The sequence below is a fragment of the Dryobates pubescens genome, chromosome 2 (assembly GCF_014839835.1).
Source record: "Dryobates pubescens isolate bDryPub1 chromosome 2, bDryPub1.pri, whole genome shotgun sequence".
NCBI lineage: Eukaryota > Metazoa > Chordata > Aves > Piciformes > Picidae > Dryobates > Dryobates pubescens.
The window spans coordinates 43,107,055-43,381,154 of NC_071613.1; the positions used below are offsets into that span (position 1 = coordinate 43,107,055).

At 43.7% G+C, this 274,100-nt stretch overlaps 4 protein-coding genes and 1 non-coding gene across 6 annotated transcripts; 2 read left to right on the forward strand and 3 right to left on the reverse strand.

Annotated features, from left to right (window-relative positions):
* Nucleotides 1-7,658: 7,658 nt before the first annotated feature.
* CLASP1 (cytoplasmic linker associated protein 1) lies at nucleotides 7,659-189,609 on the reverse strand. The gene is made up of 41 exons (XM_054176222.1): nucleotides 189,504-189,609; nucleotides 176,495-176,969; nucleotides 138,855-138,933; nucleotides 138,470-138,573; nucleotides 137,884-137,975; nucleotides 137,723-137,798; nucleotides 134,782-134,879; nucleotides 133,524-133,591; nucleotides 99,627-99,779; nucleotides 98,611-98,684; nucleotides 97,764-97,856; nucleotides 96,339-96,484; nucleotides 94,899-95,034; nucleotides 94,208-94,278; nucleotides 93,193-93,252; nucleotides 92,443-92,520; nucleotides 91,109-91,276; nucleotides 89,718-89,767; nucleotides 88,385-88,555; nucleotides 86,710-86,733; nucleotides 79,524-79,631; nucleotides 78,012-78,038; nucleotides 75,980-76,147; nucleotides 70,689-70,796; nucleotides 66,820-66,882; nucleotides 62,758-62,861; nucleotides 60,238-60,261; nucleotides 59,083-59,327; nucleotides 55,744-55,807; nucleotides 53,965-54,128; nucleotides 52,979-53,057; nucleotides 51,879-52,022; nucleotides 38,847-38,990; nucleotides 37,313-37,419; nucleotides 28,376-28,526; nucleotides 26,441-26,687; nucleotides 25,559-25,752; nucleotides 23,485-23,613; nucleotides 14,076-14,282; nucleotides 11,260-11,376; nucleotides 7,659-9,263 (listed from the first exon to the last, which is right to left on the reverse strand). Exons 2-41 carry the CDS (start codon nucleotides 176,687-176,689, stop codon nucleotides 9,177-9,179), a joined length of 4,617 nt encoding a protein of 1,538 aa, XP_054032197.1. The 5' UTR covers nucleotides 176,690-176,969; nucleotides 189,504-189,609; the 3' UTR covers nucleotides 7,659-9,176.
* Nucleotides 140,104-140,220, forward strand: LOC128899375 (U4atac minor spliceosomal RNA). Its single transcript, XR_008463077.1, has one exon. It is a non-coding gene; the product is annotated as a U4atac minor spliceosomal RNA (small nuclear RNA).
* Nucleotides 189,610-199,477: 9,868 nt separating the features above from the next.
* On the reverse strand, nucleotides 199,478-206,359 carry NIFK (nucleolar protein interacting with the FHA domain of MKI67). Its single transcript, XM_009911190.2, has 6 exons — nucleotides 206,189-206,359; nucleotides 205,978-206,103; nucleotides 203,793-203,901; nucleotides 202,886-203,097; nucleotides 202,126-202,200; nucleotides 199,478-200,917 (listed from the first exon to the last, which is right to left on the reverse strand). Exons 1-6 carry the CDS (start codon nucleotides 206,336-206,338, stop codon nucleotides 200,741-200,743), a joined length of 849 nt encoding a protein of 282 aa, XP_009909492.2. The 5' UTR covers nucleotides 206,339-206,359; the 3' UTR covers nucleotides 199,478-200,740.
* A 150-nt stretch (nucleotides 206,360-206,509) lies between these two features.
* TSN (translin) lies at nucleotides 206,510-216,941 on the forward strand. Its single transcript, XM_054176240.1, has 6 exons — nucleotides 206,510-206,816; nucleotides 206,897-206,990; nucleotides 212,835-212,931; nucleotides 213,751-213,866; nucleotides 215,221-215,300; nucleotides 216,196-216,941. Exons 1-6 carry the CDS (start codon nucleotides 206,751-206,753, stop codon nucleotides 216,430-216,432), a joined length of 690 nt encoding a protein of 229 aa, XP_054032215.1. The 5' UTR covers nucleotides 206,510-206,750; the 3' UTR covers nucleotides 216,433-216,941.
* An 8,300-nt stretch (nucleotides 216,942-225,241) lies between these two features.
* LOC104309827 (uncharacterized) lies at nucleotides 225,242-271,418 on the reverse strand. 2 transcript variants are annotated; one of them, XM_054176255.1, is made up of 8 exons: nucleotides 271,302-271,418; nucleotides 240,244-240,362; nucleotides 236,867-238,604; nucleotides 230,076-230,250; nucleotides 229,239-229,443; nucleotides 228,210-228,832; nucleotides 227,489-227,634; nucleotides 225,242-226,650 (listed from the first exon to the last, which is right to left on the reverse strand). In XM_054176255.1, exons 3-8 carry the CDS (start codon nucleotides 238,444-238,446, stop codon nucleotides 225,855-225,857), a joined length of 3,525 nt encoding a protein of 1,174 aa, XP_054032230.1. In that variant the 5' UTR covers nucleotides 238,447-238,604; nucleotides 240,244-240,362; nucleotides 271,302-271,418; the 3' UTR covers nucleotides 225,242-225,854. The 2 variants fall into 2 exon arrangements, with proteins under 2 accessions (XP_054032230.1, XP_054032240.1); XM_054176265.1 differs by lacking the exon at nucleotides 240,244-240,362 and having other exon boundaries at nucleotides 271,302-271,411.
* Between the last annotated feature and the right edge of the window lie 2,682 nt (nucleotides 271,419-274,100).

Sequence of the window (274,100 nt, forward strand, 5' to 3'; positions counted from 1 at the left end):
CACCCCTAACTCCTTGCACGGGGACAGCTGCATAAACATGAGGCTGGATCCGGGAAGGTTTCGCTGCAATTCTCCATCATTGAAGAATCAAACCTTCACCCCCAAAGTGAAGGCTGCAGGCCTCAGCCATTTACTGCCTCTACCACAGACTTTCCAGCTGTTCTCTCTCTCACTTGTGTTAACAGCTATTTTTACATCATTTCTTTTCTTCTTAATTGATCTAAATCCTTTCCCTTAGCTTTCTTATTAAAGGTGGATTTAAAGAGGAGGAGTTCATTATCTCAGCCATGTTTGAGTCATTATGAATTTCATCCCTCTCCTCATTAATTACTCATTACCTCTCAGTTCTGAAAGGGCCGCTTTGTCCCTGATGTGTTTGTGGGCAGCTTCCCTGGCACCCTGTAATCCCCCCGGCCCTGCGTTAGCTTGGTCTGGTTTACGCTGCCTTTGCTTTCCTCTCTGCTGCCGCTCGCTCCGCTGCTCCCTGTCTCCTCCGCTCCCCAGCAAGCTCTTCCCCTTTCTCCCTTTCTTAAGTGCTTGTTTCCTGCTGAGCACTCCAGCCTCAGCCCCAGGTCCCTTGGTAGATTGAAGCCCCACAAGCATTGTCCCTGCCCCATAGGGACAAGCGCCCGTTCCCACTGGTCCCCATGACGAACAGCAAGGAGAGTCGGCAGATCCTGGTTACTGGCTTGCCACTCGAGTTTGGATACAAAGAGCCTTTTCTGTTTTGGAAAGCAATGGCTTTGCTTGGCCTGTTTAGGTATCTTGACAAAGTAGCATGGAGGAGAGAGTAATGCTGCTTAAGGGCCTTGGGTTTAACAGGCCAATCTTTCCCAAGCCTTTGGTTGTAGTCAGATGCCCAGGGAGAACTTGAAACATTTTAGCATCTCCTGAGCTACAGCTGCAGTAGTCCGGAGGAACACAGTGGCTGAATGGTGTAAACATCCTCCCATCCATGTATGAGCACTGGCCCTGGCAGCAGGGAACTGTGTGTGGTACAGACACTTATATACTGACCCTAAGACTGCAGCAACCTTCTCTAGCCCATTTTACACGCACTTACTAGCACCCCATATTATCCAAGAACAGATCTATGAACGGGCATCACAGACCTGAGCATAGAACCACCCAGTGTCTGCTGGCAAGAGATCCCCCTCCTTCTCAGCCTGATGCTCAGGTTGACTTCAATACCTCCTGCCCCAGCAGCTTCCATACAGCCTTGCAGGACTTTTTTCTCCATCACAGCGGGGGATGGAGGTTCATGGTCTCTCCTTTTCTCCCCGAGGTTGATATGACCTGCATTTCTCTGCTGAACCTCCTCCCAGCAGGCTCCTTATGGGGCTGGGACATGCTCACTAGGAAGGGCCCTTTCCATACTGCATGGATGTGTATGAAAGGGCAAAGCAGGAAAAATGTGTTGGGTTGGTAAAGGGAAGAGAGGGGTGTGTGATATTTGCTTGGGCAGGGTAAACGAGGGTTGCACAAGCAAGCAGTTGGGTTGCACAATCAGATGCAGTGGAATTAAGTTACCACTGATCAGCTGAGCTGCACTTTCTCAAGGGTTTTAAGCCAAAACATCTTATTGTTTAACTGGAGCAAATTAAGATAAGGCACCTGGTCCAGGAGTGCAAGCAACTCTGCTGACATTCACTGAGCTGCTCCTTGGTGCATCCCTTGCTGGGAGGGAAGGGGTCTCAAAATAATTTGAGAAGGATTGCAAAGTGTTGTGCAGCAACATTTCAGACCCTCCAGGACAGAGAAACAAATTGAGAACAGGCTGCAAGTGCTTAGAGAAAGCCTCCATGCTTGCCAGGAATCTGCTAACTATACCTTTAATTGCTGGCAGCAACTCCACCATAAGGAGAGCCTAGCAAAACTATCTCAGCCAGCAATTACAGCCATTCCTCATCCTCAGTCTGTGAAGCTTAGGATGTCATGTGGCTTAGGACAACGGGGGACTTCATTGCAAAGGAGCTACAAGGGACAGATACAGCGAGATGGTCCAATAAACACACACCCTTGTCAATGCACTGCAGTCTGAGCCCTAAAGCACATGTCAAAACCCAGCATAAAAGGAGCCAGGAGACTGAGCCAGATGATTATTTTCTTCTGCTCCTGTATTTCATTTAGAACAACCACTCTGGGATGTTCCTGTTGAGCTTTTCACTTGCTGCAGTTGCATCCCACAAAACTATTGCCTTCTGCCACGCTATTCCTGCAGCAAAGAAGGGCAGCCCTGTGCTAGCACCCCCAAAGATGCAAGTCTTGTTACCAAGGCCCATATCTGTGTATCTCCCAAGGAGCTCAGCAGATGGTCACACCTGGGCAATGAGTGCCTGAAGGCATGAGCCATTGCCAGGAGAAGACAATTTCCCTGAGGGGAGTTCTGTGCATCTGGTGATGGTTGGTGATGAGCCATCAGCTGTGGTTCCACCTTGGCACAAACGTTTGGTAAAACCTAGTCACAGGGTACTGAGAAGTGCTATCTGGAGAATATCCAGATCCCTCCAACCCTCGCTGCTTGGTGCTCTGGAGGGAAAGGAGACCTCCAGGCATGCAGACACCCCTCTGTGCAAGTCTTGCACAAACTGCCAGAATGACCTCTTTCTGCATCTGTGGGGTGCCCCTCTTCTCAGCCTCCACAAAGGGTTTTGCAAGGACTGACCAAATATTTTAAGCACGTGTCAGTGCAATCCATCTCCCCAGCTCAAACTGTCTAATACCACATTTGCAATGCCTCAGACTTCAGAGCTTTTCCAAATCCCTCAGGCCTGTAAGGCTGATGTAGGCCAGCATCTGGAGTTTTACAAGGCACAGATGAGATAATGCTCTATTCATTCTCTCTTCCCTTTCTTACAACCACAGGTACCTGGCACTTGCTGGAGAACAAACACATGGCAAGTACTCTGGGAAGAAGCCAGGGCCACTGGGCAGAAGCAAACCTTCCCTCATGCTCGTATACCATAGCACTCTTTGTGTATTCCTCTGGGAATATTCACACCAAAAATCTCCCATCAGAAATCTGAACCTCTCCTGCCTGCCTTGCACCCACCACAAGGTATTTGAGCATCTTTTACCTCGATGCTAAGGAATGGCATCAACGTAAAGGTCACGCCTCAGGGATTCCATTTCCCTAGTGTAGACCACAGCTTCACTACAGGGTTTTAAATTCTAAGGAGCTACGATTCTCCCAGGGTAACACACAAGTCCCTGAGCATTCAGGTTTCCCAGACACTTCAAGTGGTCTGGCTGAACAAGCCTGTGTCAGGGAAGTGATCGTGCCCCTGTACTCAGCCCTGGTGAGACCACACCTTGAGTACTGTGTTCAATTCCAGGCGCCACGGTATAGGAAAGACAGTGAGGTCCTGGAGCACGCCCGGAGAACGGCAATGAGGCTGGTGAGGGGTTTGGAGGGCAGGTCATATGAGGAGTGGCTGACAGAGCTCGGGGTGTTTAGACTGGACAGGAGAAGGCTAAGAGGAGATCTTACTGCTATCTACAGCTACTTGAAAGGAGGTTGTAGTGAGGCTGGTGTTGGTCTCTTCTCCCAGCAACAGGATGAGAGGAAAAGGGTTTGAGTTGTGCCAGGAGAGGTTTAGATTGGACACTAGGAAAAACTTCTTTACTGAGAGAGTGGTGAGGCATTGGAACAGGCTGCCCAGGGACGTGGTAGAGTTACCATACCTGAAGGCGTTCAAGATGCATGCAGATGTGGTACTTCAGGATATAGCTTAGTTGTCATGACAGTTGGGTTATGGCTGGACACGATGATCTTAAAGGTCTTTTCCAACCTTAATGATTCTACAATTCTGTACGTTCTTTCCCTTGATACCAGGCACAGAGACCTGTGCAGTTCCCAGCACCCCCTCACCTGCCCAAACACTGCATCACCCAAATTTCTACTGCCACGTATTTTAAAACCTCTGCAGTTCTCTTCACAAGTCTCATAACACAGACATCTTTTGAAGCCCTTGCTCGTAAGACCATCACCTTTCAAGCAGCACATGGCTTTCCCATCTGTAATGTCACAAGAAGCCCCTTAAATCCTAACTTCCCAGAAGCTTTTAAAATCTGACAGCAAAAGACCAGCCCTCCAAAATATCACCTACCTGCTGGGCCCACTGCCACTCACAGGCCTGTAAGAAACAAGCAGCTGACCATATGCCCTCTAAATAATACATGATAATGTATCAGCCAGGGAAACAATAAGAGCAAATCCTTTCATCATAGTATCAGTCAGGGTTGGAAGGGACCACAAGGATCATCTAGTTCCAACCCCCCTGCCATGGGCAGGGACACCCCACACTAGATCAGGCTGGCCAGAGCCTCATCCAGCCTGGTCTTAAACACCGCCAGGGACAGAGCCTCAACCACCTCCCTGGACAACCCATTCCAGGCCTTCATGGTGAAGAACTTCCTCCTCACCTCCAGCCTGAATCTCCCCACCTCCAGCTTCATTCCATTCCCCCTAGTCCTATCACTACTTGATATCCTGAGAAGTCCCTCCCCAGCCTTCTTGTAGGCCCCCTTCAGATACTGGAAGGCCACAATTAGGTCACCTCGGAGCCTTCTCTTCTCCAGACTGAACAGCCCCAGCTCCTTCAGTCTGTCCTCATAGGAGAGGTGCTCCAGCCCTCTGATCATCCTCGTGGCCCTTCTCTGGACACGTTCCAGCACCTCCATGTCCCTCTTGTAATAGGGGCTCCAGAACTGGACGCAGTACTCCAGGTGGGGTCTCGGCAGAGCTGAGTAGAGGGGGAGAATCACCTCCCTTGACCTGCTGGCCACACTTCAGTAAGCAAAGGCTGCTGGAACGAAGACCTGTGTTGGATAACAAATCTACTTCCATATTTCTCCCCCTTCCCCCTCCCCCTCCCCCTCCCCCCCCCCCAAAAAAAAAAGAGGCAACCAAACTTCCATTTATTCTAGGGCAAACTCAAAAGGTTTTAATTTTTTTTTGTTGTTGTTGGTTTTGTTTTTTAGCAAATTCTATCACGTAAATGTTAACAAAAAAAACCCAAACAAACAAACCCAAAAAAAAAACATCTGTACAATTGCCATGATACACTCAAAAGTGAAACAAATGAGATATAAATACAGATATGGATGTAACATGACAAAAGCTTGAAGAACAGAACCGAAGAAAAAGAAAAACCAAACCAAAGAGCATGCTCATGAGCACGGTGCCAACGAAGTCATTTCTCACGGCCGGCACATTGTCTTTGTCAGAGCGGTTTTTACTTCCCATTTAAAACAATGTTAGCAACGTCCTGCCGTATACTACAAAGGTCTATGTTCCTGTCCCTTAATACGCAGTATTATGCTCGATAAATAAAGGGGTGGGGGAGAAAAGGTTCCGATGACAAAGATGCGAGTTACACTACTGATACAGGTTATCGGTAAGCTAGTCATAAGCGATTAGAAAAAGACAGTCTTGTATTGTATTGTCATCCAGGCAAGCACACATAGTGTACCTTAAGAAAGCCACATGCCTCGATATTTCTGCACTACATGAGAACTACAGTACGTAGACCTGTGGGGCGGATGGATCTGGTATTTGCCCATGCCCACGGAGCACTGGTGCAGCCAATGGCAGAAAAAAAACCCAACATCCACATCTGAGATTCCGGCAACTTGGCAGCCAGGAGCCGCTGTCTGCTGAGAGTTTTCTCTCATTCAGACTTCTAAAGCATGGTGGGCAAAGAAATTACCTTGTTTTCTTTTCTTCTTCTTCTTCTTCTTCTTTTTCCCTTCTTTTTTTTTTAAATTTTTTAAGGTATGAAAAATTGAAGCCCTGCATAATGGGCAGCAAGGAAAAACAAAACAAAAGGAAAAAAAAACCCACAGAAAGGCAGCTGCAGTAGGTGGCTACTGCTGGGAGAACGTGAACACGAGCTTCACCGGTGCGGTGAGGCACTGCCAGTGTGCAGATCTTTCTCTGCAAGCGTGTTGTGGACACTGATTTGTAGCCAGAGAGACCTTTATGCTTACTGAAGAGAGAACAAAACGATTGTACAGCTTGTTGATGTCAGAACACTGGAGATCAGAGAGGTGACATTCAGAGCTAGCCCTTTGAGTACTTCAAAGGAAACACAAACACACACACACAGAGGAAAAAAAGTCATGTTCAACATACTAAACAACCTTACTATGTACATTATACGCAATGATTTATAAATACCTAAGCAGAAGGCTCTCTACTGTATACAGGTATAACATACTTCTAGAGTACTCAAAGGATGAACAGTCCTTGACTGACTCACATAACGAAATTAAGTAGCACATTAATGAGCATCTGTTGACAAACAGAACCGAATCTGATTCAGAAAGTAAGGCCTGGTTCTACCATGTACAGCCCCAAGTGTGCCAATAGTATCACAAAACACAGGCTCGTGGCTGGAGCCACAGCAGGCTGCAGGCGCCTCTGCAAGGACAAGCTGCTAACCCCTGCTGTGGTGCCAGCACACGCACCAGGGTCAGTTCAGAGGCGTTACAGTGCGTTCACTCTCAGTGCATACTAACAGGATTTTATAAAACATATAAAATCATTCAAGAAGGAATTCAATTCCTGGAGATTTGCTACAGTGTGCCATTCAATACAACAAAACCAAACAAACAGCAAATGGCGATGGACCGAGCTCCATCACAGCTGGGAGGGACTAATTGTCGTCTGGTCAGCTATGCTGACCTTCTGAACCCCAGAACTGGAACAGAAGACCCTGAACTGAGATGAGGAGAAAGAGAAGCACAAATATTAAGCAGTTAAGAGTACAAATTTTTTTTTAAAAGGCAAAAACCAAAAGAAAACAAAAAAGCCCCAAACCCAAACAAACAAAACCAAAAAACCCCAAACCAAAGCCAAAAAACCCCATCCCACTACTAAAAATTCAAACAAGATAGCTAACTGCTGCCAAGAAGTCAGCTGAGTATTTCCTCAAAAGGGAAAATGAATGTGTTAAACTAAAATTATTTGAATCATTCAAAAATTTAAAAACAAAAACAAAAAAAAAAACCAAGAAGAATATTCTAACAAGCAGATTGAAAGATGTTAAAAAGAAATGGTCCACAGAAAGGGAGACGCCAACCATGAGCAGCCAATCCTCCATCTAGAGAGGATGGCTCTTCTGAGCCTTCGGAAAGACCCTGGGGGAATCCCACCCGCTGGGATTGCATGGTTTCTCCTGCCATGGCATCACTCATTGGGAAAGATGAGGGAGCTAGCCCTGCAGCCAGCAAAAGACTGGACACATCCTGACAAACTCAGGAAGAAGTCACCTCCTCTGATCTCAATTCAGCAGGGAAAGGGACCAACAAGTTTTGTAGTCCAGTCCCTCCTGAGTTGTGGATGGTGAGGGGAGCTGGCACCAAATGTCACCACCTGGCCTACCTCCTCGGGGCTGGTGCTGAGACACACAGGGATGAACTGATGGATAGGCAGGACCATGGGGATTCACCCTCCCCATTTCACTTCCCTGCTGCACTGGAAACTCACGTTCTCACTGTGCTACCAAAGTGTCCCTTCAGGCTCCTCAAAGGGGAAGCGAAGGAGGCTGGTGAGAGACCAAGGTACTGAGAGCAGCCAGGGAGCTTACATCCATCACCACAGCTGACACCCTAAGCTGCAGGTCCACCACCCTCTTGCATCACTGAAACAGTTTTGATCCACTGCAGGACTGGGGTGGGTGTCCCTCTCAGCAAGAACCCAGACCAGGGCCAAACACAGCACTGCATCCTTCTGCTTCCCCTGGTTATAGAGGCAGGGGGAGCTCACTCTTTGCAAACAAATGGGTCTTCCTTTGGGAAAGGGTAGTGCTGTAGGGTATTTGCAGCTGCTTGGCTCTGACTGGCTCTATATTATTAGGCTGCAAGAGGATTTGCCCCACTGCACCCTCATCCAGAGCACCAACAGCCGTGCCCAGCAAGTGCCCACTGCACCCTTCTGAAATGTAGACCACACAGCAGGGCCGTTGCTGGAGCTGGCCAAGGAGAAGGTTTCTAAAGGCAGCTAACAGCACTGCAGGCTCTTCAGGCACAAGAGGGGAGCTGTGGCAGGCAACCAGCACTGTCCAGCTGGTTCAGCAGGTGCTTCCATGAGGTCTTCTCATTCAGTTTCAGATGCCCTTTCTGTCCTCTGGGATGAACATTTTGCCCAAAGCACAAAGAGCTGTGGGAACAAATTCATTCACAGCCCAACTCCAGTGGGGCTGGTCAGAGCAGCAGATCAGTCCTTTTGACACTACAGACTTCAATAAAAATGCAGCCAGCCTCACAGGCAGGACTGAGGTACAGCCCTGCCAGCTCCTACTGCCCACCCACAGACACACTCAGAGCCTAATGCAAAACCCACCCACCTAACTCCAGTGTCTCATTTGTAGACATCAGTCCCAGAACTGGGTCTCAGGTTCTCTTTGGGGAGTAACAAGTAACCTGGAAAGTCTTTTGAGCATATGAAAGAGCTGAATAGGTTGTCAGGAGAGAAATATTTACACAAAGAAAGGAGCGAGAGCCCAGCTGTTTTGCACAGCACAGCTGGCTGGAGAGAAATCAGCCCGTTGGAGAGGTCTGTGAGAAGAACTATGTACAAAACCTCAGATGTTTAAAAAGAACCTACTTTTTCATTACTTGTTATCTCTCACTATTAGAGGATCCAAGGCTGGTATCACAGCCACATCTGCAAATATCTCCCCACAGACAGCCCTGCGCATCAGGCAAGCTGCAACAGGGAGTACAAAACAGGACCACAAGACTTGTAAGAAGAGAACCTAGCCAGAACAGCTGCAGGGAGAGAGCAGGTAACTATCACACAGAAACCAAAACTGGGCATGAACTAAACAAACAAGACTTGTTTGACCTTTACATGTGTCCAGCTTCTAGGTCTCAGTTTTGGAAGGCTAACCTAAACATATTTCTGGGATTTCAGCAGGCTATATCAATATGTTTAAGCATGGCTTTCTGTTGTTCACTTTTAATGAAGACTACACCACAGATCTTGCTTCCTTTACATTCAATACCAGTAAGATTCTACATAAAAGTTTTTAAGGGACTAAAATACTGATTGCAATAAATATCTGCATGGCCTCCTTGAGCTGATGGAGCACGCCAGTGAAGAATAGCAGAAAGGTCTCTGAGAGGCACCGTTGATTGTTTCTAAATCTACACTTGTCCACATATCTCCATTAACTGTGCGTTGAAACATCTGAAGAGGAACTGCTGTTGCTGTTGGTGGTCTGGGCCCTCTTTATGTACAAGTTTAGTAGCTTCATCTGAAAGAAAGAAAGAAACAAACAAACATACATCAGGAGAAGATGCCAGGAAAAATGGGCAGACAAAAGGTGACTGCAAATCTTAAAGCTCACATTGGGTGATGAAGTCAGTTTTGAGTGAGCTGACACCGGGCTCAGTGAAGGAAAAGCAGAAGCAAAGCTGAATTTATTTTAGGACACATTCAGGAGGACATGACTAGTTCCACTGACATTACAGGCAGATTTAATGACATTTACAAAAACCTCCTGCATTTCACTTCAGCAGCTATCAGTTCACAGACCTCAATCCTGCAGCCTGCTTTAGGCAAGCAGGATTCCTACAGAGGTCGGTGGAGCTGCAAGGCACAATGGAGATCCAAGAGCCGCAGTCCCTCCTAGGAAACACCCTGAACTCTCCCATGCTTTATAAAATGTTAGTTTTCGATGGCATTTAAATAACTTCACTAACTTGGTACATCTCGTGAAACTGCAGCTGTTTTGACTATACACTTCCTTTCCATGGCTTTGTTTTGGTTTTTGCCTTACCACCTTAGCTCCAGATCCTGCAGTGACTCATGCACATGTTTAACTTTAAACATGCAGACAGTCTGTGTAAACCCAGGAGAACTACTCACATGTTTATAGTTAGTTATGTGGTGGAGTAAGTCCATGGCACCTAGGATAACTGAAATAAAATCTCTAGAATATAATTTATACTTTATATATAACAATTACGTATTTCCTAACTGCTCAAATACAATGAAGTAAACTCCAGCACCCAGAACTGTGTCTTTCCAAAGCAATTTGAAAGCACAAGTAATTTGTTTATGGATAAGGACATTTGTTTATCTGCATTCAGATAACGTGCTGCCCAGGGAGGTGGTGGAGTCACCGTCCCTGGAGGTGTTCAAGAGGGGATTGGACATGGCACTTGGTGCCATGGTCTAGTCATGAGGTCTGTGGTGACACGTTGGACTCGATGATCTTTGAGGTCTCTTCCAACCTTGGTGATACTGTGATTCAGAAATAAAATCCAGGTGTCCTCAGTCACAGGTTGTTTCAGTCTACACCACACTGTACCCGCAAAAGAAATTGTTGGTTCCAAAAAACAGAACAAAACCCTCTGAACGAAGTAGCTATTCACATGCAGAAATATAGTTGAGGGGGAAAAAAAACAAACAACAAAGCACACACACACAAAAAAACCCAACAAAAGTCATCCTAAAACTGCAGGGAAAACTTGGGTCTGACAACTTCAAGCAGGAGAAGAAATCTTGTGATGGCTTCCCGAGCAGCTCTGAAAAGCAAACAAACACCACCCTCCTCAACACAAAATTGCTGGCTCTTGTCTGAAGGACAGAGCTGCATTTGGACTGGGTTTAATTTGCAGCCTTGGGTCAGAATTTGATTTTTGTTGCTAACCTGACTCCAGGGTATAAAGTCCTCTGAAAGGTCACTTGAGCTTGCTGGTGCCACAGGAGGAAAACTGCCATGCTTTAAGAGTGAATCTTTACCTGTATTTCTACCTGCCCTAATCACAACCTGCTGCTGAGAGGACCCACTCTCCCACTGATCCCCCACGTGTTCCCATCACTCTCTGTGCTAGATAACCTGTGTGGTCGCAGAGTGGATTGAAAGCTAATTAGTTTGTATTACAGATCTGGTTTTCAGCCAGAGAAGCCAGCTGATGCAACCCACTGCACAGTCACCACTGTATGCAGTGCTGAAGGGGCAAGGCAAATGTGGATGTAGTGGAAAGGACCCACTTGGTGGCAGCTTGCAGTTACACAGGACCAAACGCGTCATGCAACCTGAAGCCCATCAAAACGTGCTTAATGGGATGTCAAATGCTTGCACCGCTGAGCAGGCGCTGTGCTGTTCTAGTGGTGTTTGGCAGGTGACTACAGGGACTTGACCCAGAGCTGCCACGAGTCCAGCGGTTGGTTCTTTTGCTGCTAGTGGAGCGAGCCATGCAGTTGGCTGTTAGGAAAACACCAGAGATGGATTTGTCTTGTACCTTGCTTCCCGTGAGCTGTGCGAGATGAGGTTTCAGTTCTTCTCCAATTACTGAATAAATCGCCACTAGGCAAAACACGCTCGCTTTGCGGACGCTGCTTTCCGTGTTATCGTAACCCTAGGAAACAAGGCCAATAAAAAAACCAGAACACACAAAGAAAACACGTCAGAAATCAAACAGCACTCACCAGCATCCTTCCAGAGCACTGCACTAAAGAGCTGATGAACATGCTGCAAATGTGGCTGACCTACAAGATCCCTGCAAAGGCCCTGCTCAGCATAACCGGTCTCAACCTGAATGCTACCAAAGCAAGAGAATACAATCACACAGAGTAAATCCTGTGTGTTCCTTGTGCTATGTTATTACTATCACATAAGTTATTAATATCTTGTTATTTACAGCATTAAGCAACACAGAGCTTCCCAACATGAGCTTAGTACTCAGTTAAACATATGCACTCCCGTGTCCAGTTCAGGTGACCATATGTTTTTCTGGATGGTCAGGACTTCTTGAAGGGGACTTCTTGCACCCAGCTTGCCTTCAGAAAAGTCTTACAATTGCCTCTGTAACCTGGAGCTTTTTGATTACTTATCAGGTAGGAAATGCCAGAAAAGAAAACACATTGAAAGACCCCTGTAAGGTGTGCTGGATCTCTGGTAGCTACAAAAGAGCTGAAACTAGCTGCCAGGTCACTCAGCAACTGATGACATCAGTCCTGCACCCAAGCAATGAATGATCCATCACTAAGCAGTCATCTCACAAGAAATGCAGAGATCAGTGAAGCCTGCAGGTTGCTGGCTCCTCTGGATGCAGGGTGACCTCTGCTGGGAAAGCCAGAAGGAGGGATGCAGCACAGCTGGGGCTGTTCTAGCTACAAAGACAGTCTGAAGTGACAGTTTGCAAACCCAAAGAGAGCTGAACTGGAAAAGCAAGAGACCTAGGCGAGCTCAGAGAAACTCCAAGCTATTGAAAACTGAGATGGAAAAAAAAGGCTGAGCCAGGGCCGCCTTCAACAGAGGAACACCCATGGAGACACAACACACACTGCTGGGACAAAGCTGGGATGCAGGCTCTGTGTGGATCCCAATCCAAAGAACAGCTCCTGAAGTCATCAAATACCTCTGCCTGACCTCAGGTTTCCCTATGGGCCTGGCACTTTGCATCCCAATGTGCATCTCAAATGGCTCCCTTCAGGGCAAGCAGATTCATGAGGTCTGAGAGGGCTGTGTCCTGGTGGGCACTGGGCTGGTAATGCAGTGGCACCATCACCCCACATCTCCATCTACTTACAAGAATCCCAGCATTTAGTAACAGACCAGATGACAACACAGGCTCAAAGCTCTGTTCAGTCTGAAAGTATCAAGATGCAGAACATGGCAGGGTGCCTAGTTGCCCCTCTATTGGCCCAGCTCCAAGGCAGCTAAGGCTCCACATTGGGTGGGATGAGACCACGCACCATGACCTTCCCCAGCTAAGCCCTGTTCTTGCAGAGATCCCCATCGGCTCATGGAGGTCACGGGAATCTTGCAATGGGCTGCTGACCCACACACTTAGACTCACACTGCTGCTGTCCAACACTTGTCACTTCTTCACCACTCTGCTTATACCCTCAGCACAGAAAACATGCACAACAGTGAGTCCATCTGCACATAGTCCCTTCAGCCAGGATCCCATAAGAATTCCCAAACATGAGGGGCAGATTCCTTTGATCAGGAAATATCACTGGCAACTCCAAGATGAAAAATGGCAAACCAGGCTCCAAAACAAGGTTGTTTTAAGACATGGAAGTAATTTAATAAAACAAATAACTGTATTTTAAAGGCATGCTGCTCCCAAACTTTTCCAGTGCATTGCAGCTCCACTGCTCAGATCATTGTCTGCAACAATTATTCTGAAAGGCTTTTTACAACAAAAGTTTGCATCAATACAGAATTCCCTGATTCCCAAAAGTTGAGATTTAAGACAAGAATTGCAAGAGCTGAACACTACAAAGCTGGGACAAATGCTATGATGCACAAGGGGAATTTCCAACTTCACTCTTGTCCTTCCAACTTTTTGTGCTCACAATAAGGAGGCCTCTTTATCCCAGTTTCTCTCTTGTGTCTTACCCACCCAAACATGTCTTCCCTTACACATCATCTGATTTGTTCCTGTTGCAGTCCTTCCCCAGTAAACACACACATTCTCTCTCCTTCCTCAATGCTACCTTCCTTTATTTCTTTCTTGCCTCCAGCCTCATCCCAGCAACTGGTATTGCCAGCTGCTTGTGCAGAGGAACAGAAGACAGCACTGCTACAGTCAGCGCTGAAAGCTAAATTCACAATGAAAGACTGAGCCTTAGCACTGGCAAAAACACAGCTCCCCACCCAGCCTAAGAGGGTTATGAAAGAGGCTGAATGAAGTCAGCAAGTAGTTTGGTCCTGATTTGGGGGAGTAATGAAGAAAGCACTAGCCTGCCTGTTGCGATTCAAATTCGAGCACAATGAAAGTGCAGGAGAGCTCAGCAGAATTAAAGGAGACTGGAAGATGCACTGCTTGGGATAGCATAAGATAGTATAAAATGTGGTTAATTCCTAATCTCTGATTTATTATGTGGCTGCTACCATCTTTACTCAGGCCAAGGCATCTAACTGTGGAACATACACGTATGAATCCGAGTTTGCTTCTCCTTAACATCAACAAAATGTAAAAAATAAAGGGATTAAAACTTGAATTTACCAAAATCTGGCCCCAGAGTCCCCATCACTCTCCCTTAAATCACAGACCTCACAAATTACTGAAATGCTCAGGAGCATTTGTGACATGGGATTCTGTACCTGTAACAACCCAGGGATGATATCAGGAAGGAGTTGATGCAGTGATTCCTTGGAAATCCTCTCGATGACCTTTGTCTGCATTTTGATGGCAGCTAAGTTAATTGGATAATCTGCAGTCTGAATGATGGGGCAGAGCACCTTGATGCATTGCTCAGGGTGGATGGAACTCGCCAGGGTGGAAGCAGCTTCTTCAGCAGCTCTGACGACCTGGAATGAAAGCAGAGCAAAACTTTATGATAATGAGGCCAAAATATCACAGCCAAAACCACCACTAGGAATGACTGCCAAGAAATGCTTGAGGATACTCATTAGGATGCTCCATCAAGAGGCAACTGACTGAGAATTCACATCCTTCATCTCCTGCAACAAGCAGTAAGAAGTCCATCCTGCCTAATGTAACTGTATTAAAGTCGTGGCTAGTCGAGTCATCTGTCAGCTGGGACAGATAAGCAACTTCAACCTAAGAGAAGTGAGAAAACATTTCTCTAGCCACTGTCAAAGAACCTGAACCTGCCACCTTACACTTAGTACAAAATTTATCCCACTAAATATTGTATATAATAGAACACCATGTTGGAAGGGACATCAAGGATCACTTGGTCCAACCTTTCTTAGCAAAAGCATAGCCTAGACAAGACAGACCAGCACCCTGACAAGCTATAACTTAAAAAGTGTCTGTGCTAACTGCCAGGCAACAAAATGAAGCTTCCTCTTGGTTGCACTTTTCCTGGCCACAAATCACACACACTTTGCTCCCTGTTTTCTTGCATCTGTACAGAAGATACAGAACACTTTTGCTCATCTTTTCTCATTCCCCTTTTCTCAGAGCTTACTTTTAAGGGAAGGTAAATTTTGAGTGGTAGGAGATGCCCCAGCAGGCAGACTTAAATCCAACCCCTCAGCTCTAAGAAGCAAGAAGCATTCACAAAACCTCATGCTTAGTGCCTCCCAGCTAGTCGCAGGCAGTCCCTCAGTCAGAGCCCAGGGGCACTAACACAGCCTTTGAAGGCACCCCATCTTTCCTGATAGATGCCCAGCACCAGCTCCCTAACTCATTCTAAGCTGCACTACCTGGGGTTGTCTAAAGTAGATATTTTGAAATAGGCTCTAGGAAATCTGCCCCAGGTGATCCACCAAAAAAACACAGGTTTCTGTCACTTAGATTGAAGCCATAGCTGCTAGATTGTCCTCATTCCCCTTTTCCACACACTGGCATGGTATCAAACTTGGAGATTTCCATTTGACTAGGGCAACCCATGGACAGATGAAGCTCTATCACAGCCTCAAAAGAAAGCAACCTTTCATTATTACGTGACTTCTGTGAATAATACATGAACCAGGAGTATCTGGAAGTTTATCTCAGTCCTTACAACAAGAATGTCTCCCTGCCCAGACTACAAAACATTTTCCAGAAAGGTTTAACTGATTTTTAAAATAGCATAAATTAATAGGGACCAAAAGAGATCATCTTTGTCTACAAAGTCTGCTTCACCCCTAGCCTTAGCATCATGGGCACAGTGCTGTTGTTAATCTTAACTCCTGCCTCCCTGAAACAGAAATTGTCACAAGATTGTCACTTGTACATCTAGAAAATGACACAACTCATCCACTTGGCTCTTGGCATCCTCTACAGCAAACTCATCAGCACATGTGCTTTCACATAGTTAACAGTACAAGTGTTGCATGCAGGCAAGGTACAGGCAGGATGGTGAAGCAGACTCAAGGCTGCTTTTGTATCAGTGTCCTGTTTACAGACAAGAAGCTGTTGAAGTGCTCCACATATGTCAGCAGACTCTCAACATTCAATTATAATATTAAAACATATTCCAAAAGGAATGGCAATAAACAACATGGTCAGTATTCCACAAAATTTCATCCTGAAAGATCTGTGAATGAATAACCAAGCAGAACAGAACGCTTGTTTGCCGCATTTCCAGCAAGTTTTCCTTCTCCCAGCTATTCCATTGCTAATTCCTCATCAATTTCACACATAAGAAGCATGAAAGTTAATATTTTTCCACATAAGCAAGTACTAGCTTAGAAGCAAGCACTATGTGATTTTGTTGGGAAAGGAAAGAAACACCTAAGTACCTAAGGGAAAGCTAATGCCATGCTTTGGTACTATGGTGTTGAAATGCTGGAGTCAGGAGCTCCTCAGGAGGTCTTCTTTAAATGAATTCACTTCTTGGCACTGCAGCTTTTGAGGCTTGCAATCCCAGTGCTGAAACATCAAGTTCTCCACAAACAATACAGTGAACTTACACAGAGCCCAGATACCTTGTAATCAACTTAACAACATGCACAAGCAAGTCACTAGCTACAAAACCCAACTGTTTGGACACAGGACACGTGGGATTTTGCTTTGCAAAGACTCCAGTAGTTGCTTTCTGACACCCTCAGAAAGTAATGCCTATACATGTATCAGAACTCAAGAAAAAAATTAAAAGTTATAAAATCCTAAACCCTCAAGCCACAATATTTTGGTCTGCATCTACAGACAGACCCTGATCTCAAATACACTACTATAAGCACCAAACAGTACAGAAGTAGGTAAAGAAAATTCAGAGTCATTCTATCTGGGTTTCAGCTCCACATTTTGTTTGCATACAGTTTACCAGGCACATTAAGATGCAGGTATGAGCAAAATGCATGAGAAAACTTTCCTTAAGAAGTATATTTACACAGAGCTTGGGTATTTCACATCACTTTCCCTAAAGGGCCTTCCTTCTGAATACAGAAGGACATACTACACACGTCCAGTAGGCTGCATGCTGATACTAACTTGTAAATGTGACAACACCAGGGAGACTTCCAAGTCTTCCGAGAGCACATCTGACAGACAACATCTGCTTCTAAGCCACACTTGAGCAAACCCCTTAAGCATATGTTTAACTCTAGTTTAACATGCTGAAGGCCCACTGACATCAGGATGTGTGAATCAGGGAGTCAGGCATGTGCTTACATGCTTGCTTGATCAGAGTCTCTGTAGGTAACTAACTCCTGACTCTCTTGGAAAGGACTGGCAGGAGATGGGGTGTAGGAAAGGACAGAGCAATATCAAGCTGAAAGTGAGCCCCAAAGTCAAGCTCATCCCTGCTGGCACAGAAAGCCAAATGCCACCCTTCTGCAATGCAAATACCAGTCCTACCCAAAAGGTCTTTCTTTGTGGCTTTGGCAGAACAGAACATACAGTCACCCAGACAGACTCAGCATCCCACAAGAGAAAACACATCTCTGAATACCTATACAGAGCACTCAAAGTCCTGCTCACTTGGTAATGCCAGAGAAGTCAGCCACATTCCCACAAGGGGGAAAGAGTGTTATCAAAAGATACAAACTGCCAGGTCATTTGGCAACTAGAACATGCAATTACAACAGAGTTTAGGAAAGATATTTTGCCGCGAGGCACGACACTTGTCTTGCAAATTATACATTACCATACAATACCAAAAAAAATCAAATAACTTTTTAAATCAGGGCTTTAACCTGACTGGCTCAGTGAAATAACTTTAAAGGAAGTAGGAGGAATGAGCAAACAGCATCAAGCAACAAGTCTACCTCCCATCTTTGCAGGTAATATCAACAGATACGCGCCAGAAGTGACAGGAGTGGCTAACAATAACAGCAGACACCGCAAGAAGTAGTGACAAAGGCCAAAATACACAGACAGGAAGGTGGAACCATTAGCATGGGAAGGTTGTACACTTCAGACTGCTGGAAGGAGGGCTGATATCATCAGGGAAGTAGCATTGTATGCTTGCTTCTTGCTAGTCACTGTCAGGTAGGGTATAAAATGGAGTAAACTTTTTGCCTGACCTAATATGGTTATTCTCAGTGGTCTCAGAAAGGTGAAAGAAACAGAGCAAAGTCATCAAATGATGACAGTATCTGAAAGAAGCAAGTTCAAAAGGGTGGCTGTGAAGCAAGACATGCAAGACTAGAGAAAGCCTGCAGTGTTTTATTAAAACACAGACACCAACCTTTGTGTTAGGTATGTCACAAACACAATTTAACCTCCCAGTAAAAGCTTAAAGCAAACCATGGCTTGAACTGGATAGTTCAATACCATTCAACACAGGGCAAGTAGCCCAGGAATGCAGATCCAAAAGATAGCCTTAAAGAAGCAGGTTTTTCTCCTTTCCAAATGCCTACCTACATGCTAGAGGCTAGACTGAGCCCAGCTTTTGCTGGCAAAACACAAGCTATGTTTGCTGGTGGGTTCCTTGAAAGACATCTGCAGTGAATTAAGACCTTTCCAGTGAGAAAAATGGTTATGCTTTTCACCCATTTTGCTTTAGGGAAGGGAATGGATTTGCATGCATGAAAGTCATATACAACATACAGGCTGTTGACCTCTATCAATGTCTTCCTTAGTGCTATAAAGAAGTAATCTTCGAAGTAACAGGTTAAGTAGTCCCAGGAATGTCCCACCTGTCAAAGATCCCTTAATTTTAATTAAAAGGCCCATTGGCATCATCAATATTCTACAAAATTTGCTGGACAAACTGGATGACAGCTCTCACTGGTTTGCCTGGTTCACAATGCACTGCAGCCCTGGGATCCTGCTCACTTAAGACACTCAGAACCAAGACTTCATCTTTTCTGCATAATTTCTTCAACTGAGCTATTATTACTCTCCATGCATTACAGATATTGCTTGCTATCTGATGATTGCAAAGAGCACCTTGTCTGCAGTAATCTGCTCTTGGTCAATACACAGCAGCTTTCTAAAGGGTTTTGATGTGTTCCTTTTTCTGCTTTGAAGGGACACAAGCTACTGGCAAATAAGGAAAGAAAAACACATTCTGACTCAATTAAGACATAATATGCCAGGTTCACAGGACGTGAGTGCAGCATGCTGGGATCTCAGCAGAGCAACACCTGTACACCTAGATGAGAGCTCTATGTAGGACCATAAGCTGTACTACTTAGCCACAACTGCTGGTTGCATCATCTCTGCAGAAATTTGTAGAGGGTGAGGTACTGTTGGTATAACCTCACTGAAAACTTAGAGGCTTTGTCCTCTATTGTGAAACACACAGGGTGCCAGAGAAGTTTATTAAGCAGAACAACAAGGTTTTGCTTTCAGGCTTACAAGGTGTATGGCTACATTTTTGAGCCAATTCTTGACATCTAGAGGTGATTACTTAAAGCCTGCATAATCTGAGCTGGAGGGAATGAAGGCTTACCAATACCTAGACAGACAAACTCCCATCCCTGAAGGCTGTACAGACTGATCCAGACAGGAATGAGCAATTAAGTATTTGGCTTCAAAGCAGGAAATAGACTCAGCAATGAGGAGTGCTAAGCAGATGAAGAAACAATGTGATTTTTATAAGGGATTCAGAAGAGATGAAGCAGATTAGACTGCTGCTTCTCTGCACTGAGTATTTGAAATGTGTTGGGAAGCAGAAAAAGCATCTAAACACATACAGTGAAACATCAACAACTAGCAAACGGAATTGCTTGGCAGCTTTCAGCACAAACTATCTATCAATTAACCTTAAAGGCTGCGGATCATTTAGTTCTTATCTTCTTTAGTAAGCTACATTTTGCAGAAACCTACATAGATCACACTGTCTTTCCAAGGACAGCTGCAAATTATATTATAAATGCCAAAGGCCAGTCTAAAAGCATCTCAGCAAGACAGTAACAATTACCTACAGTTAATGGATGGCTGCGATTTCTTTTTTATCCTCTTTCAGAGGCTTACAACAAAGAATGTTACACCCTAATTATGTTTATGGACCTTCTGGATAATAAAACACCAAAGTTAGATGCCTAAAGTATGGCACAACACCGTTTCTTTGCACATAGGAAATGTATATCAGCTACCTCTGTAAGCTTGGTTGCAGAGAAAAACAGTACCAGAGACAGAAGCAGGAAAGTAGCTATCCTATGATTTTCACTTTGTAACTTTTTCCCAAGCTAATGAATTATTTCTGTTTGAACACACTCACTAAGAACTTGTACTTATTTTGCTGGTATGAATCTGAAGCAATGTCATATCAATGGTATTGGGGCAGCAGGCAGTATCTCTCCTTAGTTACGGGTGAGTAACTCCACTGGAACAAATGAGTTAATATTAACTAATTGGCAACAGAAAGATAATTCTCTTCCAAATAACTCCAAACAAAGAGTGATAAAAATCAACAAGATTTAATACTGTCCACAACTTCAATTATGTTCTAGTGCTCCAAAAGTAAGTGAAAGGCATTTACATGTCAACCTCCATAAATATTTACAGTTATGTTTGAAGCAGGCTTGACTATGCACATCAGTCATTAAATCAACAGCACTGAATAGACTGTTGTACTACAAACAGTATAAAAATAGGCTGAAGTTAAAAAATGCAAATTAAACATGGATCCCAACCCAGAGTCTTCTAGTCTGTAGCCTTGGGTTACATTAATTTTGAGCCCTCACTGAGGCCTGTGTTTCACCAATCTCCTGCATTTGTGCTCACAAGGTGTGTATCGGCATCCAACTCCATATATCAAGTTTTCCTCTCCTCTGTCCCTGGGAGGAGAAGTGGTGCTCTTAGCTGTGCTGGCTCCACTGATCCTAGATGGATCCAACTGTCTAAAGACTTCTGCTTGGACTTGGAAAACCAGTCAATTATGCAAGCATCCCAAAACATCTAACTATGCTAATGTTGCTTTGATACTTCCAATTGTATAATCTGGAATAAAACTACAGAACATTTTTGTTTCAAACACTCTTTAAAATAGAGATCAGCACTTGATTGGAGGAGATGGTGATATCTGCTGATTGGTGAATGTGTTAGTTATAATTTGTTATTTGACCCTTCCTGGCCCTGCTGAACACCAGCAACACTGGAATTTGGGTAGAAGAAAGAAACTCCTTGATTTCCAAAGAACTGCTTCTTATAACAATGATTTCTTGGAGAAAGTACCCAAATTTAAGAGTTCTGTACTGTGCTACTGCAGCTTTCCTTAAAATATCCTTTACCAACTAGAAGACTTTTTTTTTTAATGCAGTCTAATGTTGGTACACCACTGACTTCAATACTGCTCTGATTTAGTGAAAAAGAAAACCATGGAATAGACTGCTCAGATCTCCCCTTTCCTTCCTTCAGCTATTCTTCACAAAGTGTCCTTCAATCACAAACTGGTGAATCTTCACTTAATCTCCTGCTCAGTGGGATGAAGTCAAAGGGCAGTTCCTCCACTTCTCCTGGAAGGAGCAGCACAGCAAAGTCAGCAGTGACAGTGAGCTGGAGGGATCACCTTGGGATGGGAATTTGTGACCTTCTGGCCCAGGGCTATGAATTTGACCAACTGAGATATGTCCAAATGGACAAAGAGTTAATTTTTCACAGACTGAACTGAATCAGCAAGTCCCAGCTACAGGTAAAACTACATAAAGCATATTGCCAGGTATATCTTTACCCTAGCTCATGTAGAAATACCCAAGTGCATTCTGGGATACCTTTAACTTCATGAATGCCAATATTCTTGAACTACTGACAGACAGATGATGCCTTTCATGGGCTGCATCACTATTCTCAGAGTTCTCATTTACACAGGAATCATGGGGGGGGAGGAAAAAAAAAGTCACATAAGTAGAATGAAAACTCCAGCACCCATGCCACCACTTAACACAGCTATGCACACAGCTAGCAACAGAGCAGAAAACAGGAATATACTTGTAGCATCCTGCTATGACTACTGTTACCCAAAGCTTTCATTGCAGCAGTTGCAAATATAATCTTTCTTAATTATGAAGATGCTATGCAAAACTCTTGTAAATCAAAGACATACAATGTACAGACACAGCAGCTACTTGCTGACAGAAATACAGCTCAATTATTCTTCAATAAAGCGCCTGAATTCACATCTCTTCATTACTGGCTTGAGCTTTGCTTACTCTGCAGCAGACTAATTCTTCTGTTTTTCCTCAGGAGGCACCTCATGTAAATTCTGAAGGACCTTTCCATACCACAAATGTGAAGAACAGTGTGAAGAGTACAGAGGCATAAAGTGTCAAGTTTTCAACTCTGTTCTTAACTTCTATAAAACCCACCCATCCCACAATGACAGTGAATTCTGACAGACATACAAACAATGCCAGAGACAATCAGGAAAGGTCCTGCTAAAAATGGCAGTTTTGGAGGACTCTCAGAAAAAAAAAAAAACAAAGGGCACTGAGTCAAGGTGAGCTGAGAAGTACATAACCAGGAAAACCTGCCAATAAAAGGCACTCCTTCAGAACATAATGTTTTGTCTGACTGCTTTATCAGGAAATTAATTTACAACTGTTTCTTATTACTCTGCACTGAAGATGACAGGAGTGCAAAGGCTCTAAAGCACACAGAGGAAGGTAGGTAGGGTATGGAAGTCCTCATTCACTATAGGATTTAAACATTTTCCACTTCTGCATTTGAGAGAAATCCAACCTGTCAGTTTCCTTCCCTGAGGGTGTTCTTTGTTTTGGTTTTTAAACAGTAGAGTTTCTGCTGCGCACAGCTAACTTAACCTTGTGCCAGTTAGACCACGTTCTGGAGTAGTCTGATCTATAGTGATCAATGCCATGGTCAAAGCTCGCCAGAGGTGCCCAAAATTGCTAGTTTAGGACAAGCCTATTTTAAAGAAGAATAAATGTCTAAGATTTCAAAGCAAGAACCTTGGTAACAAAGCCATCACAGAGAGAGAAATTAAGGTGGCAGCTTCCGAAGTTTAGTTCAAATGCACAAAGTAGATTAGAAGATTCGGCCTGGAAGTCATTCTAAAAAGACTGACTTTAAATGTAATTTGAATTTGTCTACTTCAAATGCTATCACCATGCCTCTCTACTTCTGTTTGACTTCAGAAGAATACTTTCAGTTCTATGTAAGAATTCTCTCACAAAAGGAAAACACAATCACCTCTCCCTCTGCTTCTTCCTGTGTCCTAGCTTTCTTTTCAGCAGCATGACCTCTTTGTCCATTTTCTCCTGTTACTCACCAGTTCCCAGTCCTCCAGAGTGGCTCAATTTCACCTTTCAGTTTTCACACACAATTCTGCTTGAATATGGGTTTTGTGTTCTGCAGTACATTTCCTATCCTTAGCAATACAAAGGAGGAAAGTACCCTCTGTAAAATTATCAAATACACACTTTTCTACTACAGGGCTTGACCTCTCCCAGAATGAGCAAAGACACTCTGGGAAGCTGATAAACAGTGGCCATTAATTCCAGATAGCTCCAAGTCCATTTCAACAGCTGTCAGTCTCAACTTTTGTCCTCCCTGCTTCAGTATGTAAAAATCCTATCTCTTTACTCCTGAGAGACTTAATCCCAATTTGTTCTGTTGTCAGGATGAGATTTGCCTATTAAGTCTCACAGGTCCTACATTTCTTCAACAGGTCCATATTGCTTTCTCAGTAGGAATGCTGAGAGGGTCACTCACCTCCTTGTGGGAATCCTTATGTGCTTCCAGTGTTTTCATGATAGTCAACTCGGCGTAGTTCTTAAACCTTGCTGGCTGGTTCCGCAAGATCTCTCGCAGCACTCGCAGCGCCAGGGCTCTTATTGAATGCTGTGGTGAGAGAATTACACATTGGAAAAGGTCACTTCTCAAAACTGTAGCTGGAAGTAAAATTCTCTTGGCTGCCTACACAACCAGAAATTTTGTATCACTGTATTAGCTCCTGTGGAGTGAGCAGTGTAATCAATAACCAACTAAAATTCAAGCGTGGTCTCCTAACTTGCCTTTGCACAAAATTTCACATCAAATGAATGTTGTCACAGGTACAAGAAAGCATCAAAATTCATCTCCTTAGTTGAATTCCGTACTCTTTTGGCAATGAAATACAAATTTGTACCCAAAGCAGCATGACTGCATTCCATGAATTCACAAAGAAGCTTAGATGATATTTGTTTTGCCCTTCCTCTTTTACTTAGCTTTGTGGCTATCAGACTGGGTTCCATCCATGAAACAAAGATGTTTCTCCTGTACCAAATGCAGTAAAATCTACTCTCTTCCTATAACTCCTATGGAAATTATTTTCAAGAACAGTTAAGTCATTGTAGTCAACACTGACCTGTGTGTTAATCCTTCATATCAAAAGACCATTAGCAGAAGGGATTTAAAACACCTCCTTCAATTTCATAACTGTTACATTCAGGTTTTGGCTTGTGGCCACTTCAAATATTCTATCATTTCAGTAGAAGAATACTTTACTCTGTATTCAGCCTTTAAAGCATATCCATCACTATCCATTTGCAAAACAGCATCACTTGCAACAGTACAATTCACATGTACCTAAAGCCACCATGTCCTCCAAGCCATGTGTGGCAATGCTATATTAAATATATGGGACTAGAGCAGCTCATGCTTACATCACAAACAATGACTGAGAAAATGTCAGCCACCTACACTACTTCAGAATTAAAATTTCTGAGAGCACACCACATACTTTATAAGGAGTGCAAGAAATACACTGGATTTTGGAGCAGATGAAACAAAGCCAACCCAAAACTGGCAGTGCAATGAAGCCTAAAAATTCTAACACTCAGATGGTGCATGGCTTTGATGTGAAGGTACAGCAAGGTGCTTGCTGAGCCTTTACAAAATATCAGTGTGCTGCAGTGTTAGTCCCAACAATATTAGCTGCACAAATAGCCCCAAGTGGAAGTAGTAAACATCTAGCCTGTAAATTACTACTTTGGTCAACTATGGTCTCTTCTCCCAGGCAAGCAGTACCAGAACAAGAGGACACAGTCTCAGGCTGCGCCAGGGGAGGTTCAGGCTGGATGTTAGAAAAAAGTTCTATACAGAAAGAGTGATTGCCCATTGGAATGGGCTGCCTGGGGAGGTGGTGGAGTCGCCATCACTGGAGGTTTTTAGAAGACTTGACAGGGTGCTTGGTGCTGTGGGTTAGTTGCTTGGGCGGTGTTGGATTGGTGATGGGTTGGACGCGATGATCTTGAAGGTCTCTTCCAACCTGGTTTATTCTATGTATTCTATGTATTCTATCACATTTAAAGCTGTGTCAGTAATGCAGCTTGTATTTTAATACTTAAAAGCGGTTTGTTCTTGACATTTTTGTGAGAGAGAGACCCATCCTATGGCTTAGTCTTTAAGTCACAGAGGATTCTATGGCACTCATATTCTCCTTTTTGTAGCAATAGGTGTGCTATAGTTAAGAGCTTGTAACTTCACCCTAGCTTAGAAGGGAACAGCTTCTGAAAGTTCTTGACAGTTTTTATACTAGATTAGGAGAAAACCTTTCTGATTCTAGTTCAACTTCCTAGTTATTTGTTACTAAGACTGGGACACTTCAGAGTAGCTGAAAATTTGTAACTGAACACACTGAAGATGAAAGTAGAGTTGTGAACCTTCAAAATTAAAAATGAGCAGTGCAGCACCACTGATAGGAGGCTGTACAAATACAGTCACTACAATTTAAACCAGCACAGAGGAACTATCACCCTAAAGGAGGCAATGTACAGGAGGATTAAGACAAAAATCTGCATCTCACATCTTTGTCTCCAAGTGTTTCCAGCAGCAAGAGCAGAATGGTTTTGAAATGTTCCTCCCAAACTCCAAGATTATCTTCCCTTGTGATCTTTAGCAGTTCCAGGAGAGCTCCTTTCCGTTCCTCCACCCTCTCATTATGGTTGGAAAGTTCTTTCAGAAGATCAGCCACCAAGTCTGAATGGTCAATGGGTACTTCTAGGACAAATGGCAGCAAATCATTTGAGGAAATGGGAGAAAAGAAGATGCTAAGCCTCTATAGAGCAAAGTGCACATAAGAGGCCCCCCCCGAAATGCATCAAATTCCAGGTGACCTCAGTCACAATTTCACCCAAGTTCATACACAGATCATGAATCTGCACAAGGCTTCTAACGAACCAGGAAGTGATGACTATTGAATTTCATCCAGTTCCAACAATTACTTCTACAAGACAAAAACTGCTACAGTTTTTCCCAGACACACACACCCAGTGATCACATGTATGACCTTTAGATCAAAGTACAGTGACTCATCAGTGTACTGCAAAAGAATAAAGCTAAGGTGCAACATCACTTAAATGAAATGAGCTACTGAGTGAGAGATGTTTCAGTAGTCAAAAGTGGAAGGTCCCCAAAATAGGGTCCCTACAGATGCATATAGATGCTTATTGGACTAGTTTGAGCAAAATTCTAGGCAAACAAAAATTCAAACTGCAGTGTAACTTTTTCTCGATAGCCACAGACCAGCTCCTACTATTTCATTCTACTTCACACCAAGCCTTGACTCAGATGCAGTCATACACAACATATGTACAGGCAGGCACATATGTGAGAGTGCTACCCAGACATAAATATACCAGAAAGGGAGTAAGCTGCCCACAGTTTCATGAGACACGCTGATACAAACCATCCCGAAGCTGATCCATGTCATCATCAAACACTGCTTCCTTCAGGGCAGTCTTATCGTAAGTGTTAATTGTGTCAGCATAAGGATAAGGGTTATAGTCTCGAGCGCGAGGCCCTGAAAAGGTGCGGGGAGGCTGGGTGTTAAGAAGCGAGGTTTTGTTATCTAGAGCCATCCTTCCACCTTCCACAATGTCACTGCTTCCACGGACATCACCGGCAGGCACAGCAAGGCCACCGTCTCGAGACACCTGGGGACCAAACAGAGAGAAAAGTCAGGAGACTAGTTGAATTCTGTGGAACCTGGAGCCTTTTTGGAATTGACCTGCAAAGAATCATTTACATGCACAAAAGCGGTGATAATGTACCTAAGAGTAAGCTAACATTGCTAAAACTGCACAAGCTGGTAAAGATCTTATCGTAAGATCTGGAAGAGAACTCATTTGCTAAGAAAGGGAAAGGAAGCAAAAGCAACATCCTCACAAAACTTCACAACTTGCTAATAGCAGAGATTGGATGATGCTTAGCGAGCTAATATGAAATGAACAATAGAAAGACCCTGAAAAATAAATCCCAGAAGGCCAACTTGATCTACTAACATAGGCTTGTTTGTCCAGGTAAGAAGAAAAATGGTGATAGGATCATAGGAGATCTTAAGTTGGAAAGGACACAAAAGGATCACCATTTAAGATTTCAGTACATTTTGAATTCCATGTATTTAATTAAAACAAATAGCATCTCACAGGGGAGAGAAATCTGTAACCATTCATGCAGCATAAGGTGCCATAGGAGTTGGTCACACAGAATGATTATGAAATAATAGCTACGAAATAATAAACTTTTGAGTTTTAAGAACTCATCTTAAGAACACACATTAAGAACTAACATTTTGCATTACAGATCTGATTACACACATTCAATGAAAAAATAGAATAGAATAGAACAAAACAGAACTAACCAGGTTGGAAAAGACCTTCAAGACCATTGAGTCCAACCTATCACCCAACACTAACTAATTAATTAAACCATGGTACCAAGTGCCCCATCCAGTCTCTTCCTAAACACCTCCAGGCATGGTGACTCCACCACCTCCCCCGGGCAGCCCATTCCAATGGCCAATCTCTCTTTCTGTGAAGAACTTCTTCCTAACATCCAGCCTAAACCTCCCCTGGCACAGCTTGAGACTGTGTCCTCTTGTTCTGATGCTGGTTGCCTGAGAGAACAGACCAACCCCCACCTGGCTACAACCTCTCTTCAGGTAGTTGTAGACAGCAGTAAGGTCTCCCCTGAGCCTCCTCTCCTCCAGGCTAAGCAACCCCAGCTCCCTCTGCCTCTCCTCATAGGGCTTGTGCTCCAAACCACTCCCCAGCTTTGTTGCCCTTCTCTGGACACGTTCCAGCACCTCAACATCTTTCCTAAACTGAGGGTCCCAGAACTGGACACAGTACTCAAGATGTGGCCTAACCAGTGCTGAGTACAGGGGCACAATGACTTCCCTGCTCCTGCTGGCCACACTATTCCTGATACAGGCCAGGATGCCACTGGCCTTCTTGGCTGCCTGGGCACACTGATGGCTCATGTTCAGCCTATTATCCACCAGTACCCCCAGGTCCCTCTCTGCCAGGCTGCTCTCCAGCCACTCTGACCCCAGCCTGTAGCGCTGCATGGGGTTGTTGCGATGAGCCTGAGGAACACTAGCACCATTTCCTTGAGACCCCAACAGAAGCTCAATGAGCACATTTCACAGGAGGCTAGAGCAAGGGACTACATTAGGGCACCCCATAATTTACATGTAAGAATTTAGCAACCAATAAGCCAAAGACGCTGGCACGAACGCAGCAGGAGGAACTGGATTTTGTACACCAGCAATCCAGGTTTGAACACAATGCTTTGAATTTTCACCTATTTGTGGACATTAATTAACCAAGTTAGTACTTACAATGTCACAGTCTTTCTTTCCATCACGTTTGATTGGCTCATTCAGGTCCTCTTGACTACGGAAACTAAATTTTTCAATCGCTTCTGTGACTCCACGAAGAGAGCTGTAGATTTCATCAGAATTTAGGTTCTCCGTGTCATAATCCAGCATACTAAAGACCAAACGTATATGAAATGTTACATATGACATTGGAATCCACTTCTGATTGTAAACAACAACAACGGCAGGTCAGAGACAGATGATTTGGCGTACCCTTTCCAACAATGACTGGCAACAACACATGGATGGAACCAAAGCAGTCTCCCTTCAAATGGGAATGAATCCAGAAGAAGATCCACTGAAATCAGTGGTGTTACACTGCTGTGAGGGTAAATCAGATCCACTGATTGTTCCATTCCACAGCAGTGAGTGTGCTAGCTTCCACAAACGAAAAAGGGGGGAAAAAATGAAGAACCACCACATTCCCAGCATGGTGATGGTGTTGTTTAAAAAGGAAAATAATGCAAACCAATCACTATGAGAATTCAGGAGTTGTGACAGCTGGTGGAAATGATATGAAATTTAAATGTCATTGATTTTTCAAATATATTCGATCAATTAATTCAAATGTGACAGATTTAAATGGAAATGAAAATGTACCTGAGATAAACCTTAGTCTAACTCATCCAATTGTCATTTAGGATAGTAAAACCAAAACCACTCGCACAATGCCTTGAAAAAAAGATGTGTTTTAGTGTTGAGCCTAAGCTTGGGAAATTCTCTCACTCGAATCTGATGCTTTCTTGCAGTCTGTCTGTGCCTCAGAAATTCCTCAGCAGCGTAAAACCACACAAGTCGTGTGATTCCTTGAGGAGCTATCCAAAATTAAGATCCATGAAAAAATGCCTGGCAAGCAAAGGCAGATGATATGACGAGAGGTGGCTAAGAAGAAAAGCTCCTACGAGCTTGAAGAAAATGAAAAGGCTTTATTGGCAGAGCTTTGCTCTATCTAGGAGAAGTCAAGTTTGCAAGACAATCAGATTTATCACATTTCCAAGAGAGATTTAATGAAGAGACACAGTAAGTGAGAACATTTTCTCTGGGTGAGTCTCAGATCCTAGTAGAGCCAGAAGCAAATAAACCAAAAGAATCTGAGACATTTACATCAAGTTGTTTGTCAATAAATCACAAGAAGTGGCTCCCTACAGGGGTGAATTACTATTTCTTAACAGTTTGGGAAGGCTGACAGAATGGGCTTGGAGGAGGACAGCTCAACAAAAAGTTGTGTGTTCCACAAAATAAAGATTCCCTGTGAGGTGGACGAGAAAAAAAAAGAACAAACAGAGAATCCTGAGTACACAGCTATTATTTTCAATAGAACTAAAAGTAGGATGTTAAATACCCAGAACCACTGCCTTTTTTTGTGGTGGTTCCCCCCCTCCCCACCCCTTCCTGGAAGAAACTCAGGAACCTCAAACAGAGACAGACTAGTGCTGCCTGATTCCTTTGGGATTACCACACTAAAAATAGCCATAATCCCTGGCTCCCAAGCAACATGCTCGCACTATACTCACACAATCATCAACAACGTGTGTTCTGACAAAGAAACCAAAGGACAGCTTCCCAACTTTAAACAGTGTCTGTCAGGCCAGGAAGAAAGAGAAACCAACCAACCAACCAGGAAAAACTGTTTATAAACCTACAGAATTCTAAGTATTGAGGGCTTTTCAGAGAGTTGAATGACTCTAGTGCACTGTGAGAGGTTTCCAGACAAAAGTGAGACAGTTTTAAGATTGTTCGGAAGTATCAGGCAGGGAGAGGAAAACCTTTGCTTCGTATGGCCTCAAAAATACTGATTTTGAGCTTGAGCACACTTAATTCATAGATCTTAAAGGGTTTAATCACACAATATCTAAGTGAGCAATGAAAGCACCATTTGAAAAGGCATACATGGAACTACTGATATACCCACACCAAGAGATGACATGACTTACCAAAGGTCACACAATGAAATCCATGGCAAAAAAAACCAAAAAGAGAAACAATCACAGATGTACTGAACACACTATCTTCTGCTGAAATCCTCACTTCTTTCCTGAGGGATGAATTTTGCCCTACTCTGCTACCAAAAAATGACTGAAGTACAGACTCTGCAATGCCGAAGGACTAAGGCAATTTCTCACCAAAGAGCCACCAATTTGATGCATTTTTTGAAGCACAAAACCACACTTTAGTAAATCTCTAAAGAATGCAGTGATTTCATCTCTCTAGAATAAGCCTGTGTAGGAGATCACATAATGGCCATGTTCTACATGAACGAAAACTCTACACATGAGCATGTGTATTGACAGTATGTGTACTGGAGATGATGGAGGGAATTTAAAATGGAACTACACCCACCTTTCAGGAAAGGTTAAAAAAGGACACAAAAGGGGCAGAGATAAATAATTATGATCCACATAGAAAACGAGAGGAAAGCCACAGGATGAATAAGAAGTGAGTAGAGATGAGCAGTGTTTAGGGATGTCACAATATTATTTTCCCTCTTCTGCTGCACTAAAACAATGCAGCTCTGTACAAATTTATCAGGATACAATTTGGAAGTTTTCCAGTCTAATATGAAATGCATTTTACTTCCATAAGCTATTATTTAGTTTCTAATCCAAACTATGTGTAAGTAATCCACAGTTTAGTATCCTCAAGCAGTACACAGTAACCCACTTCCTTGTACTTTCAGGCTCTGGGCTAGAATAAACATTGCATTATTCCAAACCCTAATGTCAGCTAATGAAAGGAGAGGGGTGAAAAAAATCTCAACTTTTAAAGACCAAAAATCAACATGGATCTCTCTCTTCCACAAATATCTTAGTGTCCTAGAAAAATCAGAACATCAAAGTTTCAATTCTGCAGGTACTCACAGAGGTACAGACTACGAGATACCATCTCCTTCCTCAGACGTCACAGATCGCCAGATTTTGAGCCCTCAAAGAACGGTTTGTTTGCTTTTCTTTCAATGGTTTTTCATTAGAAACTTCGTGCTTCAAGGAAAAACTAAATATAGTCCTTCCTCAGGTTACAGCAATATATTTTAAGCCAGGAGAAAATGCATCTACAGAAAGCCTGTTGTCAGAATATAAACTTTAAAAAAAAAAAAAAGAGATCCAAGGAATTCCACCCAGAGGTTTGACACATTACATTTATATTCAGAAAGGTTTGTGTGATGACAACCAGTATACAGCTTCAGTCCAGTATACTGACTGGAAAAAAATGTGAGGGCACAGGAGGAGGACCATATGTCAAAATTCACAATTGATAACCTCTGAAATTTGTGGTGAGGACAATTTTCATTTTGATATTACAAATTCCCAAGATGTTCCTCAATCACACCATGCAAGCAGCTGGTAAAAATCATAGATGCAAGCTTCATCCTCATTGTCCGATGAATAGTCAGTACCACAGATATGAAACTACTACTGAGCTCTAATTGCCTGCTTGAAAAGGCTCCTGTGCCACTCGCACAGTGTAGCCAAGTTGAAGGACCTTGCCTGTGCTATCCTAACGCAATCAGTGCCCAGCGGAAGTGCTCAGCAACTGTGTTCTGCGGTGGAAACCAACTGTGAAACATATACCCATTTGAGAATCTGGTAAGGAGGAAGACTCTGGAAAAATCCACTTTTTTTCCCCCCATTTGCATGCTGTATCTTCCCCAAGCAGTGAGCAAGTAGCTGCATGTCAGCTGCACTCTCTGAAAGCTATCATCATCTCTTTTCCTGCTCCATCCAAAGCCTCTGCAAATAATTTCCCATTAATTTTAACAAATCCCATTGTGTGAAAGGTAAACAATACTGTGACACCTCAGACAAGTTGGTTTAACAGGTAGCTTGTTACCTGGGAGAGTAAGAGCGTCTGAAAGTCTTGTGGGAAGGAGCAGTGGGGATGGAGTTAGGCTGAGAAAGGGGAGGGGGGTGCTTCGACAGCCCGTCTGCACTCCAACCCCAGAACCGACTGCCGTGACCAGAGGAGAAACGAAAGAGAAAAAGCAGAGAAAGGAGAGGGAGAAAAAAACAAAAACAAAGAAACTATAATCTAAATGGCTTAGTGCTGTCATGCTGCCTTGGAGAGGGAAAAAGAAATTAACAGAAACAGAATTAAACAAGAATACTCCATTGACCCTCACAAGACATTGTTTGGGCTTTTATTATTAATTTCCACTTCTATTCCTAACAAAATGATATGGTTCACACAAGAGGAAGTCCCTGGATTGTACTAACCAGTACATTTTACAAATGGATATAGCCTCCAAAATCAGCTCTTAAAATGCTCTAAATCAACAATCCCTGACCATGCACCTGTGTTCAAACTCTACACAGGTATTTGTGAAGCACAGAATTTCCCTGGAAGAAAATAAAGTTGGAGATGGGTTTTTTTCCTCCCTTTTTTCTTCCAAATCAGATCCCCAAAGGTAGTTTGTGACATTTCCTTCCTAGCGCCTTTATAAGAGCCTGCAATCAGGCCCTACACAATTGGCAAACCTTTGCAGGGCTTAAGATCTGATTCTATTTCACCAGATTTAAACTGATCCCAAACATCTAGCAAGTGAAAGTCAGTCTGGAGTGTAAATATATCATGGAAATTGAGGACTTGACCCCGGTTTCAGGAGGCAAACTCAGAAAGACTGGATGAAACCAGCTTCTAAAGTCAAGTCGGATCTCTCATTAAACTTCTGCAAGTCCCTTTTCTTAACTGTTTGATCTTGTGCCTATTGGTCAAGGCATCCATCCCTCTACCAGTTTGTCCAAGCTTTGTTTTTGTCCTGTTCCCTTACTGGTCTATGAATTTCAAATACCATTTTCTAAATAAGAATACAGATGCTTTAGCTAGTGCAGTATTCTGGATACTGCTTTGTTTCCATTAAGTTTAAGCACAGTCTTGGAAGGTTACATTTGTATATACACAAGTGAGAGATACTGCAAGACCAGAAGTGGCAAACAAATCAAGAATTGCTCTAGTGCAAACAGCAGCTAAGCCAGCTGAAAAATCCTCTGAAGAGTTGTGTCAGGAAATTCACTCATTAGCCAGTAATCCAAAAACATAGCTATTACATGTGACTGTTACTACAGAAATACACCAGAAACCCAGACTGCTGATCAGGTCACAAAGCTCAGGTCTCACCTACTTGCAAATGGGCCACCAAATAATGCAGGCTCGTCATCAGTACAGAAGGTGAGTGGTTTACTTTCAATCTTTTTCCATGTCTTGCACAATTCAATACAGAAACTGTCAAATTTCATGTTTCAGGGTATCTTCTAAGAAAAATTTCAGTGAAAAAAACCCAATCATGCAAACTTCAGTAACCAAATAAAACTGTTAGGTTTTTGTTTTGTTGTGTTTCCTCTAGAGGCCTGAAACTGCTTGGGGTTTTTTAGTAATTGAAACTATACACAGGTGTCTGGGCAACTGAAGGCAGAAACAGTAGGCTAAACCTATTAATTTGATACTCTTTCAAATTCTCCTACAGAATTCTAGGTGACAATTCACAACCTGAACATCTGAGTTTGTGGTATTTCATTTGCCATTCGGAATGGTATTCTTACACTGGAAGACTACTTCTCTTTTTTGTCATACTAGATTTTTGCTAAGTCTCAGAAGATTTTCTCTATCCAAGTCAAACTCAAGCCATTCAATCTGAGCACTGCCCAGGAAATATTTTTTCCTCTCAGTCAGAAGTTTGAGGTTTTTTTCCTATTATTTTCAGCCTTCCCAAGTGCATTCCCCTGCTTTTCCTCTTCAGAAAATGCCTCTTTCCTCCATAACTCCTCTCCCCCAAACTAAAACTGTCAAGACAAAGAAAAGCAAGTAAAAATGCAGAAATAATTCACAGATGCAGTGGATATGTTCTAGTGATTATGAAGCAGAAATGGATTGAGCAAATGAATGCAGAAGAAGGAAGGCCTCTCACCAAGGCCCTGAAATCACGCTACCCTTCTGAAAACATCAGGGGATACTTGAGCAGAAGTTACCATCTGCATAGGCAAATTAGCTGTTTGGATTAGCAATGTCCAGTTCAAGAAAAACACTGAAAATCTATCCACACACAAAAATAATAATAAAAAACCCCCAAGTCATCTGGAATTTGGTTGTCATGACAATCATATGGGAGAAGGAACATGACCTAAGGCAATAGCATACAAACATTCTACAGAAAGTCCATTTCAATGAAGCCTTGCTGATTGAGGATATTGTCCACAAACCATTAGCAATGTGGGAGAGCAGCTATGCTTAGCAACATTTCTGTATTCCTACAGGACCCAAATTGTCCTTTCTACACACATCCCAGCCCCAAAGACAGACACATCTCTAGGCATAACTCCTCAAAAATTCAAAGAAAAGTATTAACTTCATAGCAAAGCTGGCATTAAGAACTGAGAGAATCCTTCTTTTGCTGCCTGTAAAAGACATAGGTATGGACAAGGTAAGTAGAGCACACACATGGAGCATCCCAGGAAGCAATGGGCATACACAAACCTCAGTACAACCCTCTGGTAATGGGTCCCATAGCAATGTAAAGCCAAACCTAGTTTCAGAGGAGGGCTACACAGAAACTGTGGCAATCTTTATCCTTTTACACTGACATCAGAATGACTCAGGTGTGCTTATTTTGCAAGTTCCTAGAGAGGAAAGTGATATTATACCCCACTGATGAATAGGAAATGCCAAGAATTTGTAATGGAAATATGATACAGAAGCACCTATACCAACAACTGCAATATTGCAGTGCACCCTACTTCCCACAACCTGTTAGCACACCTTCCAAAGCCTTTTCTTCCAAAAGGAGGACAACCAGGTGTACTTTCAGAAACAGAATAAAATTCTCACTTGTTCTACACATCAGGGCCACTCTCAAACTGTGCTACACAAGACATTTTTAAGAAGGATGAGGTCCAGCAGAGCATCAGAAGCTATTGACCAGCAGTAATTGCCACCACCACCTCTCCCACAAATGGTAAAAGTCTGCAGCTGTCACTGCTCAGCGTCACTCACTAAAAACGGAGAACTTCTCTGCATATTTTAAAAGGTTTGTACAAGAGCTTCCACCTTCACCTATCATTGAAGAGTAACTATTATGCATTACTCTTGAATAACTAAGTCCAAAGAAGCAGGACACACTTCTTTAAAAAGTACCTAAATTTTTGGATCAACACCTCCAAGAATGCATTAGAAAACTCAAGGAGTGATTTCTAAAGGAAAGTACCTAGCCCACTGCATCAGTGGCAGTTTTGGTCTTGGCAATTTAATGGCAGAATGCTCTGGAATTACATACCCCTTCTAACTATTCCTTAGGAACACATCACAAGGTAAAAAAAACCCTCTGGTTCTTAAACTCAAAATGCTGGAAAACAACAGCAACAAACAAAGTAGCATGTGTACACTGAATGCTTCTATCAGTATTTTGATACATGCATCCTGACATCGAGACAGAGGAATGCAAAGACAAACTGAAATGCAGTGAGCAAAATGTCAAAACACAGTTGTGGTCCAATGGCAAAACCCAAAATGCATGCTAAAAGGTCATGGATTTATCAAATATGTGCCACATTCAAACATTGCCAGCAAAGCCACAGCGTAACCACAGGGAGACAAATCTCAGTTTGTTAATTTCCCAAGGCAGAAATCAGCAGGGCAACAATGCTCAAACTAGGCAAAAAGAAAGCAACATAGCTGGAATCACTCCCCTCCCCTGAAATTCTACAACTTAATTACTTAATGAAATCTCTGTTGAAAAAAATTGTAATAGGCAACTTAACCTTGGCTTGTAACCTCCTGGTCTAGTTTTGGATTATAAGAGATTTAGGGGTCACAAAGAGGTATTTAGATACCAAAATTTACTCAGGAAACTCCACGTGCTCTTCACGTGCTGCTGCAATTAGTGTAACTGCTCATTAAAGGTTAAAAGCCTGTGTTTCTCTTGACACCTGGGAACTCACATGTCTAAGCATCCCTGCAGACAGGGTTTAGCAAGTCATAACAGGGCTGGATCAACAGATTTCAGTGTAAGTTATTACACTGGACTACAAAACGCAGCCCTCGCTCAACACGTTTCCTTCTGTCCCTTCCATGACAAAGAGACGTGGCAGACAAATTTGGCAGCTCTTAAGCTTTCCTAGCATGAATTAAAGCTTGTACAGATAACAACCTATTACTTGCATCCAGCAGTCCTACCTCCTCTGCTTTAAGGTTTTATGGTGTGAAACATGTACATTTCCAATATCCACAAGTCCATGTTTGCTCAATATAATGTTTTGGAATGGCCCAATATATTCTAGGGTAGCATCTGTAGGTTCAGCTAAACATCTGCTTGCAATAGACCTGCTACCCAAAGTATTAAACCACTATTCTGCTGGTGAGCTTCCAGGACAGTGATTGGAGAGATATTCAGCACTGAAATAATAATCACTATATCTGCTTGTTCTACAGTCCTCACATACCATAAGAGTGGAACAGGAGATTCAACAGATCTCTCAGCAGAACAAGCACTGTACTACAATCAGATGAATTACTGGTCACAAGGGCACACCTGAAAACTAGACACAATTTGAAACCCTTGACCAGAAAGTCATCGTACACTGCATGATATTTGCATCCTTAGCAAGACCTCATTTCTAATGCTGCCATTTAATATTACCTTTAACCCACAAATATGGAAGACTTCGGAGAAGGCCTACTTATGAAAGAAAATTTAGATCACAAGAAAATACATTAAGATTACACAGATAGTATGAGGACAAGAACACTGAAATCAATTACCAACCATGTATTATCATGCTCTTCTTTGGAGCAATCTACTATAAACTTTTGGTCTTGTTTTTGCTTTCCAAGCGAGTCCTATTTTGCAAGTGCACACTCAATGTTGCAATCCTTCAGTATTTTGCAAGTGGTTTAATTAGCCTCCCAAATTACCTTGGAGACAGTCCACCATGGGAACAGTTGGTAGGTGAAGTTAAGGGGCTGGTTCTGCTGCTGGAGTGCCGGGAAGGAGTCCGACCAAGGGTATTGCTGGGGGAACCCTGGAACAGAAGAAGAAAGACAGGGATTAGCAACATGTTGTAAGGCACAGGCAGGAGTACATAACAAAGCCAGGTCCAAATATTGCCTTTGTTTGTGCTAAACAAGCTTAGTGTAGTTTTGGTTCTGGCTCTTCAGCTAAAACTCTGCAGGCATGATTCATGTAGTCATCAGTGTGTCCTGAGAATAAAGCAAGCACATGTGCATCTATTTATTTATTTATTTAACAATCCACAGAACCTGCAATTTAAACTATGCAACACACACTGCCTGGAAATATTTGCCAGAGAAATGGTTTATCAATCCACCCGGCGTCCAGGATTCTTAAACGTGATTTGCCAGGCTCTAAAGTATGCAGACCATTACCCTGGCAATTTAGCAATTCAATTAAGCAGCTATTTTCTGCATTGTCTAAAGCATTCTGATTGTGCTTATTATGGGCATAAGCAAGCAATCTAACTTACCATTTTTCCACTGGCCTGCACAATTGTTTATACCACAACAAAATGAGTAGAAATTGCTCCCAATTCTGACTCTCTTCACACAGGCTTAAGGTACAGTACCAGAACAAGAGGACACAGTCTCAGGCTGCGCCAGGGGAGGTTTAGGCTGGAGGTTAGGAGAAGTTTTACACAGAGAGAGTGATTGCCCATTGGAATGGGCTGCCCAAGGAGGTGGTGGAGTCACCATCACTGGAGGTGTTCAGGAGGAGACTTGATAGGGTGCTTGGTTGCATGGTTTAGTTGGTTGGGTGGTGTTGGATGATAGGTTGGACACGATGATCTTGAAGGTCTCTTCCAACCTGGTCTGGTCTGGTCTATTCTATTCTATTCTACTGCAGAATCTAGTCCATTTGCCTGGAAGCCTAATGCTACAGTTCTAGCTTAGACAAAGGTCTCCTTATCCCTACTGAAGTGCTAAAATAAGAGGACTCAAAGTCCAGCAAGTTTCACAAGATTTTCACAGAAGACGATGACAAAAAATACCCTAATTCTTGCTGCTCTGAGGTAAAAAGAAGTTTAGAAGCACATTTCAATCCTCTACTAACATATTCCTTGAGAGAAATGTAAAAGCTATATGTAAAACCAAAACATAAGGAAATAGGTGTAGACTGAGGAGACCTGGTTAGTCTCATCAAAGATCCTGACAGCTTCTTACAGACAATGTATCTGTTATTTAACCGATTTCAATAGTGTGGCAAACCTGGAAAATCTGTGGTATCGGGATCTCTGTTTTAGCCCAAATGTCCTTACTGGCAGGATTTTCAAAAGCACCACCGACTTGAAAGCACAAACCCCAACAATTTTCATGCACTTATTGCTTCAAGACAACAGTTACAGATAATTAATGCTACTGAACATCTGCAACAGCTTATCGGTGAGCTGCTGTCTTTGGGACTCTGCTATTTGTAAGGAGAAAGGCCTCTCACCACACTGGTGTTACTTGAGTTCTTGAGGTGGTTATGCAGAAGCTTGGTAGCACCATCCTGGAATGTTTTTGGCAAGGCACCAAGTAACATGGTAAACTCGGGAGTATTCAATTCAAAGAGAGAAATCAGGACTATTTGTGCTGCCTGAAAAGAAGCAGAAAAAGATCATCATCAATTTTTAGTCTTTGAAAAGAGTACATATTCCATTGGTAACAATCCTTACAGCAAACAACGTGTGTTTCATGCAAAAAGAAGATTCCAGCATTAGACTAATCCTTGATGTGCTCCTTGTGGTGCGTCATAAGGAACTGCCAACTGCTACAGTTAACTTTTTAGTTCTTAGAGCTCACAATATACTTTTCCATTTATATCATTACCCATTATCAGATGTGAAGCTATTCACAGCTAGTGACAAAAAAAAAATATCTTACTATTGTCCTGTCTAGCACATATTTCAATTGAACAAGTTACTGCAAAAAATGTGAGGAAACAAATAAACCCAGAAGATCAGATAGGACTGCAATCTGACAAGCTTATTTCATGAGACAGGTAATCCCTGCTTCGGTTTTCCCACCTCTCCTTGCAAGTCTCACCACGTCAGCAACAGTAGACTATCTCAAGTGAAAGATCTATTGGGATGGTGAGAACCAGTTTTCTCTTATTCATAGACAGGCTAAACCCCACCAGATTCCCAAAATTTAGTAAGTGAAACCAGCACACCATTCAATTGAGAATTTTACCAATTATTTCACTGGGCAAGGTTTTCCCTGTCTGCCTGGAAAAATAGCTGCCAGAACAGGATCTCCACTAACTCCATTAGCAAACATACAGCTCTGTGTATCCTGAACTTAGACAATGGAATCAAATGGAAATGGAAGAAGAATAAATCACAGAGTGCAGGTCTGCAAGAGTAATTAACATCACATGTTCTTAGCCAGACTTCCCATGCCATATACAACTTGTGTGGACTGCACTAATACTTTTCTTCTTCCTCTGCCTTTGCCTTCAGTATATATAAAAATATAAAAACTGCTTAAGAACAACAAAAGTGAAGTGATGATGAGGACCTCTAACAGTCTGCAGCATCATCACCTTCTCCAAAGAGGGTGCAGCCACTGTCACATCAACCTCCAGAATATATATCTGGATACAAAGAAGTGGCTTAGGCTCACAGAGTAAGCAGCAAAACTACACATGATCTTATTTTGGAACAGTAGATGAAACAGGCATAGGAAGAGCAGGCACTTTTGTCTGGGTTTTTTTTTTCCAGGAACTTTCCAAATCTTCCTAAAACCAAGACAGAATTTTAAAGAGAGTAACAATAGAATTCACTGCTGCAGAAATAACTGTACTCATTGTTCTCACCAATTCAAAGAAGGATTTTTTAGCAAGAAATGTATTCATAAAGTTGCAATAATTAAGTATATCTGCAGTTTCCTGTGAAGTGGAATCCTGTAGCAGGATCTGATTGGCCCAGAAAGCCAATCAGATCCTGGGCTGCATCAAGAGAAGTGTGGCCAGCAGGTCAAGGAAGGTGATTCTCCCCCTCTACTCAGCTCTGCTGAGACCCCACCTGGAGTACTGCATCCAGTTCTGGAGCCCCTATTACAAGAGGGATATGGACGTGCTGGAACGTGTCCAGAGAAGGGCCACGAGGATGATCAGAGGGCTGGAGCACCTCTCCTATGAGGACAGACTGAAGGAGCTGGGGCTGTTCAGTCTGGAGAAGAGAAGGTTCCGAAGTGACCTAATTGTGGCCTTCCAGTATCTGAAGGGGGCCTACAAGAAGGCTGGGGAGGGACTTCTCAGGATATCAGGTAGTGATAGGACTAGGGGGAATGGAATGAAGCTGGAGGTGGGGAGATTCAGGCTGGAGGTGAGGAGGAAGTTCTTCCTCATGAGAGTGGTGAAGCCCTGGAATGGGTTGTCCAGGAAGGTGGTTGAGGCTCTGTCCCTGGCGGTGTTTAAGACCAGGCTGGATGAGGCTCTGGCCAGCCTGATTTAATGTGGGGTGTCCCTACCTATGGCAGGGGGGTTGGAACTAGATGATCCTTGTGGTCCCTTCCAACCCTGACTATGATAAACTCGGGTACAGAAATACCTTTTCCTAGCAGAGGAGAATCAAAGTACCTCATTGCTTCAGTGTGCAAATTGCAATTCAAGCTATACCGTTCCTTCTGCTATCAGTTCCAATTTGCAGTAACACAGCTTTGTACATAACAAACATTTTTCATCCATAAAGGCTTTTTATGTAACATCCTTTTCATAGGGCCAAAGAAACTGAGGCACACAATGGGCTTCCAAGGACTGCAACAGGTCTTCAGACTCTTCATTCCAGATGGAACATGCTGCCTCCTGCCAAAACTCTCATTGACTTGAACAGAAACACAGTATGTCATTATTCACCTCACACTAAAGATCTAAGGATGAAAGAAGTGGGGAGAGAGTTTTCCCCATGGCTTTCTTAATTCCACACTCTACCCTCCTTTGACCTGAAGTTTTGGGCAAGTGCCATGAAGCCTGCCTGGCATCCAACAGGGTTGTGTATTTCCATACATGTTGATCCAAGAATTTATAAGTTTTCACCAGCACAGTATTTTCTGTAATAAAAATATTACTGCAAAGAAGAGATCTAAGAACAGCAATCAGCATGTTGAACAGAATGCAAAGTGCCAAGCCATGCCAAAGTACATTCCTGTTTGTGAATGGCATGCATATCCTGGATGGTTAGGAAGTGGACATGCAGATCTAGTGTGTCAGAATAAGCTGATCTCATATTCATTGAGATTAAAAAAAAAAGAAAGAAAAAAAAGGAAAAAAAGGAATAAAACAAACCAAAACCAGGAAAACTGATCAGCAACATTCCTACTTTGAGAGATTGCTCAGAGATGAAATATCAGGAGATTTCAACTGTTAAATCAGGAGCTGCCCGAGGTACAGTGAGGTGGAAAAGGATTTAAGATACCTTTGTCCCACATACCCCACTGATTGGCTAGAAACAAGGTCATCCTTGAGGACCTCCTAAGTAAACAGAGCAAAATAGGTGCAAGAGCACACACTCTACAGTGTTATGCTCTAAAGGTACCCTTCTTGTGACAGAGAGGTCTACGATGTGCCTCATAGATAGGAGCAAAATCTTCACCAAAGCTCCATCAGGGACTTTATGATCCTATAGCTTCTCTTTGAAGCACAGAGTTACCTAATTGATACAGTTTAACCCTAATGCACAAACGCTACTAGCACAGATGTTGTACTGCAAGAGTATCTGAGGGAAATCCCAGCTCCCAGAAATCCACTTTGTTCCACTTTTGTTTTTTTTTCTGCTTGAATGAACAGGACAGTTCACTCTCTCTCTTTGCACAAAATACAGCTTGTCTTTAGGAGTGTCTGCCAGTATTCTGTGTACTGGATGTTCTTCAGTAGCTTTGCTGATGCCTGCAAATAAGGATGTTGGGCTTTGAATGAGGTCCTGAACAGTTGCTCACAATGCTTCCAATCTTATGTGGTCTGAAAGAGAGCAGACCTACAGTCTGTGCTTTTTGAAATAAAGTCAACTACTACTACAGCCTAGGAGGGATGCTCCAATAAATGTCTCAAAAGCAACACTAGAACTATGTAGGTTAACTTTGGCTGTGTTCTTTTAAAATAGCCCTTGGTCACCCAACTGCACTTCTAGGTCTATTTTAGGCAGACACTTCAGCCATGATATGCTACTTAATATTTAACCCACAAACACCGTGGTCTCTGCTACCATAAAATCGAGAACACTGATAGCACTGACCTCAAAAAGCTCAATTGTCCATGCTAGCTTGAAATCAGTTACAACGTGCTCCAAGTTTCACTCTTGCAATACTTCCCAGTTCCAACACAGTTAATTTTATTTCAGTAATAAAGAGGATCATCAGCAGCATTTCCACACTGAATGTTTAGATCCAGACACGCTTGATAATCCTTGAAATTTCATTTATCAAGCTTACATTTATCTAGCCAAAGGACATCTTTTGTAGATAATATTTCTAAGATTTTTAAGCCTGTGGATTTTCAGCTTGTGACAAACCAGAGGACATTCTCAGAATCACCAGTCATTTCTCAAAATCTTGGCGCTAGTTTGATTAGATTACTCAAGGAATAAATAAATTTAAAGCAAGCAATTAAAAAAAATCAATCTTATTTCTCTACACAATGTACAAACATTCTTCTCCATGCAACACTCGTGCTTGATGATAAATAGTTGGAAGAACGAGTAATATCCTGACTTTTCCCTTGCCTTTGTCTCTCCTTGCTGTTAGTGTGGAACACTAATCTGTCTCCTTTCAGTGGCACATCAGATAGACCTTACAGATTATCTAATCTTAATGAAGCAATTCTCTGCTGGCTTGAGCTGGAGAAACTCCAGTGACTTCAGAGCCTGACTATGCTAGTGAGGGGATCTGGCTCCATGTCAGGCTCTTGAATCATGTGCAAAGGATTACTTATGTAACTTCATTATTTTCCTTAAAACAATGCGACAAGGGTCAAGCTCCACAAGCCAGTAGCAGCTCCCAAAGTTTCACACTTAGGTCAATGCAATTCATGCTGTCCCAACAGCCAGCTGCTAAAGGGACACAAATGATTTAGCAACTTCATGGGGGAGGGGGCTGGTTTGTTTGTTTTTTTTTCATCCAGGCAGCAGGTGTTGGTCAGCTTTGTCAAAATCTGTAACCTCTGTAACTTGAATTATAATAAAGCCTTCCTGAAATGGTTTGGACTCATTAAGGAATAAGATCACAGCTAACTGGAAAAATCCATCCATTTCAGAGAGGAAATGTGGCCAGTGATCTAAGCTTAATACAAGTGCCTTAGACTGCTGCTGTTGCTGGCCCAGTAGATCAAGCAGAGTAAGTGGCTAGTTGCTTGAGCTATATGAAAGCAGTTTTCAAATTATTCAGACTTTCATTGGCAGTGGGCTCACAACACTAGCAGCCCCATGAAAGGAGAGGGCCTCATAACCCTAATTGCATATGGACTACAAGAGAGTTAACAGAAAAACACAGCAAGGCCAAAAATTACTTCACAGACAGACAAGGCTTTTTCAGTCTCCCAGACAGGTCTTTTTACACAGCTCGACAGTTGAGTTGAGACTGCAAACATGATTAGTGTGATTAGTGCACAAAGCTTTTAGTCTACCTGTTTACATTTCTCTTCCAAGTTTCCTTCACCAGGCCCTGAAGAAGCTGTGGTTGTCCTAGCTGGCAAATCCTCACCCACCCAACTATGCATGGTCTGGGTTTGACAAACAGGAAAGTTTTTATTATTTAGAGAAAGCAGAGATTTCCACTAAACAGTACACATGCTATCTTTTTGAAGATGAGTTTTAAACAGTTGCCTGCTTAATTTCAAGTAAGAAAAAGCATTAATATTTGATTTCACCAAAAGAGCATTCCTTTCAGCAGAGGGCAGAACTGGCTCAGAAGTAAATTAAGCCACCACTCCTGGGTTTACAGATCCCTTCCTCCTTCTAGAAGACTTTGCTTTAGCAAGCTCCTAATGGCACCACTTAAAAACCTCTGCTGAGGTGCAGAGCCTATACAGTGCTGCAGCCAGATGGCACTTTCATCTGGGCCAGTCAGGAACAGGGGATTAGGTTCTTGCATTGGCCCGCACCAATCCTTGCAGACATCTCCAAGTTCAGGGGAAGAAGCAATTAAAAACTTTCAAACTCCTAACTCCAGTCTGGGCATCAGTCTGATAGAACAACCCTGCCCACAACTGTCTTGTATCATGTGATTGGTTTGGGGAAGACCCACACTAATGTCTACTCACTTTTGACAAACATAATTATACTCCGGATGCATCATGGATTTCACCATCCAGCTAAAGGCAAATGTGGGCTTAATAACTTCAGGCATACTGGAACAGAGAAACTCTCTCTCATGTCACTCTGAATTATACTAAACTGCAGATCAAATACAGATCCACTGAGATTGAGAGGCAGCAGTGACACATTAGGCAGCCTTTATTAGCACATACTGGCACAGGGCACCGCTTCAGCTCTCCGATGAGCATAGCTGATGTTAAATGAGTTAATTCACATCTACTGAGAGTGCTTGCAGGCTCTAAGCAAGCATTATTTGTGTACTTTCCTGCAGACAGTTAACTGTTAGCTGGTGCTAAACTAATGAAGTATCTACCAAATCTCCTGCTTGTTCCCTTTTCAGTCTAGAAGCAGATGATTATGGACACCCATATTATTAATACAGTGGTGTGAAGGACATCAGTTCAGACATAACCCAAGCATGTTAGCTTGAGTACAAGGGGGTTTTTATGTTTTCCCCAAAGGACATCTATTAGAAGACACTGTTTACATCCACATCCTGAAAAGGAAGAATTTGTTTAACAGATTTAAATACAGAATTCACAAATTAAATCCACATTGCTATTGTGTTTTACACAGTGCACAATAGATCAAGAAAGGCTTTTGCAAGTCATGGATGGTTGCATTACATGTGTCAAAGGCATCTCAAACAAGTGCCAGCAAAAACTATGCAGCAGTGAATCATCACATACTCAGATTACTGTTCTATAACAGATAAGGCTCCTCATGTGTTGTGACCTGGGCACAGCAAAGACCATGGCAAAACTGTTCATTATTTCTGGAGAGCCAGATGTTACCCCAGATGTCAAGCTGATAAAGGCTACTCTGAGTAACCTGGCTCCTTAAAAAAAAAGGCATTTGTTGCAATAAAGTTTCAGGACTTGAAGCAAGCATTGCATTTCATGAACAGCTGAGAAACATTTACTATAAACCTGACATGGTGTAAGTCTGAATTCTAAGGGACAGGTTCCCACACAAAGCAAGAAACAAGAAAAACTACTACAGTAAAATTATTTGTAATGGAAACATGCACTTTGATCTGCACAGAGTTTTGAAACGCTAGAATAAATATGGCAGATCTATCCATCACAGTGTAGAGAAAACAGCTATTTATTGGATGCATAACGTAAATATCACCTTTGATCTGGATAATCCTGAATTAGAAGCATCACCTACACCTATCTAGGGGTGTATATAAATGGCAGGTGTACACAAACATATTATGCACAGACACATAATACCAGCATGAGTATACACATTACGTGAAGCAATTCCTTCTTATCTCCTCTTATCGTGCACTAGCTCTTACTGTTTCAAGCAAACTGAAAAAATGTGCTTAAATTACAAACTGCTTTCAACTCAAAGGATACTGGAAGTCTGTAGAGATTCATTTTAAGGAAATCTAACCCAGCATCATGTTTCCAACAAGCACGTGATGATTTTCTAGCCTCTAACACTGGGGAAAGCCATTTTCTTTACACTGCGTACACTGAAAACATTTGGGCTTTCATAGCTCTCCAGCCTCAAATTCAAAACAAACAGAATAAGATGGCTACTATTTTGGAAACACAGCTAGGACACTGAGATCCTTTTTGCTCTCATATCATTAAAACAAGTAAACGATGAAGTCGACCAGGTGCCATTTTGGATGTATTACACTTTTTCCTAACGCTAACCGTGTTTAAATGCCTCAAAGGATTTCCTGTGAGCACGCAGGCTGAGTTTGACTTCTTTAGCAAAATCTTTTGGCTAAAAGGCTGACTTCAGCAGTATGGACATAGTCCTACTTAAGAATCTGTAAGACTGAAATGAAATCCTAAGGCCTGGTTCTCTAGAAACTTGGCTTTTCATCAAGTCCCCAAGGCACTCAAATTTGATGCAGGAACACTGCAAGAGTGCTGGAGAAACCTCTGCAACTGGGGAATATTAAAACAATTTGCCATTGAAGAGCATTTCTGCAAACATCCTTTTTGCCACTGCTACTGTAACAGGCCACGACCAACAGTGTTTATTGCTCAACACCAGTAAAGATAAACAATACCATTTCAGCTCACTAAGAGTCTTTGGGAGTGTTTTCACAGTGAAGCTTCTGTCCCAGAGTTGCTCAAATCAGCCTGATGATGGATGGAAAATTAAAGCTCTAGGAGAGATTTTAGAGGTTGTATGGCATCATGTCGCAAAGAAGCCCGATTTCATTTCCTTAGCCATTCTTACTTTCTTGTCTATCACTGATTCTCCTACACACCTCAGAATATTTTATCCAAATTTCTCTGAGCTTTATTGATACGGATTTCCTTATCAAAGCCACATCATCAGTATTTCTCAAGAATTGACATCTAGAGCCACTAATTAAAGAAGTAAATACATGTTCACTAGCTGTTTAAGCACATGAAGAATTGTTGGCCTACAGCTTTCTCTCTGAAATGTTGCTCATCTTCCAGTATAATTCAGGAACAGTTACTCAATTCATCCATTTTAGGAAAAACTTTAATGCCAAACTTGTTTTCTTTGGATACCCCCAGACATCTCTAGACTTCTAGGGCAAATCCAAGGAGGGCCTACCACTAGGTAGCAAGAGGGGAACTTCATCTTAATGTAAATCGCAACACAAGCACTCTCCTGGCCTTTACATAGAATCATAGAATTGATAAGGTTGGAAGAGACCTCAAAGATCATCAAGTCCAACCTGTCACCCAAGATCTCATGACTACTAAAACATGGCACCAAGTGCCACGTCCAATCCCCTCCTGAACACCTCCAGGAATGGTGACTCCACCACCTCCCTGGGCAGCCCATTCCAACAGCTAACAACTCTCTCTGTGAAGAACTTTCTCCTCACCTCGAGCCTAAACTTCCCCTAGCACAGTTTGAGACTGTGTCCTCTTGTTCTGGTTTTGATTGCCTGGGAGAAGAGACCAACTCCCTTCCTGGCTACAACCTCCCTTCAGGTAGTTGTAGACAGCAATAAGGTCTCCCCTGAGCCTCCTCTTCTCCAGGCTAAACTATCCCAGCTCCCTCAGCCTCTCCTCGTAGGGCTTGTGCTCGAGGCCTCTTGCTTCATTAAAATGGTTCTAGTTTCTTAGTGAATCCCATTCACTGCCTAAATTCAAGGACAGCTTGGCCAAACTCAGTAACAAGTGGGACAGCTGAAAGAAAAGGTATTTTCAGTTATGTAAGTGGAAGGATGAACATGACATACACGACAGGAGGCTGTGTTTAGGCTCTTCTAAAGAAGAGCCTAAACTAAGATTCTGTGTGCCCTCTCAAAATTACTCTATCCCATCAAATGCTGAGCATTCATGTTTAATAGAAGTTTCCGTTCACCCAAGCCTTGGTCAGGAGACTTCTTTTAGCTTTGGCCAGAGTCAAACCAGAAGCCTCATTCTAATTCCCATTCTCAAATTGGTGGCTCTTTTCCAGGATCAAACTATTTTCCCACACAGAGCCCAAGCTTGTCATCCAAATTCAATAAGCAGTTTACCTACGTAAGGATTGCACAATAGCTTTGTTGGCAATATTAGTGATAACATGCTGAAGTTACTGACTTAATGTACTCAGATCAGTCATCACAGGATTTGTATTGCCACTGGGTTGCTTTCCTATGTAGTAACTGACTGGTGTTTGCAAAATGATTTCATCAAATCTTAAGTACTTTCCAGAGGAAAAATCAGAGTCCTCTTACAGAGAAGAATAAATCAAGACAGAGGAAAATCAAATGCATCGCACAAAGTTAGATGCTACTGCAATCAAAAGTAGAGTTCCATTACATGGAATCCTGACCTATGTCCTGCCCATTGATATGTTCTGCTTGGGGGAAAATCAGGGAGCCATCTCTGTGCAGAAATTACCCACTGTTGCTCTCCTTGCACTGGAACCACATCCCATCCAGGTCCTGAGGCAGTGCTCACGACCTGTTCTTACCTAATGGCTTTTGTTCATTACAGAGAACAAATGTCTTTCACCTTTCTTCTAGTGCTTTACTTCCAGGAAGTAAATCTCAACTTCAATGCAGAATAAACACCAGTATTACAAATCTTTAAAACAAGACAAATATTTACCTGTGACACACTGCAGATCATTTTATTTAAACACAAAGCTTGACAATAATTTTGACTGTACATAGTTCATGGCTACTGTCAGTATCTTAAATAGTTTCTGGCCTGAGAGGGAATTCATGACATTTTGTCAATGTTGCTTTGTAATAACAACTGTATGTTCCTACAAGTACATCGTGTTTTTCTTGTGATAACACAGCTTATGTTTAGGTATTGGTATCTCCCTATGAGAACATAAACTGGTTTATGCACAACAGCATTTCCTGTGACTAAGTTTCTTTCTCAATTCACTATCTGTAAAACATGATTTGCAGCTTAAGCCAGGTGTCAGGGTAAGTGTGCATCAGTAGTCATCATAAGAATATGTGAAGTTTATCAGTAAAGCCATATCATTCAGCTGGAAAATGGTTTTGAACTAAATGCCACTTTTTGTTCTACTTTTCTCTAATACCTTAACACTAAAGGGCTGGGGACCCTCATGCCCATCACACATAGTGAATAGTAGTAATAGACATATGATCACTAAATAAAAGGATAATCTCATTATTGACTCAAAAGAATCCATTTCTTGAACAGCTCCCTTGATTACTACCATAGGATCAGATCTGCATGACTAACTGCCATGTGCACAAAGCAGCCACATGCTTTCCCAGTGACAGAGGTAATTTATATACTACACCACCAGCATGAACAAGTTTGCTTTACCAGCATCTGCTCAAAGGTAAAATCCAGACAGAACAGCATGGTCATCACACACACAGATGCTACTTGTGTAATTCAAGTGTGGGTAAAGACCACACTGGCTGTGTGGGACTACATTTCTTGGGGGAAAGAGTTCCTGCCTCGATGAGCACTAGCATCACAGTTCAAAGTCAGCTGCAGCAGTAGAGTCTCAAAAAATCAAAATTTGGTCTCAAATCCATAGTCTACTGACTTTATTTTACACTTTTGAGTGGACTCTTATAATACTTAGATCATTTGAAGACAGAACTGGTTCCTCTCCCTCTCCTCATAACCTCAGCTGCCATCTCCGCTTTTATGTTGTGACAATGTCTACAGTGCATGGTCTACTTTGCACTTAGAAAACCTCAGATTTTGAAGGTTACCACAACACTCCATGAGGCTAGAATCTTCTGATGCTCAAAGTAATCACCTTGATATATATATTAAAAAAAAAAAAAAAGGCAGTATTTTCCAAGTTATAGCCTCCAAAAGAGGAGGATAATTTTTCAATTGTGCTCTTCAGAACACAATTTCACCCTCAATAACCCAGTTCGTTACTGCATAATGAATTTATTAGTCTGTTAACTACAGTACTGACAGAGATAATGGTCAATGATTGCTTATAAATCCTTTGCTGCAGTGTTTCTTCTAAAGCCTGCAGTTTGTACTATGTTCTTAATAAAATCATAGTACAGCAACGGCACAATGAAATAAAGATTACCTGGGCATTCCTTTTCAGGAGGCTAACCTAGCTTAACTACATAATAATGTGTTTGAAAGCTGCAGGCATCAGAAGCAAATTGGAGTCACACGCAGGTTTAATAAAAAGAATGTAGATTCAGTATCTCCTGTCAGTGCCACAGCACTTGCCCAGGTACTGCCCAAAATTCCAGTATGATGGAAGTTTTGCCAGAACTCTGCAAGTCTTTGAAACACATAGAAGGATGGATGCCACACTGTGAATGCTCTGCTCCCCACATCCCACAGCAGACCAGCAAATTTTTCAGCTGCTGCAGATACGCTTCAATTTTGCATGCAGCAATGATGACCCCTAATGGTGGAATATTGCTGCTGTTAATCAATATGCAGAGATTTTGATTTTCAATGTATATTTCTACTTAATTACAACTCCCTCTTGCAGACCACCAGCAGAGTAAACTGCCTCAAGGTTTACTTGAACTGTAACAGAGAAGCAGCCTCTTGGCCTGTTGAATTCTTTCTGGCTTTGAATATGGAAGCCTCAAAACAGAAACATGTATTAAGTCCAGGATTTAAAGTCACACGTTCTTTCTGAGGTAGAGTATCTTCTAGAAGCAAATTTCAGTCACAATGGTGTGAATAATCCCTGTAAAAAGTCTTTAGCATGGAGGATGATACATTTTCCCCCTGGATCCAACCAGCTGTATGCCAGAAAGCAAACAGAATGCACCCAAAAAGGTTCTTTGAAGCCTTGCGTAAGCTACCAGTTAATAACTGTAGTTGCAGCACCTTTGACACCATCTTTTCATCAGAATCAAATAATTACTAATAACAAAAGTAATGTGCTTATTTTCAAAGTTATATAACAATATGTTACTTTAGTATTAAATCAACATATTAAGTCCATGCAGAGTATTAAAAACCCATACAATTTTTACATTCTGAGAAGCTTAATATGTGGGGCAACCTAGCTTTTAACTCCTACTAGAATCTATTTCTACACCTGGGCTGGGAAGAAAAGGTAATTTTAAATTGTGTTACAGATGCCAAGTACATAAAACTAAGTCTCCCTTTTTCTCTTGGGAGAGATGAGTATCACTGCGTCTCCCGTTTTGGCTTGCTTGACACTTGCATCTAGAGCAAGATAAAGCACAAGGTAACTCTATTACCCATACCTGACCTGAATGTGTCAGTTTTTTCCAGGCTGAAACAAACATACAGCTTTTAAAAGGGAAAAGTTGAGAACCCCTGGCAGTTTGCTGATTTGTTTACTTTCTTTTAACAGAATTCTAACACAGAAATTGTGCTAGACTTCATGGGAGGCTACAAAGTACAGAGCCTTCACCGAGATAAAGAAAAACCCACAGACATTTCCAGAATGCTCAAGAAAAAGCACATTTCCAAACTATGATCTCTTTATGCATGGCAATTGTAGTTGGAAGTCACGTAGCTAAGTATCTGCTAGAGGAAAAAAAATAAATAAATGAAGGCATGCTTCAGGAATGTGTCTTTACTGAACTGTCAATTTTTGGACAGGAAGGTATGTAAAAATCCATTTTTTTAACCCACAATCTAGTCTGAACTTTTCATTACCGTTATGATTCATTTTGTCAACCCCCTCACCCCCCACCTTTTGTTTTGTTTTGTTTGGTTTGTTTGAAAAGCAATAATTGCTGCAGATAGTTCCTCATTCTGGCTTACCTTTCTCACATCTGAGCTCTTTGGTTCTGTTGTCCAAGTTATAATTCTAGACACAGCAAGTCTTGTCTCGCTGGAGTTCACAAAGTCTGTTGGATCCATCTGTCTTGCCAAGGATTCAATATACTTCAGGATAGCAACTTTAACCTGAGAAGTGAAAAGGGATTTGTCAAGCTCATGACCTGTCAAAGATGGATTTATTCCCCTAGTAAACAGGTATCATTACATGTAGAAAAGCAGCATGTCACACAGGGAGTAAAAAAGAACCAACCAAAAACCAAACCATTAAAATCCTGTCTCTGTGCCATGTTTCAAAAGTTAAGAGCAACTGGATACGTTTTGTGTAGTAAGAGTCTAGAAGGGTACATCAGAACTAGCTTGAAATACATCTATCTGCTTGTGTGTTTGCATAAGCAACTCAGTACTCCACCATGCTCTTTCTACCAGGAGCCAACCCTATCTTTTGGTCCCAAACCAAATGCCTGCTGCTAGAGTTTCAAAAGATCCAAAAGTTAGGGGACGGAAGAAAGACCACTTTGGTCATTTGGCATCCTGGATCTTCCTGTCTCTGGAAGATAAATGTGTAAGACTTCCAGAGTTTACAATGTTCCTATAACAGGAACCTCCTGAAAAAAAGTCTGCACAACAATATCCCTTTAGAAGGATTAATTAAGAGAAAACTCTTATTTACCTTTTTTTCCCTCCAAGCCCTACATATCCATATCTGATCTGTGCCACAAGCACTTCTTGCACTTCTTACGGTGTGCCTAGGGTCCCAGTTCCAGATAGGGTCTGGTCCCTTCTGTCCTGCACAGACAAGTTCTCTTCCCACCAAGATTAGGACGTTTCCATGTCTAAACTTTAATTAAAGTTCCAGTGTCCTCAAAGCCCAACTCTTGCTGACTTGTGATAAGTTACAGGGCCCTATTTTAAAGATATTTAGGTTTATTAAAATTATTTCTGTACCATGCAGAAATAATGGTAAAAAGTACCATGCAGGTACTTTGGTACCTTATCATAAATTCTATGCTTTATGGCATGCCTGACATGACAAGATAAGACAACCATGTTGATGCTCTAGTGAAAAGGCTTTTAATACTGACCTTCAGGTTTGGTGTTTGGGTCTGATCTACAATAAACCTCATCAAAATGTTAAATTGCTGATCAAATGGAAAAGAATCCCTGTCCAAAGAAAGCAAAGGCAAAAATGTTATGCAATGCAAATTTTCAGGACTAGCTTAACTTTAATGCTTATTAAGGCTCATGCAACAAATATCAATATCTATCAGGCTTTTCTTCTCAACTTTACAATCAAGCAGAGAAACTCCAAGTCTAAGGATCAGCTGAGAAAAATTATAAATCAACACATTTATACACTGTTATTCTATCTGTTCTCTGCACACTTAGCTAGTTTTCACCATACCTGTCTAGTCCTCCATTTCAGGCTATGCTTTGTTTGCTTATCGCTACTAGCAGCATGTTTCATCTCATTCTCAAACTTCACACCTCTGATTTTGACCTTTCTCCACTTTTTCCTGCTTTATCCTATTTTACCCTTATTGTCACTACTTTTTTTTTTACCTATCCCATTTCCAGGATGAGTTAAACTTTACTCTAGCAGGGTCCTGTGGAGGACGTTTAGAAAAGGACAGAGATTACAAAATTCACATGCACATTGCAGTAGCCTTCAAAATTTTACCCTGACATTAGCCTTATTTGCTGTTTGAACAACGTAAAAAATGCTCTCAACTTTGTGGCAAAGCACTATTCATAGTCTGAATGCTGATTTTTTTTTTCCATCAATCAAAAAAACCCAAAACTGATATGTAAGCACATGCACACCAAAAAAACCCCAACAAACTAAAGAAGTTTATCAATTACACATTTTAAATGTTATGCTTTAAAGCTATCTAGTGAGAAAAGGGACAGGAGCCATTATTATTATTGAGCCATAACTTTGATCTCCTTTTATTTCAGTATTCATCAAGACTGAACCCACATGACACTGCTGAGTTTCTAAAATCTTCATCAGGTGCTTTCCTGTAATCCTGCAAAAACCTCCAGAACATTTGCTATCTGTATACTCCACCTGGTGACATCCAGAGCTTTCTGAACTTTTGCCTGCACAGACCCCAGCAAGTCTGCTCCCATTTTCTTTAGCAACTGGGTCAGGAGAACAAAAAGCCAATCCTGCAAGTCATCTTTATGAATGATGATGAAATCAACCAGGGTTTCCAGAAACATGCTGAAGACCTGTTAACAAATGTCACAAAAAGGAATATGGGTGCTTTAAATAATCAAAAGGGAGAGGTTTACAGGTTGAGTTTCAGGGTGATTTTGTTATAGACAGTATCAGAAATGAATGATTTTAGTAACTACATTGGCTCTAAAAATATATCAAATCAGACAAGACATGTCTAAAATGTGTCATATTAAAACACCACATGGAACAAATGAAGGAAGGAAGAAAGGAAGGAAGGGGGTAGAATACACTTACTCTCTGTTGTGAATTCCACGGCAAAGCAGACCATGCAACAAAATAAACCACTCGTTAGTACACATAGTGATGAAGGCTGGTTGTTCAGATGTAGTTTGTCAACAGATAAAAGATGCATTCATTGAAAGTCCATATTTTCTTAACATACAATCTCTTCTCAGTGGAGTGAGTTACAACATTATATACACTGGATCAGATCCAGTCTCCTCAGTCATGAAAGTAGCATGTTCATATGTAACAGTTCACATGCATTTAACACCACAACTAATGAGTTGGTGTCAGAATTCTCTAAAGGATTTGTTGTACATTGGACTCAAGTATGTCCTCTGTGGTAGCAATGACAGACCAATGCTACCACAGAGGACATGCTCGAGTTCTCATCTTACTCAGAAATGGGAAATAATTTGCTAACAAATAGCTACACTTTCACCCTTTCCACAACACACACTGAATCTCTGAGAACCAAACATTAAGATCTTATAGGTAGGAACTGCTACACTTGGTGAGGCCTGTGGGATAGCTGGTCCAGACTATAATTCTGGCCAAAAACGCACACTTCCAGCAAGACCTGTGACAGGTGACAACGTCTGTCCAGGGGATTTCCACTTGACAACCATTTATTAAAACTGGTTTACCAAGGGGCTGAAGTACAAGCATTCACACAACTTACACTTTTTCAAACTGTATTTAACCTAATAACAGATGTTTTGACCCAGCCATCACTGGTTGCCCTCAACAAACAGATCTCCTCAGAAAAGGGCCTGAAATTCCCTTTTCTTCCCTCCCTGCTCCCACTCACAAGTCAACTGAAGACCACTGAATGTGCCTATGGGCTCAAGTTCTTAAGTCCCTAGCCTGCTTCTTTTTAAGATATGTCTGTAAATTCATGCCATGGCCTTTAACTTCAAAGGTCAGTGTCATAAAGAAGGCAAAGTAGCTGTACTGAAGACTTCAACTATGAGATCCAGAAGGGTATTGTTGGCGAGAACCCATACTGCACCCAGGTGTACACTATACACAAACCCCAGTGACTATGACTACAGTTCATTGTCCTTCATGGACCTCACACTCTACTGTGTATCACCAGGACACTCTCTAGAGAACTACAGCTAAAACTGAACTTCTTGCCCAAGGAGCTGATACCTGAAAGGCTTCAGGCTGCTCCTTGGAAAGCACAGAGCAACCAGTTCCTAGCAACATGAGACTGAAACATATCCCTTCATTGTAAAACAGATAAACATCAAGGAGATTATAAATACCAGTATCCCCAGCAGATGGCAGGGGTAGAAATACAAAACATTCATCTTGGAACAGTATCAAACGTGCACACATGGTAATGCAGGAGAATGAGCCAAGTCTTTATGATCTTACCTTGCTGTGAGGGTCAGCAAACATGCGAGTAAATATTTCACAGAGCCTTTTTAACTCGACTCGGCTAAAATACATAAATAAAACATGGTATTAATACTAAAGCAGTTGCAGAGAAAAGCTAATAAATATTAACAGCTGAAAAACCTAACCTTTACTCAAATGTTACTAAGTCACACTTCTGAAAACTCTATCTAGGCAAAGCCTTAACTGTCATTCCAGTTTAACTCCTGAGATCATTAGTGTCTTATATTTAAAACAAAACAAAACACACCACCAAAACAATACCACTTCTTCATTAATAAACCAGAAACTTGTATTTTCTACTGCTTCAATTTTCTTCTATATTCTGAATCACAGAAGACAACTGGAAATGTGCATACATGGGAGATATTTACTGCCTTCATCAAGGCTGCTGACTAGGAATAGGCTTCTTGAGTCTTCTTATACTAATATATATATATATACACTATGTATATACTAATCACAAATATTTTGGTCTAAATTTTCAGTTGCTTCAGTAAAATCAGTCTAGAATCAGATACCAGCGTTGACCCCAAAGTCTGAGAGCACACTGGCACATCAAGGAGGCAAACATATAGAAATGGAAGACAGTGGGCAGTCTAGTAGGTAGAAGCAAATTGAATCAAGGCATATTCTGCATTCTATCAATAAATACTATGTGCTCATTAATGCTCTTTTTATGCCATGGAAAGAAAGAATGATGTCTGAGTCACTTTCATAAGGTACTGAGTTTGAATCAAACGCAGAAGTGTTCAGCGTTAAGACTCTTTACTTGCAATGAATTGGAAATACGATCCTTTAATTTTCCTGCTTAGCAAACTACCAAAGAATGCAGAAGTTTTGCTTATTTACTGTGCAAACAAAACAGTTAGGTAACATTTCATGCACGCTACAGATGCCTTGAGATTTTTTCACTATGAAAGCAGAGCATCTAGTTAAATGCACACAGAAAAGCCGTTTAGGTCTTGGCTACAGCGACCTTTCCAGAAATACATTCTTTCTACAGTCTGCCAACATATCTCTCTCTCTCTCAAAATAAGCCTCAACAAACAGAATACAACAGTAGTGTACAGCTACCCTGTCTTAGTTTCTTCACAAGTAACAGATGACACTTTATCAAATAAACCTATGCATGAAAGGGCACAAAGCCAATGCTCTTAAGAGTTTGATGTAGAGGAAGAAGTCTTTGTGACAACGCCACACCAGCAAGCCGTCCCTCATTCAGTATTATCCAGCAGTCTCTCAAAGCAACTGCTCTGCAACATTCTGATTTCACACAGACTGCAGCTCTCCGAAGGAGCCCTTATTTATTACTCTAATGAATTTTCTTAGTGGAAGAAGGCTACATGAAGACAGGAAGTGCAGTGTGTGTCCTGGAAGCTCATGGGCCCAAGGTAACAACGCCTAAACTAAACTAAAACAGGCAGTGGAAGAACATTTCCCCAGGGGATCTGTTTGTGGTGGTGTATTTAGGAGACCTTATGGGGACCCCATACAGAACTAGGCCACAGAAAGCTGTAGGAAATAAAAGACAGGTAAGCACCATACTGTTTTGCATGCACATCTTTTTGGATATGCAAATTCCAGCTAATATAGAATCAGCCATCTTTCACAGATTCATAGAACACCAGCTTGGAAGGGACCTCAAAGACATCTAGTGCAACATTTCAGGGTAAGCATATAGTTTAAGTTAGATAGTTCAGAGTACTATCAAAACCCCAGACACTTCACTGCCTTTTATTAAACTTGCAATACCACTACAGAAGGTATCAGGTTTAATTAGAAGACAGACGGACTTGCCCCTTGGACTAATGACCCTGATGATGCTCTGCAAGATGCCGTGGGAATGAACAGGATGATAAAATCTGATCATTAGAACAAGCATGAGATTAACCCTGAACCAAGGAGGAAGCAGAACAAAAAACAAACCCAAATGAAATATAATCTAGACAACTAAAGCCAGTATCATATTTAAAAAAAATAACTCTGCAGGAGTGTAGTTTCTGGGACAGGTTTATAAATTATTCAAGATCAAAGCTCGAAAACTTGATAACTTGAGGGACTAGTCACAGCAGCATGGTTCAAACACTGCAACCAGCAGGGCTGAAAATAATAGTTTAATTCTATCAGCATTTCTGCTAAAAGCCACTAATTTGGATAAATAGCCCATCACACAACCTTGCAACCATCCCCAATGGCAGTCAAAACCTTGGTTATAATCCTCACACATTTTTGTGCCAAAAATGAGCCTGACCCAATTTTCTGATACAAGTACATGAGGTGCTAGAGTTTTTCCAGACAGTTCATTAAAGTAAAGAAAAATAAAAAAGACAGTATACATGTGGGAAGTATCTTTTAGAAGTCTTAAGCAGACCACATCAAAAAGCATCTCTCATCTAGATATTCTATCTACTCATATTAAAATCCTGTAGCACTTTCCACTTAAGGACTGTGCCACCTCACGTAAAGTGCTCGAATATTTTTTGATGGCTAGAGAATAACCTTTCCAGGTCTGCTCTTGATGCATTATCATTCAGCCTGTTAACGTGAACCATCAAATACTTTCAGCCAGTGTGAAGGCTTTTTAAAATGGAAACAACTGCACAAATCCAAGTAGGTAGGCTATAAGCCATACAACCACCACTTGGTCACAATTTAAGTACGTAATATTCGTAACAGGAAAACAAAGTGTTGCAACTGTTTGTGAATGTTGTCTTCAAAGGAGCTAAGATAAACAGCTTGTTCCCAAATATTTCAGCATAAACTAAGGTATGAAAAGCCTATGCCTCAGAGCCAGCTGACTTTAGTTAATGGAACCTGTGGCCATATGAAATTTCTACGTGACTCTTGGTAAATTGCAGGTATGTTTTAATGTGTGACACCCAAAGATGTTTGAAGAACTTGCATTGCTTTCAACAAGAGAAAATGGTCTGCCTCCTATCTTAAGCAAAGTTCCAGAGTTGGTAAGCATACTTTGATGCCCTAAGAAACTTCCTTCTGTGTTATAAATGACAATTTATAGGAGACTCAAATTTATAATAGAAGATTTTTCTAGAATTACAAATAACATCTATAATTACACTTAACACAGCTTTCAAAGCATAACAAATATACTGAGAGTATTGTTTGATCTCATCTTTGAAACACACCCACCCTGAATCATTTTAGAGTAAGTGTAGTGCTTGCTTCACCAAATTGCTGAGGGAAAAAATTACTGAAGGTTCAAGCGAGCTAATGCAGACCAGTAGCACCCTTTGAGTGGCACATTTTACTGACATCTCTCAGGAATGACCAACAGTATAAAACTATCAAGGTCACCTCAGAGTCCGCTGGCTTTTCAGTAAGTTCTGAAGACCTATGAGCCCCTCTTTCCTTTCAGACCAGTTGGAACTGGCACAGTGGTTCAGGACCTCAGCCACATCTTCAGTCTGCCGCAGGTAGTGTGGAATGCCCCCATTCCGAGAACCATAAGAGCGCTCAGAGCAAGCGCTTGATGCATCGCTGTTAGCGTCATCGTCGGAGTACATCCCATAGGGTTCATATCTTCTTCTCACTGGCTTTTTCTGCAAAAGGGGAAACTCACTAAGTTACATATAGTTACATTAATGCCAGAAGAACATTTTATCTGCAATTATTAAAAGGAAGACTAATGCTATGCTTACAGTGACAGAAGTGTTTTAAAGATGTCACTCAAAGACTGCCTGCTTACCTCTCACAGTAGAGCAAGACAGATTCCATTGATTTTAATGAGACTGTTCAAGTGACTAAGGGGAACAGGGTTTGCCTTCTACAACATGAAAGCAAGATACCTACACCTAGTGAAATTAGTTACTGGTAATGATGATATATGTCATTTTACTGTTGATATGATCAGTTCCATTATTACAGACACTATGACGATATAACTTTTATTTCAAGGAGAGAAAAAAAATATATGGATAAAGAGCTGAAGGAATCTGTGCTTAGGTATTGAGAATGAAGTGACTCTAGAATACCCTGGGAGCTAGGAGATGACAGTTTCTCTTATTTTTGGGCTAGGATTTTTCCAGAGGCTGCTAAGGTAACTGAGTATTCAACTCCAACTCATTTCCATAGCATGGCATTAAAGGATCTGATTCCCTTAGGTACATCTTTGGCAACCTCAATCCTGTCAGAAGGGATATTAGAATTAATACGTAGCAAAACAGATTTCATGCTATAGTACAAAATCAACTCTTAAATTAACTTTAACAGAGCAGGATTGGCAAGAAAATGTATCAGAAAAACATTGTCTATATTCTAAGGTGTTTGCAACAGAATTCCTTCCACTGTCCAGTCCTGTAGTTCTGGACTTGTGAAGCCAGTGGAGTTTTGCTTCCACTAGGACTGCAGGACTGAAGCATAGAAATTAACTCAAGTGCAGTATCATGGGTGTCAGCAACAGGATGGGGAAAGTTGGAAAGTAGAAATAAAAAGTCAAGAAAGCAGTAGTACCTTGCTCCTGGAGTCTCCTAACAGCTGTAGGCAGGAAAATATTGAAGGGTGGGAAAAAGCATAGAGAATTATGTCAGAAGCTTATGCAGGGTTTGTTTTCGCAACAAAAACGTATAGCAAATGTGTCTTAGCAAATCAAAGAAAAAACAACAAAAAATACAGTTCACGCAAAATAAAAGTGGGTATAATAATGCCTGACCTTATCTCTTAACTGCTGCACTACTTGTGTAGTCTGCAATTTCCACTGGGGAGATTGGAAGTGAGATTATCTGTAAGGGTTTTTAATGACAGACAGATCTGTACACGGCATCTCTTTGCTTACTTTTCAGAAAGGCTGCTCTGAAAGATACTGGAGTTTCTGGCAATGATTTATTTCCTTACATATTGTTATTAGCATTTGATTTTAGAGGCTGGGAAAGAAATTCTGATGTCAGGAAACCGCTATCTACAGTACAGCACATTTAATCAGCTTCACTTAACCAAGTTCTCTTTCATGTTGCAGTTCTTAAACCACACTTTTTTGAAGCTTAGCTTCTTTTAAGTTCCCCTGGCTGGCACCTGTGCCTTAAAGGCCTTACATAAGGTCAAAGTTTCTGACACCCTTTGAGCTCTTCTGACAAATCTTAGCACTGATTCCCAATATAGATACCGTGGGTTCGAGCCAAGTCTAGTTCTCAAACAGAAGCAGTGGATCTGACAGGAATTGTATATAGGGAGTGAAGGTCACCAAATGAACCACTGTGTTTTGTTTAAATTGAGCATTTGGCTAGTCATCATTGGAGGAGTTCTTTAAATTTCCCTACAGGGAAAAGAATACTTCTCTGAAAACAAAGCTGCTGGGTAGAATCTGGCATCACATTACCCTCTCAAAAGGAGCCTGAACAGAGTTTGTAAATTGCCTGTTGTGAGAACTAAGAAAAAGAGCAAATTGGAGCAATGGGAAAGGGGGACAAGAAGATCATGTTGCATCCCCCTAAAGTCATGCAACCAAGTCAGCAACACCACTTAATTTCATAGAATCACAGAATCATTTTGCTTGGAAAAGACTAAGGTCTCTGGGTCAAATAATTATATAACTCTACTAAGTCTGGTGCTAAATCATGTCCCTCTGCACGGCATCTCCAGCTAGACTTAAGGATTTCCCTTTTAAGTGTTCAATCCTTTTAAAATTTTTAATATCCCAGTAAAATGTTGTTTGATTTAAAAGAATAGAGTATTTAAGAGGGAGCTCTACGTCCATCTGCAGATTAAGTTACACCCAAAGAGATATCAGTGTTCAGCAGTGAATTGAAACACTGTGATCCTCCCCTCCATGAAGAAACCTGTGTTCAGCAAATGCTCTCATGCGGGGATATGGCGTGATCTCATTACACCTATAATTATGCCCTGAACTGCTCTGGTGGCAATCTTGAGGTGCTGAGAGCAGAAAATGTCTCAAAAGCTCTTGTATTTGTTAAAAAAAAATGCAAATGCAACAGTGTCAGCTATTATCTACTCTCCTGCCTTTAGACACAAATACCCTTTTTTTTTTTTCTAATGTGAAGGTAGATTTTGTAAAGATGACATTTCTCCAGAAGCAGTGCATTAATTGCCTAGAAATGGAGGTGACATGAGCTGGGTGATTATCAACTAGGAAATGAGAAAGGACATTGACCACAACCCGAGGATATCGTTCATTCTCCATAGAGGTCTGAGATCTGTCTCAATATATGTGAGGATATCCTTCCCTCACCTAAGTCTAGAGCTGGAGAACACTTGAGGTACACTGGTACCCAGCTAATGCAGTACAATAATTACTCCTGCCTCTACACAGGCTCTCTCTTCCCCAAATAATCTAGGTAAATCCAAAGCCTTATCTTAACACTTGTGGTCTGAAGAGCATAAAAAACTTTCTGGGTTCTCTTTGAGAAATATTATAGTACAGTATGATGATGCAAGACAATGAAATATATTAAAATGACAACAAATTTTCTTGGAAAAGCATTACCTTTTGAAAGCACTAGCAGCAAAATGGACAAATACACTTCCAATTTAACTGCATGAGATGGTACTGATTACAGGCTAGCCAAGTTATGAGCTGATCCAAGTGTCTAGTGAGGTGCAAAGAACTCAGGGCAGGAACTTGTGAAATTCTAGGTTCTCGTTGAAACACTGTTTTTCTGACAACGTTCTCATGCAGGTAATGGGAGTGATGGAAATCTCTGACCCCACGGGTCCTGAGCACCCCAAGTGACCTGTACATCCTCTGACAGCCAAGTGAACGACAAACAGCTGATTCAACCCATCCTGCAGCTCTAGCACTAAGCCACGACATTCTTTTTGGTAACAACTGTGAAGAACTAACATGGAAATGAATATTGGTGCCAATATACCCAAAGACAAAACAGCAAAAGGTAACTAATTACAGCATCAGAGACTGGATGCAATCAGAAGAAAACTAATTAGAAAGAGGAGAACGTACGTACAGGTAACTTCAAGCCACTTTCCGGTGTCGGAAGCATTTTGTATTTTTCCTCTTACCAGTGCATCAGCCACAGCAGCCTCCAGATCTGTGCTTGTGCTCAGGACTCGCATGGCATTCACAGAAGCAGGCATCCTGCCTGGCTGTCCAAGTCCAAACCGGTCTGCACAAAAGACAACATTGAAAGGGATTGTTAAATGAAATCACATTCACTTGGAATCCTAATCAGGTGCCCAAGCAGCTCTCCCCACAGGCTCTGGGAACTCACTGTGCTTTTCCATTAAACACTCTTTTATCCGCAGCTCTAGAGAGTTTGCATTAGAATAAAAACAAAAAACCAAACTATTGTTTGTTGGGCCCCAGAGACAATTTTGGATCCTCAGGGCAACTTTTTATTATTTGTTTTTTAAGCCGGGAAGCATTGTATCTATTTTGTGTTTCTTTTGCACACAGAGGTTGTTTCAAAGTGTTAATTTACTGTCAGAGGCAGACATGCCATTCCCAGTCTGGCACACTCAGAAATCAAGAGAAAGCTTCTTATTAACTTCAGAGAGACAGAATCGTGCCCAGTGTCAGAATATGTTAATATCCGAGCACTCTTCCATCCTGGAGCTTTTGATCAGGCAAGGATGGGAGACTAACAGCTCCAGATTAGCTGACTTTATGACTTACAGTTTGACTAAGCAGCAGAATATCCCTCTATGCCCCAAAGCATTAAAAATAAAAGTTTATTATTTGCTTATGAAGTGACTCCAATTTTTGGTTTATTACTGCTCTTGAGAGGCAGTTTAAATGGCATTTAAAAGGTCTATGATATATCAAAAGGGATACTTTGATCAAACAGTATTATCTTTCTCCCTTTGAATTTGATGGCAAAGCTCTCTATGGCATTCAAAGCAACAGGATTGAGTCTAGAACTAATCAGTTTACCTTGTGACTTACCCAGTCTACCAAAAGAGGTGCCAAAATTAGTTTCTTTGGGCAAAGGCCAAATTCAGAAAAGTATGCTAACAGGGATATGACAGAATCAGTGACCTGACTATCACGGGTCAGGCTTTGGCAGCACATTCCTTCTAGGTGGAAGTAGATCGGATACCATCTTACTAGAATCCTGGCTCCAGTCCATAAACAGAAGAAGATAGGGTTTGGCATTCCAAGACCTTACATTCACATGGGTTTGTTTTTGCTCAGAAGGACTGAGAGTATTGTTCCTGGCACATAGCTTATACCTCTGTCCCCTGAACCTACACATGGCAGTAAGAGTTTTGCCAGCAAATTCAGCGGTGCAGAATTCAGCTACGTGAACCTGTTTAATAGACCTTCAGCCAATCCACATTGGAGGCAGTCATCGAGCAGCAAGAGAGGGATCAAGCTGCACAAGTCTCGTATTAGTCCATCTATATATAATGTAAGGAAAAAGACTGTCTATGGGAATGCATAACTGTTATCATGGATTTCCACTAAACTCAAGTCAAGCAGTATTTAGCAGCTTATTGTATTTGGGAGGGGGGAGGGAATACCATTTTTATCACAAAACCTCATTCCTTTCTTCTTTAAAAATCTACTGCACTGAAATACCTTCTAAGCAATCAGCTCACACTGACATGCATAATTTAAAGCAGAGACTGAAGCTTGCCAATCCACTGTCCTAATTTCAAAGCTTTACTACTTTTTATGAAGCTATTGAAGGGAAATAAGGAAGATTTTTTTTTTTAAACTCTGAAGTACTTTGAGAAAAAATAAATAAATAAAAAGCAACCCTGAAGACTAGCATCTATTTCAAACATAGTGTTCTCTATCAAAATTTACTGTTTCTCAGTTACATCCCCAGACAAGACATTTCAGATTTACAACAAAAGCACATTTTCTACAAAACACATTACAAGGGAAAATAAAAATAAACTTCTTAGAACTACTGCCAAAAAGTAATCAAATAATGACATTTCACAAAGAAATAAAAGTTGTATGTTATTACTATCCCCTTTTTTAATGCACTTGGGTTGCAGAATCATTTCAAAGATTTAGGTGAAACAGTACTTCATGCCTAAAATGGAAAGATCTGTACACTCTTAACAGAAGCACAGAGAAGGTGATAATGCATTGGGTCTGATTGAAACTGAGCTCACTGCTACAGAGATATACGCTGCAAAGATGTACAGAAGACAAGTATTTTCCTCAGGGTATAGTACAAGGGTTAAGACAAGTGCTGGACTTAGTTTTATATTGAAACCCAACTCAATGACAATATTTAAGTTTTACTGGGATCAGAATTTGGTTTTAACTTTTGAAGTAACATAGCATCAAAAAATACCACTGTCATTTGTTTTCATGTAAATTTAGTATTACATTAGAAAAGGGAAGATAGTTTGGTTTTTTTTCAAATGAAGAACAGAATGACAAAGTAAGTTGTAGATCAGTTTAAATACCCAGCATAAAGAAACAAAATTGAGCTTGTTTGGGTTTTTTTCTTATTAAGTACAGTGTAGCATGCTGGCTTTTATCTGTTTCCATGGCTGTCAGGAATTTTCTGAAATACTTCTTTCAGTGACCTTCATAACACCCAAGTCACTCAGGGCTTCTCCTCAAAACACTGTTGCGACGCCTAAGCGCAGAAATTAGACAGGAGAAACCTCAGCATCTCTCTAACATGGGGCTAGGAACATATTTGGCTCCAGGAATAACCAGTACAAATAAGTCCAGTATTACTGGGCAAGAGATAAGTGATCCTACTTTAGCAGGAGGGTTGGACCCAATGATCTCCTGAGGACCCTTCCAACCTTTAATATACTGTGATAAGCAGGGTAGGTTCCGGACACATTCCCTTGTCTCCCTGGCTAGATTAATTATACTTATTACAAACCTTGTGAAATTACCAAGCAACATTTTTGGTCTGATTTTGCAAGTTTTAAAAGAGATTGTGGCCTTAAGAGAGGGGTAACTATGTACAATTTTATGCTTTGTACCATAGGGAGCCTTACATGAAGTGACTATCACAGGAAGTGGAATGCAAAAAAAAAGCTTAAATCTAGAGGTACTTTAAGTATTTTCAATTATTTTTGTTCAATACAAATTCAAATCGTTACTTTGAAAAATGCCTGTGAAATCAGTTTACATTATATCTGCCAAGTAACTTGGTAAAGGAAATGTTTTAAGAGTTTTAGTTATGTGGCAGCCATTTAACTACACTTAGGAGAAAAAGAACGTGTTACACTCCTTATCTGAAGGGGTAATTAAATAACTTTCAGTACCATTAATCCTTTAGACAGTTTTAGGCTCCATGAAAACACTGAAGTCCTCAGCATCTGCATAGTCTTTGTCCCCACAACTAAGTCTATCCTGTCCCAAAGCTAGCAACTCTCTTTCCTTCCTTTGTGAGACTCCCAGTGAAATATCCTGATTTGAAAAGGGAGTGAGAGGGTCTCAGCAACTGTGAATCAAGCACAGAGGTGGGAAAAGAATCAACTGGAATCAGCCCAATTTACTCATTATACGTAACCATTAGTGTCGTGATGCAAAGCCCAGTGAAATAGAGGGAATCATTTTTTCAGCAACTTCCATGTACTTTGGACAAGGCCTTCAGAATTATAAGGCTGGATCAGTACATGTTGAGCTCCAAAGTTCATTTTGAAATCTCATCAGCTGCTTCATTTTTGCTGCTCTTGTGTATTTTGGATAGGATCCCACAATGAGCTTTCATTATCGGAGACAGGGATCCAAAATACTTAGTAATAAATGGGATGAAATCCACTAGGATTGGGTTCTAGGCATTGGGAACTGCTATACTGCTAAAGAGGAAATATTAATGGAAGTTGCAAGCAGTCTGCATCAGTAGGAGTTTAGTCTATGCTGCACAACTGATCAGATTTACAGAATTGAGAGAGCCCTGGATCACCCTTTGTTTAAACACTGTTCACGACGTTCCTAAAATACGTAAAATTAAAAACATCCAATAAATGAAACTCAAAACAAAAAGCCACGCTGAACAAAAACAGAACAAAAAGCCCCACAGCGGTGAGAAGCACATGCCAAGTGCTGGCTGATGCACATGATTGCAAATGTTAAGATGGTGTAAAACAAGACTACGTTTAAGAAGCGGATTCATGCAGTTAGCGCTTGTTCACCTGACTGCCCAACAGAATCAGCAGTGGAGAGAGCACTAGTGGACCTGGAATGACGTCGAGAAGCTGCAAGTAGAAGGAATGGCAACACCCACAGGATTAACACACATTTAACCCGAGACAGAAAATGCCACAATCCAAAGGGGATGCGTGTGATCGCTACCAGTAAAGGTGTTTCATAGTGACTGGGAAATGACGCTGTATATGAATGCATAACAGGTACAGTGCAAGCCCCACAGCGACACCTCCGGCTGTGGCATCCCTTCGTTTCTCCCACGATCGTAAACACGATGCACGACAAAACTCATTTTTAACAGTCCCAAACCCAGTGCAGTTCAGCAAAAAAACCACCAGTGCACATCAGTCACGTTCCAGACCCACATATCTGGAAGACAGCCATCATGAGAACGTGAAGCACATAACTACAGAGCAGGATTTAGATGTGTCCGATCTAAACCCCAAAGTGAAGCCATGATGAATGGTTAGGAATTGTGCTTGCAGGTATTTTTCCACAACATTCTAGCCGACGCATAAATAAAAAACATTAACAAAGAAAATGAGTAACCACGTGAGTAGAAAGAGTCATACAGGGAGGTCAGCCAACCACTGCATGTAGGTCTTTGGGTTGGGGTTGTTTTTCCAAGTACACACACGTACACACATATTGTAGCTATCACTACTACTGAAAGGCTCTTGCTTTTAACAAAGCTTGCATTCATGTTTCCTGAATCTAAGCAGGTACATCCACAGATAATTGGAATGTGTACATCATACGCCTACTTAGAATCACACATGTATACAATTTGTTAACAGCAATGGAGCACACACATTAGCAGAAGCAAAATACAGCTCCCACTTCAATTTCCAGTTGTCAGCAGCACATCAATCATACAATGCCTTTGGAGAGGTTTTCAGTTCTTGGATTTAGCATAAAGCAAATGGAAAGCTGGACCAGCCACTTCCAAATTATAGAAATTGTTTTTGGTTTTTTTTCTAAAGATGTTTTCCCTGTGTCTAGCCATGCTGGGCTCATCTAGCTCAAAGCAACTGACCCAAGAAACTGATTGCTCATTGGAGCAATTCATCACCACAGACTCACTGAAGGCCTTGCTGCTTTGTTTTGTTACTAGCACTGTCAAGAAAACGAAAAAATAAAGTTTAATCATCCTCTTGTACGAACAGGCTTTGTCAATTATGTATATATGTGTGCAGTAGAACAACTGTAGGTCTCCTGTTTAAGGCAAAGCATTCATAAACAAACATTACTGTTATAAAATATAAATCAGCAAAGTGAGAAAAATCAAATTTCTTGTCCTAGATGCGAGAACTTGATTAAAAGCATACAGAATATGCAGTGGGGTCTTGAACTATGGCGAACACATGCATTTATTCAAGAGAACAATTCCACTGACACCATAACTAACTCATGAAAGATTTGCAGGATCAGTGCAGGATTATAGACTGAACCTCACAATTAAGATTCTAAGCTCACAATTGCATTCTCCCAAGCCATCCGCTGTGCCCTGTGGACGTCACTGCAAGATCAAGGCACAGGAAGAAATAGGAATTATAGGGGGGAAAAAATAAAAGTCATTACATTTCGGCAAGGAAGCCAAGCGTAGACTGACTCTTCACTGGTGTTTCCTAACTTAAGCAGCAAGACATGTAGTGCATAGACATGCATACCTGCACAGCAGCCCCAAAACAAAGCTGAGCAATTTGCAAGACCAGAATGTCAGTGTTGACACTGACCATAATACTGCTAAGTGCAAGAACCCTGTCATATTTACGTAGAGCTGTCTTAAGTAAAATTCACTAATATACACATCAATTTTGCAAAGCACCATGCACAGTAAGGTTGTATAATCTTAGCATTAATATAAGAAAAACTGGGTTCTGGAAATACTGTAATAGAAGCATATTGGCTTGGCTTAAATTGACATACACACAAGTTTCTTTCAGATAAAGCAGACACCAGATAATGAAGTTCACAAACATGTTCCAGCTTAAAACATTTCAGTGAAAACACAAGAAAAAAGACAGTAAGCATTAAGTTGATAGTTCTTCATTACCTTGTTATTAACTCATTAATGTATTTCTAGAAATTTATTAATCTTCAGGTAAATCAGTATCATGAGCTAAAATAAAACTACCCTCTCCCCACAATAAAGTCTTTTACAAATAAACAGTGTAATAAACATCTGTAACTGAAATTGTATAGTCAGTACAAGTCAGGCTCAGTAGTGGTGGTGGTGTACAACACACACCAACAGCAATTCTCCTACGCTGCATTTATTTGTCAGAACAAGGGCTCATGACAGCATTTTCATTAATGTATATTCAATATAATAAAACACAGGACAATGACATAGAATACTGACAATTTAACCCTGAAATCCATCCTGCTTATACACTTGGGCTGGAGGAAAAAAAAAATCTTCATACAAAATTGAATCTGGGAAAATAATTGCAAAAATGAGCTACTGTTGCATGCCTACTATCCCTTTATAGCCCTGGTATCAAATCAGTTTCATTCAATGAATAAAGAGTTCATCTCTTTATCTTCAAGAGCCATGAACCAAGTTCTGAATGCAAAGTTGAACTCTTCCTATTTTTCACCAAAATTTGATACAGATAATGCAAACAGATTAATTTTAAATAATGATGTTTTAGAACCCAAAAGCCTCTTAATATTATCTTGAAGATTCCACTGTAGGCCACTGAAATCAATGAGATTTTTGCAGATGATTTCATATGAATACAACCAGCCTCTGCACTGGTAGCTAAATCAGTAATGACAACGTCTAAGTTTAAAAGGTTTAAGTAAAGTAGAGCATATTAATCAAGTATGAAAACCAAACTTTTGCCTATCTGCCTATGTTTTTCATAACCTTTTCTAACTACTGAACTAAAGTTGCAGAATTAAGCCCCAAGTACTATGTTCCACTTACTGTGTCATACACCTATTAATTGGTCACTGTGTGCGAAACAGATCGTGTAATATCATTCTTCAGCCTTGATGAAATTTATACCAGCTTATTTCTCACTTTTAAGACCACATGCATAGCTATGAAATTACTACATAAATGAAGTGTGTCTAGAGATCAACTACATTTCATGTCTGATGACAAACAACTCTCTGATACAAGTAATGTATTTGGTTGAATAGGTGATATGGTATTTGACAAGAAATGTTCAGCATTGAGCATAAACTCCTGTATGGGGCAAGTTCAATGAGATTTTCTATTTATACTGTACACTTCACCTGCACTTTAATGATGGTTCTTTAAAACCTCAACCTTTCCATCATTTTAGGCTGTTTGAAAAAGTTCCCTACAAAATGAGATATGCAGCTTGTTAGTTGATGGCTGAGAGGGTCATGTAACCCCCCCACCCCCCCCCCCAAAAAAAATATTTCTATATCTGTTGGAGGATTTAATATAGAAATGATACACTGGTACTACGCTTAGCTGTAAGAAAACCAGAACACGAATAATTAGTCACTCAACGACAGACTACAGTGCTACCGACTACTTCACTGTGACCTAGAAAATAAGGCTTGCTCTCCCATCAGTGCTGTAAAGTGAAGCACAGCAGCCCCACACAAGCTGATTTCATGAAGCTAAAAATTACAGAAGTGCAAACTAAACTATTTTCCTGCTAACGGTGAAACGCTGAGAACCAGAATTGAAACATGCAGAAGAAAACAGAAGGGAAACAGGGTTGAAAGTGGGGAGTGTGTCAGGAATCCAACAGAGGACAAGGAACAAGCTAATTCCACCTGGTAGGTGGGTCGTGAAAAGGCAATCAGAACAAAGGAAAAAGGGGAAAAAATAGTGATCCTTAAAGCTCCAATGCCTACATGTACTCACCAAGTGGAGGAAAGCCCCGAGCAGGGCTTGTATCTCGACTGCTCTCACGGCTGGTATCACGGCTGCACCCCTGACTCATGCTGGGTCGGGGGATACGACTGCTCCGTGCTAGCATGCAGCATGGAGAGTTTCAGAGAAGGTGAACAAGTTTAATGAGGACAGAAAGCTCAAAGTCAAGTCACATTTCTGTTAGTTACGGTAATTATTACATTAGTAATTATAATTTGCAGCAGGCTGCTCAGGCTCTTTAAAACCAATTACCTTACATGCTGAGCTGTGCTTGTCATGTGAAATTTCAGCAGGATTCAATGTCTGCTCTTTTTCTTAAGCAATCTAAATTTTGTTATTCAAGTAGAGCAGGAATCTTCAATCATTAAGGGGAGCTCTACTGTTACAAAACATGCAAAACAGATGAGACTGAAAGAAACCCTTACAGAATAATTTTTTTCCTTAATTAGAAGATAAACACTCTTCTAGAACACAGCAGCAGGTCAAAGCAGTCACAACACTAACATGCTATTTTTACACAGATTTGCCTTTCACAAGAATAGCTTAGCCACAAACAAATACCCTAAGGAAAAAAAAAGATGTATTGTACAGGCTGGCAGATTTCTGCAATGAAAGATACTGGAAAAAGACATTTAGAACCTGCATACCCAAAAGATGGGTTAAAAAGTGGTTTGAATTTTAGGACAGCAGCAGCTTCAAATCTAACTCCCGCTCCTCAAACACTTCTAAACCATAAGCGTTCTCAAGGGGAGCTTTAAACTATGTTCCTTGACAAAATCCTACATCAACAAGTGCTATGGCTATCAAGTGTTCAATTTCCCCACAGTCTAACAATAAGGCTCCTGTCTATTAGCTGTACCAAGGGACCTCATCATATGCATGCTCTTCATTTGGCCAAATGCAAAGTAGAAGATAGAACTAAGCTGCTTTTGTAAGTAAAAAAATCAATCCCATTGGCTTTAGCTGAAGTTTTGTCCAAGTAGGAAAAAAACAGAACTAGGCCCTTAGAAGGTTGCTTAGCACCAAGGATTTAACAACTTCTTATTATACAAAAGATTTTATTATTTAAAAAATTATCATTTTGGGTGCTTAAAACTGGATTGTTCCTTTGCAAATTCTGTGTCAGTTTGATATGAAAGATGTTTACAGGGAGTTATTAAATAAGCTTTATACTCAGTAAAGAATACAGTGTTTTCTTAGGTAAAAGAATAGCACCTAGCTGTCATGAATTTATCTTGAAGTTCATGTCCAACAAAAGATTCACTTTGCTGTCTTGAAAAGGCAGTAGCATGTTTTAAGTGCTCAGGACAAGCTTTTAAAGAATTTTCTCATGCACAGAGGAAAACCTAACCAGCCATCTTTGATGACAATGTAGCAGAGGCACATATGCCTAACAAACCTGCTTTATAGTAATACTTACAGTATCCTTACATTTATAAAACCAGTGCCATTTGCATGCTGCAGAGTATGTCTGTTCTTATAAATCTGTGTTGGCTTGTATACAGAATTTAAATGCCTAGATTTAAGATAATGAAATTCCCCTACGGTGCTTTTCTAGGCTTGTACACACTGGGTATATTAGTACTTTCAGAGAACAAAGTAGAAACTTTCTTATTTAGGCTTTAAAATTAATATACAGACTGCTGCCTGACTCTTGGGTTTGTTAATCCCTCCCAGTTTTGCAAAACCAGTTTGTTAAAACCCTCCCAGTTTTGCAAAACCAAGCTCATAGCTCTCACACGAATTAATGGCGCTGATGATTGCCCTTTGATGTCAGAAAATACAAGATTGACCAAGTTGATTAGATAATTATAATGTCTAAAACCTGAGTCAGCTAGATGGTCTTATATTAAATAAAACAGACTAAATGACATGAACTGGATGAAATTATGGTCCATGAGTAAAATAATCCCACCTCAGATATACACAGGAAAAAAGCTGACAGGTGAACTGCAAGTAAAAGTAACACTCTGAAGTCTTCCACAAATACTTGCTTGAAACTGAAGATTGCTTGAAAGCAAGCTTCTCATTCTTGGGTCTCATGCTTACATGTAAATAATGGCAGCCTTCACATCAGGTTTGCACAAGCATTCATTTCCCTTGTATTTTCTCAAGCACAGAAAATCTGTCAATCTTTTCTATAGCATAACCCTACTAAAACCAGCACAAGTTCTTTAGAGAGGGAGAGATGTGGATGATTAAATTAATGGATGCACAAAGTACATTCTCATCCCATAACAGCTAACAGCAGCAGCATGAAGAAATGCACTTTAACTGCATGAGAACAGAGTAGTAAGGACAATGCCACAGATGAAGCACAACACTGACTGCACAAACAGAGCATCCAAAACCAAACACTGAGTACTTTGTGACTAAAGGTCAAATAAAATATTTGTGTGTTACTGGATACAAGGGAAAAAAAAAAATAAAAAGAATGGATTAAAAAGAACTGAATGATGAGTCTGCTGTGGACTCCCAGGCACCTGCCTCACCACTTTTTACTGCTGTGCTGTGTAGGGAAAATTTGATATTATCTGCTCAGGGTACTATCTTAGGACATTGTCAGTAGTAAGGGCCAGGACTGCTGTCATTTAGACAAGTCTCTCATACTGTCACAGCCTGTCTTAGCACAAAAGGCAGAGAAGACAGACAGAAATCAGTTTCAGAGTTCCAAATCCCCTAGAATTGGAAAGAAACTAAAGTACATTAATAACAAAACTGATTTTAAGGAGCAGGCAGGACAAAAGCAGACAGCATGCCTGCAGACATCCCTGGACTGAGAGCCTAGAACAGGACAAGCAACTGTGCCACACAATCTGCTGAGCACCCAACAGAATTAACTTCAAGCAGAAAAGCCTCCAATCCATGGGACATCACCTTTTTTCAGATTATGTCCTTCAAGAGAGCCAGATTAATTTTGAGATGAAGTGGACTATACTCTCCTTTGCCCAGGAGGGTACCACCACTAGGAGATCTTCACTGAGCAGACAACAAGGCAAGCTTAAAACAGAGAATCACCACAAAGAGCCATATAGGTGATCCCACAGGAACTCAGCATGCCCAATGGACCTTGCTGTGCTGCCTCCTGAAAAATAATTTACGACTTTAAGGTATCCAGCATACAGAATGAACTTACTTCTTGGTCATCATGGGAATTTAAGTTAGCAGATAGATATTGATGCTAACCGGCATCCATATGCAGAGGCTCTATTAGTTTGCTACTGTCCTAGAAGGGCCTGAAAAACTCCAGTGAATGATTCCCGTATGAAGTTCAACAGCATGCAGGTACCTATACTGTGCTTAATCTTGCCACAAAGCATTGGTCCAGCTTCAGCTCCCAGTCACCCTTGCAAAAAGTACACACCAATGGATGAATTATGAAGAGAATCCAGGAATTAGCCATTTCTAACCACCTGATCTGCATGATGATTCAACACCTGCTGCACTGCAACATGACTACAGAATTAAGAGATGTTTCAGCCCAAGGGATAAGCATATATGGATCAAATAAATAATCCCACAAAGCCTCAAGTATTGCATATACATAGGATATCATCTCTGATCAAACACCTTCTTGAACTGGACTCTGAAAAAGTCCAGCAACATGTTCAGGATCAAGGTGAGTGGGAGTCTAATGAAATGAACAAACGAAAAAAAATGTCAAGCACAGATAGGGACTGAAGCAACACAATAAGCAAGCATAAAATACTGTTAGCTACTATGGTATCAGGTAAAAAATACAATGTAATAATGGTATAAAAGATCCAATAAAGAAACAGAATTTCTGCAACTGAGTAGTAAAGGCAACTAGTGTCAGGTTCCACAGTTCCCCTAACAGCCCAAAAGAACAGGCTGTGGCCATTAACCAGCTGTGGTGGTAAGAAATCACAATAGGTCTGTCAGAGCTCTCTCCCACTCCCAAAGAACAAGCATTGACTGTGCTCACAGGGAGAACATCAGAGCAATGAGAAATAAATTACACTTTCAAAAGAACTCAAGGCTCCCGTAATACACCTGAAAGCAGGCAACCCAAGAGTGAGGATTTTACACAAGGCAATTTTCCTTTAGATGCTTGAGACTGTTTCAAATGAGACCACATAACGTGACAATCAGCTTAAGCATGTGATGGTGCTATCCATCATTCTATGTTTCCTCTTAGAAAACAACGTTCTTCTGCAGCGCGTTAGCAGAACAAGTACCTCTAATATGTGGGAGACAATTTGCATTTTAAAAGCAATGAACAGAACAGCACAATGTATTCAATACAGAGACCATAAAACAGATCAGACATCAGAAGAACTTTGAATTTGGAAAAATAATCACATTGAGCATGCAACATTTTTTTATGAATCATAACAGCATATGCACGCAGGTGCTCTCGATTCATTTCAATATACTCGAAGAGTGAATATTTCTCTGTTAACATTCTAAACAGAAAAAGTAGCTTAAATGTAAAATACAGTTGCTAAGGGTATAGTTAAAAAATTAATTAACAACAGTAGGGCTAAAATATCAATAAATTTCAAACTACTAAGTAGATTCTTCAGACACAGCCAATATTTTAGCAACAGTATTTAACGTGCTCTTCCCCTACATATGCTTCAGACTTATGAAAAGATTTCCATTTAAAAAATGAAGGCAATATTTATTTGTTCAAACAGCACAAGAACTTATCACTTCAACTGAGATACACGAGTTCATATATAATGATGCTTACTTACCACACTGTAAAAAAAAAAAAGAGCCTGCTGATGAATTTGAAACTAAAAACTATTATAGAATATTTACATGATAGTCACTGAGACAAGACTACTGGAAGGAGAACAACTGAAGGCTAAAACATCATCTTAGAAAGTGGCTCCAAGATATTAAGGGTAAGAGAAGCAAACCATTTAAGCTGCAAAATCTCCAAAAGTAATCCAAGAAGGTGGTTTTTGCCCTTGATGCCAGCTGACTGTAAAGAGTGCTCAACTCATTTTAGGACTAAGCTGCTGATGTCAAATGCAGTATTTTTGCTCTGATGGTTATTCACGCCAACTGGTTTTTGCTGCCTGATCTAATAACATCACTCATGTTGAATTTCAAACAGAAGACATCTCATGACATCTTTAGGCTTACTTTGAAACTGTAGAAATCTGGAAAAGTTAAAATTACTCTCCTACAAACCACAAATCACATTAACTCAGGAAAATAGCCATAACACATGAACAGTTCCCTAGTCAACAGGAAAGTCTCTCCCTCCAGTACATTGGTTAGTATATCAATGCAGTCACTATTCTTACCTAGTCCTATTCTGTTGGGACTTGTCTCTCGACTGCATCCCTGGCTCCGAGGGATCTTGCTGCGCTTCTCTGAAGATGATGGCACCTGCTGGACTCTGGATGTTCCACCGCTCAGGCCACCATAGGCGCTTCCTAACAGCTTACCCGGAGAACTGGATCGGCTACCAGCTAGAAGAGAATAAGGTAAGAAAGAGATTAGCCCCCCCTGCAAGATTTCAAATGTTGTAACACAATAAGCTCTAAAAATTTGACTGTAATCACTTGAAACTGGAAGTGTTCCCCATGGACTTTTGAGGAAGACTGAAGAAAGCCCACAGACAATAAACATTGACATCAGCAACCCTGCCTATATATAGGAACCATGATGCCCAGCTGAGATCAAAACCAAAGCAGACACTGCAGTGTATGAATACCCCAGCTGACTTTAAGCAAGCTTGTGCCAGGAGCAGTCTTGCTGCAGCAGCATGGAATTCACAAGCTGCTTCATCTCCCTGAAGGAACATGAATTAGTCTATGTGAAAAGCTGAGCTGCAGTACACTGGCTTCTGGCACAGGTAACTGTTGCAAAGAAGCTCAGGCATCATCATGCCACCCTGCAGCACTAGTATTGCTTTCCTGCAATAATTTACTGAAGGAAAATTAAAAAAAACCTCCAACATCTCAACAGCAGCAGATCCACACAGTAAAAGATAACACAAATAAACCTGTCACATTTGTAGAGGCGCTGGCTTACTTCAGTCTGATTGGGTAAACATGACTTACTTGGTTTTCAGCTGGAGAACATTTTTAGCACACTAAGTATTTGGTCTGTTTTATTTTCTTTTGTCTGTTTGATTAGTCCATGGCAAATTGAATTCTCTTTTAAGCTGCATTGTTTGCAAGACTGTGGTGGTTTGGGGCTATGCCTTTAAAATTTAGTTACAGATTTTGAGTAGAAAAGTAGGAAAATAGAAATAAATCACTATTGGGCGTAAGAAGGAAAACAAAAGATTATTCTAAACAAATTCATAGGGTAAATATCTGGAATAAGAAGAGCTGTACCATAACAATTCTCCCTTTGCTCTTCTCTTGTATCTCAGCTCTTTTACTTTGCTCGGGAGAGAGAACCTGCGTGCTTTGGCTGACCTTGGCTAAGTCTGACCACTGCTTCTCTCTCCGTTCCTTTCTTCATTGGGACAGGGGAAGTGAGGGGGGCAGTGGAACGGCTTTCCCAGTCTCTTGACCAGGGCTTTGTGTTGTTTGCTAATTGTAGCAATCTGTAAATACTGTATATTTTGTACATATTCATTGCATTCCATTGTAGAGGGTAGTTTTTGCTTGTAAATACATCTCCATTTGCTTCTAACTGAGTTGGTCTGGCAAAGTTAATGTTGGGGGGGAAACTTCAACCCACCACACAAAACAGTCTACTAACCAAGATTTATTGACATATTTACATTCCAGCTGCAGAATATGCTTCTATCTGAAATAGTCTTTATGTCTAACTCAAAGAGCTGGTAATACCTTTTTTAAATATTTATTTTTTTTGGCTGTGTATCTTCATTTGGTAAGTTGTTCAAGATTAAGTAGCTTAAAGGTAATCATAAGGAACTGTGAGAGTAATAATAGATTCAACACACTATTTTGTGGTGCTGGCTGCACACACACACACCCACTCCCTCCCCCAAAAGTGAGAATATTTGTGAGAGATGCCAGTCTCTCACACAGTATCCACACCCTAAAAACCTGGGCTCCTCTCAGTTACACTGCTGCAATCGCACTGATGTCAGCAGGATTGCACTGAAGTAACTGTCAGAATTTAGGACCTGGGATTTAAGCTTCAGCAATGAGCCAGTTTCAATATGCAGAATGTACACTTACCATGTTTGGTTACTAAGAAAAAGCAAAATCACTTGCCATACACATTTGGAGTTATGACTATAAATAAATGCTTTTTAAGTCTCAGGAGAAAGTGAGTGAAGCTAAAAGCTTAGCAGTTAAAAAACGTGAAGGAAATAATGTAAGAAAACAAGAAAGGGAAAATGTTTCTTACCACCAGCAGGATTAGCTGATCTGGATCCTTGATTATGAGGGCAGACCAAAGGACAGGCAAAAAGTGGATTAAAAGACAGCAAGACAATACAGCGTTCAGCATGCGGTTTATGTTATACACAATACAGACAGATTTATTTACAAACAAGAAGCCTCTGCAGAACCCAGTGAGTTAACCTGCAGATGGGACTACATTTCCAAAGGCTGATCACCTGCTTAATTAAATGTCAACCAAGACACCAGTTCTGCTCTAAATTACACCCCAGCACAGTCTGCAAAATAACAACTGGATTATCCACTGCATGGGTATGGAGTATTTGCTCCATTTAATATTTGAATTAGTAAGTTATTTCAAGCAACATTTGGCTTAACAATAAAGATCATATATGGCTGGGCTAGGTTGGAAATAGGATTCAGCAAACCAGACCAAGGCAGCAGGTTTAGATATGACCACCCTGAAGCTTTTTGAGATACTCTATTAAAAAAAACCATCCTAAGTCCATGATGTTTGAAAGCTCTGGATATCCAACTATTCTTTAAATACTATTGAGACATGCCTCATCTGGTCTGATGATTTTTTACCCAACTAAGTTCAAGAAAAAAGGTCATCTCTGCTTCAAATAATTTTTAGCTTTAAAACTGAAGAAATCAATTTAGATCAGCATAACTAACTCCAAATTCCTTCATGACCTCAGGGTGAAGATTTCCATTTGGCCTTATCCCCTCTCTTCAGCTATAAACTGCTTCTCCATCCTCCCAGCATGACAGAGCAAAGCAATGAAAGAATGAACAGAAAAGGGCTTTTAAATAGGGGTACAAAGCAAGACAAGTTCTCAGAACAAACAGGTCTTTCCACACATCCCATCTCTTGTTACCTACAAGCTTAAAGGTCCTCAAAGCATAAGTGGCTTTCTCCCTCCAATTCCTTTAAAGTTTGAGTGACAAACTCTCCTTAGATACACATGACAAATATGCAGCAGCAACACCATATGTATAGCCCCCAGGGGAAAACCCAGCCTTGCCAGGAAGCCAGAGAGCACACATGTGTCATGTGAATCAAAGAGCAGAACCATTTCCCCCATACCTACACTAAAAAGGTAATGTCCTATATTAAATTGATGCCAAATCGCATTAACTTTACACAGCTCACATGTTACACGTACAGAAATACAGTCACATAAGCAGAAGCTTGGCAGGGCAAGAACCCAGGACAGCAGCCAGCTACAGATACAGAGGGTGTCTCAGTGGGACCCAGGGCAAATTATTCAGTACTACACATCACAGCAAATGAAGTTCTGCTGTACAACTAGTTAAAGGAAAAACAAAAGGCAGCAACTAAAGCAGTAAGATTTGGGGCCCTATTTGTCACCAACAGCACACACTGGTTGAGGGGGATCTGTTTTGTTACGTGTCCAAACGAGTGAGCCCAATCCTCAGCTGATGCTACTACAGTTCAAGAGAAATACATTAATAACTATTTGTCATGTTCCCCCAGAAATAAAACACTTCTTACGCTGGGACTGGGAAACTACTTTAGCCCGGCTGCGGCCTCGGGTATCAGCAGGCGTTGAGGTGATGCTTGTGGCACTGCCAGAGCTCTGTCTCCTTGTACGAATCCGACCTGGAGGAATGCAAAGACAATCAGTCAGACTGTTAACAGCTTTCTTCCAAAGGCAGCAGTGTCTAACACGCTGTTCTGTGCTTGCAGAGTTGCCGTACACACAATTAACCAGAATAAAGAAAGAATTTTACAGGGAGAGGCAACATCTTTTATTAGACTGGCTGAGACACAGGAGAGGGAGTGGAAACAAAAACTTGCTTTCTGCAATGCTATCAGCCAGTTTAATTAAAAAACATTACCTCTCTATAGCCTTTGCTTCTGTTCTACAGTAGCTTCTTTACAAAGGATCAACAAGTAAAATTTCAGTCTCCTAAATGCTGCTTCCTACATCAAATTATTACTTTCTGACAAGGCGATCGCCCTTTCAGAGACAGGTGTGACAGCTGCCCCCACAAATTCCATCCCTGGGATTTCCAGTTTGCAGCTTGGTGCTTTATATCCTGCTCTACACACGCAGGCTGGCATGCACTACTGGGACAGGCTGTTGATGCAGCCTGACTACCCTTTTATTTCAGTCTCATTGAATTTTCCCTGCTGTTTACAGATACCTCATATTTATCCTGAGATCAGTGTAACTTTACTTGTAATGGAGAGTCCCATTTAACACAATCAACACTGTGGAAAAATGATTGTGTCTCTCCTCTTTATTTAAGTGGAGAATAGCTAGACAGTCTCAGTGTGTTCTTGGTCCTTTTGCTGTCCTCTGCTTATGAAAGTCACGGAAATTTGAGCTAGAAAAGCTTACAAGGTCATCAGTTCATCCCCTTCCTGGGGCAGGGCTGATTCCTACAGAATGTTCTTTCCAGTGCTTAAGCTTCAATTATCTGTCTCTAGTTAATGGGAAAGAAATGATAATTAAGAGCAACACAAAGAAAGCCTCCATCAGTACTTTTCAACAACTCAGTTCTCAGCCAAATCTGAAGCTGTTTCTCAGGACTCACGCCAGCGACAGCCTGCATTCAGAGGATGACTTCAAGTTTCAGGCACAATAATAAAAGGGAAAAAACCCGAACACAACAAGTAAGAGAAGAGTCTAGACAACTGCACCCACTGGTTGTAGATACTCATCTCCTGCCCTTTGTCTCCTCCATAAGCATACAGAGAAATATGAACAGATATACACTTCCCATCCCCCCAAAATAAACAAAACCACTTCACAAGAGGTATACATGCAGGACAAGACAATGGTAAGCAGCCCAAGCTGAACAGATCAAGAGCTTTGTCCTCCTCTAAGCTCCCAAAATATTTATAATATGGTGTGAAAGTTTGTGACACACACACAATAATAAAGATGTTAATTTTGAAAAAGAAAGCCTAGATGTTTTTGCAGGGGGGGAAAAGCCTAGAAGAGAGCTGTATTTCAAGCCAGCACCTAGTTCTAAGATAGCTCGGTAGGGAATATACAGGTATCAACACTCCAACAATTGTTTGGACATGACACATAGAAGAAATCACTACTATGAAACTAGCAAAACATAAATGAACCACTTTTTACCTACTGGCTCAACTAAAGTTCTGAGAACGTCTACATGGATGCAATGGTCTGCTAAGCAAGTGAAAACAACGGGAGACAAAGAGTTGTGTCTTGCACAGGAGGAACAGGATCCACACATGATACTGGTTTTCTCATCCTTCTAAAAAGGCTGACAAGCATTTGAACTTCACTGGACTTGAGCTGTTTTTTTCATACAGGTAACTACACTTACTTGCAAGTAAAAATATCTCTAAATACCTGACTCAAAGCTTCTCTTCAAGAAAAAAGGTTAAGATTTTTCCTATCCAAGTAAAATTTTTAGCTCTAAACCAAAAAAAGTTACCAACTGAAAGTCAAAATTACTTTAGACAGATCTGTGTGAGACAGACAACCTGTGCAGAAATCTGGGATATTTCCTATGTTAACTTATCTTCACACAGATGCACTTTTAAATTACAGAATTGTAGAATCATTATGGTTGAAAAAGACCTCCTAAGATCACCAAGTCTAACCATCAGCCCAACACCACCATGTTCCCTTCATCATGTCCCCAGACTACCACATGTACACATTTTTTTTAACACCTCCAGGGATGGTGACTCCACCACCCCTCTGGGAAGCCTGTTTCAGTGCCCAACCACTCTTTTTGTACAGACATTTTTCCCAATATCCAATCTAAACTTCCCATGGAGGGAAGGACTGTCGCTTTTTACCTGGGAGAAGAGCCCAACAGTCACACCTCACTACAACCTCCATTCAGGTAGCTGTACAGAGCAAGAAGGTCTCCCTTCAGCCTCCTCCAGGCCTAACAACCCCAATTCCCTCAGCTACTCCTCATAAGACCTGTTCTCTAGACCCTACACCAGCTTCATTACCCTTACTCTGGACATGCTCCAGCAACTTTATGTCTTAACTGAATAAAGCATTTGAGGTGCAGACTCACTAGGGTCAAGTCTTGTGATTTGTCCTACAATAGTAGTGTAAGATGAATCAGTATTTGTCTGGATTGAAAATATCAATACTTTAATATATATCATACTGACTACAGCACGTATATCTAGAGTTCACCTATAGAATGCAAACACCTCTACTATATTCCCTTAAGAACTTCATCTGCAAATAACAGTCTGTATACATATCAAAGAGCTATTTGCATATAGGACTATTTGTGTGGCTTCCTCTCTATCACTCTACCCAAGGCAGAAAAACTAATTTCAAGCAGAAATGGAAATAACACATCAAATAAGCTATTCAGGCTTTTTTGTTGTTCTTAAACTGAAGCAAACACTTCCCCTCCCAAAATTTCTTTGCTTTCAAGTGGGTTTGTTTCCATATCTAGCTCAAACTGCAGATGTAGCAATTTGTATTTCATAACCATTATTTTTCTGTGGTTTTCAAAATAATTACAGCACAACTGCTGCACAATTACTGACAAGAGCAGAAGGGCAAAGGAACAGATAAAGACTGCCCCAATTAGTTTTCAAAAAAAGCCCTTGATCTAAATTTGACATGAGACACATTGCTCTTGGTACAGAAAGTATTTTGAAAGTTTCCACACAAATGCCTTCTGTTTTGAAACCATTTGTGAGGTTTGGTAGGAGGTTTTGGTTTGAGTTAAGATTACTGTTAGTTTTACAACAATCAATGGATTAGAATCAAACCTGAAATGTCTAGCATATGTTTAAACCTAAGAAGGTTGGTTTGGGGTTTATTGGTGGCTGGGTTTGGGTTTTGATGTTTTGGGTTTTTAAAAAGAAACAAAGGAAGGGAAATTCTATGATAATGTGTTTTGCATTATAAGAGGCTTCATCCAGCAGTGTTGTTCTGAGCTCCTCTGGGCGGACACTGTAGCATCTCCATCCTCAGTACTCAAAACAAGACACTGGCTTTGTGAAAATCAGCCTGTTTATTACTCTGAAGAAAATGGTTCTCAAACAGTCTTGAGGTGGTATGTAACAGCTCCACAACTCAGTTTAATCTGTTCCATGCTGTGTAATAATGATACCTATTAACCATGTAAGCTATATATGAAAGCACTGGTCTCTCCATGATAGCCCAAAGTAATGGTCTCTCCAAGGATCAAGTTAACACATTCAGGTTTCTGAGCACCTGATTCTTTCCTCACTCAGACAAAAACATTCCTGAAAGAGTCTCTAGGACCCCTTGCTAGGTGTGTCACTGCTAAATGACACATGGACATCTGAGAGACATGCACACACCAATTAAAAACATGCTTTGCATACAGATCTGTAAGCAACTTATCATGACAATGATTGGAATGGCTTCCATGCATATTTAGCATGTGTCCAACATTATACTAGTGAAAGACTTGACTATGCACCATAATATCCCCCAAGAAGCAAGTGACCCTTACTGGAAAACACAGGCATATGCTGTCCCTGGGTTTTACACCAGAACTCCCTCCAAAGCAGACAGTTGAGGGAAGAATAGCAACTCCATTTTGCCCTACACCAACAAGCAGTGGCAAATCAAGTCAGCACTTGCAACGGGATGGACCAAGAGAACACAGAAACCTACTACCTGACCATTTCCATTTTAAGATGCCACCTTCAGTCACATCTTTGAATCAAGATTTGCTTTTGAGGACAAGAGAGAACTTTAAGGCAGAGGAGAAAACAAATGGTGATTTCAAACTTGCATTACTACTAAAGCCTTTGGTAAGGCACTCAAGATGTCCAACTGAGCAGCATTATTTGAGCTTAAATTATATGAAAAATGTAATAAATCAGCTTTTATTTTCCTCCTTGTTAGCAATAAAAACTAGTAAAAATTGTGCCACTGACTCTGCAAACATCCAATCTGTTTTAAATTTGACAGTTTCAGGACAGATCAGCATTTATGCTTCCCTCTTTTGAGAAAAGCTCATCTGAAGAGCTTGTATTTGTGCTTACTTTGAAAAAGGCAGCCAAGACAACAGAAACACTCTAGACCATTATTCTGTACTGAAAGTTAGCATTTTGTACCTTTTTTTTTTTTAGTATTCCTTGAAAGGCTGTTTCATAATAAAACCAGCAGAAACCTAAGGTTTCCTTTTAATCAGGTATAACAAACATGGCACAACTACTACCTGCACAGCACTAGCTGTTAAGTCTCAATCAAAACTCTCTGCAAAAGTTCTTAATGACATTCAAGCGACAGCCATACATGAAGGGTCTGGGCAGACACAACCTAACTGTACGCCACATGAAGACACAGCCTCTCAGCATGGAAACAGCAGAAGACCTGCACAGATTTAGGTGGTACACAGACTCACACTACCTTTACATGAGGAAGTGTTTGTCAGCTGGGATGACATTGCTTAAAACCAAAGGACTGACACTCAGCTTTTAACTTGTGTTCTTGTCACTGGTATAACCCACACTGTTTTGCTCCCATTTTGAGATGTCTGGCTCAAGAACAAAACACTGAGGAGAACTAAGGGCAAAGCAGATGGAAACTGCCAAGTTCACACAATGCTGGCTCCTGGCTGAGGGGAAGGTGCAGAACTTTTATACTGTAGTTACAGAAAGCTGTGATGGGAACCAGACTGCAGATTTAATGTCAAGCTGAATCACACAAAACCCAGAGGGATTTGTTCTTAAACTACCTACTGGTGGCTTGCAAAAAATCCTCAGGGGCACAAGTGTGGATGAAATTTCTGCTTTATGTTCCAAGAGCTCTTCTACAGAAAGGAAGAGTTCCAAGAATTCTTCCACAGATTCTCCCAGAGCAGGAGAGTGTTTTTCTCTTCATCTGCCCCCACCCCTTTTATTTTGGCTTCAAGAATATGAAGCTTTGTCTTCCCTGTAGTTGCTGACAAACTCTTTAAGATCAGAGAGTTGGAACAAGACCTTTCTCAGCTCTCATCTGTAGGACACTGAATCCTGAACAAAGGCTGGTTTTCCCTCACCTGTCTCAAAGCAAAACAAAGATGAAGAGTTTCTAACAGTAATTAAACCCATCCTCCAAGTGCTCTGGCTGCAGTGTGACACATTATTGTAATTCTCTCTGATCCTCACTATCCCAAATAAGAGAATCTGCCAGCTAAAAGTGCTATTCAAGCTCTTCTTCTGAAAGTTTGTCTCACAATCTTTACCCCCAAGCAATTTGCTGGTTTCTATTACAGAATTTTACCAAATCCAATCTGCTTCCAATGTAGCTGAATTGAAAAAGAAAAAAAAAAAACCTCAAATAAAAACTCCACCTATTTACATTATGACAGTAAAATATTTAACAGTTCCAGAGAATGAATGCTGAAACAGGCCTCCACAAATATTACAGCCTAGGAGAGGATTTAGAACTGCACAGCATATAGAATAGAATAGGAATAGAATAGAATCAACCAGGTTGGAAAAGACCTTTGAGATCATCGAGTCCAACCTATCATCCAACACTATTTAATCAATTTACTATTCAATGTTTCAAAAATAGCACACCTCCCCCTCCCAAAAAAAAAATAGTTTGAGAACTGGGAAGAAAGGAAGAGTGGAAAAAAAGAATGGTCAACAATGAAAAAAGCTCAGTATTACAACGATTTGAAGCTTTCATTTAATTCAGTGTTGCTTTAGAAATGCAGGTGTTTAGGCAAACTTCCTTTCTTGGCACTGACAAAGCACAAAGACTTGCCCGTGACACAGAGCCAGTTCATCTCAACACAAAGTACCGGTTCTGAAAATGAGAGATCTTTCCCTCTAAATAATAAATCAATGCATCTGTAATTGTAAGGAGAAAAACACAAGCCACAATGGCACAGTGGCACTTCTGAGACCACCACATCCAAATACAAGCAGCCATCAAGAATATGAGCACAAGACAGTAATAGATCCCTTAAAGAGACTTGCTGAGGGCATGTGTGGGGTCGTCATTCTGTGTAGAAGACATTCCTGTTTTCAGCCCCTCTCTATCTCAGAAAAAGTGATTTCCCCATGATCTTTTTCTCTTGAGAAAGAACAAGCTCTGACAATGAGCCAGAGAAACAGACTGGGAGCCCTCCCAAACTAGCAGGCTCAGTGTTTTGGGGAAAAAAGCTCCCTTCCTTCAACAGTCTTACATGTGAGCCATCTCGCTCAGTTAACAACAAAGAGAGCTCAGGTTTCAAGAGGGTGACTAAATATTCCTTCCCTAGAGATCATTGTTTACTGCCCTCATTTTTCTGCCATGTGATCATCTCATTCAATTCTCTCGCCGCCCAGTCTCTTCCCAAAAAAGCATTTAGCAGTTGCAACCTGTGCTTTGGATGGAAAAACACAGCAAACCTTCACACATTGTGGAGTAAGAAAACGCAACCACTGTGGTTTGAGTTTTTGGGGGTGCTTTGTTCATTTTTTAATCCGTGCACAGGTCATCTTCAACCAGAACCAGTGCTTTAAATGCAGAAACCCATAAATGACTTTGTGATGAGAAGTCATAAAGGGTGACTAGCAGGAAGGAGCTCCAAGAGAAAGTGAAGAATATCCCATGGCATCAAAATGAGCAGGACAACCATGCAACACTTCATGCAGGTCACCAGTGAACATGGATGAGAACCAGGTAACACTTTGAAAACAGAGACCAGGTAGGGTGGTACGACTTTGGACACCTCAGTTACACAGAGAGACTGCTTACCCTCAGCTTTAGTGGTAGTACCATCTTTAGGCAAATTAAAAAAAAAAATAAGGAAAGGGTTAATAGGGAAAAGGAGTATCAGCAACGAAAGTGGGCACTATATAATAGCCATAGAAATATGTGAAGAAAATTAACACAAAGAAATGAAAAAAGTTTGACTACACAGCAAAACAAAGCTTGATTTATCTGAAAAACATGCTTGCAGGTTTCCCCTCCTGCAGCAACCAACCTTTGTGAAACTTCACGTTCGTTGTTTGCCTCACCATTTCTCTCATGGGAATGCACAGGTGACAAATGTCCTTACTAGCTCCCAAGGAAATCAGGCTCCTTCAGGAGCAGCCACATTTGCACTACTTAGAGTATATTTGCTGCTTTTCTCCTACAGGCCTTTTTAAGAGCAAGACTAAGACCATACTCAGTCTCCTGGCTTCAAGGACAAAGCCAACTTTAGCAGATACTTCTCCCCCTCTTCTGTTCTTCCTTGTGATGTTAAGATTGTTTGATAGTCGTTCTGCCACAGAAGCTAGTATGCAGCACGAATGAAAGACAGTTCCATCTGTAAGCTTGAAAGCACACTACCGTGTGATCAACTTCATAATCCACAGTGTGTTTTCACTGCAATGTATCTGTGTCTTGAATGAAGTATGAACAATTTAAATCAGAATAAGAAGTCCACTTCTGAACCAAATATGACCAACATATGTAAGCCAAGGTAAAATATTTCAGATATGAAAGAAACCTGCCTACAAAAGGAATCTATAGAACCATCCCTATAAACCAAGCATATTTATTCAGACTAAAGACCAAATGCCCTAACAGTAAGAAATAACCTCTCATCTGATTCAATGAAGACAATCTACACAGCTTAAATCAAGATCACTGATTTTTTTCTGCCTCTTGTAAAGGTAAATTGATGAAAAGCCTGTAATTAGATTAGTATTAAACCAACAGAATGAGAGGCTAGCTCAGATGATCAGCTCTGCCCCTAAGTGAGTTGAAGATCTGCAAATAAGTGTCAATCACCATCTTGCATTTCTTCCTCTACGCCTCCTTCAATGGCAGAAAGATGCAATGTAAACTTTGTTGTAAGAAGCCCTGAGGCACCTGAAAGTGATATATGATGCTTTGAGAGAATAAAAGTGACATAAGACTGTAATTCCAAGAGAGCCAGCATAAGGAACAGACACACATATCCTATGTGATGAAACCAGAAGGCTGACTCCCGTGCTCTTCACTTCTGCACCTTTCTGTTTTGTAAACCAAAGTGATCAAACTCAGCTAAGATGTACTATTCAATGCATAAAACAACCAATGGAAAACCAGTTTCAGGAATGCAGGGAAGGAAGAAGAGAAAGAAGAGAGAAAGGAAGGTATCAAAAGGGATTGAGCAGCAAGTATTTTCATCAACAACATCCCAGAATCGTAGTAAGATCTGCTCTTCCCCAGAAGAGTGAGATGAAGCCTATTACACCATTCAAAAACTAAGAAGCTACTTCAGGTTAGCTCTGTTGCAAATTTTTTCCCTAATTCCAAGAGATCACACACTGATGCTAGAGAACTGGTAACTATCTCAAAGACATGTTCTTCTAGGTAGAGTTTAGTATTCAAATAAAACTACGAGGTGCTTTCTGCTAGTAAAGAAAGCTAACTGCAAGAGTACAACTTGTAGATTTACCTAGTGATGCGTACGAGCCTGGGGGCAAGGCTGCAGCAGAACTGAAGGGGGTAGATGCTCCAGAAGACGTCACTTTTGACTTGGCACTAGCTGCTGCATTCACATCGACGTCACTGCGGGATCGCTGCAGAGATCCTGGTGTTGACACAGATTTTGTACTTACTGTAGATGCTGCAGATGGGAGTGGGAGATCCAGAATAAAGAAGATTAATTTTTTTTTGAGCTGTTTGCTTCAAAGAGCCTGACAAGCAGTTTAATGTACTATTTTTAACACTCCGTGCTGACACTGAAATACCTCAACTAAGAATGCTTTATCAGGGCAATGTGGGCTTCCCCACACTGCCTGCAAAGATATTTCAATGCTGACCTGATGCTACCTCTCAGAACTTTATCAGTGACTAACCTCAATGCTGAGATAAAAAAGGCTGATGGTTCAGTAATGAAGAAATATGTACCAGAACCTAGATGGGAAAGTTCAGCCACAGTACCCACCACCAGCTTCTGAGTTGCTGGCCAAAACAGACCTGCAGGTCCTCTAAGTCCAGGTTCTAACTTCCTCCCCAACACCTCATCTTCTCATGAGGATTGCTGTTCCCATCACTTGATGATGCTTAGCCTCTTAAGCATGAAGCTTGACTATTCAGCTGCAAGCAAACATGCATTTGTGTGCACAATCAAGTAGGTTACAGAACAGTATCTCCTTGAATCAAAGGTCTCAATAATGTGTGCAGATAAACCAGCGAGGACCCAGTCTTGGTCAGGTGTAGAAGGCAACTTCCACCAAAAAACAATTTTGTTTATTATATTCTGTATAAAAATGTATTATTTATTGAATGCATTTAACTTAGGACAGGAAAGCTGTGCCTAAATATTCCATCCAACAGTAAAACAATTAGCAATGAGATGGAATTTCACACTGTAGGACTCGTGTACAGACGATGAAATGCTGAAACCAAAGAGAACAAATGACAAAGCTGAAGGCACCATTAGACTATGCAGCTGTATGTCTTAGCATCAGCAGTAGTTTAATCCAGCTATTGTAAAGCTAAATATACCTTGACTACAATTTTCAAAGCTTTTTTGTCTTCCCTTCAAGTGCAAGCAATAACAGATTTGCTAATTTTCAAAAGCACCATATTATATCAATAGCTGCTGCCCAGAAAGTGGCATATAACCAAAACTAATTAAAACTTTCACATACTAAGTTGCCATTTTAAGGACAAATAAATAGCAATCAAGGTTGCTCTTTGCATATCACAGTGTCTGAAATTCTCATTCTCATATCACACTTCCTCAGCAACACCTGAGCACATTGTTCAGCTCCTGTTCTCACCTCTAGACGCAGTACTTCCAGTAGGACTTCTTTTGGCAGACAATGGACGGCTAGAAGTCAAAACAAATATTTATTAAAAGAAAACTAGTCACTCATAGTCATCAGTAGCAGTGCTACTCTGTTCCACCAGTACATGACTAAGTCAGTAGGAAATGTTATATATATATATTTATATATATATATATATAGAATCCTTAGAATCCTTGAACACAGGTTGGAAGGGACCTCAAGGATCATCTGGTCCAACCTTTCTTGGGATAAGCACAGTCATAATTTCTCCCCAAACCTCTCTATTCCCATCTGTAAGGATGTTGTTTCCTACTGAAGGGGTTGGGAAAAGCCAATGAAGGATGAAACCAAAGGGCTGCCCACCTCCAATCTCTCAGTGAGGCACTGAAGGAGAGCACGGCTGCTTTCACCTCTGGCCTCCTGCTCAGGTGTGCAGCCAAAAAAGCATGAGATGAATGAGATGAATAGACTAACAAGCTTATTAGGAATAACAGCAGCATCACCATGAAATCCATTACAAAAGCACTAAGAAAAACCCCAAACATTAGTAGGCACCTTATTTCAGTAAGATTTTTTTTTTTTAAAGGATTTGTAGATTTAAGAATTTCCACTAACAAATGATGAGTATTTTTCATACAGGTCTTACACCTGAATTGCAGACACCTGGAGCCTAAGTTGACTGTATCTCTAAAAGAAGCTAGAACACATACCCTCAGCAGAAGAGCTGCATATTCACTTCGCAGTTACGTTTAGTTTAGTCATTTCTTTCCTCTTACATGGAAAGAGCACCAGAACAGGAGGACACAGTCTCAAACTGTGCCAGGGGAAGTTTAGGCTTGAGGTGAGGAGAAAGTTCTTCACAGAGAGAGTTGTTAGCTGTTGGAATGGGCTGCCCAGGGAGGTGGTGGAGTCACTGTCCCTGGAGGTGTTCAAAAAGGGATTGGACATGGCACTTAAAGCCATGGTTTAGTAGTCATGAGGTCCTGGATGACAGGTTGGACTTGATGATCTTTGAGGTCTTCTCCAACCTTTTTGATTCTATGATTGTATGATGATTCTAAGAGGCAGACTTACACCTCTAGGATTAATGCTAAACACAGAATTTCAAACCAAGCATTGTTTTAAGCACACCCACAAGGAACCATTAACAGTATTTGCTGAGCACACACAAAAAAATCCTAGACGATCATTTTTGGAGTCAAGTTTTTCAATACAATGTTGTCCAAAACAAATAGTATTTTGGAGTAACCAAGTGTTGAGGCCAAAAAAAGGCCAGATGAGACAACGCAATGCGCGTACAATGCAACATGATGGCTCCCTCCAGTTCAATGGAGCTACTTGCAGTTGTTTATAGCAAGAGGCAGTGGCACTGGACGGCTTACTTGAGACTCTCCTGGGAGCTGGAAGAGGAGCGATCCGATTGTGGTAAGGACACAATGCTGTCAGAGTTCTTCAAATGTGACTGCAGGGCCTTCTGGTAAGAAGACTCCAAGGTGTGATACAAATGCTCTGCCTCTCGGCTGAAGTGACTGTGGAAACCCCAGTAACACCTGGGAACAAGGCACAGTATGATTAACATTTCCTTGTCATGTTTTAGGGGGCAGTGGAGCACAGATACAGTTAGAGCCATTTTGAGGCATTAGGGGGTTCATGTACTCAGCCATTTCAACATTTGCTTCCCCTAGTACACACACATCACTCATTCTATTGCTCAAACAGCCAGTGAGAAGACAAATGAAAATAAGAAGAGAGAAATGCACCATTTTGTGTGCTGTAAAAACACAAGTAGCCAATAAAGCTCTATTACAGAAGAAACTCTCACCCCTCTGCTGTGCATGGGAGATGGTAGTACTCACTAGACTGATACTAAGCTTGGGACTCAATAGATAACTTGAGTATCTATTAAGTATTGTGCTCAATAGATACGTAAGTATGCCAAAAACAGAGCACACATACATGGCCCTGATTCAGGAAAGCTCCAGCTGGTGGGGTTTTCTCCCTTAGCAAACAGCTCCCCTACAATGTTACAGAGACAAATCTTCTGTACCGAGTTGAGGCTATCGACCCTTTTGGGGAAGAAATGACAAGGAAAAGGAAAGAGATGTTCCTATAAACTTCTAATCAGTGCCATGCTGAAAACAAAAGAGTGGTTTAATGTGAAGGAAGTCCAAATCTGCTGGCTGATAGCTTTCACTGTCATCATAAAGACGATGAAGACCTTCAGCACTTTTCAGGGGGCAACTAATGGTCAGTTTAAGAGTAAGAATGTTAGCTTGAATGAATCAAGAGTTGTATGTGCATGACAGCCAGTCCTTAGAGAAGTCGCATGCATTCTCACATCACTAGAAGGAAACAAATTTCTGTCATACAATCAGCTACACTGTTAATTAAGAAACGTGGGAAGGGACAGTTTAAGCATGCTCTCTGAAGACTCATGCCATTCTCCTTGCTGTCCATTCAGCTTAACCGGTCACTTTATACTCAGTGCCCACTGTATTTTTCAGTGATAGACATGTTGCCTTCAAAAAGGATTTAAACAGTTCTCTGCTCATAACACGACATTTAGATTAATAAAATTTATTTTCTGTTGATTTCATGTTTAACAGAATCCCTATTCTGAAGAACAATGTTCCAACAGAGCTCTATTCAGATGAACACAACCCCATTATATCTAAATACTTCCATAACAAAAATGTAAAAGATCTTCCATACTTACTTTCTTGCCTCTATCCTGGCCTCAGAGTCTGCATCATGAATTCCCTTCTTTATTGTTTCAGCTAACACCGATATGTGTCTGAAATAAGAAGGAAAACATTATCCAGTAGTTCAGAAAGATGTGCCACACTTATAAACAAATTATGAATTTGATTTTGCCTTTGTCTCCAGTACCAAAAAGTTCATCACATCCTGCCATTTCAATGTAGGATCATTTGGAGCCTTTAATTTATTTACTCTCATATAAATAAGTCAGTTTCGCATCACCCCCACTGCTTACTAGCAAAAGGCAAGCAATATTCTTCACAGTTCAGTCTTTAGTTAGCTACTGACACTGCCTGGGTAGAACAACACCCTCTTAACACTGAAACAGACTTGCACAGTCTAGAGCTAAGGAAATGGTGTCCCAGTCTCTTCTTGCACAATTATTTTCACTGTTCATTATTCTGAAGTACTGTAGAAGCCTATAGGAGCTACTGTAGTAGCCTTCATCTCATTATCTCACTTCAGAGTGCAAAATGAAATTTTTGAAAATAAATAGGCTGCCACAGGAGACAGATTTGCTGAATTCCAACTGCCAGAACTACAGGGACAAGCAGTGTGCGTGCATGTATGTACATGCTTCCTCTGTGGCAAAGATATCTCTGGAGCTACCTGACATAATCTCACCTCCTAGATTATCCTTTCTCCAGAATTAACCTCCCAGGGACACAAGGAGGAGAGAATTAAACCACTTATTTTCAGAGCTTACCTTTCTAGAGAGTGTGTTTGCCACTCCTGCAACAGTAAATCTAAAAACTCAAAACAGCGCCTGCAAGAAAAAGAGATAAGAAATGCTGGATTCTGAAAGCTATCAGAGGCACACTGACTTTGTCATACCTGCTTCTGAGCAACAGCCATTGTTAAGAAGCTTTTGGGGACATTAAGATTCAGTAATGACCACAATAAACACATCAACATCTCTATGAACAGCAATAAAAAGCATGCAGTAGTAACTGGAGGCAGCTTGCTAGAGAGAAGTCTGAAGAGAAGGCTTGACACAAAGCAATCCAGAAAGCCCCCTTTTACACTGAACAGGATACAGGCCCAGAAGGTGCACGTTAACCATACTTTGGTACCTGCCAGTTCAGGCTTCGTACAAAAACTTCACACTTGGTTTCATGTGGAGACAGATCTTTTCAGCTTTAATCTCCTTTCCTCATTTCAAGACACTAAGGTGCAGAAGTGTGCTGTTGTTTTTTCAATGTTTGTCATCAAATCAGCCAACCACAAAGCCTTTCTTTTTGTCTAGCTTGGAAGAGAATAAGCTAATCTACATGGACCAGGCAGGAATGCAGTGGACTGAAGTACGCTTTGATGTACAGAGAGTGCAGAGAGGACCACATCCAGTCCGACTTCCAAATAATGCTGTCACAGAATTCTACTTCTGCTGACTGGCTCAGGAAAAACATGTCACTATAATGGCTAGCAGTGGGGAGTCAGAAAAAGTCTGTGAAGAAGCCAAAATAACATGATGTAACAGCAACTAAGCACAAAGATTAGTCTAAAAATATTTCTCTTTTCAGAAACAGTGACCTTTCACTGCATTGCCACTTCTTATACAAGATAGCTGATGCTGAATTCAAACCTAACTCACAGGGGAGAATGAGATGCATTCTTCAGTAAGTGTGTGCATCAGCCCTTGTTATGAATAACAACACACACATGCATGTCTGCAGCATGAACTCAAAGGTAAGAGAGAGAATAAATTCAAACTAAGTGCTCACCTTCTAACTGCAACAGACTTGGAGGTACAATTACTGGTTATGATGGGTATTAATCGAGGGATGTGCGTATGCTAGAAGAAAACAACAGAAACAGAAAGAAATCTTTACCCCACAGTTCCACAGAGTGAAAGGCCATCTTGTTCAACCACCTGAGACCAGCATGCAGGTATTTTTGTTCAACTCTTAAAACTGTTAAATAAAGGACACTAACAGATACAGATATTTTTATTATTGAAAATTATGATGTATTTTATCTGTTAAGATTTCTTTAAAAGATATTTTCTTTTCTTTTCTTCTATTATGACAGACTCCAGCAAGTCAAGTAGTTGAAGTCACTGCAAGAGGATCTAAACTCAGTGGTGACAATTTGAAAGATATCAGGCTATCTACAGCATCCACAATGAATCATGAGTTTTAGAGCAAAATTAAGAGAATAAACCTATTCTGTAACACATTCAAAGAAAAAAAGTTTGCTCCCTCTGCAAAGAAACGTTTTTCCTGCTATTTTGGCAGGGCTTAACTATCATCATCTATACAAGGCTGCGTGACATTTGAGAGCACAGAACCCAGCACAATCAGAAAAGCAGATTAGGCACTTAGTCTAATTTTCATTGCAGCAACATTCATAGTTCCTCAGAAATGACATAGTATTTGCAAATCAAAACATTGTTCTCTTTTGGTGTATACTTACTCGAATGATCAATCTAACTGCTACAACACCAGAAGTGGCCATAACTTTGGCACTATTTGGAATTAGATTAAAAATTGTTGGCATGATGGCTTCTGCCCCATGGTCAAACTTGTTTCCCAGAACCGATGACAAATGTCTGGAAAACAGAATGAAGTCATCCTGGTAAGTGTGCTGAGAATTAAGCTTGTCAGACTTCTACAGAACATCTGACATAAGCACATCTGACATCTCTATACTTGCAACTGTCCCCTGCTTTCCGAAGGACAAAGAACACTGTTTCAAAAAATAAGTTACTTTCACTTCAAACTAGCATTCTGTGTTCATCTGAACTCTGGAAAAGTAAGTTCAGCACAAAACAAAATAACTAGCACAGCTCAAAATTTATTCTGAAATTGGATTATGCTTAAAGAATAAATGTTACTGAACTTGTTAGTTTATATCATCTGAACCTGCCTATTTTGCCTTAATACCCACAAATTTTAGAGAAGCTGTTAGAAACACTGCAGTGTCTTTTTTCCTGATGCATCTCACAAAGGATAACCCATCAAAAATAAAAGCTAACTCAATTCAGACTAGAAGAGAGCATATATAGATTTCCTGGTTTATTCTTCAGTCCTTTCCTTTCTCGCTGCATGAACGCATAGCTTGCTTATTCACACAGCGTATCTCAAATAGACATTGTTTAAAACTCAGGAACACAGTTGGGTAGAACAAAATTTAGTTGTTCTCATGGACATAGAATCATAGAATTGTTAGAGTTGGAAGGGACCTCAAGGATCATCTGGTTCCAATCCCGCCTGCCATGGGCAGGAACCCCTCACACTAGAGCAGGTTGCTCAGAACCACATCCAGCCTGGCCTTAAAAACCTCCAGGGATGGGGCTTCTACCACTTCCCCTGGCAACCTCTTCCAGTGTCTCATCACCCTCATGGTGAAGAACTTCTTCCTAACGTCCATTCTGAATCTGCCCATTTCTACTTTTTTGCCTTTCCCCCTAGTCCTATCACTACCTGACACCCTAAAAAGTCCCTCACCAGCTTTCTTGTAGGCGCCCTTAAGATACTGGAAGGCCACAATAAGGTCTCCTCAGAGCCTTCTCTTCTTCAGACTGAACAGCCCCAACTCCCTCAGTCTGTCCTCATAGGACAAGTGCTCCAGCCCTCTAACCATCCTTGTGGCCCTTCTCTGGACACAATTGCCCCGACCCAGATGCAGGACCTTGCATTTTGACTTGTTGAACTTCATGAGGCTGTCGTGTGCCCACCTCTCCAGCCTGTCAAGGTCCCTTTGACAGGGTTCAAAACAAAGCTGTAGCAAAATCTTCTTGTACCCATGACTATGTAGTACCTGCAGCATAAGTTACATCCTAAATATGTTTTAACCAGCATCTGTTCCTTTTTTCTGCACCACATTTCAAGTGCATTTGGAAAGTCAACTTACCCTAATGTGATACAAGCCTCTCGTACTACTTGTGACCGGAGGTCTTTAGCAGATAATTTAAATGCTCCATCCAAGAGTCTTAAGTGTTGAAAGAAGTTATCATATTCTGCAGCTCCAGCCAAAAGTAGGGACCGGATCTTTTTTAACTGTTAGCACCATAAAGGAAAGTAGTGACTGTTAACGAGCAGTAAATACAAGTAGAGTTATGTTCAGCACTAATACTTGGTTTTCCAGAGCCCTCAACATGCATTCAGGAACTCTGTTCTTCAAGTATTTTTATTATTTCATATCTTATTTTCAACTCACAGTTTAACATACTACACTAAATACACTAGCTAACTGCTATCAGAATCCAGAAGGGTGGTGTGTAGCTGCTCAAATTGTATTAGTAATAACACAAATGTTACTTCAAGCCAAAAAGATATCTGGAAAGTTCTCAACCATTCCCCTTTAAAACCACCTATTTACAACTGCTTCTAAACTGAAGTTCTCTCACAGCTGACTATTGTATTAAAAAGATGACCAGACTTAAAGGGGATGGCTTGTACTCAGATCTGAGTAATACTGACATAAATATCTAGAATATGTCCACTGACTTCATTAAAATAATTACTTGTCTCTAACAGAAGTAGAAATTTGACCCCCATCAAAATGGGATATTTTCTATTACAAGGATCACCATTGCATCCTACAGACATTCTTATGCACACCTTCACAGGCTCTCATTTATACTCAGGCATCTGCACATGCTTTGATTTAAGCTGTTACTCAGTACAGCAAGAAAAACCCCTGAAATAAGCTGAATCAGCACAGTTTGCCACTCAGTTCTGTAATACAGGATTTAAGACATGTCAAAGTTGTTACACCAGTGATGAAAAGTCTATAGCGTAGATAAGATCCTGCATCTATTCAGACCATGCAAACACAGCTCACCTCAGTAAACAGAACTCAGTCTTGGCATGCATATAACATCTGATTTTCCACTCCCACATTTCCCCCAGTCATCATTATTCACAACCTAAGTGTGTTCTTTCTGAATTATTTTACACCTCCTTTTGCAAAAGTATAAATAAGGTCTCTGCAAGCAAAGTGCTTCATCAGGTATTCTGAGTATCACTTTCAACAAACTTCAGCATCTGCTAGTAAATGTCTTAGCTTTACATCTGGATTTACTGCATGACTTCCAGTTCAACCTGATGCTGTCGCAAATTCTGGTATATCAAATGACATCTTCCTTCCTGTGTGGTATCAATTCAGTTTCGTAAGGAAACATTTCCCCAAGCTTGGGGATAACCTAGCAGATGCTTATCACAAAGTACATTCTATCCTTACTCTGAGGTTCTATCTGTACCCTCTTCATGGGATTAAGCTCAGTGCAGAAAAACGTTTTCTTCACAGAAGTTCACATCTAAGTTCGCTACTTACCGCCGACACTCTCTGTTCCCAGTCATGCTTATCATCTGACAGTATCTCTCTGATTTTGTTTATGGATTCCTCAAGATCCCGGCTGGAATAAATCTGCACGTTTAAATACAAAGTAGCACAGTAATGCAAGATTTACTCAAAAGAACATCAGATCACTTTCCAACTACATTAAGCCCTTTGCTTCAATGCTTAAATGTCATAGACACAGCTGGCTTTGCATAATGCAAAGCATCTACAAACATTTCCTTCAATCAAAAATTACTGAAGGATCATCTTTTATTATTTTACTCCATTTTCACAATTTTAAGCAGCATTCCTGCAGCAACTAGGGGTCATATTAGTCGAGACCTACAGAAGATCATGAGTGGACATGTGCTGTTCACCTGTCCCAGAAATAAAGCTCTGCTGGAGGGAAGGGGACATGTGACACCTTTGATCTATCCAGCACAATGTATCAGCAAACATGCTCTGTCTAGCTATCATACTCACAGCAGCAGCAATCCTGGAGACACAGATCACCTTTCTTTGCTTTATTAAATTGTATGGAGGCTTCTGCTAACTTCAGTGACCAGACTGCACTGTGCGAGCACACATGTCCACTTCAAGTTCCTCATCCACTCCTATGATATCATTGCCACAACCTTTTCACACCCACTCTCTCTACTTCTCAGGACCTTGCATACTGGCAGATACCACCATTTAAAACTTACCGCCCCCCACCTTCTAAATTGCCTTTCCCTCAATGAAGATTTGTTGGTATCACAACAAGGCACATTTTCCAGTGATTGGGACTAGATCCTTCACCCACCTGCTTTTTAGTGCTGTTTTAACATGTAATCCTGCTTACCTGAACTGTTGGGACATCTTCAAATGCCTTAATGAAGTCTTCTTCATCCACAGCACCTGCTCCCTCTTTGGCTGCTGACATACAAATTAAAAAGTCTTTTAAATCTTCTTATAAATAGGGAATTGGTTAAGAAACCAGCAGCTATCAAAACACCTAATCAGGAGAAAGTTCACAATCCATGCAGCCTCATAGTGCTGCAGATGTAATGAAAGTAAAAACAGGGAGATTCAATGCGAGGCACAGACTAGACACTCAAAGAGCATCTAGGCACTGTGGGCACTTTGGGGAAGTCCTTACAATAGTCACTCAACATTTAGGGGACGGAGCCTGAATGATGAAAGAGAATATGTTAATTATATGGGAGAGTTTATTTTAAAGGATTTAATCCTATCTGTAACAGATGAAGGTGCAGATCTGACAGATGAACAAACAGACAAACTATATGGGAGATAAATAGTCTCTGGAATATTAATCAGATTAAAGACTATCTGATATAGAGAACTTTCTCCATTTCTCTAGGTCAGATATAAAATTAGAATCACATGTAGGACTTGCTCACACTCCAAATTAGTGCTCATTTTTCTTTCTGTACCTTCTTTTACAGCAATGCCCCAAGGTCTTACACGAAAGCCAGTGCTTCAGTTTTACATTGCATGGGCTGAAGTTTAGCATGTAACTGTAAGCAGTCTGCCTCAGCTCAGCTGAAGAGTTGCAGAAATAAAGGCAAAAATGTACACATGATTTACTTGTAGCCCTCAGTGCACAACATCACAGAGGCCTCATCTTTCACAAATGTAAAATGCACTGAGGAGACTGCTTGGACATGCATCCTACCAAAGTCTGGTTGTAGCACGCAGACAAACTGCACATAAATGATTTCATAGGGAAAAATTACTGGATCCTGGGAGCAGGGTGGGGGAGGGAAGGTCAAGTCTGGAAGTCCCTGAAATAAGCTCAAGCATGAGCGTTAATATACACTTTGCACAAAGGTCAGTTCATGGACGCCATCGGCTTACTTGAAGACTTGGAGCCCAGAGCTGCAGATCCCAGTCTGCGGGTAGTCCCCATCCCAACTCTGCGGGAGTTTGCAGGGGCCTTTGAAGATGTAGAGGAGCTAGCTGAGGAAGGTCTGTTTCCATCCACAGAGTCTTCATCATCAAAAATTTTATCTGTCAAAAAGCAGACACACTCAGATGGCAAGTCCAATGAAGCAAAGGGATATCCCAAAGAACACGCCCACACAATGCAAACGTGCTGCATGTTCAGGTCCACACTATCAGCTCTCATCTCAACAGTACCTTCAGGCTATAAATCCAGTTATTCACAAATGACCACCAGGCCACTGAACCCAACCCTGTGCTATTGCCGTCACCATGTATAAACCCTTTCAATGAATGCTTTCAGATAGAACTTCAAATCTGCAGTATTAAGATCTAAGTGACAAAGTGTTTGGACAGCTGGTACCACAAATTATTTATTGGGGCCAGAAAGCTTATCCACTTAGCCTTTCCATGCTAATACTTCATTTGACACTTCAAGATTTGAGCTCTGCTTCATGTCCATCCCTCTCTAACAGTCCAAAGTATGCACCCGCTTTCCAACAGGTTGGGAACTTCTCCTTTGCAAAATTTCACTTGGCAGCAACTCAAGCAGGTGTTCCATCCCTATTCAAGAAAGCACCTGGGAACATCTAGTAACAAATACAGGCTCCTAGTTAGTCAATAATGAGTGGAATTCCATACAGGTTGAGCTTTCTGACAGCACTACAATAAGTTTGTAACAGTATAGACATATTCTAGGGAGGCAGAACAGAAAGAAAAGCCTGTAGTGTCCTCAGCCCAACAGCCTTCAAGAGTTTTCCCTGCCCAAAGCAGTATTGGTTTATGAGCAGCTGGACACAGGCAAACCATCACAGATCATCTAAAACCCAAACCCCTCATTTCCTATATGCACCCAGGCACACGACGCCTCACCCAAATCACAGAACAACACTGAAATGGCAGGTAGGCAGCAGCATCCAAAAACTTGCACATCCTTTAGATGTTCAAGAAGTCTTGGAATATGGGAAAGGGTTAGATTAAAAAAAAAAAGCAGCAGTTTCTAAAGGAAAGGGGCAACATAATGACAGGTACTTGGGCTGCTGATCAGGCAAAGGTGAACGCATTATGGAATTTAAGGTCACACAGCTAAGAACGTAAACCACATTTAGGACGTGGGCTCTAACAGTGCCCTAAGGCAGCCATGGAGAATGTACTACCTTCCAGTTGGCACTGGTATGCTGTGTCAGATGCAATTCAAAAATAATTAGAGCTCAGGGAATCATGACAATGATTAAACAATTGGAAAATACTATTTCAATTCAATTAAAGTAAATCTCACTGCAGGAGGATTGTTTAGCCTGGCCTGATTCTTACCAATTTGCTTGATTATAGTCTGTCAACACAGGAACTCAAGATTTAATAATGCAGTTTTCCAGTGTGACTGATTAATATTGTTTCTCACGTAACAGAAAAACATACACTGATGGGAGGTTGAAAGGGAATGAAATTCTGTGTGGTGGTCTAGAAATATCCCACTACATTAACAAGAGGCACAGCTCACTCAGTCGGAAGCAAATGGAAGCCGTATTTACAAAGCACAAACTACACTCTACATGAATGAATGCAATGAATATATACAAATACACAGTATTTACAACATTATACAGGTATTTACAACCAGAAAACAGCACAGAAAGACCCTCTACCACTTCTGGTATCCCCAGAAGGAGCGGGGAATTGCCTTCTTTCCGCCTCACCCTTTTTAGCTTCCCCTCCATTTTCCCCCTCTCTGGGAGGTTAGGAGGTGTGTCACCCAAAACATTCTACTGCAGGCAGTTCTTTAAAAGCAAGACTAGTTGTTTTTCCCCTGAAAGACAGTGTACTTCAATGAGGAATTATTTTTGTAAACATTATTTATTGAGAGCTGTATGGAAGGCCATGGAAGACCAAAAAAGACTTGAAAACGTGTCATCTCTGAAGGCTCTAGGAAGGGGGTTAAGTGATGCTGAAAGACTTATGCAGACCTTGAACACAGAAACTTCTAAGCCACATTTGCCCCAGATGCATTGATTTCAGAACCTCCTGTATTGATGTTAAGCAAACCATTATTTGGAATATACACATAACTAGCCAAAAGAAATTTAGTCATATCCAAAACAAAATATGCTTTACTACTTCAAAAATCACTTTCATCTGGTAATAAAATTCTCCATCAGCTACATTTCAGGCTTTCTAGATGCAGCCTTAGTTAACTCATTTCCTCTTGTATCTGCATTTTTAACGCCTCACCCCATGAAAGGAGAAGAGGGTGTGGTTTGCTGTTTCACCTAACTAGTAAAAATTCAGATGAACAGATATCCAAAGGATTGCACTCCTGTAGCATTTTAGCAACTAAACTGCTTTCTTCATTTTAAACAGGCTTTTCAGAGCAGGAGGGAAAACCAATAAAAAATGAAAGAAAGAAAGAAAATGACTAAAAAACAATCAGCCAGCTTAGTTTGAGGATGTTCCAATTACAATTGTCTTTCTATTCCTTAAGTCTACAAACTAAGCATTACATATTTATCAAATCAGGTTATTCCCTTCAATAACTCAGCAGCATTTTCTCATCTGAGCAGTGCAGAATGACAGCGCCACATTCAGAACTGCACATCAGGTCCTCCAGCAGCACGTGTGCAGGTCAGAAAGAGAAACAAAGAAGAGAAAGAAAACTGAACACAGGAGTACAGAAAACAAGAGAAAAACAAGCTATTCAACATTATCACTGAAAAGCCTTTTTTTCCCCATTTACTGGCTCCTGCTCACAACAATCATTTGAACAACCTTCTTTTATTTTGCAGCCTATTCTCAAATCACAAGGAGGTAAATTCAGCATGGGTGTAACTCATGACTCCAGCAGAGGTGCATTGAAGCGGAATCGGTGCCATGCTCTAAGTAACTATTGATGTTCTCCCATCCCAAGACTCCCCCAGTGCTCATTTATAAAAGCCATATAGTACTCTCCGTTAGAGACATGCCCTTATAAAAGAGGCCTTTGTCTGCTCAGCACTCCACTGTCTCAGAAAAACAGAGAAAATTTTGCTTTGCATTTTTCAATTCCTATACATTATTTAAGAAGAGAGAGAAAAAAAAGGCTTACAAGTGCATATCCTCCTGCAAATAAGCTTCCTCAACATTCCTTCATATTTTCCATAGCGTGCCCAGATGTAACAGTGCTTCACAGAGCGCCGCGGCTTTCAGTCCAGAACATAATCAATCGTTGCCCTTCGTATTCATTAAGCATGCTGTCTTCACACGTGGATTTAAACAGCTATGCCTTCAGTTCTCTTTCTCTGACTGCAGCTCTGCAGGATTTTCATCAACACCCATTTCAGCCCAGGAAACTTCGGTTCACTTCTAGGAAGGAAATCCCCTGCTAGTGAGGGGAACCCAGGACAAATAATCTGGGATAAAAATGAGCTGAGTCTGCCTGGCTTGCACTAGGAACCAGCCTGACTTTATCCCCTGGGAAGCACTAACAGGAGCATCTCAACAGCTGTCATCGTTTGACCATGACGAATAAATTTAGTCATTATTCATTTTTAAATGTAACCCCTTCAGGTCTGGCTAAGGTGTAAAATGGGGAAAAGAGAGTGCCCTAGCTGCTCAGGAGCCACAGTAAATAGGGGCCTAAGTTTCCCCTGCCTGAACCACCAGCCTGGCACCTTTTAAAGCAAAGTAATTGAGTCTCAAATTTCCTTCCCAACGACAGGAGATGCTTCCTGGGTTTTAAAAACTTTAATATGTCAGATTCAAATCTTTCAGTTATTTGTCTGCCACCTTTAGAGAACACAGTTACTCTGCAGTGACTACAGACTGGGAAAAAAGCTTACAATCACATCTCTTCCTAACAAAGATGTCCTGCTATGGTCTTCAGGTACACTCTGCAAAGTACTAAAGTTGCTCTGGCCCTCCTGTAGCCATTTGTTATATGCTCCATTTCAACCATCACTGCAGCTGAGATGGGTACAACTTGCAAGTACCACCTGAATCCCTCTCATGAGAATCTCCCAAGTGCAGATGAAGGTGGATGGCACTGGAGAAATCTGCTTTCCCACCCACCACGTGGCACTCTGCGCTAGCGGCAGACACAGAACTGCTAAAGACAGCACACATCTCGGTGCATCAGAACTCCGTGCTTAACCTCAACTAGGTGGGCAAAGTCCAGCTCTCTAAAGAGCCAAGAGCCTCCTGTAAAAGCCAAGAATACACACAGGCAAAGTCACTGATGCCAAAGGAAACAGGCAATGTTTCTCCTTACTCCTTTTTTGCCAAACACAGCCCCATGTATACGTTTCTCCAGGAAAACAAGTTTATGAACCCACTCAAGATAAAGGAGCATGTATGTGCTCCCCAGCATGATTAAGTGCTTAAAATCAAAGGACTCCCGGGCACAAGCAGAAGTACACAGGCAGAGCACAACATTAGGATTACTTGCTCAGCCATCTCTGTTTCCCAGCTGCTCCCTCCTGGCCCCAGCCACAGTCCTTGCCCCTTCGCCACTCTCTACACCAGGCAGAGCATTCTAAGCTGTTAAAAGTCTCCACTTGGGCTCAGTAACCCCAGTCAGCCGCTCAGTCCCACTCACCATCCCTCTCCTTACAGGTCTAGTTCTCCCATGCTGACCCAGCCACAGCTCCAGCCCCAGCCCACACCTAAAGCTTAATTCTGGCACTATTCCATGAACCACCTCATCACCCTTCACAACTAGCTTTGAGGAATATTCCCAAAAACATGAGCTCAGCAGGTATCTGTCCAAGGACTCACCAGGTCTGAGCCTGCCAGGATATGAATCTCACCATTACCTTGGCTTCTTTCTCTTATATATATTGACCTATGTAAGCTATATTTTAAATGATGGGTATGAGTTCAGTTTCTGCAGTGTAAATCTAGACAACACATTTATGACCACGATAAATAAGCAATATGGCTGACACTAGCCACAAGTAAGGAGGCCCTTAGAGACCTAAGACAAGAATGTCATTCCAGGTAAGTGGACACAGTTATTATTTTAACAATCCTCCCAACATCCATATGCTTATGTTTAGACCAAAAATGTTTCTTTTCCTGCCTTAGCTAGGAAAAGCAACTCTGTAAGCAGAAAAACAATTGGGCAGGAGGAGCAATAAAAAACAAAGCGCATTTCTGTTAATTGGGAATTCTATATTTACTAAAACAATGCCAGTATGACAGTGTTAACTAAGGACACTGAAGTACACCCAGACAAACATCAAACTAGGCAGACAACTCGTATATGGAAAATAAATTCGAGCTTCTACCTGACAGAATAAGAAACAGACCTGGAAACATTAAAAATCTGCTCTCAAGAACCGGCCTGGTAAATCAGATAAAAATCTTCCTGCAGAAGACTAATCTGAATTCATGCAACTCATGACTGATGCAAGCTACTTTTCTGAGGTATATTTTAATCTTCAATCATGGAATCAGGTGGCTCCCAGTTAAGTTGTATCCTTGATGGCTGGGAGGAAGCCTGAGAACACAAGCCTTAAAGCCTTGAAAACAAGAGACGAGTAGAAAGGTTTCAATATTTCAGCCTTTTTGCTTCAAAAGATTATTTTTATAACCATAAGGTTAACAACATTAATGTCATCATGTTAACAAGGCACAGTATGCACTCTGAAATAGCCTGTAAGCATTAACAGAACCAAGACCAGAGCAGACAAAGCACTTTTCAGAAACTTCTGTTCCAACTAACATGTGGAAAGGGAATTTCTGAGACTTAGTGAACCCGTCGTTCAGTCAAGTTTTAAGCAATATGAAAGCCTGCATTAGCTTTAAATAGATTCAGAAAAGAGGTACAAAGGTTTCACATTCCTACCACCTTTGTGAAATTAAAATAGCAATGGGAGACCACAAAATAGCTGTGATACCAACTAGAGGAGCAACAGCTCAAACAGCTAAAAAGAATTCACAAAAGCACTAAAGCTGAGATCAATCTATAATAATAGACAAGATTTATTAGCTTCACTAATTACCTCAGCATAGTTCACACAGGCACCTAAACAAGAGTCCCTCAGGTGCTAGGAGCTGCAAACACATAGCTGTCACCTCACACCAAGTTAAAAAATGCAAATAAATATTATTTAAAAAAAAAATAAGAGAGATTCAGACATGCACACAAGGCAAAAATAAAGTGAGATAAGGATCTGTTCTCTTCAAAACCATCCTTGGAAATACAATATTCCCACAGTGCCCTTTCCAGTCAGCCACACAGCTTTGCCCCAGACCTTGAGCCTCAGGAAATCCACAATGTATACGTTAGAAAAACACACACTCCCCAAAAGCCCATGTTTACATAAAGTTTCAATTTAAAGAGCAAAATGAGCTTTTCCCTACCCTGTGCATACTCTTTCTGTCACCCAGAGGTTGGTTATGAGGCTCTGAAGGGCATTCATCCACCATTCAGAGCCAGGCTGTCTGTACAGAGATACCATTATCTCTGAAGGCAGCCTTCCACAAACACACCATCTAATTCAAAGTCTATTGAACACTCTACAAAAAGCTGTTATTTCTGTGTTTCACTGCCACAGCTTTCCCTGCTGACTGCACTTAGAGGGTGCTGTCCCTTTCTTTGCCCTGAACCCTTGTAAATACCCTTTAAATTGCACCGAGTACAAGAACAGCAGCAGCCCAGCACAGACATCATTGCCTCCTCACAACGCTCCTTAGGTTTAGCTACACAGATAAAAACTCAGAGTGGGTCACATAGCCTGAGCTCTAGAGATACCAATCCAGGAGAACAGATATTTATACAGGATACATCAGGAAGATATTCTAGAGATAGAAAATAGGTTTTACCAGAACTACAGGAATAAGCGGTATTACTGCAGGACTGGAATAGCTGCTAGAAAGTGTTCCTTCATTCCTGAACAGTAGATAGAGCACATCAATTTCCACTTTATTATTGATCCTGCATGGTGTGCTGTGCCTCTCAACCTTATTATTTAGGCAATTAAGTGTATAAGAGAAAGGGAACTCTCCTGCTTTCATTCACAAGACAGCAAATTTAACTCTGCAGAAACAGAGGCATTACCTCCATACACATGGGTGGCAGGAATGCATCAGGTTGACGAGCAAGCGATGAACGCTTCCCTTCTCGCCCTCACCTACAGGCTTTGGCCAGCTCTCTGCACTTGCCGGAAAACCTACAGCAACAGCCTGGACCACCTGTGCCTGCAGTGAGCCTCTGCTCTGGAGGACATTCAGCCATAGGCAAAACAAGCTGCATCAGTGTCCTGCTACTGACCATCCACATTATACCCACTCTATACCCACTACACCTCTGGCAACAGCTTCCTTTGCCTGGGGTCTGTGGTCCACCTTACACAGCACTTGCTCTAGAATGATCGAAATGTGATTAAAAAGCACAGCTATTCTACAGCAGACAGAAGTATCTTTTATTATTTTAACAAGTAAACCAAAACAATTGCTGAGGGATATTTTCAAGGGCATGATGACTTCAGGGCATTGCCATCATCTGCATTAAACTCCAATCCTAAGTATGTTTGTTTGGGTTTTTTTTCCTAAATCTTTTTCTCCTTCCTACCAAAGGTCAGAGTAGTGTGTCCCAAATATGTTCTTATTTCCCTGTATCTTCAGAACTGGTTCATGCATATGGAAAAAAAAGGACATTTGCAAATGGCTCAGGAAAACTATGAATCACATCACAAGGTATTTAAAAAAATGCTTTAATTTAGTTGGTTTTGGCTGGTTCCTTGAAGCTTCAGCCACGTTTGAAATTGAGGTCTCTGTATTTCACAGGGTTGGCACCCAGCAATGCTATAGCAAAACAACTACTGAAGCTGGTGCTAAACCAAGCTCCTGGGAGACATCTGCTGGCCAATGCCTGGGGCCTATTAGCCAAAACCCGCATGAGAAAGCAGACACCTGGGGAATCAAAAAGTCAAGTCTGGTCTTAGCTGGGTTTTATATGCTCTACATAAATAAGTGAATTAAGGTGCACATCAGGAATCTGAAGCCTTTAAATAGACCGATACCTTCCACCCACAAAGGACAGAGGCGTGGCCTTCAGATCAGGTGCCTCCAGGCCCACAGATCAGGTTCACATTTCCAGTTATTAGCACCATCTGTTGCCATGACATCATAGGAAGAAGCATCTTCACCAGCCTGCACCCCCCAACTGACATTCCCTGCACAAATCCCTCTGCCTGCTTGGGTAATTATCACCAGCTCACGGGGAAGCCGAAGGCCCTAACATGCTTCACTCTTAACAAAATGTAATTGCATTCTATGCTGCTACCAGTTACTGCTTCCAGAAGGGCTGCTCATTTTCTATACATGAAGCACACTGAGATGTAAAACATGGACAACTACCAAAAAGGCCAAAAGCCTCTTACTGCCTCAAGTTACCCAGAGAATATTTAGGGTGGCAGAAACGCTGGAGAAGATTCCTCTTCCAGCTACCACAGAATACCCTCCCTGGTGCAAAGCTTGCTACTACACACAAGTCCTGAACAAAAAGCATTCTAGAAAGATCTACAAGGAGATAAAAATGCCAAAGTGCATCTCTGTTTCCTTTTGGACAGGTCTCAGGATAGCTGGATTGGTGAAGCTAAGTCAGAAGATGTGCTGAAGGGACATGGGGAAGCTGTAGCACTGGCCCTACATGAGACCTTTATTTAGGTGTATTTACAAATCAATAACCAAGTCAGCATGCTGTCCAGCACTTTAAATTTGGCAGACAGTAGTCCACCTGTGAGATGGTGGGGCATCCCAAACTTTCCTGGCAGCTTTTCCAAGCCAAAAACACAATGTGTGCAGTTGTTCCTTAAAAAAAAACAAAAAAACAAAAAACAAGAAACCAAAGAAAAACCACAAGGCTGTCAGCCTACATGTCCACAGGAAAGAGGAGTCAGGGTTTCTGTCCTGAGGTGTTCATCTGCCTGGTTAAAGGTCAATGCAATAACATAAGTACTACATCTGCAAAAACTGTGCGGTGCTATCCACCTTACTCATCAATGACTCCCACCCAGAATGCCTGGCCTGATGTATAATTAATATGCTTTAGTTAGATAACCATTTAAAACCCTGTAAAATGCTCTGTGGAGCAATAAACACGAGAAGTAAGTCTAAAACTGCAGGTGGCTGAGCCTAAAGAGCAATCGTGAAAGGAAAACTATGGAGCAACAGGCAGCTACACCACAGCCTATGTGCATCTTGAGAAAGATTATCAGCTACTACAACAGGTATGCCCAGTATGATGAGCACTAAATAAATAAATGTTTCATCTTTACCAAGACGAGTATTACTACACACTGTGAAGTCACATATGCAAGCGAAGCGTACAGACTAGCTCTGTTCCTTTAAAACTCATTCATGGTTGGATTTTATCACCAACACTATGCTCTGTATCTATGAGTGGTTGCTGAAAAGTGGTTTGAGTTGCTTCTGACAGAAAACAGGTAGAGCAAGCTTCGGCAGCTCCTGTAACCTAGTTGCAGTTGTCACAGAGCTGACCATATGTTATCCAGAGCATCCACTGCAGCTGTTAGCAAGGGCTAAGTAACTTGACCCGATGCTGACTCTTGCTCTGGAGTATTCAGTAGTATTGACTAGTTACATCAGCAGTTTCTTGATGCACTAAAAGGAAGACTTTCTGCCTACTCCCAATGAATATAAACAGCACTCTGAGGAGGATCCAATGCCCATCCACCACCTCAATTCAACTCTACTTGTTGGCCACAACAACCCCATGCAGTGCTACAAGCTGGGGTCAGAGTGGCTGCAGAGCAGCCAGGCAGAAAGGGACCTAGGGGTACTGGTTGATAGTAGGCTGAACATGAGCCAGCTGTGTGCCCAGGTAGCCAAGAAGGCCAATGGCATCCTGGCCTGTATCAAGAACAGTGTGGCCAGCAGGAGCAGGGAACGCATTCTGCCCCTGTACTCAGCACTGGTTAGGCCACACCTCGAGTACTGTGTCCAGTTCTGGGCCCCTCAGTTTAGGAAAGATGTTGACTTGCTAGAACATGTCCAGAGAAGGGCAACAAAGCTGGGGAGGGGTTTGGAGCACAAGCCCTATGAGGAGAGGCTGAGGGAGCTGAGGTTGCTTAGCCTGGAGAAGAAGAGGCTCAGGGGAGACCTTATTGCTGTCTTCAACTACCTGAAGGGAGGTTAGCCAGGAGGGGGCTGTTCTCTTCTCCTAGGCAATCAGAACAAGAGGACACAGTCTCAAGCTGTGCCAGGGGAGGTTTAGGCTGGATGTTAGGAAGTTCTTCCTAGAAAGAGTGATTGCCCATTGGAATGGGCTGCCTGGGGAGGTGGTGGAGTCACCATCACTGGAGGTGTTTAGGAAGCGACTGGATGGGGTGCTTGGTGCCATGGTTTAGTTGATTAGATAGTGCTGGATGATAGGTTGGACTCGATCTCAAAGGTCTCTTCCAACCTGGTTTATTCTATTCTATGTGAGCACGCAGAGTGTAGCTTTGAGAAGCTGTAGGCACAGAGGCTCTAAAATAAACAAATACATATTAAAAATCACACTCCAGCAGCCTATGACAGCTTTTGCAATGTCTACATAATCATATTCAACTACAACCAGGTCTTCGAGCAGCAGCCTGTTAGAGCTGGTGAGAAATATCCATTCCGACCCACATCAGACTCATTTTGTAGACCCTGGAAAAGAAGCCATGGTGTGGCAACAATCAAGCTCACTTTGTCTATTCTCTTGAGACGCTGCAAGTGTAAACCAAATAACTGGATAACTAGCTTTTCACATTATCCAGGATCATGGTAGAAAAGGCTGTGAAATCACACTTGATATCAGTGACTTCAATGGTAACTGTGAAAACACGCTTCTTTCAGAAGCAAAAATCAGAAACTAGTAGGTAATGGATTACAAAAACATTTTTGACATTAATGATTATTTACACACCCAACTTCAGAGCAGTAAGAAGTGTTTTACTTCAGTGACAAAATGCTTGTTTAGTACTTTTTAGACTGGATTCTCAAGAAATAATACTTTGCAGAGATTTGTTTGTGTATGATGTAGATTGGGCTAGTTCCATTTTTTTTGATACTGTGGAAACAGAGGCAAAATATACATGAGGAGGCTGACTCCAGGTCACGCAGACAGCCAGAGCAAATGTCAGCAAACATATCAGAATATAAGATTTCCTTTATTTAATCACCATCACACTAGGCTAAATTATGCTTTCAGCTTTCTACATTGGGGATGGAGATGAATGCAAGAGCATGCAGAACTAAACCTGATTATTTTTCAGATGCTGATATCTCAGATTTCCTTCTATGTGATTTTAAATAAGCATGGAATGGTTTCAGCATATTAAGTAGTTCAAGAGACCCTTCAATACAGTGTGTGATTTCCTTACAGTTGGATAGATGAATCTAAAACACTCAAATCCATACATAATATGGCTTCAAATATAAGCACAGTCTGAATTCTTGATCTACAAGTGGAAGGCTCCAATTCCTGAGACACATCAGTTTCTTGGGCCTTCTTCACCTTCAAAGCTGCGTTGCAAGTAAACCATTGCCTCAAGGAAAAAAAAAAAGTCATGGGAAAAAGGCTCCAAAGCCAAAAATGTGTCACAGCTTATAAAATATTAACAGTCAGCATGGCTTCTGTTTTCCCAAAGCTTGTCCCCTTCCCCCAACTCCTTTAAAACAAAAGCTACATCGAAGCTCTCCCATCCACATTCCTCCCCCATAAACACCATCATTAGGTGCAGCAAATAAAGCAGTCATATTCTGGGGGGGGGGGGGGAAGGAAATACAAAGGTGGAATTAAAACATTGCTGATGCTTTCATTCCTTTTGTCATTAATGACATTACACTATTAAATTTGGTATTCACATTTCAGAGGCACTGTGAAACTCTGAACAACCAGGAGGACTCTGATGTGCCACAAAGTAAAAAAAGGCATCTTTCCCAAAGAACTTACAATATAAATAATGCAGTCAGAGCATAATTAAAAATAATTACTGTTATTCAGACTTGTATATAAGAAAAGTAAGCACAAAGATCCTCCCCCCTTTCTTCTGAAAGAAAAAAAGGCAGAAAGGCAGGCAAGCACTTGTCGGTGTTTAACAAATCCTGCCTAACCCATTCTTATCTGGCCTCCCTCAGTGATGCTATTCACTTTCTCCTTATGGCTCTGGATCCTTTTCAACCATCCTTAGGTCTCTGCACCTAAGTAAAAGTTAATACCATTGCCCAGCAATCCAAAATTTTCCACCCTGGCTAAAAGTTGGTCCCAAGTGAGTCTCAACAATTGACTTTGATGCTGCAGCTGGTAATTTGAGTTCTTTGGCAACCATCCTGGTTTCTTCCATATGTTGTGTACACAGTAAACAAATTCCACAGCTGGAATTTCCATAAAAGAACAGTTTTCCCACATAAAGCTCTTTAATGTGTCAAATAAAGGTTAGCCAGGGTCAATTAGGAAATCATAATTTTCTAATTCTGGTGAGACAGATGAGTAAAATCTGGAATTCTATCCATTCCTCTGCTGCATTCTCCAATACCAGTTGACTAACCCCCAGACCACCTTACCCACAGGAAGAGCTAAACAAAGGGCTAAGGGCAGAGTAGTTGTGACCTCTGTCACTTTAAATCATAATTCAGGACTCAGTAAGATGTGGTAGAAGCTATGAATAAACATTTTTAGGCAGGCAAAAGATCTCCTCTGGTTCAAGGGCAAAGTCTGTCAAGTAAAAATGAAGGATGAATTTGCCTCGGGACTCAGACGCACAATCAAATCACTGCTGCTTAACAAGTAAGAAGACACCAGCTGAGCCAGAGGAACAACCCTTGTACTACTCTTAAGCTACATCAAATGCAAGCTAATATATTTCAACTTTGTCCTAGGGAAAGTTAAACCAAGCAGAATCACTGACATTTACTACAAAGAATGCAAACCTTAATCACAGCTCAGTTAGACACCTAACTCTGGATACAGCTATTACAGACATCACAAAACAAATACCTAAATGGAATTGGAGAAGTTAAAATACAAAGAGATTCCCATGCAAAAGCTGGGAAGGCTAATGGCAGAGAAAGTCTACCTTTGCCATTTTCAGCACCTCTGGGGGCAAAAAAAATAAAAAGTTTTATTTAAAAGGAAAACCACACCACCACAACCAAACAAGATTCATCTTCACAGTCACATCATCTCACAGATGATTCTGCCGGTTTAGCTGATGCAGAATAGGATTCAGACAAGGTGGCTAGCACCATCCTTGCTCAGAAAAGACTCTGAAACCATTAAGCAAAACATCAGCAGCAAATGTTGGAATCTATAGAATCATTGAATTATTTTGGTTGTGACAGACCTTTAAGACCATTGAGTCCAGCCATTTTCTAACTCTGCCATGTCTGGGGCTAAACCATGTCTCTTAGCACCACATCTACATATATTTTAAACACCTTTAGAGATAGGAATCCAATCACCTCCCTGAGCAGCCTGTTCCAGTGTCTGACAATCCTTTTAGTGAAAATGTTTCCTCTAATATCCAATCTAAACCTTCTCTGGTGTAACTTGAAGCTTTTGACTCTCATCCTATCACTTGTTACTGGAAAGAAGAGATCAACCCTCATTTCGCCACAACATTCTCTCAGGTATAAAACACTCCAGATCTTAAGGAATCTCCTATCTATGCAAAGAAAATTTCCACCCCAGTCTACAGGTTAACTAAACGCAACTAATTGCCATCTATACAGGACTTCTGATTTCACAGAAGCACACCTGCCTCTATGCAAGACTTGAAAGACGTCAACTAGTTAGAAACAAAAAGAAAACAAGACTTCATTGCTACAAGGAATCATTTTCTAGACCAGCTTGTGATCTCTCCTCTCCCTAAGGCAAGTCTGCCTGGCACGTCTCTCTTTCGCACATCTCTGACCCTGAAAGATCAGTGCATTGGTAATTCAAACCCATCAGACAGCAGCTTCGTTCCCCTTACACTGATTTGTCTGTCCTGTAGAAAGCTACTTCCCTTCACACATGACATTCACACTTTATTTCTAAATTGCAAGTCCTTATATACATGTAGTCCACATAAATACTCAGCCCCTAGAAACAGCTGTGCTGCCCCCTTTTCAGACAGCTGATCATGCCTTAAGCAGAAGTCACCAGAACTACAGACCCCACTGCACTACTGTTTCTGCTTTGTTAAATACTGTGTCAGATCATAAAGATAATCAATATTAATGTTAAAATCAGCAATTTCTACTTTTATCTTAGGGCAATTTGCCCTAAAACTTAAACTCACAAACCTTAAAATTGACGTGGATTGCCTAAATACTGAAATTACAAAGCGTGATAGCGGTCTTTTCAAGGGCAAACTTGCTCCAGCATCACCTATGCAGACCCCTCATCCTAGCAACTTTTCCTGCTAAATGTGAAGAGTCTACCAGGAAATTGAGGTTACTCTTATGAAGTTACCAACAGGCACCATCCATTCACATTCTAAGTTTGCTGGCTAATTTGGATTGAGGAGGAAAACAGTAATCAGATAAAGGCAGGACACACAACTAAGTGTTTTTACTGCCAGCACTGGAGTATTTGGTCTTGGTGTGGTCAAGCAACGCATATAACTAGGAAAGCAGCAGAGAAAAGATGAACTTTGATGTACATTGCCTCAATAAAGTTTGGGAGATGGAAACTAACAGATTGCTTTAATCCTGAACAGGCTGGTGAGACCCCACCTGAAGTACTGCATCCAGTTCTGGAGCCCCTGTTACAGGAAGGATCTGGTTGTGCTGGAACATGTCCAGAGAAGGGCCACGAGGATGATCAGAGGGCCAGAGCTCCTCTCCTGTGTGGACAGACTGAGAGAGTTGGGGCTGTTCAGTCTGGAGAAGAGAAGGTACTCAGGAGACCTTATTGTGGACTTCCAGTATCTTAAGGGGGCCTACAAGAAAGCTGGGGAGCTTTAGAGTGTCAGGGAGTGACAGCACTAGGGGGAAAGGAAAGAAAGAAAAAAAAAGTAGATTCAGATTGGATGTTGGGAAGAAATTCTTCACCATGAGGTTGGTGAGACACTGGAAGAGGTTGCCCAGGGAGGTGGTAGAAGCCTCATGCCTCGAGGTTTTTTAGGCCAGGCTGGATGTGGCTCTGAGCAACCTGCTCTAGTGTGAGGCATCCCTGCCCATGGCAGGAAGGTTGGAACTAGATGATCCTTGAGGTCCTTTCCAAACCCGACAATTCTGTGATTTTATGATCCTTTTCAATTTGTTCAGCAAACTAAATTAAGGTTTGCATCATTTTCTATGGCACCATTTTTACTGAGTATTTTTAGATTATTTTGTTGTTCTCTTCCCCTGACTTCACACACATACGCAGGAGAATAGAACAGAATCAACAAGGTTGGAAAAGACCTCAGAGATCATCAAGTCCAACCTATCACCCAACACCTCATGACTAACTAAACCACGGCTTCAAGTGCCACATCCAATCCTTTTTTGAACACCTCCAGGGACAGTGACTCCACCACCTCCCTGGGCAGCCCTTTCCAATGGCCAATCTCTCCTTCTGTGAAGAAATTCCTCCTCACCTTGAGCCTAAACTTCCCCTGGTGCAGCTTGAGACTGTGTCCTCTTGTTCTGGTTGCCTGGGAGAAGAGACCAACTCCCACCTGTCTAGGCAAAAAGGGATTATTTCCTTCAGAAAGGTGAGCCCATCCAGTGAACCCCCTGCAAGTTCCCACTCAAATACACGATGCTCTGCCATACACCCATGTACTACATGGGAGGGAAAAAAAAGGGGGGCAAGCCTAACTTCAAGGTTATTGAAGGCACTTTTTATCTCATGCCCTGTAAGGTGTCCAGACCCACCCAGGATTTACATTCCAGGGCGGGAACAGAAGAGAACAACACACCAAAGACTTGAAGTACTTGATCTGAAACACATTTTATTTCAGATTCAGAACCATGCCTCAAATCAGAGGTACATTACAAGGATGCACCAAGACTAAAATGACTGAAGTCTGCTTTCTAGCATTAATATTGAAAAGACCTTTTGAAGTATGACTGCTCCTTTTACATGTATCCAAAAGGAGTACATGAGTTGGGGTAATTAAAACAAAAAAGAGAGCCATTAGGGTTGCTTTACAGAGTAAAATCTAAAAAAGAAAGTAACAGTCCTTGTACAGCTCCATTTTACAAAAGCCTCTCACATGGATCACAGTATCACTAAGGTTGGAAGAGACCTCAAAGATTGAGTCCAACCTGTCACCACAGACCTCATGTCTAGACCATGGCACCAAGTGCCACATCCAAGCCCCTCTTGAACACCTCCAGGGATGGTGACTCCACCACCTCCCTGGGCAGCCCATTCCAATGACGAATGACTCTCTCAGTGAAGAACTTTCTCCTCACCTCGAGCCTAAACCTCCCCTGGTGCAGCTTGAGACTGTGTCCCCTTGTTCTGGAGCTGGTTGCTAGAGAGAAGAGACCAACCCCTTCCTGGCTACAACCACCTTTCAGGCAGTTGTAGAGAGCAATGAGGTCACCCCTGAGCTTCCTCTTCTCTAGGCTAAACAATCCCAGCTCCCTCAGCCTCTCCTCATAGGGCTTGTGCTCAAGGCCTCTCACCAGCCTTGTTGCCCTTCTCTGGACACATTCAAGTGTCTTGATGTCCTTCCTAAACTGAGGGGCCCAGAACTGGACACAGTACTCAAGGTGCGGCCTAACCAATGCAGAGTACAGGGGCACAATGACCTCCCTGCTCCTGCTGGCCACACTACTCCTAATGCAGGCCAGAAATGCGCAAATGTGGATGTGCAAAGCTATTCACTTATGTTATATACACTGGATAGCTTGTGTTAATTATTTCTACTACTGGGTGTAGCAGTGTCAAGAATCCAGGTGACACCAAGACATTCCTTCTGCTAGCTGAAAGAGACACTGAAACTGAACTTCAAATTACAAAAACTAGTTACAGGCTCTGAGAGTTTCATTTCTGAATCTTCAACTTCTGGATGTATCCATCTGGCTTTTCACAGTGACTCACAGCCCTGCAAGTACATCTGTCCCAAAGCACAGGCAACTTCAACCAGTTGTAAAAACTGTCTGAGACCAGAGACTCACTGTTTCCGTTTACTCATTCACCAAGTAAAGGAGTTTAAGAAGGAATTTATTATTAAATTTTAATATTGCTTAGGAGCAACAGTCAGATTCCAGACTGTTGTTTATGCATGTGCTTTATTACATTGTGACAAATCAGAAGCAGAAGTGACCATGCCAGTGTTATGCTACATGTAGCTAAGTGTTAATTACTCACTTTGACAGGCAGACAGGCAGGATTACTATCTATTGGCACATTAAAAAAGTCCTCACAAACTGCATGACTCAAACGCTATCAGGTATGGAAGTGGTAATAGCACAGAGGAGGTGTGAAAGTGGAGGCAGATACAAGTACCAAATTAGCAAGTTTTTATTATTAGCAGCTGTTTCCAGGCATTGCTGAGGCTTTCTGAAGAATCAGCATGAAGAACTAGCACCCCCCAAAAAAAATAGTATGACCAATTGACTACAGTTTATAAAGCTATGAAATGAAGGAAAATGGAGAAGTGTATCAGTAGGAATGTATCAGAAAAATGTCAGCAGGCTGGGTTGTAGAAGAAAAAGCCACATAAATCTTTCTCCAGCCCATTTAGTACCTCTTAGCATGCAGTACAAGCTGCTGGTACCTCGTTTCACCAAAAATAACAAGGTGCACTCGTGGGGCACTGCCATCTGTCAGCAGCTGTTACTGAAAACCAAATACAGTGAGGAAGAAAGCAGTTACTAGCACCCTGCCTCCAAAAGCAGCCAAGACTCAGAAGGCATCAGAATAAAATGTGAGGGAAAACAATGCCTTAACAAATCTCTAAATGCAAACTATATGCTCAATGTGTAGGTAAACCTTCAACATTTCTGCAGGTGGCAAGTAACAGTTACAACCTGAGGGGTCTGCTGGATGACTTTCAGAAGCATGAGCACTGACATCCTATATACTTGCAGGTATACCAGAAGAAAGAGACTTCTGTCTTGAGATAATTGTTTTCAAACATGGCCAACTGCTTTACCAACTATCAGTCTATTTGGAGAGAAAAAAGTATGGGGGCCTTCCAGAACACGAGAGCAAGATTGGCCTGGTTTATCTGAGGCTCACAAGTCAACCACTCAGGTCATTTGAGACACCTGAATCTTGCCTCCATTAAAGAGCACTTACTTTATTTCCAAGTAGCAATAATTATCATTTGGTCCAGAGTGGAACTGAATGGCTTGGGTACAGAAGGGCTATTTACTACTTGTACTGCTGTAGCAGCCTGAAGCCATCAGTGACCAGCAGCATCATGGGTCACTGGCTATCGGGCACAGTCCACCAGTTACCCAGATGTTGCCAAATACCAAATCCATGCTTAGGGCCTCCAAGCCAGCCAAGAAAGCCAACTCTGAAGCATTACCCTGCATATTAACCAGCGACCAAGGCAGACTTTCAGCTAAATCAATTGAGCTAAAAAGATTAAACTACGCTCACATTGCCCCTGTGCTATGGGTCTCTTCTTGGCACTGCTTAGTTTGAAGGAGTCTGTGAAGGGATAATGAGACCTTTGCCTCCAGCTACTATGGAGAGAAGAACCTGTACATCTCTTATGGAATTAAGGCATGTCCTGCATTTGAACTCCTCTCTGCGTGTCCCATTCTTGTTTATGCTCCACACCCAACAAGAATGGCTCCTTCATAATAAATGACTGAAAGGTCAACAAGTACCTTGCTAGAATAGAAAAACCCATAAATGAATGCCATTACAAATTAAGAGGACAAAACTGAGGTATTTCAACTTTCTAAATTAACATTTTAAATTAATGACAACAAAACAGCCTCAAGCCTGTCCAAGTCTCACTGCTGCAACCACCACCATGCTGGCAAACCATCTCGTTCTCTTTATTAACCATCTGTGCTTGCCTTTACTTAAATAAGAATTAGCAAACAGAGGAATTGGCACAGGTGAAACACAGCATGTGACAGACAACTATATGTTCACCTTCAGCTTCACTCCAGAGACTGAAAGCAAGAAAAATCAGGTGTTTTAACAGGGAAATGTGAATTTCAATACCACCTTTACATATTAGCATTCACAAGAAGTCAGTGTTCTAGTCAGGATCATTTTGAACTGTTTCTTTTGCTTTATTTCCCATGGAAACCTTCATGGGTCCCTGCTATTGCACTCCCTCCACTTCACAGCCTCAAGACTGAACTAATGATGCCTTCACTGAAAAGGAGAACAGAGGAGATAGGCCAGAGAACTTCTGTTCCCTTTATGGTTTATAGCAGTTTTTAAATATTAGAACCAGGATCCTACTAATTCCTGCTAGCATCTGGAACCTCTCTCCCACTAAGAACCACTGATAATTACTGCACTTCTGTGCAGTGGGTGGGTTTGTTGGCATCTTAATCAGTTAGAAAACATTTAAACCAGGCTTACTTACCTACCTTTTGCAAATATTATGAGGGAAGAGAGTAAAATACTTCAAACAGGACAACTTAAAAACATTTAGTCTTTCTATATGGAGAACTGGAATACAGAGCTCAGTCAGCAACAGAAAGCTCACCATTACAAGTAAAGGTTCAGAAGACTTCTGCAAAGAGTATTTTGAAGAATGGCATGAAGATTAAATGGCACAAACCAGCCTCACCTACTAATTTGTAGCAAGCTGTACTTCAGAAAAACATCCACATTTTGAAATCAAGCTTTATGATCTTAATATTAAAATCAAAGAACAATCTGCATCTTAATTCTTCCAAGTTGCTCATGTGCAAGTTGACAGCCACACTGATGACACACCAATAAAGCTAGAATAAAGTATTCTCACCCATTCCAGTATAACACCAAATCAGCAGAGGATGTACATTAAATTATACATGCAGTCATTGACAGAGGTGCCTCTGTTGTTGCTTGCAGGCATTTCATGCTGACGTTGGGTTGTGTTGTTAATTATGGTCACATTTTCTTCTGCCTTTAGCATTGTTACCACTCAAGTGCTCAGTAACAAACATCATTTCAAATGACACTGGCAATCTTTGCCATCAGCTTACTAAGGTGCACAGCTATGAAAGTACTAAGCAAAAAACACACAAAACAGTTTGATGACTTTGGAGATCTTGGATAACTATTGCCCCCTATAAATTAAAAACATGAGTAATTTCGGTTGGAAGGGACCTCTGGACATCAAGTGATTCAACCTCCTTTCTGTGGTAGTTTGGCTCACTGAGTCAGGAAAGCAAATGGAAACTATATTTACAAGCAGTAACCACACTGTACAATGGAATGCAATGAATATGTACAAATATACAGTATTTACAATATCATACAGGTTTTTACAGGCAGAAAACAGCACAGAAACCTCCCTGAACCTTCTAGGACCCCAAAAGGAGTGGGGGCAACTGCTCCACTTCCCCCTCAATCTCCTCCCCCTTTTCATCTAATTAGAAGAAAAGAGAAAGAGATGTTGGAGAGTTCTGTTAGCTCAAAATGTGTCATTAGTGCTCTTATCTCAAGGTTAGGCTGATAAGGTCCTTCTCCAGCAAAGCAGAGCAGAAGCAACCAGAGAGAAAGGAATGAATGAAAAAGAATGTGAGATTGTTAGAGTATGTCCCACACATCTGACCAATGAAATTCATTTACAATAATCTCACATTTTCCTTTTTATACCCAACTGTGAGTTGTTTGTACTTCTTCACTCTTCTGCTTGAAAATCTGCAGCTAACTTTTAAAGGCATAGCCTGAAACTGCCACACTTTCAAAAGCCAGGCTAACAAAGTTGTATTGCTCGGGGCTTCATTGAGCCAAGCTTTTACAAGTCTCCACGGATGGAGATCCTTGGGGCAACTTGCTCCAGTGTTTCATTCAGCAACCTCAAAGTGAAAAAAACCCAACTAAGTATAGTGCTGTTCCCTCAGTCCCTGTAGTACCTGAACTACTGGAGCCTGCATAAAACCCAGTGAGTACCATTTCCTGGAAAAGGTCTTATTTCTGATTCAGAGGTTTTCTGGAGTTAATGATCTGTGCATTATAGGTACAGAAATAACAAAATCATCAAGATTAAAAGTTCCAAAATTAAAAGATGAGTTGCTCAGTGTTTGTACCATGTGAGCTGTTTTCTTTTTTAACAGAAATCACTTCCATGCCATAAAGCAGCAGAGATCACCTGCTTTCAGAAATGGCTGGTAGTGTCATCAGTGGTCGAGGGCGCAGAGCACTATCAAATCTGGCTCAGGTATAGTCTTCATTTCAAACTGGTAGCACCCAGCATTTTCTTACCACGTGTAAGATATGCTGGTTTGGAGAGCTCTATAATCCAGCCTTCCCAGAAGGAAGCTGGTGGAAAGCACCAAACCATTTCCTCATGCATACACTAGAGGCCCAGAAGGAAATATCCTGCTGTAGCTGATGTAGCTCCCAGCCTGGTTTATACCAAAGAAATTGCTCCCCACAGTAATCAAGCAATCACCTCCCCCCATCACAAGTTTCAAACAAAATGCTAAATTGTCAGTCCTACTTTTAATGCCGATTAGCTACATAAAATAAAGGTTTCATGTTTACCTCAACAATCCACCTCTGTCACAAAGCTCCTCAGCATCTCCCACACTCTCAGGCAACAGAGTGCATAGCAATGCTTGTACCACACTGCTATGAACATGAAACAGTTTGAACAAATATAGGGACAAGGCTGATTTAGGGCCCATGATAATAAATGGGTTTCAGGAAGCAAAATGAAGGTGAGCATAATGTACATGCACAAGGCCCAGCCCAGCCCCAGATCCTTGGGAGAAAGGCTGCTGTGGTGAGCCAAGATCCAGCACATCACAAAGGAAACAAATACACACCACAAAAAAAACACAACAACCAAAAACACATCTGAGGAAAGCACTAGAAACAAATATGGAGCTTCTTAAGGAGGAAGGGACAGAGTAAGTGTCAGTGAGCTGGTGCATAAACATTTTGCCTGTGGAAGCTTGGGATCAGATCTTATTTAAGTCTCCAGTGAAAAGGAGCGTGATTGTCTCTCCACATCACAGCAGCTCTGTGTGATTAGAAATCTCTGCAGATTCAGCTCCTGCTCAGCACAGAGCTCAAACAGCAGGAGCATAAATTGGAGCTGAAGTGCACTGGCAGAGCTGCAGCAGTGAAGAAGCATGTCCAGCCCTGCCTTTTCAGGGCTGGCTACAGGACTGCCCCTGCTCCCTCCTGCTCCCAAGCAAGAGCTGGGGGCGTGGGAGTCAAAGGGAGAAATATAAATGATGAAGGAACAAAGTTAGGCCCATTCTTCATAAAGCAGATCTAATTAGAAATGTCAAGTCTCATTATGAGCCAAAGCTCCAGTAGATAGGAGACCCATTACTCAGGAGAGAGGTAGGTGGAAGACATGCATCATTTCTTAATGATGCACACATCCTTCCTCCACCCATACCCCACCCAAAGTGAACGTGCGGGTGGAGGCAGCACCAACACTGTAAGAGCCAATGCCAAGTGCATACAGGAAACACTGGGGGAAGCAGTGCTAACACTGTTTCACACATAAAATTTCTATTTTCCCCTTCCCTCTGAAAGACTAGGAGCAATCACCCAGAACAGGGCTTTTATAACAGAGTCAAACAACAATTTACAAAGGACCCTGCTCCTTTCTCATTGGAATCATTAGAAAGAGTTCATTAACATCTCAAGTGGAGTAGATTTGGGCCTCCTAAATAAATAAATAAGACTGTACATTTATCTTTCCTACTTCTACATATAAGCATCCAAAACTCTCTATGAAACCCAATCCTGGTCACCAAAGCAAATCAGGTATATTTTCACATTTATTGGATGTTAGCATCTACATCTAGTACCAGAAACTTCCATATCAAGCATCTAAAGGACTTTCACAGTGCCCTGATGAACTCTGAATGCAGGCAGGCCAGGTCTGCCACAGGAAAAGGCACAGGAATTAAAATATAGTTGCTAGAGGTTTGCCATTCTTGAGAAAAGCAGTCGAGGTGACACCGCAGTGAGTGAAGGTATTTCTTTCTCCCTCTGTAGCGCATTGTTCATGCTAAAAATTCACCTGGCTTGACTCTGAAGACCAACTGCAAAGCAGCAGCCATTAGCAGCTCTCCTGATGAAGATTTGGCTACAGCAAGCTCCCTGCAGGGCACACAGGGTGTAAACCAAGCCAGGAATATTCAGGGATGTCTGCAGTTTTGGGCTTCAGGGGAATAAACAAGAAAGAGATTCAAACTGCTTTGCACAGTGCAACAAAAGGATTCCTTTGAGAGAGCAGCAGGGCAGAATTAATTCCTACAGCATGCAGAAGAAACCCAGTCATTATACAGTATTTGCTGTCTTAATACTACAGAAATAGGACACTTTTACTTATTATAGCTTGTTTTTGTCCTATTCACATCACTATATCTGAGCTACAAACAAAATACTTCAGCCAAACATAATGAAGGAGGAAGGCAATGTAATACCAGACCAGAGCCAAGTAGGGACAGTGCATTAACTGTACTTCCCACTGGAGTAACAAATCAGCACTTGTCCCCTTTTCACACCCCCAACTCGCACGGCTGTGACTGCAGTTATTGTTCCACTTCTCTATGTTAAAACTGGACACACCATCTGTATTAGTATGTCTTTCTCAGAAATTGATTTAGCAGTCTAATCTCATCCAGCTTGAGGTCAATGATCTGAATGTGAAAAGTGCCTAGATAGGAGAAGACTTTCAAGAATGCAAGCATTTGCTCTTAGATTTAACCAAGTGCTCTTCAGTCAAGACACATGAATAAAATCTTATGGTTATGGAAGCTGCAGCTAATGTGGTTATACTATACATAAGCTGTTCTGCCAAGGTAGGGATACTCTTCACCAACAGCAAAAGACATCTCACGTACTTTTACTGCCCCTAAAAGCCTTTCCTGGAGTTCACCAATTGCCTTAGAGTGACTGCTGTCCTCAGAGGCTACTAATTACAGCAGCTAAACTCAGTTCATTTGAAACATGCTCAACCTGAAAACAAATCTCAAATCAATGAGAGCAGCTGCACAAGAATTCAAAGTGTTCCACCACAGAAATTTTCTCTCTCCTACATGCAGTCTTTGGCCACCACTGCAGCTGACGATTAAAGACAGCAATTTAATTTTAACTGGGACAGTGATTCTATATAAAAACAGCCCAGAGCATTCAGTTATAAAAAGCATCAGGAGACTAGTCTCAAGAAGCCAGCACCCAACTAACTTACAAAAAGGGGGAAGGAAGAACCACACTCTTTCACTATTTTGTGTAGAGACTGAACCATTTGTGAGCCTCAGACCAAGTTTCCTACATCAAGAACACTTGTCATTCTTTCCATAGTAATGGGACACATTCAGTTGTGCTCACTGAAGTACTGCACTGTGCTTCCCCATCAAGTGTTGAAGCCACCATATGAAATAGATGAACACAACCCAAACAATCTTTGTGAATCTCCAGAATATACAACTATGGGATGCTTTTCATTCACACCAGGTTGCCCTTTGTGTGCCGGTCTGCCTTTAAGGATATTTGAGTAGTTTGTACTCCCATCTCTCAAAAAAATTGTTGAGAATTAAAAGTTTGACTTAAAAATTTCTGCTACATTCACAATAATCACATGCAGACACATCTGTGAATCATCCTATTGATAAATTTGCCCCTGGAAGATGTTGTGCACAATAAATGACAAAGCTAACTTATCAGAAACGTGAGATTTGGAGTTAGTCCTTCTACATGAAAATGTCACTGGAGTTAACCTTGATCCCTAAACTCTTTCTGACAAAAGATCTACGAAGGAGACCCAGCTGGGCAAAGCAGCACAAGCTACCAGGATACTGGTCCAAAGATTTTTAAAGACAGTGACCACTGCATATTTTTGGCTTTGTTTACAGCTTAAACCAACATAACACTAAAAGGCATGACAGAAATTGGAGGAAAAGACCACAGCAGAGACAACAGCAACACTACTAAGCATTACTAAAATGCAGTTTTACCAGATGGCACTGTGGTTTCCCCACAGGAATGGTGTAGCATCTTTTCTGGACTGAACCAACGTCTTTGCAACACGTTCCAAGTTGCACATGTTCTCAAAGACAACTTTCGAGGTCACTCACATGTAAATGGCACTTTTATCAAAGGGCAGGAAGAGAACTGCAAGACCCTGCATAAAGAAACTCTTCTGCAGAAGTGCAGAATATTCATGCATATAACTCCATCAGTGTTAACAGAACTGTGCACGTTAATGTTTTGCTCCTGAGCTCCACCCTGAACAGCATCATGTCACCTGCCTCCTCCTCTAGCTTACACGTTGTGCACTTCTGTTGGAAATGCTATGGAATGCAGCAGTAGAGAGGTTCTGCTTGGTTACACCAAAACTTTTATATAAAAGTCTCGAGAGATTTGGGAAACAACAACACACACACAAAGTAACTCTGGTCTACTCCCTTCTTTGTGAAGGAATCCTGGAGTCAAGGTCAAAGTACTTTGGATTCAGTCCAGAAGACACAGTAGCACTAGCAGCTTACTTTTCTTCTGATATTTGCTACTACCACAGTTGTCAACTGATAGTGACCTGGAGATCAGACATTTCCAGATAAGACCAGCTGGACTGTGGCCCCAGGCTCTTCATTCCACTTGCTGATCTTTCTAAGCTGAGAAGTTCCCAGCATGATGAAATCATCATGCTTCATTAACAGCAACAAACATGTGCTTGTTTTCTTTAGTAAGCAGTTAAGTACATTAATTATTTAACACAATTCCAACTTTGGAAAAACAAGAGATTATTCGCAAAGCCTCTTCTGACCTGGGCAGGAGGAGCCAGAGTGAAAAGGTCTCAGCTGTAAACAGTGATACTGTCCAATGATACATGATGCAGTGCACAGTGAGAAGGAAAACCAGCCTAAGCAGTTTTCGGTGTTTTGTTCCTGGAGTTGGGAGGCTTATACTGTTTATTCACATGTAACATCACACACGTGTATCCCATCTCCTCTGAAAACACATGGAATATTTGCCTTGGAAGAGTATTGTGAAGCCAGAGCATTCCAAAAGGACCCAAGCCCTTAAAATGAAGAACTGCCCATAAAAATAGCATACTGTAACATGTAGTATCAATTCCACAGCTTTCAGTTTGCCCAGGTGATTTCCACCTTCCAACCCATGATGAAGGGAGCTGCCAATTAACTTGCAGCTTAAGACAGGAAACATCAATACAAACCCACAGTCTATAACACTCAGTTAATGACAATCTCAGACTTCCTAAATTTAGTCTACTCCATCCACAGTGTAATAAGGATTTCAACAGGACAAACAGACTGAAAAGAGAGAAAACAGGGAAGAAGAAAAAGAGAGGCAGCTTTTGCAAAGATGGCTTACAGAAATAATTCCCTCTGAACGCTAAGACGAAAGGCAGCCTTCTGATGCACCAATAACAAATGCAATGCATGCTTCAATCTTGTAAATTACTTCTCCCCCAGCCTCTCTGACTTCCACAGATCTGTTCTGTTACAGAAACGCAGTTAAACCCCAGCAATGCAGAAAGCCCTGCAATGTCTCCATTTGGCACGTTCTTGGAACCGTGATGCAACATTAATTGGAAACTCGTTATAACCAATTTAAACCTTACCAACTGATGCTGCAAAAGGAAACAGTTCAGAAATTAAAGCCCCAATCACCACTCCAAAACATCACAGACAAGGAAAGGTATCTGAAAACACCTGCTCTTCACCTGTCACAACCTATTCTGTTACCTTACATACACATTCTCTTCCTTCACCCTGTCAAACAAATAATTTCTCATATTCTATAGAAGCTTAAATTAAGCTTGATGCCACTAGCCTACAGATGCTTACAGGCTATTTATTAACATTCCACTTTTACTGCAACATTCCTTCAGTCTCTTCACACCATTAAAAAGAAATATAACAGGCAAACATTCAGACATTAACAAAATAAACCCACCCATCCTTATGGCACATTTATTAGCACCTACCTTTCCCTGTAGTCATTATCTGCAGTGCCTGTGAGATACTGGGGAGGAGCACTGTACTCCAGGAGCAGCCCTACATGTCTCTCAGCAACTTACCCACCAGCAAACTCCCCACCCTCCTAAACGACTACTCTCTGTGACCTAGCAGAGATTTCCACCTCTCCTCCAAAATAAAAGCCTCCTCAGCACTCAGCTGAAAGCCAAGTGTCCTCCCTATGCCTGCTTGCTCACATCCCTTCCTTCTAAATTTGGGACCTGAAATTCCAGGAGGCACTAATGTGCTTACCTACAAAGTTGTGTAACAGAAAGGGAGCAGAGCTCACCTTGTCCACCTTCTACAAGAATGTACTATCAGTTAATAGCAGTCATTCAAACATCACTCAGACACGGATGCTTCCCCAGACCCAATGCAGGTGAAGGGGCATTTCCTTGCTTTTATGCCAGAAGAATGCTCCATGAAACAATTTTTCTATTTCATTTTCCATTCCAACTTGAAAACTGGAGAAAAAGACATTGTGGAAATTAAATTCACAATGTATGAATAAAGCAAAGCATAGTGAAGCATTTGTTGGTTCAAAACCTGTGTTCTCTCACAGATAGATACTCCTTCCAGTCTGCAATTCTGCTGCTTGGATGTGTGTTGACAAGCAAACAATATTCCATCTACAGATGCATGGCAAGTCTTGGCAAATACAGGTGATTTTTTCCTCCATAAAGTATCAAAACATAATTCAGTCTCTCAGATTTATTACCAGCAAAACACAGAGTTCTAGAATAGGTCTAGGTTCCATCTCATTGTCTCCAAGTTGTCTATATACAGAATTAATTCAGCAAATATCGTATTTACCTTAAGCAGTAGTTCAGATACAGAAGTGTTTCTACTCAAGAGCAAACACAGCAACACTTTCTGCACAGGCTTTCAGTAACTGGAATTATCACATGTTATTTTAGCATTGTTTTAATTAACCTGCTTACTCTTAGAACAAACAGTAATTGAGACAGGCAACTACTGAAACTGCATCCTTTTCTCACCTTATCCTGTGCAAACATCCATGGGGAAGAGATCTCAGCTCCAGACTTATGGCTTTGAGACCTCCTGCTTTGATTGCCCTGCAACCCAAGATCACCTCCACTGTCCCTAAATTTGCTCTCCTAAGAAAAGTCAAAATTCAGCAGACAAGAAAGCTAACTCTCTCCACCCACAGGTAGCATACTGGCACACTACCACAGTTACTCCTGCACACATCAGTACAGAAGCATCTCCCCCCAAAAATGTGTGACTTATGTTAGAAAAAAACAAAACAAGAACAAACTTTAAATCAAAGAATGTCATATTATAGCACAATGATCAGGAGCCTGAAAAACACACCAAAATGTTTTGGTTACTAATAGCTTTGGTGCGAGTTATCATTTCCTATTAGCCTCTATCTCTCAGTACATCACTTATCCTTTCTTAACCTGTCCTGAAACTTGGCTATAAAGGCCTTTGGAGTCCAGGTGTAATGCAAAGTCAGTTCAAATCCAAGGAAGACTGTACACTTTAAGTTCAGGTCCTTCCAGACAATGCCAAGGAAACCCATGCAGCATGAATTTCTGAAGTCTTTTTATGCCCAGTAGCCTCTCTGTGTATCACATCCAGCTAAAGATCATCACATAATGCCAGATGAAGACAGCAGCTGACTAGCTGGCAATTACTGACTCTTTCATGCTGAAAATGTATTTGTCCCCAGGGAATAAGACATCTGCATAATTAGCAAAAGCAGTTACACAAAATAATTAGTTTGCTGAAAGCCCAAATAGGGGAAAACTATAATTTTTGCTTCAAGAGGCTGACTAATTATATGCCAAAAAAACAAAACAGATACACTGAGAATCACAGAGAAATCCAATGTGGATTTTAACTTCATATTCTAGCTATAAGGGCTGCTGGTAACCTAGCAACAAGCAGCATACTTCAGCATGCCAAAACCTCCCTCTGACTTAATGAAACACCTCAGATTACTATGCAAACCTCCCCCACACCACTATACATTTGCTTCTTGTATTACTAAATGATAAAGACAAAGCCTAGCACACCAAAAAAGAAACATCAAACAAGATCAAACTTGAAGCAGCACTAATGGAGCACAGTATAGAAAGATAAGTAAGACACATTAATATTTGCAATCTGATTAGAGCTGATTCATTAGATTTATTCATGAGAACAGAAAATGTTCTATACCTGGGAAAGTGTGATATAGCTTCAGTTAACCTTTGCATTTCAGAGGCATGCATTAAACCTGAACAATGGAAAGTCCTTCCCCAAGCACCTTTTCTAATAGATTTGTGTTTCTCCCTGGGGAACCACCAGTTAAGAAATCTGTAACAATTTATAGCAGACTTGCTAATCTCCAAATTACTCCTGATACTCAAATAATGCTGCTGCAATTGCTTTCTCTTCTTGAATCCTCAGTGAGCTGGTAGAGGAAACTGCTACCCCAACAAAAAGTTTTGGAGCCAAGAGATCAGTTTTCATCTCTGACCAGTTGTTTTGCTGTATGTCACCATTTCAGAAGTCACAGTTGCCTTCCCACCTGCCCAGTACCACTACATTCTGCAGTAAGTCAGATTTGACAGCCACTTTCAAGTCTTGCAGCAAGCACAACTGCAGTGCTCCCAGGCCAGTGTAGAGTTATGAGTGCCTTTAGCCAACAGCTTGCTCTTGGGTTACCTACTTGAGCTACCCATCAGAAAAGTACAGATTCACCATATTCATTCTTAAGACTACAGGGGGAAAAAAAGTTAGAATTAATCTTTTCTAGTAAGCTGGGAAGTCATGATATAGCTTCAGATAACCTTTCCATGCAGGGCATGCATTAACCCTGAACAACAGACAGCCCTCTCCCCTGTTACTTTTCAGCTAGGTCTCTTCCATCACCAGTTCACAGCTGACACAAGTAACTGCTCAAGGCAGAAAAACCAGCACAAAGGAGCTGATTCTGCTCGTTGCACAGCACCATTTTATGCTGACAAGGGCTTACAGACCACAGGTTGGATAAGCATTTGTCAGTCTGTCTCCCAGAACCTCTGGGACAGTCCTGTAGCGTGTGTAGAGCTAGAAACAGTACAGGCCAGCTACAGAGAGGGACTAACACCAGCTTTTAAGACAAGGTACACTTGCACTATATTGTCTGAAGTCATCTGATCCAGGCCATAGAACACGAAAGTTAAAGCATTAGTGGTGTGTTCACCCAGTTGAGTTAAAATCTAAAAGAAGTGGTATTAATAAGAGCTAGACATTGGATAATCAATACTATGCCGTGCCACACTCAAAAGGATTACACAAGACTGAGGCATCTATTTCCTGAGAAAGGCAAATCATCTGGCTGTGCAATATTCATCACCATCTTCCCTGGTGAATCTGACAGCTACTGCAAGTGTCACATTTGTTCAAAAGCTACAGGAGGCGTCAGGGACACAAGGAACCTGACAAACACACCTTGTCTTTAGGCCATGATAAATGTGTGACCATGGGTGAAGGTAAGCCACCTCCACTGGCTAACACCTCCTTGAAAAGATAAATGGAAAGATGCACAGAGATGTTGATACATTAGATATGGTGAGCAGGTATGCTGTACTTGTTGCTTCCCTGCCCTCCAGGCACCGTACAACAAGCCACTATGGGAAACTGAAGACTCTTCTCAAATTCACACAAAAAGATATTAATATTCTCATTATTAGCCTCACAAATGAGAACTACTTTTTAATTCATTAACCCATGAAACCACAGATATTTATTGTTAGGGAAGATGAAAATGTTCTAGCAAAGCCAGGCAAGATCCTATCCTTTCCATGCCTTATCCTCTTTGACACCTTAACACTCCTCCAGTCTCCCCAACATCTTTTTTCCCAGGCTACTTTTTTGTCTCAGTGCCCACACAGGAGATTCAATGGAGCAGAAATGCTAAACACATTTAGGGATTGCATCCAGCCACAGTGCAATCAAGGACAGTGAGCCATCAGCAGATCAGGTTAAGCAGAGCGAGGCAGACAGGAGTGCTTGTGTCTGGAAGCACAAAAATCCTGTCAATGGAGTCAAGGACACAAGATGGGGCATGTAACAGCTCAGGCACAGTCTATGCAAGAAACTTAACATCTTTAAATAGAACAGAATAGAATTAACCAGGTTGGAAAAGATCTTTGAGATCATCGAGTCCAACCTATCATCCAACACCATCTAATCAACTAAACCATGGCACCAAGCACCCCATCCAGTCTCTTCCTAAACACCTCCAGTGATGGTGACTCCACCACCTCCCCAGGCAGCCCATTCCAATGGCCAATCACTCTTTCTGTGAAGAACTTCTTCCTAACATCCAGCCTAAACATCCCCTGGCGCAGCTTGAGACTCTGTCCTCTTGTTCTGGTGCTGCTTGCCTGGGAGAACAGACCAACCCCCACCTGGCTACAACCTCCTTTCAGGTAGTTGTAGGCAGCAATAAGGTCTCCTCTGAGCCTCCTCTTCTCCAGGCTAAGTAACCCCAGCTCCCTCAGTCTTTCCTCATAGGGCTTGTGCTCCAAACCCCTCCCCAGCTGTGTTGCCCTTCTCTGGACACATTCCAGCACCTCAACATCTTTCCTAAACTGAGTGGCCCAGAACTGGATGTAGTACTCGAGGTGTGGCCTAACCAGTGCTGAGTAAATTTGCCAAAACAGCGACAGAAGGAGTATTAAAAGAAAAAATAATTCTCAATGAAGCCTTAATCTATCAAATTTAATACATATCATTGCACTTACTAAAAATCAAAGCAAACCTTCCCCCCCCCCCCCCCCAAAACCCAGTTCTTATGGAATCTTTCATTGGTAATTGTAAAACAAATTGCTTGCTTTCTTGGGAAGAGATGGCACTAAAAATTGTCTTCCCAGAAGAAGTCATCTCCATTGTCCCATCTTGCTTCTTTTGACATCATCTGCAGTGCCAGCAGCCTTAAATCATATCCCAGCATGAGTCAGGATGTTCAGTCTAGAGCCTGGAACAATCTCTCCAAAGCCAAGGATTAGCAAGTGATGTCTCTGCTACTGCCCTGGGATGCGTAGATGTTAAAATGACTGCACAACTAAAACTTACATTGCAAAGAAATTAACTTCAGTTTCTTGCTCTCACTGAAGCTTGGTCTTGCATGGATCTCACCTATTTAATACTAAACATTCTTCTAATCTATTTGTCACATACCTGATTTTCTACTCTGATCAGCTTCATTTAGAGTAGAAAAATCCTCTGTAAACTTAGTTTAAATTTGGCTAGGAGCACATAAAGCCCCAAAAGCCTTCCCCTTCCTCCTAGAAAACAAATCCAACAGAAATCCCAACCACAGTCATCATCCCACCACAGCATTTGTTTAAAAATAGCAATACCCCTCACCACAGAGCACAAGTTTGCCTCCTTGAATTCCAGACAACAGCCACCTACGTAGTACAACGACATACACAGAATCTACTACTTTTCTTTTTCCCGAGTGCATTCTGCTCCACTGCTTGCAAAGCAGAAACTTTACCTTGGCCTAGGCCAAGTGGAAAGCAGAGAAGCTAGATCAGCAGTAACCGTGTTTCAGATTGAGTTAGGATTGCAGAACGAACACTTGGAGACTGCAAACCATAAGATGCTTGCCAAAGGATTAAATATGTACTTCCTCACCTTTGACAGAAGTACAAGCACATCTGTTTATCAACAACGCTTTCTTGCCACCATGAGCCTCATACACCTATACACATAAACTTAGGAAATGAAAACCCACAATCCCTGAACAATGTAAGCTTTAAAAGGAACACTGCTACATGATTGTGTACATTTCATGTGCTATTTAGGGCATTTAATTGAAAACACTTCTCAAATTTCTATTTAACTTACCTCGTGAACCATTTAAACAGATGCACACGGACTTGAGAACTGATAGACTGTTTCCCTAGTGACACTAATGAAACTCAAGAGGAAAAGAAAAGGACAGCTCTAACACCACCTTCTGTTCTCACAACTTGAACTTCATTATCATAGAATCAACAAGGTTGGAAAAGACCTCAAAGATCATCAAGTCCAACCTGTCACCACAGACCTCATGACTACTAGACCATGGCACCAAGTGCCATGTCCAATCTCCTCTTGAACTCCTCCAGGGATGGTGACTCCACCACCTCCCTGGGCAGCACATTCCAATAGCTAACAACTCTCTCAGTGAAGAACTTTCTCCTCACCTCGAGCCTAAACTTCCCCTGGCACAGTTTGACACTGTGCCCTCCTGTTCTGGTGCTGGCTGCATGGGAGAAGAGACCAACCTCCTCCTGGCTACAACCTCCCTTCAGTTTTAGACAGCAATAAGGTCTCCCATGAGCCTCTTCTTCCCCAGGCTGAACAATTCCATCTCCCTCAGCCTCTCCTCATAGGGCTTGTGCCTCTCACCAGCCTCGCTACTCTTCTCTGGACGTGTTCAAGAGTCTCAATGCCCTTCTTAAATTGAGGGTCCCAGAACTGGACACAGGACTCAAGGTGTGGCCTAACCAGTGCTGAGTACAGGGGCACAATGACTTCCCTGCTCCTGCTGGCCACGCTATGCTTGATGCAGGCCGGGATGCCATTGGCCTTCTTGGCCACCTGGGCACCTTGGCCACCTGACCCTTCTAGAAAACCAGAGCAGATTAGCTAAAGATCAATCAACCCTGCTGCAAAAGTTACGTGTGGATCTCTGAACAACCACCCAACGCTTGCTCTGTGTCCATTCCAATGCCTCACTGAGTGATAACTGCTAAAACCACCAAAAAGAGTACAAGTACTTCTACTCACCACCTGAATTCTGGATCATGTTTCCAGACTTTTGGACCTCATCAAACTTTGTAAAGATTACATTCAACCTGTTTGAAAGTTAAAGAAATACACAGTGAGCAGCTGGACTCCATTCTTTTGCAGGGATCTTCCAATTTAAGATGTTAGAGGACAAGTTGTGTTGGACAACTTTTGTCTGACTCGTGGTCATCGAGAGCACTGCCCAAAATGTTGACATGGAGAGAAGTTATTTTAAAATCAATAAAACCATCACAACATGAAACAGCCAGTAAGCAAAACTGGGAAATAAGAGATAGGATTCAAAGCCCTACATTACTGAAGAGGGAGGTGCATTTCCAGTTCATTATCACTTGGCCTATTTTAACTGTTTGCAGAAATGCCACAAAAAACAGCCCTGAAAAAACAAACTGCACACAACATTTGTCTTTGACCCTGGCACTTCTTTCCCATTTATGTCAAAGGCCTGGTGGAGCAGAAGATTCTTATCAGATCTAATTATTCCTTCCCAGAGAGTTTATTACTTTAAGCCACAGTGACAGCTGATGTTTTCACTGCAGAACAAGAGGCGATGGTCCTGCCCCCACAGGCATACACCCCACTTCTGAAACAACCTCTTCCCTCCTCCCTCTGTGCTTTGACAGGCTGCCATCTATTCCATCCTCAGGTCCAGCCACGCTCCACTCTGCAACACAATGGGGGTCACAGCAAGATGCAGGGTAGTTTCCTAACCACACTTGAAGCACAGGAAGAGCATTTTGGTTTGGGTGTGGGTGGTTTGTGGGGTTTTTTAATAAAACCTTGGAAATGATGATACTGACCATAAGGGCTTTTCTTTATGACAGCCTTCTAAGTTGCATAAGCACAGGCTAATCTGAGGTGTCCTCTTTACACACACAGAGAACACAGGAAAAGCAACCACATTAAATCTTAAATCAGTTAACGAAGCGTCTGCAATGATTGTCTTCGTTTTCCAAAGATGTTGTGGCATACTTGGGCAAAGGTACAGGATCCACATCAAGTGAAAACTGAGTTCAGTGTTCATAGGATGAACAAAAATACCAAAGCAAATGAAAACAAACAAACAAAATCCTACAACCAAGCAAACAAAAACCACATTAAAAAAAAGAAAAGGGGGAAAAAAACCCCACCAAATAACAAAACAAACAAAAAACCCCACCCCAATAACCACCAGTCCCAGGAAAAGGTTCAGTCTTGCAGGTCCAAAACCAGTGAAGACATAAGGATAGTCTCAACTCACCGAGATTGGGGTAGTCCTTTTTTACTGAGGTCAGCCCTTACACGTTCACCAACGTGTCTGTAAATTTCAACAAGGCTGTTTATTGCTGCATCTCGAACCTGAACAGGAGAGATGGGGGGGGTGGAAATCAATCATGTTTGTTTGTAATAAATTAAACTCTGCTCTACATCAGAGAAAGCAATTTGCATATTTCTCAGCAACAAGAGTTGTCACTATAGACATTTACCACACAGCTCACGAAGGAGCACCCAGCCCTGCATTTCAGATATTAGCAGCATCAGCAGGTCTAACTTAATTGGAAAGGTCGTCAAGACATTAGTTGAAAGGTTCCTACATCAGGAGCTCAGCTGCATTTACCAAACTCCACCCACTGCGTGCAATAGCTACATTCACAGAGGCAAAAAAGCATGGAGAGAGACATTGAACAGACCTGGATATTGCCAGTACATTATAGTAACAAACTGACATTTAATTACAAACTTGTTCGTGTGTTGATAAAATATGGAGGGAGAAGTAAACAGTCACCCAAGTCATCATGAATTTTGCATGTCTTCCACAATGATCTGCAAGAAATAGCTGAACACATCCTTTCCCCCACTCAACAGAAGAGCCACAAATCTGATTAAAGTGTCACCTATCTGTACTAAACCTTCCTCCATCTGACACAGCAGGCAGAGAAGGCAAACTATGCGCTCTGCTTAAAGAAATACCTACAGAACTGTGCACTTCTGCTTCTCAGAAGATGGTCTGGCAACTCCCCAAGCACTTGCCTGCATCAGGACTAGATAAATACAAGATATTTTGTGGGCACAAGCTAAAATCTCATGTAGGTCAGAGAGCAGACATATGTGCTCTGCTTCCTAGCCCAAAAAATATCCCCGAACACCTGACTCACACTCATCTTGCTCTGCTCCCATGCCCAGCAGCCTCCCTTTTCAGCAGGTCACTGTCAGTTCCCAAACTGCTGTCTTCACTCATGCCAGCCCTTACTGAGCACTAACCTCCAGCTTCTCTCTACCATCAGCCTTGTGCACTCCCAGGCAGGACTTTCAAGTACAGCTCAGGAAGGGACTCTGGTGTCCTCAGTTTCTGGATACACAAGCTCTGACTCAGCCTTACTCTCTGGCTTGGACAGCCAAGTGGGGCAGGTCACAGTGCCAGCATCTCTGCCTGTAATGAATCCACCTGCCAGGGGACCCAGGTACCAGCTGCAGGTGCACAGCAGATAAACTGCCACTGTTACCACATCACTTCCAGCTGCAGCATGCAGCACAGCCAATCAAGGAGGTCCTTGCATTGTAGTCTGGAAAGATGGCCTTTGTGTGTCAAGTTAATCCGAGTTATGGTTGCAGGACTGGAAAAACCCCATCCCAGGCAAGGCAGGGAGCTCCTACTAACAATACCTGCCTTAAACCTGCCGCAACAACAAAGCTTTAATGCTTAATCCTATTCTTGAGAAAATAGTTGCTAGTTCAAATAGTTTCCATACCAGATACTCATAAACTGCATTTGCTGAAAGCAAGGTATCCTAGAAAACATTCATTCCCAGACAGGCAGTAACAACACAGCTTCCACGTCCAAGAACAAAAGGGCTAACACTGCAGCTGACCGGGATCTGCGTTTCGCCATCTCTCACCAAGAGAGGGCAGCATTGACCCAGCATCAGATCTCCCAGCCCTCAGAGCACCCTAGCAGCACAGAAGCAGCCCCGGGGCACCCCAAGCCTAGCCCCTGCTCCAGGACAGGCCTGCTCATTCAGGAACCACTTGGGCTGCTGTTTATGCATGATCACTTCGGGCATGGGCTTTAGCGGGATGAGATGCTCCAGATCCAGGGTAAAGGTCAAGAGATCAGTCACATTTCCCATTGCAGTGGGGATAACAAGGTATACCAGGCACAGGGAAGAGGCACTGCAGAGGGAAAAAACCACTTCTGTCACCTCACCAACTTTCCAATTCATTCAATAGCTCACCAATGCAAGGACCAAAATTTCTGTCTGCAACCAGTCAAAGTCCTAATCTTAGTGTCAGAACTACAATTGACCCTGAACACTGAACTTCCTTCAAAACTTCTTAGGGTGAGAGGTTTATCCTCCTGTGTTGGCACAAACAACAGGGGAAAGCTGTTTCACACCCAGTCCTCCTCCTCAGCAAGGGGAAGCCCTCACCACCACAGGAATACGGCCAACTCCAGAGCCAGCATAAGCCCACTCCCCAGCCAGCCACCCCACACACCCTTCCAGCTAAATGCTCCAGACCTGGATTATGTGTATGCACCACCCATGCTAGGAGGGCAACAGGGATATAGGAAAACTGCTAAAACTCGTATTTTATGGCATCAGTTTGAACCCTGCTTGCCCATTCCTCCTCTTCTCACTAGCCTCACACACTTGCATCTGATTACAGATTAGATCCCATCCAGAACAGGACAAAAGCACACAGAAGTGACAGAGTTTCTTGGTCAACATGTATTTTAACTTAAGGATCCTGTACAGCTTCCACCCCTTATTCAGAATCTCCCTGTACAACGTCTAGCAGTGTGTGTCATCAGGCTGCCTCACTAGCCCCCACAGCCTTCCCTGCCCAGACTGCTGCTCCTCTGAAAATGAAGAGTGCTGCATCAAGCACAAGGACACCTGCAACCCTCCCCTGCATTTGGGCTGCTAAGGCATGTAAGTTCCCTTCCAACAAAGGTATTCTGCTCTGCTCATCTCATCTGCAGATTCAGGTTGTTCTGAACTCAGAGTAACTGATATGCTGGTTTAGGCATACATCAAATACTACCTCTTCCAAACCAGTGAAAGGCTTTTCATGAACAGCATTGTTCAGAGTACACCACCAGCAGCACAATTAACTAAGCCACCACCCAGAATGCAGAGCCTCACGCTTACAAACAAGGCAATCAGCACCACCTTTACAAGTTACTCACACCAGAAGCTTACCTGGCTGTTTGGATCTCCAAGTAAGTTACATATATGTGGCACTATCTTACTCAGTGTTAAACTCTGAGCTCCAGATCTGGGAACAGAGAACAAAAGGAGACCACTGTGAGGTACAAAGCAGACTTCTGCATAATGCAGGTTTGCAGGAGGCTCTCACTTACACGTTGAGTGTTGCAATAAGGCAGAGGCAAATCCCTTCTCTTGTTCGGAAATTCTTGTGTTTGAATCCTCCCAGCATCCTGTCCCACACGTACTGTGGAAGACAGTAAAGAAGATGAAACAGGAAAAAAAGGAGGCAGGGGAAGAGACAGACTCCTTCTTCCAGCAGACATACACTGTAGTATCTCTGGAGCTTAAATGCAAGCTTTCTATCCATCCAAGCAGAACAGGACAAGAAATGGAAGGACACTTTAAGGTCTAACTCTTTGTTCTGGGCTGACTTCACAGTAATCCCCTACTAGCTAAAGCAATACTTCCATTTGCAGGAAAAAAGTACCTTCCAAAGACCCAGAACAACTACTTTGACACCTACTCATCCCAACCCACATTTGTGAAATCCACTGACACTCACTCCCATGTGTACCCTGACAGGCAACAGCATTCCCAAGTGAAGTAAATATCTCATAACAAGGTGTAGGGAGATGAAGCCATTTCAGACAGAGCCACAGGAGAAAACCCTCTGACAGAAAAACAGTTCTCCTTTTCAAGCAGCCAGTCACTCATGCTGCAAAGAGTTGTCAAGCATACCTGAGGGTTAGCAGCTTGTTCCATGATTTTCAGCAGCAAGGTCTGATCTTGCTCCCTCACCGAGTCCTTAGAGTCTCCCAGTCTATCAAGTAAACTTGGCAGCACTGAGGAATGAAAACAGGAATATCCAAACCCCTCAGAAAACTGTCATGTGGCACAGCCCCTCTGCTCGCCTCACACCTGACGGATGGACCAGACCTCCCACCATTCAAGTAGAGCCAAATGCTCTCCTGGGAAGAAAAATGGCTTTGTGTGTAGCAGCCAGGACAGATTCCAATGAGGTCTTGGGTGACAGGTTGGACTTCATGATCTTTGAGGTCTTTTCCAACCTTGTTGAGTCTATGATTTTCTGAAATATCCCCCAACTCACATGCAGACCTCTTACCTGTGCCAATCTGGGCTTTGAAGCGATCTTGCAGGCGGGACACAAGGGCAGAAAGGATGTCAATTCCCAGGAGAACCACCTGCAAGCACAGAAGAGATGAGGTTTTAGCATACAACTCTTTCCCTCCAAGCCTGAGCCAACACCTATGAGCTGCACATGCCCTCCAGGGAGAAGAGTCCTGTCCCATCCCACCCCTGCTGTTGGCACTGCTCAAGGTTGCACAGATCCACACAACTCTTCCTTGCATGGCTTCTGACAGGCAAGCTGGGTGGTTTACCAGCAGAAAAGCCCCCCAGATTATTGTTCCCTGGGATATTTAAAAACCAAAACTCACTGCCAAGAACTTGATAAAGCCAACAGCTGTAATTGCTGCTCAGTACTAAACTCATGCATATGTATGTGCAACATAGACATACCATACGCATAACAACTTCAATATTTGCTGTAACAAGCACCTCTAATTAATTGTAATTATCAACACTTATAATTACAAAAAGGTGTGCAGTAGCAGCTGCATTTTTTTCCTTGCAAAGATTAAACCCAGCACTTTTATAGCGTAACTGAAACCCAGGGAAAGGCACCTTGATTGAGAGAAGGTGCAGATCAGGTTGTGGATCAGAAACCCTGCTCTGATTAACTTCATTCAATAACATTAAAATATAAGAACACCCTATCGTATACTGAATATAGTTGGTAACTTACACACCACATTCTTGGTAAGCCCCTATAGATCACAATGGTTCTGGGACGAGACAGCTCGCCTTCAGTTTTCAGTGAAAAATGCTGATGCCAGTAACCCCAGAAAGTGTTACCGACAGCCAGGCGGTGTCACTAGGGCTGTCACAGCGCAGTCCTGCTCCGTGAACAAGCGTTCACACTAATACCTGGCTGTAAGTACGTCTGTGCACCTCGGCGGGCGCTGGAGAGAAGACGGCGGGCAGCGCCGCGGATGGCCGGCAGGGGGCGCGCTCCATAGCAGCTGCCGCCCGGCGCGGATGGCCAGCCCCCTATGCAAATAAGCTCCAGACTGGCGCAGAGCACTCTGGGTAGCACCGCTACAGCCGTCAAAAAGGGCTTAAACCGGAGCCGGAGACAAGCCACTAAAGCGGCTTTCAGTGTCGCGCCCCAGTAGAGTGCGGCTCCGAGCCGGCTGGCGAGGGAATGGGGCCCGGCGGCGTACCGATCCTTCGCCCGAACCTATGACGCGGTGAGCTCTCCCCTAGCGCCGCCACGCCGCCGAGCGCCTCCAACCGTCCTTATCTGGGGGTTGCGTGGCTGCTCGATGAACGCGTGGTGAGGGCAGCACTGCTAACGCCTTGAACAACACGCTGGCGCCCGCCTCGCGCGTGGCGCAATTTTTGGAACCTCGCGCCGCGGTCCGTGCGCGGCGCGTCACTGACAACGGCTCCGGCTGCTGTGGCCACAGCTCGGCTTTCCGTTCCCTTCCCCGGCTCGGCGTGCCGCCGCTGCGCCGGCTACCGCGGCTGCCGACCCCGGCTTTGCGTGTGGAAAGCAATACCCCGCTCCCAACCCCAATTTATGCCTATTCATCGGACTAACAATCCACAGGAACACGGTGCTGTCCAATGCGCTGAGCCCCTACACCACGCCTGCTGCTGCACCTCCACTGCACGACCCCCACCCAACCCAGCTGGTCATATAGATCCACTCCAAATTTAGCTCTATACCAGCAGCATGAACAGTGCGCTGGAGAAACGACCTACTTGACGCCAAGTCTCCCAAAAGGAGGCCTCCTAATACAAGCACCTGGATCCTAACTTCTCCCAACATACCACTTTACCTCCTCTTTACTGCTCCTGCAGTTTTCTCCCATCACAGTAAGACCCTCCCACTGTGTTACTTAGTAAAACATCACTTGCAGCATGCTGACATTTAAAAACCTTTCATATGCCACAGGAGAATTTTCCTTATGCCTTTGGAAGCTGTGTTTTATTTTCACGTTCATCTTGCACACTGGATTTAATCTACCATTGACAAATGGTCAGCCAGCCTCAACTGCCTTAAGCACCACTGCCTGCCTGCCAGCTCCCTCAGCTCCTCCTGGCTGGGATACAGTAGCAAAGCCCCATCAGGATGATAGGCTCTAGGTTCCCACTAGCCCAGAAATGCTTTTAAGGAAAGTCCCTGGGATTCTGAATGCTGGTCATCATTCACAGCTGTCTGACCAAAGACCCTTCACGGCAGCATCCTGCACAGAGAAATAAGTGCACTGTCTGCGATTACAGAGATGCGCCCCAGGGATAAATCTGATCCCAGGAGAGGAAGGGATCCATCTCCTTCAAACTGCCTGCAAGCTGGAAAGAGCGAAGCATTAAAGGAAACATGCACAGCGCAAACAGAGCCAGTTACCCTGCAGTTTGCCTCCAAGACGAGAGGGGGAGGATGAGCTAAACCTCCAACTACTTTTTGCTGTTGTGCTTACAGAAATGGAGAGCTAATTAACTCTGGCTTGGACAGCACCACTGGGGGTGACCAAATGTTATTCCCCATCACACTGGATTCATTTATCAACCCCTGGTGTGCCACCTGCCTCAAAGTGCTGAGGGTCAGGTTAAAATCATGCATGGCTTTCAAGATCCAACAGAACTGTTAGAGGCGATACAAAACTTGCAACATGATGACCAAATGATTGAAGAACCTATGCCAGACCCTGTTGCACTGGACTGATTGCACTGAGAGCCTATCCCAGTTTTCCACAGAAACTGTCACTCAAGCTCTGCCTGATTTAACATACACTGAAAACCAGGAGGAACCTCAGAAGCACTGTGTCACCCAGGGCCAAAGCATCGATAGACCCTGTCAGCTACCACTTCATTGGTGTCATCTTGCAGCACACCCCTTCTTGGAAAGCCAGCCAGTGGGCACTGCTCCACACCAAGGCACAGGAAGAGCAGCTCTCCAGCCAAAATTCCAGATAACACTGCAGTGCTTAGAGTTACAGAGCTATTCCAGGCCTCTGTATCAACACAGGTCTTGCTTCATGCTCCAAGCAAGGTAGGACTCAACTCACCAGTACCCCTAGTAGCACAAAAGCCCCCAGCCTTCAAACAAAATACCAGCTTTTAACTCCCTGCTTTACACAAGCCCCAAACTGAGTGTTCTCTGGTGCCACACGCACTGCAGAAACAGGAGCAGAGCCCTAGATCTGCAGCTCTGCCACCTTGTTTGACTCCCAAGGTTCCCCATGACAGTCAATAAAGCAATTTGTGCCAGTATTCAGCTCAGCTGGCATCTGCTGTTATAACATCTCAGAGTCAGCAAGACCTTTTCCTATCTCCCTCTAACTGCCAGGTCACAAGGTGCCATTACTCCCAACAAAGATGATTCTGGTTAGTTCCCAGGATGCAACACAGCCTTTCCCAATACAGAGAAGAGTAAGGCATCAAAAACTTACTTCAAAGAACTCAAAGCACCTGTCCTTTAATACCTGGGTGGTGCTGAAAGGCCTACAGGCAGCTCCATGTATCAGAGAGCTGACATCTTACCCTTACCTGCTCCAACAGTAAATGCAAGCATGGCAGACATAAACGCATCTAACAGCTTACAACAAGACACCTAAATGCACTCCCATAAAAGGGTAAGAAAGCAAGCTGCAGGACCCAGCACCAGCTGCTCCAGCACAAAGTGACCACAGTGAATCACAGCCTCAGGGTACCTTGACTGTCTTGCACTAACATGGCAGCTCTAGACTACCATGTGGGGAAGAGATGAACCCTCTAGTCCTCTTCTCCACACCATGCCACGTGTAACAGAATTGTGGTGGCTGCTGCACAAACCTTTATCCCATGTCTCCTGCAGACAATCAGCAATAGGCTGAGCAGCACATGCCCACGGGCTGGTTTCATTCTCCTGGCTCCCTGCTGGACCTTCCACACCTGGCAGCTTGAGACCCAAATGGAAATGCTGGAAATAGAGTTTCTGCCCTAGCTGGGGTCACCAGCTTGCCTCATGCTCAGTTTCCTCATCTCCAACCCTGTGGTGACATGGCTTGCCTATTTCCTTTTGGAGTATGAGACTCTCCTTGAAGGAGGAAAAGGAGGTGGGAGACACTTCTAAACATTAATGTGAAAAAGAAAAAGTAAAAAAAAAAAAAAAAGAGAATCCAACCAAGGGTGGTTTTTCTTGACACTTCCTTAGAACATCTTTTCTATTCATAACCAAAGGCATGGAGAAGCACTTGCACATACTTAATATATTTGCAAAAGAAGAGTGACACTTCAGATAATACACTGAGAAGCGTGAAACAAGGACTGATGTCCTACATCACTGTCTGACCAATGACTAGTGCTAGCCAGAGAGCAATTCCAGGTCCTCACTAGAGGAAACATCCACCACAACAGGTACCCAAGGCTCAAGTCAGCTGACATTTGCAAAGTCGGTTTTGAAGTCAGGTACATTGTTTTGGGTCATCACAGCAAAACTAAAACACCTGGCACACAGAGAAACATGGTTAGCTTATGTAGCACTGACTGCTGCATTCCATCTGCACACTAGTATAACCACATCCACGCTGGAGGAGTCCATCTCCTGCTGTTACAACCATAAACATTTCATGTTCCAAGGCAGGATTAGATGTGCACCGACAATGTGAGGGCATCACCCCAGTCCAACAATCCTAGTACAGACACGAGTAGTATGAGCCATTCTGCACAGCCCAATTGGCAAAACCACCACCAGCAAACAAGAAAGCAGCAACAACAGCACAACTGGTTTTACTTGCATGACTACAAGCTCTGGTCAAAGAACTGAATAGAGGGAAGACTGTTTTTTTTTCCTCTAGATCCATCAGATACCATCCATTCCCTCAGACACCACCTCCAAAACCCACAAACAATTCTGGATGCCGGGCCATTGATTTGCCAATCAATACAGCAATACCTAAAAAGAGCAGCTGATTGGTTTGGATATAAGCTTTTCCAGTTCAGTATGGACCACAATTTCTTGGAGTAGGTTCCTAGAGGAAAATGCCTCTTATTTCTACAGGCAAATTTCTATAATCCAGGAGATTTTAAAAATTTAACTAGCTAATGTAGGAATTTAAGTTTCCATACACAGCAATCTTACAATGACTTCTCAGATACTGATAGAAGGAGAGACATCTGGTTTGGGTTTAGAAGAACGGGAAAAGAGAGCTACAGAAATCTCTCAGGTTTTTCTGCCCTCATATACACTTGATCAGATTCTTCTCTGCCCAGAATAGGGAATTACACTAAGCAATACCAAATCAAACACAAAGAGTACCTATGGCTGTGAATGATCACAGGGGATAAGGAACATCCCTGGCACTCTGTCCTTCCATAGAAGGGAGGCCAGATCCTGTACACTGGAGAACATCAGCACGGAGGGGCTCCTTATAGCACAGCATGAAACTGTTCAGCAAGTCAGTCTAGCAGCACAACTTAACAGACCCATCAGGAGTTAAACCTCACAACAGCTTTCATCTACATATCCATTTTCTTAGTCTCTCCTACCTCATGCTTGGAAGACCTTTTCTTTTCTCCTGGCAGTCCTTTTCTTTTCTCCTGGCAGTGTATCCAGAGACGCTTTGCTCTTCCTTCCCCACTGTGAATCCATCCTCTGCTGTACCTTGGCCCATGACAACATCCCTTTCTAAAGGCAGCAATGCCCAAGCTCCTTCTGTGACTGTACTGACCCTTGCAGGTGTCAGTGGAGTCTCTTTTCCTCACATCCAGCAGTACAACAGAATTCCCACACCACAGTCCCAACCATCTCAGCCTCTGGCAAACACCTCACTTGTACAACACCAGGAGCAACACAACCTCACACAGGTCTCCCGAGACTGAAGAGCAGGGAGAACTGGTATCGACCCACTCCTTAATTCCCCCACTGCCCCAGCATAACATAGAGCTCAGAGCACACCTCAGCACTTTCAAACTACTGCTTGTGAAAAAGTACCACAGAGCAGTCTCTATAAATTAAGGATCACTGATCACACCAAAATTCAGGGGACCAGCATATTTGATGTCTGCTCAGCCTACAATGGTGCAGCATTGTGAGAGGGTTATCAAGGACAGTAAAGCCCGTGTGACAAGTGACAGCCTGCCAGGACTTACCCACCAATGGGCTGAAGGACACAGCTAAATCAAAACACCCAATGAAACCACCAGCACTTGTAAAATGGGAAAAAACAAACAAACAAACTGGTTATTGAAAGTTCTCCATTTACAGACTTGGGAACAGATGAGCAACTCAGCAAATAATGTCTACCTCTAGAGTGAAATAAATCCCAGCAAGACTAAGGTCATTCAATTGTTGGGAGGTATCAAGAAAGTTCTTAAAAATAATCACTGTAGGGATGCATTTTTACAGCTACTGTTAGAACAAAAGGGCACCTTCCTTGCACAAACACAAGCCAAAAAGCTGTTTTCTGGATCCAGTAAAAAATGGGGGGGAGGAAAAAAAGAATGGGGGGGAGGCAGGAGGCAAAGTAAAAGGACAAAAATAGGATCAAAAAAAAAAAACCAAAACCAAAAGGTGGGGGAACCCAACCAAAACCAAACCAGCAAACAACCAAACCCAAACAGTTGTCTCCTGATGTAAAGAGATAAAGACATAAGAGACCTGGCAGAGCATGTGAGAAATTCAAAGCAAAGCACCACAGAGCAAGAAGTTATCACTACAGAAATACCAGAAAGGAAAAACTAGGGTATGTTTAAAAGAGGATCATTCTGAAATGTGGATATCTGCTTCCAAGAGAGATGACAGTCTGTCCTAGGTGAAAGAGCTGGAATGGGTCAGCCGCCAGCCACACTGCTTCCTGCCCTGTGAAAATTAATTAGTGAGTTCCAAAGAGCAATTCTTCACTGTTTTTTGCAGAGATTCTGCACTGGTCCTTGAGTTGCACAGCTGCACATAACCATGATGAGAAGGAGTAGCATAACACTGGGTTCTGTCCAAAGGACACAGAGGGAATTGCAAGTTGCAGAGTCACTGTTGTGGAGCAGGTGGCTCTTCTAGTCTGAGCAAGGTCAAAGCTCCAGAGAGCAGAGCAGGTAAATCACTACTGACACAAACTACAGTTGGTGTTTAGTCTCCAGGGAAGCAGCACTCATGATAGTACATCAGGAGACTTTGCAGTTGAAGGCAGAGCCACAATTTAAATCACACTTTCCTGTCTCAATCATACCAAACACTGCTGAACACCAGCAGCAGAAAACATTGTTTCAAAAAGGTAGTTCTGGTTTTGCAGCACCTTACAGGTATAACTATCTGCATGGCAGTACTCAGTGCTTAGAGCCTTCACATGAAAGAACATCAAAACAAAACACCTGCACTACTGAATGTTACTGCCTTTGGTTCCTCACCTCAATGCAGTTAAATATCTTAGTCACAAACACTGCCACTGTTCTGTACATTGCCACTGCCCTCAGCAGAGAACTTCCACTTACAGCTAGGTCCTCATCCAGTAAGGAAAAATGCATGTAGCTCTGTGAACATGGATGAGATCATGCCTGCATGTGTCAGCTGCAGACCAGGCCCACCACATCCTTAAATGAGATTGTAACTTCAGTGACAAGGCAAAATGAAGCATTGTACAATGAACGCTAGGATCTCTCTCACTGAAAAGCAACAAGAATGTGTCAGGGAAAGGAAAAATACCATTGCAATACCCTGCTTTCTCCCAGGAAAACTCAAAACCTTTATTTGGCAACTACCAAACTGCTAGTGTAGAGATGTGCCTCGGTAAGAGACCAGGTTGGTTTACCTAATGGAAGTGTTTTCCCCTTAGAGACAAGCACCTTCTACAGAGCATAGAAAGACGACAACAAAACAAACAACAACAAAACACACTGGTAATTGGGTGGAGTCATACTAGCTGGAGTACTTCAGAGCTCCTCACAGAAGCACTGACCCTGACTCCATCTCTAACACCTACAGGAATAGAAAGTGTCCAGCACATTTTTAAATTGAAACAGAAGTGCTTCTGAGGATTTAGACAGCATCAGGAAAAGGCAAATGCAACCTAACAGATAATCAACATCAGTTCTCTCTGCTCCCCTAGGGCTCAAGAAGAGTAGTGATAATTTTGAGGATGCTTAAATAATATCCAGCTACCTTTCTCAATCACTGGTTCCCATGTTTCTGAACATCTGCACTTCCAGATTACACCTTTTAATATAAGCAATCCCTGCAATCCCACCAAGAAGTGATGACAGGCTGCATGGACAGCCTCATGAGGAGAGCATCAAATAAGCACAAACACATCCAAGATCCAACAGCTGCTGGCAATGTGGAAAAGAGCTGAGGATCTCTCAGGGAGGCTGAGCAGCCACTGTACTGAGTCAACAGAAGGTGACTTGAGTAGGATAGAAAGTAGTTACCAAATGCTGGTATTCCTTGCTAGATGACAGTTAATGAAGGTTTTTCCTTGCCTCATTTGGGAAGAACAGATGCAATTAGGGGTGCAATAGAATTTTCAATAGCCACAGTCCTTGCAAACCACTGAAAGCACTCTTAAAACCTGAAGTTTCAAGAGCAGCTCCCAGCCCTGCACAGTCAGATTGCCTGCTCAGCACCTACCATATGCTTCTAAGCCCCTAAGAAGAATCTACAAACATAATCCACAATAGCCTAATAGTACAATAATGAACTGCACTGAAAAAATGAGAATAAAGGTTCAAAATGCTTTTGTTAGCTTCAGGAAGACAGACTATAGTTCAAGTCAGGGAAGAGATGGATGCTGGGTAGAGAAAGGGGCCATAGGCAGCAGGAGAGAGTGCTTCCTCCACAGAGCAAGGCATCCTTTCATCAGGAATCCTATTCCTGCAAAGCTGCTTCCCCAGCCCACTGAAATCTTTTTACCCAGAGGAGACCAAGAGTTGCAGCTCTGACCAACCAGTCACATGGAAAGACTAACCTCTCAACACAAGGGCAATGGCTTCTACATGCTGCCTCAATTCCAGCTTTGGAATCTCTACCTGGAACTCTCCCTCAGTTTCTGCCCAAGGAGTCCTTTCTTTGTTTAACATTGCTAAAAACTGCTGGATAGTGCTGCCAGCACTGTAGTGTTCTCACAGTCCAGTAAATAAGCAACTGATTTTATAGCTCATGGAGAGCCTGAAAGCTTCGACTCCTTGGAAAGAACAGCACTGTGTACTGTGCTGTAGAGTGCAGTTAGAAAAAAAAAGGCAAAGTCAGACCACACTTAAGCACAGCAAGCAAAAGAAAGAGGCTCCTTATGTTTTTTCTCACCTGCAATAAGACTATAGAAATTTGCAGTCAATGAAAATCACCTTCTGGTGCAGATGCAATCCAAAGCATGAGGCTAGGACAATACTTGTTGCTGGGCTGCTATGTTTGCCACTGGGACAGCAAGAGAATCCAAGCAAAGGTTTTTTTAAATTAAAAAACAAACCAAACAAAGGCCAAGCCAAAACACCACAAATATGCTCTTGCAGCATGTCCTGCAGATCTTCAGACCAGTTTTTTATATGACAGGCTCAACACACTTTTCATAGAGAACAGCTCTTCCAGTGCTCAGCATCACAAGAGAAGACCTTGTGTGACAACTAAAACTCAGGTTTCAAGAGATTTCAGAACTGTTTGGAATCCTGATATATGAAGGGAAAGAGCTGAATGTGCTGAGAAGCACAACAAAACCAGCCTCTGGGACTGAGCAGAACCATTTTCAGGTATAGAGGACCTATCAACACATGTTGCCCTTCTCTGCTTCACCTTTTGATCCAATCCCCTTAGGACTGATGAAGCTGCAATGACCCACACAGTACTGGCAAGCAAAAGCATCAAGAAGAGCCTTCAGCAGTAAGACTCAAAGTCTTCCTTCACAAATGAGGCTCAGAGAGACGACGATGCATTTCAAATACCTCTCTGGCCCATTCAGGAAAGCAGATACGCAGTGTGAGGTGTGGCTCTAACTGCACAGGCCCAGTGCAAGCTGGGCAGCAGTCACTACGCACTCTTTGCTCGAACCACTGTGTCATCCTGCAACAGGCCAGGGACATTTGACTAAGAAACGACAAAACTGGCCCAGGCCAGATCTCTCAGCAGCTCAAACCAACTCAGAGCTCTAACCAGTATGTAACCCATGCAAGCCTCTCCATCTATGGTTCTCTTTACAACCAGCTCTTAGCACAGATCTTGATCAATTCCAGCATCATGTTCTGTCTTTTCCTTTCTGACAATCAGGTATCTTACAAGAATTTGATCTATCTGAACTAGGAAACAGCAATCATTAACAAAAAGAAGATTCTGTCTCTGTCCATTCTAATTCTGAGGGCAATGCTTCCCACACACTCCAAAACTAAACCCTACAAGGCACTTAACACTGGAAACAAGCTGCTGCTTCCAAAATATATTCCTCTCCTCAACTCCTTTTGACCTATGCTTGTGTCCCTTGGCCTCTTTGGCTGTCATCATTGAGATCTGGAGCAACAGCTGAAGCATCACACTGAGCTCTCACAAGAGAATAAAACATCTGTTTTCCTCCCTCAGAGTGAAAACAGACGCCTTTTTAGCTGTTTCCAACAGATACTCAATTACATGACAGCATGGTGAAGCACAATGCAGCTAAATTAGGGCACACCCTCGGGCTAACATAGGTGCATGGCATGAGGTCAGAAACCCAAAAAGGTTTTGCAGTCTCACACAAAGTACCTATCCCCAAGTATCTAGGGTCTGAGGCACCCAGAGACAGGCAAGGGTAGATTTTTTTTTTTCCCCCTTGGCACTTTGAGGCTGCAGATGCCTGCAGAACTGCTCCAGTAGAACACATGCGCCAAGAACTACGCACTTGTGCTGCAGTTCAGCTGTTTACTTGTGGCTTTTCTAACAAGCTGTCTGGAAAACCCAATTCCCTACATACAACACTGCACCTCACTCTACTTTCCCAATATTCCAAGTCTGAAATGGGTGGCAGCCATCATCATGGGACAGTTGTTCAACATTTTCTGCCTGAGAAAAGTTACAGTGGCTATAATGCAGTTGGCATCCATGGAAGTTCAACCACAGGCAAACCCAGGCAAGCAGTCAAGCAATAGCTAGTTCAAGATCCAACTAGAGACAAGACTGGGCTGACACTGGCAAGTCTCAACTGAATCAGTACCCATCCCTGTCATGTCTGTTCCTGTGGCTACAGCACTCCAGTCTCCAAAGATGTTCGAAAGAAAAGGAAAACCCCAAACCCCCAAACAACAGCAGCATAAAAATCCCACAACACAAACACCTCAAGGGAAGGGAAGTGATCCAGTGAAAAACAAACTGTCCTGCTTTGCTTAAAGGAGCTTGTTCTTCTTAAAAGAACAAGCCATCTGAGCAGCTGATAGCACAAGTGGAAAACCAATTGGAAAATTACAGGGACAAACCACATCTACTTTGGCTTCTATTTCCAGCTATAGAAACATTGAAACCATGTAGCTGCTTCCAATGCTTTAGTGCTGCAGCTACACAAACATCTCTCACACTAGAGGCTTCTACAAAATCTGGTGGATTAATAGAAGGATTTAATCAAATATTCAACTAAATCATTAGCTCTTAGATTAACTATCCTAAATAGAACTCTTTAAAACTTCAAATACATCAGAGGAACAGAACCTACAGATGTAACAAATAAAGCCACTGAGATCAGCAGAGAGTACCCAAACAGCTGACACCCCAGGAAAACACAGCGAGGTACAGCAGGTACCTCCTGGACAGGCTCTACTCATTTTTTGCAGTGCTCTCCTTCAAGTCCCAGCATTATTTTCAACACAACAAAAGGTAAGCTGAATCAAGTGTTTAAATAACTGCAGAAACTTGAATCAACACTGAAAAGCAACTCTGAAGAAGAATGAATGTGACCTGCTCAATTCAATTCCATTTTCACCTCAGAAGAGAAAGGAAACAACTTTCCAATTTGTTCCTTCTTGTTAAAACCAACAGACTTTGTTAAACAAAGAGAGAAACATTTGCAATTTGCCAAGCAAGGGACTCAGCTGTCCCCAGTCATCACAGGCAGGTTTGAAGATGGAGTCTCCTCTGGAGACTTGAGAAACCTGCCAGGATGCGTTCCTGTGCAGCCTGATCTAGGTGAACCTGCTTGATTTTGATGCAACTATTCCAAACTGAAGTGCCCCATTATTATTTTGTCTTAAAGCAACATCTTTTAGAAAGAAAGAAAAGCATAGTCATCCTGAGAATTCTCAGAACCAAAACCTGAGAGCTTGTGAATTCCAAAACAAGATAGACAGCGCTGGGTATGTCAGGTTAACAGTGGCACACCACCACAAAAAAGATGCCAGGTTGTCTGCTCCCATCCCATCCAGCCCTACGGCACATTCCATGCAGCTGAATGGCACAATAGCCCTTTTACCTTCAGTATAAGAACACAGATCACCAACAAAATCAGGTTAGACAGTTTCCCAAAGACAAACTAGTTCAACACTGTCTCTCCCCCACACCTCAAAAACACATCAGGCTCATCTCATTCCTACAAAGCATTTTATTTTACTTGATTCTTAACATACAGGCCCTCAACTGCCATTAACTTCAAATGTTCACTAAAAATGAAAACAGTTTTGTCTATTCTAGTTAGAAGCAGCCCTCTCTGTTCATGAATAGATTTAATGAGCTTGTATCCTTACCAGTAATACCTTGCTGGCAGACTGAAACAGTAAAACTGATGACTTTTTTTTTTAATCCTTCTCTGGGTACAGTACCATGAGCCAGACAACAATCTGTAGCCACCAAAGATTCCAGCTGTATTGTCTGATCCATGACAATCATGGAACTTCAACACAGTTTCATGCAGATATAAAGCATCTGTGACGTGGATCAGGCAGCAAGATCAGCACTCACATGTCAAGTTCAAATATTGCCAGCCATAGCAGGAACCAGCAGCTAAGAAATGGCATTGGGCTTTTGGTTTATTCAGGTGGCTTTATTTAAGCTGACATCATCTGATAAAAGTAAGGAGTTCAAAGTCACACACAGCGATAGGCTCCAATTACGAGTCCTCTATCAGTCTGTGTCAACAGCAACTTTGTTTAGGAATGAAGAGAGACTGCTGCTGGCACGTCTCTGGCATTCTACAGCACAGCCTCTTTTAGAGGAGAAGATTGAATTTCCTAGATAGTAACTATGTCAGATTAGAAAATATCATTTAGAGAAAGAGAAGTTAAGATACAGTGATGGCCAAGGATAACACCAAGAAATACAACATGCTTTCCCGCTAGCACTGCTTGTGGTCAAGGTTAGAGTTCAAGTGGCTGCTAGACATTGTAAGAAAAGTCAAGCAGATCAGATGCTAAATATTCCACAAAATAAACACCACTGAGGGAATCCAGCTACAGCTATGTCTCTTCTTGCCCTTCATCTTTTTCCCCCTTTAGGTTAATAGCCCTTTCTTTCCTGCACCCTAGCAAAACAGGAAACACAATCTAGCAGTTTTCAAGAGTTTTCATATCCTCTTCTGGAACTACAGAGCATTATTACTACCATAAACTTGTCATGCTGAGGTCTAGCAGTACTGTATGTTGGAAAGAAGTATTATTTAGCTACTTCATATACATCTGACTGCAGTGTTGGGACTATGCCAGCATGCGTCCAGTTACAAACAAAGTTCAGCCTAAGATCTATATATGCAGAAAAAAAAAATAGAGTAAAACCACTTGTATGCTCACATCACCATTTAAAGAGATTTCTTCTCCCTCCCTCAAAGGACTAGAAATTTTTTGAGCACACATACACCTTCTGTTCCCTGTCTTCAAATTCAGACAAAGAAGATGCCCCAAACACAAAGCATAATGGAAGCAAAGCAGAGATTCCTCATGAACTCTTTTTCTAAAGAAAATAATAGCAAGTTCTGTGCAGGTCCTGCACTGGGGTTTTTATGTACCTTGATTTGTTATCTGCTAGAAGGTAATGAATTCATATTTGATGCTACAAGCCAGATTCTGATGCACCAGACTAACATAAGGCCAGAATCTGAAACTGGTTATCTGTATTCACATTCTGCCCAGAAACACAACAGCAGTAACTGCACATTTCATACATTTTTTTGTGTGATTTAATTCAGACCTGAAAGATCACCTAAACCGGGGGGGGGGGGGGGGGGGGGGGCGGAAAAACAAAGAAAATAAAAAGAAACCAAACACACAAGGAAAACCCACCAATAATTCAATAATTTCAGAAGGATTTTTTAGCTACTACACTGCTTTGATCTACAAGGTAGATCACACACTCTTTGAAAGAGTTGCCCAGTTATGTGCTGACCTCACATGTGCTTTGATGGTTTAAGGGACCCTAAATAATGCAAGATAGTGGAAATTTTGTTTTGCAGGACAGATTAATTCAACTGCATCATTTTTCCATAAAACTTTTCTTGATCACTAGATAATCAGGACAAGTCAGGATACAGCAGCACCAACATGCCCCTCAGTTTAGGAAGGACATCGAGACACTTGAACATGTCCAGAGAAGGGCAACAAGGCTGGGGAGAGGCCTTGAGCACAAGCCCTATGAGGAGAGGCTGAGGGAGCTGGGATTGTTTAGCCTGGAGAGGAGGCGGCTCAGGGGTGACCTCATCACTCTCTACAACTACCTGAAAGGTGGTTGTAGCCAGGAAGGGGTTGGTCTCTTCTCCCAGGCAACCAGCTCCAGAACAAGGGGACACAGTCTCAAGCTGCACCAGAGCAAGTTTAGGCTCGAGGTGAGGAGAAAGTTCTTCATGGAGAGAGCCATTCGTCATTGAAATGGGCTGCCCAGGGAGGTGGTGGAGTCACCGTCCCTGGAGGTGTTCAAGAAGGGATTGGACGTGGCGCTTGGTGCCATGGTCTAGTCATGAGGTCTGTGGTGACAGGGTGGACTCGATCTTTGAGGTCTCTTCCAACCTTACTGATACTATGATACTGTGAACATCTCCCTTTTATCACTTGTCCCCAACAAGAAACACAAGCTCCCTGTCAAAATAGCCCTGGAAAGCAGACTCACTCCCGGTTCCTCAGAGCTTAGTCTGAAATCCCTTCTTAGAAAAGTCTGAGAAGGGACACAACACTAACCAACACCAGTACTGATTTTATTGTTCCTTTTGCCTGTATAAAGCAGCATGCAGGCATCAAGCCTACACTGCTTCTGCCAGGATGTGAAGAAATTTTGTTTCAAACTTCAGAGAACCACAAGTGCACTCCCAGCTGACTCTGGACCCCACGTAAGAGACTGGCAGCAGAGCCAGGATTCGCCCCCCCCAGTCCTTGGGCAGATCTTCATTCCCCAGCACAGGAGATGCTGGTCTGAACCCATCTCTACCTAGAACTTGGCCGGACAGCAGTGCACAAAATGTGCTAAGCATGGGAGGGGTTCAAGCAGTGACATTAGAAGATAATTTAACTCAGCCCTCTGCCCTGGGCAACCCATGATCTAAGCCCACATAAAACCAACTGACAGAAAGACATTGTTGTAACATAACCAGTAGCTCATTTTTGCTACAAATCACGTCCTGTTGAAACAGCCTTGAGCGAATGCTTCTATGACCATACCCACCCAGTACAAGGTCGGTCCAAGTGGGTCCAATACTCACACCTACCACCATGATCCTATCACAACAGTGCCTTCCACACCTTCAATTTTCTGGGTTTTGGTTACAGCTAAGGAAAGGCAGGTTCACATGATAGAAGTCCCACAGAAGACCCTGGTGATAATAAACTGACAGACCATGGCCAGAGGATTTTGAACCTCAAATGCCCATAGCCCTCACTGCCTGAACACAACTGTCCTCACAACCACACCAAAGAGCAAACCCACCCATACCTACACTCAGAGGACAGAACTGACAAATACACTTCAGCTCTTTATCCCCACCAAGAAGAGCACAAGCCAAACAAGTTTCCTGCAGTTCATGAAGTTCTTTTAAAAGCCACCACTTGCTTCCTTCAAGCTCTCATTGTATTCACCCGGTCCCCTTCAATACAGGACACAGTCTCAGGCTGCGCCAGGGGAGGTTCAGGTTGGATGTTAGGAAAAAGTTCTATACAGAAAGAGTGATTGCACATTGGAATGGGCTGCCTGGGGAGGTGGTGGAGTCTCCATCACTGGAGGTTTTCAGGAGGAGACTTGATGGGGCGCTTGGTGCCGTGGGTTAGTTGTTTGGGCGGTGTTGGATTGGTTGATGGGTTGGATGCGGTGATCTTGAAGGTCTCTTCCAACCTGGTTTAGTCTATTCTATGTATGTAAGTTCAGCCTCAGTGCTCACACAGGTGTACTCTTCCTTGAGGTGTAAAACTAACCAGAAATACCAAAAAGGAAGTTCCACACAGTCACAACTCAGGACACCATTAACACCCCAGTCATTTCTGCCATGTATCTCAGATATAAGACTTCATGAGCACAACGATCACCAAGAACCTCATAGTTCAACTGACTTTCCAGGATGCTTCTGCTGCAGCCAAGAGAATAAGCCTCCAAGACCACTTCTCTACTGCTGCTTTCCAGGCTGACTTGAGCACTCTGTCTCCAAGGGCAAAAATCTCTGTGTACACAGATCAACCCTACCATCTTCTACTGGTCCCCTCCCCAGAAATGCCTTTCATTCATATCATCACATTCTTGATCACAGCAGAAGGTCCTATCCAGGGTGAAAAATCAACATTTTGACCCACTTGTCTGCCACAGCATGAAAGCTTCACAACACTGTCTCCTTGGCATGACTGTAACTGCACTCACCCCATCTGCCAGCATGCTCTTTTCCCTGCCACATGCTGTGCCTTTCTAGGGATTACAAAAAGTATCTCTGCCCACGACAATGCCTTTAAAGCTTCATCTCCCCCCAACCTCCTCTTTGTTAATGACTGCTACACAACTGGAGCTGGAAACCAGAGCAGACAGCATAAAATGGCTAAAGATACCTTTAGGAGATCTTCATTAAATAAGGGAGATATTACATCTCCAAGGGTATGTGATCCCTCAAAGGGAGGCATAAGCAAGGCCTCTGAGCAGATCTATCTACAGGCTGGTGAGGTGGTTGTTCTCTACCTTTCAATCACCTTTCTGAAATAAAAAGAATGGTCTGCCCTTATCCCAGAATCTAGCAAGAATCCAGATTTAGCAATCAAGAGGCTGCTTAAGCACAGACAAAGTCTTGCTAATATACTACAGAACAAAGTACAAACCACTTGCCTCATTTGGCAGACAGGTAAATAGTTGTAGTGGAAACTACATTGAAGAGATTTTGCTCACATGAACAAGGGTGGTGATCAACTTTTCCCATATCCTCCCAGAGAAAGATAAAGAGAAATCCTCTTAGATTAGCTAGAAAGGAAATTAAGCATGAAGAGCAAGAGGGCCATTAGAACAGACTAATTCAGGAGACTGTGAAATCTTCAAAGGGTGCATTTTAAATGTCTGACAAGACATCTGGGTACATTTGGTTGTCTTCTGTGAAGATAAAACTGCATTAGGGCTATTTCCTCAAGTTCCTTGTATTATGATACTCAAAGACTTGCAATTTCCTCCAGTATCAGAAAAAGAAGTTATGTTACTAGTGGGTAAACATCCTTCATGAACAATAGAAAGCAAAGTGACAATAGACTCTGATTAGCTGCAGACATAAATTACGCTGGCAAATAGAAGTTACTCCTCTGGGTAGTGCTGACACCCTGGTTAAAATTTTCAAGCACTAGCTTAACTCAAGATTAATGTACAGCCATGAAGTATAGAAATGCTAAGGTGAACTACAGACTCCCTATCCCAAACCACATGCAGCCCTTCTTTCCCTTACTCTACACCAATGACTCCAACTGAAACACAAACAGAATTTTCTTCTGGACAAAACTTATTTTGAGCCCACCTTTGAGAACTCTGAAGCATGCAAGTCATTAGATTTCTTGGAAGGACAAGCTAGGGAAGCACTCAGAGAACATGAAAGAACTTCCTCCTTGCTGCAAGCGAGATGCAAGACGACATTTGGATTCTATCATACTGAGCTGCACCAACACCAAATAAAACTTCTCAGACTTGTGACATTCGTTATTCAACAGCAAACAATAGATCTTAATAAACTTCTGGCTATTCAGAACAGCTTTCTAATCACCCATACATCTAACTTCACAGACCACACATTCTGGACACCACATGAAAGGGAATCAGTGTTAGCATATCCAGCATGCTCTGTCCTGCTTTCTGTCTCCATGTGACTCGGTTGTGCTCCTTTGCCACAGCAAGACCTGCTAATAAAGCCAGAATACCACAAAGACCATCCCTTTCTCAATTAAATTCAACTCATTTATGCAACACTACATGAGCTGAGCATTGTAAAAAAGTCCCCAGGCCACCTAAATCAATATAAAATTCACTTTAGGCTTGTAGTGTTTTAGCTCATTAGGGACAAGTTTAAATTAAATCGTATTAAGGCACGTCAAAAAAGAAATTTGCACAATTTCCTAAACCTTACAACATGGGAAGTATCTTCCCTCCAGTTAATATACACCACTGAATGAAACCCCAAGGTGAATTCTATATTAGGAAGCATTCACACATCATCCTTAGCTGCTGACCCGGGAGGGACAAGAAACAAGCTGATTTTAGACATCCTCAGCCAGCTACAAAGGTCTTAAATCACTGCAATGGGCTTACACAACCAGCATCCTCAATTTAATAAGCACAATATTTTCCAAAAGAACAGAGGAGAGACCCCAGAATCTTACACATTTGGACACTGTATGCTGCTAGCCAGTGGTAGAGCCACCTGCTGAACTCTAGTCCATGACTGCCCACCCAGCTCCTGCATGCCGCACAAGCCTTTTACATCCATGAATTCCAGCTGTGAGGTTCACAGCCTGTGCTTCCAGGCCTTGCAAAGAGACTCACATACAAGCAAGTTAAATAACCTGAGTTACCTGGAAAGAGAAATTTTCTTTTAAAATCTGATCTCCAGAGACATTTTCCCTCTATGGATAGCTTAAATGCCATAAAGGCAAAGACCACCAAAACAGAATGCTTACCAGAGGTTAGTCATACACATTAGCACATAGTGCTCATATCGCATGATTGCAATGATTATTTCACCTTAAAACCACTCTAAAAAACCCACACTTCTGCCTGTGGTTAAGGTTTCCTAAAAGGTCACATGCAGTCTCTGAATGCTTCAGATTCTCCATAGCTTTTCCCTACACACAGAACAACAAAATGGACAAGAAATTTCCAAGCAGGCCGATCTGCACTGCTGCTGGAATGGTATCTCCTCTTGCTTCTTCCAATGCAGAGCTCAACCTCCTGCAAGTAATGGTTGTGTCTCCTTTTTGCTTGTAAACACTGCAGGCAGGACAGCTGTATCAAAAGAAGACAACTGATGTCTGTAAGTTACCCAAAACTTATCTCATGAGCCACCCTGCAAACACACTGCATTATTACTCTGACTGCCACACAGCTCCGTCATAGTTTAGACTGGGAGCAGTACACATGGGCCAAGAGATCTACAACAGACTTTTTTTCTATGCAGTATGCTAGGGGAAGGTAAAATGGAAAGGCTCTGCCCTTGAGCCCAAAATACTGAGGGCATAATTACAATTAACTGCTGTCAAGGCCACCAGCTCAGCAGCAACAAAGCCCTTTCCATGGCTCCTGAATGAATTCACTGTGGCGGTTTTCAGGAACTGGGTGAATATGCTAGACGCAGAGAAGTGAATCCTGCCAATACACTTCTCCCTTCTTGAAACATCCTCCTTGAGACCTGGGGGAACAAGACATCATTAACCTGGGATGAGAAGCATCTGCATGTGGTATTAGCTAGAGCACCTGCATATACAAAAGCAAGAGAGAAAACACCTTTTTCCCTGGAGCTAATGTCTGCAAGGGCACCTGCTTTCCCAGCAAACCTTTACAGCAGCAGAAACCCAGTTCCCACTCAGTTGCTCACAGTTCAGCCACCCAGACAGATAATCTCTAACTTGTAATCATAATCTTCACACACACACAAAACCTACATGCAGTACTTTATGTTGTTATATCTGAAGGGACAAGGCTAGCAAGCAACCCACCCAACCTCTCTTCCACACAGAGAGGACTCGTCAATGGGAGTTTGTGCAACGTTTTTTTGGGGGGAGTGACTTCACAGAAACATAAGGGAAAAAAAGAAGTGGGAAAAAATAACCAGGGATTTTCTCTCCTCTGCAGTCATCCTGCCTGCCAGTCTACTTCAATCAGACAGGGAAGGGCTCTCTCCCACCATGTCTGGTACAAGCATTTTCCTAACACAGGCTCTGCAACTCTCACTCCAAACAGAAGTGACAATGTCATACGCTGTTATGCCTGGTCACATCACAGAAGACCAAGGAAGCCCCAACCCAGCCTGGTAAACAAAAACTTCAGGCTGCCAGACCTGTGGTGGGCAGAGACTGCAGACAGACCAACAGCAATATAGCCCAGAGCCAAGCTACCTAATGCAACTGCTGGTAAAGCAACAGAGGAGAAGAAAGGAAGGAAGAAGAGCTTCTCCAGATGAAGCAGGAGATAGCAACAAAGAAGCTCGCTATTACTGTTTTGGAAAGTACTCCATATTTTCAGAGCACTTCTCCATTCAGAGGACAGAAGGAGGGCAGGGAATGCTGCAAGTGTACCCTGCAGCATTTTCTATACAAGTCCCATAAGGTCTGGTTTCTGTAGCTCCAGAAAAACCAAGCGGGAAAGAAAACAAAGTCAAGCCAAAAGAAGTAGGAGAGCAGCACAGCCATACTGTGTAGCCTTGGGTTGTTGGTTGGGTTATTTTAGGGTTTTGTTTGGGGTTTCTGTGGGGTTTTGGTGGTGGTTTTTTCAGCTTGTTGATTGTGGGTTTTTACTTTTGTTTGATTTGGGGTTTGTTAGTTTGTTTTAATTAGAGACCTTCCGCTAACACAGTTCAGAGGACATTGTATCTGAGAGTAAAGGACTGATCCAGCTACCAGCAAGAATCAAAACAAGCTCCTGCTTGTAAAGGATGGAAGGCCAACAGGCAGAAACCTACCGCCAACCTGCCACTGGAACACATGGCCATCAGGATCAGCATGACAGGAAGAGAGACTGAGCTCAGCAAGACTCAGCAGGGCCCACGCTTAGCACAACCATGAGGTAAGAGATATCATGGAAGAAAGTTGTTCTCTTTTGGAAGCTCTGCTTGATATGCTATCATCTCAGCTTCCAGACCTCCTCCACACTTCAGCGGCAGCCGAGTGACCGGTTCAGGGGCCAAAAGAGTACTAAAGTTAACTAGCCCCTTGTTATTTTTCCCTATATGATTACCTTGCTACTTTATCTGTGAACAAGGAACTCTGCCTTAAGGCCTGGTGACTGAAGACTATAGCAATCCAATTACCTTGACAGGAAGCAACACATTTGTGTGAAGTTTATTGTTCAAGCAGATAAGAGCAGCACACTTCAATCATGGGCTTAGCCATTTGTATTTTTTTGGGTCTGAAAATTCCAGATCCTTTTGGATGAAAAGCACTACAGAATTAATTTAAAGAAAAAAAATTAAAAAATTAATCTAATCCTTCCAAAATAAGTTTTCTTTTGATCTAGCATCAAAGACTTTTGATATCTGTGTACCATTAACTGTGCCCATCAGAAGAGCAGTGAACCTCCAATCCAGCTATTTAGAGTGTAGGGAAAAAGCATGCATGAAACATTTCTGAATCACATCTTGCAAGACCAGGGGAGCAGCAGGGGGGTCCTCCTAACAAGCAGGATTTCTAGGAAGTTCTAAACACAAATTAGTTCTAAGGAAAGCTTTAGACACCAGGCCTCAAATAGCATTATCTACACAAATGGAGTCCTTTACATGCTCCAACCGAAATATTCTAAACAAATACGGCCCCTTCTGAAAGAAGGCACCACACAAGGCACCAGACACCACCACAGTCCAAGACCTACCAGGCCTAGAAAACTAACATAAATAAGGACTGACCGACCACGCATAGTACAGACAGATCATTTATTGCTCATTGCTAAAAAAAGAGCACAAAAGACCAGGAGATCTACAGCTGCCTTAGGACACAACATTCATCTCCTCCAGACTCTCCCCTTGCAGACTCCTGGTGCATGTGCACAAACTTGCTTTCAGTAGAAAGTTAGGGCTCACTGCATTAAGGAAAAAATCAGGTTTGCAATTCAAATGAATAGCATGTGCTTCAAGTTTCCTTTTGATCTTTTGATGCCAGATAAAAGGAAAAATAAGATCCATGTCAAAGGTATGCAACTGAGCAGAGATTTGAATCAGAGGGGCACAAAGATAAGCTGTGTATGGATATAATTTTTAAGTGTGTCATGCACAAACTCAGAACCTGTCAGCAAGAAAGAGAAGATGATCTTGTGGCAAAGGAACCTTTTCAGACTGACCTGGGTTCAATCTCTACTGCCCCCCCTGACAACACAACTAAGTTCAAAGGAACAGGATGCATCATCTTGCAAGAGTCTGGACCCATCCACAGGTCCTGAGAAGAAGTATCTCTTGATGGACTCTTCCAAAAACCTCATTCTCAGCTTATTTTCTACAGAACAGTAACTCTTTCAAATATGATGACCAAACCCCCTCTGACAGATCAACCAGCACTGACTCAAGCAAATAACACGCTACACAAGGGCACCCCTTCATGACTGAGGCCTACCTGAAGGGAGGTTGTAGACAGACAGATGTTGGTCTCGTCTCCCAGGCAGCCAGTACCAGGACAAGAGGACACAGTCTCAGGCTGCGCCAGGGGAGGTTCAGGTTGGATGTTAGGAAAAAGTTCTATACAGAAAGAGTGATTGCCCATTGGAATGGGCTGCCTGGGGAGGTGGTGGAGTCGCCATCATTGGAGGTGTTCAGGAGGAGACTTGATGGGGTGCTTGGTGCCATGGGTTAGTTGTTTAGGTGGTGTTGGATTGGTTGATGGGTTGGACGCGATGATCTTGAAGGTCTCTCCCAACCTGGTTTATTCTATGTATTCTATGTATTAATTCCAAATCACAATCCAGCTTGTAATGTTAGTCAGCTGCCCTTCTAAGACATTTATACCTATAATGATTCTATTCAAGCCAAATAAGAGTCTAAATTTCTTACAAAATTACCAAGAGCAGAATACAGGATGTCAAAACGGGTATTGTCCAGAAGCAGAGTGAATATCCTTCTCACACCACTGATGTGGGAAGGACAAAGGAAACGGCAAGGACAAGAGAACAACAAACTGATTGAAAGCAGTGTTATCAGTCTATCATCAAACTACATTACAGAAAACAGCCAGGAAAGCCCATGAGCTCTTTACCCCACATTATTTGCACCAATAGCAGATTTTTAGAAGCAGAAAGGGCTCATTAGGTCAGTTAATCTGATATCCTGTGTAATACAGTTCATGACATCCCAACCAATTCCTCCTGCACTAAAACCAATTATTTTCTATGAATAAAGCATTTCTTCTGTAACTGCAATAGGGCCTAATCTGATTTAAGATCTGCAAATCAAATAAAGGATGATGTTCAGAACTAAGACTTCTGACCAACAATTTTATTACTTTTTTGCACAAGCATTGCACACACCACAGGAAAATGCAGAAAGGCATAAGGCTCGAGGTGAGGAGAAAGTTCTTCACAGAGAGAGTTGTTAGTCTTTGGAATGGGCTACCCAGGGAGGTGGTTGAATCACTGTCCCTGGAGGTGTTCAAGAGGGGACTGAACGTGGCACTTGGTGCCACGGTTTAATAGTCATGAGGTCTTGGGTGACAGGTTGGACTTGATGATTTTTGGGGTCTTTTCCAACCTTACTGATTCTATGATAAGCATTTTTTATCTGCCAAAAAAGGACTCTCCCACCCCAAGAGTCACATGCAGTAGTTACCAAGTTCCTGAAATGTACAGAGATCTACACACTTCCGAGTAAGGAAGTGAACCTCTAGAGAGCAAATGTAAACCCACAGGCAACACCTGACTTAACACTATCTTCCGTGGCTCCCTACACAATAGCCCAAGAGATTGGCCCAGAGATTACAGGTTGGACACTACTGCACTCCAGTCAGAGGCCTTGAGCTGTTCTTGTATCAATTCCTATGACAGTACCAAAGGAAAAAAAAAAAAAAAAAAAAAAAAGGAAAAAAGATTTCCATCTTCTATTTTGTAAAAGCTTTATACAAAACAGCAGCTTTCAAAGATGCCACTTTCACACAATGACACAGTAACTGGCCTGGTAGCCAACATTTCTGATGTAAATTCACATTTAAATCACTATAAAATACTACTAATGATGTTTTACCTTAAAGCCACCAAAAGTATCACAAAGAGAGATTCAAAAGCTTAAAACAGGGGGAGTGGGGAAAATCATAAATGTCTATCACATACTCTGACTTCTGTAACAAAGGAGTAAACAAGATGAGTTACCCTCTAATTACCTATTATGAAAGATTACCCTCAAAGGAATGTCTCCCAGAAAGAAGTTTCCACAAGAAACACAATTCAAATGAGAATTAATCCTTAGAAACATGCACAAAAATAACACAGGCACAGAAGTTATGAAAAACATTTGGAAGAGTTGGGACTAGAAAAATTAGACAGATTTTTTTTTCCCCTGTTAGTTGTGGTGTTGATCAAAAATTATGTCCCATCTCCAGAAAGCCTGCACATGGGCATGCTTTAAGCAGCACACTGCAGCAGATGGGGTCAGTCAGAGTTTGCCTGACTTTAATGGCAGCAGGATCTGGCTGTTAATTAAGCACCAGATTTCCCTTTGTCCTAACCCTACCACACCTTTCCTGATTAAAAAGGGGCAACTTCTAGAGCATTTTTGTCAAGTCTGGCTGCAGAGCCATTTTCCAGCATTCACTCCGTTATGGAAACTGCTGCTGTGTCTTATGACAAATGCTTTTCTGATCCCCAAAAACCAGGTTGGACACAATGACCTCAAAAGTCTCTTCCAACCTGGTTAATTCTATTCTGTTTCCATCCTCCCAGCCTGAAGATGCTAGTAACCTGCAATTGCTGCTACTCAGTGAAATAAACAGAAGGAAGATAAACAGATCTCCCAGAAGTTTTTCCTGGCTCACCTTGCACCCTGATGAACATCAGCCCATCAAAGCCCTGCCCTCAGCCTCTTCTCCCTGCCTGTGCTTACCTCACTCTAATTTACAATGGCACACCAGAACCTGTCCTGCTCTGACAGACACCTAAGTCACTACAGCACCTCTTCTCACAGGGAAAGGAGAATCTATCTCACCCTCATCCTTCCCTGCAGCCTCATCCTTCCTCACATCAGCATCTCCCTCCTCCATCAAGCTCCTAGCTCATACACATCTGGTTAGAATCCCCAGTGGGCTTTATAAGAGGCCTTTTGAACTGCCAGCCTCACCCTCTGCACCAGGTCTTCGAGGCATGGCCACTTACATAGCTCCCCACACCTTCTCAGTACATCTCACACATCCAAAGCACAGCTTCTGCTCAGCAGTATGCAGGACTGCAGCTGCACCAAATGAGCCCCTTCAGCTGGAAGCATGACAACATCAGAGTAATCACCTCGGCTGCCTAGTCCACCTAATCACCTTCATGCCTAGTCCAACAGAATTACAATGTTACTGGACCAAAGATCTTGGGATTGTCATAAAATGCACTCCTGCAAAACTGATACATTTGGATTCTAGTTTAAAAAAGAGAACACACACAATCTACAGCATGCACACAGTAACTAGTACATATTCTAGCAATTCATCCTGGCTCTCCTCTCTAAATCAACTCTCCCTTCATCTCATTTCCCTCCTTTATTTTAGCTGAAAGCACTGGGGAACCCACGAGACCCACATGACCTAGATGACTTCATTACTACGTCATGAGAAACCTGCTTTCCATAGGTGAAATACTCAGCAAGCTAGCCTCACACCACCTTTCACATGACTTACTGTAACACAGCTACCCCCTAGAAAAGTAACTCCTGTTTGCCCTGCTACAGCACACTTCTGCTACAGCTCCCATGCACTACTTCCTCCTGAAAATAGCCACCAGAAAACTATCTGAAAGATGCCTGTAAAACAGCCATCAATTGTCAGCCCCAGATACCTCATTGATAGCACAATGAAGGCTAAACAGCTGAGAAACGAACCTGTTAGTACTTAACCATATTAGTTAGTACCTAATAAAGTTAGTACCTCTCCCTGCCTAGGAACTTGAAGGGTACTTTTCACAGTTATTAGTCTCTTGCAGTAATTTGGGCAGACCTAAAATCCGGCCTTTTGCACTTGGCCTAAACAGTTAAAAGTTCTCACATGGGTCTCACTCCTTCCTCTTTCTGCTATTACACATCATTCCTCTTGCAGCTTTCCCAAATATTCCCACTCTGCTCCACTTAGATCACTGCTGCTGAGAATTCTCTTACCCTTGTACCTTGGCTAGGATGACCCTTTTCCACACATCCATCCCTCTCTAGCAGTTCTGCACATTGAAGTTTTCATCTCCTCACCCTTGAACACTGTCATTTGGCCCAAGATGTCAATTCCTGCCTTCCCATTCTTCAGTGCCTATTCTCATCACACCACATCTAGGTGCAAGTTTTCAAAGAACCACTGTACTTTTCTCCACACATGCCCTCCTGCCTGGGAAAAGTTCCTCATGAATTGTAAGCTAGCTTACTAGAACAGGAAATTCCAGATGAAACTGCATGCAGAGAATTGAATCCAAGCAACATGAAGAAAGAAGCAGAGATGTTTAAAGGCAACACAAAAGCTCTGATCTTAATAGGGGCTGGAGCTGGTGAAGCCTTTCATATACAGACTTAGTCACACCCCAGCATCATCATACAGGGAACAGACTTACAGAGACAGAAGTCAGAAGCAGCATACAGCAGACTACCAGGAAAGCCTCATATACAGGCCTGAAAGAAAACCTTTAGTCAAATAGATTTCAATCGCAAGAGTAGGTACCTCCTAAAACCTGTGTGCAGTTTCAGCTTTCCATGAGGCATTCAGTCACTGCAAGAGAAATTCCTTTTGAAGGCCAAGCACTTCAGCCACGCACATAACAGCAGCACATCCACAGCACCCTTCGTTCCTTAGTCTATGGCACTGCTGTGCTCCTCTGAACATCCCAGGGTTAAACAAGGCGCAAGGGGGCCTACAAGAAAGCTGGTGAGAGACGTTTTAGGATGCCTGGTAATCATAGAATCAGTAAGGTTGGAAAAGATCTCAAGGATCATCAAGTCCAACCTGTCACCCAACACCTCATGACTACTAAACCATGGCACCAAGTGCCATGTCCAATCCCCTCTTGAACACTTCCAGGGATGGTGACTCCATCACCTCCCTGGGCAGCCCATTCCAACAGCTAACAACTCTCTCCATGAAGAACTTTCTCCTTACCTCAAGCCTAAACTTCCCCTGGTGCAGCTTGAGACCGTGTCCTCTTGTTCTGGTGCTGGTTGCCTGGGAGAAGAGACCAACTCCCTCCTGGCTACAACCTCCCTTCAGGTAGTTGTAGGGAGCAATAAGGTCTCCCCTGAGCCTCCTCTTCTCCAGGCTAAACAATCCCAGCTCCCTCAGCCTCTCCTCATAGGGCTTGTGCCTCTCACCAGCCTTGCTGCCCTCATGAGACATGCTCAAGAGTCTCAATGTCCTTCTTAAACTGAGGGGCCCAGAACTGGACAGAGGACTCAAGGTGTGGCCTAATCGGTGCTGAGTACAAGGGCACAATGACTTCCATGCTCCTGCTGGCCACAATATTTCTGATCCAGGCCAGGATGCTATTGGCCTTCTTGGCCACCTAGGCACACTGCTGGCTCATGTTCAGCCAGCTGTCAATCAGTACCCCCAAGTCCCTTTCAGTTTGGCAGCTCTCCAGCCACTCTGACCCCAGCCTGTAGCACTGCATGGGGTTGTTGTGGCCAAAGTGCAGCACCCGGCACTTGGACTTGTTGAATGCCATCCTGTTGGACTCTGCCCAGCTGGTCAAGGTCCCTCTGCAGAGCCCTTCTATGCTCTAACAGATCAACACCTGCTCCCAGCTTGGTGTCATCTGCAAATTTACTGATGACTGACTCAATCCCCTCATCACCATGAGAGTGGTGAGACACTGGAACACAGGCTGCCCAGGGAGGTGGTGGAAGCCCCATCCCTGGCTGCTTTTAAGGCCAGGCTGGATGTGGCTCTGAGCAACCTGATCTAGCATGAGGTGTCCCTGCCCATGGCAGGGGGGGTTGGAACTAGATGATCCTTGAGGTCCCTTCCAACCCCAACAAATCTATGATTCTATGCCTACCTTCTACAGGGTCTTAATTTTAAAAGCACCCCAGTGCTCCCCAGCATCTGCCCAAGGATCATTTATTAAATGGAGAAGAAAATGCACAAATACATTGCCTAGTGAAAAGTACTGGTTTAAGTAAACTTGGGGCAACAGGACACACTCAGCAGCTATGAGCAAACAGGATTCCCTCCAAAATTCAGGTACACTTACTCCAATGTGAAAGCTAGAGTTGGCTATATTTATACAGCTATTACAGAAACCAGGTTCTTACAAGGTCTGGCTCCATCAGACAGCTTTGGTGATGGGCACACATCAAAAGAGCTTGTAATGCTCAGCTTCAAGCAGCACTGAGCAAGCGGCATGCCCTTTAAGTTCCTAATAGAAAGACACTATGTCCTCCTAAACTGTTAAAGGCATACATTGGTTCCACATCACTACATTAAGCAGTGGTGTCTCCATTTGTGGCAAGATTTCCAGTTAGACCCAACATAACTACATCACTTGGCATTAGATGCAGAATCATGGCAATGCAAGGCAAAAATACTGTGTTTCAATGAAAGGTAGTTCTGACAGACACACAAAGGACTAAAACAAGTAGCAGAAGCTGCTTTCTAACATGCAATTCACATTACATGCAAATATTAATGAAATTAATTTAAAAATACTCTAAGTAGAAGTAACTTTAGGTTTCCCATTTGTTATTATAAGGTTCTTAATCACCACCTGACTGGCATGCACACTCTTACCCTGGCAAGGTAGTTAACCTCTCAAGGCTGCCATGTCACAGAAGAAATCCTGCCAGCCTCTGCACACGTGCACACATCCTGCCCCTATGAGCAGGGCCAGCTACCAAAAAAAGAGTACACCAGAATGGGGCTCTGCTCCCTGATTTTTCACTGTTCCCACAAACTTCTCTCTTGAAAGCTACTTTTGGAGATTGAAAAAAAGCAATACTAGGCATGAAAAAAATAATTCTCACAGGGCCCAATCCCACACGTTCTTTCCTCTGGCTAAACTCCCATCAGCACTATAAAAATTGTCTTGCCTTCCACGCTCTGATAACTGGGACTCACTGCTCTGATTTTTGAATACTCAAATGTTGCTTTGTTTTAAAGTTTCATATTTGGCACAAAAGCAACACCAAATGAGGAACACAGCAGGTTTTGTCTAGTTACAACAAGAGACCCGATCTCAGAAGAAAGTAATGAACAATTTGTGGGAGGTGATGTTGACTTGGAAAAAAATCAGAGACTACATGTCTCCACTGCGTTCCACACCTTCCCTCTGACACTTAATGACATGGCCACAGAGCAGACAACATATGGAACACAAATACACAAGGTAGCTTTATGCAGTCACATGCATAACAGCCTGGTCACCAGAAACCCTGACATCCAAAGCAAGCCTAGCAGCAGGACAAATCGAACTACACCAAGCCTCAACTAGATAGTCACTGGTTCCTTGGGTGGCTCATCTTAAGAGTCAGTTCACCCAAGATAAACCCAAACTGCTAGACTGCCATCATTGGCATCCCAAAAGCATTAATGTGGGAGTTAATTCACACAGACACTGCAACACTTATGTGCTGAGAAACTTTGTTAGAAAACAAAGAAGAAACAAATTTTATGGCCCAGGCTGCAAACAATTATATGGTGGATGGAAATAGATGGGTCTAAGGATCCTTGTGACCTGAATTACCCTGTGATCCTATGAGCTCATCCTACCACACAGGAAATCTTGCCTTTCAGTCTCAAAATCCAACTGCTGCAGAAGGAGGGCTGACACAGACAGAATCACGTATCTGAAACAGAAAGCATTACTGCACCAGACAGTGGAGTCTAATGTGCTGGTCCTCCAAAGACTAACATTAATGCATTTAATGATTAAAATATACTAAAAGGCTTTAAAAGGTACTTTTATTACTAAATATCAGGTATTCTCCAGTCCTGTTTTAAGGAGATCACTGTTTGTGTATCACTCACACATTCTTCCCTCTCCACGTAACTTCTGAATTCTATGAATAATTTTAGTAAACTTCAATTTAACATGGTAGAGGGAAAAAAAGAGATTCCCAGAGATACTATGCTCCTACAGATACAGTAACCAAGCACAAGAGGTTCCATTGAAAGAGACAGCAACATGAGGAAAACCACTCTATTAGACACCAGCAAATCTACATAGAAAAAAAGCCAAAGGAAATGAGGCTTCATCAAGCTGCTCTGCTTACAAGATGACTTAATTAAAACTAGGCAAAGACAGAGGCATCTAGATCCCATGTCAGTAGATCATTTTTCATGATGAAGTTCAAAGGGTGAGACAAGAACAGCTTTCAAGACAACTTCAAGTAATATCCCACAAAGACAACATGGAAGAATGTGAATACTTCTTAGCTGAGAAGCTAACAGGCTGGTTTTGGTGGGGGGAATGTGGATGCTGACAAATTTCTTTCAACATCAAGAGGACAAGAGAACTCCATTAAGCCTTTTAGAGACAGGCAAAACATCAAGATGCTTGCAAACCACTACAACTATCCTCCAGTTCAGGCAATGATCCTCAGGGCAGGAGTCACCACACCAGGAAAAACGAGAGTCTCCTTTACCCACCCTGCTACTTACTAAACACAAAGGGAGCCGGATCACACAAAAGTGACTGATCATTCTAATTCAGAGCCAACAGGCACGTAATCCTCAGGCACAGCATGAACAACCTCTGTAAGTCACACTGGGATTTCTGAGGACCAAAATCAGTATGCTTTTAAAAATACTTGTGCTTAATCTAAGTGTCAGAGCAGTTTCAGGCACAGTATCATACCCATTGCACCACACAGCCAAAGAATGAAAGTTAACTTTCTCTGCCACTGTGCATAATCCTGTTATGCTGTGTTGTATATAAACTACTCAGAATCATCACAAGATATATCCTAAAACCAAACAGATCTCTTGCCCTTATCTAGTCCTAAGACTTTTCCAATGCTCTTGCTGCAGGCAACTTTCACCTCGCATTCAGCCTAGATTTACTCACAGTTTATACCCATTTGTTCTTGTGCTAACCTTGCCCTTTAGATTTAATAGTTCTTTCCCCTCCCTGATGTTCACCCCTCTGATGTATTTATAGACAGCAGTCATATTCCCTCTCAATATTCATACTGTAAATTAAACAAGCCAAATTTTTAGTCTCCTCTGTTAGGCAGGCTCTCCAATCCCCTAAACATCACACTAGCCCTTCCCTGCACCTGTTCCAGCTTGAATTCCTTCCTTGCAGACTGGCAACTAGAACTGTACAACACATGCCAGAAAAAGCCCAACGAGGCCCTGTATGATGGCATTAGCACGCCCCTATCCCCGTGGAAATAAATCCCCAATAATCTGCCTTTTCCACCAATGTATCAGCTGTGACCCTCAACAAGCAAGGCACCCAAGGCTTCCCTGAGAGCTGGCAAACTGTGTCAGACCTCTGAATAAACCCCAGCAACAAGCACTGAAGTGCTGCGACTGAAACACTACACCAGCATTAAAGGAATAGCTTTATCCTCTCAATTTAGTAACCACAATGGTTCAATCTCTTATGTGCTGACCAGACTCCTGGTCCCAGACAGTCTCTTTAGCTTTGCCAGTGTGGCTACACTACTAAGCACCCATGAGAAAACAGTCCTAAAATACCTATAAACACTTGCCCAGAGCCAGTCGCAGCACTAAAATCCTGGGGGAATGCAATACAAACTTGGTCAGAAAGCACAATCAGGGGCTTGGATCCCTACAAACCAAAAACATGTGCAAGGGAGACATTTATTTACTTGGTATCCCTTTTTTTCTACTCAACTCTCACCACCCACTACTAGCCAAAGAGATGGAATACCAAGTTGCACCTTGTGTGTGCCACTATGAAAACAAACTTCTGCCACGCTTATTTTAACAGTGGGTTTCCACTGTTCACACTGCCTTGGGGTCCTGTAGGTTGTCACTATTTGTATATGGTTTCACAAAATCATGGTAGACAACTGAAAGCTACACTCAGGCTCACAAATCTTTGTTTCACACTACCACCTTGGCACATCCACAGTGTATATGTAACAACTAGAAAGTATTACTACTACTTCTCTACAGTTCTTCCCACCCCAGCCGGAAAAGGACAACCCTTCCTGCTGCAACCAGTTGTATTACCTTTTAACTGTTAAGAAAGAGCCACAGGAAAACTCTAAGTGCTGACTTGATACAGTAGTTACATTTTTTTCCTGTCCTGAATACAAAGGACTGAATCTAGTATTAAATTTGATCTAGCCCAGCTGCTTCAAGCCTCCTATTCTGCACTGCACCCTCTATGGCACTCCCCATACTGCTGATACCAACTAGGTAAGAGCTGCACCATCATCCTATCAAATTACCACAGAGCAGTAAGTACTGGAAAGGCAAACCCAGATACTACAGCCTGAGGAAGAAAAGAAAAAAGAAAGGGAAAAAAAATAATCAATTGAGACTGGGAATTAACATCAATGCCTCCAGGATACTGGACAATCCCTCAGCCATAGCTCTGCTCTGTCATAAACTGAAGGCAGGCAAACCCACCTCCTGTGAGCATACCAGCACAGAAGCCTAAAAATCAAGGACTGGATACACTCTGCTAAAATGCAGCTCCAGCCCAGTGAGTCTTTAGCACTTCCTAAGATAGCTCTTGTCCCCTTGAGGGGAGTTGTCAGAGGCAGTCTTTGCCAAGATAGCTTTTGTAATATGGATATATGCAAGAAATAGGCTCTACTCATGATCCAGATCCCAAGATTACTCTTCCTCCATAGTCCACCTCTCTCATATCTTGAAGATAAATAAAAATTTATTAGCCATTACAGATTTGAAGTTTTTCAAGGATGAATCTGCTAAATGAATGTATGTATTACTGATCCTAATGTATCCCCAGCAATACAAAACTCTCCAGCTACCAGCAGCTGCTTAGAAACCCTTTACAAATATCTATTTCTCTTGCCCAGATGGTGAAGTCTTTTTTTCCCCCCTGTGCATTAAATACTCAGAGAGACACACAAAATTAACATATCAACCCATAACCACGCATGGTAATTATTTCTTAAATCAGGAGTCCTTCCACAGACTTTCAACCAAAATAAACATGGTATAAAGAACAAATGTATGCTTATAGTGAGCAACCATTCATCAGCTTAAGTAACTCTAATGGATGCCACTTTAAACTAAGCCTGAGCCATCTGTTCTACCCCTCAATTAGCAAGGCCAAAAAAATTTCTCCAATACACAGTTTAAGAAAGCCAGCTAATTTGTGTGCAAGTTTTATGTCTCTTCAGCTCAGTGAAGCATGCTCTTGTAATACTTGATATTCAGAAACAGAGCAGAATGGAAGGCTGCTTTCTCTAATGCTATTAGGAGTTTTGTCTGGGAAAATAAAATTTCCCTACAATATTTCATCATATTTAAAAAAAAAACAAAAAACAACATCTCCCCATACAATTGACTTTAAAGAGTGTGATGTCTCTGTAAGTCACAAAATCAACTAGAGGCTAAACAAATAATATCCAAAGTTGTGCACACATGAAACTCAGGACACAGTCCTGTATACCTCTCACACTGAACAACACCGGGCCTACCAGCACTCACTGGAAAGTGGAAGTGTCCTCAGGCACCAGTCTGTTGACCATGTCAGCTCCTAAAACCCCTTTCACAAGCAAAGCCCAGTCTTGTACAAGCTGCTGCACACAGAGCCTCACACAAATCAAGGCACAATGGGGCAAAAGGATCGTCCTGTGCAAAGATGAGACACACTCCTTGGCAAGGAGCCTGTGCAGTGAGAGCCATGCAGCACCAAATGAAAATCTACTCGCCAAAGCTGATTTAAAAAGCTCCAAAAGTTCTATCTAGTTTCTTACTGCCAAGTCCCACCCAGTTTCACTTCAAACACTCCTACCTCACCACACTGCAATATGAAACCCATAATAGAACCTGTCAAATTTGATGGAGCCTGATCTGCTTGAAGGCTTCATCACCATCACCAAGCTGAGTTCATTCTTGGTTGTTACTAATCAAAAACAAACCAGCAATGCCAAGGGCTACTTTCAGTGTAAACCTCAACAGCACAGCCCATACACATCACAGGGAAGAGATCTCAACCCCACTGCTAGACGTGAGCAATGGAACAATATGTTGTGGAAAAGCAGGCAAGAGGTGGTGGTCACTGTCCAACACCCTCAGCTCACCATTAGAAATGCTAGGCTGAATGTATTCCTTTGTCTTACACCTCAAAACGAAGCATCAACAGCACACCATAGCCTGTGTATTGAGAAAAGCACATCAGGCACAGACAAGTCAAGAGTTGCTGAGTACTTCACAGCAGCATTCTTAAACACTGCCACAAGCAGCTCAATGTGAGATTGTCCACCAAGGAATTACTGGAGATTTCAGCTCTCTTGCTATAGGATTGTGAAGCTGAGAGAAAATGCTGACACTGCTGCATTGTTTCGTGTCCTATCTCAAGACACACCTCAATGCAGGCCTTACAGGCTGTACAAAATAACTGCATTTGTCACTTAGCAGGGGAAGAAATGGTGTCTAGTAGAACCCCTATCCTGAAACAGCATGGACCAAGCAAACAACATACATGAAGCAACAGAACAAAGGCAGGATTACTCTCTGGTCTGCAGCATCCTGCAAGACCCTCCCTAGCCCAATTCAGCTCCTAGTGCCCATGCAAACACAGGCTGCCTGCCCTGAGTAACCGAGCTCCAGAGAAGAGTAAGAGCTCTCAAAGAGAATTCACCTTTTCACTTCACCATTCCAACTTTAGGTAGTGCTGAAAAAACACATTCCTGTCAGGTACAGCTCAAGCACGCTTCTGACAAACACAGATATGCAAAAGACCTCATGCTGGACCTCTGTGGCTTGCTTCATGTAACAATCCTGAACTATCCAAGCGCCTTCTGCACCTAAGGCAGCCATCTGTTACAAAGCAGGGATCAGTGACTAGGTCACAAGGCCATTTGTTAGAAGAGTTTCAGAGTGCTGAATCTTATCAGATGTGTGCTAGGTCTCTGTGCCTAGAGAAGAATCTCCTCATTCTCCATTTTTATTGCTGCATCACTTCAAAGAGAAAATGCATTGTCTCAAGTCCTGGTGCTGAGATCAAGGACTTTACCAAATGCCATCAGGTGAAAATTGAAACATTTAAAAAAACCAATAATAATCACCAAAAACCTAAAAATGCCAACACTGGTCATGGCTTGCATAGCTCAGACTTGTATGCCAGCAAGGGACACAGCTTGTAAAGGCATAACAGTTCCATCATTGACACTGGCTCCTTTTAACCTGAACTGAAATAGATTGCCTCAGCAATAGCACTCCTCTTTGGCTCACTGATGTTTCCCCAGTGATAACAAGTGCATAGTTGGAAGAGTCCTAGACAGGCAGGAGCCATGAATCAACTGGATGCTCTCCCAAGATAATGGGTCTGTTATCCAAATCTAGTCTAATTCTGAGAGTTGACACTTTATCACTTAAGCATTAGGAAGTTCCAGATCATACAGATGATTTCCATCTTTGTTTTAAGTCGACACTTTTTCAGTTGGAGCAAGGTGAGCAGAGAAACAGCCTGCAGATATAATGGTTTCTTCAACCACGACCAAACAACTGCAGTTTAGCTCTCCAGATGGCTATTCTAGGACAATGATGCTTGGCCTTTCACTCTCGGGGTTGTTACACTAATCCATGAGCTGGATCAGATGACACCAGCTACCCTGCTCTCCCTCCTACTGGACAAAGCCCTACTCCACAAGCAACGAAGAAGAAAATCAGCAATAATGCAGACACAAGCACTAAAGCAAAAGGAAAAGATAGGCATATGACAATGCACTAAGCCTTGGCTGGATACTACCTCCACACAGTCAGCTTGCCTCACTCCAAGGTTTCACACCCTCCATTATACTCATTCTTTAAGAAAGCACACTCCAGACATCAGAGACATGTCTCGGTTACGCTCACTAGAACTTATTAAAGACAGCAAATGCTATCTATAGAACACACACATTAATGAACAGCCAGCTCAGCAGCATGAGTTCTGGAACAGAGTCACTGCAGCACAGAAGTGCCACCAGTTTGTTACTGGAGAATGAATACCACAAGGAATATTTTCAGTGCAATTCCACAGACTAAAGACTTGGAAGGGGAATGAAGGAAAGAGAACAAATTACCCTAAAAGAAATTCTGCAAACTAAGTGTGATGCTGGAACTGCAAAGCACTGCATAGCTCTGCAATCCACAGCACTTCATCAAACCCATGCAAATAGCACACTTGGCAACAACTTCATGTTTACTGCACTTGGGTTAGTTTTCCACTGAGAATCAAGAAGCCTGTAAAAGAAACCCAGTTAGAAAGAAAAGAGGGAATAAGAACATGCAATGCCCTCAGAAAATTATACATGTGCTGCTTATTCACAACAGCAAACTAAGATTTCTTCATGTGCTCCACCAGATCAGATCCTCTACCAAGGCTGGATTGACTTTGGTGGCTTGTTCGGTTGGTGCCTTTTTTCGCTCCTACATGTCAAACAGTTTCTACCACAAATGCTCATTGACAGAGAGAAGAAATGCAGCTGTGCAGAACACATTGACCAATACACTTAAATCTTGCAATTGCTTCTCAATCAAAATTTCTGTTAAAAATAGTTTAAATTAATCAGAGTTTGTTGAGCTCCAGAGCATTTGCAACCTATATAGCTAGTGTCTCCTGCACTTCTACAGGAAAAAACCTCCAATACAACTCTCAGTTAGTTATCTTCAGGCTCAGCTCTGTAAGAACTTTAACTCTCAGATTTTTCTGGATTTATCAGAATGGAACAAAGCATCAGGTAACATCTAACATTTTTAAGCAACCTATTAGAAGGGACCAAGACAGGAGTTTCCAAGACACAGTTGAGAATCCCTCCCAACTCCCACCACACATAAGCAGCAGGACTTCCTCACTGAGACCTATAAGGAGATGAAGCAACATGAGGTGGGTAACAAGGCAGTAGAGTTCCATCTCCTACCAACTCATTACAAGGCTGTCACATTCAACAGAGCAAGCATATACACATGTCCTGAGCTAATGCAGAGTTTTGCAGTTTTATAAACCCTTTTAATAGGGTAGGACATAATCGACATTGCCAACTACTGTGATACTACTGCAACCATCAAGCATGCCACCAGCTAGCAAGGTACACAAAGAAACCAGGATATCACAAAGCATGAAGACTAAATGTAAACCCACTTATTAAAATTCCAGTTAGCAAAGTCTTAGCACCTTGAGTCCCCAATATCATGTATTGGCTATCAAGAAATGGGATAAGAATGGTTGATTCAGCATAATCATCAGCTTAGGGAACAATGTAATTTCTACTATCTGACTTCCCCTTAAGTAGTACTGAAAATTCTGACTGCAATCATATTCCATCTGAAAAGACTTACCTTATAATTGCTGGAATTTACCCAGGAAGTGGCCAGTCCATCAACCATTTTATCTAGCATGGTCTGATCATGTTCAAGATCAGCCGACTTCTGTTTATCTGAGAAATAATCTATCAACTCCTGGCCAACTTGAAGTCTCTTTCCAACGTCTTTCTGCAGCACCTGCGCTAAGCAGTACTCCATACTGGGCTCCATAGTGTCTTAGAAATACAGCACCAAGGAGAAAGCTAGAGGGCAGTAGGTCCAACAAATGCCTCTATGAACGTACGCGGGAGGTCGCCGCTTTGTTCGATGAAGGTTGCTGAGGGTCTGGGTTTCAAAGATGCAATTCGGAGAATGGCAACAATGCACCATGTGTGTGTGACCAGCAGCTGGCAGGATATTAAAAGTCCAATTTAAATAACTAGTAAAAGATGAAGCAACGAGCAGTGCTGCACTGTTGAGTCTGCAATAATTCCCAATTCAGCAGTCCATTCTGAAAGAAATGAAAAAGAACAGCATTATAGGTTAAATTATGACTGGAGCAAAAAAAAAAGACCGAAAGCATGTCACAAAATAGGTTATTCATATACAGCTGCAAAGCTGTGATAAGCTGGATACGAGCAGCATTGTTCTATTTTGAGGAATCAGACCAGGTAGGTCAGGACAAAAATCTATGGTTATTCTTTACGACAAGTAAAGAAGTAAATCTGGTGCCTAAGTAACAGCCGATTAGTAACCAATATTATTGCAGTTACCACCATCACCATCTACCCACAAAGGCAGGAACAAAAATCCTTAAGCAGGTCACTAGGAAAATGCATCTGCTTTAATGGGTGCAAGCAGGAAGAGCTCTGGATCCTGTTTTGACTGTCAGCATTCAGCAATCAATGCCATCAGCTGGTTGGCAAGATACAGCACTAACACCAGGCTCCGGGAATGTAAGATGAGCGGTTCTCAAGAACTAGGTGCTCGATCCATTTCCAGGCTGAATTCTGTTACATCCTAGCTACACATCCAGGAAACAGCATTGGTGCACTCTAAAGGCAGTTCAGCCAGCCTTGCCTGTGGTGCTCTGAAAACCAGGTCCAAAGTTTGCTGCTACTTAGAGGCACAGCATAGTCTCTGAAGTAAACTTTTGGCTTACATGCAAAACAAACCAAAAAACTAAACAAGAACAACCCACAACTACATGTTTGCTGTTTGGCTGTGTTCCTCAACCCTAGAAACTCTCCTGGCCAGAGACTTCAGTAAGGACCTAGCTCCAGCTTTTATTTTGGTCACTCCATCTGCAAACAAATCCCTCCAGGTAGCCACAGAACAGACCCCAAGACTACCCTCCATCCCTCCCACAGACCTGGGCTCCTAACATCACTATACTGCTTCCTGAAGCACTTCCTCATCACAGATTAGCTCTTTTAGGAGGTGGGTGATAAGAACCAAGGGTGCCTTTTTGTTTCCTGTCTAATAATACCCAAAGCTAGAAATCTGCCCTACTTTTTCCACTAGCATGAGGAAAGCAGGTCAAGCTCAGAGCAAGGGAAGAGGCTGTGGAGCAGACATCTGGTTGAATAAACAACTGGAAGGAAGCTGGAGGCACAAGTTCACTAATTGGAAGCACTGGAGAAGCAAATCTAACTACCTTCTGTTTGAGCAAGTAAAGACTTTCACAAAAGTCTTAATAAAACAAAGTGGATCTGACAGCAGATGAGATGCACACAAGCACTCTAGCCTGGAAACAAAAGCACATCTCACACAGCAAACTATTACAGCCATTCTAGAGAAGAGAAGGCTCCACAGAGACCTTTCAGCAGTCTTCCCAGGATAGTTGGAGAAGGACTTTGTTACAAAGGCATGTAGAATCATAGAACCACGTAGTGACAGAACAAGGGACGATGGCTTCAAACTGGAAGAAGCCAATTTAGATCAGACATTAGGAACAAATTCTTCACTATGAGGGTGGTGAGAAGTTATTGAGGCCCTGAGAAGTTATGAAGGCTCCAACCCCAGAAATGTTCAAAGTCAGGATAGAAAGGGCCTTCAGCAACTTGGTCTAGCAAGCAGCTGGAACTGGATGATCTTTAATGTCCCTTCCAACTCAAAACATTCTATGATTCATTATCTCTCATCTCCATCCTCCTTGGCCAGACTTGAAAACTGACACATCTTACCCACACTAAGCACAGCATCTAGATGCAGCACAGAGGCCTGCCTTGAGCTTCCCTAACCCTACAAGCGTTGCCAGGTATGTCTCAGCCACCCACACTGGCTGCACTGTTTATTCATCAGGCAGGAGTCACCTGAGAGCAGGTCCCTCTGTTTCAGGGAGTCAGTTCAAATCCATGCTGGCTGACAACGATCAAACAGGTTCTGCACAGCCAGATACTCGCTCCACCAATTGCCTGACAAATCCCACCATCAGGCAGAAGAGATTGTTTGTGCCTGCAGCCTGAACTCCCTCCTCACCAAAATCTCACCCCCCGAACAGCAAGGAAGTATTAGCTGCAACTACGCACGCAGCACCTAGGGCTTTAAGTTAGTGCCATGACAGCTTTACTGCTTGTGATCACTACCCCAACTCAGTCTATGTTATTTGCACAGTTCAAACTCTCACCATCTCACTTCAAGTCCCTTCAAAGGTGATTTGACTTCAAGTTCTAAAATTGCCAACAATAACCTAATCAATACTGTTAGAGCAATGATTTTTTTCCTTTGTAAAATAGACATTGGTTCCAAAACAGAAGAAAGCCATGCCTTTTCTCATGGCTGAAGTTGGTTTTGACCTGCTTCAGTTTAGCATCAGCTCTGAAAACAGTGCTCTGTCTTTCCAACTCTCAGTTACCCATGGCAGCCCAGGCAAAAAAACAAATGGGCCACTTCATGCAATTGTGAAAGCATAGAAGAAGTTTTCTTTCAAGTCTCCATGTCTGTATCTTTGAATATTAGCTCCTGTCCTGCCCTCTAGCATGGGTTGGTCTTGCTCCTTTCTGCAGGCACTCCAGTTATGCAAGACACTTATTACAGATAGGAGTCTAAGTATCTAACAGAAGGGTCTCAACACAGTAGGGCAGCAATTCACTGGATACCTCGGTAGCAGAGAGCAACTGGGAAAGGAGCAGGCAAGCAGGATTTAGAAGCTACAGTGTTCTAGCTGAAACCTATCAAGTTAGCCACGTGGTTTGCTTCTGGACTCTGAAGCTACACACATGTACAGAAGGGGACTTCTGTTAAACTGGACAGAACACAGTTAAGAAATTCCCCTAATTGCTTTTAAAATGGAAATTTGGAGCTTGCTTAAACTTGAAAATTCAGATTACAGGGGAGTGTGAATGACTATTACTTACCACAGATAGACAGTTTTTATTAACTTCACAGATAAACAAGTCCAAACACATCCAAGAGACTTAGCTGGCCATACTGCCATGAGAAAAGAAAATTCAAAGTCTCAAGTCTTCCTTCTATGTGGTTTTCATTTAAGAGTTTGCAAGTCTCTACCTACAAGCACAGAAACGATCTTTTAAGCAAACCAATATAAACAGATTTGTCTCCAAGTTCCTGATTTTCAAAACATGTGAAGGAAGGCATAGGATAAAAATTATGGTGCACTACAGATTTGTATCATAATTTGAGGATTATGACACCATCATCAAATGCATACAGGGGAGAAGAGCTAAAAATACCTTTCAATCCTAGGGAAAACAGCAAGCCAAGAGGAAACTCTCAAGCTGGCTTGCATCTGCCAGCCAACAGGTGTTTAAGTTGCACTTCCAGATAAAAAAGAAAAAGCTTTTCCACATCTTAGGAAGTCTGCTGATTCCCCTCTTCTTCCTCACAGGAGGAGGTGGGGAAAAAAACCCCGCCATCTGGAAAAACCAAGACCCAAGCTATCAAAATACAAACCTCCTAGGCAACAAAGCTTTATGGCTGCTATATCCCATCAACTTTGAAATCAACTAGGCAGATGCTCCCCACAAACTCTGGAAAACAAAAAATCCATAGTCTCAGCCCCAGCAGTCTACTTCTGTTCCTGCAGAACTTACATATCACGGATTTTCACCAGCCGATGTTAGAAGATACGAACAATTCAGGACCAGGATTTCAAGTACAACCTCTTCCTACAGAAACACAGTCATACAGAAGTCAAAACTCACAACTCAGTGACAGGCCCTGTGTTTGGAAGTTTTCCAAGTTTTGAAAAGGACTGCAAATAGAGGCTCCCAAGGAAAGGTTTTCTTCAGTCCTCCTAGTAGGCTTGTAGCTTGCATTCAGGGAGACAGGCCAGGCTATATCTGACAACATCAATATGTAGACAAGACAATCCACCAAAACCAACAACTGAAACACAGAATTGTCTCCTCCTTTCACAACAGACCAACACTAGTCTCACCACCATACCTCTCACTGTAAACAATAAAAGTTCCCTCTTTCACTAATGAGGCATCAAAACTAAATGCTTAGTCAAAGCCTCTGTCAGTAACATCAACATTTTCCATTAAAAGCTGTGCAGCAAAAAAGCCACTGGAGAGGTTTAAGTTCAATGCCAGCTTGGAGTTTGAAACGATTAAAAGGAGAAAGCTGATAAAAACTGAACAGCACTAAGTTACTCATCCCAGATACTGCCACCACAACATCATGAAAGCTGGTACAATTCACAGCAAAGCACCTGGCTCAGCACGTTGAACGAGTCAATCCAAACAGGAATAAGGAAACAGTTGTCATTTCAATTGCTGAGGCAACAGTAAACTAGCTACACATAAGCCAATGAACTTAAAGTGCTTAGGAGAACCCCACTGACCCTGGACTAAATGAAACTACATTTCTCATAGCAGGCCTAATCTTAGGGTAACTTCACAGGAAATTTTAAATCTTCCTCTTGCAACAAAGAAGGAAACATGAAGCATGTAAAGAACATAATGCTACTCCCCTGGGGGCTTGTCTATACTTGGAAGCTCTTCCAACACAGATATTTGACTTTAAAAATTATGTCTCACTGTCTTCTACTCATCAGCTTATCATCTTTGTCATGTTTCACCATCATCTTCTTTTGTCAACAAACCAGTGCAGTCCACAACCTCTCCGATCAACTGCTCTAACACAGCTCACTTGAGACACAAGCTTGCAGAGGGAGAAAACATTTCTGCTACTCACAATCACTGCAGCCAAGTGCACTTAATAAACCAGGCCCTTCTAGTCACCTTCTTGTAGCTTCTTCAAGCCAGTAAGTTTAAGCTGTAAGCAGCTTGTAAACACAACACCACTTCTTTGGTGTCTTTGGGGGGTTTTGTACATTGTTAGCTGCAGCTTAGCAGCTGTAGATATAACACAGCAGCAACACTTGTAGCAATAAGCCTCCTCCTTCCCAGGCCTCAGGACCTAACTGCATACAAACTTCAGTTTAAAATTAGTTTAAGATATACTAGACAGACATTTGTTTGAACCTTGAGTTTCCACAACAAAGAGCTCCTCTCTTCCTTCAGGAGATCTCCACCCTTGCCAAATGCAGCAATTTTTCAAGTATAAAAGCTACCGGGTGTCAAAGCTTCAGTAGCTCACCACTACTCACAGGTGGGCAGTGTAAATACTTAACCATGGGGTATGACACCCAAGCCCCCTTGGGCAAGAAGTTCAGAGCAATTAGAACAGCACTGAGAAATGATATACTGCAAAGGCTAAATGGAGATCTCACCAGCAAGGCAGTGTCAAGCTGCAGCTCTGCAGGAAGGGCACAAACTTTTAGCCCTCTGTCCACTTGTTGTTCTCTATTTTTTCTTCAGCCAGTACAGCCATCCCCTGCTCAGAGGGGATTTGGTATCAGACTTTCACAAAGCATGGCATTCACTCATTCAAGCCTGCTCTTCCCTCCAGGTGCAAGTAGCAGTGCAAAAAGCAAGCAGTACTGACAGTTTCTAATCTCAAAATACTCTGTTGTTTCAAACCCTCTGAGACAACGAAGCGGCAAGTGTCCTACTTGAAGAAAGCAACCTTTTTTTTTCCTGGAGCTAAAGGCAGTTTGCAGGAGACACCCACCCAGCAACTGACAGATGGGCTCTCCCTCTTCTTCACTTGTCTTCAGAAGTAGGTAATAATGTTTCCTTCATGACCGATGTTGCACAATCACTGTGATTGTTTTAAATCAGTAATTAGTGCTGCCTTGTAGTTGAGCCTACCTAATCCAAAGATTGTTATCTTAGATTTCCAGCCTGACAACTCATGCTTTTCTAATTAGTTGGCAGGACAGCCCATGCAGAGACTCCTTCCACACCCCCCATACAGTAACTTTAACTGTCATCAGAGTAGCCACCACACCTCTAGCACTTGTGCTAGATAAGCTAAACACTGCCCATCTGGATGCAGCTTCCCTGCTTGAAACATGACTAGGTCTTAAATGGAGGGTTTCTTCCTCTTCCCACAGCACTCAGCACACTAAGGAACCATTTGCAAAACTTACTGCTGCGAGTTCACCTTCACAAGAACCACATCTGGCCGAAGGCTTGCTAGAACTCTGCTAAATATTAGCTGTTCTTCAAACTTGCTTGGAGTCTGTTAAGGAGTTCAAGTTTAAAGTACAGATGGCAACCAATCTACATCAGGGCATAACTTCACTGCCATAAAGAAAACTCAGGCAGATTTCCAGAATGAAGACAGCTGAAAGATTTCCAGGGTTTAAGCCATCTTAAGGCCTTCTAGCCCCTACACAATCCTGCTAGGACAGATGCTAGCTGTGAAAGTTGCATTAGTCTACCCTGGGTAAGATGAAAGATAAGCTTCAGATAACAGGAATACTTATACCTCTGTTGAAGGTCTGCATTGCTGCCTCAGTAACTGAACACCTCAAACAGAGTCACTGATTTGAAGGCATCAAATATTAAAAAAAATCTCCACAGTACTGAAGTTGCAGCTTGCAGGTCACCTCACTGTGACCTTAATACCCTACACTAATGGAACCACTTTGTAGAATGGAAGTAGCCCTTCAAGAGTAGGGTAGAAAATTAGATGAGCTTTAGAAACCTTTGTTTTCCTAATACAACCCCTCTCTGAAATTAGTTTCATCTTTGTCTGAGACCAAGGACAAGTCTAGAATGAGCTTTCAAGGTCCCCTTCTTTAAATTTGAGTGCCAAGATGCAAATCAAAATCCAGTGATGTTAGAAGCTGCTCTGTGCAACTCTATCTTAGTTCATGAGTACATGCTACCACACTACAATTTATGAGGGGCCTACTGGACCACAGAGGAGAAAAGAAAACCAACCAAACAAAAAATATATCCTCATGACATTTTTTTACTCTGTGAATAGTACCTAAGTTGTAGGTTTGTGTGGACAATATCCTTTCTCTCCCTCATTCTGAAAATCTAGACTTACCTTAGGGCCTGCAGACTCCAGTTCTGACATCTGTGGGATTCTGGCCAACAAACCATACAGTACTGCCTTCCTACGACTTCCAGCTCTTCTCTGCAAGCTGTCAGACCCAAGGGTGCAGAAGGTCCCCTGAGGGCTGTGGTGATGCATCCCAGAAGAATGAAGGTGGCATCCAACCCCCTTCCTACAGCAATTACAAGTGTAGGACAAAACTTTCCTGAGTCACATCCCAATCCACTTCTCCACAGTCCAGCAGCAATATTGGATCACCAGGAACAGGGAAAGAAAAGGAAGAGACTTTCACTTGCAGCCTCGTGTGGGTAAAATATTTCACAAGGTTTGCAAGTAGAACACCACTGACAATTAGAGCAGGGTGGCCATCACTTGCCAGACTACTAGCAGATCAAGTGACTTCTACTGGTATTGCAAAAGACAAAGTCCCTTAGGCTACAACCACTAATTCAGCTGGGTCCTGAAGGTGGAAAGAATCTCTTGATGTACATCAGTTGAAGAAAAAAAATGGGAGGATACCATCTGTTTTACAGACAAGAATAGGGTAGAAATTCAGAGCAACTGCAAAGCAAATCTCCAGTGGCAGTGGGAACTGAGGGCAAGATAACACCTTTAGAAAAAAGAAAATCATACCACCACATGATGGTACAAGATCAGGAATAATCTAGTTTTAAAAAGATGAATGGGTTTGATACAAATCCCATACTCAAAAAATCCTCCAGGATCTTGCTCTCCCTATTGATGTGTAACTGGCTAGTGACACAGAAGCAGCAGGTATATTTTTGTGTAAAAGTACAAGCCAGAATTACTCTGTTAAGAAGTATTTGAGAGATGAGTGCTACTAGTAAAATAACAGATTGGAATGGAACAGCAATACACAAGAACACACCACCTTGGTACAAGCCCTCTGGGGACAGTGTCCAACTAAGCACCTTTCAGGAAGATTTCTTCTCTCTGCACCCCACATTTCTCTAAACATATACATGCATTTTAGACAGTTTTAAGAAAATGTGGGTGGTGTAGGAGCAAAGAGGGGAAAACACTCCAAGCAGTCTACACCTAAAAGAATTTCACTCACAGAACTTCAAGGCAGGTAAGCAGATACTACATCCATATACAAAAGCATCTCTAATTCTAATCTAATGACTTGTATGCATGCTTCTGACAACAAGTCATATCAAGATGCTGCTGATAGGAAAACCAGTCAGATACCCCAAGCTGATGCAGGAACATATAAGAGCCTGTAACAGACTGCAGCAGCAATCTGTAAGTCAACAGCCTTGGAAAAGATTTATTTTCTTGGCCTCTCTTCACACGTCTAGCTAATGTCCATCTCTTCCCCTGTAACTCCAAACACAAGCTTGTCAGCAAGATGAACTAGGGCTCTTTGCCTACCTCTGTTCTCCAGGGTTGAAAACCGTTGTGGAAACAGCTGGTCAAAACCAGAAGAACTTTCAGCTGCAGATGGATTCCAAATGCTGACAACAGCCAGCAGAAACCAAGACCTAGGCTAGGACCAGTTCAATTCCAGAGCAGGGAAGGAAAGCTACCCTTACACTCGGGCATAAGCAGATTCTATTCAGCCTAGCATTTACCAACTGCATGGAAGTAAATGTTCAAAGAAATGTCCAAACACAAGCAGCAAGGGACTGCAGGAAGTCACCACTACACTTAAGATTCATTCAAAAAGTGGGTGGAGGAAACACAGGACAACGAGGAGGCAAAGGGGTTATGAATTGACCTAAACTGTAGTGACAGTAAAGAGACTGCTGGGCTAAGAAACCACCTGCAATGTAACAAGCAGAGACATACCTGTGATTCCTTCCTCCCTTCTGCTCAGCACTTTGAAACACAGGTCAGAATCCAAATGCAGTTTGACCAGGTCTTTGCCTCAGCAAATCAACTGTTGGTTCAATTTGGCTTTCTGAATGTATCTTGGAATCTAAAGCATCTACAAGTGAAGAGTAAGAAAAGGGACCCAGCTTAAACCTGAAACACAAACACTGCAGCAGGGACTGGCCTGGTTAGGCTGTTCAGCCTGTTGTTTTGCTGGGGGGGGCAAATAAATTACAGATTTTTCACATCTGCCCACTCACTTCCAAGAAATTAACGACAATGATACTTTTCTAACAACTATTCCACTTGGCATACTGTTTCTGGATACAGAATGGACTTCCTTCTCAAAGAGCCAAACATGCAGAGATTTGATTGGTGACAGAACAGGAAACCAGATAGACTCAAGGACTAACCATGAACTGAGATCAAATCTCTTGGAGAGTACTTGCAGCCTCTAAGACCGCAAAACCCATTTGTTGCCCTACTATAATTTGAACAGTTACAATTCTATCCAGTTTCTTTGGATCTGGGTTGAGTTGGGGTTTTTGTTATTTGGGTTTTGTTGTTTGGGGGGGGGGGGGGGGGGGGGGGGTGGAGAGTGTCTTGTTTTGCGGTGAGAGGCAGGTTTTAGTTTGGGGTTTTTTACACAGGAGTGCTAGTGCTGCCAAAAAGAGGAGAAAGATCTCTCATGTCTATGACAGAACAAGATACCAGTGCAGCACAGAATGCCAAGGAACTTGTGTGTAACTGTTCAGTATCCCACCATGCAAAGATCTTAACTAGCTCACAAGAGGCTTTCAGACAGCTTTGAGGACTGATAATTTCCTCCAACAGACAATACCCAAAACAGATTGAGCTCTGAAGAAATGCACAATGCAGACTTAAACACTGTGTAGACTGATGGAAATGAAGCAAAGAGCTGCATGAGCTATACACCATAAAACACTGCACTAAAGCTAAGGCTGCTCTGCATACCACAAACATCAGTGCTTCATCAAGGGCAGGAGCAAACCCCTTCCTTCACAGTGACTGCTTACAATTTACTGAAGTCCCAGTCTAAAGAAATTAATAGACAAAAGCCAGTCTATTTTATTCACTCAGTTGAGAGACTTTCATATACTTTCCAGTATTTTTTAATGCACTGGCAAGCACTATTTGAAGGTGTACTGGCACTATCAGAATCCAGGAGAAAGCTTCAGCTACAACTGCCAGCCCAAGAGGTGTTAACAGCAGCAAGCCTGATCCAGCGGCATGCCAACAAAATTTCCAACCCTAGTCTAGGCAAGGACAGAGATAATGAGAGACTCAGGATGACACATGAGCCTGGATCCAAAGTCATCTGAGGCCAGAAGGGTACCCATAATGGCAGTCCACAAGCTTCACAGCCACACTACTCTCACAAAAATCCGCATGTATGTTGAAAGAGGGTGGGGGGAGTACCTACAGGGGAGTTCATTACTTTATCCACCTGAACATACAGTCTCTCTAACACATTTTAGAACACAGAATTGATCTGCCTCTAACAAAAAGGTTGTCAAAGACCAGATTTAGCTCCTTGTGTTGTAGATCATTTTAGAAGTGGCCAGTCTTCCTATCACCTCATCATCTAACAATCAACAGCCTTGACCAAATCACTTCATGACTAGGGAAAGACTGATGAACATACAGAGCAAAGTATAAATCCTTTTGGAGCTGAGTTTTGCTGTTTAAATATCTGCTTCTTGTAACACAGGCTACAGCTCAGATTCTGCAGCTCTGAACTTCAGAGGTAACTGGAGAACTACCTCATTCAATCACAGGTACTCTCTGCAACTGTCCTTCTGGGTAACATCACAGGAACTAGAGAAACATTTTCATCTCACAAACGTGCTGCTGTCCCACTTTTAGTACTGTTTTAGCGCTGTATATTATCAGCCAAGCAAAGCAAGGCTAAAATGTTTAACTCTGTGGAGTCTCCTTGAAACAGAAACTTTTGAAGCTGTCTGATCAATTCCAAGAACTTCAAAAGAGGTTCAAAAGAACGTTGTAGACATCAGTTTGATAAAAGAAGTCAATTTATGTTGGCAGCAGTTTTTCAAAAAACATTAAACAAGCGTAACTATGAAACAGAGGTTTACCCGTGGAGACGCAGTAAGTTGTGAGGCTGTCCCTCTCATAACTTCCAGGCTTCAGTTCCAATGACAGGGTTCAACAGAGAAAACAAGCAAAAGTCAAACTTTGCCGAGCCCAGGACTGCAGCACAAAGGCTTGTTCCACACAGCAAACTATGCTGCCATGATAAGGAAGAGATGACAGTACTGCAGTTCCGTGCTGCGCTTGGTGTAGTCCTTTGTTCTAGCAAAAGCTCACCACTACTGGAAGTTCTCAAACATACCCAGTTGCAGACCCTTCTCCAATTGCAAACCTCTTTTAAATCCAGTTCAGAATACCACACAGAAGCAAATACTTGCAGTTCTAATGACCTGGTAAGACCCCAATTCGAGAACTACTGATCTAAGTGGTGTTTTTGTAATAGCAGCTATCAAGAGACAATACTTTGGTTTGCTTTCAAAAGCACCTAGGTGTCATCAAAAGGATCATGCAACAGAGATGCAGTCTGCAAACAGATTCCAATATATTTTCCCAAGATGCTGGCATAAGCACCAGCATGGAGACCACATCTCTGCCCTGCCAACGGGGGCCTGGAACATGATTCTTGCTTAACTGTTGCTCCCTTTACTAAATAACGACTTGTGAAATGAGTCTGTAAGGGACAGAAGGATCTATTGGTCAGAACAATCCTCACATCTGTGAAGTCTATTTTACCCCATCAAAGGCTTCCCATACAACCTGGAGCTTGTCATCCTGCCTCAGTTTCCCACTTCCTTCTCAAGAGGCTGTGCAGAAGGGGTCCCCAGCTTTTCCCCTCCTAAATACCTGAAGACACATACATTAAAAACACCTTTAATACAGCCCACACAGGCCTATATAAACATACCTACAAACTGCATTTTTTTCACTCTGATGTAGCATCTCTCCGAAGATTTTTGCAGAATTTGTCTAATAATCAATCCACCTCTACACAAGCCTCCAGCCCTCCACCCTGCATTACAAATTTTGATAGAAATAAATGAAGTAAAGCACGACACGTGCACAAAGGGCCAAATGCAGGAGCAGGATCCACCCAAATCGCAAGATGGCTTTAATAATACAGCAGCCTCAAGGCGTTATCGCAGTCCTGCTCCGTTAAGTGAACGCAACACGGCTGCACTTCACCGCCCTGTACAAACCAGCGCTTGCGGCAGCGGCGAACCTCACAAGCGGCCCCTGCCCTGCGACTACCCGAGTGCAACCGCGTCTCCCGCACCCATACGGCCGGTGCTCGGTGGCCCCGCTCCCACCGGGCGGCATGGCCCCAAGCCCTGACCGCAGAACAGCCCGCTCCGTTGCTACGCCCGAGGGGAGCCAGGGCCAGTGGCTCCCGCAGCTCGCTGACCCTCGCAGCGCCCCCGGGCTGCCCGCGGCGCTGGCCCCCAGGGGCGGGGACGCCAAGGGACGCCTCCGCACCAGCCGTTAGGCCCCTGCAGCCCCCAGCTCCCGCAGCAGCCGTTACGCCGCCGAAACGTCCTCGCCCTCCCCTCCAACAGACCGCACCGCTAGACGACCTGGTACTGCGCTCCCGCCCCGGTGCCACAGGCGGGACGGCCCCGGAGGTGCCCGCCCCGCCCCCTCACCCAGCGGCGGCACCACACAAAGCCTCTGGCCGCACTTCTCCCCCTCCCCCGCCGCCACCGCCCCTCGGTGCCGCGGCCTTCCCCGCTCGGCGCGGTGCCGGTGCAGGCATTACCTGCCAGGCGCGGAGCGGGAGATAGCGGCGGGGCGGGGGCCGGACGGCGGTCAGTGCCGGCGGCGGCGCCCGCTGCGCTGCATGGCTGCGCCCGCCCCGCTGCCACGGGAAGAATGGGAGCCAGCGCGCATGCGCTACCCGCACCCCCTCCACGCCGGCGCGTCACCGCCCCGCGCCTCTAGAAGGCTCCCGGGCCGGCACCACGCATGTGCCAGAGACGCGCATGGACACGGCCCTAGCACGTACCATAGAGTGAGGGGAGAAAGCTGGTGAAAACGCGCCGCCCGTGGTTCTCTATGGTAGGTAGTGGGGGAAGCCCCTCAGCCGGACGGCGCTGAGGTCAGTGTTCGCGGTGCGCATGCGCGAAGGCGACACCTGCAGGCGCGCCCGCCGTGGCCGTTAGGGGCGGGCTTGGTCGTCACGGCGACGCGGCCCGCGCGGCGGGAGGCGTGGGGGCTGACAGAGCCGCCGGGCGGCGGTTTGCCGGGAGGCAGGGGCGGGAGCCGGGAGAGGCTGCACACCGAGCACCGCCGGATCCACCTTCGCAGAAAGCTTCAGGGGAAATAGTGTCCCTGGCTGGCGGGCGAGCCTGTGAGAGGCTGCAGTGTTCCGAGAGGAATTCCCGACACTGAGTAAGGATACAGAGGCTGGAGGCTGAGTGCTGCCTGAACCTGCCGGTCAGTGTATAGCCCTCTCTTTTAATGACTCCCTCCCGAGGGAAGCCGTGCTTTGGGCAGTCTTAGTTTAAAAGCTACATTTAAAAGCAACTAATTCTTTCTCCCAAGTGGAATGAGTTGCGGTGTTCCTAGTCCACGACTGAGGTGACAATAGGAAACAAACTCCCTGTGCACAGCCTCTTTAGCAACACGTTTCACCACCGTCTTCTCTAAGCCTATGACTGCTTCTCTCGTGTTGGTTGTAGGGAACCTTCAACTGCAGAAAGCAGCTGGTGGGTGTAACGTTGCAGTTCCCAACAAGTATGTAGTACGAGATACCTGAGCAGTTCACAAGGAAAAAACTCTTTGTGGAAAAAAACATTGGTTCCCTTTCAGCTTCTTGAAATAATAAATGCCTTTCTTCATGGCTCACGGTTTTGGTACAGGGCTGCCTTTCTGCAAGCCCCCTCCACATGGCAAAAAAAAGAACAAATTACCGAATTTTGTACTATCAGGTTCCAGAAGAATTCGTAAGTGCTGTTTATGCATTTTAAAAATATATATATATTAACATAGGTTGAGTGTAAAAAGTAGAACAGGCTGCACAGATGTCAAGAGAAAGCTGGGGGTATTAGTGCTTAAAAGGATGCCAGCTCTGTGTAAACTGAGAGCAGGCAATTACAAACCGGCTTTAGAAATTAGCTACTGCCTGGGGGGTGAGAACCATGGTAATCTCCCGAGAGCCCTAACTGGCTAAGTACTACCCAAGGTAGAGAGACAACAGCTCTGCTTCACCTGCTGTGGTTTTCCAGCCCCCACATGTGCACTCAGTGGAGGGACAGCCCCTAACCTGAGTGCTCTCCCTCCCTAAATGGGTAGTTCTGCAACCAGGACTCCAATCATTTGCTCTTGTCTCTTTTGTAGTCTCCTAACAGCAGCGATGACAGGGTAGAGTCGCCAGTACAGCACCTACTGTTCTTTTTCACCTGAATATTAGAACTACAGGCAAAAATTTCTTGGAGAGTGTAGATCCCTTTCTGCTACCTAAAACACCATCACATTCCACTTTAAACAAGAAAACAATACAGAAATTGAAATAGATCTAAGTTATATGAATTGTGATAAGCAGTATTTCACCTAACTGTGGTAAGAAATCAGTAAGTGTGTATGACATGTTTGCTGTGAATTAATTCTGTTCAGTGTTACCATAAAGAGGCATTTACCTTGGAAATCTCTCAGTACTGCCTTCTGATATAGCTGGGTGTTTGCCCTTGTTTTGATGGATTCTTACTTCTGGTGATTTTAGGCTCACTAGCAGTCTAAAGCTTCATAAAGAAAGGGACAGAGATGCACTTGTTTGGGATTTGTTTGTTTTTAAGAAGTTCCATCCCAGATTAAAAAAATGTATTATTTTCTGTGCAACTTTATTTGTTGTCTTTTGCAAGACTTCTGGTGTAACTGCATGAAACTCAACAGCTTCCTCAATGCAAAATTAACTGTGAACACAGTCTTTCCCTAAATGTTTTCTTCACATTTTTCATTATAAAACAGGCAGAGTCTCTGCACAGAGATTAATTTCTCTGTCATTTAATCAGTTCTAACATTTTGGTTTCTTCCCTGTTATTATGAGTGTTTCCTTGGCTCCTTTCAGAGACTTTTAGAACAGTTTATGCCTCTATTTTTAGAATAACCAAATTGCTCCCTCGGTGGCAGTATTAACATTTCCTACAGACCTGGGCTCTGTGTCCCTCTAATTCACCCTGCTCTCTGACAGCTCTACCTTCCTTTGTGTGTCCTGTGATACTCCCCTCTAAGGAGACACAGGCAAGAGGAGGTGTGGGTAGTTCAGGGCTCTATACATGCACAGGTTACTGCCAAAGGAACCACATGGTGCCCAAGCTCTGTCCAGCCTTTCCCTGAGGCTGGCAATGATTATTTTTCCCCTCTGCTTCTCAGGAAACGAGATCCTTTCCTCCTCCCTCAGTGCTGAGAAGGAGCAAGGAGGGGGCTAGCCTGACAGCTGAATACAAGCAGAGAGATCACGGAAGTCTCCTTTTCATTAGGAAAAGAAGCCTGAAGTAGCCTGCAAGCTACAATGTTTCTTCAAACTTTTGAAAAGTAGGCAGTGAATGCACTGTTCTGATTCTCACCCTTTAGGTTTCTTAAAATTAATTGCTACTGCATATAGTACTGTACTATATAATTTCTTACATGCTATATTGCACACCTCATCCTGCTTTCTCTAATAGAACATGGGCCTTTCATGGATGATTTTTAGTAGTTTTTTTTAAGCCTTCTTTCAGAGCCTCCCAGCATCTCAATATTCTTTAATTCTGCTGAAAGGAGGCTCTTGATTATACTGCACATCAGCTTTCACAGGGACATAAATCCATGTGAGCTGTAGCACCACCTATGACAAACCTACATGTCCACTGCCTCTGACAGTCCTCAATGGAAACCCACAATGAAGGCACATTGGGGTATCTCAAGGGCAACCAGATCCAAGTATCCAGATGGAATCCAATCTGCATGGACACCTCAGCTTCTCCAAAGTTTTTGTTAGGTAATGACCATGCTACTTAAACCAGCCCTCTGGGACTCATCCCAAGATGCAGAAAGGACTCTCTAAATGAAGGGAATCGGAGGAGCTGCTACCATCACAAACGAGTGCTTGACAAGGACTACACTACCAGTGGTTTAACAGCAGGCATCTGGCATTACCCTTATGTATAATGTACCTAAATGAAGTACTTCTCACTACACTCTGATTTTTAAAAATCTGTATCTGCTTACCTGCCTTGAACACAGCTGGCTCTCCAGCACAGGCAGGGCCAGTGCACAAAAGCAGGAACAACTGTTTCTCGAGAGGATTCTGTGCCTGGCAAAGCAACATGTATCTCTCTAATCAGTCCACCAGCAAAGTACACTATTCCCTGCTACGTTTCATGTACCAACACTGCCCTTTCAAACAAAAACACATCAATAAAACAGAACTAGTGGGAAGCAGAGATATGGATTGGAAGGGAGGCTCTTTCAGTAGAAACACTGTACCTGAGTGACCTGCTCTTCCTCTTTTCTTCAGGGCCCTTTTGCACAATGTCTGCTCAGGATCTGAGGGCCAAGTGCTTCAAGGAGAAATATATTCATTTATGAATGACAAGTGTGATGATGCAGTTGCCCATGACAGCAGATGTAGCCACATCAAAGCCTGGCTGTCCCTGGGTTGCTGCCCTAGAGCTGAGCACACTTCCACACAGACTTAGAAAGCCATGTTTCCTTTATGGGCAGTCCTAACTTGGCTACTTGCATGGCTAAGGGGGAAGAACAAATTCACTTGACCTGATGTAGTGCTCCCTTGCCATCTCATGGCACTCAACATCTCTTGCATATGTCATCTGAACAGACTTGTGTAGTGCTAAGGAGAAGGCTGGACTGCTGCTAGCACAGACAACTAACACAGACCAAGGCAAGGTAAAGCCCAAGCACCCATCTTCTGAATGTTGCTGATCCCACTGTTGCACAGGCTCCTGTATCTCTTACCTGTGAGACAAGGAACAGAGTCGTCATCCCTACTGCACAACAACATCTGAAACAGGGAAAGCACTAGCTACTTCAGATCAGCATTAATCATTCCCTGTCCTTTCCTTTGCATGTGACAGTTTTAACAGCCCCAGATTCGAGCACTTTCAGCTCAGACAATATGCTCCTGCGCTGCCGTCTTTAATTGACACTTTCCTGCCAAGCCCCAGTGTTTTGCATCGAGCTTTTTCCACGTGAGAGCTGCCACAAACAAAGCAGGCTGCTAACCCAGTTAACTCCCACGTGAAGGCACATGAAGCTTCGCTTCGGTCACCAAAAAGAAAAGAAACCGTGAGAGCAGAAGGTTTTGATTACCAGGAATAGAGCAAATGGCTTCAAGGCTCATCCTGTGCACGTGGGTTACGTTTGCCTGTGTTCACTCCTTGCCATGCTCCTGGCCACTCAGGGAGAGAGGTCCCATACAAAGCAGGTAGCCCTCACACAGTGCAAACTTGGTTTGATTCGAGATTCCAGTTGGCACAAAGGTCCCGTGAGCCATATGACATCATCATAGGCCTCTTCCTCTGACCTGGAGTGACTGCCTCCAGGGAGGAAGGGGATGGTGCATTATCTCTGGCCAAAACATCAAGGAAGGTACCAATTAGTGTTAATTGTGGCACTTTTTGTTTTGTGACTGGAGACTGAGCTGAAACTCCCCCAAAACTGAGCACAGACTACTAGCTACAGAGACCATATTTTTCCTGGTTGCCCTCAAGCCTCTGGGAAGAGACATTTACAGGTCAAACTAATGGGGGTCCTATTTTTGTCTTGCATTCAAATTTACATTAAACAACACTTCACTTTCCTCTTCCCTCATAATTCTCCACTTACGCTCTTTCCAATGGATTTACCTCTTTAGATGTTCTTTAGAGTCATCTGCTGTTATTTCATAGCTATCTGTGTTGTTTTATCTTTTTTTCCAACTATCCAAACACAATTATGCTCAATTTTTTTTTCCTTTAAGCTTGCACATCACACATGCACATACCTTAGCAGCATGGATTCTTTTAATCTTTGGAAAACATTTCCTTTTCATCCTCACCCAAATATTAACCCAACTGGAAAGTGACACATCAAGGTTAGGAATGCAGTCTGCTCCTGGCAAGGGAAAAAATGCTGAGCTTTGCAAGAGAGGCTAAGTGAATTAAGATCCTTTTTAAAGATTAGGTCACCCTTCACACCAAATGCAGATTTCTACTGAAATTAATGGCAGCTCTTACAAAATGCAACAAGAGGGCTGACACTGAAGAGCAACACAGCAAACAGACACCGACAGCACACTGGGAACTGGCTGTCCAAATCACCAACCCCAAATGGTTCTTAACAACCGACTGATTGAATCTATGCTCGGTATTAATGTGGCAGGATTTCATCTTGTAGAATTAAGAACTGATGGGGAAAAAGTCCTGAGCTAGTATTTCTCAGGACTGGGCTATGATTCATCTGATGTGGCTGCATTGACATTACACCAATGGACAGGTCAGCCTCAGCAGAATCCATACTGCCTCTGAAACTAGTCTTTTGCACTTTGATAGCTCCTGCCAGCCCAGTCACAAAGCTCTGACAGCTCCAGCAGATCCAAATCTGGATGGTTTGGGTTTTAGGATACAGTTCAATACATGTGCTTTTAGCATTACCTAGGTAATAAGCCACAAACATTGTGTCTTTGTGTAGGATAGCGGAGGGAAAAGCCTTACAGATTAATCTTGCATTTCTGCTGCCCATCACTTCCAGGCAGCCCATCTAACAGGCAGACCTGCAAATGCAGCCCAGCACCTGACAGTCATACTGGATCCCTTCCAGCTCTCTCATCTACAGAAATGAAAAACCTGTAGAAGACAAAGCAGCTGTGCTGCTGCTGTGTACTTGGCACAGACCCCTGCTCACTTCCCACTGTTCAACTGCCTTCTGCTGGGCATCCTGGCAAGAAGCACTGAGTACATCCAGCAAGACTAAGAGGCTAGGTACTGCCTTCACTCTCAAAAGGGTGCCACATTTTCAGCCCTGTGAAGCCACCCCAATAGCAGTAACTCTATTTCCCTGCTAGTTTTTAAAGGAACTAAACCACACAGAAGATGGGTGTTTGTGCACTTGTGTGAAATTGGCAGCAACGTCACACTGCAGAGCAAGCAGCCTGATTTCAGTTCTATGCCTGCTCACCAAGCCCTCTTCCTAGTCAGCACTTGACAAATGCACTGGAAAGAAACCCTTTCTAGAACTATTCTAAAAACAAGGGTTTTTGCTCTTCTCCTCCCTGACCTTTAAAACAGCAAGTTTCAGGTCCAGGGCAGCCCTTTACCCACTGCATGGAGTCTAAGTGCAGGACTGAATGTGCAGCCATCCAAAGGTCACCCCAGTGCCCAGGGCTCTCTGCAGACACCCATCGTACTGTCTCAAATTCCTGCAGCATTCATCCTCACAATCCTGCCTGTTCTCAACACCACACCTGAAGATAATTATAAACCAACATCTTCTCCCCTGATTGGAGCAAAGACTCATGTAGGAGCTTCTCTGTAGTTTATCCCTTCCCAGCATAGGAGATCCACATAGCTACTGGCCACACACACTTAGGTGTGTAACTAGTCCAAGCCTCCTAGGGCAGCCAACATCTCTGTACCTGCCATATGCTTAATTAGTATTGGGAGAGAGTGGTGCTGAGAGGCCTCCCTGCACCCTGCATGGAAGAAAATCTTTCACTTTAGCAATTCTCATTCATGCAGTCAACCATTTCCTCAGTTTGCTCTGACAGCGGCTTGTCTTGGCCAGGACGGGGTATGTGTGGATTAGCAGAGCCAGGCAGCAGCCTGATGCACAGAACAGACTCCTCACCATCTCCCATGTATCCCTGGCCTAAAAGGTGCAGATTCCTGCTGCCTGAAGTTGGAATACAGAATGTGTCTGAACAGCATCCTGGATAATGAAGGAGTCAGGTCTAAGTGGACTCAGGAATATTCCTTGAAAACACCTAGTGGAGGTGCACTCCTGCTACTGGCTTGCCAAGCTTTCAACTGCAACACACTGCTCAGGGCAGAGTTGAGCACAGCACCTCACACAACACAGCCCTACCCTGGCCATCTACACCCCACAGACAAAGTGAAAACAAAACATCCCAGCACTGTGAAGGATAAGTTGGGAGAAGAGAACATTTCTAGACCTACCCCTGCCTCGTTGGTGCTTTTACTTGGAGAGGAAAGGATGTCACTCCTCCGAGCCATGCACAAACCCTCCCTTGCATGATAAGCTATTTGCAGATGGGTTTTGCCTTGTTCCTTGGGGCTGCAGCCATTTAAAAGCCAGGTATGCAAGCAAACAGGCTTGTTACTGGTAAAAGCAAGCATCACTTGCCCAGCCTGCTCTCCTCCTCCACTCAGGGCCCATGAGCAAGCACTAGCACTTGAACCTTGGTTTGCAGCACACTCCTGAAACACTGTGTAGCCTGGGCCCATCTAACAGGCAAAAGATGCAAGAAAAACATCAAACTTCAGCTTTACTTTTGAGCAGTCTAGCACCGACAAATTCACCAACACCTTTTTCTCTAGGGGCAAGCATTGGCTTCATCATTCCTTTCTACCCTCTATTTTGCAGGCAGTTCTGCTCTTCTTCCCACCACATTTCTCTTCCAGTGCTTCATGTATGGGAAAATACAGTGCACCCCTAAGTCCAGCTCCCCTTCCTGCAAGGCAGAGAAACTGGAATAAACAGTGTAAATCAGAAGACTTCACTAGGACCTGAGCATTTCTGAAGCACAAAAATGGTGCTACAGCTTAAGTGTTCAAGAAACCTGCTCCACGAAAGTGACTCATTACAGAAAGGCAGAGCTTGCAAGTTATGCCTTGAAACCAAACCCTAAACATTTCTAACATCCCAGTAAAAACACCTCACAGCCTGCCTTAAAACCTGTAGCCAGGAGGTTTGTGTTTGTCTAAGATGAATGAACAAACAACTGGAGAGCTGAGAAATAAAAACTCAGTGCAAGGACTGAGGCATAACTCATGACACAGCACGTCTGTCCACTTGCTATGGAAACTATGTTTAGCAAGTATCAGGTGTCCAAATTTCTGCTTATGTGCATCTCCCAGGACAGCAATGTATTAATAACACAGGCAGCCTAAAACCAGAAACTATCACCAAGAAAAGCTGCTGAGAGTGCCTTGCTACAGCCTGGGTATTGTTGTGCTTTACTCAGAGCACAGAATGTTGTTTCCTCGCTTTTCAGATTTGCCACCTAAGCTGATTTCAATTGAAGGAAGACCAATAAACAAAAGGAAAGGAAAGGCCAATTACAACAGGAAGCAAACGTTATTGTAACCACAGCTTCTTGAATCTCTTCCCATCAAGGCATGCACTGCCACACAAATGTGGAGGGAGTGCAGCAACCACGGTGCTAGCTTAAGGCACAAACCTTTTCAAGAGGCCTGTAGAAGCCTAAATCTCTATGGAAGCTCACACAGCTGAACAGGACACCCCAGCCACAATATCCAGTATGAAAAGAAACCAAGCATGGCAGAACACAGCAGACAGACACAGACTTCCAGGCAGAGGCAGAACACTAGGCACAGAGGAGCATGGTAACAGAAGCAGAGTAAGAAGAAAGCAACTCCAGGTTCAAAACACAGGCCAAGGGGATTAGAATGGGAAGCACAGGAAGGGAGCTGGATCAGGCTTCAGTGAACATGGAACTGCCCTGGATAGGTTACTCTAGACATACTAAGTTTCTTAAGAGCAACTTGAACTTAACAGACTTGGAAGAAGCATTTGTGGCAGCACCAAAGCAGTGGGTGTATTTCATTAAGATCCCCACCAGGTTTCTCTCATAGTCTTAAATGAGGGTAGGGATGGGTTAGTCACACCACTGAAACCAGCCACTCTGAACTGCCAGGACTGGACAGGTTTCTTTGTACATCCAGAACGTCATTTCCCAGAAAACCTTGAGCCGCCTCTGTCAGATGGTGGCCTGCATCCCCAGTACACTGCTGCCCCCCGGTGTCAGACCGCCCAAGAGACAGCTCCAGACAGAAGAAAACCCAGCCATGTTTCCTGTTCATCTTGACCCAACAGCCATCTTTATTTGCATAACACAGTTAGGAATATAGATTTTAAAAGAAAGCTGTCCATTCTGGGCAGATACATTTTGCTTTTCTTTGCTGCTTTCTGCTGTAAGTCAAGGCTGAACATTTTCAGAGCCTCAGGTCAGTTACTAACAGCTAAGCAATTTCTGACAACCAATCTGATCCTGTTTATCTCAGGCCTTAGCCAAGGACGAGTTTTCTATGGGTCTGAGGTCTAAATACTGCCTGTTTCACATGCACACAATGCACAGAGGAGAAAGCCTGCAGAAGCATGCAGTAAAGCTGCTACTAAAAGGCAAGGACTGTCAGTGACCACCAGGCTGGTTAACAGATTTCCCCAGCATGCCCAAGATGACAAGGATGTGATATAAAGAGCCACTCATCCAAGTGCATTTTCCAGCAGTTTAGAACAAAGGGGAATGATCCAATTGGAGTCACCGAGAGAATGTCATTACCATCACATGCTTATTCAAGTGATCAGGGCAGAAAGGGCAAAATTAACCAGGTTGATTTCCTCAGCTCTTCCAGGAGTCCAAGTCTTAAAATAGACAAGGAATTAGTGCCAGTCACCTACCTAAGCAGCCAGTTATGATCACCTGGGCTTCCCTCTGAAATCTGCTGCCAAGCCTGACCTACAGCCAACAGTACAGCAAAGGCAGTAAAGGCTGCTTCATCTCAGACAGTAAAAGACCATACCTAAGTACATGCCACAAAACCCCAAGTGGAATTTATGCAGATCTCAGATTTGCAAGATCTAAATGCTAACTGTACTGTCAAATTGTATTTTCAAACTGGACTGGATATCTGCAGTCAGCTATGACAGGTTACACTGGAATAAATCTTGGGTTTATTTTCAGGTGCTCACTCTGAGAACAGCTGTACACAAGCTAGTTGTCAGAATTTGCTCCTCTCCACAGTTCAGCAAGAAGACCCTCTGAAAGCAGCCCCACTTTGCAGTTCCTTGAACATTTTCTGAACCAAGCAACAGCACTTTAATGGCACAAAAAATCGCAGAGAAGGAGCAAGTTACCTTTGCCTGGTCAGCCCAGTCACACCTGAAACCTCAGCAGTGTGAAATGCCTTTTCCATAAGTGTATGAGGAACACAAGCATAGCTGTGATTCTGCCTATACCACCAGCCAACACAAGTCACCCTACATCCTCCACAATGGGATACACTCTCCAATACAGACCTTCCACCTGCACAGGGAAAGGAATGGGAATCTTCAATCACTTCAGTGATCTGTCTCTTCTCACCAACTTTCTAATCCCAGTCCTTTCCACATCCTCTGCAACCACTCCACATCCTAGCAAAGGCTGAGTTTCCCAGGCATTGCTGAAAGCAGGGTAGAAAGGCACTAGTGTACTCTGGCAGTGTAGCATTCTGCCTCTGAGTTGGACAGTACAGGCAGTTCTTGACTGATCATAAACAGAAGAAATTCAAGGTATGTCTTCCTGGAGGGGAAAAAAATTCCTCATAATAGTATGTGAGAACTCACCTGAAACACAGACAAGAGAAGAAACACCACCAACAGTCAACACAGCTCAAAATGTAAATTGTTTTATAACCTGACATGACTTATAAATGTAAGATACAAGCTGCATCAGCAAGTGCTGAATGCACAGCCAAACACCTTCTTTCAAAAGAGTGAGTGCTAGAGACAAGTTACAGAGTTAAGATTGTAGCATGACTGTAGGTGTGTCACAGCACGGGCACTTGTGAGCACAACGTCAAGAGAATCTTCAAAGGCAGAAGGCTGTAGGTCCCAATGGCTGAACAGGGTGGGCTTAAGAGGGGACTGTGAATAGATTCCTTGCCTAGGATAGACTGAAACAGTCTCAAGGCAAACCAGGCCAGAGCAGCAGAACCATGAGAAGTTCCACCTTGCCACTTTTTGAGCTGAGGAGAAAACATGGCTACAGTCATCAAAATTTTATGTCTGTTTCTTCAGGTTTGGTCTTTTCCTTGGCTGCTTCTTTTGTCTCTGCACAGCATTCTTAACACTGGCAGGGGGCAGTCTGAGAGTTATTTCATTGTCCTCTGCGTCATCGTCCACCTGAGCAGCTTTCCGGCGCTCGAGCACTGTTGGAGTACAGACTGGAGTAGGATCCTGAAGAGATCAGAAAAACACAATTCATTGCCAAGCATCTGCCAGAGGAAGTTGTCACTGCCTCTGTGGTGTCACAAAGCACCTCATTCCAGCTCTCCTTTAGAAGCTGAGCATGGTAGGAAAAACTGCTTTCTTTTTATAACTAGTTATTTTTGTAGACAGTGTTTCTCCAGACAAAAGTGTCATCTTCAAAAGACTCCAGATGAAAGGCAAACTCACATTAATTCACACTTTCTAACATGTTGTTATGCACATCTGCCTTCTAAACTTTATTACTTCCTGACTCAAAACACAAAGAAAGCCAAGAAGAAAAGACTTGGGGGGGCAGGGAGGGAGTGTATTCGAGACTGGCACACAGAAATGCTACATTCAAGCTCACAGCAGAGTTGACATATCCCAGCTTCATTATCTCAGCGTGCTTTCAGAAGTAAGCTGACTGAATGTACGAGTTTATCCTTTCTTCCTCACAAGAATCTCTGTCCCAGCTATTCACAAGTAAATCCAGTAATGTTAAAAAACCCAAAGTTAAACTTGCAATGGTGATGAAACAAAAGACAAACATCTTACGTGCTTTTAAGACTGTCAGTGCCTCAAATCTCAGTCCTGATGACCTGAGCTTCCCTTTCCTCCTACTGCTACTATGGGAATACCATGCCGGGACAGCATGGAGGAGAGACAGTACAGCACTAAACTGTATGAACAGTTCAACCTCCTCTTTGTCAAACAGGCTGATAGTATAATGTAGCACAGTGCATAAGGACAACAGTGAGGAGATCATTTCATATGGGTCTGAAGCATAGATGTAGGGGATACAGAATGACTGTCCCCAGCACCCTGTGTTTCTCCTGCCTCAAGTTAGTGCTGAAAAGACTGAGAGCAGATACACCAGCGCCTGGAAGCACCTTGGGTCCAGCACTGCTAGTTAAAACATGCTGAGCAGAAGCCTTGCTGTTAAATACTTCCACAGGAGAAAGAACTGAGAGGATTCATCCACCCTCCTCCGTTGAAGAGTGTTAGGATCTCTTGAATGAGCTACTTTTGGTATAAGAAATCTCTCAAGCAAACAATGCCCAGGTTTTCAGCTGAACCTGATGTTCAACTGAAATATTGAAATTAGTGTGAAGAAACCAGCTGCAGACTTGAAACATCTGCCTCAGTGTGAAAGGTAAAGTGTGACGCTGGGCCCCACCAGGACTGCTCAGCCTTACCTGGCTGCTCACAGAAATGTTCAGTTTTGACTTCTTGGATGTTTTATTTCTCTTTATGGGAAGCTCCTGCGCAGCCTAGGAGGCAAGACAGATCAGACAGATCACTACAAGCTTCCTTGTGTGGAGATGAAGTCTCTTAACAGTCTACAGGTTTCCTTGCTTCTAAACAACAAAATCATTGCCACAGCAATTAAGTTTGAATAAATAACTTGCAGAGCCACAGAGATGAGCTGGTTGGAATACAAACAACCAAAGTAAAGTAAAAAAGAGCTGCTACTGTGCGTTAAAAAAATACTGCATTAAACAGCATGGCTAAAATTCAAGTACTGCACCAAGCCCTCTGCAAATCAGCAATGTTTGATTAGCACAGACAGGGCGTAGGGATGAAAGCTGTAGTCTTGGGACCTGCCCTCAAACACCTGCCCTGCCAAAGCCTCCCACCCGGCCTGGCTAAGCCCCTTCACTGTTCTGTGATCTACAGACAGATAGGAAAACTACCCCAATGGTTTATACTAATGGAAGAAAAGGAAATGTTTTCACTTTGCTGCTACTTCTTGTCTAAAACTAAACCCACACATACACAGAGTACAACCCAGTAACAGCAGCACACAAGCTTCCAGGAGCTTCTCTACAGTTCTTAACGCCAGCAAGTCTCCCTGGTGCTCCGCTCCTTCACCAGTTCCGCAGAAGACACAGAATTTCCTTGTGTTCAGCACACAAGGTGTTTAGAGTCACGTTTTGCATAAGATGCCCAACTTACAAATCCTGGGAAGTCGTAGTCGAGTCCCTTTTCAGCCAGCCTCTTCCGCAGGAGCTTCTCCTTTCGTAGCAGGCGCTTTGTCATCTTTGCCTTCTGCACCAGTGAGCGAACCTTATTGTACCGCCTGACTGCTGGCTGGGAGGGCTTCAGGAACATTCTGCTACTGTTTTTGAAGAGGTTTTCATGGACCCTTTCAGGAGACATGAACTGACCTGTACCACGAACATATAACATGGAGTTACAGCAGAGCTACCTCTCACCAAACGCTATTCAGTTCTCATTTTACCACCACCCCCACTGCAGCAGATCACAAGGGCAGCATTTTATGAACAGACAAAATGGGAAGTGAAGAAACACTCCTTGCTAAGACAACCAGTAATGGATGAATGAAGAGAACCCTTTTTCAGTTCCACCTAGAAAACAGAGAGACTTCTTTTGAAGCTGATGCACATCTAACTCCTAATCCTTCAGAACAGTGTTATTGTCACCACCCCTGAGAAACTTGCTCCTTTCACTGAAGTTTTAGACACAGAGGGCTATTTCTGGTTAACTACACAGACAGCAAGTGCAACAGTTACATAAGACAACATTTCCATATTCAAGGAGGGGTCTCCACAGCAAACTCCACTGTTCCCTGAGAATTCATATCACACGACTTCACAGTGAACAGTATCAGCCTAAAGGAAAAACTGTAGAACAGAACAAAAGAGTGCTGGGGATGTTGTTTACACATGAACAGCCAAGCAAGAAAAGCTCATTCCCACAGAAAAGCCTTTCTGGAACAAAACTTCATTAAAAAAAAAATAAAAAATAGCAAGATTCTCCAAAGTTAAAAAAAAAAAATCCACACAAACCCATATGAATTTCATTGGCACATTAGAGAACTTGCATTTCAGCTTGTACTTACACTTCAGTAGCCTTTCAGAAAACAGGTAGTTGTTCATCGTGTCTGCAACAATCTTAGCCACGTCATCAGACTCAAACTCTATGAATCCGTAGCCTTTGCTACCTCCCGTCTGCAGACAACGACAGAAAGAAATCAGAATGCTTCCCTACCTGCAGACTGTGCTAAAATTACTGGGGAGAAGGGAAGGTACCTTACTGCAGCCCTTCAGTACTTAAAGGGCCCTGTTAAGACTGATGGTGAGACATTATAGCACAGCCCACTGCAACAGGACAAGGGGCAATGGTTTTAAACTAAAAGAGGGAGATTTAGACTAGAGGAAAGGAAGACATTTTATACACTGAGGGCAGTGAGACAGTCACCCAGGCTGACCAGCAAGGACACACTCCTGGAAACATTCAAGGTCTGAGCAACCTGATCCAGTCAGAGATGTCCCTGCTGACTGCAGGACAGTTGGACTAGATGACCTCTAAAGGTTCCCTCCAACTCAAACCATTCCGTGATTTTATGTGTCCTAAGCCATAGCCCATTGCCTTGGTTTCACTGGGACAGAATCACAGGGCAGCATGGGATTCAGGCCATCAGCAGTTTGAAGTCAGCCAGGGCAGCTGACCCAGGCTGGCTTAGAGATGCATCCCATACCATGAACTCATTATAAGGGAGGAAAATTGCCGGCAACAGGGGCTCCTCCTTCTCTCCATCCCTGGCAGAGGCTTGCTCAGCACGAGGCCTGCATTTCTCTCTGACTGCTGTATATTCATCAGACTGGGTATAATTTTGTATACTTAATATTTGCCCTGTTTTTGCAGCTTCATTAAATTATTTTTCATTTCAACTCACAGATGTCCTCACCTTTTCCTGATCTTCCTTCTCTGCTTTGGAGGAATCATTAGGTGCTAGAGTAACTGTTATAATTCAGCCCCAGATACAGGCTAAACATAAGACACCCATTCCCAGCTAAACACAGGTAGTATCATAAAAGTTCAGTGAAGTAATAACAAGCAGCAAGTTCAGCCCTAACCTGATATGACATTATTGGCAAATAAATGCTTGCATGTTAGGAAGGGCTCACTAATAGCTATTTCTTCAAAGAAAAAAAGTTAAAAGCTGGCCTGCAATGCTGTTCTGTTGTTAACAAACTTACACAGCAACTCAGCACTGGTTAGGCCACACCTCGAGTACTGTCTCCAGTTCTGGGCCCCTCAGTTTAGGAAAGATGTTGAGGTGCTGGAACGTGTTCAGAGAAGGGCAACAAAGCTGGGGAGGGATCTGGAACACAAGCCCTGTGAGGAGAGGCTGAGGGAGCTGGGGGTGCTTAGCCTGGAGAAGAGGAGGCTCAGGGGAGACCTTATTGCTGTCTACAACTACCTGAAGGGAGGTTGTAGCCAGGTGGGGGTTGGTCTCATCTCCCAGGCAACCAGCACCAGAACAAGAGGACACAGTCTCAAGCTGTGCCAGGGGAGGTTTAGGCTTGAGGTTAGGAAGAAGTTCTTCATAAAGTGATTGGCCATTGGAATGGGCTGCCCAGGGAGGTGGTGGAGTCACCATTACTGGAGGGGTTTAGGAAGAGACTGGATGGGGCACTTGGTGCCATGGTTTAGTTGATTAGATAGTGTCAGATGATAGGTTGGACTCAATGATCTCAAAGGTCTCTTCCAACCTGGTTAATTCTATTCTATTCTATTCATCAATAAATCCAGAAATGAGGATCAGCTGCACTTACTGAGTACAAAGCAACAAGAAAACTAAATCAGAGTCTGTTTCATGACATTTCACGTTCTGCTTTTAAGTTGTGTATTCTGGCAACACTTCTCACGTAAGTGCATTTATTTTGGGGGGAAAAAAATAAGAAAGAGGTTACATTAAGCATCACTGCCTATTTGCAGACTAGTTTAGGTGGGAAGGAAGGCTTAAAAGCATGGTCCAGTCAACCCCAGAGACAACGCCTCCTAAGCTATCAGCCCAATAACTTGTTTTGGAAATATCAACTAGGACAAGCCCCCTTCTGCTCACTCGTGAAACTGCAGCTAAGTTTTCCACGTGGAACACACCGAAAGCAGAGCATCAGGCAAATGGGCAAGGACACAAGCAGCCCCTTCACAAGCAGTAAGGGCAGGAAGCAGGGAAGCGCCTATGTCTGTCAGCGAAGAGCACAGACCCAAGGGCCGGACCCGCGCAGAGCTTTTACCTTCTTACTCCTCGAGAGCCTGAGCCGCGTCACTGTCCCAAACTGCTCGAAGTACTCGCGGATCTGCGGCTCGCAGAGCCCCCGCGGGAGGTGTCCCACATACACTACGCCCGGCGTCAGCTCCTCCTGCGGGGCACAGAGCAGCCGCATCAGGACATGCTCGGCTAGGCCAAGACAGGCCACCCCCACCCCGCCACAGAGCCCCGCTTACCTTGGGCCCTCGCTTCTTGCGGCCCTGTTGCTGCACCTTTTTCTGGAACTCGCGCTGCAGCTGTGGCTCCAAGGCCAGAAACGACGCTGACGCGGGTGTCCGCACAGGTGCGGGCTCGGCCACCTCCGCAGCCTCAGTCACGGCCGCCATGCTGCGCTCCCCTCCGCCGGAAGTACGTCTCTTCCCTCGCACGCGTGTCTCGCGGCGTCCGCAGCACGCAGGCGCAGAGCGGCGATGTGCTGTCTCCTAGCAACGCGGCGCGGCGCTGCAGAGCTCGCACGACGTCGTGTAGCAACGCGGTGCTGTCGCCAGGCAGCGGGGCCCTGGCGTGGCCCGGCGGGGTGGCGGCCGCCCTGGGACCGGGCCCGCCGCACCGGGACGGGGGCCCTGAAGCACGAGCAAACACCTCCACTCCCGGGACGAGCAACTTACCACAGACACCCACCCACACCGCTCCTTCTGCCACCTCCTGGCTCCTCCGACCGCTCAGGCAGTGCACGGGGCAGCCCGGCGCCGTCCATGCAGAAGGACCCCTTGGGCGCGGGAGGTGGCGGCGGGCACCATGTCGGTGAGCGACATGTTCATCGCGCTGCAGGGCGTCCTCACGGCCGACCAGGACATCCGCGAGGTGAGCGCGGGGCCGGGCGGGCTGGGGGAGAGCTAGAGCCGGGGCGCGGGGCCTGGCCTGACTGCGCCGTGTGTCCGCAGGAGATCCGGAAGGTGGTGCAGGTGCTGGAGCAGACGGCCCGGGAGATCCTCACTCTGCTGCAGGGCGTGCACCAGGGAGCCGGCTTCCAGGACAGTGAGTTCCGCCGTACCGCCCGCTCCACCTTCCGGGGAAAAGCCGGCTGTGGGTGCGGGGGCAGAGTACCCCCGGGCTACGCGATTCCCTTGCTCGCGGGCGCTGCTTTTCCAGGCTTCAGTCGCGCGTGGGCGCTCCTGGCGTGCCCTGCAAGAGCTCCTCGCAGGCTGCTGCTCGGGGGTACAGCTGGGATGTTTCAGGCCAGATAAGCTACCGTTCATCCTCAGGAAACACTGTTCTTTCCCTTTCTCCCCTTCTCAGCTTGGTGATACACTGCCGGAGTGCAGAAGACTGTTATTTTTACAGGTGTTCACTTTCTGGGTTGTCAGATTGGCTCACATTTTCCCCTCTTAAATGGCATGCGTGTAGAGTTTTATATTGTGCTGATTTTACCATCACCTGCTGGGCAATGCTTTGTATCTGTATCACTTCCTCACTTCTTCACTAACACCCCCAAAAACTGTGCTGCTGAATGCTTTGCAGGGAGTTGAGGATGGTGTGGGGAGGGCGCACTTTATTTTGTACAAGACTGGCTCTGCGTGTAAGAATATAAAATCTGCTTAATGTTGCAGAATGTAAAGGGAAGTGAGGGAGCTGGGGTTGCTTAGCCTGGAGAAGAGGAGGCTCAGGGGAGACCTTATTGCTTTCTACAGCTACCTGAAGGGAGGTTGTGGACAGGTGGGGGTTGGTCTCTTCTCCCAGGCGGCCAGCACCAGAACAAGAGGACACGGTCTCAAGCTGTGCCAGGGGAGGTTTAGGCTGGAGGTTAGGAAGAAATTCTGCACAGAGAGAGTGATTGCCCATTGGAACAGGCTGCCTGGGGAGGTGGTGGAGTCACCATCGTTGGAGGTGTTCAGGAGGAGACTTGATAGGGTGCTTGGTTGCATGGTTGATTAGGTGGTGTTGGATGATAGGTTGGACACGGTGATCTCGAAGGTCTCTTCCAACCTGGTCTGGTCTATTCTATTCTATTCTATTCTAAAGCAGGAGCTATCCTTGATGTAAACTTGAATGGCAACTGGAATTGTTCTGCTATTTTTGAGGTTGTAGCTAGCATGCTTCCTTGCTTTCAGTCCAAATTCATTTAAGATGTTTGACATAGTGTTTCTGGGCAAACTCATTTCCTCCAGTGTGTGAGAACATTACAGGCCTAGATGCCAAATGTGCTCTTTCTCCTCCCCCATACCTATTATAAGACTTGCTGGTGAAGCTACTGTAGTAAACTGGGGTTTCCCTTAAATATGTGACTTTAATACTCAATTTTTAAGTCAGATCCCAGGATGAAGTAACCATTCTGATTTTCCTGGAAAGTCATGAGAGGAATCTGGGGAGAATCCTGGCAGGCCACTCTCTGAAGGTGAATAGAAGCCTGAATGCCACTGGGTGCTGTTTTATTCACCTGCTGAGCTAACTGGTGATTGTCAGGCTGGTGACATTCACTCTGGTATCCGAGAGAGACATGTTTAGCAACATGCAACACCTGAGGTTTGTCCTGTGCTTGCAAGTGCAGCTGCCACCTACTTAGGTGACCTGGCTGTGCTAAAAATTAGAACAGCTAGTTGATTAATTTACACAAGCATACACTTATTCTTCCAAGATGAGCAAACCTGTGGATGTTGTGACAGTTGTTTTGCCTGGGTATCAATTTCAAGTGTTGCCTTCTAGCATTTAACAGCAGAGACTTGTGTCTGGCTCAGTATATTTGCACTTGAATCTTAACTCTGGAAGAGAGGTGGTCGTGGAATTCGTGGAGACTGAGAAGAGATCTGAAATAGTAGTTTGAAAAAAAAAAGACAGGAGAAAAGATCATCTTATAATTCTTGTAATACCAGAGACAATGAATACATGCTTAATAGGTTAGGAGTTAACTCATGATAATAGACCTGTCAGCTTGTCATCAATTACACACATAATAAAGTCAATAAACCTTTAGGTTAATAAAGATTTACAGCAGAATAATGGAAATTAACAGAAGGATTATTAGTGGAATAAATAGCACTTGTCAGATGTCACAGACTTAGACTGCAGTTTTATTTGATAGTGGTGGTAGTTCTGCAGTGCTGTGTGCTGAAATGGCTGTTTGGCTTACTACAGCATCTCATTTGTTGAGTCAGTTCCACATTTTTACTAATGAACTGAAATGATTCACCCTTAGTAGATTAAAAAGGAATACCTGATGACTCCTGTATCTCTGGAAGAGAGGATTATTCATTGCATCAGAGTCCCGACTAGACTGTGTAGCATCAAGATCTTTTTAGCCTTGTATTTATTTTTTCCAAAACTCTTAGAACTATTAATAAACCATATTGAACTATAAAAAGGTTAAAATACATGTAAACTATTTACTAATTCATAAACAAGTGAAAATAGTATGGATTACTATAAGTTCACAGGTGACAGAGTAATGATGCTTGGTGACTGCAGCTGTGTTGCGGTGGATGGCTTTGGCTAGTGTTGCTGCCACAGGAGCTGTATTGCTTGTTGTGCCCCATCCCTTGTGCCAGCATAAGTGAAAGATTACTTTCTGTCTCCCACAGCTGGTTGATCCTTTGTAGTTATTCTTGCTTCATCACTTGAGGCAGATAGATGAAAGGAGACAACAGAGAGCCAGTGAAAGCAGGGGACGGATTTGCAGCACGCTAAGCAATCCATCCCAACAAAGAGAAGGACATTGAGACACTTGAACGTGCCCAGAGAAGGGCAGCAAGGCTGGGGAGAGGCCTTGAGCACAAGCCCTGTGAGGAGAGGCTGAAGGAGCTGGGATTGTTTAGCCTGGAGAAGAGAAAGATCAGGGGTGACCTCATTGCCCTCTACAACTACCTGAAAGGTGGTTGTAGCCGGGAGGGGGTTGGTCTCTTCTCCCAGGCAACCAGCACCAGAACAAGGGGACACAGTCTCAAGCTGTGCCAGGGGAGGTTTAGACTCAAGGTGAGGAGAAAGTTCTTCACTGAGCGAGTCGTTCGTCATTGGAATGTGCTGCCCAGGGAGGTGGTGGAGTCACCGTCCCTGGAGGTGTTCAAGAGGGGATTGGACCTGGCACTTGGTGCCATGGTCTAGTCATGAGGTCTGTGGAGACAGGTTGGACTTGATGATCCTTGGGGTCTCTTCCAGCCTTAGCTATACTGTGATACAAGGGTGAGGGTTGGCGTGAGCTCTGTTAACAGAACTAGGGGATGGCTGGAAGCTTGGTATGGGATGGTTTGCTGTACCAGCCAGTGCTGTTTAGAGCATTAGCTTGTAGAACACCTTTCCTCTGTTCTCTGGGAATTTAGGATACCTCTTGGCTAAACCTGTTTTTATGGAGTTTTTCATCTAACTGCTTTTACCAGGGGACAGCCACCTACCCACAGACAGCAGCTGTTTCATGGTGCCAACTTCTCTGTGGTCTCTCCTTCTACTGAGCATGAGGCAGTGTTTAGCTGTGGGGTAAGCACTGTCAGTCACTACTCAGCTGTGAGGAAGGGAAGGAAAACCAACGAAGCCTCAGGCCAGTAGCCTCCAGACCAGGGATAGAAGATTTTTCAGCTCCCTCTGCTTGCTGTCCAAAATAGAGTTTAAGAACTACTCAGAAAGTTGTTTAGCATGTGCTACAGCTGACATGAGTCTGAGTGACAGGTGGGGTCTTTGGAGACTGGAAGTCAACTTGGTATGTAGTAGTGTGGCTCAGTTGGTAGCACATAAGACCCTTAATGGGAAGGTTGTGAGTTCAAGCCTGCAGTGGGCAGTAGTGGCCTCCCTACTCTAGTCATGAGGTCTGTGGTGACAGGTTGGACTCGATGATCTTTGAGGTCTCTTCCAACCTTAGTGATACTGAATGCTGAAATGTCTGTGCTCCTGAAAAGTGTTATGTTAAGTTTAGCAAAACATCAGTGGTGATATGCGAGGGTGAGTGAGGACAGTTTGAAGTTGGGAGGTTTTGTGTGTATTGTTGGGTGCTGTTATCTGAAACTTTAAAGATTGGTTGGTTTTGTCACAGGTTCCTTTGGCAGGAGCCAAAATGCAAATCTATTGCTGATCCTGTCCCCAGCTCCCATGTGACAGCTTGCATGCCTGAGGCAGAGAGTGTAGTTTGAGGACAGTGTTCAAAGGGTAGCTGTTGGTGAGCTTCACACATTTCCTTCATCGTGGCTGCTACATGAAACACTTTTACCTTCTACTTCCTGAAGCTTTTAAGTTCCCCTCCCTCCCCCCCCCTTTTTTTTCAGCAGAAATAATGTTTTATTAATTGACAAAAGTTTTCTAAACACACATAAGTGACTCCTGGTAGGCTTTGTTTGATAAGAATCATTCATCACAGCTTCAGATTTAGCTTCTGTGGATCTTGTTTAAATAATCCCAGCTTCTAGACATCAAGATGCAGGAGTGGCTGTCATGTTGATCTTCTGCTTTCCTTGGGTGGTGACCAGGATCTCTGAGAAGGCTGCAGTTAAGTACTGGTCTGATCAGTTCTGTGGGGCCCTGGTAGTGCGGGTGCAGCGTGGCTGTAACTCATACCAGCCAACGGGAGGTGGCAGTGGGTGGTACATAAACAAGAGGAGTATGATGACATACAGTGGGCAGGCTGGAGCCTGAAAGCAGGAAATGCAGTTTCCTGAAGGGATGTTGCACCTCATCTAACTTAACTCTGGTCAATAAGAAAAAAAATTCTAAGCTGTTGAAGTGAAGAAAGAAAAGATGCTTGTCCTTTGACTATGAGTTGTTGGGTGGCACTGCTTGGTGTGTGTGCTTTCTTTGGGGCCAGCTGCTGTGTGCAGCACTGTGCTGTTGCTTTTGCTCTGGTCATTGCTGTTTTGATTTCTAAAGCACTCCTTTAGAACACTCCAAAGAACATCCTGATTCTTTGTAATACCTGTACAGCCCAACTGGCTGCCCCTTTCTCTCACTCCAGCCACACAGCTAAAACTAAAACCATCTCATTATCAGCTCACACCTGGCACCTACTTGCTGCTGTGCCCTTTCTCCTGCAGTGCTACCCACGGCGCTGCTGCATGGCTGGGCTTGTTGCCTGAGGCTTTAACTGTGCTACTGCTCTCGCTTGCTCCTTTCCTTGCCTCCCAGCCACAGTCTCAGCTCTTCTGCATTTATAGAGCCTCAAATGAAATTGCCCCTCTGCTACTTCACAGAATCATTTTGGTTGGAAAAGACCTTTAAGATCATCAAGTCCAACCATTCTCTAACTACCAAGTCTGGTGCTAGACCATGTTGTGTAGCACCACGTCTCTGCATCTTTTAAACACCGCCGAGGATAGGGAGTCAACCACCTCCCTGGGGAGAGAGGTCTTACACTCAATACCTTTTTCAGCCTTTCTCCATCTCTGCTTGTCACCTCTCCTTCAGCACTGCTTGTTTATCACCCTGCTCAGCATATCACTGGGCTCCTTTGCTTGTAGGTTCATTCCTCAGATGAACACCACATCAACTCTGTGTTCCTCCATTCCTGCCTCTCTCTATTCCTTGTTGCTTCTTGGACTGTAGGCTGTGTGACCTTTACAGTGTTTTCTTGTCAGTACCTATTACAGAATGGGTTCTTCATCCATGACATAAGTTTTATAGCAGCACTAATTAGTTATGATTAGCAGTGATTTTTAAATAACACTGGGACATCTTATCTTAGCTCAGGTTTGAAACTAAGGCTTGAAGCAGGTTAGACAGCATAGAACTCTAGAGTATTTCTCCTCTACCTGTGTGACTCGTCTTTTGACAATTTCTTAGACTGATTCACATGCCAGTAGACTTCCTTGGACAGCAAAGGAGCATAACTAGCACTGTCTGCACCAGAAAACTCTGAGTTTAGAAAACCCTGCTCTCTGCCAAGTGCTGAGGGTTGCTCTGTTTCTCTTTCAGTACCAAAGAAATGTCAGAAGGCTCGTGAACACTTCAGCACAGTGAGAACACAGATGGAATCTCTGAAGACCAAATTTCCTGCTGATCAGTATTACAGGTGTGCAGGATCACACATGGCCAGACATGGATGTGGGAATTCCCTGGGCACCTTGGGCATCATTGCTTTGGAAGAATGATTTAAAGGTTTATGGGCTGGAAGGTTTTTTCTGTTTCAAAAGTAAATCATGGTAGAGAAGGGTGGTGTTTGTATCAACATAGAATTAAAAAAATGCTGTTGCTCAAATTCTCTGCTTGTAACTTCTCACCAAAAATATCCAGCATGTAATTATTTTTCTTTCTTGAAAAAAAGGACAGTGTAAGGAGCTGATGTTCTGTTGGCACTGCCCTTGTTTCTGAGAGCAGAGCATTTGCTGCTCCATTAATTTCAGTTAAGTTATTTGGTTTGGGGCATTTCTGAAAAGGGAGCTTTAGATCTGTCATGAAATGGCTGGTTTGGCACTGCAGGTACTAAATGAAGTTGTCACTTCTCTGTGTTTTGCTGCTGCCAGAAGGGGACAGTGTCTAGCAATAACATTTCAAAGAACAAGAATGTTGTCAGCTCAGATCTGCTGAGGGAAGACGGGAGGGAAAGCCCTGGTTGTCTTGTGGGCATGACAACTTGAGAAACCCCATGACCTGAGTAGGTGTGTGCAAGGTGCAAGCAAATGCTGACATCCAGCGTATTATGTTGGGGGTGAAGTTCTGGAGTACCAAGGAAATGAATTTAAGCTGGAGTCATTCTGATTAGCCAAAAATGCCGTGCAGTGCTATGTGCAAATGTGGAAAACAGACTGTATGCATAATGTGTGCTTCTTGTCTGCCTCTCCAGTAGCAGATTTTCCTTATTTATACCTTGACTTGGTACTCTGTTCAACAGATTCCATGAGCACTGGAGGTTTGTGCTGCAGCGGCTGGTGTTTCTCGCAGCATTTGTAGTCTACTTGGAATCCGAAGCCTTAGTGACCCGAGAAGCTGTCGCAGAAATACTCGGGAGTAAGTTTGTGTCGTAACGGAAGAGGAGAAGCTTGTAACAGTAACTGCTTTCAGCAGTACAGGGAGACAGCAGAATTTCTTTTCTTTCTGAGAACTAAGTTCCAAAATTTATCTGGTATTTGATTCCTTTTATATAAAACACAGCCCATGGCAGGCTGAACAGGAGCCTGCAGTGTGCCCAGGCAGCCAGGAGGGCCAATGGCATCCTGGCCTGCATCAGGAACAGTGTGGCCAGCAGGAGCAGGGAGGTCATTCTGCCCCTGTACACTGCACTGGTTAGGCCATACCTTAAGTACTGTGTCCAGTTCTGGGCCCCTCAGTTTAGGAAGGATGTTGACTTGCTGGAACAAGTCCAGAGAAGAGCAACAAAGTTGGTGAGGGGTTTGGAGCACAAGCCCTATGAGGAGAGGCTGAGGGAGCTGGGGTTGCTTAGCCTGGAGAGGAGGAGGCTCAGGAGAGACCTTATTGCTCTCTACAATTTCCTGAAGGGAGGTTGTAGACAGGTGGAGGTTGGTCTCTTCTCCCAGGCAACCAGCACCAGAACAAGAGGACAGAGTCTCAAGCTGTGCCAGGGGAAGTTTAGGCTGGAGGTTAGGAAGAAGTTCTATACAGAGAGAGTGATTGCCCATTGGAATGGGCTGCCCGGGGAGGTGGTGGAGTCACCATCATTGGAAGTGTTCAGGAGGAGACTTGATGGGGTGCTTGGCTGCATGGTTCAGTTGATTAGGTGGTGTTGGGTAATAGGTTGGATTGGATGATCTTGAAGGTCTCTTCCAACCTGGTCTGGTCTGGTCTGGTCTATTCTATTCTATTCTTCTTTCAGAAGGTGGAAATCAGCAAACCTAATGCCAACCAAAGTATCTGTTACCAAGTTCTTCATCAGTGAATATGGCTAATTCAAATGGTGTAAATCTACCAAAACAAAACCACAAAGATGAGATCTTATTCTTCTCAATTTTGGGTTTGGTGTTTAGAAGTATGAAAAACAGATTCAATTCCTGTGCTGTGAGAGAATTGTGTCTTCCTAGCACAAGGGATTTGGGAAAAATCAGGAAAATGTTTTTCTAGGAAATGACTGCAGGCCCCTGTCCTGTCTGTTGATGTAAATTCAGTTGTTCCCTTGGCTCAGTTACAACCTGTTGCACGTCCAGCTGAGGATGCACAAGATGCCAAATCAGAATGCTGAGGAAAGGCAGTAATTGTATCACATACAGGAAAAGGCTGACTTCTATTTTGTAATGCTATTTCATAAACTTGGTATTTCAAACTAGCTCCAGTAAACAAAGGCAATTTCAACTTGCTGGTCTTGCTGCTGCCCAGTGCCACTTGATTACCACTCTGCTTTTCTTCTTAGTTGAAGCTGATCGAGAGCGGGGCTTTCACCTGGACATTGAGGACTATCTTTCTGGTGTACTGACTCTCGCCAGTGAGCTGGTAAGGAAGATGTTCATGCATGTATTTAGGTTGAAACTGACCTAAAAATAACCTGTATATTTTTCTGACTTTCCAAAGTTATTCCTGGAAGTCATGATACACAACACTGTGATCTGAACTTAGTATCATAGTATCAGTCAGGGTTGGAAGGGACCACAAGGATCATCTAGTTCCAACCCCCCAGCCACGGGCAGGGACACCCCACACTAGATCAGGCTGGCCAGAGCCTCATCCAGCCTGGTCCTAAACACCTCCAGTGATGGGGCCTCAACCACTTCCCTGGACAACCCATTCCAGGGCTTCACCACTCTCATGGTGAAAAACTTCCTCCTCATGTCCAGTCTGAATCTCCCCACCTCCAGCTTCATTCCATTCCCCCTAGTCCTATCACTACCTGATATCCTGAGAAGTCCCTCCCCAGCCTTCTTGTAGGCCCCCTTCAGATACTGGAAGGCCACAATTAGGTCACCTCGGAGCCTTCTCTTCTCCAGACTGAACAGCCCCAGCTCCTTCAGTCTGTCCTCATAGGAGAGGTGCTCCAGCCCTCTGATCATCCTCGTGGCCCTTCTCTGGACACCTTCCAGCACGTCCATGTCCCTCTTGTAATAGGGGCTCCAGAACTGGACGCAGTACTCCAGGTGGGGTCTCACCAGAGCTGAGTAACTTCCATCAAACTGCCTCTGTGTACACCAGAGTTGTTCCTCACTGAAATGTTAAGCTTTACACTAGTCACTTGATTGAAAATCCAGGGTTATGGTTAACAAAAAGGTAGATATAAGTCTAAGTAATGTGGCTGCCTGGAACAGAAGTGCTTCATGTGGTAAGGCAGCTGATAGGAATAGCGATTTGGGTGGGTTCCTCTGCTGATGTTCTGCTGTGTATCCTCCTGTCCTAGGCCAGGCTGGCAGTGAACAGTGTCACAGCTGGCGACTATTCTCGCCCTCTCCGCATCTCAACTTTCATCAATGAGCTGGATTCCGGCTTCCGCCTCCTCAACCTGAAGAACGACTCCCTGAGGAAACGCTACGACGGCCTCAAGTACGACGTCAAGAAAATCGAGGAAGTGGTTTACGACTTGTCCATCAGAGGACTCAATAAGGAGGCAACAGCTGGAGCAGGTGGAGAGAAATGAAGGGTGCTCATTTCAACAACAACATCATCGATTACCTCAGATGGTTGCCAATTTAGGAAGCATGCTAGCGAGGCCTTCCTACAGTAGTTTAGAAGAACCACAGCTGAAAGCTGCTCTATTTTCTTACAAAAGGTGTAGTACGGGTGTTAGACCTTCAGAATGGTTTGTAAAATTACGTCGACTAGGGCAGGAGGCTCTGTCTCCAGCGAGACTCCTCTGCCAGAACACACGGTGCCATCCTGTGCACTGCACCTGTAGTACTCAGTAACTCCCGTGAGCTGCAGTTCTCCTTAGGTCCGTAGTGTTACTTCACTGCCCTGGCAGGGATGTGCTCCAGCTGTCTCTGCGCACCCCCCCTTCAGGACGTGTGCAGCACGCAGCTCAGTGCAGATTCCTGTGATGGTTTGCAAGACACAGTGTGTAAATATCTGTCCTTTTTTTCAAAGACACAGATTTTTGTTCCTTAATTTTTCACTTAGATCAGTACATTGAACAGATTTGCTCAGCTGTTTATTGGTCAGATCTTTTGCAGTGGTTTCTGTTACTGAATTCCCCCTTAACTGAGAAATCAGTGAAAATAGTCTGACAATTTCTCTGTTAGAGCTGGCCTAGTACACCTGGCCACATCTCTCTCTGTCTCCCCCTTTCTCTCTCCCTTTCTCTTCCCCAGGTATATTTCTGCTGCCAGGGAGAGCAAGATTTTGTCGATCTGCTTTCAGTGGCTGGCATTTGTTTTACTGGCACGAGTAAATGCTGAGTTTGAATATGATCATTTGCCTTGAGAACTCGGTGTAACCAGTGTTTATTTTTTTAACTACCAAGAGTTAGCTGACAAACTGCAGGTAGCATCTCAGCTTTAACAATCTGTGTGGGGCACAACCGCATCTGTGTCCTGGGATTAAAACCAATCCCACACCATAAGTACAATTCCTGCAGTAAAATGTTTGTACCTTCGGAACAGGTGAAATCACTAGTTTCAGATACTTTGCATGTAATATGTTTGCAAACACTACAAGCCTCTTCTGCCTAAATGGACAGACTCATTCTCCACTGTGTGCTCTCTTCTCCTAAACCACTTAGAGTATTGCCATTCCTCTACTTCAGGTGGTGCAGGAGGGTTAAGGGAAAAAAAACCTAACTTCTTTAGGAGGAGGGACATGTCCAGAGGATGAACACAAGCAGTCAAGTCTATGTGGGGTTTGTTAGTGTTTCATTTTGTTGGCAAATATTTAGCATTGTTTCAGTTAGGGTATTGGTTTTGTTTATTGGAAGAAAATGGTTTCTTGGCTATTTTGGCCAATAAAAGCTGTTCTTTGATTTTGGCCATTTGGTAACTCTGCCTGTGTCTGATTATCTGTTATTTGGTTCCCTTTGTGGAAGCCTACTCTGAAATACCGAAGTTCAGCCTTCAGCTGTCCTTGGGCACAAGTAGAATTCCTCCCTCTGTATGTGGTTTGGTGGTGCACTCTTGGCCTAAGTCAGGCTGCAAACAGGGTTCACAGGCTTCTCTTTTGTTTTTCCCCTATTTTACCAAGTAAAGCAGGAGAGGTGGGGAGGAGTCTATCACTACCAAATTCAGGATATGGCAAAGTTCACCTTCCAGCATCTCGTAATTGTTTGTCCTCATCCTTTGCATCTTATGTCCCATAGGGAGGTGGTAATACCTGTCTCTTGCAGCTGAATGAGGGTGTAAGTTCCTGAGTCCCACAGCAAAGAGACCCACTTTCACAGTAGTTCTTTGTTCCTGCTCTGTGCCACTGTTCACTTCTTTCTTACTTTAGCCCTGTGGAGGTGGGAGGAAGGAAGGAGCTTAAGCCAGTTCTACTGCCAAAACCAGAGACTGGTGAAACAACACCCTAAGGCTCTGAGACAGCCACGCAAACCAAGGTCACACAGTAAGTGTGTGGGAGCAGGGGAATTAGAGAAAGGTTTCCTGAGCATCAGGCGGATGTCTTTCAGCTTGGAGGACACCTGGCATGTGGGGTCGGGACACAGGGCCACATGGTTTCTGGTTCCAGGGCAGGTGTTAGTTAAGGCTTTATGCTGGCTTGTGTCCCAGGAGCTCCAGTTGCATCTGGTCACACAATAGGTCTGCTTCTTGGTTTGAGATCCCATGTGCCTAATGCAGCTTTTCAGTAGATGCTAGATCTGCCAGCTCTTGCATCTTACGTAGTTTCCAAGAGCTGGTGGAGATAGAACACTGCTGCGTCACAAGTGCAGCAGATATTGTGGGAGGGACAACTGGAAGAGCAAGTGCTTGAGAAAGAGACACTCAGCATGGTGTTCCTGGAGTGTGTTTAGCAAGCACCTCACACCTTTCCCATTCCTAGGTTTTTGGAAAGCCTAGCATCTTCCTCTGCAAAAGCATCATTTGCAAGAGCCAGCCTGGCTGTACAGACATTCCCAAACTGAGTCTAGGGAAGGGAAAACAGCAAACTTTGTGCCTGTGCTGCAGCAGCGCTTCCTCTGTGCAGAGGCAACCTGTAGAACATTGTGGCCTCAGTTGTGAATTTGCACACTACTGCGTTCCTAAATGGTATGTTGTGTTTCTGTCCTAGAGCTGGGAACAGAGGGCAGAAGGAAAGACCCAGAAGACTTGGGTAGGGATGGTCTCTTCTCTGACCCTTCCTTTTCCTGGGGAGCAGGTTAGCCAGCAGGGAATGGCAGTAAGAGATGGAGCTCTGAGGACTGCAGAAGCTTGATGGTTCATGATGAATCAGATGCACTTGAATTGTGAACAAATAACTCCTGTTGGTACTGAATGGGCTGCGCAGCGAGTGCTGGCAGCTAGAAGAGTGAGTCAGTGCAGGAGCACTGGAAAGTCTGACTCAACAGCCGGCATGGCTGTTCTCTGAGCCACTTCAGCCTGAAGTGTGTTCCAGGGAGTGCTCTCTTAGGTCGTCATTGTATTCACTCACTGGTCTGGTTGTTATTTTCCCTCCATCCTGACGTCATTTCTATGGGCTTTATTTCAGTAAAAAAGGCACCTAAATAGTTGATTAGCTGCTCTTTATTTATGGCACTGCCTGTTCCACCCCTGCAGATCAATGGAAGTGCTGACCTGAAACCATTCAGGAAACACGGGTGACCAGAGCTTGGTGGCACAGGATGCAGGGCAGTTGTTGAACTGGGCTTTGTCTGCTGGGATTGATTAACTGCATCCAGAGTCCAGCCACCTCTTTAAACAGGCCCTTGTTGAAGCACACATTATCACCTCTGGACTGCCCTTTTCTAGTGCCAGCACACCTCTTTGTGCAGTGAACCAGATCAGGGAACAGATCTGGCTGAAACAACCTTTATTTTTCATCAGTGTTTGCTCCCAGTCCAGTTCACCGCACAGTCCTGCACATGCTGTGCCAGTGTGTGGAGGGAGGCTTCTTCCTCTCCCCGCAGTGCCAGGTTTCTTTTCCCTGAGCCGTAATGCTACATGGTAAACCAGCTGATTTTTCTTGCAGCAATTTACCTGCTCCCCATTGTGTAGGATTGCCAAGGATTTTCTCTTTGTGTAATTAATTTGCCTTAACTTCCCTGCAAAGTGATGACTTCTGTGCTATAGAGCCTCCTGGCATTTTACAGCCAGTAAGGTCATAATACCAAGGCAATTAAGGAGAGCAGAAACTGAGTATTGATGGCTCCTGGGGTCTGTGTGTGGATATTGACCCATTACTCATAAGCAGTCTGTTTTCCCTCGTTGAAGTGCTGTCTAGTGCTCTGTGCTGCAGTGCAACTGTATTGCAGCATGTGCAGGGGCTGTCCAGAGCCTCCTGGCTGCTGAATTCAGGCAGTGTCATTAAACAGGTGCTTGGTTTTTGAAAGGAATAGTCCTTTACAGTGTGTATCTCCTCTGCATATGCTGTGGGTCAGGTGTGAGTTACTTGAAGATGGGTATCTCCTTGCAGATTTCTCTGCTTGTCACTTCAAACTAGGGCACTTCTGGTTTGCACTGGTTAGCCATCACTGAACAATTGCTCCACCCAAGGGAAAACATTTTCTTAAGCCCAGCCCTTTCTTGAAAGAAGGGGGAATACACTCCTTGTCTCAATGCTTGTTCACAGGCACCTTGACACCAGGGGTGTACAAACCTCTGTCCTGCTTCTTTGGGGGAAAATGCAAGAGCCTGAGCCCTGCTGTCTGCTCTCTGTTTTCCAGGAAGCCTGCTTGATCCCATCCCAATAGGGAAAGCTGTCTAGCTGCTTCTAGGTCTGCACTGGGGCCCTGGGCAGCTTTTGTAGGCTTCTGTGAAGTTTGATGACCACTGCAGCCTGTTGGAGCCTTCAATAGGGACGGCAGAAATCTCAAATGGAAGGAAAAGCCTGAGACTACCACCTCTATGAAACACTCCAGGGCTACAAAAGCTTTGTGTTCTTTGCATGTTTGGTTACTGCAGGCACTGGTCATGGGATCTGCTCTGACATTCTTGTAATTTCCAGGCTTCCCACTCTGATCTGCCAGCCCTCCCCACAACACCCAGACATCTCACTGATGGGGGTCCTCCCAGGGATGTGATTCTGGCACCACAAGTCCCTGTTTTAGGAGGGAAGGGTTCAAAGTCGCCTGAGACTCCACCACTGCTGAAAGAAAGGGTTCCTTCACCTGCATTTTCCTGGGGAGGACTGTTTGTAGTCTGGTTCTTCTCACCTGCAAGTGAGATCATTTCTCAGGGAGGCAAAGCCTCTGCTGGTGGAGATCATGCTACGACAGGATTTGAGCTGGAGAGTTGCAAGTTATCATTACACTCATCCCTGCTAATGGATCTAGAGCCTAATGCTAGCTTTTCAACTTTTTCCAGCTGTGTAACTGCTCCCAGTCAAGCCTGGGCAGAGACTAGTGCTGAAGGATGCTCTGCTTGTGTTCCAATTCCTTGTTGGGGTTCTTCAGTCTTTCAAAGAGGACTCCCTATGTTCCTATCACTCAACTTTTCCATACATGTTGTGATAAGGTTTCCCTTGGGGACCACATTCAGATTCCTGAAGGGAGATGTCATCTTTTCATAGAATGAACAGGTTGGAAGAGACCTCCAAGATCATCCAATCCAACCTATCACCCAGCCCTATCCAATCAACTAGACCATGGCACTAAGTGCCTCATACAGTCTTTTCTTGAGGATCTCCAAGGATGGCGACTCCACCTCTTCCCTGGGCAGCCCATTCCAATGGGCAAATCACTCTCTCTGTGAAGAACTTCATCCTAATAGCCAGCCTGAACCTCCCCTGGCACAACTTGAGACTGTGTCCCCTTGTTCTGTTGCTGGTTGCCTGGGAGAACAGACTGACCCCCACCTGGCTACAACCTCCCTTCAGGTAATTGTAGACAGCAATGAGGTCTTCCCTGAGTCTCCTCTTCTCCAGGCTAAACAAGCCCAGCTCCGTCAGCCTCTCCTCATAGGGCTTGTTTTCCGAGTGTCATTGGCATTTGTTTGGTTTTTGACTGTTCAGTGTTATTGTCAAAACTTTTATTTTTCTTGTTTTAATTGTTTAATTGCTTTTACCTGTCTACAGTCCCCCTAAATTCCTGTTAAAGGTTATTTATGAGTTCTCGTGCAACAAAGGAGTAATCAACTTTTTTCCCCAACATAGTAATTCCAGAGAGGCCTGCTTGTACTAGCCAGGTAAGTTCAGTGGGCAGGAGTCTTGAAAAAGTAATCTTAGTATTGTCAGTCATGACAATGAGAGGCCTGTAGAGCCCTAGGGCAGCCAGTTTGGAACAAATAATTGTTTTCTTGGCTTGCAGACAACCCTGTTCCCAAGTACTCTGGGTTATAATAACATTTTGTCAGGTTTGTTAATCAGAAATGGAAAAATACAGCACAAGTAATCTGTGGGGTTGCCAAGTAAGATGTGTACATGTGATACTGAAAGACCTGGAACTTCCCCAGAGAGGGATCATCCAGTTCAGAAAGGTGCCTGAGGATTATGGAAACCTACTGCCTTGTCAGGGTGCAGACACTCCTTGTCCTTCCTGTGCTGGCTCACTCCACAGCACGAGCTCTCACAGGGCCACAGAGATTGTTCTGTGCTCACGTCCCCTTTCAGCACCTGTAATTTAAAGACAGGCAAGCAGCCGAGCATGCAGCAGATACATGAAAGATAAATAACACTGGAAGCACACCCCCTGTCCAGTTTGACAGGTTCAACAGTCAGACTGTTGCTTCCCATAGCAGGCTGTCCTAGATCAAAGAGCTTCACAGAATGTGAGGGGCTGGAAGGGACATCTAGTCCAACCCCCCTGCCAACACAGGGTGACCTAGGACAGGTCACACAGGAACGCATCCAGGCAGGTTTTGAGTATCTCCAAGAGAGGGAGATTCCATGACCCATCTTGGGCAGCCTGTTCCAGTGTTCTGTCACCCTCACACTGAAAATTTTTTTCCTCATGTTTACATGGAACTTCCTATGCCTCAACTTCCACCCACTGCCCCTGGACCTGTCATTGGGTGTCACTGAGAAGAGCCCCACTCCATCCTCTTGGCACTCACCCCTTACATATTTATAAACCCCTTAGTCTTCTCCAAGCTAAAGAGCCCCAGCTCCCTCAGTCTTTCCTTGTGAGGAAGATGTTCCACTCCCTTAATTGTTTTTGTGGCTCTGTGCTGGACTCTTTCAAGCAGTTCCCTGAGGTCCTTCTTGAAGTGAGGGGCCCAGAACTGGACACAATACTCCAGATGTGGCCTCACCAGGGCAGAGTTAGAGGGGAAGAACCTCCCTCGACCTACTAACCACAGCTTGTACTGTTTCCTGGCTGCAGGTTTTTTAGGACAGGACTACTGCACAAAGTGCACGTCCTGCTCCTAACTCAATACCCGGTGATTATTTCTGGACCTTCTTTTGGGGAGTTTGCCTGGTTCAGAGGAAATAGGCAATGATTACTGGGAGCCTGGCAGGCAGGTGTTTCCTGTGATACCTAGAAACACCCTGAATATGATAAATTGAACAATCCCCCAAACACAAGATGGATGCTAAAGATCATTCCTTTTACACGTACTTACTGTTCTCTAACCTTTATGAACAGCCAGGGTGACTGAAGGTATCTTGGTATAGAGATATGGCTGGACAACAGTCCGTGGCTGGTTTTGAGCATGAATTGGTGTGGAGAACACCACTATGCTGGAAAGTAATGGAACACTTTCTAGAAAGCAGCAGCTTTCTGTGACTGTGAAAGCCACCTGCTGTTTGGATAAATTAAGCTATTAGTCTTACTGTACTTAGGGCTTCCCAAATCAAAACTGCCACTGGATGTAGTGAAGAGAAGGTAGCTGCACCATTTTGGTCCTGGGAGACAAAAAGATGCTACAAGCTGTTGTTTTTTTGCATGTTAGATGAATGGTGCTTGAAGGTTCATAGATGCAGATCCGTCATGACAGCACAACAGAAATCTTCCAGCAGGTGCTCTGCTTAGGCATCCATCTATGTGAAAAACAAGACACAAACTAGAAGCAATGCCTCATGCTCCTCACTGGCTGTTCAGCACATATTTTGGGGGAACAATTTATAAAACCCAGAAATTCCTGAACATAATTCCAACTCACCTAAGGGAGTCCAGCTGCTGCCCCAACTAGTGTCTTGCCAACTATTGCTCACTATATAACTCGGTTGTGTGCTGCCACCCTCACATCTTGGATATGTGTTTGTCAAGCCTCCAGTGATACAGCAACACCCATTTCCTCAAGGACAAAGTGAAGCGCTAAAATGATGGATGCCTGAGATGAAGAGAAAATCTAGGCAGTAACACACATCTCACTGCTGGTGTCTGCCTCAGTGCTTGGAGCAGCGTTAACACCCCCAGCATCAGTGGCAAGAGGACAAAGCACCGGGCATAGTTTGGATCAGGCATTGGGACAGTGGTGACTTACAAGATAAGGTTGGTCACTGGAGAAATACACAAACAGGCTTCCTTAAGCGATTCCTCCTGTAAAATAAATGCCTGTAACAGAAACATTTCGTTGGGAGCGAATAATACTGATTGGCTTTGTCTTTACCCTGGGGTCTGAAAGAACCTTTGCAGGCTGTTTTCGAAGATCCACCAACTAAAATTCAGGCTGCTTTAATTTAGCCTCTAGGGCTGTAATCTGGCCTTTCCTGTGTAAGTCACAGCATGACATTTTGCTGGTCTTGTAATCACAGGGCCATGGTCAGTGGTAACGTCAGACTGAAAAGGTTAAACTGTGTTTGCCTTTTTTACCGTTGTTCAGCTTGAAGTCATTTTCCTGCTGCAGAGAGGCTGAACCTTATGTCTTGTGGCCTCAGTATTGGCTCTCAGGTCTGGTGCACTGGGGCCTGCCCTGCACAGGCAGGACTGAGGCCAGAGCACAAGATTTTTGTACCAGGCTGTTACTCTCTAGCACTCATTAAGATTGTAGGCTTGAACCAGTCTCCTAGTCTCATTAGGAGTAGCCCCTGAATTCTGTTCAGGAGATCCAAAGAACAGGCAGAGGCACTCTCTTCACCTGAATGCCACCCCACACTGAATGAAATATCTCCTCCACAATACAACTATTAAAAAAACATCCAGCTGAAGTCATTGAAACATAATTATTAAAACCTTTTATGTTACTCTACAGTACAATGTAAATTCTTCCTTTCAATTAAATTTTGAAATACACTAGATTACATCATTTAAATAACTGCAAACTTTATAGTTCACTATTTGTGGTAGCAGAGCTATATTTACATATACTTCTGAGATGTTTCAGATCCAGTGTTATGTTTGAGCCCCTAAGTCAGTTAAATAACAGACTTTTAGTAGGGCTATACTGCTCTTCCACAGGCTCCACACATAGTTGGGTGTATGTGTCAGAAAGCAAGAACTTCTATTCTTTTGCCTTTTTTCTTTTTCTGTGTGCATGCAGCTGAATCTGAGCAAATCGATACCTACTTGATTTGGTTAAAGTTCAAAGACCTTTCTTTTTAAACAAGTAATTTGACACATATACAGAGGTGAATAATGAAATATAATCCTTAGGAGTAGTGGTGGAAAATGTAACTTTCTCCAGCTTTCCTCCCCTCCTGCATAATCCTGCACCTAATTTTGACCCTGACTTTACCTAATGCTGATGAAACATAGTGAATGGTGAAAACCTCTTCTGTGTCGCCAAGACTGGCTTTCAACATGATCCATGCAATGGCAAGCATCATACATCATTCTCCTGCAGTGCAATATTAACAAGTTAAACTCAGTATTTTCCTCCAGAGATCTGCTCCTGGAGGGCAGTCCATCTCTGTATGTACATCAGCCACAAACAGGTTGTGAGTCCTGAGGACGGAGATCAGAACTGGGCTGTGATGCTTGCTTCCAGCGCTGCCAAGAGTCTTTGTGGGCCAGGCTCCTCCCTGTGCTGTTCGTGAACAGAGCCACCGAGGCTCTTGATGGTCCTTGCACACGGCATTGGCCAAGCCAAGTGTCCCTGTGTGCCACCTGTGCCGCGCTCAGGGCCTGGTTTGAGGGGTGCTGATCATGATGTTGGGCAGCGCGTTGCGCCGCTTCTTCCAGGAGCCCAGCTCCCTCGAGTACCGCCTGATCTGCCGGAACCAGTGGTGAGTCCGTGCCCGGTCACTGTCCCGGAACACAAAAGCCTCCCGCCTGATCTCAATGAGTTCAAAAGTGTCGTCGCAGTCGGGATCAGTGGAGACAATGCAATTACTCAGCCTCAAGGGCTCCCTGAGCAAATGGAACTTCCCATTATTTTTGTCCCTAATGAGTACCAGCACTGCGTCCTTCACGGGCCCTGGCTCAGCTGACTCCAGGCTGGACTCGGACACACGCTTCATGTTCACCAGGAGGAGGACCTGCATGTTCTGGAACTTCAGGGTCTTGCTGCCTTTCTTCACCCACTGGCCGTCGGGGGGCTGGGCCAGCTGCAGAGGCCCCTCCATCACAAATCGTGTTTCCTCCCGCAGCCAGCCCACAGTTTTGAGGGCAGTTTCTCTCATCTCAATGTTGATGACTTCCCTCTTCTTCTTGCTGTCCTGGCGAAAGGACCGGAGGGTCCACGTGTTCCCCTCCTGTTTGGTTTTCATGTTGATATGTTCCAGGTGGGACTCAATGCGGCTCTTGGCCTCACGCAGGCTGCTGTGATCTGGGTGGTACTCGGTGGTGGCCTTGATGATTCTGCTGAGCAGCAGTGGGTATTTGGTGACTCTTTGCAAGGGGGCAATCAGGAAGGACCTCAAGTTCATCCGCCGCAGTGCTGTGTTGTCATTCTGGGAGACATTGAGGAATATTCTGAAGGGATTTAAGAAGAGAGAATGAAATGGTGGCTGTTTGCCAGTAAATAATGCAATACTAAGAGCAAATGAACAGTGTGGTTCCGACAGCTGCTGGACACTGCAGCATCCCTGCTAGTTCTGACAGCCTTGTGAATTCTGTCTTCTCAAAAACGAACAATTTCTGCATCTATGCTCAGCTGCAGAGAGTGACGAGGTGCCTGGGACACTAGCACAAAGCATCCTAGCAGTCTTCTACAAAAAATCACTGTAAAACAGCAAGGGTGTGATCTTTCTCTGGTACATGCTGACATAAACCTGAGGCACACACATCAGCTTGTATCAGATTACATCATTTTGTAGCTCCTTTCATCATCAGATTACAAAGCACTCTAAACATGAATTTGGTACTGTCATCATTTTAAGATGCCACAGTGGAAAGAGAAGTGACTCGCCTGACATTGCCCAATAAGCCAGGGCCAGGAATGGTGAACAAATTCAAGTCATGCACACTTCACACAGTAGCTTTCCCTGGTGGAAATCCAAACTGTGCTCTGGTGCACAGAGAGCTGTTCACAGCTGGGTGTTATGCTGGTGACAGTTCAAGGCAGTGGGCAGTGGGTAAATGCTGCTCCCAGGATAGAATTTACAGCTGGGGATCAACTGGCTGCCTCAGTGGAGACATCAAGGATTCAGTATCTTTTGGAGAACAAATTACTCTCTTCACCCCAAGAGAGAGAAGCTGAAAAACATCACCATCAAAACTTTGATCTCTCTGAGCTGACAAAGGCTTCACCCTCAGGTTAGTGCATTCCTATCCCCAAAGCCTAGAAGAATACACTTATAGCTTTTCTTACCTGAGCAGCTCCTTCTCCTTCTCCAGTGCATTGAGCATATTCACAGAGGAGGACTGCTGAAGACAGTAGGTCTGAAAGGCCGGCAGCATGTTGACAAACTCTAGAAATACTTCTCCAATGCACACAGTCATCAGGTCATCATCACCCTGCAAGCATGCAATACAGCCCTGCTGGGTTAGCTCAGGAGAGGCACAAGCATGAATCCTGTGTTCAGTCCTACCAGCATAAACCTACTGCAGGATCTGGTGAATACAAGACCAAAGATGGAAGCAGGCTCACCCTTCCTAGTGGAAAGCTGGTCCCCACAGGTCTGGGACAAAGCAGTGCATGGGGAGGGGAAGGAAAGCTGGTCTAACTGCTTGCTCTTCCCCTCAGCTAGCTCACCAGAGCAGGGGCTCAAAAGCTTGATTGAGCCTGCTAGTCAAGGGGGTGTACTGAGGCCCTTCTTGCCAGCAGCTCTGCCATAAGGGTAATGCAGCAATATGCATAAAAAAATATGGGAATAGAAAGAATCTGATGCCACATAGTGCTCTTAGTTTTGTCAAGGAGTATTCTGACATGCTCTGCAATCACTACTCATTTCAGCAGCAAGAGATTAGGTAGATGGTAAGAACCCAGGAGTCCTACCTCCTGATCCTCTGCTCCACCTAAATTGCCTCACTAATATAAAACCCATTCCTGTCTGCCCAGTCTGTCCCCGTTAGAGCATGCAGCATCATACCTGGTCAAAGGCCTGATCAATCTCTTCCTGGAGTATCTCCAGGAAGTTCTCATTGAGGTCAATGAGCTCCTGGATGTTGCTGAAGATGCCCAGGAGCTGCTCCTGGCTCAGCAGCCCAGCCGCCTGCATGGGTAGGTAGAACTCCTCTTTGATGATGCGCAGGTCCTCTCCGTAGCTGGCCTCTGTGTTGACAAATTCCAGCACAGACTCCTTGCGTTCCGTCCTGCGCTTGCGGCACTTCTCGCAGAGGTCAGCCCGTCTCTGATTGCAGTTCTGCAGGTCTGTCTCCACCGGCAGCTCCCTTTCTCCACAGTCGGTGCAAGGACGATGGGCTTCCCAGGCCTGCAGGGAGCTCAGAGTTTCAGATGCCCTGTTCCTCCACTTTCTGGATGGCATTTGGCCAATGCCACTATCTGCCCTTTCCACATCTGCTGACTTGGTCCGTGTGGCCTCGCTGGGATCCAGGTCGTCCTGGACATCGTTCACACCTACAATCCCACTGTCCGTGCTCAGGCTGCTAACGTTACTCCAATGACGTCTGGAGCGGAGGGAGCCACGTGGGGTGCGGCGGGTCTCATCAAAGCTGCCACCATGGCCAAGGTTGGCTTTTGCTACCACTGGACCTGAAAACAGACACAAGTCATTACAAGTGCTGCCAGCTGCACAGAGCTTACCTGAGGAGCTCATGGTGGCACATCCATGAGTTGAAGGAACCCTGTGGGTAAGCTAGACCTGGTGAAAGCACGGTTGAGAATGGCAAGAGTCAGAAGTACACAGCTCCCAGGTGAATCCCAGGGTCTGTCATCCCTGCATTGCCCACACCTGTGAAACTCATTTAGTCTCACTCCCTGCCATCTGCCAGGAATGGACAGAGAAGCAGCAGAGCAGATGTTCATTTCTTGCATGCCTGGTTTAAACCCAGAATGCTTCTCTCCCCTTGATCAGAGGAGTTACTACATATTTACACCAGCAAAGCTGGGTTCAGCATCTGGCCCACCAGCCCCTTCTGAGTGTGCAGAACATGGGTACCATAGTCTCGTTCCTGCCGGCGCTTCTGCGCATGCTGCCGTGCTGCAGCTGCAATCTTCAGCTCCAGCTGCTTCCTCTTCACCGAGTCTGTTGGCATAGGGTCACTGAAGTGCGGTCGCAGACGGCACTCCCGCTGGGCCCTGGCACCATCTGCGCTCTCATGGACGATGTCAGAGCTGGATCGGCGGCAGCTGGCACTGGGGGTCTGCAAGAAAGGCAGGTACGTTTGGAGCAAGGCAGTGGTCAAAGCAGCATCTGGTTTGCAGCAACTGGACTTTAGTTCCCAAAGGAGAAAAAAAAGGAAACTCCTCAGTGGTGGGATTGTAAATGTAGTTCTGCTACATGATCATTAGGATACCTGTCCCTCCATGTGCTTCTGTCTTGCTTAGTCCTAGCAGCAAAGACCCATCTCTCTTTGCTGTTGTGTAGCTCTGAATATAGTGGCTCCATGGTGGCTAAAGGGTTAGGAACTCCAGCCTCTATGCCTTACCTACATTAGCAGTTTGAGCAAGTGGGGCCTGAGAGGGAGTCTGTCTGATCTCCCAGGCAGCACTGCAATGAGGGGCTGGTGGCACACTGAAAGCTGTAAAGGGCTGAACTCCCTGCAAGAGATGCACTGGCAGATATGCAGGGGAACAAAACTGACTCCTGTTTCATTAACTGTAAAAAAAAGCTCTAGAAATGCTTCTAACAGTTTAAATGCTCATGGGAGTTGGTAGGATTTCAGAACCCAGGCTCCCAGCCTGCCCAATCCCTACAACAAAGGGATCCTTTAGAGCTTCTAAAAAAATATCCTGAACACATACTCAAGACGAGAAAGGAATTCCTCTCTCTTACATTTCCTGCAGGTGGGGTGTTGCTGGCTGGCTCACTGCTTGGCTTGTCCTCCCAGGTCTCTGTTGCCATGGACATTGCTGTGGGCTGTTGGCTGTCCTCTGGAGGTGGGATATCAGCTTCCCTCAGACCACACTGTCCCTTGGAGGGGGATTTGGCAGCTGTCTCAGCATTGCAGCTGCAAGAAAAGAAGCAGACACTGATGAACATCATGTATGCAGTTCACCTGCTGTTCTTGAAACAGATGAGACCGAGCAGCAAGCCCAGGTTCAAACAACCATCAACAACAGTGAAGTGCAGGCAGGAATCCAGGCTGGTTGGCATGGATGGCTGTGTGTGCTCCAGAGGCTCTAAACACAGCTCAGTATAGCAGTGCAAATTGGGTAATCACATGCCAGCATCGGTCTGGCATATCAAGTCTTGGGTGTTCACAGGGCATTTCTGTGCTCATAAAACATGAGGATATCCTGTGGGAACCAGAAAAACCTCTTTCTAAGTAGGCCATATCCATATTTGCTGATATTTAAAAATATGTTGTCAACACAGAAACCATATTGCTCATCTGGAAGAAAATGATCTGCTAAAAACCATAATACTTTGAAGAGATTAGAGGATTAAAGGAGCTTTCCCTCTGGTTTTCATCTAATATGATAACAAGCCCACTGAAACCACTGGAAGGAGTCCTTCTGTCTTAAGTGAGCTCAGCATCAGGCATTTTGGTGCACTTCAGAGTACCGAGAAGACTGGCAGTCCATTGCTCTCGCTTGGCAATTGTGGGATACTCTTACCCACGGCTATCTGGTGCTAACAAGGGCCAGGCCTGGCTGATACAGGCAGTCTCTTCCAACCCCACATTCCCCTCTCCATAGATAACACCACCTCTCCAGACAGATGCACTGACTTGACAGAGTAGTTGACAGGCCATAGTTTGTGATACTGCTTGTGATACTTCATTTTTCACCATTGTCTAAGACACCTTATTTCCATGCATAATGAAGCCTTCTTGGATGAATATTGATTTTTTTCATTTGGGGGTTACTTAATCTTTTTGGTCTTGGATTTCTTTAAAAAGAAAAGAAGACTGGATATGGATGCTTGCAGATACAGGAAGCCAGTGTCTGGAACATATTTCAGCTTATTTTATGCTTAACAAGAGTCTCCTACTTCTTAAAGGCTTCACTTGTGAACTTATGCTGGTAGGTCATGCTGCTAATGTACGATTCCAGCGCTGGCAGCTACAAGCAAACACATGAGACAGATGGGCATTTTCCTTACAATGAATGACAGTTGGCTCTGATAACAAACCATCAGCCAATGCTGAAATCACTGAGGAGAGAACAAATCTCCCAGAACACAAACAGGCTCTGTTGTCAGGCCAGGAAAGTTGGTTTGGAACTTTCCAGCTGATGCTTTTTCATCTTCCTTCATTTATGGTTCCAGGTCCCAGCTGACAGTACTAGAGGATTTATCAACTTAAAAAGAGCTTAGCCGCAGATGCACAGCAACAGCACAATGCTAACAGCAGGCTCCTGGCTTTTACTTTCTGCTGTGCTAACTTCCTGCCATGTGGACTTGGAAGTGTCATTTCACCCATCCAGGCCTCCTCTTCACAGTCTGTAGAAAGGAGATACCAACATCCAGACTGTGCCAGAGCAGTCTGCATTACAGATTGCATTAGCCCCCTTACAGGGCTGCAGAATGACCAGCACAGGCACACAGCTAGGCTGTGGTCCCACCATGGTAATGTCCTGGCTTGAAGATGTTCCTGTCTGCTTCCTCCCTCTCATCCCCAGCTCCATTTGGGGTACTTCTCCTTTAGCTGGTCTCATGTGTCACCATGATCTAAAATCAATCTTGAAATGATGTGGGTTAAAAAAAAACATCCTCTCTCATGTATTCCCAGCCAAATCATTTCATTCATGTTTCCTTAAGTTGTGTAAAGTACAACCAGTCCAGCTAGGCACACCTGTGAGAGAGAAGGCAGAGGTTAAGGAGCAAGAGAGCTCTTGAAGAGGATTGAAAACCACCATTTCCAAAAGCTGCTCCTGCTAAAACAGCTTCTGGTTGAAACATGCAGAAAGAAGGGACCATGCTGAGGCACTAAAAGGCAACAAAATATGCCCAAGATCAAGTAGCAGAGTTCAGAACGAGAATATTTTCTTCTTTTTGATTAAACCAGCTCCCACCATACTGACCAGATTTTCAGAGAGAAACTAAGCTTTCATTCATCATTTTTACAGCGCTTCAAGATGATTCACTTAAACATGGAAAGTGCTCCGGAACATTACTGCTCCTCTAAGTGAGCCTGACAGCAGCTCCCTGCTGATGAGGTCTGCAGACCAAATGTCATGAACTTATTGTGGTTTCCATAACCCAATAGGGTTATTAAAAAAAAAAAAAAATCACATGTGACCTGCAATGGGACTAAGAACCAATACTACCCAGAGAACCCAGTTAGAGAAGTGTAACTGGAGACTGAGAAATTCAACTCATTCCATAGTTGGTCAGCTACAGGTAAGAAAGGCAACGGTGCACGTGAAAGATTTCCTCAGCCCTAATTTGACTGCTCTGCTTCTAGTTGTAACTAGATCCTTCCAGCATGATGTGGCCATGTGATGCTGGGGCAAGTATCGCAGTATCACTAAGGTTGGAAGTGACCTCAAAGATCATCGAGTAGTCCATCCTGTCACCACAGACCTCATGACTAGACCATGGCACCAAGTGCCACGTCCAGTCCCCTCTTGAACACCTCCAGGGATGGTGACTCCACCACCTCCCTGGGCAGCCAGTTCCAATGATGAATGACTCTCTCCATGAAGAACTTTCTCCTCACCTCGAGCCTAAACTTCCCCTGGCGCAGCTTGAGACTGTGTCCCCTTGTTCTGGTGCTGGTTGCTAGAGAGAAGAGACCAACCCCTTCCTGGCTACAACCACCTTTCAGACAGTTGTAGAGTAATGAGGTCACCCCTGAGCTTCCTCTTCTCCAGGCTAAACAATCCCAGCTCCCTCAGCCTCTCCTCACAGGGCTTGTGCTCAAGGCCTCTCCCCAGCCTTGTTGCCCTTCTCTGGACACGTTCAAGTGTCTCGATGCCCTTCCTAAACTGAGGGTCCCAGAACTGGACACAGCACTCAAGGTGTGGCCTAACCAATGCAGAGTACAGGGGCACAATGACTTCCCTGCTCCTGCTGGCCACACTATTCCTAATGCAGGCCAGGATGCCGTATTAGGAATAGTGTGGCCAGTGCTGCTCCACAGAGCAGTCAATGAGCACCACACCAGTGGGATCAGAGGGATGCAGGCAAAACAAGGAGGATATAAGAAGTTTTGTAGAACTACACCTTAGGACTGCTCCTTTACTCTTTGCCTTTGGCTTAGGAGGAAGAGAAGAAACTGGGATATTGCCTCTTCCTCCAGTCCCTTCGCTCTGGCAGATACCTGGGCTACCAACAGGTCCACACCAATGCCCACTCAAGCAGTGCCCTCTGCTTTCACGCAGAGCTGCAGAAGGGGGGACTGACATCTTTTCTTCTGTTCCATCAAGGCACTTACTGGCATGTGAGTTTCATGCCTGGGGCTGGTGTCTCTTTTCCCTGTTCTCCCAAGACAGATGATGTGCTTAGGCCAGCACTGGAAGGATGAATTCTTTCTGTACAACCTTTTAAATCTCTGGGCCATCACACCTGAATCTCACAGAAGCAGAGGCACTAGGTGTGTGGTATACAACAGGAAATGCACCTGTTTTCCTTCATAGTTTCTATGGCACTCTTCATAGTTCTCAAGACCCTTCCACATATTCCTGTCTCTTTCCAACTAACAAAAACATTTTTGTCCACTCCTTCCCTGCTGGCACCTGCTTTCTAGACTTGGAGCCCTCTGCTCTGGAAAACTGTTATGGTACCCACCAGCCTGGTGTTACTCCAAATACTCTTTTCATGAAGCCTTCCTTGTTAGTCATGTCCTTTGCTTCCTTGTGCACAGTTGTGTTGTCACCTTGTCCAATTTATAGGATCCCCAGGTCCTTGCATGTCTTTATCCTCAGCACTTCCCTGCTTAAACAATTTCAGAACGTGTATCATATATTGCAATACCTACAGGATTTCCACCTAGATCTCAACACCCCTTCCAAGTCATGACTACAACTGAAATTAAAGATATCCAGTATGAGTGGGCTAAAGCTGCTGTAATTATGAAGCTGAGAATCAGATCTTCACTGATGAAACATTAATCCATTTGAATGAGTCTTAAGTAATTAACTATGAATTTTACGAGGGAGGTAATTAACTTACCAGACAAAACTGCTTTGTAAAATGGTAACAGTTTCACACAACCACCAGAAAGGGGAGAAAAGTTCAGCTATCTTATTCTGTGATGCTCCATCAAAACATTGCCGTCAAAGGCTTGCTGAGCTCAGTATCTGCAGAAATGGGATTCAATCCTCAACTTTCAGCTCATTACATTTGAGACAGAGGAAAAATCTGGCCTGGATGTCAGAGATCATAATTTAGGACCCAAAACATCTAGACAAAAAGTCTTCCACTGCTGCAGTAAGAATCAGCTTGAGTTATAAATTAATATTCAGGCACATTACAGTCTCAAGTGAAAATGATGGCACATTGAGACATTTCCAGACAAAAGAAACTGGAGTTTCCCACCAACCAGTAAGTAGTTTGGCACTGCCACCAGATTTGTCTTCCTCCTGAAAATACAATCTTTACTATTAGTTGTTATTACCATGGAAAATAAATGGGCCAGGGTGATTCACTCACACAAAACAACCTCTCTAATACTGGAACCACTGCCATTTCCATTTTTAGATCAGTTATCATTTTTGTGTTAATAACATCATCTCAAATATTTCAACAAAGCCAACTAGGGAGACTGAATGTATTCACAGAAACTAAAGTCACTGTGGATATTAGAAGTGCAGAAACCACACTGAAACCACACAGGCCCTGGGTGGGACGCGTTTGGAAGCTGGAAGAGTAGTGGGAAGAAAGATCATATGCTGTATACTTTGCTACACATGCACTCAGGCTCCAGATATTAGTCAAAGCTCCAATCTGCCTGGAGACAGCTGGTTGTATGCTCTTATGGCTTGTGTCATTCCGTGTATTTCATTTCACATCAATGACAAAAATAGCCTACTCCATGAAAATGGTTGGCATACCATAACTTTCTCATCTGCTTCTTCATTGGGTTTTCATACTCTAGAACAAAGGCACAAAGGCTGGGCTGGACAGCTGAAGGAAGCATTTAAGGCTCTGACATCACCTACTTCCCTTTGGATGATAAAGTTGCAGAAGCATTTCTGCTTGCCTCTCTGTCTCTGTCTACATGGGAAGCTCCAGATGCACAGAATTTCTTTCAGATGACTCATTCCTGTGCAAAAGTCACAATCATCTCCTCTAAAACCTGAGCCCACTTTCAGAGCTCTAAGCATTCCAGAAACGCCAAGCCAGTGTACAAGGCTGATGGCTGGCATTTCACACACATCTGTGGATACTGGAAGCAGGCAGGAACCAAGTCAAGCGTAATTCTTGGCAAAGCATATGGCAACAAACCACTCCACCAACACTTAGTCCTCCTTTTCCCATCAGCCTTATTTAGTGGTAAGACAGTGATAACTTCCCCAAGTTGCTAGCTTCAAGCACTTTGCTAATTCCTGTTGGGCCTCTTCTTTGGCAAGAGGGAGGTGACAGGACTGCAGAGTCCAAAACCAGGACACAGAAAAAGCACTCCTTGTGATCATCTTACCCAGAAAATGAGCTGAAGGAGCTTGGTCTCTTTAGCTTGGAGGAGACTGAGGGGTGACCTCACTAATGTTTATAAATATGTGCCAGGAGGATGGAGCCAGGCTCTTCTCTGTGATGTCTAATGACAGGACGAGGGGCAACGTGTGCAAGCTTGAACACAGGAGGTTCCATGTGAACATAAGGAAAAACTTTTTCACTGTGAGAACAGGCTGCCCAGACAAGTTATGGAGTCTCCTTCTCTGGAGACATTCAAAACCTACCTGGATGCATTCCTGTGTGACCAGGTAATCCTGCTCTGACAGGAGGTTGGACTAGATGATATTTTGAGGTCCTTTCCAACCCCTAACATTCCTTGATTCTATGAAAGTCCTGGTTGGAGAAGAGGCAGGAAGGCTTTACACATGTACTTTCTCTCACTGCTTACACTGAGTTGGCAGAAAGACAGTATTTGCAAGTACCTTCACTCATTGCCTGTGCTGGTCTCCAGAGGGTGGTTAAAGACTCATAGCAGCCATCTTGCCCTTATTAGTTTGCCAGTTCACTACATACAGGCAGCAAGTGAAAGCACTTGATGCTGTATGTCACACTGTCTGAGTTCATGTCCTGCAGTGGTGGGACAGAATCTCCATCTTTTTTCAAAGGAATCACAGCACTTTGGATCTCTCAGCTGTCCTCAACTTTTAACAGTTGTTAATTAAAAAAAAAGAATAATTAAAAAGACATTTCAACAATTTATTACAGAAATAAAACGGGTTAGAAATTGGGTGTCAGAACTACTATTGGTTGCTGTCTTGACAGGACTATGGTGTACAAAAGCCAAAGTCCAGATGAATATGCTTTTTGATGTTTAACCCCAAGCAAAGATGAGAGTTTTAAGCTCAACAGCTTAAAGACATGTCCATGTGGCTATCACAGATCCTAAAATGAGAGGCTCTGACAACAGTGTATTTACACTACAGGAGTTAAATGTACCTTTTCAGGAGAGACAACAGATCATTAAAAAGGAAACTGCTTTCAGGTGACCCCATAGAGCATGTTACCTTTTCTTAATAAGTTCCAGGGCTGAACCTATGAATTCATCCTTCATTTTTTGTAGCTTAGCTCCATAGCTGGTTAAGTCTGTGGCTTCTAACAGCAGCGATGAACAGCAAGAGGACTGGGCTTCAGAAGCCAGTGACTGCCCTGCAAGGTGGGGGACATCATTTAATTGTCTTGTCTCTCCGTTCTGCTGCTCATCACTGAGGACCTCCTGCCCAGCTCTATGTACTGCTACTGCCTGCAATGGTGATCGCGGAATAGGGCTAGAACAAATGGGGACCGGTGATCTATCTGGGCTGGAGATCTGGCATGTTCTGTCCTTCACCTCAGGGCCGCTCATCCTGAAACCATCCCATGTGGATGGATATTGGGAAAAGCCAGCAGAAGCGTGATTTTCATGGAACACATCATCATCATCCTCTGCTGTGACAGCAGCTTCATTCATGGCTTCAGCAGCATTGGTCCCCAAGGCTTCTGGACAGTTGTTCCTTCTGTTCTCCTCCTCCAGGGTCCGGTCTGCAGGCAGACTCTTATTTAAGTAATCTGTTGGCCCACTGCTGCTGGCAGAGGAACTTGCTTCCTTGCTTCTCATTTGCTTGAATTCCTCAAAGGTGGGTATATAGAACCTCCCTTTGCAATGGCCTTTCTTGCTCTGTCCCAATGTGGCTTTGGCATCTCTTTCCCCGCTACATTGTTCCAGCTTTTCTGCTGTTCTGGAGTTGGCCATCTCAAGGCTTTCTCCAGCATGCTGAAGGGGCAGATTGGGGGAGCTGTTCTGCCTTCGGAGATGCAGCCTCCTCTGAGCCTTGTGCTTGATGTCTTCTGGACTGATGGTCCTGTGTGCAAAATACAGTCTCTGCCTCCCTGTGAGGCTGTGCCTAAGAGCAGTGTGTTCCACCAAAACTGTGCAGCAGTTGGCAGCACAACCGTTCTTGTATTGCTGGCACATCTGGCATTCAGAAAACTCTTGGGCCATCAGGTTAGGCAAAGCTACCTGTGGACGCATTGGCTTACAGGGCTCTGCCACCTTACTACTGTGCAGCCTTAACTTCTCCTTCAACTCTTTTTTGGCATCCCCTTGTAGGGCTCTTTCATCTGCAGAAGGCAAGAGCCACTGAGGCGCTTTGGCAAAGGGAGGGAGGAGCACATTCTGTGCTGATGGAGGTGTCTGTTTAGTATGGAAAGAAAGGTTTCTCAGAGAGCCTGATGTGCTTTGTACTGAGGCCACATCCAGACTGCCTTCTGTGCACTGACTGGTGCCGCCACAGCGAAAGATGATCTCATTATCCAGGCTCCGGCAATGAGAACACAGCCCAGAGTCAGCAGTTGTTGCCCAGTGAAGGTTCTCCACGCTCCGATACATTCGGGGTTCCACAGGACTGGCCAAAGGTGCCTTGCCTCTGTGGCAGGAGGCTAGAGTGTGGAAGTCTCCAGAAAAAATATGAGTGTCTAAGTTCTTTAGTGGATGCATGCTGCTAACTGAAAAATCCTTTAAGCCATGTTGTGCATAGAGCTGATTATTTTGGCAGCTCAAGATCACCCGGCAGTGTTCCTGTCTCTCATCAGCACTGATGTATGTCATAGCAAATGCACATGGAGGCTCTAAGTGGCGTCTAGGGGGAGAGGAGGGAGCTGGGGTGTCGCTTAGATGCCAGTCAATGTCCACAGACAGCAAATTGTGCTGCTGGGTATTCACACAAGAGAGGTCTCACATGGGTTGAGTCGCCATGAGTAGAAGACCTGTGAATGGAAGGAAAGATGAGTTACTGAAGCAGCCTGGTGATGACTTGCAGGATGCAACAGTAGGTCTGCTTCCAGGGAATGTAGAAGCCAAACACCTACAGCTTGGGTAGAAACAGAGCAGCACAACTATGAGATGAGGCATGAAGCAGGGAATATTTTCTATCTCTAGTCAAGCCAACGCTGGTCTTATATTATCCAACTGAATTTGGAGATGTTTACCCTACCGACCCTCAGCAACTCCCTCACAGTAACCCTGCTCAACTCTAGTGATGAATGCTCTGAAGAGCTTGCTCCAGGCTGAGCTTACTCACATAGCAGCACTAAGGAGATGGGCAGTATACAAGAGATAATGAGGCTGTTTCTCTCAAGTGGGGTGCAGGCAACAGTGTGTGGCTTAAGGAGGAGGTTGTGGGTGGGAAAGGATGGCAAGACACTGTGGTCTCCTGTAAGCTCAAATAGCAAAGAGGAAGAAGAAAGCTGACTGGTGGTTTTGTCCCTGAGAGTCATACTGCAGCCCCTTAGTTCTCTGATTTACCCTTAACAGGGAAGATGTGTATGATTTATTGACTGGTAGCCAAGCATTTCCAAGGTCCTTCCAGTTCAGACACAGAGTTACCTCACAGACTTTTAAAAATGCACCCTCCTTAGCACAGGCCCAAATGATCACCCCCATAATAGCTCAGTGGAGACCCAGAAAGAAAAGGTGTGGTTTCCAAGGCTATTCCTACAGTCTGTGTTCAGCATTGTAAGGCACAGGGAACCTAAGTGATTGAAGCACATGTTCAGAGAAATGCGAGGAACTAAATCCCAAAACTTCAGTTTGGGCCAGCAGGATGAAGGCTAAGTGTCCCAGTTATGCTTGGAGGTGGAAAAAGCCTCCTCACATTGAATGGAGAGATTCCAAATTTCTCTTATGAATTTAGGCCTCGCGGACTTGCCGGTAGTCACAAAAGACAACACTTTCTGCTACAGCCCTCTCCACTCCCTCCCTCGGCAACCAGAGGTAAAGGGAACAAGTGAGTGCCAGTTTAAGACTGGTCAGGGGATACAGGGCTAGCCTGAGATTTGTAAGGGCAATACAGAGCTGGGATGGTGGGGCATCAGTACCTAATAACAAGCCAGGCAAGAACCAGCAGGTTGAACACCCAGGAAGAAGTCATGGTAAAGCAAGACAGGAACATGTAAGTTACAGCCCACACTGTTTGATATGTAATACAGCTGGGTTCTCCATGTGCTACCAACCATTCAGGCAGCACAGCCACCTTGACCAGGAGGGGAATGAAGAGGCTTGTTACTCCCTGAAGACTAAGACACCTCAGGCATCTAACCATGTGAGGCACCAATAGACATCTTCTATCTGAGGAGAAGTCTGAGACAGCATTATTGCCTGGAAGTCAATCTTAGAATTGTGCTGGTAGTTTGATTCACCACTTGCTTAGAGTGGTTCAAATTAGCACTTTCCCTGCATCAATGAAACTATCTCTAATTTAATCCCAGAGAATCAAGGCATGGCTGCTCTTGTGGATCACTGCTGAATGGAGAACATAATTTCCATCCTTCATAATTGCTAAAAATAAAAATTAAAACTAGCTCTCAAAGTGTGGCTGTTCCCCAAGATGTCATAGGCACTTCTCACCCAATCTTCTCATGGTGGGGCTGGAGCTCCCCCTTCTTTGTGGCTCTGGAGGAGCCCGCAGGTGACAGCAGAGAAACGTGAGGATCAGGACTTTCTGTGATCATAGGTTATAACATGATCTGTCAAGAAAGAGAGAATGAGAGGATGTGAGAACCAGTCACTGAGCAGGGAACAGGGCTCCTGGTAGTGCTGAATGGCTCCTGTGAGAAAGTGCTGTTAATGAGAGATGCCATGGCTTGTCAGGTTGGTCTGTGATAAGGTCACAGCTACAGGACTAAAAGCCATCATGTATTTTCTGCACTCTGCTCTTAGACCAAGTAGGAAGAGCTCTGATGTAGTGGGAGTTGATAGTAAAGCAGTCTGTGCCCAAGGCACAGGTACACACAGTAAGGCCTGAAGAGAAACTGAGGATCCTGTGAGGCAGGCTCCTGAGCTACTCACTTGCTTGGCAAGCTCTGTGTGAATGCGTGTGAGAGCAAGGGAGCCAGAGAAGAAAGTGTAAGGGCAAGGGGAGAAGCAGTCATGAGAAAAGCAAGGAAGCAGAGGCAAGAAAAAACAGGGTGGGATCTGTCTGTGGCTGTTGCCTTCACCAACAGACAAGGCAGCACTGAAAATACAATTGACAGGTGTCCTCACAGTGTCTTCAGGTGGAAGTTCACTGCTGGCACCCATGGTACTGCAGCCTCTTTGAACTGCAGGACAGCTGCAGTAACACCAGCAGTGTAACTACTGTCCACTCTACCCCTGCCTACTAACGTGTGGCATAGACCACACAGGTGTGCTTTGCTTCCCTCAGACACACCAGTAGGAAAGGGTGCCCCTTTGCCCTGCAAGAGAGCAGAGGCCCATTTCCCCAGTGGGTGTGGTGGATGTCAGTGCTCTAGAGAACTGTCAAGAAACAGGGACCTGCTGCTGCTTTGTCAGGGCAGGATTTTCCAGAAGATGTGTATGGGACAGAAAAAGTCATTTTCATGGAAGGAGCAGCTGGGAGAAATCTCTCGTGAGCAGTGCAGGACAAGGAGAGAGTGAGGGAGAAAGAGGTAGAGCTAGAGGCAGGTTTGCTACGTGGAGGGCCCAGAGAAAACAGAATAGCCAGAGCTGGTTGTGAGAGACAGCAGAAGACAGAGGCTTTCCAGAGGAGGCTGTGCAGAGTTTGGTGACACATAGGCAGGCACCAAAAATGACTGGATTAAGTGGAGGAAGAGGAGAGTTTTGTTTCCAAATATTTTACTTTAAGCTTTGTCACCCATCAGAGTTGAGTTTTCTTTCTCTAAAAAGTAATTTTTTTGCACTAAGAAAACACTTCAGACATGAAAAGACCTTTCAATACTTTCCTCAGAGCAAAGGTGCACATGGGATATAGCTCACAGGTTGGGTATGCAAGGTTCAGTGCTTTGGCTGGAATGAGAGGGAACCTCAGAAGTCACTGAATTCTGTCTCACTCCTGACAGGCAGCTGTGGAGATCTCCTATCAGACAGGAGCACCTTTCTTCCCCGTCACTACACCCTTGAAAAGACCACCTCCTTCCTACTGAACTCTTCCATCTTCCCCATTTTCCCCAAATCAGTACATGCTGCACACAGCATGTCAGGAAGCTAATTTTAATTTCTTTGACCACTGAGGCAAACTGCTACCCTAGTCATGACCTGTGAAGGGAGAATGGCTGCGCTGAGGCACAGCTTGCTTCCCTCACTGCCCAGGGGTGTTTGCAGCAGGAAGAAAACAGAGAACTCTTTGAAACATCAGATTATTCTGACCTAGCCTGTAGCCAAGAAACACTGAGCCCTTCTCCCTCCTTCCCATGTTCTTGAGCTCCATCCCTCATGGCACACAGAAACAGCATCACAATTTCAGCTAAGATGCCTGTTTGTCAGGTCAGTGACACTGCAGTGACATGCACATGTCTACACACTCAGCCCTAAAGTAACATGACCACAAGCACCTTCCAGGCACTCTGCTGGAGGAGAGCACAAGGTGGAGACAGAAAAAAGGAAATGAATCTGCATTAATGTACTTATGGTTGATATGCTAAAGATGATCTTTCAGCATAACCTCGCAGGCTCACTGTACACAAAGCAAATGCAGCTACAGTCATACACAGTCACCATTAAAGAAACACTGGCAACTAGAGCAACACAAAAGAGTTTGTCATTTCACCACCTCAGAGCTATAACTACAGCAGATGATTCCAGGTATAGAAACTGGGTAATGTCATGGAAGCATGAGGCAACAGAAGTGACCCAACTTCGATTCCTAATTCACCCTCTCCTAAAGGTACAGAGCAGTCCTAATGCACCCTGTGCTCTCTTCCAGTTAAACCAAGCAGTTATTTGCCAGTTCCTTGTTGCTCCTGATGTACATGTGCACTGTGGGTTGATGCTGCACTCCTTCATTTACCCATATGAGAATTTCTAAGCAGTCGTGCCCACGCTTCCCCAAAGCGAGGGCTTTATTCTAGTCTGGCAATCCTTGAGGCCAATGCTAACTTATTCCAGGCCAAATAATACAAAGGAGCTGAGTTGGCTGCCACTGTGGGAACAGTACATCACTGCTCTTCCATCACATTGTCTGTGTAACATGTGCCTGCTCCCTGACTCAGGGACTGAAACTCTTGGTTACAAGCCTTACGCCTTAAGTGAGCATAAGACTAAAGACATCATGTACTCAGCTTATTTTCTACCATGTGATTCTTTTTAATCAACTTCTCCTCCACTACTATGGTAAGTGCCTGCTTGGAGACTTGCCACTAAATTTCACTTTCCTGAAAAATCCCCCCAAAGAACTTATCTCTCAAGGATTAAAGCTGGAAGGATAAATTATTCCTTCCCATACACATAAGAAACGTTCTGCCTGGCTGACCTTCCCAGCAAAGCACCAAAGTGTCAGGAGGATGAAGTAAGCAGGCACATGATAAGTTGTTCAGTGCTGGTAAAAAGAACTGTGGAGAGGACTAGTCATGTCTAAGGACTCCAGGGGCATCAGGACACAGGACCACAGAGCCTCACAAGACCTCAGAAAAAGAGGCCATCACATCTGGCAGGGATGAGTAGGTTTGCCAGTGTGCTTTGCAGAGCTCACTGCAGCAAGGTTTGCTCAATAGACTTGTCAAAGAGGGAAGCTTGTCCCATGGAATGGTGGACAGCAGCTTGCTATTGTCTGGCTTCTCCTGCCTTGACAAGAGAGACCAGCTGAGTGTGGTACACTTTCTACTTCCCACATTTACATCTCAGTCAAAAGTAAATTAACTTCTGAGTCTTGGCCATCACATCAAACTCCTGTTTCCAGGTGAGAGGAGTAACCAGAATCACCTTACTCCATCTTGTAATAAGAGATGAAATAAACCTTCAGGTCTTACTCTAATTTCTCTGCACTGTGTTTTCTAAATTTCACCACTGAACAGAGGTTGGTTTATTCAGGAATACAGTCTCCCTTTTATTTCAGAGATCTAAAAAGTTACAGGCAAGTTAAAAGCAGATTTCAAAAAGCTGTACAAAGGATTTTAGCAAGCTATGATACTGCTGTGAGTTTTTTGCAATGTGATACAGCAAACCTCATTGAAACAGCATGATCTGTCTATTGCCATGTAATGCACATCACTTCAGCTGCTTAGCAGAACACCATCAATCTCAAGGGAAAGAATGCCAGATACATCTAGGGGTTTTTTTTCAAGTTAAAGGTTAACATGAAAAATAAAGGTTCCTTGGCTGTATTTGCTTTCATAGCTGTTCACTCAGCCAGAGCTATGCTGCAGGAACTAGTTGCAGTAGGATGATTATGTGACTGCAGCTACATTTCTTGGGTTTTTTTGCCTGTTCCTACCTTGTCTAGCGTCTGTTAATTGCAGCAGGAGAGGTACAGCCACCCTGGTTACCTAAACCAGTGTAATTTCTTGGGCTTCCTTTCCTTCCTAGAATGCACAGCTGAGTGTGACTTTCCTTGGGTTTAGTTTTGTCACTGCTTTCACTGCCTGCTCCATGGCACAAATGAGGATTGCTAAGAACAGGAACAACTGCCATCTTGGCTTCAAAACTAGGCAATAGAGAAAACCCTGCCCGTTATAGTCAGCTCACTGTATTTATAACCCTTGCGTTCTCACCTTAATCATATGCATGGACCATGCAATCTCAGAGACAGCCTGGTATGGGAAACAATGTCTCTCTTGAGCCTCTGAAGATGCAGTGCAGTCCAGAGTCTAAGATGTTCTTGCTAAGAACACAGGCAGCATTACATTTCTGCTGTGCAGTGAGCTGCTTGCCTTGTCACGTGATATTGTCTAATCATTTTCCTCCTTTCACATCCCTTTATTCTTTCCTTTGTGTTCCCACTTTCCCAACTCTTCCTGTATCCCACTGCATTCAGCACAGCCCATCTGTGGCTGCTGCTTAACTGGTACCACTTCTGAAGCACCATCACCATTATTATTACCTCCATGGTCACGGTCATGCTCAGAGCTGGCTGATCAGAGCAGCCCAAAGGTATACACATGCCTGCCAGATGTGCCAGAGAAGTATCTGTCAACACTGTTGATCCTCATAGAACATTCTGCCATGGTACATGCAGCTCCACCAAGGGAGAGTGTACGAATCACCATAACAATGTGAACTTCTGTTTTGGCTCCTGAATAGTCTCAAGATACTGTTTTTATGGAATCACTTGAGGTTTTAAGCATTCTTGGCTCTCTTTCTGTGGGGTTTTTAATCTGTTTGGGAACTTGGCCTTACTGACTTAAAAGGTTTCACCTGAGAAGCCCTACTGCTCCACAAATCTGTGCACTTGGCAGCAGTGCCTTTGATGAATTTTTCTGGCTGCTCTCTAACTCTGTACAGCTTCTCCTTCTTCTGTCACAGCACAGTTTTCTCCTTGGATTCTTCCTTCAGAAAGGCTGTGAGGATATGTCTAGCCTACTTCCAAGAGCAGACATTCCAGCATTGTGGCTTCAAGTAGCATGCTTCCAAGATAACCTGTGTTCCCTCTTGATTCCTTGCTTTGGAAGGGTATCATTTGTTTCACCAGTGCACCACTCAATTTTTTGGACAATATTATTCCAAAAGTCCTGCTGACAATGAGGCTGAAGTAATGGAACCTGAGAAGATTAGCATTCACCTCACCAGCAAGGAAGGCTGAGTGTTTTGGTCACTATTACAAATGCCCCTGGTGACACCAGTGCTACACCCGCTCAGTAGCACCGGCTGTCAGTCGCCTCAAGAGAAGGCATCACCCCATCACCTGCCAAGCTTTCACTGGGTCAACACCCTTGTTTGCCACAAAGTTCCTTTGGATGACTCCTTCTCAGGAGGAAGAAAGTCCTGTTTGCAATACAATCCCCTCCTGGGACAGATCACCTACAGCACCTATGAACCTCCAGGGTACATCTGATCAATAGATCCTGCACTTGTCTGTGACACTGTGAGTCACCCCACTCACATACAGGGGCTATAACCAAGCACAGTGCTTAGGATTGCTTTAGTTGATTTTCAGGACTCAGATGGTTTCCCTTGTCCTACACAGCATAAACCAAGCACTCCCATGCCTTCGGGTAATGCAGATCTTGCCCACTACCCACCTTGGCCTTAGCATACACACAGAACAAGCGAAATTAGCCTCATGAGGAACAGACAGGAGTTGAGCACAGCCTCCAACCCTGCTCCACACACCCTGGCTCAAACACATGCAGTTTTTGGAGGCAAACCTGAGCCAGGAAAACCTATCCAGCCTCCTGTGAGATCTGTGAAGTATAAAGTGATATGTGAGCCCACTTTACAGCCTGGTACTTCTAGTCCTCGTTCAAATTCCTACTCTGCATAGATGCAGTATCAGCACTAACTGCAGAAAATGGTTGCCATATGATTACAAGTTCATTTATTATTCCTCAGGGGGTTGGTGATGGCAGAAAAAGTCAAGGCTGTGACTTGAAGCTCAGTCTTAGCAAAGGGTCCAACATCAATCATAACTTCCCACTGCCAGCTCCAGGGCATTCTCCTCTGGCTTCCATCTGACAGAGGTGCACCCCCAGCAGAACCCCACCAACACTCAGTCAGTTGCTTGACAGGCCGTTGTGAGGCAGCCCAGTACTGACAGCCTAGAGGCCCACTGCCAGCAGCGATCAGCAGCAGATAATTTTGGAAAGAGCAGTCACAGATAAAGCATGTCTGCAGGCAGCTGATGAGGTGAGGAACATCATCTCAGATCATTTAAAACCATCTTGATCCTCTTGCATGTGTTTTATGAAGGCAGAGGGGACAGTGCAAAAAATGCAGGGGGCACATTGGGTTAGGTGAATGTGAAAACTGAGAGAGGAGTAGCAGGAGAGCAGCAGGAAAGAGCAGAAGGGACCCTTCTTGTAGCATGTGATAGGGATCAAGAGCCTTCACTGAGGCACTCAGCTGAGTGCTGTCTTCCAGCATGCAGGGGACTGGCTTTTCCACTCACAATTTTGACTCATCCTCTAGCAGGAAAGAGGTAAAAAGCAAAGTCACCATAAATGGTGGGGGGAGGATCAGCCTTTCCTTTTTTTTTTACATCATAATTTAACCCCTGATTTAATCTCACAATGTTCAGGGCCTGAGTCATGATGTTGGATTTTTTCAAGGTCAAAATACTCCTGACTGGACTGGCAATATGTGACCAAAAGGGAACAGAGAAACACAGCTTTTTACATTGCCTCCACCAATCCCTGGAAGACAAGAGAAAACCAGTGCTGTACAGTTGGATTCATCAAGGTTGCTGAAGGGATCCCTAATTCCTTTTTCTAAGATTGCTCCAAGAGTCTCAGCCCAATCCTTAAACTGCATAGGGCACAGGAAAGAAATCACACTTTCATTCTAAGAATAAGGTGTACACCAAATGGTTTGTCTCCCTTCCTTGCACCAGGAAGATGTATTTTGCAGCACAGCCATACGCCTCAAACTGAGTACAGTAGTGTCTTACTGCATTGGTCTTCCCAACAAGGGAGTATGAACACTTTCATCTCACTAGTGGGGGGGGGGGGGAAAACAACCCAACTTCACTCTAATGATCTCTGTTCATTAACTTTGCACTGTAAACTAGGCCAGCACTCCCCCAAAGCCACTGGAAGGTGGATAAGCAGAGTCTTCCAAGCCAGCAAAGCACACCTTATCTATGAGCTCAGAGGGGGGCCTGGGGGAGGGAGAAACTGTTAGGAAGGTGAGGGAGATGCATGATCTCATCCCACACATTGTGTGGTCACATCTCAAAGCTGTCAGGTACTTTGGCATATTGCTGGTGGAGGCAGGCTTGGCATGAGGAACCGCAGATGGCAGTAGTGTCAGCAGTCCTGGCTGGGGTGTGGATGGCCAGCAGCAGTGGAGCTACTTAGGAAAGCTTCTAGAGAAAACCTGGGACAACTGTAGTCATCAGCTGTCTCAGCCTGGAAACTTGTCCTCAGAAGGTCCAGCAGTGCATACTGCCAAGGCAGTGAGAGTCCTGACAGGGAACTGGTGCAGCTGGCCAGGCTCTGCCTCTGTCTCAGCCCTGAGTAACATCATAAGCTTTTCCCTACCTACCTAGGAGAATTTATTTTCCCCTCCCGACTCCCCTGCATTTTCAAATCCTCAATTCCCCCCACAGGCCTCTCTATAAACAGGCCCCTCCTTTTCAGATGCTGATGCTTTTCAGTTGATTAGACCTTGGGCCAGACCACAAGCTAGGTGTAAATCATTCCAGCTTGTCAATGCTTATTTACACCCGCTGAGAATTTCTCTTCCTTCACCATTTAGCAGAATTATATGACATGTCTTTTATCTCTCCTCACAGTTTAGCCTGCCGCTCCCCTCTCCTGGCCCCTAAGCCTCCTGCACTGCTCTGAACTCCCTGTAGGTTTGCAGTATAAGTTGCTTATTTGCAATGTAAAGTGTCTCTCAGTGCCACAGCCCCGTGCAAACGAACCCAGGAGAGGGACATTTACTCTTTCTTGCGCATCACATCCAGACCCATCTTTTCCTGTCACCAGCTCCCCACAATGCACACAGCTCGCTGAGGGAAGAAATATGTCCTCTATTGCAGCTACACAATGCGGGACTCGCTGGGGAGATACAGGGAAGGGAGAGGAGAGGACTGATCCCGTGGAGAGCCTGAGCTCTCGCCTTTCTCCTTGAAGCTGATGGCAATGGCTCTTCACCCAGCTCAGCACTGTGTAGATTCTGACTGTCAATAGGCAGGATACCATTAATGACTTCTTGTTGCTATGGTGATATTGATGGATAGTCCCTGGGGGTGGTGGGAATTCAGGGAAAGCTAGCAAAAAGTGGGTCAAAAAAATCCCCCAGGAAAAAGTGAGTTTGCCTACAAATGGGCAGTTGCATGACATTCTAGACAAATCAGTGGCACTTCACACTTCCTGACTCATCCTCCCTCTTACAAGAGCAGCACGGTGCTCTTCAGAGCCAGTGCAAGCACTCCTGCTCGCAGCATGGCTCTGGTGCATAGGCATGCTGCTGCAAGCAGATTTCATTACCAGGCATTACTTTTGCAGCTTCACCCTGGCCATTCATTTCAAATACGTAGCAAAAATTTTGGCTCCAGTGAAATCACTTGGACCCAAGCCAGAGGGCACAAAGCCAGGATTTTCCCCATCTCTCAAGATGTCTTATCACAATTTAGTTCAGCTGCCATGACAGCCACTGGGAACACCCTGCCTCTCCAGAGCTCTTTCAAGCATGGAAAAGATGCTGTTACATGAGTTTTCCCCCGTCTATTTTCCTATCATGAGGCTCAGCACCATGCACTCTCTGAAGGTGGTGTTGTGGGCTCTCTCACAGTTTCCTACTCCTCAACATGCAGTTTACAGTCATTCTTTACCCTTCATCCCAGCTGAGTAATGACTGCTGACAAGGACAGGTTGCATTCCAGGCATAATTGGGCCCTATGACCTTGCACAAGGGTTCCAGCTGTTTGGGGCGAAGTGATAAAGTCACAGTGGAACTCTCTCTGTACATGCTATTTATCTAAGCCCACCAAGGAGTGTATGAACTACAAGATGCCTTGTTTGGGGGAGAATTTTAGTATGATGAGTAAATTTCAGAGTATGTTTTTTGTCCTAGTAGAAACTCTTATATTTTCTGCTGCATTAGTTACTCTACACACCAAACTCACCAAAGAACTTTTTACTCCAAACAGGGGCACCACTTGAGGCATGTATCACTTCAACACCTGATGGCCACTCTTATTCCATAAAGTTGTTACTGGTTTGGATCTGTTATTATGGAAGAAATAAATCCCCAGAGGAGCAGTATCTATAGCAGTATCATTACGCAGTTTTGCCAGTAAATGTCCCAGTGTAGATCAGGTCCAATTGATATGTCAGCTTTTCCATTACTCGTGAGTTCAGATCCTTTGCCTCCAGGTGAACTCAGGAACTGGAGACAAAATTACCCTGCCCTTTTGTTTTGCATCTTTTGATAAACATAGTTTTCGTGGACTGTGGTCTCAAAGCGCTTTACATCAGGAGCAGATTCCCAGAACACAGCTCAGTTAGTTTCTCCCACATTACATGCAGCAACTCATCAGAGGCTCTATTTCATATAGCAACCCCTTGATCAAACTGTCAGCATCTTTTATTTCCTTGTGTTTCATATGCCTGAATGCTCCTGCAAGTTATTTTTCCCAGTTGAGTATCAGAGGCAAAGGCTGCTCTTTCAGATTGGATTTGCACCTTTCCCTCCATTTCAATTGGCTATGACAATCATGTGGTTGGTTGGTTGTTTTTTCATATAGCTCATTCTGCCTGCCTGTATTAGAACTTGAGTAACATCAGTTCCTGGACAAAAGTCCACTTGGTATCTTCTTTGTAGGAAACACAGCTTGCAACGAGCATGCCCAATTACTCAACTTGATTTCCTCCTGACCAGGGTGGAGAGCATAGAACCAGCAGCAGCACCCTACCTTTTCCACAGCTAGGAGTGTGGGGATGTGGAGGCTGCGAGTGCTATGCATGGAAGAAATGAGGTATCACCACAATCAGGTTGGGCCAGACAGGGGCAGGAACTGGTTTATTGCACTGGAAGACAGAGGAGGCTACAGGAACATAATAGCTCCTTGAAACAGGATCTTTGTCTGTGGGGAACTGTTGTTCTACTGTCTACACAGCTATTACTTTTGTGCTAATGACTCTCTGACTGCAGAGACATGGCAGGTGGAGAATTGCCCAGAGCAGCTCGGGGATGCACAGAAGCGCCCAGTTTGGACTGGGCTGGAGCTCTGCATTCCTCCACTTAGAGACACCAGGGTAAAAGCCTTTAGGCACAAATCCCAGCACACTGAGAAAAGTACATATTCCAAATGTGGTCTGCCCTAAATTACTGGTCACCAAAGGCTTCTCAAAGTAGACCCTTTATAGCAAGGTATTTAACTTTAAAGGGTATCAGATGCATTCAAGATCAGAGAATTACTTGGGGCTGTCTTTGGGGCTCTCTTTGACCCAACCAAGCATTAAATTCCAGGTGACCTTATAGGAACAGGATTTGGAGAGATCAGACTGGAGGGGCCTCACCTGCCCACACACACACATCATGTCATTTGTGATTTACTGGCAATGCTTTTAAAGTCACCATTAAGTAATAAATTCCAATACTGGTCAATACCAATGTATACACTTTTGGATGCTCCTAATAACATCTATATATTTTAAATCATCAATACTACCAAAGGACTTGTTCTTTTTGGTGCTCCACCAGTTCATATGCTCTACTGTGAAAGGTAATGGACAGGAGGCAGGGTATGTCACTTTGTTTAGAGCCAGCTGTAAGAAAATGGTTTTGTTTATTCAAACATACTGGGTACTTGGTGCAAGTAATCTGCATTCTCTTGCACTGCAGATTAACCATTGCACAAGTAAGATTATAAACTAAAGAAAGAATTAACACTGCTCTTCTGCAGTAAGTGAGGAAGGTCAGTAAAACAGATCCCCTCTCCCTGTGCTGTGGATTCCAGATATTAGTTACATCACACAGTCCCATGACTTCAAGTGTGAAGAAGACTCACTCTGGCTCCACAGTCATAAGATAACTCACGTCCCTTCCTATCTAACTTGCTGCAGGGTCTGAAGCTGCCTGCTCCCAACCAGCTCTGTGAATTATCAGAGCACACAATCAGAGTTAAGTGTCATTACTTTCATGCATTTTATAAAATATTCCAAGCATTGAAATGTTGAAAGCTGCTACATTCAAAGACACAGATGATAGTAGCTGATGAGAGCCCTTGCATGCATGTTTATATATTACTAAGGCAGTGCTAGGAGCTGAACCAAGAGGACACAGTCTCAAGCTGCACCAGGGGAAGTTTAGGCTCAAGGTGAGGAGAAAGTTCTTCACTGAGAGAGTTGTTAGCCATTGGAATGGGCTGCCCAGGAAGGTGGTGGAGTCACCATCTCTGGAAGTGTTCAAGAGGGGATTGGACGTGGCACTTGGTGCCATGGTCTAGTCATGAGGTCTGTGGTGACAGGTTGGACTCTATGATCTTTGAGGTCTCTTCCAACCTTGGTGATACGGTGACACTGCAAAGAGCATTATGCCAGCAACCAACCAGTTTCCTTCTAACCTGGCTCCTGCATAGTACTGAAAGTCTGCAGCCTTTGTGGCTGTCTCACAGTACACAAAGCTAAACCTTCTACAGCAGAGACAGAAGCACTCTCTAGATATAACTTGGTAACATCAGTCAAAAGAGAGCAAGTATCATCTCTGCAGACACTCAATCACTCAGGGGAAACAGCTACAAATCCTTTCCCCTAAGAAAGCACTGTGGATGCTGCAGCTAATGTGATGGTGAGTCTCATGCAACACAGTATCTCAGAAAAGGATTGAACCTCAACTTCATAAATACTCATCAACAAATCTTGCATGTAGCTAGCCATAACACCTCAGAAAGTTTAATTACCACTTAAGAAATGGAAGATAAAATGAGCTACATGACCTTTCCTACCCCAGATCCTGTAGGTCAGCATTATTTAAGACAACTGGGAGCCTGAAAAGCAAAACATTAGTGCTGGTGGATGAACAGATGGATGGATCGCTGCCAGCATAATCCATCTTCCCACTTCCCTCCGTAGGACTGGGTGACATTCAAAATGAGCTACTTCCCTATGCAAAGAGAAATTCACAAAATGCAATGAGCAGGCTTTAAAATGGACTCATCAGCTGGCAGAACTAGTGGCAAAATGCTTTATAGCTTTTAATGCTGCAGGCGAGGCTGTAAACAAGAGCATCAGGCTGTGACAGAAGAGGGGAATGTAGTGACCACAGTGGATTTGCTGTAAGCCAACCCCCGAGTAAGTTGCAAAAATCTGTCAGGATGCTGTCATTCTTCCTTTGTGGCTAAATGTTCTAAATCTAATTAAGCTTTTAATCAGAGCAGATAAAATTATGGTATTATCATCAAAGGAGAGGCTTTAGCTACAGTTTCATGAAAAATTTCCATCGCTGCTCATCTGCTCAACTTGGGTTGTTTGGTTTGGTTTTGCTTGGGGCTCTAAGAAGAAATTCCTCAAAAACTGAAAAATAGAAAAGAATAAGTTCATTTCATAGATTTCTTAACATGGGCAGTGACTGTGCAGACAGCAGCTCTCCTGATGTCACATGGGATTCAGTCCAGAGCTTTCAAATCCAGCTCAAATACCTGTTCCCTGGGCACAGAGAACACTCCTGCTCCCTAACCAGGATGGGCACAACAGGAGTTGTGATGCACTGCACTGGTATGAACCATAGTACCCTCCCCAACAGGGAAGGCCCTGAGGCCCACAGACACTCACATATCCCAGAACTTTCTGGTGCTGAGCAAGAATTCAAAAGTAAAATAGTTTCCATCATCTCCTAGCTATAGCAGACTCATCTGTCCATTACCAGATTGTAACATGACTTCTAATAACTCTAATATGTACCTTTGTGCCTATAGTACCCCACAGAAGAAAGATCTCTGTCTACAGTATCACTCAGATCTGACTGTTGGGTTGCTTTTTTCCAACAGCTGAAGTCTTCAAGATTTTCTGCCTCTGCTGGCAAATATCAGTACTGTTGACATAGTCAGCCAGTGCAGCCAAGCACAGAAATAAACCCAATCAAGATCTGAACCTGGGACTCCAGGTGAATGAAGCTTACTGACTAACCCATTGACGCACCTGGCTTCATTGAACTTGCTTGTGCAATTTGAACCAATAAAGCACTTGCTTTTCCATTCACTACTGTCCATATGCCACCTCTAAATATACTTACATGTTAGCATTTATGTAACATTCAGTACATAACCCATATGGCTCCTTTCAGCAAGCAGCAACAGCAAGAAGGGTGAGTTGCAAAGACAGTCTGAAGATGGAGCATGTAAAGATTTATTTCTAAGCACCATAGAACATCTGTTGCAGATGGACAGTGATGGAAGAGTTGTTACAACCTGCTCCAGTTGGGCCATGTTTTCTTTTTTGGGTGATGCTAAAATGGCTTTCCTTTATATGAAGTGTCTACTTCTCCTGTGATCCCTCTGGAACAGAAGCTGGGTAGCAGAGCAGATCCAGGCCTAGGCTAAGGAGTGTCACAGCTCATAGTACAATAGTCTCTAATTATCCCCACTAGCCTCACCAGGAACCTCCACCCTTGCTCCTACCACTCACTGGCCTGGAAGCTGCATTAAAGCCTTTGCCTTAGACCCCTCCTGAGCTGGGGTCTATGTATGCTGATTTTGGCCTGACCAACTTGACTTCTTGGGTGAAATCAGAAGTCTGTTGGGTCTGTGATTTTTTCTGGGGCTTGCTGGCTGAACCAAGATATAGTCATGAGGCCTGCTCTGTGAGCTTCCCATTTGGGTGCAGTGAGACTACATCCCTTTTCCAAGATGGTTTTCTCAACCTGCTGCCTGGCTTCCATCTCCCCTTCATTTCCAGATATGTTCATCTTCACTCGCTCTCTGAGTTTGGCAAGTATTACTTCCTGTAATTAAACAGATGAAAGGAATGTTCATGTGGAACAACAGTGTAGAAAATAAAGAGTTTTCAAGTGTCCTATGCAACGGCCACTGCCAGGAGGCCTTCCAGGATGCAGAATCAAAATAACTCAAGCCTGTCACAAGTGGCCTTCTGACCTTAACCATCATGACTACAAGGCTATTACACCTTCACATCCACCGAAAGTGAAAGAAGCTATGTGCCTGTAAGAGACTGCAGTCAGAATGGCAACTCAGGGGTCTCACACTTCTATTACTCCCAGTCTTAAAGATGATGAGCTCTGTAACTCTAAAAATTGTTGTATCCCTTGTGAGCACATACTGTGTTAGACCTGATCTTGACAGATAGCAAGGAATTGATCACAGAATTGAAAACATAACTGGTTGCTTAGTTACCAAAGATCACTATGCAATTATATTTGCTGTGTGCAAACAGAGCCCAGTGCAAACCAATTATCCATCATTACAACTCTAAAAATGTCAATTTCAGAGTGAGTCAAATAATAAAGGAAATTTGAGAATAAAAATACAAATTATAATTGAGAGCCTTTCCCCTCCCCAAATATCCAAATAGCCACAACCCTGCAACTGAGGAAAGTGAATATATTTGTTTGGGAAAAAAGAGGATTTGTGTTTATAGGAAAGTGAAAGCATGTTATGTGTCTGCATACTGACAGAACAGAAAGCAGTACATAAAAATTACAAGCTAAGAATTACACAGGACTGAGAAGGGGAAAAATTGACCCTGGGAGAGCTTCAGGATTAATGATGGTGTGAAGGAGTTGAAATACACTAGGTCCTAACAACAATATAGTGTCAATTCCAAAAATGAAGTGGAATTACGGTCAGTAGCACTGCCATGAATGTAGAATAAGTAAAAAGCTATCTCTGTCAGCTGCTCACCAATAACTGTCTTAGGAGCTCTACAACATTAATTTGTTTGTTCATTTGTTTGGATACCAAAGTAGGAAATAAGAGTGGCCTTAAATTTAGGTCATTTTGGAAAATATATTTTGTAAGAGCAGAACTTTCCTGTTGGCTGGTAAAAGAAGCCAGACTACAGCAGAATACAGAAAAGTGAAGATATTCAGCCTCTAGAACAATTTGCTAGGGGCTATGATGATTACTGGGAATGGGTTAGTTCAATACCTATGTGAGAGAGAGTAGGAGAGCCATCAGGTGCAATGGTTGCAGGGATCTGTCAATGTCTCTCCCACTCCTGCAACACAGATATATGGATACAGCTATTTAATACTCTGTGAGGAGTCACACCCTCATTTCTCACAATTAGATGCTATTCTTTCATGTTCCATCCTCCAAGAGCAAATAGTTTCATATCCCACAACGCCAACCTTCCTTTAGTAAGGTCTGTCTTTCAACTTGCCAGATGCCGGACATTTGGAAGAAATTCTTCACAGAAAGAGTGATTGCCCATTGGAATGTGCTGCCCAGGGAGGTGGTGGAGTCACCATCACTGGAGGTGTTTAAGAGGAGACTGGATGGGGCGCTTGGTGCCATGGTTTAGTTGATTGGATAGTGCTGGGTGATAGGTTGGACTCAGGGATCTCAGAGGTCTTTTCCAACTTGGTTAATCCTATCCTATCCTATCCTATCCTATCCTATCCTATCCTATCCTGCTCTACTTGGATGCCTTACCAGCAGCACATTCATGAGAATATGCACCACACAGATGCTGTCAGGTTAGATACTCACAGGCTAACCTGTGGACTGAATTTATCACCATAGCTGTTAATCTGTACTCAGCAGTTCTGTTGTCCAGTCTCTCCTCTCCCCAGCATATCATCTTCCCTCTCCTAAAATATATAACAAAAGCAGCCACAGAGACTTCTGCCTTGTGTTGTAAAGTGCAGTTATGACGTATCTGATCGTGTCCTCATGAGAATTTAAGCTCTCTGAAGACAGGAATAGTCATGGCTGAATCTGCATTCAGTAGAAATGGATTTGGGCTCACTGTTACGCTTCTCTCCAGTAAAATCTGCATGTCCTGTGTACAAGCGTAAGCACCATAAGCACAAACCCTCTACAAGACCCAGACTAGAGAAATACCCTGCCCTGAATACCCTACAGCTTACAGAGGAAGAGAGAAACGAGGGAATAGGTCAATCTGACTTCTTTATGCAACACAGCACAATACAGTAAAATTAATTCTACAGGGGACATACTGCATCCTTTTTGCCTTCGACACCAACATGAGATTGGTTCTTATTTGGCCACCAGAGTGGAAGCAAAGAACAGACTGAACAATTTTGAGGTTGATAGCAAATGAATAGAAACAAATGTTCTTCTGCTTATTAAGGAGATGTATAGAAAGTTCTAATAGTGCTTGGGAGTCAGAAAATATTTTTCTGTTGTTGAGTTTGAGCAGAAGCTGAGGGAAAGACAGGCCACAAGAGCCATCAGATCAATCTTGCATTTGCTGTGACAACTATCACGCTATGAAGAAGTTTATTAGCAGCCTGGACAGGATATATCCAAGTGTACAGAGAGATGCTGCTTGCCTAACAGTTGTGCATAACTGGCCCCAAAACTGAACTTGTGACTGGCCACCATCTGGATTTAACTCCATTTACCACAACTCTCTAGGTTCAGCCTGTTTTAACCCCGTGAAGTGTCCATCCATCCAAGCCATGTGCAGCTAGTTTCTCCAGGAGGATACTGTGGGACACAGGGTCAAATACTTTAGTAAAGTCCAGGTAAACAACATTCACAGCTTTTCTCTTATCCACTAAGCAAGTCACATTGTCATGGAGGAGATTAGGTTTGCTGAGCAGGACCTGCCCTTCATGAGCCAATGCTGACTGAGCCTGATCACCTGGTTGTCCACATACTGTGTAATGATACTCAAGGTCTGCTCCAGGACCTTTCCTGGCACCAAGGTCATACTGACAGCTTGCTAATTCCCCAGGTCTCCCTTCCAGCCCTTCTTGTAGACAGGCATCACATTTCTCAGTCTCCAGTCAACATGGACCTTCCCACTTAGCCAGGACTGCTGATAAATGATGGAAAATGGCTGGGTGAGCACTTCCATGCGCTTCCTCAGTACTTTTGGGTCTGGCCCCATAGATTTCTGTATGTCTAAGTGGTGCAGCAGGCCACTACCCACCCCCTCCTGGATTATGGGGGCTTCAAGCTGCTCCTGATCCCTATTTTCCAGCTCAGGGGGCTGAGTATACAGCAAACAATTGGTCCCATTACAAAGAAGGTGTTGAATACCTCAGCTTTTTCCTCATCCTTGATCACTGTTTCCCCCTGCCTCCACTAAAGGACAGAAATTATCCTTAGTCCTCCCTTTGTTGCTAATGTATTTGCAGAAGCCTAAATGGGCTTCAGCTGTTAAAGAGCTTGGGGAGTTCTGTTGCCTCTTCTGCCCGCTGTAGATCTACCCCAAATTAGCCTTAATCTCTTGTTAACTATAAAGGACCTCTGTTATGTAAACCTCGACCAAGCAAAAAAGGCCCCAGGAAATACTGGGCTTACCTTATCATATCACAGCTGGCAGCACTGCCTAGAACACAGTGGAAACTTGATTTATTAAAATTAATGAAGGAACTGGCTAGTCTTTAATAATTCATTATGTATCAGCTTCTGCTGAGGTAATAGGAGCCCGGTAAGATCCTCTCTAGCATTGCACAGTGCCTGAAATCTTTAAATAAAATGAAGCCAGAGACTGGCTAGTTAAAGATCGAAGGGCTTTCTCCATGTGAAGTGGGAGGCCCTGATTCCTGTGGCTGAGATCATCCAGATGCCATCTCTGAAAACTGACAAGGTCTCTCAAACGGAAGACAGCCTGCCAGGGCATGAAGCATTCTGCCTAAGACACCAACTTCTGCAGAATGGCTTCATTTTTCACCATTCTTACTGACATCAAGTTTAGATTTCACTATTTACCATAAGACAGGGATGTCTGAGAGTGTTGGCTTGCTTTTCTGATCATTCTGTATGAAAATAAATTAACTGGACATGCAAAGATTAGGCACCAATATCTGAGCATGCAGATCTTAAGGTGCAGTTGCTGCTGCTGCTGCTCAGGGCATTTGTCAATGCCAGCAGAATCAAATTACCCACAGCCTGGGCAGTATTAGGGCTGGATTTTGGAGCATGTCAGAAGCCGTGGAACAGAATCTTGCTAACTTCATCTGGTGCCACTTGATGAAGCAAGGACTCTTTTTTTCAGTTCTGCTGAAGGCAAAAGCAAAACCTTTAATAAATGTGTAAAAGCAGCAGCAATATCAGGCACTGTAAGTCGCTGGCTGATATTCCTTTTCCTGTATGTCCTCTTCTGCAGAGGTCAGAGAAATTGTAGTTTATAATAAAGAGGAAAACCAGATAAATGCAAGGAGCTCACTCCTGCTTCACAGCTGCTGATACAAGATCTCCTAACGCAGTCATGAAACTCTGCACTAACTGCAGCTAAAGACTTGCTGAAATCCATCACTTTTTTTTCCAGATGGTGATGATGGGAACTGGACCCACAAGCCAGCACCATGTCCAGTGATGGTACTGCTTTCAGCTCCAGCTCTGGTATGTATTGCCTTCCTTTGCTCCCCACATGGTACCTAAGAATTTATGATGCCCTGATGGTACAGCAGCTCTGAATTGTATTAAGACAGAGGGACATGAAAGCCTTTGACTCAGGATCTTGATGACTAGGGAGAGATCTTGATGCCCTGTTGACTGCCTCAAGCCAGATTTTATTTCCAGATACCATTCCTGCCTCAGCCAGAGAAAGTGATTTTGCCTAGACCTCAGTGTCTGAATTATTTTGGTAGAAGTACTCCGATGCAGGCAATTGGCATCATAAGACATTTGACCTAGCCCCAGAAGACTGCCAGTTTCCTCTCCTTTTCAAAACTACTGCTTCGTCAATCACTTGTTACACTGTTTTAAAAATTGAAGCCAACTTGCCTTCAAATGGAGACAGCACTTTCTCCTCTTCCTATCTGTTAATAGCCTCTCTGTGAGGGAGGTCATAGGACACTGATTTATACTCCAGAGCAGATACTAACTGACATTGTGACTTCCACCCTGAAGTGTATGAATTAAGCAAATATTGTAACGCTCACAGCCGCAGAGTAGGAGATACTGTGGACAGGCAACAACCTGGTAACATATGAGAGTGATGTCTGGAGCTGATCTCCTGGGGTCTTCCCAGACAAGCCACTCCAATTCCTATGTTTCAGCTCTGCTACCTGTGAAAGGAGAGAATAAAACTTCCCTCCAGCATCTGCAAGAACTAGATTCTTCCTCTCCTTGATGTCCTGGGGCACCAAGGAAAGTCAGGTAAGATTTCCTAAAACTAATTGAACTCTGGCACCAAAACACTGTCTGAGCTACTTTGAAGGACATGGGTGCCTTCACCTCTCAAGCAGTAATGAAACAGAGATATGAGAGCAGGAACAGGACAGTGGTATCACAGAATCAGTCCATGAGGTACACACACCTCTTTACATATCAGCAGGGTAACTGTGTGGTTATGTCTTTGCAGATGCTTTTGGCTTTTCACCATTGTCTCCTTCTAATTTTCCCTGCCTTTTGTTTGTTTGTTTGTGTTTTTAATTGGCAAACCTGTTACCTTCTGGAAAGGGCACCTGACTAGTGATGAAGTAGAATTGCTCTAAGAGGCGGTTTGGGAGGCACTGTGCCCTTCTGACTTGTCAGGCAACAGCAGTTGCTATGTGACTTTCTTTGCTGTGTTCCTTCAAGAGACCAGTTAGCATTTACAGTACTTTCTTTAAGAGAGGCATCATCCCTGAGATAGGCTCATGTGAGAGTGCCTCAGGGAATTTCAGCTGCAAGGTGAAAGTAAAGGATTTTATCATCAAAAAAACTACCAACAAACAAACAAAAGAGAAACAACACAAAACCCCACAGAAATCCTTGAGGAGATGCTGTTTCATTCCAAGTGATTCTCTGAGGTAGGGACTGTAACTGAAGTAAAAAAGCAAGAGTGTTACCACTTCCAAGACAAGACCATCTTTTTCAGGAAGACCTTAGAAACCCGTATCAATGCAAACCATTTTGGGGAAGGGTGGAGCCAGAAGCCTCTTTCAAACATTCACCTGTTTTCCACTTTCCCAGCCTAAACAGTGAAAAAGGACACAAAGTAGCCTAGCTCTTACTCCAGGCAGAAAGGAAGGCAATCAAGAGTAGCACAATTTAGATGCTTACGTTGGCTTGCTGGTGTTGGGGTGTTGTTAACCTAAAACGGACATAATCAAGCTAGCTAGGACTTTAGTGTGTCTGGGATCACAAAACAGTCTGTTAAGTTGCCTGAAAACTTGAGGAGATACATGTTTCCCATGGGTACAAAGGTGAGGGAACAGAAGGGCCCTTCACCCAGTTCTCCCCCTCAGTAGAGCTGCGCTGAAGGAATGCTCAGTGCTACTGATGCATTACCCCAGCTAAGTCTTAACCTTGGCTTAGTCTAAGCAGGGGGAGGGGGGAAATGAAGAGCTTTTCTTGTTTTCTCTAAGGATATGGTGGAAATAAGCCAAAAAGTGTGTATTTGTACTGCTTTGCCTACAGCAGCATAAGTACCTTCTCTGGTGAATCACGAGGTCCCCAAAGCTTTGCTTCTCCTAAATGAACATCAAGTATCATGGAGAAATGCTGCCAGGTACAAGGACACTGTGACACCACTGGGCATGATGGGTGGCTGTGGCTGAGGATTCTACCCCAAGCACCCCAGGATGATGATGTCTGGGATCTACTCTCCAGTACCAGCTTTTCTGCTTAATCTTCCAAAAAGCGTTTTCCTAACCTGTTGTCTACTGTCTCTCAGAAAGATAGTGACAGCAGTTCCTCACTACTCAGGGGCCAGCTACCCTTGGAGGTGTAGGAAGAAACTGATGGACAAAAGAATGCTGCTACCATGATGCTATGGACAAGTTACAGCAAGGTTTGGAAATAAATCTTCATCTTACAGAAGTTAAGAGGAGCAGGGACAAACCTACTTCGATAAATCTAAGACTTCCTTGCAGTCTCAGCAGTCATGTTAACATGAACTAGATGAAGACTTGTTTGGTGTTAATTGCTTGGGTGCTTTAATTGTACATAGCCTTCTAAGTTCTGAAGTCAGCTATGTGACAAGACAAACTGATGCTTACCTCTTACCTCCTTTATCTTGGCTTACCCAGTGCTTCATGGTCAGTATATATGTGCCTGTGCATTAGAATTGTCCACAGAGCTGAAGGGTTGCTGTTTTTAACAAGAGTAACATTTTACACCTGAAATGACTGGACTCTGATTTGAGGCAAAGATACTCTGACCTGAGTTCAGTTTTTGCTCTGGGGACCAATAACTATCACCAGTAACCAGGTTAATAACCATTGAGCTGCAAGGCTACTTACCAGCAGTGCAATTACTGCACTTGGACAGCAAATGGCCTCTAATGATGTGACACTTGCATCATTCATGCAATGCAGTCAGTGTCCCTCTGGACTTGCTGAGGGACACAGCAGTCTCATATCAGAACATCACACACCAGTGCTCTGAGCTGTGCAGTTATGAGCCTGGCTGAAGATGAGGTAGCTTTCTGAGAAGGGTCTTAGTATGCTGGGCTTCCTGCTGCAATCCCTGCCAAGGGGCTGGCATGTGGAGGGATGCAGGGCTGCTGAGTACAACTTCTGCCTTTCTTCTCCTTTTCTCTTTTGGCTCTTTGCTGTCCAAGATGATGTAGGATAGGGTCACCATGGAGGACAGAAAACACCCTCACTGCTTCTGAGTAATGCACTGTTCTGTGAGTTAATTTGATTAGGAGGAGCACTAGGTTTGCAGCCAGGCCCAGCAAGCCACCAGCAGCCACATGCTGTGTGGTGCAGAGATGCATGTGGGTGCAGGCTAGGGCTAACCAGGCACTTGCACCAACATACTGACACACCCAGCCTGGCTCCATTGGGGTGTCTGAGCCTGTGGAGCAAATTCCTGATAATGTGGCTGCAGGTTATCCTGCAGTCACCCCTGCTACAACCAGCAAAATATTGTCTCAACCTCCTTATCTCAGTCTCTAGGGGTTTTGCATTGAGGGAACTCAGGCTCTGTTTCCCATACCCATTACAACTTCAATGACATAAAAGCATAATTTAAAAAAGACATTAAGTATTTTGCACCAAGGAGTGCTGGGTCTTTCTCTAAAGAAAGTGAGGGAGGATGCCTCAGTAGAGTGTAGTCTTACACCACAAGCTTTGCTGTTTGGTTCCCTCACTAGGAGGCCCTGAGGTTAGAAGTCTCCCCTGCTGCTTCAGGACCCCAAAGACAACTCATCAGTGATGCAGTGGTACCAAGACCCCACCAGCCAAATTCAGCACGTGAGGACAGGAGCAAGAGGATGGTCACTGCTTTGAGAAAGGCTTCCTGGACAGGCATGTGCCTGAAAGAGTGCTGCTGGAAGACCCTTCCAACTGCAGTTTGCCCTCCTTGCAGGACTGTTCCCTTCCATGAGAACCACCACTGTGTGCCGGGCCTAGAAGCAGGTTCATCTCCATCAAATGACGACAAATCTGTCCTCACACTCAGTATATTGACCAGAAAGGAAGCTGGGAGACCTGGACTACTGCATGTAAACAAGCAGTACCATAGGCTTGAGTTTATCCTCACTTACCTGAATATAAACAATCTGACCAGAAGCAAGCAAAGGTACCTGATTTTGCATGGTGTACAGAGCTACCAGTGAAACTGGCCACCTCTTCCAGCCATCTATCACATCACAAGGCAGAATGAATCAATAATATCTATTGAGCTGGGAAAGTTAATCTGCATCCAGAGCATCATAACAAATTAAAAGGAAATAAAATCAGTACAATTCCACTGGCTCTCATTACTATCACAGTAGAGAATAATTAAAATCCATGGGCCACATTCAACACTGGAAAAACTCTTCTAAAGCCAGAGGTAAAAGGGCATTGCTTTTTCCAGATGCTGAATGTTTCATACAGCAGCAGGAATGGCAAAATGGGCAGACAGGATAGGGCAGAGTAAGAGGGGGAGTAGGAGCCAAGCATTCTGCTTTTACTTGTGCCTTACCAGGAGTGATGTTACTTTGGTGCTTCATGGGCTGAATTTCAAAAGCTCCAGGCATTTGTATGTGGCATTCCTACTCCAGTTACAAGGCCTTCCCAAGCCAATACACAACTGCCATTCATCAGCCCTAGCTAATAGGCTTTTCCTGCCTCTTCCCTGCTCCACTGCCTTACCCTGCTCCCTCTGAACTCTTTTCTCCCCCTGACTCCTCAGCACAGCCATCCCTGCTAGACCTTCTGTTCCTTACTACAGTAGCTTCTTACCCTGAGGGTACTTTGCCATCCTGTTGCCTAATGAGGTTCTCAAGCCATCTTTCTGTGCTTCACTATAAACTCCTCATTCTTTCACCCTCTCATGTCCCTGAAGAAGCTGCTGAAGAAGGACTATCCTTGTGCTCCAAAGACACAGCCATTCGCACTCCCATTACAGCTTTGGTCCACTCCTGCATAAATTATGAGCTGAAGCTATGCTATTATTGCAGGGATTCAACATGACACAACATCTGCTGCTCTCACCTTTGTACCCTTCCCCATGGAGCTCTGCATCAGCTTAGGCCAGTGGCTGATCCCCACTGAGTGGAAGGGGAATGTGTGATCCATAGAAAGCACATCACTGGTCACTACACACAGCAGCATGTCCAACTAATCAGTCCTGCAGCATGAGATGAGAGTGCAGCCACTACAGAGACACCCAGAATGGCAGTTGATGATGACACCAGCTGCTGACACCCAATGAGACTGGGTATGTGAATAACAAAGTTTGGTTCAGAGGGCTTTGGGGCTGGAAACAGGCATTAAAGGAGAGAGGCATTGGACAGAAGGAATTTGGGGAAGCCCTAAAGCTGTGTTTGCAAAAGACTAGATCTCAGCCTTCTTGTCCAGCCTTCAAGTTTATGAACTTCTTATCTCCTGTACCACACCCTGTTCACGGTTTCCACCCATGGAAGGCAATGCTGACATCAGCAGGATTAAGAGGCAACTAAATACCTATGTGGCAAACTCCAGCCTGCACATGTGTGTTACTGCTGAGCACTTTTACCACTATGCAATAATCGTGACAATCTACAAAGATAATCCAATAAGGACTGTTAATGCTACTTGACAAATGGATGTAGTATGTTCCCACATGGGCTGAGGGTTGTATTTCCAGACAAAACATGCTCTTGTTCACTGTCTGGAAAGGTAGCCATCACACTTGACCTAGCTTCACCTCAGTATGCCTTCTGAAAGTTCAGTCACTCTAGGAACACATACCCACTTCTGCAATCACATTCAGATCCCCCAATGAACAGCACAAATGCCACATTATTAAAAGTCTCTGGTGCCTATATTCAGGGCTGTAATATCAGAATATGCTACATCATTTCATCAAAAATGAGTGTTTGCATCTTTCAGAACAATTGAGCAGGCAGAGACCCTCTGGAAATCTACCCTGTAAATAAGTGGTGGTCTAGGGGCCAACCTCCCTCATTTCTCCAGTTTCCTCATGAAAACAGCAGACCATCTCTCCGGGTCCAGAAAGTCAGGACTTCCCTTCTAGGACACCTTTTTAGCTAGCTCACTGAAAACGAGCAGCTTGAGCTTCTTCTGTGTCATGGAAGCAGGTACATTCACTCTGGCTGCTGTGGGATGGAAAGGCTGGGTCTTGCTCTGAAGAAAGCAGAAGGGATGGCCAGGCAAGAGTGTTTCTTCCACAGATACGAAGAAGGAAAGTATGTCTAATTATTGCCTTTTTTTTTGGGAGGGTGGGGGGGTAGGATCATTATTTTTAATGATGCAATACTTGGCATATATATATCTATCTATCATCTGCCTTTCCTATTACAACTTTGAGTTTATTTCTGTAACATTTAGATACTCTCAAAGGGCTTACTCCTTATGTCAGTGCTAGCTTGAGGCATAACTGGAGCTTTGTTTCAAATAAGACTTTATTCAAAAAGGACTGTTTTGACACAGTCCTTATACAAGGTGACATACAGGTAAAAGCTCTGCTCCTAATGCAATGTGGAAATAAAAGCTGTGGACTCTTATTCCTTTGGACAGGCCAGAGAGAATAAGGAGCTTCTTCCCATGGAGGTCAAAAACCATCCTGTGCAAAAACATCCAAGCTATGCACTAATGTATATTGCACTCTTGTAAATATGGAGGGGACAGCTGATGTGGCTGTGGGCTAACGCTAGTGCCTGCAGTTGCTTCTGGGCTGGGCTAGCTCTGTTTAATGGATTTACTTCATGCCACTGCTGTACTGAAGAAAAGCCCAGGGGGGTGCTCAGAGTCAGAATAGAAAGTGTTGCAGAGTTATTGTTCTATTGTTTGCATGTGACCAGAAATAACATAGTGCTGTGTAGATCAGCAATGACTCTGTCCCTTGTGGATGTGGCTATATGGTAACGACACAGGACAGAACCTGGAAGAAACAACAGAAGATGCTTCCTGAAAGACAACTGTCTGTGGAGGTACTTTTTTATTAGACCTGTTTCTAAGGGCCAGGAAAGGGATGTCTGCTCTTCACATATCTGCTGGAAGGTGTCCTGAGACTGAAGTGGCAGATCAAACAAGCAAGCCATGCACCTGAAACTTACCAGGCCGCTTATCAGTAAGGAAGGCTTCCATGGCCTACTCCTTCCTCTTTTTGAAAGAAATATTTTTTTTGTTCCTGTGATTTTAGCTGATGTTTGTTCTCAGTGACACTAAGCTTTCAGAGAAGCTGAACTACTGACTTTTGAGGTCTCCCCACTGCAAATACGGCTTCTGCAAGCATAAAGCACCAACTTCCACAACTGTGTCTAGCCCTTAAACTAGGAAGGGGATTGCTACACTGGGGCTCACAGATTTGTGTTGCTGAAACTTGAACCCTGCCTGTCCACAGAGAACAGAGCCCTTGCACCAGCTGTGGTAAAAAATGAAGCACAGAAGTTAAATACCACAAACCAGGACTCCAGAGGGAGTGCTCTCAGATTTTCCTGTAATTGAGAAGTCTCTGTTCAGTTCAGGCCTGAGGTTTTTCCAGGTCAAACTACCACAGCATGGATTCACCATGAAACTGTATTAATCCTTTATGAGAAGCAGTTACATTCTTGGCTCTTAAAAGGCACTTTCTTGAACTAAGTCTTCAAGAGGAACCTCCTCTTGAAAGGGGTTGCTTCTGTCTGCTCCAAGAAATAAGCTGGAAGGATCAGCCACACCATCATGAATGACAGGAGTCCTTTAGCACAGAGCTCATAGATATCCACAGGTTCTGGTGTCCTGTTAGTCCAGTGGGCTCTGCTTCAATCCAGTACTAGCCATGGCTGGTTCTAATTCTGCTCCAGTGAACCTTTGAACCACTGCTTTGCCTCTAGACCTCTCTGCAGGGTGGGCTTATTGAGATAGGTGTCTGTGACACTAGGAATTACTGTACTAGGTCAGAATTGAGATGTCTGTCTTCAGTGCATGAGGGTCTTTAATTTCCTTATTCCTAGGGGAAGAACCTTGCATGAAAAGTTCAGCAGTGTGTACTGCAAGTCCTGTGATTCACTTGCTTGTGGTCAAAGCCACTGCCATCTTTCAGTCGCTGACTGCCTTCCTAAACATGTCTGCAGAAATAGTCAGATTGCTGTGTGGCAAACAAACTGAGTTGCGACAGGACACTTCCAGCACTGCTCCCAGACACCAGGGAGGCCACAAGATGGGCTGCACAATGTCTGAACGGAACAGCTCTAGCACCACATCCACAGCTAGCACAGTGTCTGGCTGCTTTTGCAAGCACTGACAAAGAACGAAGCCTTTAAACTCCTACTAGCACCTAGTTTTGTATCCCAACAGAAAAACAGATTTTTGCTTTACATGTCATGTTAAGGATTTCAGTAGCAGAGAAAGCAAGGGTGTAGACACTGTCTCCAGCTAAAGCCAAAACCTCATACTTTTAAAGAAAAAATGTGCAGCGCTCCTCGACTTCCTGTCTGGGACAGGAGTTGGGGAAGGATTTAAAAAGCTTTGGTTCCCTTAGTTTCTTCTCAGAAAGAAATTTTTATGGCAGGAGCCTGATCAGGTTATTTCTAGAAGCTGAAGGTACTCTCTCAAAGCTAGTTCCAAAAGGTGTGTTGTTACATGGCAAAATTAGTATCAGCAGATGGTGATGACTTTTTTTTTTTCTTTTTCCTCTTGAGTTTCACCTTGAAGCAGCTGTTAGAAAAAGCAGAAAACTCCTCTGCCCCTCAGTGTATTCAGTACAGCCTTGGCAAAAGGACTACAATATGGGACTCGCCTAATTCTCCAGCTATTCTGATTACCTCAGCCTGAGGGTCCCAGCTTTCCATAACTAATTCCTGAAATCACAGACTTTCCACTGTCCTTGCTGTCCTTGTGCAGCAAATTGCTGCTCCTCATGTAACTGATGCTGGTGTCTGCTACGGTGACACATTTTGCCAGAGCCCTCCGTTAAGAAGTGATGGCACAGTGGACAAATCTACTGACCCCAGCACTCCAGTGCAGTTCCCAGAGCTACTCACCCTTAGTTGTTGTAACTTAGAGCAGGATGTTTTGAAAATAACAAATGCTGCATGGCACTCTGCAATGTCTCAGGGCTGGCTGAACAGGTCTGAAGCCAGAGCAGTGGGATGGAAGCAGTAATGCAGTCCATCCCTGGCAGCAGAGGATATGCCTCACCCTGTTCCTGCAGGCCATGGAGCTCCCTGCCTCCTGCCTCATTTGCGACTCCCACAAAGTCTAGAGATTTATAGTGCCTCCCATCTGTCACTCCATTTCCCCTTCCTTGTCACTTATCAGTCTACCTTCTCTCCCTGTGCCCATATACCTATTTTCTGTTCCTTCATTATTTTTCCCAGTATCGCAGATCCTGCCAGCCCTTTCCATCCTCCCAAGACTCAGAGTTAAAGCTATTCCTGTGCTGGAAGATGATAATGGCTGCCAGGAACCAGCTGTTAGGGCTGCTGCAAATTGCAAAACACCTAGAAGCTGAGGCTGAGCTAGTTACAAAGCAGGGACTGCAAAACTTGTGGAGATTCTGGCCAGAGTTTATTCCCAGAAACAAATGGGTCCATCCTTCGAATGCTGGTAGGTGATATCTGAGTAGGAAAGCCACCAAGCTGTGCACAGCTTTCCACTCCTGGCTACGGAGCATTGCATGTGACGCCTCCCCACCTTGCAAATATTCAGAATTGTTGCTGCCAAGATGCTTGGGACAAGGAGAACGTACTCAAGCACTGCAGTGGAAGCTGAGGAAATCTTTAATGCTGATTTCAAGGGCTAAGTTCCTGCAGCACACAGGCAGCTAAGAGCTTTTAGAGGCCAAGTAGCAGCTCAGGCTACCAAGTCAAAATCATGGGAAGGCGGAAAAAAAACCTTAAGTTCTTTCTGTCTCTTTTGTGACACCAAGTTCCATAGAGTTTGCCCAAAAGGTAACTGCAGCAGAAGTAAATAAAAACTGGATTATGTTTTCTAGTAGTTTAACTCATCTTCATGGTTCAAAACTGACCTACACAGAAGCTGCAGAAGGAATCACCTTGTAAGTCCATGGTTATGTAATCAGAACCTCTTTTTCAATTAGTTATATTATAAGGATGTAAATACAGTAATTCCATCAATACTATGGACAGTCATGATGCATTTGTATTAACATAAACAAGTGCTAATGTGCCATACACCTAATCTGATATGACAGTAATTGGCTGATGCCCAGCCATGGAAGCCCTGGAGCTACGCTTTCTCTCCTCTAAAAGAATTGTCCTCTGAAACACTGGAAAGGAAACAAACTGTATCTTGCCTGCCAGCAAATGAATGATGCTTCTGGCAACTGCACCAATTCTTTGGGGTTGGGAGGATTGTTTGTGTGTTCAAAGTGCAATTAAAGTGGAACTTGAACTTCAAACTTAAAATATTAAGAAATCAGGATTTCCAGAGCATCTTCTAACACTAGATGAGACTTGGCAAGCACCCAATGGATATTAAACTCTGAAAAGTCATACAAGCATTCATCTGCTCTTTTCCCCTCCCTCTGTGACTACCGAAACCTGTACATCACCACCTAGTCTGCAGTAGGCTTTTCTTACACAGATGAAGCCTAAGAAGCTTAAAATTTTGTGAATGCTTTGGAGCTGCTGTAATGCTGGAGCTTGTCGTCTTACGCAGTGTTTTACAGACAGGTCACCAAGCCTTAAATCTGAGATGGGGTTCTCTGTTTAAAGGCCTTAACAGAGATCAACACAAGCAATACCTAAGGATGGGAACCAGATCTCAAACACAGCCCATCTCCTGTCTGGGCCATGGAATCAAGTGGACAGACTCAACAACACGCTAGGATTGGGAGTCTTCTGGGTTACAGTTACAATAGGAACAACTTATTTTGCTTTTGGAAATATGTCCTTCAAAGAGAGGCTTAGGGAGGAGAGATCTTTCTTTTGTGAGGGAGGCTGTCAAAGAAGTCACAGCAGATATCTATGCTTTCTGTATTTAGCTCATTAGCTCTATGCATACTTTGCTGTCTGGCTGTACAATACCTTGCCTAACATACCCTCATCCACAATGGAGGTCTTGAATTCTACCCCAGTACAAACCAAAGAACAATCAGAGATTTCTATTAATCCAAAACCATTGTTCTCAATATGTCACTAAAGGCACATGATTTTTGGCAATACCAAAGAGCAGTATCTCAAATTCCAAAGCATACATGGCCTGTCAGTGCCCCAAACAGCTCCTGGCACAGACAGCGAAATTAAGAGAATTTCATTAGAGGAGATGGGGAAGAACATCCTTAACAGAGGATTTAGGATGACGTCTTAGGTTCTGGATTTGATTTAATCTTTCCAGGTCTCTGATCTGCTCCTCCATCTGTAAAATAGGATCAGTAAAACCTCCCCAACTTGCAGCAGGGCTCCCAGTCTTAATTGAAGCATTTTGAGAGCCATGAATGAAAGAAACCATTACCAAGCCCTCAGGCCTTACTATAATACCAACAAAAAAATGCAGAGTTGTTCATAATGCTTTTCAGTGCCACCATGACTAGGAAATGAAGGAAAGCAGAAGCGTAGATGCACCCAAGCGCTGTTTTGCTGCAGTGTAAGCAAAAATGGTAGGAGCAGGTTTTATGTATTTCCCTCTGGGGAATTCTATCTTACCTACTATTTTCAGTAATGCCACAAAACTTGTAGCTCTATGGATTCAAACATACTCTTTTCGAAATGGCTGGGGTATCAAAACCCATTATGAATTTTGGAAAATGCATCCTGGAGTTGAAACGTTATGAATCACATGGACACGAATTAAGAAATTGCTCACTCGCACCCTGCAGATTTAAAGAGCTCGCTGATGCTCAGCCATCCCTTACAACAATTAGGCACAGCACACAACATTCCACCTTGCAAAGGACAAAAGCCCCACGGCATCGAAAAGGCTCTACGCTGCCAATCTGCAAAGTTGCCTCTGCTGCTGCTGCTGTTTCAGGACCTCATCCGAAGCCCTGGCTAGCGAGGGCGGCAACAGCAGCCTGCAGCACGGGCGGACGCTGTGCCCAGAGCAGAGCGTCTGAGCCCGCTCCTCCGCGCCAGCAGGAGCCAGCGCTCAGCGCTGAAACTGAGGAGGCAGCAAATGCGGGACGTGGGAAGCATGCCGGTTCCCCAGCAATGAGCAGGTGTCAGCCGGGAAAGGCGTGGAAGGGTTTGGGAACCGTGCGCTAACCGTCAACTCGCCGCCCCAGCAGCACTGGGCGCCGAGCTAGCGGTTGTACCCGAAGGACCGTGCCGGGGCAGGCATATAGACCCAAGGAAGGACACCCAGCGAACAAGTAAATGCATTAAAGGCTGCGCCCGGCTGCGTTCTGTGTGCCGCCTCGAGAGAGAAGCAGAAGCCAGGGAGCGTCAGGGAGACCACCTACAGCCCCGCAGCCCTCCCGACCACGCAGCCATTTGCCTTTGTTGTAGCCCCGCGCCCGCAAGGTTCTGCGCCGGACCGAGGCTAAGGCCGGAGCCCGCGGCCCGGGTCTCTTTACCCTGAGGAGAACGGCTCGAGCAGCGCAGCGCAGGTGAAATGTCCTGCGGGAGCGGCTCCCGAGAGGGACCTGCCTGCCGCTCGCACCTACCTACCTGTGGAGCCGACCCGGGACGCGTCGCCTCCCGCCTTTGTTGTGCATGCCCCGGCAGCGCCGAGCCGCCGGCCCGCCGCCGCCCGTCCGTCCGCCCCCTCTGCGCCTGCCGCACCGCAGCCAGGCCCCGGCTTAGCCCGTCGCCAAGGCAACGGCGGGCGCGTGCCGCGCGGGCGGGGTAACGGCCGCCGCGCAACGGCAGCGGGGCCCGCCCGCCGCGCGCCCGGGCGGGGCGGGGGCGCTGGGAGGAGGCGGGCGCGCGGCTGAGGGGACAGAGTGGGGCGGTGGCCCGCGGGGCGTGAGGCGAGGGCCGCTGGGCGCAGGCCTGCCTGAGGGGCTCGGCGAAGGGGAGAGAGCGGCAAGCCCGCGCCCGCAGGCTGCACGGTGGCTCCTGCGGGCGGTGGCTCCCTGACCTTCCGCGGCCCGGACGGAGCCACCCGCCCCACTAGTGTGCCTGGCAGAGTCCCAGCTGGGCTCGGCTTAGCTAGTGGCATCCTCCTACGGTGCTTGGCATCGCTCCTTTTCCATATTCAGTAGCTTTGCTTTGGATAGACCGGCCGTGTCAAAAGTGCCTGACACCTGGTCACAGATCGCACATCCTTTTGTCCTAACATGGCTCTGGTGGCTTTTGTGACCATCTCCCTGTACCAGCTTTCACAGGTTTTACAGGTGATGGTCAGTCCCGCTGGAGCTGGCAGAGCTGTTCAGAGAATAAAGCCAATGCCACAGTAATGCCCCTGCTTTTTCCTGCTCCCAAGGAAAGAAATTAGTTGTATCCTGCATTTGCCATTATTTTATTTTAATTGGACATTCATTTTAGGTGTAGAAGTGGCAGCTTGAAAGCGTCTTCCCTTTCAGACAATAAGGACTTGGCAAAGTTTATGTCTGCTTTGACTGTTTCTGGGATTAAGTGTTGCAGTTCACCAGCTCTGCTGGACTGAGCTGGGGTTTATTACCTGCCCTGTACGTTGTGTGTGTATTCATCTGGTTACCGACAGGCAGGTTCTGGGTTGTCAAAATGCATTAAATGAAGTTTTCCCAATCACAATTTCTCACTTTCGTGCTGAAAGTTCATTTAGTGAAGTTCACCAAGTTTCATTAAGTGATTAAGCATAGGTAAAGATATGGTTTCTGTTTGGGGATGTACTTAAAGAACTAAATTCTGCAGAGAAATGCTGGATTTGGAGAGAAATAGCATGGCAACCCTAGCCTCTTTTTGTGTATCCAGCATCTGATTATACAGATGGTTTTTTGCTTCCCAAGGTGTGTCAAAACTCCCATTTTACCTTAGCAAGGAGGGATTTCAGCGGCACCTAGGCTCACACAGCATCCTCCACTGAAGGCTCTTAAAACAAATTACAAATGCAACATACAAAACCTTCTCAGTAAGCCTCAGCTGAGAGTGGAAATGACAGAGGCAGAAACAGACTGCTCAAGGTCACACAGGACTTTTCCAGCACAGCTGGGACAAATGGCCAAAGCCACAGTGTTCCAACCATGGTCCTCACCTGCTGGAATTTGCCCTTTTGTCCTAAGAAGGCAGACAGAGTGAAATAAGCCCTGCCTTCAAGGAGGGCAGAGGAGAGGGGATGGAAGCCACCTGTCCTTTAGTTCCCCTTGGCAAATCTGGGCCCAGATATCATTCATTTAGTAAAAAGTCTCATTATTACAGAGTTGTTCACTGTACACAAGGATGCCTGAAGGTTGACCTGCTGCTACCAGGCTATGAAGGAGGTTGATAAAGAGAACTTGAAGATCACCTTTGCAGTTCCCCCTGCAAAGAGCTGCCTCCTTTTCCGGTGCATGCTAATTTATAAATAGCCCCGAGTATGCCACTTGGAGAAAGCTTTCATTTCTCCTTGTACTTGATGTATGTGATACTCTGCAGTGGAGAGCAGATGTTTGTACCAGATTCTGCTCCCACAGAAATCATCAATAGAAGACTTGGGAGGTGGGAAGTGAAATAGCATCTGGATTATCTCCTGTCCTCAGCTCAGAGCTCCTGTTACAGCCAGTCTGAAGGGCCAGGAGATGCCCTTGGACTTAAAAGTGTAGTCTGAAGGACATGCTTGTGTCTCTGCTGGAGATGAGCATGCTGTTGTTTGCAGAGTCCAGTTACAGGTAATGCTGTGGGGAAAAAACCCAGGAATTTTCCTCAATGGCAGGAGCCAGCAGAGGACACTACTTTGTCTCCTGAAAGGGATAAGTTACATTTTTTTGCTGTTCCTTTTGCTGCCTTCTTCCTGGTCTCTGACTCTGCTAGCACCTACCACAGGAAACCAGTTGCTGTCCCTTCTTTTTTATCCACAAGCATCAGGGGATTTTGTTTTCTGCATTGTTTGCTGTAGCAATAATGCTCCTGTACAGCATTACTTGAAGGAAGAAATAAAACCACATGACAAATTGGTCCAATTTATCATGGCAATGGAGCAACAGAAACCTGCAATTCAGCTAAATCACCCCCACAGGCCAGCTTAGGTGGTGTCAATATTTAATGACCTGAGCACCTCTGCCATTGCAGCTTATGCCCGAGTAACAGCTCCCAGCTTTCTGGCCATGCCTGTGGCGTGGTGTGTGGCAAGCAGACAGTCAGGAGCAGGCCAGGACCCATATTGGCTCACAGCCTCTCCTATAGTCATTTTTTGGGTAATCATACAACCCAGACAGGACTGTTCACCTGGTAGCAGGCTGGAGGTGTTCAGCTCTCCATGTCTGTTTCAATGATTCAGGTAGGAGTACTTTATCCCAGAAGGAGCTGCAGTGAAATACATCCTCAGCAGCATGTCCTGTGTGTGGTGCA

Coding starts and splice junctions, on each gene's coding strand:
- CLASP1 (XM_054176222.1), bottom strand. CDS start 176,689: ATGGAGCCCAGTATGGAGTACTGCTTAGCGCAGGTGCTGCAGAAAGAC. Junction 95,035..96,338: donor GAGGCTTGTATCACATTAGG/GTAAGTTGACTT, acceptor TCTGTTTTCCAG/ACATTTGTCATCGGTTCTGG. Junction 86,734..88,384: donor AGGCTCGTACGCATCACTAG/GTAAATCTACAA, acceptor ATTTGCCTAAAG/ATGGTACTACCACTAAAGCT.
- LOC104309827 (XM_054176255.1), bottom strand. CDS start 238,446: ATGACATACATCAGTGCTGATGAGAGACAGGAACACTGCCGGGTGATC. Junction 230,251..236,866: donor CTGGAACTTATTAAGAAAAG/GTAACATGCTCT, acceptor CTTTTCTTGCAG/CTGCAATGCTGAGACAGCTG. Junction 229,444..230,075: donor ACACCCCACCTGCAGGAAAT/GTAAGAGAGAGG, acceptor CCTTTCTTGCAG/ACCCCCAGTGCCAGCTGCCG.
- TSN (XM_054176240.1), top strand. CDS start 206,751: ATGTCGGTGAGCGACATGTTCATCGCGCTGCAGGGCGTCCTCACGGCC. Junction 206,991..212,834: donor GGGAGCCGGCTTCCAGGACA/GTGAGTTCCGCC, acceptor TTTCTCTTTCAG/TACCAAAGAAATGTCAGAAG. Junction 215,301..216,195: donor TGACTCTCGCCAGTGAGCTG/GTAAGGAAGATG, acceptor CTCCTGTCCTAG/GCCAGGCTGGCAGTGAACAG.
- NIFK (XM_009911190.2), bottom strand. CDS start 206,338: ATGGCGGCCGTGACTGAGGCTGCGGAGGTGGCCGAGCCCGCACCTGTG. Junction 206,104..206,188: donor GCAAGAAGCGAGGGCCCAAG/GTAAGCGGGGCT, acceptor TGTGCCCCGCAG/GAGGAGCTGACGCCGGGCGT. Junction 202,201..202,885: donor ACTACGACTTCCCAGGATTT/GTAAGTTGGGCA, acceptor CTTGCCTCCTAG/GCTGCGCAGGAGCTTCCCAT.